General features: G+C 32.3%; 40 protein-coding genes across 44 annotated transcripts in view; 30 read left to right on the forward strand and 10 right to left on the reverse strand.

Annotated features, from left to right (window-relative positions):
* The window catches only part of LOC106714764 (cell wall protein IFF6), a 2,898-nt gene extending 2,847 nt beyond the window's left edge, over positions 1 to 51 (forward strand). The window contains exon 3 of the mRNA XM_045678226.1: positions 1 to 51. This exon is cut by the window's left edge and continues 1,513 nt beyond it. The gene's annotated coding sequence lies outside the window, so the exon portion shown is untranslated.
* Positions 52 to 6,611: 6,560 nt separating this feature from the next.
* LOC106715078 (endocuticle structural glycoprotein SgAbd-8) lies at positions 6,612 to 10,771 on the forward strand. Its single transcript, XM_014508292.2, has 4 exons — positions 6,612 to 6,706; positions 9,449 to 9,678; positions 9,987 to 10,242; positions 10,471 to 10,771. The coding sequence occupies exons 1-4, from the start codon at positions 6,695 to 6,697 to the stop codon at positions 10,564 to 10,566; spliced, it is 594 nt and encodes a 197-aa protein (XP_014363778.2). The 5' UTR covers positions 6,612 to 6,694; the 3' UTR covers positions 10,567 to 10,771.
* A 6,400-nt stretch (positions 10,772 to 17,171) lies between these two features.
* On the forward strand, positions 17,172 to 23,691 carry LOC106715072 (endocuticle structural glycoprotein ABD-4). The gene is made up of 4 exons (XM_014508283.2): positions 17,172 to 17,222; positions 18,150 to 18,280; positions 19,691 to 19,862; positions 23,472 to 23,691. The coding sequence occupies exons 1-4, from the start codon at positions 17,220 to 17,222 to the stop codon at positions 23,583 to 23,585; spliced, it is 420 nt and encodes a 139-aa protein (XP_014363769.2). The 5' UTR covers positions 17,172 to 17,219; the 3' UTR covers positions 23,586 to 23,691.
* Positions 23,692 to 29,061: 5,370 nt separating this feature from the next.
* On the forward strand, positions 29,062 to 33,467 carry LOC106714762 (endocuticle structural glycoprotein SgAbd-2). The gene is made up of 4 exons (XM_014507867.2): positions 29,062 to 29,158; positions 30,575 to 30,714; positions 32,220 to 32,374; positions 33,241 to 33,467. Exons 1-4 carry the CDS (start codon positions 29,150 to 29,152, stop codon positions 33,372 to 33,374), a joined length of 438 nt encoding a protein of 145 aa, XP_014363353.2. The 5' UTR covers positions 29,062 to 29,149; the 3' UTR covers positions 33,375 to 33,467.
* A 3,267-nt stretch (positions 33,468 to 36,734) lies between these two features.
* LOC106714939 (endocuticle structural glycoprotein SgAbd-5) lies at positions 36,735 to 37,809 on the forward strand. The gene is made up of 3 exons (XM_014508065.2): positions 36,735 to 36,957; positions 37,268 to 37,460; positions 37,636 to 37,809. The coding sequence occupies exons 1-3, from the start codon at positions 36,830 to 36,832 to the stop codon at positions 37,699 to 37,701; spliced, it is 387 nt and encodes a 128-aa protein (XP_014363551.2). The 5' UTR covers positions 36,735 to 36,829; the 3' UTR covers positions 37,702 to 37,809.
* Positions 37,810 to 38,779: 970 nt separating this feature from the next.
* Positions 38,780 to 40,037, forward strand: LOC106714937 (endocuticle structural glycoprotein SgAbd-5). Its single transcript, XM_014508062.2, has 3 exons — positions 38,780 to 38,999; positions 39,381 to 39,561; positions 39,871 to 40,037. Exons 1-3 carry the CDS (start codon positions 38,872 to 38,874, stop codon positions 39,919 to 39,921), a joined length of 360 nt encoding a protein of 119 aa, XP_014363548.2. The 5' UTR covers positions 38,780 to 38,871; the 3' UTR covers positions 39,922 to 40,037.
* Positions 40,038 to 40,507: 470 nt separating this feature from the next.
* On the forward strand, positions 40,508 to 42,753 carry LOC106714928 (cuticle protein CP14.6-like). The gene is made up of 3 exons (XM_045678414.1): positions 40,508 to 40,697; positions 40,886 to 41,166; positions 42,611 to 42,753. The coding sequence occupies exons 1-3, from the start codon at positions 40,570 to 40,572 to the stop codon at positions 42,751 to 42,753; spliced, it is 552 nt and encodes a 183-aa protein (XP_045534370.1). The 5' UTR covers positions 40,508 to 40,569.
* A 1,209-nt stretch (positions 42,754 to 43,962) lies between these two features.
* On the forward strand, positions 43,963 to 46,141 carry LOC106715062 (endocuticle structural protein SgAbd-6-like). The gene is made up of 3 exons (XM_014508269.2): positions 43,963 to 44,093; positions 45,515 to 45,648; positions 45,934 to 46,141. The coding sequence occupies exons 1-3, from the start codon at positions 44,091 to 44,093 to the stop codon at positions 46,139 to 46,141; spliced, it is 345 nt and encodes a 114-aa protein (XP_014363755.2). The 5' UTR covers positions 43,963 to 44,090.
* A 338-nt stretch (positions 46,142 to 46,479) lies between these two features.
* On the reverse strand, positions 46,480 to 47,793 carry LOC106713229. The gene has a single exon (XM_045678415.1). It carries the CDS (start codon positions 47,791 to 47,793, stop codon positions 46,480 to 46,482), a length of 1,314 nt encoding a protein of 437 aa, XP_045534371.1.
* A 247-nt stretch (positions 47,794 to 48,040) lies between these two features.
* On the reverse strand, positions 48,041 to 50,610 carry LOC123721091. Its single transcript, XM_045678416.1, has 2 exons — positions 50,270 to 50,610; positions 48,041 to 49,906 (listed from the first exon to the last, which is right to left on the reverse strand). Exons 1-2 carry the CDS (start codon positions 50,435 to 50,437, stop codon positions 48,041 to 48,043), a joined length of 2,034 nt encoding a protein of 677 aa, XP_045534372.1. The 5' UTR covers positions 50,438 to 50,610.
* Positions 50,611 to 54,819: 4,209 nt separating this feature from the next.
* Positions 54,820 to 55,702, forward strand: LOC106715057 (endocuticle structural glycoprotein SgAbd-5). Its single transcript, XM_014508263.2, has 3 exons — positions 54,820 to 54,910; positions 54,998 to 55,110; positions 55,430 to 55,702. Exons 1-3 carry the CDS (start codon positions 54,902 to 54,904, stop codon positions 55,653 to 55,655), a joined length of 348 nt encoding a protein of 115 aa, XP_014363749.1. The 5' UTR covers positions 54,820 to 54,901; the 3' UTR covers positions 55,656 to 55,702.
* A 1,303-nt stretch (positions 55,703 to 57,005) lies between these two features.
* On the forward strand, positions 57,006 to 60,078 carry LOC106715061 (endocuticle structural glycoprotein ABD-5-like). The gene is made up of 3 exons (XM_014508268.2): positions 57,006 to 57,102; positions 57,189 to 57,322; positions 59,808 to 60,078. Exons 1-3 carry the CDS (start codon positions 57,094 to 57,096, stop codon positions 60,031 to 60,033), a joined length of 369 nt encoding a protein of 122 aa, XP_014363754.1. The 5' UTR covers positions 57,006 to 57,093; the 3' UTR covers positions 60,034 to 60,078.
* A 1,557-nt stretch (positions 60,079 to 61,635) lies between these two features.
* On the forward strand, positions 61,636 to 62,661 carry LOC123720919 (larval cuticle protein 16/17-like). The gene is made up of 3 exons (XM_045678227.1): positions 61,636 to 61,770; positions 61,981 to 62,144; positions 62,428 to 62,661. The coding sequence occupies exons 1-3, from the start codon at positions 61,762 to 61,764 to the stop codon at positions 62,648 to 62,650; spliced, it is 396 nt and encodes a 131-aa protein (XP_045534183.1). The 5' UTR covers positions 61,636 to 61,761; the 3' UTR covers positions 62,651 to 62,661.
* Positions 62,662 to 63,014: 353 nt separating this feature from the next.
* Positions 63,015 to 63,983, forward strand: LOC106715059. The gene is made up of 5 exons (XM_014508265.2): positions 63,015 to 63,051; positions 63,121 to 63,167; positions 63,237 to 63,318; positions 63,513 to 63,617; positions 63,783 to 63,983. Exons 1-5 carry the CDS (start codon positions 63,016 to 63,018, stop codon positions 63,936 to 63,938), a joined length of 426 nt encoding a protein of 141 aa, XP_014363751.1. The 5' UTR covers position 63,015; the 3' UTR covers positions 63,939 to 63,983.
* Positions 63,984 to 65,116: 1,133 nt separating this feature from the next.
* On the forward strand, positions 65,117 to 68,054 carry LOC106715058 (endocuticle structural glycoprotein ABD-5-like). The gene is made up of 3 exons (XM_014508264.2): positions 65,117 to 65,208; positions 65,870 to 66,000; positions 67,780 to 68,054. Exons 1-3 carry the CDS (start codon positions 65,131 to 65,133, stop codon positions 68,003 to 68,005), a joined length of 435 nt encoding a protein of 144 aa, XP_014363750.2. The 5' UTR covers positions 65,117 to 65,130; the 3' UTR covers positions 68,006 to 68,054.
* Positions 68,055 to 70,418: 2,364 nt separating this feature from the next.
* On the forward strand, positions 70,419 to 71,330 carry LOC106714925. The gene is made up of 4 exons (XM_045678417.1): positions 70,419 to 70,610; positions 70,755 to 70,903; positions 70,971 to 71,248; positions 71,317 to 71,330. The coding sequence occupies exons 1-4, from the start codon at positions 70,605 to 70,607 to the stop codon at positions 71,328 to 71,330; spliced, it is 447 nt and encodes a 148-aa protein (XP_045534373.1). The 5' UTR covers positions 70,419 to 70,604.
* An 8,511-nt stretch (positions 71,331 to 79,841) lies between these two features.
* LOC106714922 (endocuticle structural glycoprotein ABD-5-like) lies at positions 79,842 to 86,183 on the forward strand. The gene is made up of 3 exons (XM_014508050.2): positions 79,842 to 80,019; positions 80,371 to 80,492; positions 85,936 to 86,183. Exons 1-3 carry the CDS (start codon positions 80,005 to 80,007, stop codon positions 86,117 to 86,119), a joined length of 321 nt encoding a protein of 106 aa, XP_014363536.2. The 5' UTR covers positions 79,842 to 80,004; the 3' UTR covers positions 86,120 to 86,183.
* A 791-nt stretch (positions 86,184 to 86,974) lies between these two features.
* LOC106714940 (endocuticle structural glycoprotein SgAbd-5-like) lies at positions 86,975 to 87,995 on the forward strand. The gene is made up of 3 exons (XM_014508066.2): positions 86,975 to 87,030; positions 87,366 to 87,481; positions 87,792 to 87,995. The coding sequence occupies exons 1-3, from the start codon at positions 87,019 to 87,021 to the stop codon at positions 87,976 to 87,978; spliced, it is 315 nt and encodes a 104-aa protein (XP_014363552.2). The 5' UTR covers positions 86,975 to 87,018; the 3' UTR covers positions 87,979 to 87,995.
* A 2,193-nt stretch (positions 87,996 to 90,188) lies between these two features.
* Positions 90,189 to 91,727, reverse strand: LOC106714911 (endocuticle structural glycoprotein ABD-5). Its single transcript, XM_014508036.2, has 3 exons — positions 91,628 to 91,727; positions 91,291 to 91,406; positions 90,189 to 90,503 (listed from the first exon to the last, which is right to left on the reverse strand). Exons 1-3 carry the CDS (start codon positions 91,637 to 91,639, stop codon positions 90,308 to 90,310), a joined length of 324 nt encoding a protein of 107 aa, XP_014363522.2. The 5' UTR covers positions 91,640 to 91,727; the 3' UTR covers positions 90,189 to 90,307.
* A 4,287-nt stretch (positions 91,728 to 96,014) lies between these two features.
* LOC106714895 (endocuticle structural glycoprotein ABD-5) lies at positions 96,015 to 97,495 on the forward strand. The gene is made up of 3 exons (XM_014508017.2): positions 96,015 to 96,116; positions 96,508 to 96,614; positions 96,967 to 97,495. Exons 1-3 carry the CDS (start codon positions 96,105 to 96,107, stop codon positions 97,154 to 97,156), a joined length of 309 nt encoding a protein of 102 aa, XP_014363503.1. The 5' UTR covers positions 96,015 to 96,104; the 3' UTR covers positions 97,157 to 97,495.
* Positions 97,496 to 103,719: 6,224 nt separating this feature from the next.
* On the forward strand, positions 103,720 to 108,583 carry LOC106714817 (bromodomain-containing protein DDB_G0280777). The gene is made up of 4 exons (XM_014507933.2): positions 103,720 to 103,803; positions 105,350 to 105,494; positions 106,533 to 106,664; positions 106,842 to 108,583. The coding sequence occupies exons 2-4, from the start codon at positions 105,350 to 105,352 to the stop codon at positions 108,362 to 108,364; spliced, it is 1,800 nt and encodes a 599-aa protein (XP_014363419.2). The 5' UTR covers positions 103,720 to 103,803; the 3' UTR covers positions 108,365 to 108,583.
* Positions 108,584 to 109,545: 962 nt separating this feature from the next.
* On the forward strand, positions 109,546 to 139,549 carry LOC106715036. The gene is made up of 5 exons (XM_014508229.2): positions 109,546 to 109,852; positions 116,477 to 116,536; positions 138,119 to 138,284; positions 138,596 to 138,717; positions 138,795 to 139,549. Exons 2-5 carry the CDS (start codon positions 116,510 to 116,512, stop codon positions 139,524 to 139,526), a joined length of 1,047 nt encoding a protein of 348 aa, XP_014363715.2. The 5' UTR covers positions 109,546 to 109,852; positions 116,477 to 116,509; the 3' UTR covers positions 139,527 to 139,549.
* Positions 118,338 to 119,539, forward strand: LOC106715037. Its single transcript, XM_014508230.2, has 2 exons — positions 118,338 to 118,433; positions 118,679 to 119,539. Exons 1-2 carry the CDS (start codon positions 118,368 to 118,370, stop codon positions 119,492 to 119,494), a joined length of 882 nt encoding a protein of 293 aa, XP_014363716.2. The 5' UTR covers positions 118,338 to 118,367; the 3' UTR covers positions 119,495 to 119,539.
* A 1,604-nt stretch (positions 139,550 to 141,153) lies between the features above and the next one.
* Positions 141,154 to 144,615, reverse strand: LOC106714854 (cytochrome P450 302a1, mitochondrial). Its single transcript, XM_045678281.1, has 8 exons — positions 144,294 to 144,615; positions 143,760 to 143,991; positions 143,291 to 143,475; positions 142,796 to 142,997; positions 142,560 to 142,719; positions 142,052 to 142,297; positions 141,570 to 141,776; positions 141,154 to 141,289 (listed from the first exon to the last, which is right to left on the reverse strand). Exons 1-8 carry the CDS (start codon positions 144,490 to 144,492, stop codon positions 141,176 to 141,178), a joined length of 1,545 nt encoding a protein of 514 aa, XP_045534237.1. The 5' UTR covers positions 144,493 to 144,615; the 3' UTR covers positions 141,154 to 141,175.
* A 738-nt stretch (positions 144,616 to 145,353) lies between these two features.
* LOC106714761 (probable tRNA N6-adenosine threonylcarbamoyltransferase, mitochondrial) lies at positions 145,354 to 146,642 on the reverse strand (the record flags this gene model as incomplete). Its single annotated transcript, XM_014507866.2, has 1 exon — positions 145,354 to 146,642. A coding segment is annotated over exon 1 (1,248 nt), but the record flags the coding sequence as incomplete, so codon positions are not given.
* A 278-nt stretch (positions 146,643 to 146,920) lies between these two features.
* LOC106714899 lies at positions 146,921 to 148,232 on the forward strand. Its single transcript, XM_014508022.2, has 2 exons — positions 146,921 to 147,306; positions 147,745 to 148,232. Exons 1-2 carry the CDS (start codon positions 147,086 to 147,088, stop codon positions 148,106 to 148,108), a joined length of 585 nt encoding a protein of 194 aa, XP_014363508.1. The 5' UTR covers positions 146,921 to 147,085; the 3' UTR covers positions 148,109 to 148,232.
* Positions 148,233 to 148,685: 453 nt separating this feature from the next.
* Positions 148,686 to 151,727, reverse strand: LOC106714862 (eukaryotic translation initiation factor 3 subunit G). Its single transcript, XM_014507981.2, has 6 exons — positions 151,614 to 151,727; positions 150,836 to 151,024; positions 150,550 to 150,714; positions 150,168 to 150,291; positions 149,274 to 149,485; positions 148,686 to 148,862 (listed from the first exon to the last, which is right to left on the reverse strand). The coding sequence occupies exons 2-6, from the start codon at positions 151,022 to 151,024 to the stop codon at positions 148,719 to 148,721; spliced, it is 834 nt and encodes a 277-aa protein (XP_014363467.1). The 5' UTR covers positions 151,614 to 151,727; the 3' UTR covers positions 148,686 to 148,718.
* A 235-nt stretch (positions 151,728 to 151,962) lies between these two features.
* LOC106715007 (band 4.1-like protein 5) lies at positions 151,963 to 155,690 on the forward strand. Its single transcript, XM_014508190.2, has 2 exons — positions 151,963 to 152,057; positions 153,585 to 155,690. The coding sequence occupies exon 2, from the start codon at positions 153,605 to 153,607 to the stop codon at positions 155,627 to 155,629; it is 2,025 nt and encodes a 674-aa protein (XP_014363676.1). The 5' UTR covers positions 151,963 to 152,057; positions 153,585 to 153,604; the 3' UTR covers positions 155,630 to 155,690.
* Positions 155,691 to 158,511: 2,821 nt separating this feature from the next.
* LOC106715006 (adenylate kinase 7) lies at positions 158,512 to 164,173 on the forward strand. Its single transcript, XM_014508186.2, has 16 exons — positions 158,512 to 158,740; positions 158,934 to 159,089; positions 159,244 to 159,398; positions 159,665 to 159,792; positions 160,684 to 160,836; positions 160,927 to 161,008; positions 161,307 to 161,393; positions 161,616 to 161,774; positions 161,883 to 162,002; positions 162,208 to 162,386; positions 162,516 to 162,601; positions 162,747 to 162,857; positions 162,943 to 163,224; positions 163,373 to 163,500; positions 163,574 to 163,732; positions 163,855 to 164,173. Exons 1-16 carry the CDS (start codon positions 158,512 to 158,514, stop codon positions 164,068 to 164,070), a joined length of 2,430 nt encoding a protein of 809 aa, XP_014363672.2. The 3' UTR covers positions 164,071 to 164,173.
* Positions 164,174 to 164,487: 314 nt separating this feature from the next.
* Positions 164,488 to 167,905, forward strand: LOC106714760 (sodium channel protein Nach). Its single transcript, XM_014507865.2, has 11 exons — positions 164,488 to 164,693; positions 164,839 to 164,936; positions 165,018 to 165,120; positions 165,370 to 165,547; positions 165,875 to 166,020; positions 166,194 to 166,299; positions 166,462 to 166,738; positions 166,867 to 167,005; positions 167,076 to 167,182; positions 167,358 to 167,541; positions 167,790 to 167,905. Exons 1-11 carry the CDS (start codon positions 164,488 to 164,490, stop codon positions 167,899 to 167,901), a joined length of 1,656 nt encoding a protein of 551 aa, XP_014363351.2. The 3' UTR covers positions 167,902 to 167,905.
* A 2,446-nt stretch (positions 167,906 to 170,351) lies between these two features.
* LOC106707254 (polyamine-transporting ATPase 13A3) lies at positions 170,352 to 182,215 on the reverse strand. The gene is made up of 20 exons (XM_045678489.1): positions 182,007 to 182,215; positions 179,919 to 180,155; positions 179,608 to 179,836; positions 179,234 to 179,438; positions 178,482 to 178,701; positions 178,068 to 178,198; positions 177,791 to 177,973; positions 177,527 to 177,715; positions 176,842 to 177,051; positions 176,452 to 176,586; positions 175,988 to 176,101; positions 175,612 to 175,885; positions 175,286 to 175,413; positions 175,037 to 175,160; positions 174,649 to 174,810; positions 174,198 to 174,352; positions 173,405 to 173,628; positions 172,950 to 173,098; positions 172,322 to 172,509; positions 170,352 to 172,042 (listed from the first exon to the last, which is right to left on the reverse strand). The coding sequence occupies exons 1-20, from the start codon at positions 182,038 to 182,040 to the stop codon at positions 171,911 to 171,913; spliced, it is 3,423 nt and encodes a 1,140-aa protein (XP_045534445.1). The 5' UTR covers positions 182,041 to 182,215; the 3' UTR covers positions 170,352 to 171,910.
* Positions 182,216 to 182,663: 448 nt separating this feature from the next.
* Positions 182,664 to 187,291, forward strand: LOC106714898 (popeye domain-containing protein 3). Its single transcript, XM_014508021.2, has 8 exons — positions 182,664 to 182,923; positions 183,061 to 183,119; positions 183,348 to 183,432; positions 183,599 to 183,780; positions 184,013 to 184,144; positions 184,750 to 184,857; positions 186,334 to 186,631; positions 186,912 to 187,291. Exons 1-8 carry the CDS (start codon positions 182,797 to 182,799, stop codon positions 187,130 to 187,132), a joined length of 1,212 nt encoding a protein of 403 aa, XP_014363507.1. The 5' UTR covers positions 182,664 to 182,796; the 3' UTR covers positions 187,133 to 187,291.
* Positions 187,292 to 194,494: 7,203 nt separating this feature from the next.
* Positions 194,495 to 208,549, forward strand: LOC106714933 (blood vessel epicardial substance). The gene is made up of 8 exons (XM_014508060.2): positions 194,495 to 194,540; positions 202,360 to 202,722; positions 202,844 to 203,046; positions 203,290 to 203,484; positions 205,728 to 205,836; positions 207,708 to 207,819; positions 208,069 to 208,249; positions 208,336 to 208,549. Exons 2-8 carry the CDS (start codon positions 202,408 to 202,410, stop codon positions 208,547 to 208,549), a joined length of 1,329 nt encoding a protein of 442 aa, XP_014363546.2. The 5' UTR covers positions 194,495 to 194,540; positions 202,360 to 202,407.
* Positions 208,550 to 214,815: 6,266 nt separating this feature from the next.
* Positions 214,816 to 219,020, forward strand: LOC106714801 (lipoamide acyltransferase component of branched-chain alpha-keto acid dehydrogenase complex, mitochondrial). Its single transcript, XM_014507911.2, has 9 exons — positions 214,816 to 214,991; positions 215,803 to 215,969; positions 216,709 to 216,896; positions 217,256 to 217,377; positions 217,456 to 217,695; positions 217,782 to 218,048; positions 218,143 to 218,271; positions 218,370 to 218,441; positions 218,763 to 219,020. Exons 1-9 carry the CDS (start codon positions 214,911 to 214,913, stop codon positions 218,925 to 218,927), a joined length of 1,431 nt encoding a protein of 476 aa, XP_014363397.2. The 5' UTR covers positions 214,816 to 214,910; the 3' UTR covers positions 218,928 to 219,020.
* A 45-nt stretch (positions 219,021 to 219,065) lies between these two features.
* On the reverse strand, positions 219,066 to 220,444 carry LOC106714758 (m-AAA protease-interacting protein 1, mitochondrial). Its single transcript, XM_045678288.1, has 4 exons — positions 220,419 to 220,444; positions 219,868 to 220,296; positions 219,416 to 219,614; positions 219,066 to 219,252 (listed from the first exon to the last, which is right to left on the reverse strand). Exons 1-4 carry the CDS (start codon positions 220,419 to 220,421, stop codon positions 219,068 to 219,070), a joined length of 816 nt encoding a protein of 271 aa, XP_045534244.1. The 5' UTR covers positions 220,422 to 220,444; the 3' UTR covers positions 219,066 to 219,067.
* A 288-nt stretch (positions 220,445 to 220,732) lies between these two features.
* LOC106714789 (beta-1,3-glucan-binding protein) lies at positions 220,733 to 225,304 on the forward strand. Of its 5 annotated transcripts, none has more exons than XM_014507897.2 (8): positions 220,733 to 220,757; positions 222,660 to 222,852; positions 222,928 to 223,082; positions 223,187 to 223,350; positions 223,634 to 223,885; positions 224,199 to 224,344; positions 224,755 to 224,856; positions 225,061 to 225,304. In XM_014507897.2, exons 2-8 carry the CDS (start codon positions 222,664 to 222,666, stop codon positions 225,175 to 225,177), a joined length of 1,125 nt encoding a protein of 374 aa, XP_014363383.2. In that variant the 5' UTR covers positions 220,733 to 220,757; positions 222,660 to 222,663; the 3' UTR covers positions 225,178 to 225,304. The 5 variants fall into 5 exon arrangements, with proteins under 5 accessions (XP_014363383.2, XP_014363381.2, XP_014363380.2 ...); XM_014507895.2 differs by lacking the exon at positions 220,733 to 220,757 and adding an exon at positions 221,129 to 221,202; XM_014507894.2 differs by lacking the exon at positions 220,733 to 220,757 and adding an exon at positions 222,265 to 222,383.
* A 148-nt stretch (positions 225,305 to 225,452) lies between these two features.
* Positions 225,453 to 227,608, reverse strand: LOC106714998 (rab-like protein 3). Its single transcript, XM_014508174.2, has 6 exons — positions 227,500 to 227,608; positions 226,649 to 226,858; positions 226,432 to 226,577; positions 226,038 to 226,174; positions 225,868 to 225,922; positions 225,453 to 225,685 (listed from the first exon to the last, which is right to left on the reverse strand). Exons 1-6 carry the CDS (start codon positions 227,543 to 227,545, stop codon positions 225,542 to 225,544), a joined length of 738 nt encoding a protein of 245 aa, XP_014363660.1. The 5' UTR covers positions 227,546 to 227,608; the 3' UTR covers positions 225,453 to 225,541.
* Positions 227,350 to 234,106, forward strand: LOC106714997 (general transcription factor IIE subunit 1). Its single transcript, XM_014508173.2, has 9 exons — positions 227,350 to 227,551; positions 231,757 to 231,885; positions 231,965 to 232,081; positions 232,147 to 232,325; positions 232,460 to 232,686; positions 232,847 to 233,039; positions 233,344 to 233,479; positions 233,705 to 233,812; positions 233,891 to 234,106. The coding sequence occupies exons 2-9, from the start codon at positions 231,762 to 231,764 to the stop codon at positions 234,064 to 234,066; spliced, it is 1,260 nt and encodes a 419-aa protein (XP_014363659.2). The 5' UTR covers positions 227,350 to 227,551; positions 231,757 to 231,761; the 3' UTR covers positions 234,067 to 234,106.
* Positions 227,941 to 230,784, forward strand: LOC106714996 (tyrosine-protein kinase transmembrane receptor Ror2). The gene has a single exon (XM_014508171.2). It carries the CDS (start codon positions 228,167 to 228,169, stop codon positions 230,084 to 230,086), a length of 1,920 nt encoding a protein of 639 aa, XP_014363657.1. The 5' UTR covers positions 227,941 to 228,166; the 3' UTR covers positions 230,087 to 230,784.
* A 717-nt stretch (positions 234,107 to 234,823) lies between the features above and the next one.
* On the reverse strand, positions 234,824 to 238,202 carry LOC106714827 (putative ATPase N2B). The gene is made up of 7 exons (XM_014507943.2): positions 237,608 to 238,202; positions 237,334 to 237,528; positions 236,476 to 236,717; positions 235,701 to 235,875; positions 235,390 to 235,539; positions 235,136 to 235,249; positions 234,824 to 234,965 (listed from the first exon to the last, which is right to left on the reverse strand). The coding sequence occupies exons 1-7, from the start codon at positions 237,995 to 237,997 to the stop codon at positions 234,840 to 234,842; spliced, it is 1,392 nt and encodes a 463-aa protein (XP_014363429.2). The 5' UTR covers positions 237,998 to 238,202; the 3' UTR covers positions 234,824 to 234,839.
* Between the last annotated feature and the right edge of the window lie 4,625 nt (positions 238,203 to 242,827).

Raw genomic sequence — 242,827 nt, forward strand, 5'->3', positions numbered from 1 at the left:
TAATCAAAAGGACGGGGTACTAACAAATTATGGAATATTTCATATCGACGAAAATATTAAAAATGTGATATATCAATGTGTTAATACTATGAGTAAGCTTTAAAATATTTTTTTTAAATATTCAATGTAAATATTAAATATTTCTATAAAAATCTCATACTTTTATTTACCTAGTTAAGTAACTATATTTTAGACAACTGAAATTCACGGTTTAAATTTTCCTTACTACTGCTGATTTACTAGCATACCGTAAAAACCTAAATTGTAAATTTACCATATTTATTTAGGATTCAAAGGAGACAGTGACAGTGACAGTTTTGGCAGTGGTTGATTTTGTTATAGGCTATATAAATATAAATATCTAGCGCCTAGCGTAAAAGAATGATCACCTATGTAGATGTTACAGGTTGCTATAATATTTTCCATTGATACAAATGGTTGGAGTAAAAAAGGAGAATATTTTTAGCACATTTGCTATCAAAAAACGACTTAAATTACTGACAGGTTTTAGGTAACAAGATTTATAATATATTATATAGCCTAAATCGTAATCAAAATATATACTTTAATTGAAACAACAATTTTAATTTGTTGGACACACTTACACTTACAATACTATGTTCTTAGGCTCTTAGGCTTATACTTAATTATAACGTAAATGGAAATAATTTCAAACACGAGTTCTTTGCATGATAACAGAATAGTTATATCGCCAAATTAGTCAAATATCATCTATTATTAAGGCATTAAAATAAATTAAAATAATAAAATACATGTATGTATGTATATGGTAACATAAATATTTATACAAGCTGTTGTTTTCAAATTCTCTAGTTTCATCGTATAATTTTATTATCAAAAAATTTATTTTCGTATAATTATATTATTACGCCGACATTTTAAAAATCCAGTTTACTTAATTATTTAATTTAAAAAGGAAAAAATTGAATATACTGTAGACAACCTAAGGTGAAAATTAACCGATTAAATTACTTTACATTGATTTCTTGCATTAGGTAATTTACGAATAATAAATTATTAGTAGCAGCAAGTCAGTCAGTAATTATTGCAGCGTAGGTAGGCATCCTGCAAGATGAACTGATGACCTGGTCAAGGTTGCGGCAGTGTACTAGATGCGGGCGGCACAGGACCGGGCATTGTGGCAATCGAAGGGGAAGGCCTACGTGCAGCATTGGACGAACTCAGGCTGATTATGATGATGAAATTATTAGTAAAGTTCATTGTTATACTAATTATTTTACAGTTATAAGTTGTACAAATATAATAAGTTTAAAAAATACTAGACGTCTTTACTGTCGAAGACAACTATAAGTCATAAGGTCAAAATACCAGATCGACAAATGTCAAGATCAGGGCACGACTCCAACGCAAATCTTCAAAGAAGCACTCGGCCCTCCTCTCACTTCCATTACGAAATCAATGATACATTAAAGACCTGCACGCTAGCGGGTAACCTAATTTCAACAATATTTCTACTAACATTATTTGTCGACTTGTTTGTATTATAACATAACTTACTGTCGACCGCGACTCCGCCAGCACGGAGTTAAAAATTTTTTTTTTCTTCCAGACTATTTTCTACATCTATGCCAAATTTCAAGGAGATCCGGTTAGTTGGTCTGGAGATAACTCATGAGAAACATCCATCCAACCATCTAATCATTTGCATTTATGATATAAGGAATAAGTTTTTAGCGTGCGAATACTTCGCAAACTATAAATGGAATATTTACTATGAAACGAACACGTCTTCTTAGTTTGCACGCCTTTCGCATACCTATCCTACTGTATCTTATTAACAACTATGCTCCATTACGCATATGAAGCTGCGCCAAATGCTGTTTCGACAAATAATTATCAACGCGTATTTGACACGCAGTTATAAAACAAAAGACTCCGCAGTAGTGCCAAACTTACGACATAAAATTCCAGGAAAACAAAACGGTTTACTTATTCTTTCTATGTAACTATAAGCCGACCGCTTTCAATCAAAATCTCATTGAAATTACGTTTAAAATTAAAATTATAAAGAAGAAAAACTTTTTAAAACAAGCTTTTATTATGTTTTACTGTTAATTAAGAGAACTATTTTTTTATGAAAAGATAGTCAAGACGATTCTGTTGAGTTCAAACTCCATGAGGTCGTGGTTTTTCATTGCGAAGTTCCAATGGCCATCTTCCAGTTCCATCGTCAGATCAGCACTATGTCATCACAATATCGCGTTGTCACGCTATTTAGTAATGTGCAAAATTTCAGCTATATCAGTAACCGGGAAATGATATAAAGTTAATTTGCAAGATGACAAATGTCAGGTCAGAAATAACTAAATAAAAGCTTGTAATAATAAAAATTTGAATCGTAAAAAAGTGCCATGTAGAAATCGATACTAAACACGATATTAAACAGCTGTTCTGGTTAAAACTAATGTAAAATATTCTTAACAATAGTTTTCCAAAACGTGAGTCGTAGAAATTGCTCTTTGCAGTGAAAACGGTTTATTTTAACAGGCAAACTACCGGCAAGTTCTTATTGCATAGTGAGTATAAGATTACATAATTGCTCCATACATAACCCTGCAAATAAATTTCGTATTTTATTTTTATTTGGTTCATAAATTATTGATTTATTGACCTTGAACTAAGTTATAATAATTTGATGTCTCTCCTTAAGAATGTATTCGCTTGGAGTAGGATGTACGTAGGCCGCCAATGGTTGTTGACTCAAGCACGAATTAACCATTTGAAGGATGAATTGCAACATCCCAAGAACTCTTAAAATTAATGTCATCAAATCTTTTTCCATAAATATTACTAATTTCATATAAAATATTATTTTATGTTAAATTATAAGATTTTACAAGTTTTATGGCATCACTAATAGATGATAGAGCCTAAGCAATTAATGAAAACTATGCAAACTGTAATGTCATTCATGATGCATCTAATGTGGTCCTCTCAAGATAGACCTTGTTTTTTTTTTTGTAATTATCAATGAAGTATTCAATAAGGAGTTGAAGCTGGTATGCATACTAAACATGTCAGGTTATAAAAACGATGAATCCCTATCAATCATTGAACATAATTTATCGTGCGTCACAAGTTGAATATTGATTAATGTCAACACAATTAGACAAACCTTTTGTGCATGCTTGAGACGTATGTTAAAATAGGCTTTTATTCTTGGGTTCAAATATTTTGGCTACTTGGCGCAGAACTCAATTAGGAGTAGCGAGGCGTAAAGAAATGCAAGGGAGTCCACGAGCCGCCAAAACGATTTACGTGAATAAATAATAATATAAACTAGGCTATTTAACTGAAGTTTAGTAATTGTGTATAGTGGGTGGTAAGTATGTTGAGAACGATGCACTAGGATGATCAATAATTGAATCATTGTTAGTAGAAGGTAAATATTGTACACATGATTCATTAATGGCACACACTCTACATCCTTGTACAAGTTAGCCTTCTAAGAAAATGCGATCAGGTTTCGTTTATTAACTATATTCAGTCGACCTCGAAACTTTTTGATGAATTAAAAAAAACGATAGCATACATTTATATTTCGCCAGGATTTTTTTTACCTGTATGACTGTTTACTACGCTTTACTAAATAAATAAAATAAAGCAGATAAACTGATGATAAGTGATCTGTAACCCTTGAATCTTTAAAATACTAGAAGTAGGCAACTTAGCTGCTGGATTCGAAGCATTGACGGCCGGAAAGTCATGATCATAAAGATAGTATACGAAAATAGGTTGGAATAAACACAGTAGAATTTTTGTTTACAAATTTTCAACATTATATCCGAATTAAAGGAACGAAACATTAACTTTAGATAATTTAAGATATATTCTACATACGTTGTTTTCGGATGTACCGATGTTTGATGGAATAATAGGCGATCTGTTATTTGAATAAAAATGATATTAAGATCTCAAGAAAGCAAGTTTAGACTTGTTTTTTAACTAAATCTGTACATGTTGAACAAGTCAGTGTAACGATTAATGGACGCTTATGTTTAATGCATGCAAATAAATTAATCGAATTATAAACTGGAAAATGATTATCTTGAACATGATGCTTCTTTTGACATTTCGGACAGTAAAGAATACTAAATTGTTGAATAAATACTTTAACAAGGTGATTCAAATAAAATGTTCACATCACATTTATTGATCACATTTAATAGATCACTTCATGATATGAAAGTAAAAGCAGTGTACCAAAATATAACTCACTCCTGCGACCCAAAAAGTTGACGATCGGTTTTTCTCCACTTCACTCCTAGAACACACGTTCCGCCTTCATTATTATATCTGCACATACATACACACTGATATCTTAAAGAAATTTGAGTAGTGTAATTTTAAAGTGAAAAAAAAGAAGAGATATTTTTAAACTGACCTTTGCGTAAATGTGAAACTATGATGACAAATGTCTTTGCCTACGACGTATGATGCACAGTTTACCACAACTTTATTGATGGTGACATTTTACGTAAGCCGTCCTTGACAAGTGATTTAAACAATTGAATGAAATAGCTAAATAACAAGGAACATCACATTCAATAGATGTTAATGCGTGTAAAACTTCGAAATTTAGTGCTAGGAAATCGTTATTTGCAGCATGCATGAATAAACCTTCAATTTATGTCATGGACAATTGAAATTCTTGAGCATTCCCCGATCTGCCAAGCGACAGTCAGTATTTAATAAAACATCACTGACATGTCATTTTAAAGATTAACATTTTTAAAATAAAGAGAGGAAAGTCATCGAAATGCGATAAGAATTTAATAATTTCTAAAACACGCATAACTGGCTATTATAATGCATTGATATCAAGATTGGCAATTTTAAAACAATCGAAAAAGTCACACCATAAGATCACACTTCATAACTTAAATACTAAAATGACTAGAGCATATTTATAGTTTTAAAATACTTCATTATTTTATAAGTATTACAAATCTTACTAATATTATAAATGCGAAAGTTTATATGGATGGATGAATGTTTCTTACAAGGTATTTCCGAAATGGCACAACGGATCTTGATGAAATTTTTCATAGATGTAGAACATAGTCTTGAATATACAAAGGCTACTAATTAAGTTTTTTTTTTATTCCGCGCAGACGGAGTCTTGGGCCACAGCTAGTAATATATATATTTGAACATTAATATATTCTATTTTAACAAGAATCTGACAGACAATTCAAATATTTTATATACGTTTAGCCATGTAATGCAAACGAAAATTCCGGAATAATTTAAGAATAACAAATATTAAAGTTTGAGAACGATTATTTTGACATCACTATAAACGAATTTTTGATATTTTACCTTCAAACTTATAATATAAACAAATCATAAATATTTATTATAGTTTACGCATACGCCCAAACATATGCATGAAATTATAAAAAATCCTCTATCATGAGTCCGTATGTTTTAATACGACAAGTATCATTGGCAGGTAATAATTATTTCATAACAAACTCATATCACAATGTACACATCTCTGACATAACCACTGAATTAATTAAAAAAAAACCGTTATTACTCACTCGTGCAAAACTACTGGCTAATAAGAGTACTTAAACTTTCTGTACGTGTTTCATTCATTAATTTCATGAAAGAAATTATTTAAAACGATTTTTATTTTTATTAGCAGTAATTATGGGTCCGAGAGATTTTTATACTTTTTTTTTCTGAAGAAGTTTATATTCAATATATTACAAATTAACCCAAAAAGAGTCCTAGAAAACTACATCGTAGCGCCATTTATGGTTTTAATAAAAGTTTACAATAATCCGAAAACTCGGACACGAAACGCATAATCTCAATACACTCTTACAAGATAAGTAAGATAAGAAAATGTTACATGATCGAATCTAACAACAAACGTTATGTATACCAAACAGATGGGCTAAATACAGTTGCTTCAATCAAGCCTGTCAGGGGACCTCAGTCAAGTGTAATCCGTTATCTGCATCAAAGCACCCTTTTAAGATAGACCGTTGCACAAGGGCCAGCAATAACTATACTAACATGTTGCTTTGGCGTTAAGCAGACACAACGCCCATTTCTTATGTAATACACTTCACAATACCCATGCAGAATTTTCGAGGAAAAAATAGTAGGTATCACTTAGTTGTTTTAACGACAATTAAAACAAAATTCAACAGGACAAAATGAATTACTACTATAAAAGGTAGCATTTGTTTTCGTCCTTTATTTTTACAATCATTTAATATGTAACGCGTAAAACAATCATAGAATCAGAATGTTGACATATTAACGGAGTAGGAATTTGAATTGCATACTCTAAAGATGTCGCTGATTACGACCTCTGTAAGTCAACTTGCGTAAACACTTAGAAATGAATATTAGAATAAGATAATGCACATAAAGGGTACGTAATGGTATTCCAAGTTATCTGCTATCTATTTGTAATTTTACTTGTCAATATTGTAATGTTTAAAAAATCGCGACATCTCTGCTAAAGCAAGCAAGCACGGTATCAGGTATGAAAGTGTGATGGCTCATAGCAGAGACCGAGTAAGTGGCAGGGGTGAAGTATATAAGTGAGCGTATAACTACCACTCTGACACAGTTCCGAGGAGACTCCACGTGCTTCACTGCCGCACGTTACAATATAAAAAAAAACACAATGAAAGTTCTGGTAAGTTCAAAGCTTTTTATCAAACATTCTTAACGTAAATAGTTTAATGATAAGTGATCCTTATAAACAACATTGAAAATATTATATGCGCTTATAGATAGGTAAATTCAGATACAGTGCTGTTATTGTGATGTTCGTATGTGATTAATTCAAACTCCAAATGTTGCTTTAATGTTTGTGAATTTCCGCAACCATCTGTTGCGAGATGCAAGCTCAAATAGGGTCGGTTGTTGAACTTTGACATAAAGATAGATTACGGTCCATTAATTATGTGCTTTAATATAAGACAATGCAAATATATTTTAACGGTTATGTGGGACAATTTCTAAATTTAACTAAGTGCTTGATATCTATATCTATAGGTATATATATAAAAGAAAGTCGTGTTAGTTACACCATTTATAACTCAAGAACGGCTGAATCGATTTGACTGAAAATTGGTGGCCAGATAGCTTAGAACCAGGAAACGGACATAGGATAATTTTTACCCCGTTTTCTTTTTCTTTTTTTTTTTTTTATTCCGCGCGGACGGAGTCGCGGGTAAAAGCTAGTTGCTAATAAAATGCGATTACCAAATATCAATTGAACTCAATAGTAGTAGTTACAAACCAATCGCTGTTCAGTAAATATTTTATAATATCAAGTTTGTTAATTACTTTTTAAAGTTAAGCTCTTTTTTACTTTACAAGGTAGCGAATTCGTTCGTGCGGAATTCAAAATATATAACCTATATCACCTGGAAGTAGTGGAGCTTCCCAACAGTTAAAGAATTTTTCAAATGGATTTAGTAGTTTTGAAGCCTATTCAATGCAAACAAACAAGCAATCAACCAAATCTTTTCTCTTTAAAATATTAGTATCAACTCAAATGAAGTAATTTTGACCTTAAATATTGACCATCCTAATAATAATACAATCTTAATAATACAAAGGCAAAAAAGTTTCCGTCATCTGACTTAATCTTTACAGATTCTGAGCTTGTATTTTTTTGCTGGAGCTAGTACATCTTAGAAAGTATGTTTGTCGAACCCCTTTCTTTCTTTTGGAAAAAAAAAATCAGTGATGAGTTCTTTCAAGAGATGTTTCAGCAGTGGAAAATGACGATTCTTAATAGGTTACCTATATTTCTTTGCGCGTAAAAGTGTATTCTGATAGTTATTAATACAAACATCTACAAATGTACTTAGAACTCGGCCTTGAAATCTTAAACCAGAAAACCAGCCGTTGGTAAAATATAACGAATATATAAGGAGGTCAAAGAATAAAACATTGTTTTGTAAAAAAAAAAAAACTTAAAATAATTGTAACATGCAAATAGTCGCAGATAAAGTATTATGAAATATTTGCTAGAGCAAAAAATGATATTTACTTAAGCAAAGTGATGTCGCAAGTTTTTTTTTGCTATAGTTGAGACCGATACGTCTGTCTGTCTGTTCTAGTACATTACCTACTTTTTAAAACGTGCTGTTATTCAAACGGTCTTGTTCATCGTGTTGGCAAATTGCATAACCACTTTCTAGGTCACGATGTATTCGGCCTCAGGTATTTTCAACTCAGTTTACAGGTGGACTAAAAGCTCTAATTAAAAACTTATTACATGATGTACAAGTAAATTTAAATTACTTTTTTTTTCGATTTTAGATACATATCTTAACAGTCGTTTTAATTAGCTGACCTTTTATAAGTGTTGTTTTCAAAATAAATTAATAATTTTGGGTTAATCGATAGTAAAAAAGGATACGATAACGTAATTTAGACGTAATTTAATGTAATTTACTAGTTGATCAAGTAATTCGTATATTATACGACGAAAATATACGAGTTACACATATGATTGTGATTAACGCGGTAGCTTGGCCCAAGTGCGTGAATTGAACGCAAGAACATTACAGCAAGTAGTTGTCCGATTGATAATCCGTTTCGCTTCAGAGCTTACAATTGAAGCGTTAAGTACTATGATGTGTTTATATGATCGTAACTACATTACGAGATTATTATCGATGTTAAGGAAACATTAGTAAATTATTACCAAATGCGTAACGTAACTGAAGAAAAAAAATCGAAGTTAATTAATAAGTGCACACATTCGCCAATCTCTGCTTTTTCGAAGGCCATCGCGCTTCGAGAAAGATGACCCTCGTTACGTAAATGCAAAACAATATCGGATCGACTATTTTCAATGGTAACAAAGCATGTCTGGTTCGGATGCGATTACAATGAAAACAATGCCCTGTTTAAGATCGCAAACATGTTTTACTGAAGTTCACTTTCGCCCGGGTCGCGTGTCGAATAAGGTTGTTTCGTAATTATGGTAGGCCATTGTATCCGCTCCAGCTTATCTTACAACACCGTGAATATGATTAAGCTCTTCTCGGTGAGGTCACCGTTTCATTATCGGTCATTACTTTACATAACTGCAATTGAAATGTTATATTGTACCAATCGGAATAAGACTTGAAGAATAAGAATCTTGTTACTTTCATATTAATCAATTTCAATTTCACAAATTTCACTTGATATATTTTTGCACAATTGAGTTAGAAAAGTAATGTTTTGCGTAAATCTATGGATTTAAAATCCTGCAATTAAAGTTAGTTGGTTTGACCTATTATAATAAGTGAAATGTCACTCCAAATACCCTTTTAAGTAACCTTTTCTCCGTTTACAGTTTGTCGCAATAATTATTTTTTAATCTATTGTTTGTTATAAATATATATTTATATGAGTTCATTTTGTATTCCAGGTAGCATTATCCGCAGTGCTGGCGCTTACGACGGCTCTCCCTCAAAGGAGAGCGCCGGAGCAGCCGAGCGACCAAGCGACAGCGGAGCAGAACTACAACTACCAGCCCGACTACAGACAGTCTAAGCCCATCGAAGACTTCAGACCCAAAGTTCAGTTGGAACTCACCACTGTCATTCCCATCATCCGTTTCGACAAAGAACAAGGCACCGACGGAAGCTACAAGACCTCGTGAGTATTACTTTTTTAGAACCAAAAACAGATACAAACATTAACAACGAAAACAAAATTAACATTGGCAACGAGTCAGATTTTTAGTAGTTAATTTGGCTTAAATAGACTTTAATAGCTGTAGTTAGTGTATCACTAGGTGATAATTTCAAGTCTTGAAATATTTGAAACTGAATCTATAGGTTTACTAATTTGCATTGAGTCGAGCAACCACTTAGAAACATAAAATTAAAGATACTTTATGGCGTAAAACGATCATAAAATATAGGGATGGCAAAAATTTAATAGTCATAATAAAAAATTTCCAGATACGAGACCGGCAACAACATCCAGGCTGAAGAACAAGGCTACCTTAAGACGGTCGGCGAGAACCAAGACCAAGCTCTAGTGCAACAGGGCTCGTACTCGTACACCGCTCCCAATGGAGAGGTCATCACGGTCGAGTACACCGCTGACGAATTCGGATTCAGAGTCAAGGGCGACCACATCCCAACTCCCCCACCAGTTTCCCCTGAAATCCAAAAGGGACTTGACCTCATCTACGCCGGAATTAAGGCCAATGCGGTAAGAATATTTTAATTTAACTAAAACTTTCATAGCGTTTGTTATTATTCAAAACTACAGAATCTCTAAAAAATCCAATAAATGTAGTAAATATCAGTGAGATATTATTATTTTAAAATTTATTAATATCTTATGCACGCACACAATAAAAACATATAACTGAATTTAAAATATTAAAAACGTCAACCACATAAAAATCAAGTATTAAATTTTTATATAATTTTTTAGGAACGTGCCGCCATAGAAGCCAAGAACAACCCAGAAGCTGCCAGACAACAAGAAGAGATAGCCGCTCTTGACTACAAGGGTTTCTACCACCAGTAAACAAATAGTGCGAAATTAAAAATCTCTGTTTAAAGACTTCAAATGTTCTTAAACCGTTATAGTCACCAGTGTTTAAAATCGTACCTAAATTATGTAGTTACAAGATGCCATCTTCAATATCCCAATTTCATGGACGTAGTTTATTCCTCATATTAAACAATAGTTATTACAGATGAGTTATCATGTGATAACGCCTATGCTTTAAGACTAGGTTTTTAAATAAAATAGAATTTTATAAAATGAGTAACAAAAAGTCAGCCTTATTAAGGCAATTATAATATAAGGAACCTACTCATGGAAGGCGTTGTTTACTATACAAGTGTTCAATTTGTACTTAATTTTATAGTTTTGTACATATATTTTTAATTAATGTTATAATTCAAAAAATAAAAATGTTAAATATGTTTTAATTATTGTTTTAATTCCGTCTTTATTATATTCTTCTTGGCAATTATATATATTCCTAGTATATTCTACTCTTAGTATGAAAAAAAGGTATGGTCTTGTGGTTAAGAGGATACTTTATTCGCGGTTTGATAAATCGATCAAAATATTGGTTTGTTAAAAAAAACACTTGATTAATCGGCAAATTCTCCACTTCTTATTAACATGTCAGATTTATTATAGACATTGTTATTGCAATGTAGTGTTCAATACATGCCTATACTGAACACTATATAACCTAGAAAGTAAAATTTAACGCTATTTCGTTAAAAATGCTAAAAAGTTATGAATCGTAATACTGACATTTAAATAAACATATTATAGGTCACATATTATGATAAAAATGTTAAAGTATTAAATGTTTTATTTCATATATCATAAAAGATAATAATAATTGTTGAAGAATAAAAGAGTATTTTCAACAAATCATTAACATATTAACGTTCACTAATAGAATTATTGACACCATTCTATTAACAAGAACAAAGGTGGATGAAACAGCTAATCTTGCAAAATAGCTGAAATGAACCATACGGCATGTTCAAGGTTAAGTGAACGTGTCTACCGTCTTGGAATCGGAAGGATGGAATTCGATCGTGATGTGTATTTTATTTTTTACTACATTATGCATATTAAAAAAATCATTTCATTATTAAATGATCGCCGGCCATGAATTCTACAGAATAGGTTCTATAAGATTTTATTGCTGCTGTAAAGAAAAAGTCCTTATGCTTTTCTGGAGCCCCTTAAATCCTATAGATTTCTTAGACATATCATTTTAATCTAAGCTGCGAAAAGTGTGACAAAAAACACACTGTTGTGATATGTCTTATCAAGATAGATCCATCTAAATCACATCTTAATAGTTATTGTAATTGATCTGATTATTTGCATGATTACTTTCCTTTGTAAAGACAAAGCTATAACGAATTGTTTTCCAACCAATATTTTATAAAATCGAAATAACATGATTTTAGTTGGTGTCAGCCAGACACAATTTTTGAAGATCATCCGTTCATCCGTTTATAATACTCGTAGTAAACTAGTAATACTAGTATGTATTTGCCCTATATTTAAATTTTAATCTTCTGTCGGACCTAATGACAATTCGTTCATATCGAAAATTTTCACCTGTTCTAATGATAGATTTAGAAACATTATAGGCGTACACATAATACTTTAAAAAATAGAATTTTATTAAAATCTTTTAATAGTAAGCAGATGTCTTTTTATTTTCTAAATTTCTCAGTCTTATGCGTGGGTAGGCCTCTTGCAAGATGGGCCGATGATGATGATGATGGTCAAGGTTGCGTGAGTATCCTGGATGCGGGTTGCACAAGACCGATCATTGTGGCGATCTTTGGGGGAGGTCTATGCCCAACAGTGGACGTTACGTGGCTGAAAAGAAGAAGAAGGAATAGTTCACATTTATATTAGGTCCTTACATATGAAATTGGCGTTTTTCGTACTGGCCACTTTAATCACGAATTTCTCCTCTTTGGTAAGGAATTCCAAATTCAAATTTGTACAGCTATAGACTCATGTATTTGTGGTTCGATGACCGTCATTCATTTGTTTTTTTTCTTCTGTTTTTTTCTGTTTGCGTCACTCATTTTACAAAATGGAAAACTTAAAATATCGCATTATTTACGAGTACGAGTTCCGCCGTGGCACTAGTGCTGCGGAAACGACTCGAAGGGTGAATGATGTGTATGGCGGTCGTGTTGCAAAAGAAAACACAGTTCGTTTTTGGTTCCAACGTTTTCGTTCTGGAAATTTCGATCTGCAGAACAAGCCCCGTGGACGGCCCGAGACTCAAGTTGATAATGAAGAGTTGAAGGCTATTGTGGAAGCGGATCCATCGCAAACCACGTCCGAGTTAGCTGCAGGCTGCGATGTTAGTGATAAAACTGTTTTAATTCATTTGAAGCAAATTGGGAAGATTAAAAAGCTTGAAAGGTGGGTACCTCACGAATTGACTGAAGCAAACCGGCAAACGCGCGTCGACTGTTGCGTTATATTACTAAACTGGCACAATAATGAAGGTATTTTAAACCGAATCATTACCTGTGATGAAAAATGGGTTCTTTACGATAATTGGAAGCGCTCAGCGCAATGGTTGGATCCTGGCCAGCCAGCCAAATCCTGCCCCAAGCGAAAATTAACCCCAAAAAAGTTACTTGTAAGCGTTTGGTGGACTAGTGCCGGTATTGTTCATTACAGTTTTCTCAAATCTGGCCAGACTATTACGGCTGATGTCTATTGTCAGCAATTGCAAACCATGATGGAAAAGCTAGCGGCTAAACAACCTAGGCTGGTCAATCGCTCCACGCCACTGCTGCTTCACGACAACGCTAGACCACACACTGCGCAACAGACGGCTACTAAATTAGAAGAGCTTCAATTGGAAAGTCTAAGACATCCTCCGTACTCCCCGGACCTTGCTCCAAAATATTACCATTTTTTTCGAAATTTGGATAACTTCTTGCAAGGGAAAAAATTCAACTCCGATGGGGCAGTCCAAATCGCCTTCAAAGATTTTATTGATTCCCGTCCGACTGGTTTTTTTAGTAAAGGGATCAATGAACTACCTATGAGATGGCAAAAGTGCATAGAAAATAATGGTTCATACTTTGATTAATTAAATATATTATATTAAAAAATATTCGACTTTTTGTTCCTCCCATACAAAACGCCAATTTCATATGTAAGGACCTAATATATTCCTCCCATATTTATACATCTATCACAAATGGAGTGTTACGCGTTTACAATATGCTGAATCTTAAAACACAAAAAACTTACCAAATACTCGTGTATATTTATGGCATTCGTAGGTGTCCAGGACTTGCGTAAGTTTTCTCACGTGTTGAAATAGGCCGACTGGTTTCATAAACACGTTACTAATAACTTATGAGATTCTATTTATTGATGCGTCGATAGAACTCTGACCTTTGATTGTAAAACTTTTATACAGCGAATCAGGTTATCCGTGAATCAGGCATGAGTTAATGTGTATCGTAATGTCAGTCCGGCTGTGGCACCTGCCATAGGTCCGGGATTTGATTTATATATGTCTATAAATATTTTATTGAGAAATAATCACTTCTATGTTAAACTTAATTTCAAATTAAAAGTAACCTAACAATACTTATTTATACAATTAATAAAATTGAGGTGTCTATCAAAAATGAAAAAAATATCATATTTCGCAAACATGATTTATTTTCGTTGCTTATAATTAAAATCCAATGTTTAAAATTTTTGTCTATTTCAATATATATATATCCCCATCCGCGTTTTACGAGTAATCTCCGAAATGTCTGGACTGATTTTGACGGGACTTTAACTGGAAGGTAGTTGATGCGTAGGGTAATATTATAGGCGACTGTTATTTTAAATCTACACTGACGAACTTGCGGACAACCGCTATTAGTAAATATATGCATACATTATATGTAATTATTAAAATGTAAAAGAAACTTAAAATAAATTTAAAGAGTCTTGCACAAGTTTTTTCATTTCTAGACATGTTGATAGAAATTATAAGTTGGCAACACTATTTGAAATATTAACTACTGCTTGTTATTTTTGGTCGTGGGGTATTAAGAAGTAAGTACATTTCGTTAATTTATTTGGAAAATAAGTAATTAAAGAATTTCGTTGTAAAGACAAATGCAATGATAACCCCTAAAATGTTAAATGCAACTTTGTATTTCACCATAACAAAAATTCACGCAATTGCCGTGTGCTTTTACTTTATTATGAACATATTCAATTTCATCTCTTTTGAAAGATTGCATTCGTTCATCGAGGTAAATGCCACAAGAAGAACTAGATTCAGGGGTCAATTGCTATTGCGATGCACTGTACATATTTCGTAATTAATAATTTTACCTTTATACTGTAAAACCCTCATAAATCTGTATAATAATTGACCAAAGCTAAGTTAGAAGCTTTTGAACTAAAACTTATAATTATAAGAATTTATTTGAAAATAGAAAGCGCAATTGTGTTAGATTGTTTCAGCGTGAATCGTAAAACCGTTGCTCGGTAATATCGGTAATCGGTAAATGATAGTCGACGATAACGAACCGACTATTGAACGCTACCTACTACTCGGTGGTAGTCTGTTGCATATCTGTTTATTACACAGGAAATTTGTTTACTCTGATGTCTAAGTTTTTCAATTGAATTTCGTAGATAAAAAGAAAAAAGTTGACTTCTGCTTTATAACAGTACTATAATAATACAATATTTGTACGTTTATTGTTTATTTCTGCTTATAAAGCTATATTTTTTAACAATTATTTTAAATACTATACTACAAAACATAAGTTATAAGTTTAAAAATGTTTTCGTTATTCTTACCTTAATAATATATAATAATCAATCTTTCAGTTATCATATTTTAAAGAAAAAAAAATTACTCAATAAAGATTATAAACAATAAGTCTATTTGAGATTTGGAAAATATTAATGTCGGTGGTTAGGGACGGGTATAAAATTACAATGTTAAATATGTTGAACTTAAACGCGCCTGTTGAATATCTTTTGTATTCGATGGGTATCTTCGTGAAGTTACGATTTTGGTCAATGACTTAACTGTTTGTTAATATAGGCCTTGGGATGGCGAATCAATAGCAGGCGTGCGATTAATGGCACGCAACGAAATATTTTGGGCATGTCACAGATCACAAAATTCATTATGCACTACAAAAAATTGTAAAGTAGTTATTATATCAGGAGTTTATGCGAGTGATCTCTTTTTTGGTGCCTTAATCTTCCAAAGATACCCTAGGTTCAGGGGGAAAGACAGGGTTATGTACGGATTTGAACCACTAAAACCCCAAATTTAAGTGCAATAGTAGAGGGTTCTGGGATCTAATGCGAGTGACCCATACAATACGGAATGTTCCCAATAGTCACAAAGTCCAAATTATTCGATGGTACGTCTTTGATATCATTAACATTTCTTTAGAAAAATTAAACGTTATTTTTTTGTGGCTACCACCAGTTTTTTAAAGCAATTTCTTCACGTTAACTAATACAGCAATTTTTTTCAATATTTTAATATTAATAATCCGTTACATACTAGTTACATAATATTAAATTTAAGGCTTAATTTTATCCATTTACTTGTTATTTACTTTTTTAAGATAATAGAGATGTTGCTGAGGGCGACCTTAATTTTTGACGCATTCTCCAGTTCAAAAACGACAGATGAATTAGTCTATATTTCACACTATAAATTATATACGGAAATTACAATACGAAAACTATATGTAAAATGGACATACGCAATAAATTCCTTTTAACTATAAAATTTGCATGATATTTTATTGCCCAGTAGTATTGACCAAGTAGTTCCGTGATTTATAGAGAATGGCGAGGGACAAGTGATAATCTTCGAAACTGATTAACATTAAATATTTACCCTTTAAGTTAAAGCATATACCTACGGCTAAACGATAGAACATACAATTTACAAGGGTTGAACACTATCTTTACTTCTATAGAATAACGACGCGTTTTTGTTAAAAAAAACTTGAGAGGTGTCAAGGGACACCCGGATGGAACGAAGTTCCTTTCAATTACTTAGTGAAGGAACCAATGTTTATTCTATGAATAAAAAACTTAAGTCTTCACAAGAAGTACATTTTATTTCTATGAATTTTCGTTATATATTGTCACGTCGTTGCCATGGTGAAGTAGCGCTCATTCGTCTATAGCAAAAAGTGTCGTGACAACTTTTCGTAAGAATTTTTTCCGTCTAGCCCCCTTTCACAACGTGCGATAAGGAACTTCGTTCCAAATGTTATTCGTTGTATTTTTATACAAAATTTCAAACTCCTTTTTTTGGACGTCGATTGCATTTTAAGTGCTTTACAATCGATAATCGCACAAAACTATGCAAGGAGGCTCAATAAAAACAAATAAGTTGATTTAATTGACCATACATGATCATCATAATAATGCATACAATTTTATTGCCATTAGTACGTTTTTTTTAATTGTAAATATTGTTAGTGTGTTTGTTTATTGGTTTGCGCATGTGTGTCCGTTTGATAAGTCAGGATGCGTTGGGTTGCACGAAGTTCATAGGTAAAGAAGACGGTATATAAACCTATTGCAGTGTCACTTAGTACACACTTGAGTTGCATTTGATTGTGTTTGGACCCTTTTGTACCTTTGTCGACAGTTCGAGAATGGTAAAACTTTCTTTACTTTTTAATTTAATTCATTTTGGAATGTTAATAATTCCATACTTTGTGAGAGAAGTTACGTTTAATTTGTTTAAATAAAACAAAATAAGTTATTTTGATAATTTTATTTTAAAAAAAAACATCTTAATAATTATTTCGTTAAGTAAATTTATCGGAACCTTACTAAGGAGAAACTTTTGTTTGTTACAAACTAACTCTAAAATTAAATATGTACTTAATTTAATAGCTTTTTATTACTACGCTTTTTTTTAATTCTGCGGTACGAAGAAGCGGCCGTTCGCTTGTTTTGTAAATAAAAATTAAATGTTATTGAAACATTTTGTATTTTGTAACATGCAGTAAGCTTTCACGCGTTTGCTACTGAAAATATCAAATGCAGATAATTTACATGTTTGAATGTAGATAAGGTACTGTATAACCTTTTTGAGATGTGCAGTTGTTTTGAAATTTACTTAACATAATTACATTCTCTAACACGGTTTCCATTGGTTTTATTACCATACAGATATCACGTGTCTATTAAAAAACTGTATATTAATTTTTTCTGCCTTAAAACCTATCCTCAATATTCATAATTCTGGATCCTCTGCTACATTTCAAATGCTGAAAGCGCCTGCGTATTGTTCTTCATTAATATTTCTAAATAATTATTTGCTAGATTTACATCAAGGCGTTTAAATAGCATTTTAACCCAAAAAATATGTTGCATGTTTTATCAAATGTAAGAGGAAATTATTAATACATTAGGTAGAATACTAATGTACTGAAATATATTGTTTCTCAGTGACATTGTATTCACTCTAAATTTTTATTTAGTTCTTTTTAATTGAGGCTACAGTAGTTATAGAAGTTGTTTTTGTAATATTTTCTAAGTAATAATTAATATTTCATTGTAAATTTGTATTTCTTCAGATTTCTCCGATAGCTTTCTCCGTGTTAGTTCTCGCCTTAGGAATACAGGCAAAACCCAACTCGCAAACTGTTATCCCTATTCTGCGCTATGAATCAAATGGACCAAATGTCGACGGATCATACAAATGGCTGTAAGTAACTTTATATATGTACATCTCATATGTATAATGGCTATAAGTCAGTTATTGCTTTCACGTTTTAAAATAGTAATAAATAAACAACCCCGTCCATAAAACAAACAGACCGGAATATTATACATTTTCGCTTATCACATTATCTGATTTTACGTATAAATATACCATATTCTTAAATATTGTAATTTTTAGTATTACCGCAAGTAGACATAGTGATATTGACATTACCCATGTTCACGTAACACGTCACCGTGTCCTCAATTCTATGATTGCCTTTCTTCGAAGAATATCTAATAGGCAAATAAAAATATGAAGCAAAAGTATATTACATAAAGTGATCCGTGTCATAAAGTTCAATGTCAACTAGTTTAATTTGCAACAGTTGAGGAATTCTAAACATTCGATCCATATTCATCTTACAGACAAATTGGGAAACTGGATTGTATTTATCAATTATTTAAATGATTGCTAGTCGTAATGTAAACAAATGCAAGTTAATTCTGTGCAATATTTAAGACTAGAGCATGTTTATTACGAATATCGTACTAATGTATACAGACGCGAGTACTACTTTGAATTCATACCATTTTTAATGATTTTATAATAAAACAAAACTACTTTATATAAATGCAATAATATCCGTAACGGATGTTTAATTTTTGTGTTTAAGTTTTATACTACTGCTTATATCCAGTATTGCTAAAAAAATGCTGCTTACTCCATAACAAAGTATATTCCTTTATAGAGAAATCATATTTTAGAAGAATATAAATGCAACTAATTTGCATGAGATGTTTTGTATTTCGAGATCGTTTACGCCTTGGTCAAGTTGGCACAGGCACAAGCAGAGAAAGATGTAATCTTACACTAAAGCATAACCTGTCCGTAAATAGCATTATTGACCTTCGTCAAGTGTAAACCTGACAACACTTTTAATATTTATATTATGACAAAGAAGTCGACATTCCTGGATTTCTGGTTAACGTTGTATGATATTTAAGTAAAGTCAAGCAATTTTTATTTCACTTCGTCCCTTAGGTATTTTGTTTAATGGCTATGTACAACTAAAACTGCGAGAAATACAACTGTAAGAACCACGCCGTAATTTATTGTATGTTTTTTTTTTTTTTTTTTTAAATAAGTTTACTAATTCACTAAATAAGATTGGATAATCCAGAGAACTTAGTACTACCTAATCAAAATTAATTGATTGTTATTCGTTAGCGATTTATCAATCTCTCATAACCTTCAAATTAATTTCTAGTGATTGAGATCAATAAAATATTTCAGGTTATTATGCTAAGTGAGACGAAATTTTAACCGTATTCATGGAGTAACACAGTGAAACAAAAGTACATTAAGTTCATCTCTAGAATTTTAAGTATCCGTAATTATTGTTAATTACAGTTACGAAACTGGTAACCAAATAAATGCGGAAGAGGCTGGTTATGTGAAGAATTTCGGCAAAGGCGAGGGCCAAGAGGAGCAGGTCGCCAATGGAAAGTTCAGCTACAAGGCACCTGACGGGTCTATAATTACACTGCAATACGTTGCTGACGCCAATGGCTTCCAACCAAAGGTTTGAATGTTTTATATTCTATCTTTTTATATTCTTTTGTATCGACGTAGAAATAAAATTATTAACCGATAGCAGTCTTAAGTTTTTGCTTGTAAGGATCTTGTTAATTACTTAAATCCAATAGTAAAATCGTTTACAAAGCTTTCATAAGTTTTTGATAAGTTAAGCTATTTAACTTTATTAAATAATACAAATAATATTGTGGAATTAAATAATAACTTTAAATAAAGAAGTTATTGCAAGCTTTTGCGAGTTGAGTGACTTTGCATTAGTTATATATGAACCATTGCCTCTGTTTTATGGGACTGGTTCCACACGAAGTTATGCTGGGCCATTTGCGTTGGCATCGCACCATTTCCTATGTAGTACATAGTGAGTGTACAAGAAATAACTATATGACGGTCAAAATCATTTACGTAACCAAATTTTAAGGTTTTGAGTGAAAAAATTGAAATAATATTTACACAAAAATTGGACATTAATCAATCAAAATCGAATTCATATTTTCAGTTGCAATTTTCACTATGACTTTATCATGCCATGAAATGTTATTGATTTCAATTTAGTTTTTATCCCAGATTAAAAATAAAAAGGATTATATCAATATTTTGGATTCCATTGCTGTATAAGTCGCCGGTGTTACACATTTATAAATTTAAGTTATGATTGTTCCCACCATTTTAAATATACGCCGACGTCTTATAGAAACCTTGACATCTTCGAACTCGTAAAACGAGGAGATGCATCACGGAATCCGGTACTGTAAAAATGTTAAATACAAGTACAGTCGGCAATAAAATCACAATAAAATATTAATTTAAAAACACTTCTGTGTTTACGTTTACAAATTCATGATTTTGCAAGCATATTGTATCGATGATATTGTATTTATAAAGTTAATCTTTTTCACCAATATTAACCTTTAAGGTCACATCACTCCAAATCTAAGCAATATAAGTAAATCAACATTGACCTACTAATAATGTTCCAAATTTATGGGTTTTTATTTCAACGATTACCAAACGGTAATTTGATTTTGTGAAATCCGCTTTGATATAACACAATTTTATTTACATAAATATAATATTTTGCATTAAGTAAACTAATTTCATTACGTCTGTTTTAGAACCCTCGTTGTATTTATGAAAAATTTATTTAAAAAGTGGTTTTGAGTACCGTAAATAAAATCTATCTTCCTTGTCCATGAATAAAATTATACGGTTAATTGTTGATCGCATCTCATCTCAAATAGTTACATTTCGATATAAAGTATTTTGCAACACGTAACGTTTTTTTCTGAAATTCGGATGTGTGGCCTGAATCATGAATGTTACGTAAGTTTGTAGAAAATTTAATACACTACGAAGACTAAGGTGCGGGTGTGAATCATGATTGCTAACATGTGGGCAAATGTCGCGTTAAAATATCAAATAACGCCCTACGAACCGTAGTTGAGAAATGCTTGATTGGTACTATGACAGGTTATTAAGTCCAATTTTAATAGTAATGAATAGAAATACTTCAAAATGTTCGAACTAACTCTTGATAATTTTGTAAGGATATTTGTATATTAAACTTTGCTATAACCATTTCAACTATGGAAAATTTGCTAGGTTATATTCAAAGATAGTTGACAGACGGTTGTGAAGCTATGATGATATTACGTTTAGTAAATTTAACCATACTATATTAACTTGATCGACTAGTGACAATACAATTTTAATTTTATTCAACATAAAATTCACATTTCTATAGACATTGCAGACATTATGATCCATTCCAAGTCACCACCTTACCAATATTTGTTACTAAATGTCAAATATGAACTAATTTAAATATCAAAACAATAAATTACTCCAAATATGAGATTACAGTAATGCAAAGAAGTTAGAATTTTGTAACATTCGCCAAAAACGAAGGACGTGTGAAAGTAACAATTTTAATACGTAAAAACAAGATTCGTATGAACAAAAGATCATCGCTGTTAATCATGTTTACTTCATTGCTCGCTTGAAGATCTCTCCCAGACAATTTAGATACGATGAAAATTACTATTAACATAAATATCTCCCTTGTCAAGGTACTGACTGTAATGAGTATGTACGCACACGTTTTCGTAAGCCTTAAATAGACTTACAGTATTCAGTTATCTTAGGCGACCTAAAAATAAAAATAAAATTACGATACACATTTTTCTTGGTATCACAAGGTGGTTCATTAAATTCTGAGCTAGTTTTCAATATTGATTGTAAAGTAAAAAAAATCTAGGCCTATGTGTTAGGTCTAAATTAGAGACCCTATATTATTGAATATAGGGTCTCTAATTTAGACCTAACACATAGGCCTAGATTTTTTTTACTTGAATTATCAACTTTTTTACACCAGACCTTTAAAAATTAATATGGTTATAGTCAGTCTTTGTATTTTTTTTAAATTGCAGTGTTACATAGCTTATGTTATATTTAATTTTAGATTAGTTTTTATGAATTTAAATTTTATTTATTTTTTTATCTCCAAGCAGTCTACGAGGTTCGTTGTTACGTGATGTGTCAAAGGCGGCGTCAATAAAGAATTTATCTAAATCACGATTGCCGGCATCCTCAGCCGTATTCTAAGCACATTTGACATTTAAAATTTTATTTAATACTATACAGTGTATGTGAATCACGTGAATTACGTAAGCATTGTTCGCAGACGTATGCCGCACCCGCTCGCGCCCTTTCCACTGACCTAGGCCTTACGTATTGTCTGTTTTAGCAATAGCGATGGTATTGCAGTTTATCTGAAATCTTTTTTATATTATATATGCAAAAGTTTAGATGGATTGATTTATGGATTCTTCTTAGAAGGTATCTCTAAAACGACTTAATGGATTGCTGAAATTTGGTTTAGATGTAGAACATATTCTGGAAGAGCACACATTTTTTTTAATTCGGAGTTGTTGGCGATAGTTAGTAGATCATAATATGTGTCTTTTTTATTTTATTTTATGATAGCCACATTATACGTCTTATTATTTATAGATTTGATACCTTGATCCTGAAAAAAATTAATTCTAATTCAAGCCAGTAGACCTTCGAAATTTCACTATCTAACTTCAACAACATGTGGTAAAACAGCTTTTGATTTTGTCGCATAAAATATTTTAACATCAAAAAAATATTTGTTCATTAACCAACTTGCATAATGAGTTCTAATTAGTACTATTTATTTAAGCAAAATTTCATTATATTTTTTAAGGTCAGTTGTAATATTTTATAGTGACACAAATTACGTACGCGAGCAAGACTCCCATACTTGTTATGATAATATTATATAACGAAAGGCGAAGTAGAAGACTTCTTACTTTTTTCTAATATTATAAATGCGAATATCCGGATGGATGTATAGATGGATTGATGTTTGTTAGAAGGTATCTTCAGAACGACTCAAGGGATCTGGATGAAATTCGGCATGTATGTAAATTTTTTGTTAATTATGCACGACGGAGTCGCGGGCATCAGCTTGTTATCAATAATAATCAATTCGATGTAAATTGTATATGTCATATTATTTTTCGACCTATATACATTTTTAAATTTTTATCTTAACTTGTATTTTTTTTTTCAGGGCGACCATTTGCCTACTCCTCCGCCGATCCCGCCGGCGATTCAAAAAGCTCTAGACTTAATAAAAAATGCGCCCGCAAAACGTAGCGGTGGTACTGGTCCCTACTATGGTTGAAGATTATAGTCTGCACGTATCATTCGTTCTACGTCATCACTATCATACATATAAATATTCATATTGATACATGTTATTAACATAATTACTCCAGATTTAATTTAATCAACAGATCATTGTACATATAAAATGACAATAAAATTATCACCTTTTCAAAACGAAGTCTTTTTTTCCTAAAGTTAATGATTGAATCTTTAATTTTAAAATTAAATCTTTACTTCCTATTATCTCTAAGTCCAGATTATCCGAAGAAACTCTACTATTGTGTGTTGTGTCTACCTTGAAGTAGGAGTCAAACTTATAGTAATTAGTTATGATAGTTTATATCAATCTAAGTAAAAAAAGATTAAACTGTCTCAATATTACGGATTGTGCATATTTTTTTATCTTGTGGCACAACAATATTGACGCAGATAATAACGGTATTGAAAATCTATTGTAAGTTTCGAATTAATTAGAGCATTGATTGGAATGGAAATAAAATCATGTGTTCACACGATCTCTGCAATATTGATTTACACATTTATCTTTAAAAAAAGCAATAAAGAACAAATATATGAATACGTAGTTTAGTCAAACTTTAAACATGCTCATAGTTATGAGCATAACGGAAATCATTGCAAAACTAGGTTTTAACTTTAAGCCATAGAACTAGGCGTTGGCTATCTAGCCAGCTGCATATAGATTTTTTATCTATAAATTATCATTTTACTTCATGACGATGCATTGTATGACGATGTACAGGAACGTACTATTAATATTACTTTGATTAATGGTTAAGTTAACACAGGCAACACTAATGTTGCTTTAAACTAATTACTGTAGACATTTAATCTGCTATTTTATAACTTAGTGTAATATTATAAATGCTAAAGTTTAGATGTATGTATGTTTGTTTGAAGATATCTCCAGAACTACCCAACGGATCTTGATGATATTTGGCACAGATATAGAACATAATCTGGAAAAACATATAGGCTACTTATGCTTTTTTATTTCCGCGCGGACAGAGTCGCGCTAGTGAATCAATGATTTTTTTATATTCAACAACTACAATATATTCATTGCGAAATACAAAGTTGTTAGTTTTACGCGCGTTTCCAATGTGTATTCGCAATAAAATAAATTTGCAGTTACTTTAAACCTTAACGAAGTATGAAAATGGCTTAGATAAGGTTAAATAAGAAGATAAAATAACTTTAGGAGTCCGTCCAACGATTGCAGAATATTTTAAATAGTGGGATTAAACCTACGCGACATAAAGGGAAGGGAATAGACACACTGTGTGATGTAAAGAGTTTAGTATTTCATGATAATGTGTATTGTATCTTTGAAGAATGCATAATCTGTATGAGCCAAAGCAACTATTTTTGCCTTTTGTGTGAAAAGCTACTTCTTAGTTTAACAACATGCGTTAAAAGCACACATTTGTAGATGAAAATGCTATTTTTTGCTGAAGTAAAAAGGCCACACAAAAGGGGTATATTTTAAACGTAGAAACGTTCAGGTATTTATCTCGGTTTTATTTACTTCATGAGTCAGTGAATCAGTTAAATCACACGCCATAAATGAAAGAAAACCTGCAAAATCATATGAAAATAAAAAAAATACTAAAAGTAGTAAAAGCTTTTAGTATAATTCTGAATATATACTTAACACATTACACCATCATAGACTTAGGACTTATCAATATACAAAATGAAGAACACGAAGCTCAAAAAAATATGGAAACCAAATTCTGCAAATCATAAAAATTACTGTTTCCTTATAATAAGTAATGTCTCTAAAATGTTGTAAGCACAGCTTTATCGCCATTATGATGCATTAATGGTGTCAATTTTCTGATATGTCTTTAATATTGTTTGATTATCAATGAAGAGACACATTTATTCACGAATACAAAAGACTTATCACAAGTAATCGTACATTGAGATATTACATAGATTTTAGATAATAAAAGGACTTACAAGTGCCACATTGACGGACGGGTGACCTTTTAATAAACGTTGGATAATATTAACAACTACGAGTATATCTGGTAGTACTAATATCATGATGGTCAAGCCGCACTTCTAAGAACAAATTCGAGTTCTAGCAGAATATTGGCGAATTATTTCAATCACAAATACTTGAACAACGGTTATGTTGGAGAATCTCTGTATTTCATTGCATTGGTTTTTTTTATTCAACTGCTGGATTCATTTGTTATTTTAGAGTCATTTATTTAAACGATAAAAAATATTGCCTAAAACAACGATTCACAGAATAATTACTGAGGTCAATAGGAAGAAATCAATGCGAAATATAACTTTGAGCTGATAAATTGTATCGAACAAAGCTCGAAGGTTGTAAAATTATATTTAATAGACCACATATTTGAATAATTTTATTGTTTTTAACTTGATCTTTTGCGTTGTTAAATATGTTGATAAAATAAAAAAAAATGTTAGGAGACTCCATCATCCCTGTCGAATATTACTATGATAAAGTAATATTACTGAGGAAATGTATAACATATTCATTTTACACATATATTTACGTAGACATGGAGTAGAAAAATGGCGAATATTATTTATTTAGAAGTATCCACAAACTTACAATATCTTGAAATCATTCATTACTTTCAGCTTCATAATATACTAAAAGATTAAACGCCAACTACGTACCTCGATTTCTTATTTCATTACAAGAGTCTCATCCGTGAATACCGGTTCAAAAATAATTATTACAAATTTAAAAATCATAATTGTATATATTTTTATCGATGAATGTTGTTAATGCCAACGGAATATCCTGTATACAATAAAATCTACAACAATATGTTTTGCATTTGTAGCATACTACGAGAGTCACTTATTAGTATATTTCACATTTGACCTTACCGGAACCTTGAGAATATTTTCGATTTCAAAATAAATAACTGTAGATCCTTATTAGTGTTAATTTTCTGTTATGGATTACATTCTGAGTTGCACAGTTCATGTATTACTCATCGCCAATTTTAAATTTATTTCGCATCGCAATCTCTTAAATCTACCTCTTTATACATAGATAAATAACAAAAAGTATAGGGATGGGAGAAAAGTATGCATTAAAGCAACAACTATGTCTATAGAGGAATATAATGTTGTTATCAACATATTACGCCTCTTATGGCATAGGTTTTATGTTTTACACAAGACATTATAAAATAGCGTTAGCGCCCTGAGGCTTAGAGATAAGATGATTTTGTGTAAGGTAGTTGCTTGATTTCTTCTTCCAATATTTAAATATTAAAAAACAGAAATCGCACTTAACAAAAAAATCATTCACTTCAGGAATAATAATTGTCTAGACAATATGTCGATGAATAACAAAACCATCATTAAAAATAATATGCCGAGTTGAAAAGCTTTGTATATTTATACCTATAAAAACTTAACGGAGCTTAAAGTTATAAACATGAAGTCATGGTCACGACCAGTATGTCAGTGTGGCGTAAATAAATGAAGTAAATTGAATTATGATGGAGGTAACCTGACCTAAGCGTTAGTGGATCAGTAAAGGTATTTCGTGTAGCCTTTGTAACCAACACATTCCGGCCATGTATAGCAAATCATCTACGCCCTAAGGCCATGTAACCTTTGTAAATAAAACGTTTAGGGAATTCAATCAAATTATGTATACTTATGATGAATCAAAATTGTTACCAAACATTGTATTCCGTTAAAACATTTTATGTAACCGAATGTTTATTAACTTAATAATGTTAGAATCGGACTGAGAATATTATATCAGTCTTATTTTGTAATTATAGATCTAGGATCATGCCAAAATTAAAAAAAAACTTCACGATTATTAAAATAGAATGAATATATACGAGTTATGATGGACATTTAAAGTGAACTAGCTGAGAAAAAAATCTTTTGTTCATATAAAATACACAGAGTTTAAAACCACAAACGTCTTTTTTTCGAGGAATTCGGACTCTAAATGATATTATCTATCAAATGTGAAACATCACATCATAATGTACAAATTCAACTTTTTATGGAAAGGAATTATGCAAATGCAGCAAAGGGATTTAAAATATTTTAGTCTTTATTTTTAAGACGCGACGGTAAAATTAAACAACTAAAAGTTAAAACCACAGCAAAAATTGTATTTCCACGCGGCCTGTTGAGAAAATTACCATATGTTTTACGAGTATTATATTTATTACTTTCTTACTTTTCTGATGCACTTTCGCATCATCAGCTTTCGTTTCCAACCAAAGTTTTCTCTCTTTCCTTTGCACGAAATTGATCGTAAAAATGGAAACTTTAATGTCTGCCTACCCCTCTAGATAACAGGCGTATGTGTATGTACATTGAAGTTCTAACGAACAACATCAGGTAGTAGATAATTAGGTTACTTGTAAGACGAACTTAATTATATTGTGATCTTCAGGTAATTTCCGTTGACGGTCTTTTGACATCAAATGTGCAATACAAGGTAAGAGCTTTATATTAACTGAACATCATCTATCAAAGCCATCCACGGCTCAAGTCTGTTCAACTGACACGTAAATAACCAATATTTATTGTACAAGTAATGTTAATATTAGATACGAAAATTATAGGAAATATATAACCTACAGTAAGTATTTTCATACTTGCATGTAAAATGTAATGTCGAGACAGTAGAAAACATTTATAATAATCATCATCAGCCTGTGTCAGTACCTGGACCTTCCCCAATCACTCCCACAATGCTGTCCAGCACTTACCGCGTCCTATATGCTTATATTTTGTCGTTGGTAACTTAATGTTATTGATAAATATAAATGTACTTATTTTTTATTTTATATTCTTCTTGCTCGACACTACTCCACTGAGATACGAATTCTTCTCGAAAGTATAAATGGTGTATATTTTTCAAGCTTATTGGCAAAGTTGATTAAGGGAAGCCAGATAAATGATGATCATCAGTAACATATGTCCAAGACTGACTCATTACGTTCAAGTCACTACATTCTAAATAACTAAAGTGTTAATGTATGATAGACATGTGAAGCTAATATGAACTATATTATACATCCGACACGGTAAATTGATTGTTTGAAGCCTTTTTGAAAAAAGATCTCAAAGAGGAGATGGACGCGGCTTATGGACTCCTAATACGATAAATTCACAAGATGAATCCACACTAAGGAAACATCAAAATTAATGTCAGCTTACAAACACTGAGTAAAAATTTACAGGCATCATAAAAAGTGACGTCAGTAATTCGCTATTCCTTAATTAAAAACCACATTATCTCGTCTTAAGGTACTAATGAGCGTAGAATGCATTTCTAGTTCACTAAATAATAAAGAACATATTAGCATGCAGCGAACGTGCACCGGGCGGGCGGGCGGCAACACTTTGAAGTTCACTACGCCGAGCCTGCGCTAGACGTACTCTAATTTCAAGAGCTGCGCCTGCGCAACGCAGTATATAAGATGCGGTGTTCGATCTGAAAAATCATTCCCGCCAGAAACATCCACCGAGGATCACCAGTAATATAAAATATATTTTTGATTTTATTAATTTAAAATTACAAATATGAAGTCGGTGAGTTTACCTAATTTATAGTTTTTTTTTTTAAACTAAAGTGACAGATAATAGTGGAAGTGTAGATTAAAAAGTGATTCCCTGGTTTAAATTTTTTTGTAAATAAAAGGTGAAAAAACACCCGTTGTAATTTTTGATTCCAAACATAAGAGACAAATTCACTAGATTGCCTATTTTTGACTGCTTAGTTGGATCACTATAATCCTTTCTGTTTCTTTCTAAAAATTTGATTGTTTTCAAGTTAGAATTCATAATTTCACAATACCAATTCATAATAACGCAATCTTATTATCTTCAAGACAATGCTTGTATATTGTTAAAAAACATTTGTATAATTAAACCATATTCACGGCAATGTCTTGTAACACATTCCCACACATTTTTATTCGTCAGTATTGTTTTAATTGCCCGTTACAAGTTAGTCTTGTTACAGTTTTTATGAAAAAATTGTCTGATAATTATAATTTGTACGAGTATTGCAAGTCGTGATTAAGGTATTTAACAAGAAAGCTATGGCGGGTTTATTTGATGTTATAAAATAAACGCCAATAGCGCATAATTTTCCTTACTCTATGTTGCTCTTTCTATATTTTTAATACCTTTAATTCTAATATCCCCTGTAGTCATCTTAAGATAACGGCCCTAAAAGTGAATTTATAAATCGAGCCTTATAGTAAAGTTGCATTGTACGATATGTTTGATTTGGAGATACATAAATTTGAATGTTAACAAACAAAATTTAAATTTTACGATTATTGTGACCAATCTTGGGCAAGCAAGGTTGATGCTTTAAGATTTTATTCAATTCATTTTTACGGTGGTTCCGTTGACCTTTTATCTTCGCGGCAACAAATCACTTTTGCAACCAAATTTTTTAGTACTTTCGTCTTTAAATAAATTGCTTAATAGTTAAACCTGCTATGCAATCTGCCTAACGAAGATTCCAAATCCACTTATGATTTTTTTTTATTATAGATACAAACATAAGTTACGTATAAGAAAGTCTCCCAAAAGTAGTAAAGGTTGTGAGAGTTTTATGAATATTTGCGTTAATTAATACTTTCCAAAGTATCGACTACTCGAGTATTCGACAATTTACAAATAAAGCACTATCCATAGTGGACCTGCTTTATTCGACAATTTTCAAACTAAGTACTATCCATAGTGCATATGCTTTGTTCGATATTCTCCAAACTTAGCACTATCCTTAGTGGATGTGCTTTGTTCGACAATTTTCAAACTAAGTACATAGTGCATATGCTTTGATCGATATTTTCCAAACTAAGCACTATCCTTAGTGGATGTGCTTTGTTCGACAATTTACAAACTAAACACTTGGGAAAAATCTAACTTTCTTAAAACGTTACGCGATATACTAAAATTCTGCTAATGTTCTTTTTACATATTTGTTTACAGTTCGGAGCTCTATTAGTGCTGGTCGCGATGGCTAGCGCCGCACCGCAGTTCCAATACCAACAGCCACAGTACCAGGGCCAACAGATCCCTATTTTAAGACAGACGCAGGAGGTAAATTTTGATGGTACCTACCAATACAGGTAATATTATTCTTTTTTTATAATATTTTTAAATTTTATCCATTTTTTCGCCCAAGCTTAGAAATTTTATTTTCACTAACTTGGACAATTTTAAATCTACGATTTTTTTTTTGTTGTAAAATAATCTGCCTGGCCATAAAAATACCTCAATATTTAAAGAAAAGTTTTTAAAAAATTTGATAAAAGCTTTACCTGACATAACTTTCGAAAAGAAATTGCATGAAATTAAGTGAAAATATTTTATAACTCTTAGTCGTACCAAGAAAGAGGGATAATAGTGCGTAAGATTTTACTATTATACATCAATAATCATTATGCGACGATTCATTATTAAATTAGCCAATATCAAGCCTAGATGCACGCATTGATTACAAAAATCCATATAAACCGGTTCGTTTTACAACATTTTTTGTATTGTAATATTATAATTAAGTTCAAGATCTAGAGCCATATTTAGAAATTTTTTTCAACATAAAAGTGTTACAAATTCATTGGCCTTTAAACTCTAATGTCAGTTTACAATTTATTAATTACTAAAAAAAAAATATTGTTTAACATTAATATCATCAAAAATGTTCGTTTTGGTTATAACAATATTTAACGTCAAACGGAGTCTAAGTAATCTTTGCCAAGCCCTGATTACGCAAGAAGTGTACTTATATGGTACATCTACGGTTAAAATTTTCTAATTAGTGAACATTATGAACTTTCGTCATGTTTAAATGTCAGAACTTTAATGTTAGTCAAATTAACGGTCTAAAGTTTATCTATATATCTAAAGCAATTGAAAACTTTCGGAAAATCTTAGATACTGCAGTTGAGCTCATAAAGTTTATATTGAGGAAAAGCTAAAACTATTTGTACCTACAATAAATTAAAAAAAAGACCCAATGTTGTAACCGAACACCAGCGATTTCCAACGACAATTATTTAAGAACTCACAATAAAAAAGCATATTACTTTGCAACTAGACGTAATGAGCCTGCAAACGATGTTGTTATACAACAAGATTATTTAAAACCGTATTACCAAATACGAACAGTACAAATGTTAGTTTTAGACAAACATTGAACTAGTTAAGACACCACGGTTATGAATTGTTTCGTAAATCGTCCCAAAATTCGAAATACAAAGAATTCCCACGCATTATGAATAGTATTGAAAAGATTAACAATTCATATATTTACATAGTACTACGAACCAAACATTTTCAATCCCCGTGTTAGAATTGATCTTTACTTATGTAAAGTACCATACCTATTACTAAGCTATCATCTTTATTGCACTGTTTTTTGATTTATGACATTAATTTACAACTGATCATTAAATTTACCAAATTGACAGACAGACAAACAGAATTACTTTCGCATTTACAACATTAGTATGGATTTACAACTGATAATTAAATTATCGAAAGCACAATATATTAAAGTCTTAGATAATTCCCTTAATATGTTAAGCAATACACTTCAAGTTATTTGTAGTAAGCTGTAAATTTTTTGTAGTTATGAAACTGGAAACGGTATCGCCGCTCAGGAGCAAGGGTACTTGAAGAACGCCGGAGTGAAAGACGCCGAGGCTCAAGTTGCCCAGGGTTCTTACAGCTACACATCGCCAGAGGGCATCCCGATCGCTGTATCCTACATTGCTGATGAGAATGGTATTATACATTAATTGTAATTCGTAAAATTCATTATAACATACTGTGTTGCGTAATTTATGAGCTACATGGTAAAAAATTGTTAGTTCTAAGTTAAGAGTTTCAAGTTGTGTGAATTTAAATCTCAAAATTTCATAGTTTTCTGGACAAATTACCAGTTACAAACCTTCACAATAACAGATTATAAATTTAAATAGTACATAATATAGTTAGGTACAATGTCACAAGAATGTAATGATAATAGGCCGTGAAATGAATACAAAATATTTAAAATGACTGATATGTATACTAAAATGATGCACGATGAGAACGATAAGATTTAACGGATCTCATCGTATAGTAGTATTATTCATGAAAGAATACCAGACATTTGCATAGTTTGCTGCAATAATTTTTGGGGTAATTTTTAGATTAATTTTATACTAAATTTATCTTGTTTAAAAATTATAACATGTTTGTCAAAAACGACCGCCTTCTAACTTTTGTGATGTATGAACTCGTAACGTTATAGTTAAGTTCTCTCTGTTAGAAAACACTATATTATTAGCTAACTATACTAACTCGTAGTAATGGTCATGTTACCATCAAAACATATGCTTATAATATCTTTTTTTCAAATGTTATTGACATGTTTTTTGCATCGAATTTTCTGGTAGGCGTTGGTTGTATTTTTACTATAGGAACTATGGGTTAACGCCGACTTGTCAACTTCTCGCTCACCAGACACCGCCCCGCCTCGCGATCGCTGCGGCTTCCACTAACCAAGATATAAATAAACGATTGCAAGGCGGGATGGTGCCGGGTGAACGAGAAGTGGAAAAATGCGCGATAACCTTTGTAATTTTGTATTTTTTTTTATTCCGCAGGATTCCGTGCGGAGGGCGCTCATCTTCCCACCCCTCCTCCGATCCCTGAAGCCATCGCCCGTGCTCTCCAGTACATTCAGTCCCAACCCCAACAGCCCCAGCAAGTTTTCCAACAACAACCTTTTAGAGGTTAGATCTCAACGAAACGCCCTCTACCGATCAAGGCAACGAACCTTGTAGTGCTACCAGAACATGATACAATTAAGTATAGCGATTTGTTACTGTGATGTATTTTATATTATTAGAAATATATAAGATTTACAAATATAATTGAAGTACAAATATACATTGTTGTTTTAGTGTTATCTAAATAACAACGTTATATTAGCTTCAATAAAATACAAGTGTTTATAATAGTGTACTCTATGGGGATTCATATGGCATGAAAAACTTAACACATGTCATTAATGTTATACTGTGGTGTACATAAATGTATGGTAAAGTAACAAAAAAGTTTTTTGAAGTTTCATAATTTGCGAACCACCTTGAATAAATTGTTGTTTTATTTTTTTCTGAGCTCTTGATAGAGTTACAGGATTGTAACTAATTATCTAATCATTCATTATCATCCTTTCATTACGTGATATCCCATATATTCAGGGTGTTTGAGAAAGACATGTATATACAACGTAGTACCACAGATTCCTTGGTGGAAAATATGCCGATTTAACTCAACTTACTACTATCCAAAGTTGCGTAGTTTAAGCGGTAGAAGCCGTCAAAGTTAACTATTATCACAGATGTTTTTTTTTCTTTTATGCCATGTGACCGTGATACCAACGCCTCTCTCATCGGGCCAGATATCTTTATTTTACTATATATGGTAAACTATTATAATTTAGTGTGTCTTATGCCTACCTGGATCACTTAAGAAAACTTTATCGGTCCATATCCAACATCTTCAATGTTCATGCATGATATGACAACGCCATCTCTTAGGTATACCGTAAATAGAAACGCAGTCAATAATCATTCAAACATCCCATCGTAAGCGCCATCTTTTAACATGAATCAAAATTAGATCCAACCAGACAAACGACCATTCAATTTAAACTTCATACCATAAATGATTTAATAGCTATTCTGTAAGATGGAGTTAAATTATATTAATAAATGTGTAGTAGGACATTAGAAACGGATTTAATTTAAGGCCCATTAGGCCAGGTTATGGTAGATAATATGGTATTTTAGTCCTCTTCCCCTTCCCGCCCTTTTTTCTAATGAAGATATGGAAAGGAATTTGACAGGGGAGGGGAACGATGATGCATGAGAAGGAAAAATATCCTCTTTTTATGCGTCCCCTCCTCTATCGATTAAAGATAGGCCAGGTGGTGGCAATGTTCATTTCACAATTTTTCCGAATCAAGTTCGTTTGTCAGCTTTAACTATAAAAATAACAATAACTGTCCCGGAATGTCAAAGGTAAAATAATGACAAAAGTCGAAATAATCTTCTAGGCAAGGCGGAGTCAAGATCCTACGAAAGTTTCATTAAAATATCATTTAAATAGGTTACACTTCAAAATTTCAATATTTAAACGGTTAAAGGTGCTTACCTTAATACGTAAGGATAATGAAAGCTAATTTTGTAGTTATTCTTGAGTTGACAATAGACTTCGACGTTACATAACCCAGTGCAATGCTGGGACCTTTAAGAGTAATTCTGATTACCTCTGGCCCCGGAGTGTTATTCGTAATCTTACATAATGATCGTGTCGTGATCAAATATTTCTCCATTTTAAAACGCGTCATAAATCAATTGATTGCCAGAATGGATGGCTAATTTTGCATTGCTGTTAAACAATACGCCTCGCTCTTTGTAGAAGTCATATTTCATATTATGTAAAACAAAAAGTTATACAAATTGCAAAACAATTCACATTCAAACCGATTGTAATATACTAAGCAATTAAGTAGTGTTCAGAAAAGAAATGTTAACTATGATGTTAGGATTTAGTAAGCATTTTTAGTAGAAGAAGTAGAATACTGATGGATGTAACAGTTGCCGTTAGTTAATTCTTTACCGTATCTTATTATGTCATCATCATCAACCTGCTCTTATCCCTATGGAGGGTCGGCACAGTATGTACTACTCCTTCATACATCTCTATCAGCCGTCACATTTGAATTTACCACATTCTTACGCATATCCTCTTTCACACAATCCATTCATACTTTCTTTGGTCTTCCTCTACCTTTATAGCCATCCACATTCAATCTCAGTAGTCTTTCAACCCTGTAGCACATACTATAATAATGTTTTGGCTTTAAATGTTTTCACTGGCCGGCCGCCTGCCTGACGCCAAACCCTCCTCGGGACATTTCGTGTATTTAATAATAATAATATACTTGTTATGAGTTGCACCGAAATAGCTGCTATTATAAATAATTTCATGAATTCGGAACGAGATCATGAAAAAAGAGCTAAACAATTGACTTATGTTTAATTTTTTGTTTTGCAAATCGTAAACCTTAGTAGGCAATACTGACCATAATAATTTCTACGGAAATTAAGTCAACCTATTAATAAAGACGTAAGATCTATTTAATGTTTTTCTTAAAACTAAAATAATTGACATATTGTGTAACGAGTACGAATCCATGCATATGTTAAATTGCTTCCTTTATGCACTTTAATTGTTAACATTGTGTTATTTTTAAATGTTGGGTGAATGAATAAAAATATAACAAACCTGCTCTTTTATTTTACAAATACTTATGATTAAGATTATAATTAAGATGTTCATATATTCGTTGCCAGTGGTCACCATGTACGACAACATATATAACTATGTAGATCGCAAAGCGAAAGTCATAGGACAGGAGTAAAAAATCAGGAAGTCTTAAAATGTCGCAGCCTGGTTATACGTGGTTATAGCACAAACATGCGTCACACTTGCTCTTACATTTATTAACAGTTCGCTGACTTAACAGTATAAATAACCAAGATAAAATTAAACATAAGTTTACTTGAATGTTTTATTATAGAAGGTAGCTTGCAAGCGTCGCGAAAATTCCAAAATAAGCGCTACTACTTGAACTTAAAAGTGTCGGCCGATTTTAATGTTTTTTTTTGCCGCGTTGTACTATTATTCAAATACCTTTATTTGTCTGGAATCTTTGTTCAAAATATGGGATATCTTGGGTACTTTGGGATTTTCATAGTGACCTATACTAGTCACACTCTCTCACTTGATACCTATGATTCACATACATAGTTCACTTATACTCTGCTAGTACAGCCTTTCAACGATTAAACCATTATTATTTATCAATATTTAAACAACAACTAATGTACAAAATGCAAAAATGCAAGAGAAACGAAATTTTTTTGCGAGAAATTGTATGCAATGACGGATTAAAAAAAACTCAATGCAAGCTTTTAATAGGTTCATCAAAATTAGCATACGTAAATTGCAAACTGGTATTAATCTAGCCTACATATATATATATATATAGCCTAACTTATTTGATTAGACAAATTATGTAGTCGGCATCTTGCTCAGAATCAAGTTGTGTTCTTATGAACTTTTTTTAATAACTAATAAACATCTTCAGTTCTTTGCTATTTAAATTGTAAAATAATTAAGATGTATAGAGTCGTTCTGTTAGTAACTTTGTCAATACTTAGTATTGAAGCTACAAATCCTTCGGATAAAGAATCGAAGATTGTCGAATATAAGAATGATAACGACGGCCTCGGAAACTACTTTTTCAGGTAAGAAAATATTTGATTAGAAAAGTATTCCATAAACCAACTTCACACGCTCGTCCTGAAAAATAGCTATTCTCACGTTCGAATCTGTACTTAGAAGCCTTAGTTACGTTATTTATTTACAATACATGTTAACATTATTATACGATTTTGATACAATGTTTAAAATATACCACAAATCAAATAAAAAAACTATGATAAAATTAAATATCCCTTTTATACAGTATTACTATGTACAAAGAATTTGTCGGTAATATATTTATCTATACAATATTGTTCTAATAAGGATATAACATCATGAATTTGTTTTAAGATATGTAACATCAAACGGTATAACAAGACAAGAAACTGCACGACTCATTAATTCCGGTCAGTCCGACGAGCACATTGCTGTAGAAGGATTCTATTCATATAAGGATGTCGATGGAGTCTTATACACAGTATATTATAAAGCTGATACTAATGGTTACCAAACTACTACAACATCTAGACCAAGATTAGATGAGGTAAGTCATTATTTACAATGATGTAGAGAATTTAACTAAATAACTATAAACAAATTCTCTTTCAATAAGGCCACAAATATCAATAAGGAAAAATAAATCAAAACCCAAATAACGTGTGACAAAAAAGTTATTGTCTACTGTTTTGACGAGGATAAGTAATTATTTTTCCTTTCAGGGCTTTTTGAAGCCACCGATACCTGGAGTCCCAGATTCTGTTGTTGCGTCTTTATTGGGAAAATAAAAGATTCGGCGGCAGTTCACTACACTAACTTAATTAACTCGAAGTTGACTAATAATTAAAAAATACCATTTAAATAATGTCTATAAATTGCAATTTTTCATTGTAATAAAGCACATAATAGTATAATATAATCACAAATATATTTCATATTTACATACCTTAGAACTACTCTCCTGTCATAGAAAACACATGTCCCGCGCACGGCCAGTTGTGTGCGGAAATTCGTGTAGTGAAAATAGGATCTTAAGAGAAAAGATAGCCGATGTACAGTCAAATAAGTAAATTTGCTTCCCACTTAGTATCGACTATAGTACAGCAAACTGTCACCAAAAGAGCTTTAATTTAATACGTACTAATATATGTTGTATAATGTCTATGAAAAGTTTTCCACCTAATCGCATTGTTAGCCTCAAATGACATTTCTCCGAAATGGATAGGAATTAAACGTACTCGATTGTACTCATACAAATACGAATACAAAATACAAAATACTCATAATTGTTTAGTAAAATACAATCGACTTTGTTAAAGGAAAGCAAGAAAATGACAATGACGGATAATATTTGCCAGTTATGAATGCCAATGAATTCCTAACAAATGTTATATATCAGTAGACCTATATATAGATAGACATATATCATTAGTTATATGTATATATAAATAACATAATTGTTTATATTTCTATCTATATATTGGGGTACAACATAAGTTATATGTCTATCTATATATACATAGGTCTTATTGATCAGGAAATTTAGTCATAATTTATACTACCAAGCCACGACTACAGTCTGTTTCATCGCCTTATAAGAGTTTGATGATACCTTTTTTTAGACTAGGAAAACACCCTTTATCATAGTTTTACATAGTTATTTTTCCCACTTATAAATTTACTTATTAATAATATACATTAAAAATTCTCATCACAAAATCGGCCAACAAACATCTTTATTATCATCTCAAGGTTAACACAGTTGGAGTTTATTTTACAAACGTAAATTATTATTATTAATTGGTACCACGTATAGCGTATATAGCCCAACGGCAACGAATAAACAATTATATTGATGGTACATTTTGTATGGTCAAGTTGAGTTTACGTTTTATATTTCATATTACAATCATCTTTAGTTATTTCTTAATTCACATTGTAAATACAACGCAATAAGCATGTATCAAGTTATATTCATATTAACTATGTTAGTAATTAGCATTGCTGATACAAATCCATTGGATAAAGAAGCAAATATTGAAGAATTTAAGAATGACAATGATGGCCTCGGAAACTACTTTTTTAGGTAAGAAAACGTTTAATAAAAATAATTGTTACTGAATATATACTATGAGTCATTTTATTAATGAAATGCCTAGGCTGGAGTGGAGTGAAGTAAGTAGGTAAATGTTATTGCGGCTATTTATGAATATTTTGTATGTAATTTTTACATCTTTGTGTATGCGCACACGCAGAATGATATATTTATTGCTATAGACCGATATTTAGATTTTTGTCGGATAATTTTTCGATTTTAATTTGCATATTAAATATGGTACTCTTTATTATTCGTTTCTGGTAACTGAACAAATAACCGTGTATATTTTTAGTAACAAATAATCAGTTTAAATGGAACTGCCTGCCTTCAACTTTGCTTATACTTAATTTTATTGTATTTTTTTTAAAGATTTGTAACATCAAACGGTATAACAAGAGAAGAAACTGGACGACTTATTAATTCTGGTCAACCTGACGAGCATGTTGCTGTCGATGGATTCTATACATATAAGGACGCTGACGGAGTCTTACATACAGTTACTTACAAAGCTGACACAAATGGTTACGTTATTCTTTCACCTCTACTAACGGTAAGTTGTTATTTATACAGAAAAATCGTAAATTGCCTTCTCAAATCACATTTCACCCATGTGATTAATACAAATCTTAATTTTTTAACAATGTATTCAACGTTGATTTTACGCTGGAACTCGAAAACAATAAATTATTTCCAATAAAAACAAAAAAATTTTGCTCACCACATTGATGTAAAAGCAATAACATTTACTATACAATTTAAGTTATTAATAAGGTTAAAATCGTTCAATTTAAAGTAAATGAAATAAAATAACATTTACACAATACAACAATTTGGGACCTTACTATTTTTTTAATTGCAGCCTATACCAGCCGCACTACCGGAGTCACTCGTAGCATCTTTATTGGGATAATAAACATGTTATTAATAATAAATTCAATGATATATGCATGTAATTAAGATGTTAAGTTATTTTATATGTAAGCCAGGAAATAATTAAGCGAATAGGTAGGTGCATTGTGTATATAGATACATAAATATAAAATGGAAATACACCATTTCAATAATCAATATTTGTTTTTTTTTTAATTTACTTGGAAAAATACTAAGGCAAAATAAAATAAACATTCTTCAAATTTTCGACTTTAGTTTTTAAACCACTTACGGATTTTTAGGACAGGATTATTGCTTTTATGCCATTCTATTGTTCCCACGCTATTTTATTATTTACAAACTTTTGCAGTAACCTCGTTTAGTCAACTTTAGTATATAATTTTGTTTTATAAAATAGAATATTTAAATAATTTTCATAATAAGCTTATAAAACAGGTTTAACCGGCATGCATCGTGATTACCTTCCCAAAGGGGTATCACGATTTTAGCTCGTTTCGCTATACACATAAATAGCTAAATATATGATTAAGCTTATAAAGACTATGGCCATTAAATAACAGAATTGTGTAGATCGTACACTTCGAAGTTGTGTTTATATTATTTTTTATCGTAAACAAGTTGAATCTTTTAGTTGAAATAAATATATTTTTATATCGTAATAATACAAATGTATCGAATTTTAATGGTTTTAACTTTATCAGTATTTAGTATTGGCGCTAGAAACCTTTCAGATGCAGAAGCAAAGATTGTATATTATAAAAATGAAAATAATGGCGTCGGTAATTACCATTTCAGGTAAGAAATTAATTATTTTCTTAATTAACTAAGTCAAAGTGGCATATGTCATGAATTTTTAATATGGCCGTCTGTTATCAAGACCATTTTACATGTGGTTTTAATATGGTCTTTATAAAAATATATAAAACATTCTTTTGAATATCATATAATGTTACGTATTTAAATATGTTCAAAATTATTTTTAGATTTGAAACATCAAACGGTATAGTAAAGGAAGAAACAGGACGACGTGTTAATATTGGTCAAATGGACGAGCACGTCGCAGTTAAAGGATCTTATTCATATAACGACACAGAAGGAGTATTACAGACAGTTCATTATAAAGCTGACACAAATGGTTTTGTCATTATCAATCCAATCGATGAAGGGGTAAATATTTTAGTTCCCTCTGCAGCTTACTTCTTACTGCTTTTGTTGATTTTCTGGTTCATATTTTTATACAAAACAAGCTTTGGCTCGCGACTATGTTACTCAGTGATAATGTACCTATATTATTGCAAAGTTACATACAAAAATACAAATCCTTCCTCTCTATAATATTACTACAGATAGGGGCCATTTACTTCTTAGCTGACGAATCTTTTTTTTTTAATTTGACAATATTTTTGACAAATATATTTAGATCTTACTTTTAGATTTAACCTCAACCTAGCATTGGACAACTGTTATGTTTTGTTTTTGTAAAATTTAGAACGACATCTTCCATTGCAGATGAGGATTTCAGAAATTGTGGTTGCATCGCTATTGGGAAAATGAACGATTTCATGGATATCTGTGACAGAATAGCTTCCAATATCATACAAGTGATAAAATAAAAAATAAAACACAACATAAAAGGAGTGAACACTCAAAGGATATTTTGAATTCAGATATTTTTTCTTCATGTTTACAATTTGTAAAAAATCCTTGAATGCAAATAAATCATGTCTAAACAAAGCCTGCTTTCTTACGCTTGTTTATTGTGCTACAACACTAAAGTGATTATTGGAGGAGTTTTGGAACGAAGTTCCTTATCGCGCGTTGTGAAAGGGGGCTAGACGGAAAAAATTCTTACGAAAAGTTGTCACCACACTTTTTGCTGTAGTAAGCTATTGTAAGCTGTGCGGCGTCGCATGTTTCTCTGTCTGTCTCTCTCTCTCTTATAGAAAGCAAGCCAGATATTTTCATTTCTATTTCGCATAGAACAGTGTGGTGTCGCGACTTAAGAAAAAAAATTTTTATTAAAATTCCTTCACTAATTAATCGAAAGGAACTTCGTTCCATCCGGGTGTCCCTTGACACCTCTCAAGTTTTTATTTATTTGTACACCGCCACACTTCTATAAAACAAAATTATTATCCCTCACATTTCATTTTAAAAAACAGACAAGGCAATATTTTTGCGAGTGGAAACCATTCGATATACGCACTATTGATCGGTTAGAGAATCTAATTTAAAAATACACATGACTGATATATTATGATGATAATATGAACTGTTTCTTTTTTTAGTTAATCCTAATAAAGATAAATCTATTTTCAAGGTAAAACTTGACATTTTCCTAATTAATAAACATTCAAATATTCATCACAAATCATTGCAACGACTGTTGAGAATCATAAGGTTAAAAATTATGAAGTGGGGTTGAGACTACATGGACTTATATCTCATATATATGATACTAGTTGCCGCCTGCGACTCCGTCCGCACGGAATTAACAAAAAACATAATAAGTAGCCGTTCTTCCACACTATGATCTACATCTTTGCCAACTTTCATCGAGATCGGTTGCGCCGTTATTGAGATACCTTCAAACATCCATCCATTCATCCAAACATTCGCATTTATAATATTGGTAAAGTGTAGTGATTTTGCATAAAACGGAAGATAAAAAGATGATTATAATAATAATATTCCATTAATATATCCAGGTAGTTATTGTATCCGCATACTAACCGTTGAACCGTACGGCGGGGATATGTTTCCTAGTACTGTCAACAGTATAATACTGTCATATGACGATGTTGGTTACAATACGTTATCTGCATGTAGTATCGACCGCCATGGTCATTAAACAAATTCAAATTACTTCCGGAACATGTATCTAGTTATGATACAATTAAAAATCGTAAGTTATTAGACTCTCGTACTTTACCAACGAGCTGTATTAAAAAAATCGGTAATTGAATGCGTAAATGTGAAAATGGTTTAGGTAATTAAAATGATAAATAAAAAAAGATTTGTGCCAAGTGAAAATCACTTAGGTAATACACCCCATAACTTATTTTTTTTATATATTTCTAACATAACCTACTTATGTTAATAAATTCAAAATCTATTGTAGTGTGAATCAACACAAACAAGTCGTGGAATACGCTTTTGATCGATTTGTTCTGTCTATTGATATAACATTGAATGTCCTTGTATTTAAATAAGAAAAAGATTGGTTTTTCCGTTTGTATCCAGAAATGTAAAATATATTTAATTAAATTATTGCTACATTCACATATAAATATACTTAACATTAAAAAGCTCAGTATGGAAAAATCTAACACACAACGAGACTATGCTACTCATAGCTCTAATAGGAAACTTGACCGTGACCTTTACGATGATTCGCAAACGAAGACCAATAAATAAAAATAAAATGAAATAACATATGACACAGGTAAACACGCGCGCAACATGTGACATAGCGCCGCCCAAAAAAAAAAAAAAACATGTGACATTCTACGGATGATACAACTTAAATTGCATGTTATTAATATAATAAATTAAAATAAATGCTAATTCCATACAATATGAGAAGTTGCAGAATTTAATATTAATATTTGTATGTAATTGTATGTTAACTAGTGGTAACATAACCTTATTTCTAAGTTTAACGTGTCTATGTTAGATTAATTGTAATATCTGTAGCTCCCACATTTCGATTATCAGATATCAGGATTTTCATGAGATCCGTATCTTATATATTTACAAAATATACGTAATGTGTAGAACAACATACTATAGTACGAATTATAGTAATAAGATCTCGTAATTTGCAGATCTTTATTTTGTTTCTGAAGATATTAAACCACACAAACTGCAAGCTCGGTCCAATATAATGATAACGTCTCGGTTTAAGACGTTTTCATAGAACCGGCACAAACCAGACGAATAACGATCTAAATTAATGGTCTCGAGAATATTAATTAGGTTTAGTCGTCAATCGAGTTAAAAAAATGCTTTTTTTCGTTTAGATATTATATGATAGTGTCATTGACTTGTTTGAGTCCTTGGCGACGCATTGTTTGCTAAGGAATGAGGTCCAGACTTGTCATTCATGAAGAACTCGATATAAGGTGATGGCACTAGGCATGAACCGCAGTTCTCTAATACATCACAACTAGAAAAATATTAATTAACATGGTAAGTGACCATATTTATTCTTCTTTTTCTTCACTACGTAACTGTGAGTTTCGACTACAGTAAACTTGTATTGACATATTGTTTGTCTCTGATTTTAATAGCAGATTGTGAGGAATGACAATATTTGCCAACACAACTGTCATTAGTAACAATGTTAAAACCAGGATCACTGTTATTTCTGTCATAAAATAGATAAAATCTTTACTTAGTCAAAGAAAATGCCATAAAATGAATAGGACAGTTCTCCAGTTTTTTGACATTGACAGGGCGGCGCTACTGTGCTCTTATAATTTAGATTGACTTAGGCTCAGCGAGTCAGATAACTTTGTCGGTTTATAATGGCACATTTGAATTGTCTGTTTCAGTTATAACTACCACAGAGACTTGACGATGACTATGTCATTTACTAGTGAAACTCAAATAGGGGAAAAATACAGAGCACAAGTAGCGGCTCGCTTCTATGAGTGTATAAATGTGTTAGAAATTAGAAGTGATTGTACCAAACAAAAACTCTGAGTCCTATTTATTCTATCGTCACATAGAAATGTCATCTTATAGACCTAAATTTCAGATTTTAAGACCTTTAGACTTAAATGTCGAAGTACAAGATGAGTATTTTCGAATAGTCCAAAGTTCTAGAGTTTGGAGCAGTTTTCTTTCCTGATGATTTTTATGTTTGTTAGTTAGCCGTCATAAGTGGAATACAAGGAAACACCTTGTATTGAACAAAAAAGACAAGTAGAGTTGAAAAACGTGGGCGAGAGAAAAACAAAATGTCGACAAGTCCTTATATTGCATCACACCAATATTGCATCATTTTGATAAAACGAATTATTTTACAAAATACAAGCAAAGTTGAATAAAAACAAGTTATGTTCTTATTAAATTTCGCTATGGTTCGCTAAGTGTTTTTCTATACTTTACTGTCACCATTTTCTCTGTATTGTTTTTAACTTGACCCTTTTCTGTAAGTGTTTCGGTATTTTCTAATAAAGTTTTAGTAAACAAAAAATGTAGAATAATTTAAAATAGCAAAGGCGAAGAAAATATAAAGCTATGAAACATAAAGTCACGGTCGTATTCTTAAGGGATAGGCAGAGATAACGGATTTCATTTCAGCACGCTCTAGACGCACATCTCTCTCTTCTTTGCTAAAATTTATCAGCATTTGCAAAACATTCAAAACATCCGGGTGCGCGTTTCATGCATATTTATATCAAGGAACATGTCAGATTTACTAAGTATTGTTGCTACGAACTTGAAAAAGCGATAAATTCGTGAGTTATGGTTATTTAGTTCGATTTCATACAAAAAAAGGTATAATAATTCCTGTCGTATAAGCATCTATTGATTAAATTCCAGTAAAGTGTGGCTTGTCCGTCGACTTGTTATCCTTGACATATGATTTGTATGGTGCGCAGGCCTTTATTGGACGCATCTGCCTCGTAGCAGTAATATTAGCAATAGTGAAGAGAATGCCTGCAGCGATTGATGAACCTAATCAAATAATTAAGTACGCGTATAGTAATAACGGCTTGGGAACTTATAGTTTCGAGTAAGTACGTGAAAACAAATTTTTGATAAAGAATTAAGTAATTTTGTAATCAATTTTTGATAAAGATTTATAGTTTCAGCTCCTAAGTTTTGACCTACCTAATTAAGAGAAACATGGTTTGATTTGTCATGATTGTAGGAAATCTGAGATGATCAGCCTCTAACCCTAAGGTCTTTTGAGTACTTTAGTTATATGTAAATGAAACCAAGCAATAATTCCCCTTTTTCTATTTATTTTCCCAGCAAGTCCATAAGTGCTATTTTTAAAATTGCTGCTTTTTTTCAGATTCGTAACATCAGACGGTACCTATAGAAAAGAAGAGGCTGGTATGATCAATGAAGCAGGGACAAATATTCTTACGATTCGTGGGGAATACGGATACCTGGACCCTTCAGGGCAATATCACAGTGTCAGATATATAGCTGATGCTAACGGTTTTAAGCCTGAGATACACAACGACGATACTAGATTTAATGATAGGAGAATTATTTAATAATTTCCATGATAAAATTTAACTTAATATTTTTAATCATGTTTAGGCCAAACACAGTTGCTTGGTTGTAATGGTTTATTTTGGAATTAACAAAGTTGCAAAAGACAAATTATACGGTGCGCGTATGCATCGGCAGCCGGTTGAGATTTTTGAGTGACGTTTCTTCACCCGCACGCCGCTCCGCCCGCTTATAGGGTTGCCCGCATCTCGGGCGCGAACATCCTCCCCGGGTTGAACACCTTTGTTCAAAGAAGCAGTGTGATGGGCCCACGGCTGTGAAGAAACAGATGTAAGTGGTTGTAATGGAAGAGTTGTGGTAGCAGAGTGACGAGAAGGTTCTAGTCCAAGGGAAGAGGACAGATGTTTTTGTAGCTCCGTAGAACAGTTTTTCCTTTCATCTTTAGTTCTGCCACTCTTGAGCCTCCATCGACGCCAGGATAAATTTTGGTGACTCGTCCCAATGGCCACAGTAGAGGAGGTTGACCTGCTTCCTTCAATAATACAAGAGTTCCGACAGATAGTTGTCCTGTTGAATGGAACCATTTAGTTTTTGTTTGAAGTAAAGAGACGTATTCTTTAGAAAACCGCTTCCAAAAATGCTGCTTTATATAATTGATTCTTTGATAACGCTGCAAATGCTCCACCTTCATGTTTGTAACCTGTGGATAAGGTACAGATAAGAGAGTTCGTCCGATTAAGAAATGAGAAGGAGTAAGAGCAGAGAGGTCAGTGGGATCAGATGAGAGAGGGGTAAGAGGACGGGAATTCAAAACGGCTTCAATTTGAGTTAGACAAGTTGTAAGTTCCTCATATGTAAAGTTAGTCATTTGAATCAAGCGCCTTAAATGGTATTTGGTAGAACGAACCGCTGCTTCAGCAATTCCGTTAAAATGGGGAGAATATGGAGGGGCAAAGGAAAATTGAATGCCCTGCTGAGCAACCTCCGAAGGCAGGTTTGAAGTCTGTAAAAATTGTTCCAACTCCTTGGAAACACCAACAAAGTTCGTAGCGTTGTCCGACAGAATGGACTGAGGTTTGCCCCGACGAGCCACAAAACGGTTCAAAGCTGACATGTAGCCTTCCTTGGTCAGATCTGTAACAAGCTCGATATGCACAGCCTTGACTGCAAGGCAAACAAAAATACACACGTATGATTTTATAAGCTTACAACCTCGCCCTTTCCGGTCAGCTATCAGTATTGGTCCGGCATAGTCGACACTGCAATGTAAAAATGGAAATTCTAAGTTAGTACGAGAAATTGGTAATTGTCCCATGACAGGTTGTATAGTTGTATTTTTATATCTGAAACATCTTAAGCATTTTTTTACGATTACTCTAGAAAGCTTTCTGCCCCCTAAGGGCCAATATAACTGACGAATATTTGCTAAAAGCAGTTGAGGCCCTGCGTGCAATAAATCTAGATGGTATTTTTGAAATATTATTTTAGTGACGTGATGTTTACTACACAGTAAAATAGGATGTTTTATATTATATTCGTAAGGTGAGTTTTCAAGCCTTCCGCCTACACGTATGATACCGTCATTGTCCATGAACGGACTCAACGACGCAAATCTATTCTTACGAGGTAACGATTTACCCTTTTGTAGCAAAACATATTCATCGGGAAACATATCAATTTGGGCATTCTGCATTACGGCCTTAAAGGCCTGATCTAATTCGTCCTTCGTAGGTAAACCGATTCTTTTGTTATTTTTGTTTTTAAGGTTATACACAAAACGTTGAACATATGACATTACTCTTACAAGACGATTGAAGTTAGAAAATTTGACTAATTACTGACAACATAATACGTTTCGTTACCTGCTTGTTAACGTTAACGCACCTAAGACATTAGTATTATTTTTTAATGGTATCGTTACAATAAATCGACCTTCTTCGTCACGAATCGTATATCAACTTAAAGCTTTCCTCACAAGCTCGTTCTTCACTAGACAGGGCATGGCTCGAAGCGACGGAATCGAGTTCCCAAAACCTTTTCAAATTGTTGTCAAGATCTCTTATCGACAAATTACAAGAATGCGTAAAATTTGATGTTGTCTGTATTGGTAGTTGGCCTGTAACAATCCAACCTAATTTTGATTCAACTAACTTAGGCTTGTTTTTGCCTAGGTTAATTGATTTAGTACATATAACATCCCAGAAAACTTCAGCCCCGACGAGAATGTCGATTACTGACGGTATGTTGAACGAAGGGTCAGCTAGATGTAGATCTGAGGGCAACGAAAGTTGACTGATGTCTATTACAGTAGAAGGAAGTATTTTAGTTATCTCCGGTAAAACATAACATTCTATATTCGCTTTATACCTACAACATTGGGACTCGATTGTTAAATTGCAAGCTTGTGTACTAGTTAACGATTGATTATTAATACCATTAATTTCAGAACTTACAGAACGTGTAGATAATTTTAGTTTACTGCAAAGCGACTGCGTTATAAAATTTGCCGTACTGCCGTTATCGAGTAGAAGCCGTGCGTCCATGCTGTTGCCGTTGTCGTCAATCACTTTCACCATAGCTGTGGACAGTAAAACATGCGTAGAAGTAGTAAGTTGTATAGGAGCATTACTCGACAAAACGATATTATTTTCTTTGGCGAAAGCAATGGATGATGATGAATGATTAATAGGCAACGCAACACTAGAACTACTAGGCATTGGGTCTTGAAATGAAGTAGGCTTTGACTCTTCGGTGTGCAAAAGCGTATTATGTTTACTATTGCAATACTTACAATGCGTTAATCTACATCGCTTAGTACCATGTCCGGGACGCAAACAGTTAAAACATATTTTTAACTCTTTCGCCTTTTTTAATCTTTCTTCAACCGTTAAACTACGAAAATGTTCATATGTAAACAAAAGATGATTTTTTGAACATAAAGGACATGACAATTTATAAGATTTAATGTTGTTATGTTTTGATTGTTCTAAGGAACGATTATTATTATTTATGTTAGATGCTATTATATAACTGTTATTTTTCGAAATTGTTTTATTTACATTTGTATTCTGTTTATTTTCAATTGTTTCCAATAAATCAGCTTTGTTACTAATAAAATCGCAAAATTGTTGTAAAGAAGGCGGTTTCGATAAGCCATTACGATATTCTTCCCAATGTCTACCGGTTACTACGTCTAATTTGTTTGACATGATGTAAACTACAAGCGTATCCCAATATTGCGTCGGCTCGTTCAATGTTTTTAACGCTCGAATATTTTTATTAATTGTATCAAGCAAACGACGTAAACAAAGACTCGATTCTTTGACAACCTGTTCAACATTGAACAATGCCTGCACGTGATTATGCACTAATAGACGACTATTGTCATATCGATCACATAGCAACTGCCACGCCATTAAATAGTTGTCGCCTTTAAAATCTATGTTCGTAATAATGTCGAGCGCCGCACCCGAGAGCGAGGCGCGTAAATAGTGGAATTTGCTTATGTTATCGATTGAAGCACTACTATGAATTAATGATAAAAATGTATCCCTATACTCAAGCCAGCACTGATAACTACCATGAAAGCGAGGTAAATCAATTTTAGGTAAGCGAATAAAATTGTGTTGGAATGATTCACCTGCTTGTTTGCATATCGAACCTGCAACAGAGCGGCCGTCATCTGCTGCACCATCGCTGCACAGCAGATTGCGCGCTTGCGCCATCAGCGCGTAATAACGCTCTTCGAATTTTGAACGTTCCTCGTATTCGTCCTCTGGCTTGTCGGAACACACCTCAATCTCCACCTGTAATTCATCGAATTGATCGTATAATGCCTCGTATTTATTTAATCGACATTGTAATTCATGTTGAAGTTCGGAGACTATGCCGGAAGCGCCAATTGAGCTAATATAATTGGAGAAATTTGTAAGCTTGGCTTTCATGCCACTACGTTTGCGAATTAAAACATCTAGCTGGGCCATTGTTGAATTAAAGGAAAAAAATATCGATAAGAATTACGAAAAAAAAAAAAAAAAAAAGAAAAAAAGTGGGTACTTCACTATACGGTAATTAGGCGCTTGTAAATGCATAAGCGTGAAATTGAACAATTAACACAATAGGAAGCCAATTATAGAGGATTTAGAAGGGAAAATATGGAACGAACTCACTTTATCTTCCCCTGTCCACACGGTACTTCCTTTGTCTTGATGTCTGAAGTTTGACTCCGGCGGCCGTTGAGCCGATGTCGCGATAATTTGCTGCACTTCGTTCGCTCCAAACGTATTAAATGAGTGGACTGTATTTTCGTTGTTGATTATTGAGGCTCGAAGGACCATTTGTTTAGGCCAAACACAGTTGCTTGGTTGTAATGGTTTATTTTGGAATTAACAAAGTTGCAAAAGACAAATTATACGGTGCGCGTATGCATCGGCAGCCGGTTGAGATTTTTGAGTGACGTTTCTTCACCCGCACGCCGCTCCGCCCGCTTATAGGGTTGCCCGCATCTCGGGCGCGAACAATCACTTTCTATCAGAAATAAATACGAACTGTGTGGTCGTGGTATGGTTCTATAGGTACAATAGATGTTGTACAATAGGTAGGTATAATAGATGTTGGTTAGCAAGATCTACCTCGGTTAAAATTACGCCTACAATCGCATTTATTTCCTTGTTAAGAACTTATAATTAAAATACATATATCATTAATTCTATAGTACGTTCGATGAAAACCGAGCTTCTTTAGCTACCACTTATGTTACGGAAAAGTATTGTACGTTGAATAAATGTCTCAATAGCAGGTTGATGTCATCACAATTGATATCCAGAGGTAAACATCTTATGTAAACTATGAAATCGATCGAATGTTAAATGTGGGGTTACGCGGATATATCATTAATAAAAGGATTATTTAAATTAATTCAATGAAATAATTTTGGTGTTAATTAAGTTAATTTGTGTAGAATCGCGTAAACATAAGAAATCATTTTTATAAATAGGATAGTCAGATATAATATAGATAGAAAACAATACCCTTCTGTCATCTGGATAATAAACACAAAACAATCTGAAAATAGAAGCTGTAATGTAGTGTATTTATATAAATTACTTTTAATGAGGTTTAAACTAAGTATTTTCAGCTATACGTCGTTAAGTTCAATAAATTGTTGAATGCATTTTAAGGCAATAAGAAAAAAAAATCTGAAATTATTGATTTTAGGAGGTAAAACTATTGCATCCTGGTTATTATGACGTCAAACTGTCGAAATGTCTAGCTTCGACTACGCTGTAGCGATGAGTTAAGGCTTTGTTTGAAATTACATAAAAAAGTGATAGAGTGAATTGTTTTTTTCTTTATTAAAATATCAAACTTTACACAGCGTATTATTTTTTTATTGTGTATTATATTGTTATCATGATAATTTTAAAGATAAATGAGTAATTTTGCTTGCACATTATTATAAAAACTTGTTTTATAAAATTGGAACAACAAAATATAGAGAACTTGACTTTCAAACCCAATCAAATATATCAGAAGAAATTACACGTCTAGTTGTGTAATATCATGTCGATGACATCGTCGTATGGATGTTATATAACTCGACCTTGTACGAAATTAATTCAACATATAGTAAGATTATGTTTGAACAGCTATCGTAATGTCAATCTGGCCTAAAAAGCATTTCTAGTAAGGAAGGCGAACCATCGAGTGTCGGAGGTCAACGGCGCATCGGTTCAACACACTATGACGTAACACACCGTTTGGAATCTCAAATAAATTTAATCAAAATCTTCGTCAACATTAAATCTTAATTATAATTAAACAAGAAATCTTAGAAAATCTTTCTTTTTGATAATTTTTTCACGAGAACAGAACATTTGATTTTACTAACTATACTCACAACTTTAACGTTCGAATTGATCAGTCAACCTTGCTCTGAGGTGGATTTCGAAGAACTATTTGGATTTCCAGTCTCTCATATCCGTTTTCGTTTATTGCCACGGAAGTCAATTTTATCCTTATAGTACTCTCAGTTCATTTTATCTTGTAAATCATCAAAAGGCTATTCCTCGAATTAAGACAAAATAATGAATTCCAAAGAGTTGAGGGTTCTAAAATAATTGCAGAGCTGAGATGTTAACTTGTTACCGTTTATTCTATTTACATAAGTATATCGTTTTAAATTGTCAAGAACTTTAAAAAATGTTAACCAATCATACATTAAAATGTTATAAGAATATTAATAAGTAACTAATAAATTATGTTAAAAAGCTCAATTTATTATAGTTATGAACGTTGTAGATTTTTGAGAATCAAAACATGGTTAATTGTTCTAGTTAAATATCTCAAATTAAACCTACGTTATTATTTAACGTTTCTTTAAACATTTGTATACTTAATAGAGAAATTGATATTTATAAATGAAATATGTAGATAGACGACTAAATATGCATATTGATTAATTTAATTGGTTTGTCTGATTGTATGATGAGAGCTATCTTCTTATTATCACACGCGCAATAACCGGTTGGTCGAAAATTATTAAGCGCTAACAAAAGGCCTTGATATTTTCTATGAAATAATTTGTATCTAGTTGTTTTGCAAATGCAACGCGTTTTTAATGAAACATAAGCCGTGTCATGATGCGTGTAAGAATGATTTTTAACATTCCTAAATTGCAAAAGTATCATCTACTTAATAACATCGTTCAGACGAAAATGTTAAAGGCCGTACGAATAGTTCGCCACAGCTGATTGATGTTCTCATAACCTCAGTGTATGTCGCAAGTAACATAATGTTACTGAATCTATTACATTTTATAAACATTTCAGTGATGTTCAAACTCTTTACATATAGATAGACTCTTTACACATAGATATATATCTACAAATGGTATCGAGCGACTGAGGAAAAACTACAGTATTATTATAATACTTATTAATGTTACCGCAACTTAGGAATTTTATACGATTGACCTTTCCACTGATTTTTTTTTTCGTCGTATATCGAAAGATCGCATACAAGTTTCCGTACAAAATTATTTTTCTCTCGCGTTTTAATAACTGATAGCAATTTCAGATCTCAAAAAACTCTTTAAAACTCGATGCCTAAGCACTCCCTAGTACGTCACATCATTCAATCTGTCGTCACATAGTTACAGAGTTAACTAAAAGTAGACAGCACATTGTCAAAGAAATTGTAATATTAATCATATATGTTAATAATAATTGCTTAAATAAATGTTTTATCTAATGAAACGACGGATTACATAAAATTTTTTAACACCCAAATTTAATCTTAACCCCAAATTTTAACAGTGGCAGAGTCCGCGACAACAATATTTCTTGGTTGCATGAATGGGCCGGCTCGCCGCATGCAAGGGTACATAGTATCTGAAACATGTTACTCATAATTACGGGAGAATAGTATATTTAAGGAATAACATTTGAACACATGTGACAAAAACCAGCTACAAAATAGGGTATAACAGAATGCGCGCGAAGCCGTGGACAATAGCTAGTAGCAAATAAACGTCTTTATATTTTAATTTCTTGACATTTAATAAAAATACCTTTGTAACACCAAAATCATATTTTTATTTTTTACATTTCTTGTGTCGTTGATAAATACGAGTATATTTGAATGACATGAACAATACTAAGCTATAAAACTTTAAAACGTTTTTTATCTATTTTATTTATCCCCTTTCATTATAATTAATTAAGAACGGCTTAACTCACGTGTGATCGTCCGGTGATGGCACCGACTAGTTTCAGACCCGTCGGGGGGCCATCTTCAGGGCGAGTGTTTATTTTGAGGACTTCGCGGTCGCGTCGCGTGTCGTACATCATTCATTATAATTTATCATTCTTGTAGTCATAATCTAAAACAGTTTATATAATATTTGGTTTATGGATATAGGAGCTGGTAAGGTTATAAAGCCAAGAAGGAGATGGGGAGTGACGACTGATATGACGAAAACCTGGTGCAACGACCTAAGTGAGTAGGATAAGTACAGGGAAAATGAACATGATGATTTGCCACTCAGTTGCAAAAGAATCCCACTGCGAGATTTTCTTTTCCACAATCTTCGATTAATGTTTGCAATTTATTTGAATTGCATACTTTTGTGACAAATAAAAACATCCAACATAGATGGAATGATATAACTTTAAGAGCGCCGGCGCCACAAAAACAGGGATTCTCTCGCTGTGTTTATTACTTTATTTGTAATAAACTACAATGGAATAACTTCCGCGTGAAAATAAAAACGAGAAGAACATTTCTATTTTAATTTTAGCTGTAATTAAAAATGTATAACATGCGTACAACATGTTAAAAGGGTCGTTAACCACCGCCTCTCACTCAGAATACTAAACCATGAAACAAATAAAGCAATTATGCAATTAATTAATTAAAAAATACCGTATGTTACTTGTGAAAATGTGTGTGTGTGTGAAAATACCGTATGGCTCTGGAACTACATGTCAATTAAATATTTGCAAGGTTTATCAACATTGACCTTTAAGAAGTTACTAAAGACAGATGCATAGGTCACTTCGATTGTTAACTAACAAATGCGTATGCGAACACTCACAAGCGAAAGCATCGCTATAACTATTACAAAGAAAGATGTTTTCGTTTGAACATACGGCTAGAAGCGACCAAGTTTTACGGCTATGTTGCAACCGAGCTTAAGAAGAAATACATTCATATATAAGACAGAGGTTCGAACACATAACCATCAGACAAACTGTGCATTCTTCGAAGACAACAGTCGTTGTAAACAAACAATAGAAAAGATGAAAGTGGTCAGTAGACAAATTAAAGTTATTGAATTTTTCTGTGATGTGAACTGTGAAAAATGTGATAATCTACATGACACCGTTTTGTTTCAGTTTGTCGTACTCGCCTTCATTGCGGTAGCCGTGGCTGCGCCCCAGAATCCTCAAGACGTTCAGATCCTGCGTTATGAGAGCAATAACGCTGGGCTCGATGCTTACAACTTCGCGTAAGTAAGCCTTTACTCTCAATCTCAGTGCTGAAATATTTTGGAAGCAAAAAGAAATATACTGACTGTCAGTAAACGAACCGAGAACCTGGAACGTCGTGCCCTGATTAATATTATTAAGCTCTCAAGATGTTTTCTTACCGAATAAATCGGAATCCAATTTTGGAAGGACACGGGGTTATCCTTTGTCTCAATAACAACAACAATTATTTCATGTTTCTATTATTAAATTCCAATTATGTTTAAAATGAAATATAGGAACTCATCTTTAAAAAAAATGGTTTGCTTTAATAAATCTTAGTTAATTATTAAATTATAGATGGGAACTATCCGACGGAAGCTTGCACGAAGAGCAAGGTCAACTAAAGAACCAGGGAACTGAAAATGAGGGAATAGCTGTTCAAGGAAGATACGCTTGGGTCGGACCTGATGGAGTCAATTATATCATCACTTACGTTGCCGACGAAAATGGATTCCAGCCAACAATACAACAAGGTCCCGGGGGAGCGATCCCTTCTGCTGTAGTCGCTTCGCTTTTGGGATAATCTGATAAAAGATTTCTCAACACATTTTGTAAATAGCATAACTATATACAACCTTATATAATATTTATATAAGTTCGTTAAGTATTGTAAATAAAGTATTGTAATTTTTACATCTTTTTTATTTATCATTAGAATTTAATAATTAATGAACTCTAGTGGACCAAAATTATTACCTATTATCAAAAGTTTTTTATTACTTTTTAATAATTCTCACTATAAAAAAGAAGAAAAAAGGTGAATAATAAAATAAATCACTGCCTCTCACTTATATCTTTTTTGAGATCCGCAATGGTACAGCAAACAGCAATACAACTAAATTCAAATAGTAAAATATGTATGTGCAGTTTATTCAAGAAAAGTGTAACTAATTTAAAAAATCTTCTGTGAAACTTATATAATTGCTTTGTGATAACGTAATTTTCAATTTTAAATACGGTAGGTAATACGCGGTTAATCTTCGAATTGATCTAAACAAAGTTAGGCAGTAAACCAAATAACGCATCATAATTACGCATACTTTGTAAATGAATTAATTATAAAACAGATTGGTGGCAAATCTAACAGTATTTAAATTCCCATATGCGATAAAGATTTCGACACCTTACTGTTAAAAATTAAAACTAATGGAAATATTTTTGTTTTTCATTTAAAAGTTTACATAACTCTAGCTTATAATTTGGATCAACTTTTAAACGACAGTAATAGATTTAAACTTTTTAGTCTATTAAATTATCGCAATAAAACTTGTATGGTGCTACCATAATTACTTGTTGCGTTTACACAAGCATAAAGTGTCTCAATAAATGGATTACATCGTAATATAATAAATAAAGATCCATAAAATTTAATTTGATTTTTCAAACGTTTATTCTTTCTTACAGAAAAAATCCTGCATTCAAATTTAAAGTCCCCTATTATAATCTTATATGAAAAAATAATACAATTGCATAATCATTTCATTTTAAAAATAACAACTCGTGAAAAATTTTAACCCATCCATTTTCACTTACAATTAAAATGCTAGGTGCAATCTTATTACAGCTAAATTCAGCAAGCTTATTACCAAAGCTCAGTGTTTTGTATATTCTAATTTATCACACTGTACAGCAAGTACAGAGAAGAATATTTTCCGAGGAAATTTCCCTCTTAATTGTTAGTTAAATAAAGATTGGTATTGAATTTTTTCTCGAACTCTTTGACTTTACGTTAAGTACATGTTTACTTAATTCAACCGACAGAACCCATGAAATTGACCAATGACAACACGCGCTTGATCACTTTTCTCAAATTCTAAGTGGTTCACCTTCGCGACCGCATCTCAAGCGAGTATTTGATTATAAAACAAAACTAAGTCATCTGGTTGAGATATAAAGGTCGCGAAACTTAGACACCTTTCAGTGTTCGTTTATCGTCAACAACTAAAGGTCATCTAATAAACATGAAAGTGGTACGTAGTGTTTGAAATGGTGATTTATCAACTGAAAAATAATTAATAGAAAAATAATTAAATAAAATGTGATTGTTTTTCAATAGATAGTAGCTCTATGCCTGCTGGTGAGCATTGCACTGGCAGCACCGCCTCCAGTATACAGAGGTACAGATAGCCAAAATGCTGATATTTTGCGATTTGAAAACGACAACACCGGCACTGGCTCCTACAATTACGCGTAAGTAGTTTAATCTTTGTCTTTATTTATTGAAATTATTACCTTTTAATTAAAATCATAATTAACAGGATTTCAAAAGTTAAATTAACAATTATTGCATATTATCATAGTAACCCTTGAAATTCTAGAAATTTGATGACAAAAATTTATGACGACCAAAAACAAAATATGCCCCTACACTTATTGTAATCGAGTGAACAACTTGTTCAGAAAAGAAATTAACAATTGACAAGCTAACATTAACAAAGTTAGCATCTGATCACTTTTATCTCTACCGTGAAGTTAGTAACGTACCACCAGTAGTTATTTAACATTTTTTTGTCTCTGTTATTTCAAAGAGAATGAGCGGGATAATGAATTTTTTAAACAATCGTCTCGTCAGTGGAAATACATAGTTACTCGAAAGTCGGTTTATTTTGAAACAACTAAACTGTCAACTCGATTCTGTATCGTTTTAATGAATATTTAACCTGCAAGTTTCGTCAACGCGCGGAGGCGAGTGTGTAATTTAGCAATCAAGTTAAAGCAACATACCACAGGTGGCTCTTTCACTTGAAGTTACTCTAAGGAATTAACCAAACGATTAACTTTAATAGTCCCCTTCGTTTCATAAAGTATGAATAAACTGCGCGTTCAATTTGTCGGATGTCATTTGATGCCCAATTAAGCTAGTTACACGCCTTTAGTTTTAACGGAACAGGTAGACCCTTCAACTAAAACGTACATATGTAGTAAAAGTTGAGAACAGTGGGCCTAGCACGAGTATTTTTGACAGACGCCATCGTATCGTTAAGGCTTAAATTTGTATTAACATTTGTGCAACGCCTATCGGGCGTAAATCACGCCAAAAATTTAATCTTAATTTTGACATAATTGACGATGACGATACGAAGGCGATTGTCACAAATATTCGTTCTAGGCCCACTGTACAGTTTAACTAACACACCTTAAGTTGTAACTGCACAGTTTCAACTAAACAGTAGGATTGCACAGTTAAAATTGACGTGTGTAGGCAAAACTATACTATAAGAATATAAGATATATATAACTACTAGCTTTTACCCGCGACTCCGTCCGCGCGGAATAAAAAATAGAAAACGGGGTAAAAATTATCCTATGTCCGTTTCCTGGTTCTAAGCTACCTGCCCACCAATTTTCAGTCAAATCGATTCAGCCGTTCTTGAGTTATAAATGGTGTAACTAACACAACTTTCTTTTATATATATAGATATAACTAAACTATAAGAACTGTACGTTTAACTGACAATTAACATTTTGCCAAATAAAAATGTAACTGTAAATATTAATCTCCACTTAATCCGTGCAATCTCAATTTCGGTAAATATATTTGCATATAATAGAAAAATTCCGAGAGGAAAAAAATGCAAATTTCAAATCTCAGTATTAAGTCAAGGCAACAATTTAAAAATACCCGGCACAATATTGTCATTGTCAAGGCAGACTTGACTAATAAATAAAAAAGAAAGGAATGGTCCAATAAACTACGTATTTATCTTTCAATCAAAAAACTGGTTTTCAGTAGAACACTCACTTAGCAGTGTACATATCAAGGAGATATACACCAATTAAAACAGACTTGACACTAATATGGAAGGACAATAATAACAAATAGTACTTTGAATTTGTCACATCGCTTTGATTTTAATCAATCAAAATGTTATTGCCATGGCCGTTTTTGAATTGTTTTAATGTACAAAAAGCGGTTATCAATCCCAAGTAGGGTTGGTGACAGGCAGGCGGCCGGCCGTAAAAAATGAAACCAAATCTTTAACTTCTATAAAATCTTGTGCGCCGAACCCACGTGTGTTGGATAAGGCCAGGGAGATTATGAAGGCACACGAAACTTTGTACCTTATCATAGTATATACGTGAAATATAATTTAAAATATTAAAGCATTGAATCGATTTTAGTTCTTTAGTTTTCGAACAAAATCTGTTCGCTAACTGATAGCGATCTTAGGAACTATGCAGTGAAAATTATACATATCTTTAGTATTGGATCCGTAATTTTTCATTAGATAACCTTAAAAATACAACAAAATTCTAAAATAAAAAATGATATTATGTAATATACTTTTTTATAAATATATTATAATTTTTTTTGAATTTTACTGTATTTAATAATTTATCTTAATTTTTTAAAATTTTTGATACATAACATCTGGAAATAAATTGAAATGATGTACCAAATCCCAAATCTGAAACAATAATAGTTTCTTAATAAAATGAACCAAATACATTGTGGGACAATGACCTCGCTTAGATTGCCCTAATCAAAGATTTTATGGGCTCATAGCAAAATCTTTACAAATATTTTTAGGGCGAAGATACATTCTTATTCTTTGGTTGTAGTCACATAGAATTTTTGTTGGTCACAGTACATTAGATGCAACCTACGAGTAAAAGCGCAGGGCGATTATTTCTCGTATAAATTTCAGTGCTGTAAAACCATTTTTTTTCACAGATACGAACAAACAGATGGCACGAAACAGGAGCAAGAAGGTAAATTAGTGAACGTTGGACTCGAAGACGAACATCTTGTCGTCAAGGGTAGATTCACTTTCATTGGAGACGATGGTGTTACTTACGTGGTGACGTACATCGCTGATGAGAACGGATACCAGCCCGAAATCGAACAGGGACCAGGAGGCGCTGTCCCCGACGCCGTTGTCGCTTCTCTCCTCGGTTAAATACGTAAATACTTGTTAAATTGTTATTAAAATCTAAATTAAGAATTCACGTTTTTATTTCTGATTTATCAACCTTGTCGTGTAATCAATGTGCAGTTGCATTTCAATTGCTTAAAAGTAGCTCTCTGTTTGCAGATTGGGCCATCGGCATTTTTTCCCTAAATTTCAAAAACAATCTACGGTAGGTAGAGAAATAATAAAAATACAAGTTATAGATGTTTTATATGTTAGTAAGAGCGCATTCGCAAGGCGCTTTTTTAGGACGTTAGCGGCTCTCGAGCTATGATTGTTATAAAATCACTATTGTTTCCTTAGTCCAGTGCTCAATATGCAGCTCTGCGATACACACCATATGTTATAATTAGAGTTGAAGTAGTTTAACAGTGGTAGAAGCCAACAATAATAACTTCTGTAGCATGAATTGGCCTGTTCGCCCATCGCAATACCACTACTACACAGAAGACAGGCGCAAAACGAAAGATATTCCACGTTTCGTCTGATGAGTGTACTTTCTGATGGCCTAACAAATTGTCTTTTTCTTCCCGCCCTTTTATAAATATAAGAAAAGGAAAGGATGGAGAAGTAGCTCGTTTGCTACCTTACAATATAAAAAAACTTCAATTTAAAACTGAGCGAGGAAAATCTTTTTCAAATAAATTATATTTATAATTATCATATATACGGGCCTCTGGAACATATTATGTCCGCTGTGAGTAAGAATTTGTTACTAAATTATAACATTACAGTGTCAAAACATTGTTCAATTCATTTTCTGCGTTCTATAAACATTAAGAAGTTTGCGAACATTGTATTCTCGTTTGTCGTGGAAGCGAATTACTGTTTACGACATGCAAAAGTTTACGATCCATAACTTCACAAGTATGTGTATGTGTACCATCTCATTATTATATGCCGGCTGAATATACCAATTTCTTTAAAGGATTTTAAAATATAAAAAACCTAACAGAATGCCTTAAAAAGTGTTTAACTAATTTTTGGTTTTAAACTAGTTTATAATTGTAAGTTTATTTTACTCGTGAAAAACCATAGACAACGAGTTGACCATGAATTTAAACTGCTGAAGCCGAGTGCAAGTACATGGAAGTATCTGCATTTTATCAAAGGAAATGAGAGATATGTTTCTGTATTTCGCCCACGTTTGATTTTAGCAATTACCAAATGTGTTAATTTTTATCATTGCCTTAAGTATAGTCAAAGAAGGATATCTGAAACGGTGAGAAAGGCGATGCTATAAAAGAAAAATTAACACTACAGCTACAGTACAAAGAGAATCTTGTGAATTTTTTTGTCGTTGACAGGATGGCGCTAGTGAACTATCATAATTACGTTTGTCTTATGTTCAACAGTTCAGATAGCCTTGTCGATCTATACTATGCAACAAAATATCTTTAAGGTGATAAACGTTTTTTGTTCTGACTATAAGTAATTTCTGCTCCACTATATTAAACATTAATGTTGACATTCTATATTTTTACATTCTTCTTAAAATAACGATCTTTCTTAGTTTTGTTTCAGGGAAATAACTGCCACAGTATGATAATATTGTTTTTTTTTTATTGTAACAAAGTTGAGTAGTTTACCTTCATTGCAGCTTCTTAGTTAAGATTTACAACAAAACAATACATCTTATTAAGCTATAAATTTTGCGAAGAATGTTAAAAACGTTTATTTTACCTTTAATCATCAAGCTACGATCAACTGTTAAAAATGAAGGGGGTAAGGTACATTTATTTAACTACAGACATAAAACATGAATTGGCCGTTTTTTTCAAACAAAGCAATCCAAATTTAATTGGTACAGAACACTTTACTCATATATTTAAGCGATAAATACGTGTTTAAGAATATAAATATTTTAACCATGTCAATACACAAAATTGTTAACTCGTTAGGTTTTAATTATGTTATTATTTTGTTATTCTTTAGGTAGTGCTATTGTTTTTACTGGGAGCCGTATACTCAGTATACTCAGTGCCAGCTCCGTCTTTCTTGGATAGTGTAAGTGACTGCTATGATTACAAGGAAAAATTCTGGAGCTTTGACAACTTTAAGAGTGATTATAGTGATAAAAAAGTTGCTTACAGATTTGGGTAAGTTATAACTTTGATAAACAGATTATGTTATTTCGATTTTCGAATCAGATGAAATATATTTAATTACTCGACAAAGAATGTTGACATGCTATCTAGCTTGAAATTAAGAAAGTAATTTATCGTAACTAGAGTAATGTTTCCTTCTTTTTAAGTGTTTCTTAACTTTTCCAAAACAAGTACTCTTCGATTTTCAAATTAAATGTCTTAAAAAAAGTTGTCACTTTAAATAAATGTTAAAAGAAAACGACATATTTGTTAATAACAATTAAATAATTTCCAGGTTTGAACAACTAGACGGTACGAGGCAAGAACAAGAAGGAGAATTCATAAACAAAGGCGGAGAGGACTTCCTGTCTGTCAATGGTTTTTACTCGTACATAGGCAACGATGGTGTAAGGTACACTACTAAATACAAAGCCGATGACAATGGATACCAGCCTATTATAGAACAAGGCCCTGGAGGAAGCGTTCCCGATGCTGTAGTTGCATCTATGCTTGGATAAACGAAACCTGATAAGCGCTTATGTTAAATAAATTACATAAAAAGTAGTAAATATTTTTGGTGTTTTTTTATTGGCCGAAACATTTACCAAATGAAATTACCACACTTATCAGTTGGAATCATGGTAGAGCGCTAGTATTTTCACGATAGAAAATTAAGTGATATTGGCGCTCCCTTTTCCTTTTCCTGCATTCCATGCCTGTACAAAAACATATTTGAATCAAATAAAAAAGTAGTAATTTTTCCTACAACGATGTAATAAAAAAATAAAGCTGGTTTTATCACAGTACATAATTTTATTGCTATTTTTATATTGTACAAGCATATTTTTTTAAATAAACGAGAATTTATTTTATGCCAAACATTATGTTAAGAAGTTGTTTGCCTTTATTGTGTTGTTTAGTAAGTGTTAACAAAGACTTAAACAATATTTGAGATTTACTTTCTACTTAAATAAAAATTAATTTTCAGTGTTTTCAAATTCTTTTTAAAAATTCTCAAGGAGTTATTTACACGTAGTAAGTGACATAGTTCATTGTTAAAAAAAGTTTATAATAAATTAGCATTTAAATTGTATTTATTTTTAGCGAAGATGTGGAGTTGAGACGAATTTTTCCAAATGAATTTCCAATGGATACAATACGACGAAGTGGTTCACCATTTGCTGAGGTAATTCTTTTGCAAAGATTGTGCCCTGTAACATTGGTTCAAAATAATCAATAAAACTTTTCTTCAAATAATAAAAATTGTCTAAAAGAAAACCGAGAATACAGCGATCTTGTCATATACTCTATTATAGATTAAAATGTTCATATGAAAAAAAATTAAGTAAACCTTTTGATAACAATTTTTTTTTATTTCAGCATTTGGGTCGGTACACTGAATTGAAAAGTTATTTCCATCATCCTAAAAGTAAATTAAATAGTCACTTTGAAGAAATGATTTGCTACAACAGAAGTAACAAAAAGGTTAATCTTTTTTATCCAAATTCTAATGAATAAGAAAGAAAGATAAAATACTCTTTATAGTTATAATATGGAAGTTTTTTTTAAGTTCATTCAAAGTATGAACTCGTAAATGCATTGATTGCATATATGTGTGTGTGAACACTAATTCTAATGCATATTTTTCAGATTTGTAAGATTGATGTGGACCGCTATTTACCAGAAGAGAACAGTTATTACTCGTCTGTAACAGCAGAGAGCCATGTTGATAGGCGACGTGTATACTGCTTTATGCTGCTCTGTTTTACCGAGGATGAACTGGACAGAGTCGTAGCTTCTTTTTAAGATCTAAAAAAAATTCTGGAAGAAAAACAATGAGAACTTTTTCATGCGCAAAAATTATTATCATAGCGTATTAATTATTTGCGTGTTATTTATAATGGTTTTAATATAACATAATTTCTTTAACATAAAGCTTAATGCTTTTTTTCCAAAATAAAAGATCTGTTGCAAAGACAATTTCGTCTTTGCCAATTTCGACAATTTACATAATATATACCGTGGAAATTTATAAATACATTTTAAAATTATGTTTTATTTATAAACAAGTTAGAGACGAAGAAAAACTTTAGACAGATTATTTTAATGAATATAAACTCTTAGTTACAAGTTAAAATTAATTTGCCTGCGGAAAGAAAATAGTGAATATTGGTTTAGAAAATTTTGCTTACAATTAAAGTCTTCTTTTACTGTAAGCAAATTGTTTTGCTAATTGTAAGTAATTTTATCACTAAAACCATTAAAAAACATTTTATATTTAAAATAAATCTTAATTGAACGTAAACTTTGGTATTTAGGTAAGCAATGAATACAACACTATATACAAATATTCTTGTAGAAGCTATTGATTAAGCAAAGTCATAGGTTAACATGTACAAGATACATATGTAAATATTATAAGTACTTATAATTCGCTTAATCAAAAAGCCAATGTTATTCAAAAGCTTGTCATTACATTAATACACAAAAGGTTAAAACGCATCAGCCTCCTAACCTTTAAAACAATTGACTACATAATTTGTATATCTTTCATAAATATATTTATGAATTTATATCTAGAAGTCTGTATTTATCTGACTTCTTTGTTATAACATTTTATTTTAGTTCAGTAAATACATTCATATGAATAATTTCCTCTATGTTTTTATTATAGTTTTTCAATAGTATTTTTTTGTTAAATGCCAAATAATTTTATAACGAATCTCCGAATGACACAAGTTTACATATTAAACAAATTTAAGGTCATAAGAAATTATTGTTTTTTGTTATATTGCTAGTGGAGATTTGCCAACACGACTAATTATTATGAAGCATGTCTCTATAACGAATAAAAACTATTACAAAAGGCCACCCATCATAGTAATCTTCAAATTAGCCAAGGTCTCATCGCGACATCTTGCACTGGTCAACCATACAATGTTGACGAGATAAACGCATGTAAGTATGTTGCAATAGAACTTAACAAATAGTATATAAAATGTGTTTGCTTAGACAGACAAACACACTTCGATTGTATCGATTAAGTGAAGCTCGCACGCGTCTAATCATGAAACTGGTAGGTATAAATGTGTGTTTAAAAGTGTAGTATTAAAGTGACTATATACAGTGAAGTGTAATCTTAACTTTTTTTATACTTAATCGTAACTCGTTGTCAAACTAACCAATTATTCGTTAATTCGGATTTTGGACGATATGACAAAATGGTTTTAGACCGAATAGTAAATAGTTTAGACAGAATGGTTTGACTTTTATGGTGATAGCCCTTTCCTTAGACCATTACAAATACACATTTCGGAAATAGCTGAGCTAATCCTTAGTTTAATAAAAGTCCCTAAAAATATGGTTGAAAAAAGTTAAAAAAACAGTTACTTGCGAAACTTAAAAACAGTTTTTATTTCTTCCTTTAAAAGCCAAACTAATCGTATCTAACGGTGTTATTCAATGAAATTCGTTTCAATTGTAACTGTAATTCAAAATGCTGCGAGCATTTTTATCAGACATTTTTACTCGTTCAACTTATCACTTTTAAAAGTAAAAAATAAATCTTTTCTTTTCGAGTCGTCCCTTGGCCACAAAAGGGAACCCTTAGTGCAGATTTAACACAAGAAATGTCCACTAATTAAACATTTCAGTGATGCAGTTAGTTAAATGGATATAAATACTTTCAACGTTTTCTAATGGTATTGAATTGATCGCTATGTTAATTTTGTTTCCAGTTTTTTGTTCTCTCCCTGTTGACCGTTGCAGCCGCAGCACCACAAGCAGCGTCGCGCTCGGCTCCCAACGAAGATGTTCAAATTCTAAGATTTGATTCCAGCAATGATGGACTTGGCTCCTATAATTTTGCGTAAGTGTTACCCAATACCAAAGATTTTACTAAATGTAATTACAAGAATTGATAAATTATTAAATAGTTCATTTTCTAGTTGCAAGTTATTTTGTAATGGAACTAAACTTTACCTTCATATTTTTTTATAATGTTTCTTCATTCGCTAAAAGTACTAATCCGCTAGTTGTAGGTGCCGCCATCTACAATCCAATCGCGCTCGGTAAGTTTCGTCGGGATTATCGTAGACCTAGGCACGTTCTTGACTTTCAAGACGATGCAATTACTATCGCCCAGGCTAAGCTCAAACATCACAAACAGATCACACGCCGCAGTCGATGTCGGCTGCGACAATCATTCTCGCGATACGGCCTCATAGCAGGCAGGTTTTCTCCTATTAATAGTAGAAGCGTTGCTGGAGTTTCTTCCGCCACTTCTTCTCCCAGCGCTAACGCTTTCCGAAGTGGTAGTAATTTTAGCTGTATTAATAATAGCAATCAGATAATAGCAACCGATTAAGCCGAGGTTCGGCCCTCTCGGGCACCCTTGAATCGGAATGCTAAACGCGTAATGAGTGACAGCCCAAGCCGAGGTCCCCTCTCGGGGGCCCTTGCGCCCAGTCACTCCATGGAGCGTCCACCGAAGCGACCTAAGAGCTCAGTGATCTCCCAATCCGGTAATAATAACGAAGTAACAGCCCGAGCCGAGGCTTCTGAGGGAGCCCTCGAGCCTAGTTACTCTTAAACGAGGTTTAGGCTAAGCGCCATCTGCGCTCGGCCACCTCAAGCCCGGTGAAACTGTAAATGCCTCCTCAAGGCAAACAGTGACTACTCAGTAAAAAAAAATCGCTAAAAGTAATTTTCTACCACAAGAGATTAAATAACAGCAAAATAACGAAAAAAAAAATATTTCATCAAGCGACACAACACACATAACAATTTATCGTGTCTAATGGAATGCGGACATATAAGAATATTGAAGTCATCGTTTCCTACCCTAAATCTTTTTATTAAAATTAATGGTCGAATGCTTAAACATATATAAAATATGGCAAAATATTAACAAACTCATCGAAGATTATGTTAATATTCTATATTCCGTATATACATTTTGTATATACGGAATATAGAATATGTAAAATACATATAACATTTCCAAATCTCTAGCTCTCTCGAGCTAGACTTTTCTTTACTAATGATAAAGAGGGAGGATTTGAATGTTTGTTTGTTTTTTTTTTGCATTGAATAGGCTCTGAAACTATTCTGGAAAAATGGAAAATTCTTTCACTGTTGGCAAGCTACACTATCACTGGTGTGACATAGCCTATATTTGTTACTAGATTTATTTAATTCCACGCGGAAAAAGACGCGGGCAACTGTTCGTAACAAATAAATAGGAACTGGAATGGAAGTTTGTCGTTGCGTAGATAAATAATTTTAATCTTCTAAATTCATACTAATATGTTAGACTAGTAAATTATATAGATTGGCGTAAAATTATGTTTACATCTATTCGAGGAAAATTTGCTACACTATAAAGCCTATACCTAATACCTTCAATGCATTCTAAAAACAGTATCGACTATTGAATAGATTTTTTACATCTGTAAAAAGTCTAGGCACTACAAAGGAAATTAAAAAAAGAATATCAAACATTTACCGTTTTTCAAGGCAGAAAACGACCAACAAAGATTTCGAATTTCACAATAAACTGCTTAAATTACCTTGGGGTCATTTTCAAAACAGACGAAACTTATTTACAAGAAATACTCGACCATAATAAGATAAATTTTCTTTACAGTTTCGAACAAAGTGACGGCACAAAGAAAGAGGAACAAGGTGAATTGAGGAACGCGGGAACTGACGATGAGTTCATGGCAGTCAAAGGATCTTACTCGTGGCAAGGACCCGATGGTGTAGTGTATACTATCACGTACACCGCCGACGACAACGGTTTCAAGCCAACCATCGAACAAGGACCAGGAGGGGGCGTACCACCAGGCGTTGTCGCATCTCTGCTTGGATAAATAGTCATTATATATAAAATAAACTAGGATTTTTTTGTTAAATGGTCTTTTACTCATAATGTTTATGGTTTTCGCATTTGGTAACAACCACAAAAATTATGAAATAATCAGTTTTATTTACTTTCAAGGAAGATTGAAGTTATTAACAGGTAATTGCTGTTTTATTTAAGATTACCGTTTAACGTAAATTTAACTTAAAACTTAAAAAACAATGTTAAAAAGTTATATCAAATTAATACTTCTTGATATAACACTCTTAAAACCATGATATATGAAAATGAATTTAAAATATTGTGTCAACTTAAACGCCATTATACGACATGCGCTGTTTTATGTAATTCTAAATTTTATCTGCAATATACCAAGTTATATAAGTATATTTTTATATCAAGTTAATTTAAACGAATTATTTTAATTATTTTTCTGTAGAAAAGTTAATAAATTCACAGTAATGACAAAACCCAAACCAAAAACAGGGGAAATAGTTTTTTCAGCGTTAAAGAAATTAATGAAGAACACTGGATGGACTTGTCGCACGATTATTAAATTCATTAAATTGGAATACAAAATATCAGATCCAAGGATTAACAGAAAAGTGTCGAGGTAATATTGTTTATTTTTATAAATATTCAAATACTTAAAATGTGCAAGTAATACCAATAACACGGACATTTTTCATAGTGTTTAACAGCCCTTGTTTTACTAAATTGTTTTCCAAAAGTTATCACAGGCCTCCTCAGACTTTTATCATTACCTTTTTGATGGCTTACGAAAGTAGAGAACAAAGTACATACAAACATAATTGTTATTTTTGTATACTTATATTATGACACTATTCAATGACAACCTTTTATAGGTATGTGTGATTATGATTACCAATGATTATGAAACCAGTAATTTAATTTTTTAGGTTAGGGTTTGCAAAAATCTTTTGAAGCCGTTTACCTTAATTTTTGTTTCTTACTTTAGTTATCATAAATTTCCATAAAAGTATAAAGTTAATTTTTAACAGGGCATTAAAGCGTGGTGTGAAGATGGGATTACTACAGATGGAAAATGGAAGATATCGTTTAGCTAACAATATGTCAAAAAGTTTGACAAATTGTCGGGCTCCAATACAAAAGAAAAGAAGGTGTGCCTGCGTACTACGTAGACAGAACTCAAGACTTCGTGACTATAGAAAAAATTAAGATCTGGATTTTTTTTGCGATTCATATTATTTGATAGCTGCTTCCAATAAAATTACTACTAGTTACAACTTATCATTGGAGATACTATAAGTAATATACACATTTAACATTGTATCGAAAATAATAATAGAGATACAAAGTTACGGTAGAAGATAAAAACGATTCTATAGATACTATCAAAAATACTACTCTTATTTCATCGGGATCTGGTATACAATTAAGACATATCTGGGAAGTCAATCTTTTTCTCCATTTCTACTTATTGGTCTTATCTGATTATCTTATCGTATGGTAACTGATGTACGTATAACAAATACATCGCTTAAAATACTTTGGCGACATTCGTTATTATATTTTTGTTGTATACAGCGTGTCCCGTAATGAATGGAAAATCCTGAAATCCCTAATGATAACATCTAAGTGCTCAGTGAAATGTAGGTAGTTCGCAAAATATAAAACTTTTTTAAAAATTAACATTTTTGTTACTTTACCGTATATTTATGTCCATCAAAGTATGAACTTAATGAAACTTGTTACATTTTCGGTGACATATTAATCCTCAGACTACACTATTATAAATAATGCAAATATTTATATCTCTATATCTTTTCTACATTTTTAAAGAAAAAAATCTTAACATACATTTTTACCGTGAAATTTAACTAAAACTGACTAACTTTGAGAGCGCTCTGTGAAAAAAAATTACGAAGAAGTGTACAGGAAAGCTTAAGAAAACTGCCACAACTAATACAGTTTACGAAATGATTGATGAACATGATTTTATCTCAAGTAAGTATAAAGTTATAGCTATTAAGACGTAGGAATTTTTTTTCAGTAGTAACTGGTAAATTTAATTTAAATGTACCAAACGCAAAAAAATAGTAATGCATTATCTATACGGTTCCGTGTCTGGTTTTTAAATATTTTGTTAAGTGTTAGTATCAATCATAAAAAATGATTTTGTTTTCATCAATTAAGAACGACTGCAAGCGTAAAGTGAAAGAATAATCATATACTAAAACAGTGAAAAAGATTCTTTAGTTGTAATTATAATTTTATCCATACTTTCAATTAGATAGAGATCCCCCTATCGAACATAAAGTGCGTTAACAGTGTATAAGGTGTACCGAGGAATCCTAAAGCTCAAGGCAAATTGATCAGAAATAATAACAAAAACTCGAACCGCATAATGGATATACCGCTTATTCAAGTATAAAGTTAGTGAAGTGGAGCAATGTTTTGCAACTATTTGGTTGAAGAAGACATTTTTGTGACTACATTGTTAACTATTATATCAAGTCGAGAGATCTAATAATTTTATTTCATCTGACAAGTCTATGTGATCAACTTGTGAGTTGTTCAGACATAATTTAGTTCAGAGTTAAGTTTGGAAATAAAAGAAGAAAAATATGAAGGTAAGTGGGATTGATATAAGTCCATATTAAAATAAAAGCGACAAGCCATTTCAATGAAATTAAATTGAAGTAGTTTGTATTTAAATATTAAAAATGTTGTATATTTTTATTATTATTATTACTTTTTAATTTATTAATTTACAGGTTCTATTATTACTTTTTCAACTCAACTTACTTAACTATGCCGTCAGTTTTGTTGTACGAAAAACAAAGATATATCCTTCAAAACCAACTGGTTTTGTTAATAACTTAGAACAGCAATCTTCAATTTTGGCAGCGGGCGATATTAAATAGTATGTACTTATATTTTTAACTATTTATTGTTTGTGTTCGTTAAATTAAAAAAAATATCCCGTTCAGTACATTTTTAGCCGACAATCAATTTACGATCGACGATGAAATACCCAGCATTGGAAATTTAATCAAATCGCTAAGAATACCAGGATTCAATGTTTATCATATAGTTATCAATCGTGATGATACAGGAAATTATGAGAACGCTAAATCATATACAAAATTAAAAACACAACCAGAACATATACCAGAAAATGATCACCCAGGCACATACTTATCCAATATTGAAATCGAAAAAAGAAATGATAGCGAAGCTCTTAATTACAACGAAATAAATATGGTAAGTTTAATTAATAAATAATTTTCAGTTATTCTTCTCAAAAATATTCTAACAATAAAAAATGTTTTACAGGCATCAGATTCTGAGAATGTAGTTGACCAAAAATTTATTGAAATTGATTGCGATTTGAAAAGCTCGATATATAAAGAAAAATGCAATGAGGAAACTACAACAAACATAAATGAAGTGACTACTGACATCAATCTCTTTAACGAGAATTCAACAGTGACGTCTGAATACGATGATGAGGTATTTTTTTAGTATTACTCATACATTATCATGATTAAGAATATTATTTTTATGTAGCCTATCTTGGAGAAACTGTACATATATAGTTCCCAAAATATTACTTCAAGTTAAAATAGGGTTTATAATATTTACTTATAACATGGGGATAATTTTTCAACTTCTCTATGTTTCATAAGAATTTTGATAATGACATTATTGAGTTATGTTAACAGTCTTTAATGTAAAAAAATGAACGCCTATAACGAAAATTAAAGATGGGCTTAACTTTTTTGTTATTTATTAAACCTTTTTTCGTCATTATTTTTTTCAGAATTATGGCAGTTTATCAGATCGAAATGGTTTATCTCCAGAATTACTGGCCTCACTAGTAGGATAAACATTTTTAAATAACCGTATAAAATTATTTGAATTTTTATTATAATAAGTGCTCAACTTTCACATTCTGTATGACAAATTCTTGTGTCTAAGAATATTTCAAAGAACCTCGCAACGTCTTCTAGGTTATACATCCAAAATTCGTTTAATTTATTTCCACTATCATCATAATCTATGTATAATAAGTTGTTCACTGACCCTCCATTAGCACCATTGCGTAAAGCGTCGTGATTATTTATAATAAGAACAGCTTTGCGGTTTTCTTTCAAAACAAATGATGTATTTTTCATTGTGAAATTTTGCAATGCATGATAACTGGAATAAAAATAACATTTGTTACTTAAAATTTTTTACTTAATATTTTAAATTTTTCTTTACTGTAATGATACAAGTTATACCTTGTTCTCATACAACGCGATAAATAAAATAATTATACAACAAGGGAAAATATAATTTCTTACATGTGAATTTCGTGTAAAAAATTATACGTTGTGTTTGAAATAATGACGGTCCTGGCAAATTGTTTGGTCCAAAAATAATATGCCGCGTGTCGAATTTCCGCACATATAAGTTAAAAAAAAGTCTCGTTGACCATATTTCCCTAATTTCTTTTTACCAGAGGATGCAACAGGAAAAAAAAACGCAAACGTAAATTATTATGGTATGAGTATCCAAGAAGGCAATGTAGAACTATACATCTTTATTGGGAATTTCCTTACTTTTCTTCATTATTAACAAACAAACAAACAAACGTTTAAAAAAACATATGAATAATATGCAGACAATGTTCTTTTGAATTAAAATACATTTTAAAAGTTACCTCATCATAGGGACAAAGTACAAAATTCAGATATAGGCAACCACAAGACTATTATGATTGTTAAATTAATCTAAACATATAAAAAACAAACTCTTTACTAGCTATAATCTTCTTTTTGTCTTACCTCTTATATCTATCGTGGATCGTATCGTTTATTGTGCATCCTATAATTATAATTGAACAAAAAATCTGCAAAAAAAATGTAACGAGTCTTTAATGTATTTAGATATTTTTTGTACATATTCTCCTTAGCCAAATAATAGTTATGAACATATATAAACTTTGATGACGAATACAAACATAAATATTATTTAATTTTAACAGATCCTTTTTATACTTTTTGTTCCATTCTTGGGCTATTTACCCTAATCGCCCCGACTAGTGTTATCGATTTGACGAGGCTTCCCTTCTAAAAGTGATAATTAGGAGAACAAGACCAATAAACAAAAAGCAACAAAAGTACAGTAAGTAGTTTTGTCATAATATTTTTTTCTTAAATCCCTAAATTTAAATCAAAGTGCTATCGATTATTTATTAACTTTCACGGATATAAAAATACCCACGTCAAATTATAAGTCATACTAAAATATGATATGAACAGTTACTTACGCACAAACTTTTTAAAATATTCATTTTGAAGTAATAATAAATACGGAAACAAGTTTATGGGTTCCGCAAATTTAACACAGTAACAAACCAAAAAATTACATAGCGCTTATTACCTTACCGGTATGGGAGAATTAAATGAACACTTAAAAAATATGAAATGCTTTTCTTACATAAATCTCAGCTGATACCATCATAGTATTTTCGTTTTTATCACCTGCACGTTCGTTTTGATAAATTTATATTAATCTAGTTAACCGTTACATAATGAAATATATTTTTGTTAGTATAAAAAACCCTGGACTGTTACCATTCTACTTCTTGAAGTTTTCTGTTTTACTACATCATATCTTCTTCAATTTCCTTCATGAGGCAGACAATATGTACCTGCGTTGCTTGTGATACATATAACCGTTATGTTTCATTATTTTGATTTGCTACAGGTTTTTATTTTTCAAATAGAATGATAAAAATGACAAAAAGTTTTGTACTGACATTTTTTAAGGGTAATTGGCCAGCGGTCTCTCATTTTCATAAATAAATATCAAATGTTTAGAACATGTCAATTGCTATTTTAGAACAACAGGCAATATTGCACACCTGAACATAATCTTACTAATATTATAAATGCGAATGTTTGGATGGATGAATGTTTGTTACAAGGTATCTCGAGAAATGCTGCATGGATCTCGATGAAATTTGGTTTAGATGTAGAGCACTGGAAGAACAATTGGGCTGCTAATAAAGTTTTTGTTTTTTATTCCGTGCGGACGGATTTGCGGGCGACAGCTCGTATATACATACATATTTCTTTTATTATTTTATATACTTAGGTAATCAAGGTATATTGATAGGTGGAATTTTAAGTTTAGATGATCAAATAATACACGTATGTACGTAATTCCATGGAGTAGTAATCACAATTTTTATCAGTTTTCTGTTTACAAATAAAGAAATAAAACGCATATTTTTAATGTATATCTATATTAAATCTATCTTGAAGCAACAATACGACGTCTCTTAAATTGTATAGCCACTTTTTGTAAACTTCATTACCACGTTTGTCGACTTCAGAGTAATATAAATTGTAAACATGATCGGGGAGCTCCTTTTTCAGTTTTTTACCACGAAGGAAGTTCGCGCCCCATTCTCTTAGATTATTATCACTGAACAATTTATCTTCTTCGGATCTATTGTCACGTATTAGAATAATTATAACGTTATTTTCAGTCGCCTCGCGAACTCTTTCATTAAGATCTGCTAAACTGATTATTTCATTTTGGCATTCACACAAATAATTCATACTTAAAATAATAAACAAACACAAACTTTTTCGACTCATATTACAGTAACTACAGAGTTACTTATTATATCTAATCTTTGTTAGTAACACCGAAACTGCAAATTAAAATTTTATCTTTAATTGAATTTGTATAATAAGTATTGATTAATTTTATTTTCAATTCGAAACCAATTGAGAATATATTTCTCTTAGTAGAAATAAATGGCTACGAAAACAAGTTTTGATTTGATGTGTTCTAGGTATAAAGTTTTATATAACAGCTTAGGTTACTTATATATCTTAATCTTCGTGTACTTTAAAGTCGTCCTTGAGTAGTAACTTTTAAGCTATGAAACAATATGTGGTTTTCTTGCTGACTTTAATTAAGATCACTAGACAACAGAAAACAACGTTATTGCAACAAGTTGGTAAAACGTACCTTATTTATTCTTCAAGTACTGAAATCTCGTGTAGAACTACATCTGATAAATATTATATTTGTCATATCTAGACATTGCGCAATACAAAAATGTTAATATATACTTTAAATTATTGTAGTGTAGCATTAAGCCTGAACAATAAACAACAACGAAACTGCTACCTTGCAAATAATTTTAACAATCTCAAGTATGAATAAAGATATCAAAATCAAGTTATCATTTCAAAACATAATTTATTATAAAATTATTGGTAAAATACTTGAAGTATTCAATGGCTTTGACCTTCAAAATATCTGTGTCTGAGAAATTTATCCAATAACAGTATCTTATTAAAATGTTTTTATCCCCAACTGCACCAAATCCTGTCCTCGTTTTAATTTAGAACGAAACCACTAACCGCTTTAAATAACAAGTAAATGTACTTTTAAAAGATAAGATTTATTTAAATGATGTCTTAAGGGGGCGAGATCGCTTTTTTAAATATTGATTTTGTTACTGATCTAAAGCTTTTAGTATTGAATCAATTTTTCCACTTTCGATATTTAGAATAGTGTGATAGAGTTTGAATCGTCCTAATGTTTAAATTCATTTGTAAATAATAAAGAAAAAAACGCAGTTCGTAGAATTGTTAACAACAGTGGATAATAGTGAAGCTAGACACATTCATACAAATAAACCTGAATCACAGTGTTTAGTGATAATTGAATAGGAACGGTACTATTTCATTATCTTATACAGTAAATGAATTGTTAAAAACTATGTCGTAGACTAAAGGCGTAGGAGTTATAAAGGAGACGGGCGGGGACGAGATCGTGTAACAAAACGATGCCGGACTTGGACTTGTAATTTCCCCAAAAACAAAAGAAAAAGTAACTGTATGTGCAATTGTGTGTTGTTTTTCCTTAATAATAAAAATACGTGGCTGGGAGTATCACTTATATTTTGTTGTCACCGGATCAGATCAGACTTATCAGTTTCTGTTCATCGACAGCCAACAGACGACTCATAGTTGTTATATTGTTGTTGTTTAAAAATAAATGTATGTGAAAATTTCACTGTAAGAACTTCGGCGACGGATAAATGTACATATGTAAATCTAAAATCTAAAAACACATTGGTACATGGCGGGATTCGAAACCCAGGATCTGCTGATTGCAAGTCAAGTGTTTAACCTCTTAGCCACCGACACTCCCATATTATATTAAAATATACAATCTACCGTAACCAGAGCGTAGAGCCAATTTTTAATACAACTTCCAAAGCACGTAATCGCATCACCACAAACAAGTTGTATTCGTGCCAGGGAACTATCATTATAAGAATTCTCTTATACTAATAAATTACATGTAATTTAAATAATAAACTCTTCTTTACATACAGGAACAAAAATATACCTTTTTGAAACCAGGTAGCAATAAATCACGTACAGTTACAAATTTTCTAGTTTTACTTTTGTTGTGCATAAAACGAATATCCAATTTGGTGCATTGGCACGTACGCATCATGTAATTTATTAAAATTTGCAAAAATGTTACATATAGTCTGAAGTTAAATAATTATTATTATGGTCAAAAGATGCTAAGCAATTATTTTGGATCAACCTCTTTACTTGTCTTAAAGTCAGCCTGGCCATAAATAAATGGTAATACTAACACCGGCGACTTATTTAAATTTTTATGAACACAGAATAGTCGAAATAAAAAGTCATTGAATAGTCGAAATAAATAGTCTGAATGTGGAGTGGTATTTTTAAAAATCTCCAACGTGTCAAGTCTAAATAATATAGGAAAAAACAGAAAAAAAATTAGCATCTGGATACTTTATACCTTCTGGTTACTACTCTCTTTTAGGCGACTGACGTCATCGGTGGCTTACCAGCAATAAAATAAACCAACACACAAGTCATTAATCATTTGAAGATCAAGGCAAGTGCACATAAAATTCTCGTAAGCTGTGCACTTTGGGCGTAAGATGGGTTTAGATTTGAGATAACAGACTACGGTATCACATGTACCTTAAAACAATTCAGAGATCAAAAAAGAAAAACAGTAAACATTATAATTTATTAACGACAATGCAGTGCAAATGTTTTCACAAAGTTGAAGTTTTATTTTGAAGTTCAGCATTTCAATATCTGAAATAGAATCTAGGTACTAGACTTTAGGTACATTACGTTACTATAGAAAAATAATCAGAAAATCACGAATTACTTTCGCCAAAAGTAATAAGGTTTGATTTACGTCTGTTGCCATATTCCTTATTTCACTAAAATCATAATTCAATTCGATTTATTATTTATTTTATTACAATTAACATTAATTTCAGCTGTCGTTTATGTACTTAACGTCATTGTTGAATTTTATAGCAAGCATCAATCTTATTTGATGACCTGTTTCTTAAAAAATCATATTTTATTAAGCAGTTAAGCTTAAGTGTTAAAAATTTTGAGGCTATTAGGGGTCTTACTTCGTTACGAGATTCATATCGATATGTGTCGCTTATTACTACCAATGTATGTATGTACAGTGGTCTTCGTTGGCGCTATTCCGCTTACAAAAAATAATAGCGAAGCGAAATACGTTCAAACAATTTATGCCTTAGAAGTTGAATACCGCCCACAAATACAACTGTACCTGTTGATGTAGGAACATGTAAGCTTAATATTAAATTTCGAAAGCCCAGTCTTGAATATTGCACAACGCGTTGTTAACGTTATACCTAGTTTGTCACAAAATTTCAATTGCAAGTGGGGGCTTCACCACAAGAATGGTAAAACTAAATCCATTTATGTCTTCTAAATCAATTTGACATTATGTAAAGACTAATCTCGGCATTACCAAGACAAAAATAATGTTTCTTTACAAAAATCTTTAGATAGTAGACCTTGTATTTCTATTTGTATTTCTCTATCTTAAAACGCTAAAAGTTTCATAATACCGTGATGGGTCTTAATAAATCTAAAACTTCAATAAGAATCGTTTATTAATAACTTGAAACATTTTTATCAATATTTTATAATATAAGTTCTATTAAAGAATTTCAAAATACAATGTGCATATTTAGTCAATAGATATAAGTATGTAGCGATTAAGCGTTTTTACCATCTCAGGAATTTCAGAAACAAATTTGCTATGACAAACTGGTACTTAGAAGGCTTGCTAAAGAATTTAGAATTATTTGTTATGTTTTGTCTTTCTGGCTAATTAGATATTTTATCTTTAAATATTTTCTGTAATGCTGAATTGTTTTAGTTGCTTTTGTTCTTAATTTCTCAGTTAACTTTACGATAAGTCTAATTAATTGCAATTCTATCGACTTGAAGATTATTTTAATGTATTCTTGTTATATCTTGGAAAAATAATTACATTTATGTAAAACAGTATGTTACTTATTGCATGTACGTGTAAATACATATCTCCTTGAATTTATCTCCAAGAGTATTAAGGATTTATTTATTTGACGCTGGTCCAAGCCACGATAACGTTCATCTAAATGAATGCGTGTTCCAATTTATTTCATTACGATCGATTCATTGATATGTTTAAAAAAGAATTTAAAAATATATACTGTATTAATCTGAAATAAATTAAAAAGACGTTCTAAATTAATAATTAGTCGACTATATCACGATTATGTTAAAAATAATTAATTCGTCGTTAAATGATTTTTAAACTGTTATAATTTGTAACTGGAGAAGACATTTGAATTTGTGTCAATGAAAAACAAGTTGATATGCATATTTCAAAACTCTTATTGTTTGATACAATCTAAACTAAATTTAGACGAGCCGTTTTGCACATTAAAATATATTTATAAACAAATTACTAATAAATCACAAAAGCATACATATAAAACGCATTAATTGATAATAAAGCAAAAGAGAATATGCTATGACTCTTTCTTCTCATGGAAGTCTGTGGATAACACATAACTATACTATTCTCTAGTAAAAAATAATGGTAATAAAGAGACATACAAGGATTTTTATTGAAAAGAAGGTACGAAATTTAACTATACACAATTTATAGATTAATAATAGTGAATATCGATGATAAAAGAAATAAAATAGATCTATTACACACAATTAACGCTAAAAAAACGGAGAAAGTAAGTCCGCTCATTAGAATTCTGAAGTCGCACGAATTGTACACTCAGTAATCAACTAAGGTTGATGTCCTTCGCCGCGGATAAAGTAAAATAGCTTTGTTTTAAGTGGTTTGAATATTATATAGCTGTATGTAACATATATCATGTGAAAACACGTGGAATTCACATTAATAAACATCTTGATTAGAAGAAATCAACGAAAAATGTTATTAACAATCAAATGGAATTGAATCGACTATTGATTAGATAGCTATTTCACATTTTATTACCAGTGTAAAGACTGAGTTATAATTCTGAAGTTTAAAAAGAACAGAGGATTTGCATCAGTTTATACTTAATTAAAGACGTTAAAATTAATTAAAGAAGTCATAACTGCGTTGATGTCTTTTGTTAGGGGTCTTAACATTATAGCGTTATTTATCTGTGCCAGTTGTGTTTTTTTTAATTGAGAAACATACAATATCTAATACAGAAATAGCTTTTAAATAATTTTAACGAAAAATATATTTAGTTTATTGAAAATTTTATTTTATTTATTCCATAAAAATCCTACCGAAGATTTGCTCGTATACAAATTAGCTATTATCTAGTTATCTTTACTGTATTGCTTTGTTGAAGACAGACAATTACTATGCGACAGACCGGCGTGACGTAACATGTTAAATTTTCTTTCCATTCATGTGTCGATCTAGCTAATGGTAAGTTAGAATTAGTTTAGTTTTAGTGCAAGCGGGGCTCAGTGTGTTTCGCGTGCGACGCTCGCGCACATCGGGGAACTCATATACGAGCATATATAAGGAGATCTTACGAAACCGTTAGCACATTCGGACTACAGACTGTCCAGGAAGTCACCTGTTATTTTTGTCACACCAAACGAAAACATGCTGCTCATCCTGGTAATTATTTCACTCGATATTCTTTTCAAAAATTATTATTTCAAATCTTAAGCACAGACTCGACCTTACTGTTGCTTACGCGATGTTGTCAAATGCTTATGTCGCAAAATCTTGTGTATAGTGCAACATTAAATGGCATAGAGTGGTGTTGTGAATGCCATTAGTTTTACAAGTAATATTGACCTTTACATCAAAGCTTTGTCCACTCAAAGTAATCTCTAATTTTCTAATGCTACTTGAGCATATTAGTATCCAATTGTAGGGATATTAAAAAAATAAACGTTATAAGATGCGGTTACATTAATTGTCTTTATAGTGTTTAGTTATTTAATGATAAATTTTAAATTTCAGACTATCGGCATTTCAATGATGCTTTCCACATCGGGAAGTCCAGCGATCGAAAACCATTCAACGGCTCAAGTTCTACGATACGATTTGGAGACAGCAAATATGCCTAACTCTTATAAATTTTCGTAAGTATTTCTAAATAGTAATATAAAAGATTCTTTTTTGTGATAAATATATATAATGATTGGAAATAAACAATAGTTGTTATTATATTGTTAGGGTTAATTTAGTAGAAAATTTGGATTACTAAGGAAGGAATAGACTGACTATAGCTATTTGTATTTAGTAATTTTTAATCATTTATTACCAAATCCATATTATTAGAAAGATTTAAAGCTATCATTATGCTTAAGTTCAGAAATATATTTCCTTAAAAAATTGGAAAATATTTCACCAAACTGTCAATAAACTCTTTCTTCGGTGTTAAATAAATCTTAATATTAAATTAACATAAAATTCTCGTATTGGTTCATAGATATTATCTAAATATAAAAAATATATAATTTAAATGTTTGTATTCATTCAGACATGTAACCTCTGACTATTGATGTTCATTAATGTTATTTACGAGTTTTAAACTGCAAATATTTACTAATTTTTACAAAAAAATTACATTTATTTGCTTTTCGCAGTACATTTGCAAAAAAAATGTAGTGGTATTGTCTGCTTACAAGTAAGGAAAAAAAGAAATCAAATGGTACAAGTCTTGTCCTTTAGTAAATTTAAAATTCATATCATTTTAGCCGATTTATTTATTTTTTATCGTAAAAGGTCTAGAAATCTAGTAGCCACAACTCGTAGACAACTATTTAATTGCAAATTATTTCGACTTGTTGTCCGTCAACCTGTCCTCCCACGTTCCATTTTATTTCATAACATTGGCTACATAACATCCTATTATTGTTTTTTTTTTATTAATAGTTACTTTATACAGGTAGAAATTTATATAATAACCTTTTGATCATTTGACAAATGTATGTAAATTTACATTAAATTTTTTAGTAAAATTATTTTCAATAAACACTTATGTACCTTGAAAATAAACGAAAATGAACTACGATTTTGACCTTAATGACATAATCAAGTGATTTTAAAGCAAAATGAAGAAATTAATTAAATTAAAGATTTTTATTACCAACTTAAAGTAATAAAATTACACTTTAGTGCAAACATATATATTTTATTACAAGCACGTCAAATAAAACTGATTTAAATAGATAACGTATTATGAGCATATCTTTGGACAAATTACTGAATGAGTTGTGTCATAATACCGGACTACAATGCGAAAATGTCACATTAGAAACTGTATTTGTAAAAACATTGACATTATGATTTTTAAATAATAATGTGTCCGGAAAAAAATGTAAGAAGATATACAAATTGACAAATACATAATTTTCACCTAAAACTATCAGAATTTAGTGCTAAATTCACAAAAGATTTACGACAAATAAAAATTATAATTATGTGAAATTTAACATTTTTCCAACATTTATATTTAAACTTTAAATCTGATAATTTTGATTTATAATCTTAACTCTAAATAAAAGTACATTGAACTGTGACTAACGTTATGTTTCACACAAAAAGTAAACTCAGGAATGGAACACAAAACAAGATTTTTAACATTTTAAACATTATAAATCAGTGAAAAATATTAAAATTAGGCAGTCCTTTACCATAACAAGAAACATCCCGAAATAAATTCCGACCGTGTGTAAATCATTCAGTAACATCTTTATGTTACTGTGTTTGGACACTCGGACATTTTCAGGTCATAACATTTTGTAGTCCCTCACAAAAAAAAAATGTTTTAATAATTAATATAAAAGTAAAATAAGATATGGCTGCCGTGACCAGATATTAACCTTGTATAGCGTACGCCCTTGACATTGGAATATATTTATATTATCGTCATACGCATACCATGAAGAAAGCTATGAATATTAATAATATAATAGAATAATAAACACGATTCGGTTTTTTCCCATCTAGTTTTTAAAAAGTAACGTAATTTTTTTTTATTTGGCACATGCGAAAATATTCGAAAAGGAAAACTAGGCAACTGTGAATCATCTAAGTTAATTCATCGTAAACAGTTAGTTACTAGGACAAAAATATTTATGATACAAACGCAAAGGAATGCTGTATTAATGTAAATTTCCCTATAAACATTGTCCCTGTGTACCGATGTAGCCCGATTAACTGGATACGTGACCCAACAGAATGACGTATTGTTTTGGCGAAAGCAAAGATATTAAACCCAAATTCTATATGTTTCAATTTTATTCTTGACTTTCGAAGTTCGCTGCACTTATTATTCAAGCCGTATGAAACATACCGTGGCCTTAATGTTATTTTTTTATATATTGTCAAGTTTTTGACAATTATTTGAACACTAGCTTTCGCCCGCGACTCCGTCCGTGCGGTTTAAAAAAAAATCTTAGTAAGTACCCAGATTTCATCAGGATCCGTTGAGCCGTTCCGGAGATACCTTCTAACAAACATCCATCTATCCTTCTAAACTTTCGCATTTATAATATTAATAAGATAGCTCACAAAAGGATTATTTTTTTCTTTTGATATAAAATTGCAATTATCGCTTAGGAGAGACTTCTTTACCGTTTAAGTAACCTTGAACCTCTAAGGATGGAAATCGCGCGTCACTGTCATAAATCATAACTGGAAAATCCAGACCCAGTTTTCTTTCAAAGACCACCGTGTAATGGGCCTGAGATAGTTGTTAGGACGAGAGACGAAATTGTGAACTTACGCTATTATAGTTACATTTGTTATATTTTGTTAACTTATATAAACTTTCAATTAAGGTAAGACTCTATAATTATGTTTACCAATCAGTTAATGTTATTCAATCTTCAAACAATGTTATAGGAGGATTTATAAGCTAAACGATTCAACATTTCGTTTTCTAAAAAAGGTTTAAAGCGCTCCGAATATGTGACAATGATAATATAAAAAGCAGAACGTAAACGAATCAAAAGATGTACAAAAACATAGTCAGAGAATAATGTGTTACGCCTCCATTAAGTTGAACGCCCCAATACACTTATTAAGATCCGTTATTTTAATACATGATCATTAAAGTTACAACACGTGTACCTCTATAATAGGTCAGGGACCGAAGATAATCATGTTCTATTTAGTTCTACTGATCCTATATTGTATAGAGACCTGCATGATTTTTTGGTAAGAGAGTATCACTTTTTATTCGACGAATTTACAAGTTTGAATCTATTGTCACAACATTAATAATATCTACCTTTAGAATAAAAACCATAGTAAAGTCTTATCAACAGCTTGTTGCCTTGTTTTGACTATTTGCAACGTTTTAGTAGTACTATCTTAATTTATAAACAGCAGTCTATGTAAAACTATAGGTTTATTCCCGGAGTATATCAGTCACTTTAGTAAAATGTAAAATGTAATTTATTTCTAATTAACTAAAAGTTATTTGAAATACGTTGGCCACATCTTTTTTATAGGTTCTATCAAATTATAGATACTTGTCTTGCCTATAAATGGATAACACATTTACATCTTTATGATTATAGCTAATGTGAGCGGCTTGTTCTGTTTGTTCGTTTGTTATTCAAATAATAAAAATGAAAAAATAAAGCTTTCCAAAGTCATGTTCTTGTTTATAAATATAAGAACAGCGTATGTTTTGTACCCGGATAAAACATTGGGCGTCTTCGATTAAATCTCTTTTGCATTTATTTGAATATTTTAATGACTTACATGTTATTCAACAATATCACAGAGACTTTTTCTTTTACGTTTTTTTAATGGTTTTGGAAATAATAGATCGAGATAAACAGAACAAACCTGATCACTTGTAAGATGGAAATTCTTGTTACTTGTTGTTGTGCATTTTTTTTTAAATACTATCATGTATTTCGATAGAATGCAAGTTTTACTTAACATAAAGCTTATGTCATACATTATCATTGGAACCAAATCCGACACTATGTGAAGTTATCTTAAATATGGAATGGCTTAGCATACACATATATGTTCGACGAACTTTTATTATTTTTAATTTAATCACCAGGTGAAATCAATATTTTAATGAATTTAAATTGAACCACCATCGTATTGTACCGTTTGCAAAATAAACAAAAAATACCTACGCATTTCATATCGTGACACTAATAATATCAATTTACTTCGCCAATGTCGTGAAAGCGCTATAAAGTTAAAAGCAAGAGACATGCGCAAAAACAACGCATTTTGTATTGGGGTTAACAGAAAAACCACATTAAGCTAAGTGTAGGTGAGTTCATAAGGATAATTGAAAAAAAATTAGAATCGCGCTATAATTTTACCGTTTTTAAAGTGTGTCATTTTTTATTTAATGTTTTCATTTAAAAATGTAAAGATATGAACAAAAAAGTTAAGTAGATTGCCATATTAACTATTCTTTATGACGACAGACGATTGAACAAATGTTTTATGTCTTAGTAATTAATTGATATTCGGTGAGTTACACAATTATTTAAGTTTTTTGCTCAATTACTTTAATAATAATTAATTGCCGTGTACTCTAACCTTACCATTAATAATTTATTTTCACTTTCTAATGTCTATTGTTATCCTTGACATAGAGTGAACTCGAATAAAAGATTATTCAAATATCCTTAAAAATATTTGTTACCAAGGGAATGAGGAAATAAAGCTGTCTATTTGTTATTCTTTACCTTCTTAATAAATTATATGAAAGTCATTAAATCTGAATAAAAACCTACTTCAAAACAAACTTGTGTTTTTGAAACAAGTTGTTTCATATATTTCAACAAAGTATTCAAACCCACGCCTGCGCAAAAATCGCTCTGATAATACAATTAGAGTGATGTTTATTACTTATTGATAAACATTATCAATTTGTGGTTTCCTGAAAAAAGGTATCAATAATTTAATGTTTAAACAAAAATGTTTTTTTTTCGATATATCTGTTTTTGCTTGTTTTGGTTTTGAAAATTTGTTCGACATGTAACCCGTTACTTGAACCGCCATTTAAAATCTACTTAACACTATATAACATCTTCCATACTTATCTAAAAAAGTATACCTTTTTTTACAAAATTCAAATTTTCATATTGTTCTTTTTGACTATTTATAGAAATTTTTTCGTGTATAAATTAGTACATGACGTTAAAAGTTGATTTCTAATACAAAAAAGCAACATAAAATGTGGAAAATAATGATGACATGTCTCATAACGTTGCACCAAGGTTATATGTTATAATAGACTCGTTGATGTTAATTATTATACTTAACAAGTACTTACTTCTTCCAGTTTACTTCGTGACAAGATTTGTATAATAACGTTTCACAACTTTGCTTTATTAAAAAAAAATCTTATGTAATCTACAATTAAAACCTATTTTTGATTCTTAATAATAATATAGTAAAGTAAAAACTGTGCGAAGTATTAAAAATGATTCTAAAACCAGTGGTCTCAATTAATTTTGATAAAAAATCATGTTAAATATAGGGTTGCGCTAACTAAATCCTTACTCTAACATATTTTTTATTGTATTTCAGTTATGACAGTAGTGATGGGACATCGAGGACCGAAGAAGGAGCAATACTGAATCCTGGTACGCCAGATGCCGCTCTCAATGTACTCGGTACCGTCCGCTGGTACGACGATAAAGGACAACTTTATGAAATGAGCTATAAAGGAGGTAAACGGGGATACCAAACAATTATAAAGAAAATTTCTTAGTAACCTGCGCAAGAGAATTAGGAATCAAGATTAAATCAGAGACTGCGAAGTAGTATTTATTTTAATAGCGTAATTTTATTTGCAGATATGAAATTATTTATTTATGTAAAATCATCTAAAATTGCCTTATTAAAATGTATTTATTTAAAGTATGAGTTTTTAACTGTTTCATTTCCAAACATTTAGCAAGGTGTTTAAAACGCAATAAAGATTTTTAATTAAATATATATGTAATACTACATAAAAATTAAGTTGAGAGATATTTTAGATATTTAATTCACAAACACACACACATACACACACACACACACAAACTTACGTACAAACACAAAACACACGCAAAGATTCATAGGGAAAGATATATAACAAAATTATTGTTCTAAGTTTTATACTCAAGTAAAATCTACTAAATATTTGTAAAATTAATTATTTCTACCCGAATTATGACTTATTTTCATTTTTGGTTTAGCTCTTGAGTTAAGTAAGGTTAGTTTGTCACCTTGCAGCAAAGATAAAGATATATATGCAACAAAAACAAAAACATTACTCACACCGTCACCCAAAGGGTAAGCAGAGACCACGGACCCCAATTCGACGAGCTTGGGATACTTGAGATATTAGGTTGCTGGTGTCTGCATGCATTATTTATATTTACTACAGATGATAATTGCCATTAAAGTAAAAACTTAGATAACCAAGTTTCAAAAATAGCGTGGATGTATTCTATTTTTGGTCACCGCTTCGTCACTTTATCAATGTTATCACCTTCGTAACATTCGACACCGTTTGTATTTATTTGGGCAATCACTGTAACTTCAGCAAATAGAATACATATATAAGGAGATGTATCTGGATTTCTCGTCACTTACAATCCATTGTTTAAAGGAAATTAAATCAAAATGTTCACTTTGGTAAGTTAAATTTATTTATTCTTAAAACTACTTTTTGAAATAATTTAAACTATCGGTAATTTCAAAGTAACAAAGCCAAGTATGAAAATTATAGAAAGCACAAATTACATTTACCCAGTCCTAAATATATAGTTCAAAAGACCAAATTAAGACCAGAATAAATATTTAATAATCTTAAGCACTTACGTTCTCGTGATTGGACATTTATGTTTGCACATTTCATAGTAATTAAATATGTACGAAAAACATTACATTGTTGTTTTTTAATATTAAATTTTATGTACATCTAGAACATATATAATTGATATTGTCTCAATTTAATTAATAATTTTCAGAGGCACATATTCCTTTGCCTGGTCATAGCAGCCGCGGCTGCCGACTCAACTAATAAACCTGAAGTTGAAATTCTTACCGAAAAAAGCAACATTAGTGAAACTGGATACGATTTCGAGTAAGTTGATATTACAATAACAAATCAGAAAAACTAAATAGACTTCCACAGTATATGTGAACATATAAAAAAAATCAAATAGATTGAGATGCATATACACATAACTGAAGCAAAAGCAGTTCCTACGATGAAATATTTATGGGTATGGGGAAGTTGAAAAAATATAACGCTGACTGTAATTTTTAGCAACCCGAAAATCATACTCTCATGGATTAAAACGCGGCACAAAATTATCTTAAAATCTTCAACAGAAATCTAACTAATGATATAAAAAATCTGGTACGTTAATTATAAATTTGTTTAATTCTAGATTTAAGACAAGTGATGGCGTGTCCCGTAAAGAAGAAGGTCAGCTCATAACTGTCGGGGAGCACCAGGGCATTGGAGTGAGAGGATCCTACTCTTACAACGCGCCTGACGGTCAACAGTACATAGTCACATTCGTCGCCGATGACAAAGGTTTCAAGCCCACTATCCGAGTTGCTGATCCTCAATAAATGATTGGAATACTGAATATATTTTTTCTTTTTCATAACTAATTAAACTGAACCCTTGCAGAATTGAACGTTAAAAAAAAACTTACTGGTGCTATTTTTTGTAGCCAGGCTCTATTTCATTATGTGATTTGTTAGCATCACGTTAAATTAAATTTATAATTTATCGTATCGTTTAATATTTTTAATGAAACATGTCTTAAAAAAGTAAAGACGACTTTAAAAATAAACATACCGAATATGTACAATACGTACACATACAATTATTGAACCTGCTAGCGCCATCTATTAACTGCAAGAAAATAGTTATATTACGAAAGGATACCGGCGCCGGTTTGTATAAGCTAGTTGTTTTTTGTTTTAATTTTTTTTGTTATTTTAGTTTTTGTTTTAATAAAAATGTTATTTGTTAATACTTTGGAATGTAAATAACATATTTTTAAGGTTACTACTCGTAGTATCTGGCAGACTGTCTTACAGATTTTTAAATAGAATCTAGCGAATAAAAATGTTCCCCTGACAATTTAACCACTAAGTAATAAAACTTAGAACACAATAATAATGAAGACATAACGTTTCTAAAGGACAATGAAAAATGACAGAGTCGTCTCGTAGGTATTTGTCACCGTTTGCAGATGCAATGCACAACGGCGTATTGCATAAGTTTCCCGTTCGCTTAACATTCGCCAAATAGGACTTGAAAACGAACGTATGAGTGTTTGTTTTTTACATAAACACTTGACCCAGTCTGCGTGGATTGTTTCGTCGCAGACTTGTATTACTTCAGACTTTATTTTAATGTAATTTTGTAGTTAATAAGATGAACAACATGATAGATAGGGGTGAAGAGGTTAGAGTTTCAGGTACATTACTAACTGTAACACCAAGAGTCTCTTTGGACATACTTAGCGGAGACTTAGTGTGAGAAATCTGCACTAAGGAACTGATTACGTAAACATTGAACGGTTGTGAGTTCGGTAATAAGCAATAATTTCTGCGACATTGAAAATGATGGTCTGGAATGTTGATTCAAATTGTGTATCGGTAACTGTAAACATTTATTGATTCTAGCAATATTTAAAAATATAAAAGCAATCATTTATTAGTAAGATGTACTTAGAGTACAACTAAAGGTTTCCATGTCATGGTAACGTTGCGATTGACCTTTAGCTGTTAGTTTTAAGTTTCTTCCAAAGATACTAATAAAGTATTCAATCCTTTTAGATATATTCAACCACTTTAACAGGCACAAAAAACAAAATTCATTAATTGCAAAACGTAACAAGATAAGCCATTTGTAAAAAATCGTTTTTAACAATAACATGGGTTGTTGTCTTGTGCATACAAAAGTGTAAATTTTATGTAATTTTTTATGTATAAATAATAATTAAATATTTTTTACTTATTACAATAAAATAAAATATAAGCCGTAAGATAAGGTCCAATTAGAATTTAAAAAAAAACACAAAATAATCCCTATTGTCTGAAACCCACAGATATTCGGGAAAAATCAAAAGCAATAGAAAGCTTTAAAGTCAGTTACGTAATAGAGATTAAAATCTATGCATGATCTCGATTTAGTTTGTCGTGAGTTGTTAAATACTTTCCTGATAATAACTAAACTTTTATATCACCTAAAATTAATGTAACTTTATGTTATTACATACTAACTGTCGCCCGCGACTCCGTCCGCGCAGAAGTAGAAAAAAAACTTAATTAGTAGCCTATGTGTTCTTTCAGACTATGCTCTACCTCTATGTCAAAATTCATCTAGATCCACGCAGCCGTTTTGAAGATACCCTCAAACCAACATCCATCCATCCATCTAAACATTCGCATTTATGTATAATGTTAAGTAAGATTTGAAACTTCTTAAAATTATTAAGATAGTGCTTTACCTCAATCTCACCTGATGTTTAGCGGTGATGTGGCCAAAAGATGTTACGCCTACTTACCCTACTCTTGAAGGTACCTCTTGTTTAAAATAATACATTATTGAAGTAGCTTACTCTACATTTTCGTTAAGTTTGAATTTACTTGCTGAATTTCGGGTAAGAACAATATTAGTACATACATATATAACATTACATAAAAATGGTTTTGGTGTAAAAATAAAATTATAATAACGATTACAAAGTCATTATATTTTAACTCAAGAATAGAATAAGCAATAACAATTGTATACAATAATATTTACATATACATGTGTATATATTGTAGAAGTCTTTGTACGAATACATTTCATATATGGTCATATTTCTATTAAATGTTAATATAGCTTATATTCTTATATATATTTGGTTTTAGCAATAGTGGCTTAAAATAGTTTAATTCACGATTGGGAGGATTCGGTTGTCTTCTCCTCGGTGGGTTGGTAACCGTTTTTATCGGCAACGTAGGTGACCTGAATGTGCTGGCCGTCAGGGGCTATGTATCTGTAACTTCCCTTAACGGAGAGACCTTGTTGTTCTGTGTCGTTCTTGTAATCACCCTGCTCTTGTCTGGATGTACCGTCGCTTGTTTCAAATCTAAAAAAAAGTATATATTATTAAAAGAGAACTTTTAGCGATATGTAGAAACAAGTTTATTTTTTAAAAACGAAATATGTTTTACGACTACACCAACTTTATGACTTATTTTTGCTACACTAGGGAGGTCAAAAATGCTAGATCTATGCCTTTGTCGAGAAGCTGTAGAAAAAATCGGTAATAATAAAAAATACTTTTTTCAATTTAAGTAGTTCCGAAGTAAAATTATTATCACTTTCGTGAAATATTATTATTAACTAATATTAATGGCTAAACACTCACGCATTTGTCGCGTGTCGGCACCTTTATTTTTTTTTAGTGCCGACACTAGGCAAATGCCTGGACTGCCTAAGTGTTTAGCCGTTTATATATTAGTTCTGAAGTTTTTTATAACTCCGATAAGACATATGGTTACATCAGTTGTCATGTGTAAATTCATTTATCGAACCTTTTGATTTCGACATACCAATGTTGCAACATAACTATTGCCTTGATAGAATATTTTGCGTCAAATCTCACAAGTAGGACTAGTCACCATTTATTTTCAAACACAAACGATCGTAAAATGTTTGCTCAATGACACTTAGCCGCTAAATAATACATACAACCTTACAACCTAAAAATAACTTAAATGCACTGTAAGGCACTTAAATTAATTACAGTCTTCAGTATTCCTAAACTTAAGATAATTTTAAGGTTCTGTATATGACAGAAACACATAATGTTTTGAGTATTCAAGAACAAGAGAAGAATAACTTCTTAAAAATAGGATAGTAAAAATGCTCACTCAAAATTGTATCCATTGACGTCAACTTCCGAGTCCTGTTTCACGATTTCGACCGGGGCTTTAGTCGGTTCTTCCTGGGCCAATACTAACGCCAAAGCAGCAAAAGCGAATAATGTCTGCAAAACATGAAATTAAGGTTATTAAAAAAATCTCTAATATATTGTGTAAAATAAAATAATTTCATTATTAAGTGACGTCGATAACTTATTGTAAAAGTGACATTTGTCGGTTCGAGCATCAATGGGGAAATATTCTACTTTTTTTTAAAAATTAAAATTGAAGTAGAAGTTTGTACTGCAATATCTAATTCTATAAATATAAAATGATTGGTACTCACGATTTTCATCATTTTGATAAAAGTCTGAAAATTCGATGTTGATAGATGGACGATGCTTAAACGTCTATACCCTGAAACAGCTACAGTGAGCTATAAATAAGAAGTCAAAGTATTGACAAGGCAATATTTCGTATCATTGAAGGCGAGGTGTTAATAACAAAAATGCAAACAGTTTATTTAAGGTGATCCACGAAAACGTTGCGGGGATTTGTCAATTGTGTAAATTGTTTGTTCGAAGCTGGGACACGCGTGCATCACTTAACCTACATTTTTTTCCGGCCTCAGTGATACATTGTCAAAAAAAAAACTGAAAAAATGATACATAAAAGTAATTATATGAATTAGCTTTTAACGCTACTAGCAAAATTGAGCTTAGATAATATTCACACTTAATAGTAGCATCTCAAATTCCTATAAAAACCTTTATAAATTATGAAATATATCGAACCTGGTGTCTATTTATTAATACAAATTGAGTTTTAGTCAAAGATGATGTGAACATCATTGTATTTGAATCGTAATGAATTACTACTGATCGAAAAAAGGCATCTTTGGATCCTATGAAGTTGTATTTCTACATTACACTACTCACAGCTCTAATAGTTTGTGTATTTTGCATTGCAGTCTATCGGTTTGTATGTCTTATTATCATCATAGTGTGAATTTTTCTCTTATATAAAAAGGAAGGTCCCATAAAACAACGAGTTAATCATCACATGACTGTCATTGCAACAAGAGTTCTTTGTAACAAGTTTCTTGATTTATATACAGTTGCTTGTGATATCGTTTTAAATTTATTTAATACTACTCGAAAGTAAAAAAATAAATAATGGTAATGGATGTAGTTTTAGAAATAAACTAAAAGCAAATAATATTATAAATAATATTTAATCTGTTACTAAAAAAGTTACTGTACAAATAACTAATTGCCTCAACCAATTACTAATTACAACGAACTTAAATGTAACTTGTAAATCGTTAAAATTAAACGCCATAACATCTTAAGTTGTATAATTATCGGAAAACACAAACTCTAGTAAAACTAGTTTTATTCAATTTGCAATATTAGTATGCACATAGGTAGACATAACTTATATGAACCAATCCCGGGATTAATTACAGGTAACCATGCATTGATATGAATGACTTATAGAAACCTTTATCGATAATAACTAACAGAAGTTCACTGATCTTTAACCAAATATAAATAAACTTAAACTTTCGTGATTGGTGGTTTAATGCTGAAATCTTCCAATGTAAAAACATATAATTAAACACTGACTCAAACGTTATTTTTCTTAGAATAAAATTAATAGGAATTAAAAAAATTCATAACGCAACAATGTTTGTCTAAAACATTGTTGTAGTTGATATTTACCGCACAAAATACTTATAACAAAACCGGTCTTCTTCGAACTATTGTTTACGAAGCTAGCACGAATTAAATAATGAAATATGTACAATAAAATAAAAGTTAGTTTTATAAAACTAAGTAACAATCCTTTATAGAACATAATGGGAGAGGATTTCTATTCGCATCGAATATGGGTATAGATTAAAAAAAATAAGCCGGCCTGACTAGACCTCCATGACTCTCTAGAGAAAAATACTAATAAAATGGATAACAAAATCGGCCAAGCCTACTCAGCTTTTAAATAGATTTAATTATTTGCTCGACTGGCAGAGCAAAATAATATTACCCCATAATCCAGTATTGTTGCAAATGCATAAAGCTTATTATGTCTTTATAAAAAGTTTAACCTTGCTCTTGACCTCACGACAGTAGCACATTCAATAGAAAGTAAAAAACAAGCGAATCTGTATGTTTGTGTACATAAGTGATGCTCCTTTCACACGGAGACGCCAGACTACGTTAAGCAATAAAAGTTACCGCACTTGTGTAAGATGAAATCATCACAACATGCAAATAAATAACTTGTAACTATAATTTTAATGACGTATGTATTATTAGAGGTTTACAAGCTGTGTAGAGATGATAATATTGAGGGTATTTAAAACCAAAATCGAATATAATAGGTAGTCTATATTAACAGGAACGTGATATGAAAACAAAAACGTATTGAATGAACTTTTTCATTGGTGCTGACTTTCAACTGCTGGTTTTCAACTGCGCCTGATTTGAAGTAGTAAATTCCTATAGTCACAGAATAACACAGTAGATAAATTCAATCACTGAAGTTTTCTGAGTTCCTGGTTTTCCTTTTTCTCTTTAAAGTTACTTTCTTTGTTAAACAATAAACTTATTTTGATACTTATAACAAAACGTTATGCATATTTATTTACTATGAGTACTACACTTCTAGATTTATGCACAAACAACACAATGTACGTCGCAAAGAACAACGTTATGTAATACGTATGTTATAACTGCATACACTAAGCGTATTAAATGTATTTCACGTTCATCACTTAATACAGAATTCTATACAGATAGACAATTAGTAAATAGAATTAAATTTCTAATTCATATTTATTTCTATAAGTTAATAATTCGATGAAAAGACATGACAAAAAAAATAATATATAAAATGACCTGTATTTGACTTCATTTAAATGTTTGTCTTTAAACTTAATAGTAAATTGACGCTTTACGCAGCGCACCCGCAGAATCCTTAACATAAATTATGGAATACGTTAAATATATTAATCACGAAACTTTGTGTTTTTTACGTAAAACGTAGGTGTTTTTCGATTGATTGTTGTAATACAGGAACTATAGAGCATCGTTAGAAAAAGAGTTTTTGTCTAGGTGTCTGTTGTGTACAAAAAATGTAGTTTTAACGAATCCAATGATAGCTTAGCGATACTCATCACACAGTTAATGTCAAGGTTGATCATGATGTAGATAATATTATAACAAACACTTCGTTATGGGTTTTACGTGTATATTATTTGGTCATTTGAACTTATATTTATCAAGATATTAACTTTAAGTTTATCTTTGTTATCTAATGAAAATTATTACGACAATTATTAACATTACATATTACAATAAAGTAAAATGAATGTTCATTAATAACGATAATTCTATTTTTAGTTTCTTATTTTTGTAGTTAAAAATTTACGTAGACCATTATATTCCATAACACTTAAGAACATTGTCAATATAAATTTAAGTCTCTATTTTAAATTGAAAAAATACAAAAAATTGTTTCAGCGTTTTTCAAACTGATTTAATAAACGATAAGTCAAACTAAGAACGAAGAATAGTTAACGCGTTTTATAAAAAGAAAATTGCAAAAGTCTATTTTCATATAAGTAAAAGGATAACACGTGCGGTAGTGTTACGTTATTTTAATAAAGCTTGTCTGAGCTTTTGCAAACACATGTCATCACGACAATGATATGACGCTTTCAAATGAACCCATTGTGTTTTCACTCACGTACTATTTCTTAATCAGTCCATATAATGTTGGTTATGAATTTCTATTATTTAATTAAGGAAAAATTGACACAGTCGGTCTATACTGTGCACGTACAAACACACATACGAACACAATATTTCTTATAATACGACACAATGACCTCAAGTTGAATTAAATGCCGCGGGTTTCTTACTTGCATTTTGTAATCTTTGATACGTTTCTTTCCCAATCGGGATATAATACGGTAATATTAATTATAAGACTAGTTAAAAGGGTATTTTTCAAGACTAAGATGTAATAAAATAAAATTTCTTCTTTTGTTTAAATAGCACTATTGAGCAAAGTATTGTAAGGCATTTTGGCGATATAACAGTTGAAAATATATACATGTATTCACTTAAACACTTCGACAACTTATAAATTTCTTCGTTTAGCCCTTAAAACTCGACTTTATTTAACCTTGTGTATAAAAAAATGTTTTATTTAATAAGTGTTAATTCATTAACAATGTGTTAACAGAAATTATATACATAATTATAACCTTACACCTTTACACAAAGCAATGTGTACATAAAGTATCAGAATGCTTGCATTGCCTTATTACATAAGAAAAGTTAGTATAGAAGTGCTTTAAGTTGTCTTTAAGTTTTTACCTTTAAACGTAATTTAACTTGTAATGTTACGTAACATTGGAGTTTATAAACTGATTGGACATATCAAAATTATCAATAAAAGTCTAATTGACCAATGCTTAATAAACAAAAAGGAGGACCATTTCATTATTGATCTGTCTCGGATAAACTGAAAAACCACGAACTTTTTTAGAATTTTAAAAATTCTTTTATTAAACTCACGAAAATAACATAATCCATTTTTATGTCTGTTTGTTTAGTAGAGCGAAGTCAGGGCGAGTTGCTAGTATAAAAAATTACTAGGATTGTCTGTAGAGTGAAGTGCAGAACGCGTCACCTCCGACCCATCCTCACATGATGTCAGTCTGCAAGTAATGCCGGAGATCATATAAAATGAACGATTCACCACCACTCGTCACTCATTCGTTAGTTTGAACTCAACACGGATAACCGAGCAACATGCTTAAATACGTAAGTTGCATTTAATTCTTTAATTATTAACACGTTTTAAATACAAAATCTAATATTGTTTTCTTGCAGTCAATTTTGATAGTTTTTTGGCAAGCTAAATTTGATAATCGGCCAATCAGAGTTTTATTAAAATCATGGCATTTATGAAAAAAAATTGTATGCCATAATTGTTAAATTACTCAAAATATACATTCGGAAAGCTCCTAAAAGTAAACAACTTGTTTGTAATAGCACTGTAAAGAAAAGCATAAGCTTTTATAACGTGAATCTTTTTCAAATAAACACATATTTTATGTTCATGTAACTTTCTTCCTCTTCTAATCTTAATAATATAATAAATTATGATTTTTCTTCTATATAATATTGAATGTTCCGTGGTTTTATTTACCAGGTGACAATTGCGTGTGTGTTGGCCGCGCTGTGCTCGGCGGCGCCGCAGCAGGACGTGCAAATCCTACGGTTTGACAACGACGTCAACGTGGACGGATACAGTTTTGCGTTAGTACATCATTATTTGAAATAATCATTTTTACTTTATCATTGTTACCGTTTATTTGTAGGAGCAATTTAACATATTAAATTTTAGTCATGCTTTAAATATTCTAAAATATTTTGTTTTAACAAATTTTATGGATACTAGGTATTTTTATTATCTTTTTTATATTTAATTTTGATACATAAAATATCAATTTTTTACAGAAATATATTAAAATAACAAAAACAAATACAATATCCATTTTAGCTTATTTAAGTTACAACGAATATTAATCCTTGCCGCCGCCAATTAATAATCGAAACAAAAAAAAAACTATTTTATTGTTGTAGTAATAACAACATACTTTTTTATTAGATACGAAACCAGCGATGGTACATCAAGACAGGAAGAAGGTAAACTTGACAATCCGCAATCAGAAAACGCCGCCCTAACCGTCACCGGTCAATATGCTTTCGTTGCTCCCGACGGCAAGCACTACACGGTCACCTTCACCGCAGGTCCCAACGGCTACCAACCCAAGACATCACTCGGACAAAAGAAATAAACATAAGAATTCCCTCACTTCCAGCCAATTGTATATATCAGTTTAATTACCAATCAACAAAGTTAATGCTAAGGTTTCGACTGCAGTGATACTTGTGACACATACAGTCATCTCTCACATTCTCTTTGTTATAACAGAGACAATGATATGTGTCAATACAAATGTGGCGGCAGTTGAACCCCCACAGTTATGAAATAACTCGAACAAAAAGCTCTCGATCTCAGTTATTTCTAAATAACATTGAGCACAGTATCGCCGTTCTAACATCTAAATTGTGCCATAAGATAAATTTTGCTACTTTTATATCCATGCCCTATAAATAAATAAATAAATAATTAACTATTGTTTTATTTTTTCAAATCTTAAGACATACTAGAACTTATACATCAACTCTTTCTCCAAACATAACCAAAATTGCTAGACAATTTTCTTATAAATGTTAATGCCGATTTCAGGATCTAGTATCCTTTGGATTATTCTAGATAGGCATGTCTGTAATTACGATTGCAGCAACTAGGAAATAAACAAATCCTATATCTGCTGTATATCTCAAAAATGTATTCTTATAAAACGAACAAAAGACATTTTATAATTCAGTATCATGTTTCAAATTTGATAAAATGCGCATATTTGATTATTAATCGTAAAAGGTTAGGTTATTTCAGAAATTGTATAACTGCGTTTTATGTATATTAAAAACAAATCACGTTACCACAATTTTATCGCTACATCAACTGTGCTGTCGTAAATATATTGCGCATTTGTTTAGGCACGAACTTGCATTTTCTAGACGCAATAATGAAATCAAAACCGAATATTATAACTTGAAATTAAGTACCTGAGGTCAAGGTCCATTTTAATGTATTTAATGTGTTTCTTTTTAAAAACATTCGTCAAACGTCAGTTGCTAATACAATCTTAAATATTGACATTTAGATAAACGATTTTTTCTATTTTAGAAACTAGAAGAAACAATATCACTGACTATAATTAATATTGACATTCATCAACAATAAGAATCGATATTAATTAAAGAAATCTTACTAACATTATAAATGTGAATATTTAGATGGATGGATTGATGAATAAATTTGTGTTATTTCTAGAACGGATCTTGATGAAATTTGGTGTAATTGTAGAACATAGTCTGGAAGAACACATAGGCAAGTAAAGTTTTTAAAAAAATGTAATAATGTAAAGTATAATTGTAGTAAATCCTTAATTTTAGAGTAAAGAAGCTATGAAGAAGCTATTTAAGAAGCACTAGTGAGCGGCTACAATCACGATGTTTAATGATGAAAATGTCATAATGCAAGAAGAATACAAAAACGGCATCTAAAAGCGATTAGCATCTTATAACGAACCTTGTTAATACCTCACCTTTGTATCACAATATCATAAGGTTAATGGATGTCAGAGGTATAAAACATTTATATTAATCTTTAGATTTTACTAAACATTTGTGTTTACTAGCTTTTCGTGCATTGCATCGCTAGAGTATTGTGTGTGTTCACACTGTATATTTACCACGTTGACAATCTGAAATTTTAAAATCTTTTTTTTACATTATAAGATGACAAACGAGCAAGTGGCCACGTGAAATCGCCGAAACAGCGAAGCGACAACTGCCCATGGACATCTGCAATTGCAGATGCTTTGCTTACTTCAAATCAACGGAGGAGATGACGTACAAGATTAGAATATTTACCCTTCCTATGCGTCCATTCCTCCGTCAAAACCACTTCCCCTTCACATCCTTTCCTTATAAAAAAAAAGATGGAGAGAGAACGTGGACTAAAATGAGGCCTCCAGCAAGCACACTCATTAGGCGAAACGCGGAATTGCTTCAACTTCACGCCTGTCGTCTGTGTGGTTGTGGTATTGCAGCCGTCAACTCGGCCCGTTCGTGCACCCAACAAATGTTGTTGTTGCAGGATCTACTGTTGTCTGAGACAGAAGTTTGATCCGTTCCTAATCGTTAGACAATTTGATTTGTCAGTATCTAACTTACTAGGCTTGACCTCATGATTCTCATTAAGTTAGATACTTAGCTTACATAACTTGCAAATACGCAGTGTTCTTGCTATAGAAGTTATCAATGCAATAAGTGCACGCGTTTACTTTGATCAGAAATTATATAATTTTTATTAAGAGTGTCCAAGGAATAAGTTTAAATTAAAGACATTGGTGAGGAGATCTTCTCCCAGGCCTTATCCTACTCAGACAGCGTTTATAAACCTAGTTTATAAAATGTAGAACAACATATTAGGGGTAATTTAAATGGTTAATCGATTCCGGTCAGAAAGTCAGTGAAATAATTTTGGTTTAACGATTGAAGAAATATGGGAAGACATAAAAAGGTTAGAAGACATTAAAGTTACGGTTGCCTCGATGGCGAAATTAAACAGTCGCATTTGATGCGCACGGCAACTTTACGCCACTAGTGTTGCCATGCAATATAATATTATTCGCAAATATTGTTTCTTGTACTAACTATTATAGCTACACTTTGTCTTAAGAAAGCCTACCTTCTAAATGCAAAACATATATAGATTCGCCTCTAGCCTACAATCACGTACACCTATTAAAACACCACCAAACACCTAAAATCAATAAAACTACAACAACTCAAAAATGTGCTAATAAAATAATTAAAGACGCAAATGAAAAAAAAATGAGATTAATTATTCTTTGGATTAGTATGACTGCCAATAATACAAAACACTTGTTTTTGTTAATATTTTGCGGACGAAGTCGCGAGCTAAAGCTATTCTTTAATATATTATATATGCGCGCGCTTCTCTTCCTTGCAATTTAACTACAATATTTGTATCTACACATTTACAATATTTTTTCCTTTTAATTATACCTATATTAAGCCTGAAATGTATTCATTAAAAAAATTAAAAAGAATTTTTTTACCTTTTAATCACATATCTTAGTTAATCATTTGCATAACTCAAATGTTACTATATATCTATGTATTTAGTAGTTTAGTTCGTTTTCTAATCCCAATTAGGATTTGTTTCATGGTACTACTACAAAACACCCACATAACACATTAAAACCATTTACACTCTAGGTGTAATGTATTAGGCTAAGAAATTTCACAGTGCAAAGGTTGTCAGCGCATTTCGCAAAGCGAAATGCCAACACATACATATATGTCGCGTACTCAACGTATATTAGAGTTACGTTTGAATACGTTCGGCTCACCTATTCAAACTTCACCTTCACGATGCTAAATTGTTCTATTGTTGACTTGTAATTAATCATTCCACGAGGCTTTTGAATAGTGCTTTTTGGCTCATTAAAGAATCTCAAATACAAAAGTTATGTGTGTCACATAACGGTACTAATTTCTTGCCTTCGAATGATTTTTTCTATGATTAAAAACCACCCATTGATCTGGCTTCTGGTGTAGATTAAGTCCGTCGATCAATCTTACTACTTCTTACCAATATTATAAATTGGAACGCTTAGATGGATGGATGGATGTATGTTTGTTTGAAGGTATCTCCGTAACAGCTCAACGAATCTTAATTATATTTGGCACAGATGTAGACATAGTCTGGAAGAATATGGGCTACTTATTAAGTTTTTAATTTTTAATTCCGTTCGGACGTTGTCGACAGCTAGTTTATTATACAATGTTTATGCATATTAAAACGCCTGTAATGAAAAGCGGAGAATTGTAACAGAACAGCGACATAAACCGATGAATATAATCAGGCGTTTATACGTAATTTGTTTTCGTTTGTCTTAATCAATCTACGCGGAACATTCAAATTGTAAGTATGTCGATAAAATTATACTGAAAGCAATATGAAATGTTCTATTAAAAATAATTGGCAATAGTTCATTCCTAGCAAATTGCTGTTCATTTTTATTAGTTTATTAAGAAAGGGTTACATGAACATTGTATTCATAAAACGGAATTTAAAAATCAAAGCATTGAAATATAATATACAACGATAAAGTTTCACCTTATGACAAAAATAAAATGAATAATTCCCTGGTCATCGTGACATCCTCGAGTTAATTAAGTGCTTAAAAATAGCAAATTCACATTTCAACATTTAAGCTACATGATTTATGCTATTTAAGATTATTTTATATAAGGTACAAGCGCAGTTATATCACGGTACCTAGAATCTTGAACCCATCATAAACAACTAATATAAATAGAAAGATGACATTTAAATACAACAAACATTTCAGTTTATAAAATATTCGTTCGAGTAATAACGTAAGAACGTGATGACATCGACTATTCGTGACCGACTCCTAGTTCCTGCACCGTATATACGTATCTATTCCTTCATCGATTAACACGACATAACAAATTAAATAAATCATACGGTGAGTACGCATCATGTCAATGTTTATTTATACCATTCCGATATTTATCGTAACCTAACTGTATCTACTTGTACATCAAGTCCTTGGCAAAAGGATCTAACACATTACTTATATGTTGAATGTGTTGTTTATAAGACAAAAGTTAATGATATTTTTGATTTTTAATAATTATCATTGCTAATACCTGCTATGATGTGAACATTGGAATTTAGAGCATGTTGTTTTAGAATTGTTTATGTTTTAGAAAAATAATTTTATAATATGTGATATATGTATATATATATATATTACATTATGTATATGATAACTTTTGATACGTTATCGTTTTACAAATAACAAAAGTTGGTCACATGAAATATTTACATCTAAGCTTTAAAACAATAAGTTGTTACTTAAATATTCATTCACCATTATAATCTTTATAACTTGGAATTATCATACGGTTTTTTATATTGTTATCGTGTGTGATTCAAATAGGAGATACCCGGTACGTAAATTTATAAAAATAAATTAAAAATTATTACATATTTTGTAGGAAAAAATTTGCATATTAGATATAAATATACACTTAAACGTTTTATAGACTCATTAATTAACATATTTTTAGCTTATTTATTTTAAATAAAACAATGGTCATTTAACTATGAAAAATATAAAATTACGATATAGCCCATAAATTTAGTCATTGAAATAGCATGTGGTAGATTCGTAGTCATTGAGTTTTTTTATCTAAAAAAATATTTTAATAGTAGTCCTATATTAGTGTAGTTTTTACAGCTTCCATTTAAATAAAAAAATGTTAACATTATTAACACATAACAGTTGTATTAATGTTAAACTGAAGGCACAAATTTTAATCAACTAGCTATACTTAAGTTCTATAACGTAATTTAAGTTTTAGACTATTATTCTTTTACTCCTTCCTTGACTCTACATCTCTTTGAGGGCCTTGGCTTGGTCGAGCAATTTTATGGGCTATTAGGAATTTTAGAATAACTAAAAACAGTTAAATTCTCTTGATAGCAATTGTATTATTATTTAAATAAAATCATCGAAGTATGTGCTCAAGAAAAATAATTTGTCTTAAAACAAACTAATAATTTGTTTTTGTATAAATGCAACAGTCTCTCTTTATAACTTCAAATATCGACCTCGATTGTCGTGGTAATTGTTGAACAAACTTACAACACTTTACTATGACCTTTGTCAATTCGTTAGTGTACATCATTAGATTGAATTGCCAAGAACAGCCGACAGTCGGAAATCAGTATATCTAATAAAAATAACCGTATTTATTTCCGTGACTGCTCAAAAACAAAAACAAATATTTATTTAATTTCTTTTCATTGATTACTTTAACTGTGAGAAAATAGATGTTTATAACTGTTTTGCAATTATAAAATAGCGCCAATGTTTAAATTTGCAAATTTCCTGTTTTTAATCCATAGTTAGAAAACACTGATCAAGTCTTTTGATAATAGAACCTATATTTAAACACTGCGAGTAATTTGAATTACCAGTACAGGCGTCAATAACTAATTTGGTAGTCAATAACTAATTTTAGGTACTTAAACATTGTCAAAACACTTTAAATCCCATATGCGTAACTAAATTACTAAATAGCGTGAAGTATTTAGTATTTAGTCCATTTATGAGTTGGTATATTTAGCGTTTTTTTTGTTACGTAAATCAAATTTGCAAGTTTGTATAGATTATACTTCACATTATTTTTCGAAGTCGAAATCAGCCTTTTACAAAACCAATGAGACATGTTCTCTTGCTTTATTAAACGTAACTATCTTTTAAGATTTCTAATTTATCTTATGTTGCGATAATACTTATACACATAGAAAAGACATCAACGCGTTAAAGAAATATAAGTCATTGCATTTATTGCATATTGGAGCCTATTCAATGCAAACAAACAAACGAACAATTAAATTTTTATCTTTGTAACATTAGTATAGATGTATCTTTCAATATAAGATAGTTAAATGCGTTATTTATATAATTAAATTTAATCTCGTTTACCATATCCTTTTACTACAGGTTTGTATAACAAAAGTTATATAACCGGAAAAGAACACAGGAATTTACTACTTATACAGTTAGTGCATCTTTTAAGTATTAAATAAATAACACTTCTTTTTAAGTTGTCTATGAAGTCATGTTTTGGACGTATTAATAAATTACGCGGGGCGAAGAAACCGCGCAGTCTCGTGCGAACTCTTGCGCAACAGGCCGCGCCGCCACGCCTCCCATGCCCGCAGATAGTTGATAACAAGGTAATAGTAATTGCTGTTTTTATTTCTTATTTTTATAAATGCAATAAATGTAGTTTGTTTTATAATTTAAAATTTTCAAACAATCAAGTTCATTTTCTATAGTTTCTAGTTTGTTTTGTAGTTTATTTAAATTTTACGGTCAGAAAAAATCTATGATTATTATATACAGTTAAAACGCCAATAACCTGGCTATAATAAATAAACGTTTATAAATAGTATAAAACTACAAACATATTATGTTATTCTATTTAAAAGTTAAAACTATTCTTGATGTCGTGAAACACTTAAATAAGTAAACTATTACGTATTGTTGTTACGTCGTTATTATTCGCACAATGCTAATTATTATAGCGTGACAAATAACCGCGCGTCTGTCTGTCCAAACGCAATACATCCAAATAGAAGTGAACAGAGATTCATTTGATTTTTCTAAATAAATAGCGATTAATGAGCAAAATGTAATTACATTATTTCTATAATTAATGTAATGACTCTAACTTATTCAAATTTAAGATACGTTAGATTAAGTTCATGACTAAATATAAATATGTAAAATAATTTTTGTAATATGTATGTCAGGTTTGATGGTTTGTCCAGAATCAAACAAACCACTTTTGATTAATTGATTTAAATTTGGTCCTTATTTTGAGAGACAGGATAGATTTTATCTTGGTTATTGACTAATGACCCATGAGATTATTATACGACATTGTTTGATAATCGACTTAGATTTGGAAAAAACAAGCGATGACATATATTACCCGAGCAAAACAGGGGCTGCTTGGAAACATTAATACAATTGCCTTATCAAATAACCAATGATGACGGAATGAATACAAATTCAACAATTTCATAGTGTATTGCGTCGACGTATTGGTATATATGCAAAGATATTTTTTTTAACTCTAGCATCGTTTGCAATTTTCCTTGAATATAAATTAAAGAACAAAGACAGTGATTACTTTTGTTGGTTTTCAAATTGTTTTAAATAATTGTACAGGTAAATTAGCAAATGCGGTTTGGACTTTGCTATGAAAATTTTGATGTCATAAAAGTTATGCATCTATAAGCAAATTAAAATTCTACACAGCAACAAGGAATATAAGTTATAACGAACTGTTACGTGGCAAAAAAATCTGCAAATTAAATCATTAATTCCATTAACATTTTTAAATAATATAAAATAACAATTATATAATATTGATAAGACGTTTAACAAGTTGTTTAGAAATTATTTAAGCCAAATCCGGTTGTCGTCATTACCCATATTTAAACTCAATCGTTTATTGACTTTTAATTGCCATCTCATAATCCCGTATAGGAATCGTGTTGTAGCTATTAGTTATTAAGATTTAAAACATGATAGTCTTTTTTTTATAACTATTTAAAGAAAATTAACTCCTTACATATTTATGTATAACTTAAAATAAAAAATACTGATTTATATCATAATTATTCTAAAATGGTACAACTATAATATCTTAGTAAAGTAAACACAAATTAAAAGTAGCAGAAAAGTACCATAATATACACAATTTAATTTCAGATGATTGGTCGAAGGTACTTCATATTACTATGTGTAACATTATACATGCTTCAAGTGAAATGTGTTGACAAATACACAGATGAAAATAGACCTTATGAATTCGGATTTACCATTGACGGAGAGCAACATCGACACGAAAAGAAAGGTGGGTACAACAATTCACATAGAAAATATTCCCGTTAGTTTCCAGTGCGGAAACAAATAAATAACTACATATTGCTACCTATGATGTTTCAAATAGATTTTCGGGTTTCGGTAGTATCAATTCACGATAAAACTAAGAAACTATATTCTTATATCAAAAAAGGTCAAAGTAATAAACCGCAAAGAAATAAAAAATAATTAAAAAAAATATTGTTTTGTCTCTAATTTTTTCCCTCTATAGACTGTGACACACCTATATAAATATTTCTATAGAGCTGTTCCAATGCTATTTCCAATTTTTTAAATATAAGTTAAATCATAGAATCACGCATAATTATGTTAGTTCTTTAAAATATTAATTTTAAATCATTTTTCAACAAATAAATTCAACAAACGACACGATTTTTATTATATCATACTTATACAAAGAATACGCACGATCGCTAGGACCAGGTCGGGATAATGAACAAGTCACGTTCTGAATATTGATATAAAAACACGAAATCATTACAAATTTTATACTCTACTCGTATTCTTTAATTCTACAGTTTTAAAAATATCAGACTTTATTGAAATATTAAAACTCGTTTAATACACAATTTGAAAGATTTCTTGATTTTATTTCAAACTATCGAAATTAATATGAAGCAGATTTATTATAGTAAAGCATTGTAGTAAATAGTGTCTTCTAAAATTTATACTTTCCTAAAATGAATCTGCTAAAACTGAATGGGTCAAACAAATCAACGCTAAAATTTAAACAAGCATTGACCTCATCGAATAATTATAAAAATGCTTGACGTTCGACAAATAACGCCGAGCTTCATGAGAGGAGTTAAAAATATTTTAATTTACTATACAAATATAGGCGTCAACTTGCATCACAATCAGAATCATTATTTACTTCCGCATAAAGCATACATATTAGATATTATAAATATATTGTTATTAGATCTTTGATTTTCGTATCTCAGTGTTATAATATTCTACTCCAAATTTTTTAAAATTCTGTCTAAAATACATAATTTTCTCATTACAGATGAAAATGGGATCATCATGGGCGAATTTGGTTTCATCACCGCAGATGGCGTATATCACGTGACAGTCTACGCAACTGACGAAAACGGAAACTTTAAAATTTTATCAATGAAAAATATTCGTGTAAAGCCATGTACGTATTTTTTTTAAATATTTACTTAAGGATTTAAATTTTTTTTTTTGCTGAATACAATATGTATGTAGAAATAATTATTTAAAAATCCTGGAAAGTGCACTTGGTTTTATTCCCCGATGTATCTTTTCTTTCACTGCTTTGGCACAGATTAATTTGCCTTTCCTTAATTTACAGATCCTACCGCCAAATCTGGTTCCGGTCCAGAAAGAGGGCGATCTCTTGAGTACTCATCATCGCCTATAGTACCTACTAAATCATCAACAAATAAAAATCAGGAACAAAACAAAAAGCAACACAAAGAATTTCCGAAACCTGGCCCTGCTTCACCTGCTAAATCTTGTTCACATTGCAAACTTCCTACCACTACCACCACTACTACAGAAGCTCCATACATTCCTAGCAACAACATACCGCCGGTACCAGCTATTTCACAAGAACTAGAAATACCACCTAAGAATAACCAATATAAGGAAGAATATTCCCAAAAAGAGGTCAGGACACAAGAATATCTTCAACAAGAAGAACAACTACGACAAGGACAACAACTACAACAAGAACAACAACAAGAAAGAAAACAACAAGAAAGAAAACAACAACAACTACAACAAGGGCAGCAGCATCAAAGTCTACAATCACAAGGCCAGCAACAAGGTCAAGGAACGCAGCAAAATGAACCAGAACAAGCAAGACTGCAACAGCAAGGACAGCAACAAGTAAGTCTGCTACAACAAAGAAAGCAAGAACGACATCAGGATCAGTTAAATAATGCACAAAATTATCCAACACATGCAATTGGATTACTACAAAGAAATTCGCAAATGAATTCACCGAACTATCCACAACAGAGTTACAATCAAGAAGAATTGCAAAGCGAATATCAAAAACAGCAGCAACAACAACAACAGGACTCGAATCAATTCGCTGGTAAACAAAGTATTTCTCCATTTACTACGAGTATCGGATCACAACAGAACTACCCCGAACAAAGCCAAAGCGCCAATGATAACTATCCACAACCAAGTTACACTCAAAGTGGTTTAGAAAACAGCCCTAACTATGAAACAGGTACTAGCCAAAGCCAGACAAATGTAAGAGGCAAGGGCGAATCTAACTATCCTGGGAGTGATATTTTACAAACTCAGTCAGTAGCCAGTGATTATCAAGGTCCAATGCCACGGATGCCTCCGGAAACAAATCGTAATCCAAAATCTTACGATGATCAATCAAATAAAGGTATTAATGCGTTAAGCTCGCCTGCCAGCGCATTTGTTCCTCGGCAGAATTCCCCACCTAAAAAGCCGCAACTAATATCAGCTCAAATACAAATAGTTGACAAAAATACTAACATTCATTACAAGCGTCCCGGAGAAAAAGAAGGCCTTCCTGAAGGGCTAACTAAAGATGATATGTCTCAACTTTTGTACACGTTCAATTACACTGTAGGCTTCCACGGCCACTTTGAAGAAGGTTATAAAAATGTTGCCAAAGTTGGCTACTATTATGTGACAGGAAGGAATGGCGTTCGCACAAGAGTTGATTATGTTGCCGATGAAAAGGGATTCCGACCTAAAATTACGCAAGAAATTCTTGATTTACTATCAGACGATGTACCTAAACCAGATACGGAAAAAGATTCAAAATACGGACTTAAAGGCTATGAATTTAAATGGCTTTATTATCCAGAAGATACAAAATAACTTTAAAATACGCATAAGGTAAAATCATCATTTAGTTAGCAGAAATTCATAGTATATTTAATGGTTTGTATATAAGAGTAATTATTAACTAATAGTAATACGACGGAAATCTTACTGAATAAGACTGAAAACGTACCGAGATGAATAAATATTTCTAAATTTTAAGCAAAACATATTGGCACGATTCAGTTCAATAATTTTTACGTCGTAATCCTTAATCAAGACAGTTTAAATAAATACCAAAAATGTTAAAAATATTTGATTATTGTATTTAATTAGATATTAGTGGTATTATTTAATAACCCTTATAAATAATTTGTGTATAAACGCTCACTGCCTTAAATACTGCCAATTACATTGAATTCAGCACTTACTTAAATTAGTTATTTGGATTTAAATCGAATAAAGTTGTTTACATGTTATCTTGTCTTTTGAATACCACTGTATGAAATTAAAAACCCTAAATTTCTCAAGAATTTAGCCCGGATTTCCCTGGTTTGCAGCATTACTTCAGTGCAGCGATTATGTTTTAGCGCCTATATTTTATATTATAGCAATTTTATTTAAACCGAAAATTGTTTTTTTTTTCAGACGAAGTAACACTTATTCTACAACACTCTATAGTCTCGTTAAGATATGATATGGGTAGATTTTCACTTTTAATACACTTAATATTATGTTTATTTTCGCAACAGTTTTTGAAATTACAATGGAAAATAATAAAAGTAATTTGTATTTGTATACTTATATGACCTAACATGTTCCTTTTTTATACTTATATAAATTATTGTTAGCTATCTCTTTTGATATCCATTATACAGGATTTCAATAACTTTTTACTGAAGAGAACATCAAAAGAAGTTGCTCCTCGTTCGTTTGTGCAAATGGTATCTTATAATGACTTTTTGAAGAAACATGTCATTAAGCATTTCGGAAAGGGTATTTATAGGTTACATTATTAAGGTGCCGAAAATTGCATTTGTTTTATTTTTTTTTTTAAGATAAAGTCACAATTACGAAATGAAAAGTTAACAATAGCTACTACAAGTATAACAGAACCGAGATAAATTAAATCTTAAGTACTTAAGTAATTTGTATGAAACCAAACTGTGAATGAATGTGTGCAATCAAATTACGATATACTATCTTTGCGCGTTTTGGCGGGAAACTGTCCGAGCAGTTACAACAGGGCCGGCGCGTGCGCAACACGCGTTCGAATTTTAAAACCGATGCGATCGCGAACGCGACTCCGTTTTGTCTTCTAATCTCTTTTGTTCCGACAATTTGTTTAAATGGAAGTATTGGGGACACTTGTAGTTTACCATTGTGACTACACCAGATAAGATGCTTTTAGAGTTCCTTTGTTGAAGCACAATATAAGGTTTAGTTCTACTTTCGTAAAATTTAAATAACACTGTGAGTCAAAATTTCATAGGAGTAAAATAATCTCATTGTTACATTGGACTGATAAGACCGAAGAAGTAGAAGGTAATTGTTTTTATAAATTCAAAAATTTATTAATTTACATTAAGTAATCACAACATAGTATAAGCTTATGTTTTAACGAAATGTGAAGAACTAATTATTATATAATAGCATTTTGATTAATTCAATGAAGTCCAAAACAATCTTGTTCTGCAATTGAAATAACTACAAAATGTAAAATGATACTGATATATCCGATCCAATAAAAGTATTCTTGGGCATAAGATTTTATCACATAAAACAGAATTTACTCGTAATAATAGCTATTATAATTTAAAGAGATTTAAACATGTTAGTAATTAATTTCAGAAGGATATAATTTTTTTACATTTATTTTAATAGTCTCACACGGAGCTCAGAAACGAATAATTGGACTCTTTTAAATAATTTCACTAATCGAACTCCAAATTCCAAATTCTACGTTATCATTAATCAGCCATGCCATCCACATTCAATCGCAATACTTTCTTGTCATCATATCATCATCATATCTCTGCAAATCATGTCTATACCACACTAACCTTTTGCTTCTCAATTTCAAATCAGTAGCACTATTTCCAAACTTCTTAACTTCATCCCTTCTCGTCACAAACATACGCATCTCATTTACATGCAATCTCCTTTCATTCGAAACTTTGGTGGGCCAACACTCAGATTCATACAATACGACAGGTCTAACGTCAATATTCTAAGAAATATTTTATTGTTGTTCAAGGTTAAAGAAGATCATATTAACAATTTATTTAAATTTCGTAAATGGCCAAAAGAAAACAAGTAACAGGTCGCCCGTCAGCACGATTTATTTTCTTTTTTTATTGACTTCTTAATGAAGTGTTTTTCACTATAAAGTCTGATAAGAACAAGAATTGTTCACCTAAAAAGTATGATTTTATTAAAGAGATTAGAGCGTTCAGAGATATCTTAAGTTTTTAATGTTTTATTTATTTGACGTGAATGTAATTTATTGGATAATAAACATTTGGATTTACGCTGTCCTTTTCGTACACCGAACATAAAAATGGAGGTACTGAATCACAGAAAAGAATACATGTAAATAGTCATCGTAAACGTATTACCTTAGTTTCTGACTTTTGAAACTTTTCTATCATATAGCCACGCGACTATTTGATACCGCTAGTAAAATTTAATTATGCAGATACTATAGAGGGCAACATAATTATTCATACATGCCTGTTTCACAGTAAACTTAGTATCAACTGACAAGATATTAGTCACGCAAACTTTACAGTAATTATATAGTGGTATAATAGTACGTACATTTTAAGTTAAAATGCAAATTCAAACTGTCCTTCCTAAATACGTAATGGATGTAACCAAATGATATAGCGTGAGACATGCGGTAGCTTTTCACATCACTGACCGGTCAGGGAATGCGTGTCACGAATAAGAATTTTCCATCTTATTTTCGTCGTAAATTATATGAAAATATTTCATAATTAAAATTCTCCATAATACTAACAATAAATATGGCAATGGTAGCATATGTTCGCCTAAGTTAAATATAAATACTTAAAAAAAATCTAGTATTCAACATTCTATTGTAATAATATCAAATTTAATTTAAATTAAATGTTCGAACATAATTTATGAATAATTGTATTAATCTGATATAATTTAATTGGAAAACGATATACTTTTGATAATAAAAATAAATAGTTCTGAACAATTTCGAATTCGCATTTGCATTATGTTGTGTCAGAAGAATAAAAATTCAAATATCGAACAAGCAAAGAACGAGGTTGCGTCAAAACTAATTTTATCTTTCCACCTTGACAGTTGTAAAATCATAGAGACATCAACATAATTTCTCACTTTGTTAAGATACATCTATTATATCTTTGCTCATAACTTTGTTACCTATGTGGTAACAAAATCAGGATTATAAATTTTGAAAAAGATGCTTTTGAAATAATAATATAAAAATCTAATTTTTTTAATATGGCATTCCGCACAATGTTTTTATTAAGAAAAAATATATTACAGATTAATAACTTCATGAGTTAATGGTTATAAAATAAAATTGTCAGTTACGTTCGTTTATTAATATTTTTTTCCCAAATGCAAAAAGAAGGAAAAAGCAAATAATAAAATAGAACATTTATTTAATTAACCGTGGGTTTCTAAGACCAAAATCTACGTTTAAAACATATTATTATCTTTATTTTGTCAAAGATAATGAGGATGCAGGGAGAAGAGCAGGACAGTTTTATATAGAGAATTTGGTCAACCCCTCGGTTAGTATTATTTATAAGTTTTATTTATACAATTCCAATAAGCTTTTATGTAAAAGACAAATCATCAAAAGATTATCTGATTTTGTACAAACGATATCTATATCGCCAAATGACCGTTTTACTGGATACTTTTTTGCACAGCGATATAATTAAATTGGTCATCACGGATATTCTTTGGGATATTATTAAAACGGTCGTAGATATATCTTTTATACTTTATTTGATATTAACCAGTAGAATGCGTTTAAGTTGATCACCAGGGATATCATTGAGCTGCCGCTTTTATAAGGTCAACATCCCATTTCATTTTCTCGTCTTGAATTTTTACGATTGTTTTTTACGTTGCAAGTACATTTATTTGGGCATTATTTATTTCCCAATACCTTGATCTCAAAACATTATATCTATTTATGAATTTTTATTTAAAAATAAATATAATAACATGGGCAAAGAAATCTTAAATGTAAAGAGGAACAAAGTAATGCAAAGATTAGAGAATAGAAGTCGGACAGATTTTAGCATTTAAAAATTATTATCGATTAATAAGAAAAGCAGCTATATTTTATTTAATTTACAAGTAGAAATTATATAAAATGAACATGATCGCGTGCCAACTATCAGCCACGCCACTGAGCACGCCACCCGCTAGCCGCTTCATGTCCGTTCGGAAGTTAACTTTTTCACTGATTCATTGTCTAACACATGAGGTAACAGGTAATTGCAAACCTCTTTATAGTAAGATTCAATACGAACGGATGTTTAAAATAAATCAAGCAATATCCGGTGTAAAAAATGTTCATGGACATGAGATCAGATGCAAAGGAAAAAAACATACAAAATACCATCTTACTAATATTATAAATACGAAAGTTTAGACGGACGGACATCCGTCTAGACTAGATGGATGGATAGATGTTTGTTTCGAGGTATCTCAAGAACGGCTGAACGGATCTTGATGAAATTTGGCACAGATGTAGAACATTCTAATGTCTGGAAGATTAATATGCCACTAATTAAGTTTTTTTTAATTCCGCGCGGACAGAGTCACTGACAGCAGCTAATGCAAATATAATTCACAATGATATTGACAAATGAAATTAAAATAAAAATGTAACAAATGAAAACAGTATTGTTAACAGGTTAACATAACTTTTGCAATAAATGTCTTGGTTGTATTTTTACCGGCCTTCAGTCTGCGAATAAGTTTACCATTTTATATGCAAACTTTACTTGTAGTATGAAAATTGTAACATTGAAAATGAATAAATTATGATGCTGATTCTCAATAGTAAAAGTTCAACGGAACCATTATATTTAATAGGCAAAACGAGATCATTGTATTATTAGAGCTCGGTCAACGTCCGCTACACTTCCGAAATAAGCACGTACACAATCGATTTTACATAATTATTCAATTCCAAACAATTTTCCACGTTCAACCTTAATAGTAAAATCACCAAATAAATGAACTCATTAACATATATATTTGTATACGCGAACATTTGGATGTATTTATCAGTGATTTATGATACATTTAATTTTATGAATCACGTCAACTTATATTTGGTATATTATTTATAGCGATGACGATGTATTCGGAGGAATGTTCATAATATTATGACGGGCTAGGGAACACAGTCTCACAAGAAAATGTTTCTAGATTGATAAATGTTGTTTTTAGATATGTTTACATTAGCAGTCTTTAGAAGTAAAGTTCATAAAAAAATCTCCCATTTTATTATGTTATCTTGTACATATAAATTTTAAACAGATCTACAAGAGCATCTTCTGTAAGTAAACCATTTCCAGTTACAAAATCAATAACAGTTAATTGTTAAATATCTGATAATATCAAGGTTACTTATTCAGATCATACAAGCAACTTGCTACGAGTAGGTGGACGACACAATGTGATTTACATATTAAGGGCCGTCAGGAATGTGAGATGTTATCTCTTTCTTTAGCTCTGTACATTCAAAGTAAGTCTTTGTTAATTGTAATTGTTGCCATAAAACATATCTGTGTGTAAGCATGTATACTTTTTATGAGTCAATTTTTTAACTTCGGTATATATATAATCTTAATATAAAATATATTAAATTAGGGGAGATAGAATTAAAAAAAAAAATAGTGTATGTCAAGTGTTTGTACAAGTTTGTCGACAGTGGAAACCAACTGTTAGTTTATTGACATAATTACGATATTGAGCGATATTAGTCTTGTAGTATACTTATGAAACCGCAGCCGCCACCGCACGATCGCCTTACCATCCGCGTTTCTTACATTCATTACAAACATGATCGAAATGCTTTTTACGATGCAATGTAATTGCAATGACGTTTGCCATCTTAACAACACTTTCACTTTAAGTGTTAAATGTTATTTAATTTTATTGTAAAATAACATACACTAATTTGAAATCGAAAGTAAACAGAGATTATAAGAAGGATAGTTCATAAACTTATAAAATAATGATCTAAAAACTACTACATTGACTGACACGCAGTGCGTTATCCCAAAGTGTAATCTATTTCTGTTCCAAAATTCATCTAGACCTATTCAGCCGTTCTGGAGTTACGTGGTAACATACATACATACATGCATCTATTTTAATAACGTAGTTGTATATAATCGTATTATTACGCTGTAATTTGTAAGTTCTATGCACACAGTTACATTTTATAAAGCATACAGTTAAATTGAAAACAATTACAACAAACTCGTTCGTTACTTCCTAGAACGTTAAGAAATTCTTTCTCAAGAGCCAGCCAGTGGTTTAGTTCCAAATAGCATGCATACCAGAAAGGGTAATGCAACGAGTTACATTATCATTTGGACCTCACATTTCAATAACAGTTGTCAGTCGTGGCCGAGCAAATGTTGCGTCCTGCTCCAACGCCGCAAGTAATTGATATGCAAGACGCATTAATATTTTCACTATCGTTCAATGTCCCATTGTTTGCGACACTTTCTATAAATAAACATTGCCAATTTTTTGCATGAATATCTAAGTTACATAAAAACAACAATCAAGTCGATTTTGTTGTATTTAAGTTATATAAAATTAGCTGTCACCCGTGAATCTGTTGGGGCTGAATTAAGAAAAAAACCTAATTAGTAGCCTAAGTGTTTTTGTCTATATTCTATATCCATGGCAAATCAATAAGATAAATGCAGCCGTTCTGGAGATACCTTCTGACAAATATCCATCCATCCATAAACACTCGCATTTATAATATTAGAAAGATAAGTACTGAACATCTTAGAGTAGAATCAAAAAGAGATTCAATTTTGAACAAGGCTCTTTTCTATAGTATAAATAATTACACTAACCGTGATTTTCTGAAGCGAAAATATCCGTTTAAAACATATTGTATATCACTGTTTTGTCAAAAATAATGACAGGGATAGCGATATGTTTTATACAGAGATATTGGTCTCAAAATCCAACGGTAAGTTATATTTGTGTTATAGTACATTTTTACTATGATAAAGACCTTTAAGCGAAGCTATAAGCCACTCACTACTATGTGCTACACCTACCTATAACCTTGTCGAAACTAGAGCACCGTGCTTACATTACTACTCTACTAGTATATTACAACACTTCATGCACAATTTTCGCCATCTTCCGAAGAGCCAACTATCACATTAGTGTAAAATTTACTCAAACACTGCTTTTATTACTAGCAACCTTCATTTGTTCCACTGGTAAGCTAAACAGAAGACAAGGACACAACGCAGTTCATGGCCTTTGTTTCACAATATCAGGTCACCAGATTCGCTTATAAGAATTCGATGGCATTTGCAGTTTGCCGAATATACTAAGGTTTTTTATCTTTGCTGTTCAGGGCTTAAACAAAATGTTGAGCACAAACAAAAACAGCTGCTTAAAAAGAACAAGTAACATTATAAAGTACCTAATTTATTAAGATATTTCAAGATTATTAATTAATATTTATCTAAGAATTAATGTTTTAAACATTAAAAGATATTTCAAAGATTAATTTTTTATCAGCCATTCTTTAAAGAGTCGTAAACTTAAGATCAGTTTTTTTTAATTTCTAGCCATGACCTTTCCGCTAAGATGCTTGTATTGTCTTGAAAAAATAAAGTAAAAACATCAAAATGTCGTAAAACACAGTACGAACTGTTGTTTATCGCATTTCTATTACAATTCGCTTGTAGAAAAACATTGATCTTGCATACTCTAGATACCAAATAGGATGCAAAATTATTCATAGAACTCTGCAATTTTTTTAAATCTTACGCAATTTTATTTATGTTTCTTTATTAAATAATGTTTTAGGGGAAATAATTAGGTAAATATATATTTATTTATACGTATAATAAAGCAAGATTATGATTGCAGGGCCACCTGAAGATCTCATTTCTGTGATGAACAATGCTTAAACAAGAACTTCTCCTGTTGGTAAGTGAAAAAAAATATATATTTCATAAATAAAACAAAAGAAACACTTACAGTAGTAACCTTATTAAAAAAAAAAACTTGTGAGCCGTCATGGGACGCCTGCCAGATGTGAAACATCGTGTGTGTACAAGTAATATGCATAAAATATTAAATATTATAATTAAATAAATAATAATGATAATGATAAAATAATGATAAAAAATGACAAAATGATGATAAAATAATGATAATAATAATAATAATAATGTATACCTCAGTATAACGTGGCGACCCGTCGCCACGGCAATCGTTGCCACGCCAACGATTCGGTTTACAAGTGATCCTATAGATGTTTCACATCAAAATAGGTCTACACGACTAAAATTCAGTTTAATGCCAGACTTTTAACTTACGAATAGAATTGTTTCAAGCAATCAAAGTCACGTCATCTCCTATAATTAGTATTGATACTGTTATCCATACCGTAATTCATTTCCACTCAAGTATGTATTAACTTATATCACTGGACTAGTACCAAGCAATTACGGTCGTTCTATAAAATAAGAAGATCTAAGTCGCATTTGTAACATTTTCTACGGTCACTAATTCGTACATTTTGTAAAAAAAAACATTTGTTGAATTTCATACAGGCAAGCGTGATTTGGAAAAAATACTAAAAATTTCATCACAATAAATGCGTTATTTTTAATCTGTTTCTATTTTTATAACAGAGTTTCATAAAATTAAAAGATCTATATACTTTTCGGATGATCTTAATGTTTAATTAAATTGTAGCAATTAAATCATTTTTAATCAACTCGCTTAAAATGATTTTGTATTACTAATGTTTTATTCAATGATCACGAGCTCTATCAACACAAATAGTTTTAATAATTGATTTTTTTGACATCGGCGGTAAGCTATTCTCGTAAATTACCATGTATATGCCTGTCTATAGACACATCGACGATGGTTTTTACATTTTAAATGTCATCCTATAGACGAAGGCTTTGGAAATTAACCAAGTAAATCTTATTGTTGAAAGAACTTACACGACCAAAAACCTGTATTATACAACATAACTAAATGTATATAAATTTTATATACTAGTATAACACTTCTGTTTATCGCAACTTTATGATTATAATGAGAGTATTTCTCTTATAAGTAGTCTAGCTGTCGACCGGGATTTCGTCTGCGCGGAATTAAAAAAAAAAACTTAATGTGTAGCCTATATGTTCTTGCAGACTATGTTTTATATCTATACCAAATTTCATTAATATCCATTAAGCCTTTCTGGAGATACCTTCAAACTAACATCATTATCCATCCATTCATCCATCCATATAAATTTTTTAAATTTTTTCTGTCATAAGAACCTTCTCCTGACAATAACAAACACAACAAAAAAAAAGTGAAATCGGTTCACGCGTCATGGCGTGACCAATAGGGATTCATTTATCGTTTATGTTCATAACTGCACCGAATATAAAATTGTGTTATAGTTTATCCAAATACAGCTGAAACTAGATAAGCAAGACTGTCCGGTCCTGACGACGACCTCCATAAGCGAGGAACACGGATTTGAGAGTAACCTCTATAAGCGAGAAAAATATCGCAGTCCCTTGGACTCTCGCTTATCAAGGGTCAACTATATTAAAAGTCTATTCAGCAGTCCGTCATTACCTCAACCTGGTTAAAGCGAAAGTAATTCGCTATCGTAATTTAATCTCTATTTGATTCCTCATCATACGATAGTCAATTGAGCGAACAATGGTTGAGTATTTTATTGCATATTATTTCCGTCTTTGATATTAAAAATTTATTTGGCTTATAATGTAATATCGAAGACATGAATTTCAATTTGATATATGAAGTCACTTTTGCGTTTGTTATAATAATGAACAAAGCTCTTGCGGTAAGAACGATTAAACATCTACTTTTTATTATTAAAAAAATGATTAATTACCTTATTGTTCGACTTTTATTAGTAAATTAGTTTTGTAATACTAAAATGAACAGCCGTGTTAATAAAGGGAAGCACTGAGTGTAGTGCAGGTTTCCACACAATTTAATTACGTAGTCATAACAAGCGTGTAAAAGGTAGATATAAAAAATTATATCAGGACAAATGCAATACCTTCTAGTCTTCTTCTCTTTCAGGCGTACAATAAAGACGTTGTCTGTGTAATAGATATAGGAGAAAAGCCTGTGTGCAGAACATTCATTAAATCGAGTCGACGCACTAACGTTACTATAAATAACGGTCCCGTCTACGACCCGTACATACCCAGGACAAATCCAGAATATTACATTTGCCCCGAATTCGATTGTACAAAAGTTACACTTCGCTCTATTACAGAAGTTACGTCACCAAAATTAAATCTAAAATGTTGTTTTTCCGAAAAGACATACGACTGCGAAAGGATTCGTTACAATCATCTTAAAAATGTGGACAAGTTATTATTCTTATCAGAGGCGATACCAGATAGAATATACTTCATGGTGGATTGTTTTATATATTCGGATGGCGGACGAATTTGTAATAGAAATGATGGCTTCAACTCTCATGCGATTTTAGTCGATTTGTCGACTGTTGCGAGACGGAACGAAGAGAATATACTTTCACAGGACGAATTTCTATGCGAGGAAGATGTTGGTAATGAAATTTTGTGTGATCTCAATGTTTACGTGCCATACGCGGACGGTCTCGAGCGTAAAGAGTTCACAAAAAATAATAATAACGTTCTTCTCAAAACTGGTAGAGATCTACTGGTAATGAAATATGAGTGCAGAGGTTTGTGGTGTGGATTTGCAGCAAGTACAAGAACTAGAAGAACTTTTATGAGAAGAGAAAGATACGAGCCACCCGGAGGCCACGTGTATCGCTGTTTTTATGCCAAAGGACAACAAGTTTGTAAACGGCTGCCGTTAGAAGGAAGACACGCGTACAAAGAACGTGGATGGCGGAGCCAGTGACGTAACAAAATGTATTTCCAAACTCGATACAAATTAATAAGATATAACAACATGAGCGTCTTTTATTTTCACTCAAATTTTACTATTGGTTTTAATTTTACTAGGTCTAGGTTGCTATGTTATTTGGAACACATTTTTTCAAGGCGCGTTTGCTGTGGAGAACCTCTCTAAGTAAATAGTTATCGAGCTTTTTAAAAGATGTGGTTTCATTCGTATTAAATACCACTATTAAACTCTTCGAATTAAAAAAATCTAAGTTTATAATTTTATATTAGGTCGTTTGGAAAGTCATTTCGTTTTTTCTCGACTTGGGATTCGTGTATTTTCGACGAAGATGCACCACGTCCTGGAAGGTCGGTTGGAGCTGATAAAGGCTTTATTAAATATAGAAATAAACATAGAAAATGGAAATAAAAACGAAATGATTTTCCGAACAACACAATAGTAATTATTAAAACAATGTTGACATACATTGTAAATTAGAATCCTTATAAAGATAGTTAAATTTAGTATTGACGTTGTATAAAAATATGTTATTGTTCTTCAATAGGCAATCAATGTTAAACTTTTGTGAGCCGAACAATGAAACCAATATGGCAGGAATGTCGTAAGCGCGTTGTATTTGTATTTTAACTATACTGCACTTGGACCGAGCGATGTATGAAGCGACAACGTGCAAACTTAATGCTAAGGGAATAATTGAACTTACTTAATTTAACTGAACTTAAAACAAATTTAAATTTCTGTAACAGTTCATACTTTGACTAAAAAAATCAACTGTATTTATATTATTCTGAGCCAAAGGCAAGGGATTAGTTCTACATTACTTAATTAGTTCAAATTGGCTTTCTTACAAAACAGCACATTTAAAATAAGAACTATATTAAACTAGCTTTTACCCGCGACTCCGTCCGCGCGGAATAAAAAATAGAAAACGGGATAAAAATTATCCTATGTCCGTTTCCTGGTTCTAAGCTACCTGCTCACCAATTTTCAGTCAAATCGATTCAGCCGTTCTTGAGTTATAAATAGTGTAACTAACACGACTTTCTTTTATAAATATAGATGTATTAATAATTATCACGTAAATGAGAAAAATAAATAACCGTTCAATTATAAGGCAATTCAAAAAAATTATTATCATAAAGTAATCGTTATAAGACTTATTAAATCTTTTAAAATCCACTGAATGGATATTAAACAAAATAAATCAAATACCTATGAATCCGTTTAATTGGCCATAAAGCAAATCTAAGACTGTGTATACATGAAATAATAAAATTAAAGCAAATACCTGCAGTATACCGTACACACTTATATGTTTACACGCTACAAGCCCATGTACATTCGCCCTGAGAGTGAAAGTGGACAGTCCCATTCTCGGTACACACTACACATGCGACCGGACTTATATTTATTACGCAACTATTTCGAAATATTCCGCACTCAATGAGATCAGGAAAGATTGTGATCTTAATTTAAAATCCCTATAACACATGTCGTAATAGTGACTCAGTTTAAAGCTTCCTGTTATGATTCAATTGTTATTTATTGGATTATTGAGGTGTATAATTTTTATTTTCCCGACTTAAGGAAACCGGTGTACGTTAATTATGGTCAAGTTATACATTCGTTTTATGTAATCGCTATTATGTCATCTAGTTGCAAAGGGTAAAAATATTTCCTCAAACATCCACATATTCTTTAAAATCTATACTTATAATGAGGTAGATACAGAAACAAAACATCCGTGATAAGATGAAATGACAAATGAAAACTGAGTGTCAAGAGAACGGAGAAATGTTCGTGAAATACTAGAATGAAATAGTTACTATTTAAACTGTTTTTTTTAACGGGTATAAGAAAAACTTAACTACAGATGTTTAATTAGAAATGAATCGGTTCGACTTTAAATCGATAATGGAAAACAAAATTAAACATATCCTCGGTATAGTGAAAGGCTAAGTTGTTTGTTTTCTGAACATGTGACTAATTACAATTTTATCTTTATTTTAACAATATTTTTTGTGAATAATTCATAAGGCTAAAAAATCAAGACTCAGATTAGCTAATTTACGAAATTTTTATGTGCCCACATCCTGCATAGGATTCAATTTATAGCCTAATGGGAAACGTTTAAAATTTTTACAAATTGTATTGGTATGAGATCATCGCTTGTTTCGTTTAATTGTCGAAAGAAAAAAACGAATATTGATATCACTATCGTCATACTTAGCTTGATAAAAAAAAAGAAATTCACAGGTGAAATGTCAAACGTTCGCCCACTCCTCCGAACAACAAGTTACAAGATGTGCTAACAATAAAAAAAATATTTTTGTTCGTTATTTTTATTCAGGTTTTCTCTAACTTTACATATAAAAATATTGAGAACAAATGACAAACTATTTAATGCATTCTAACAACCACGTAACTCACACCTCACGTAACCGTAACCCAGGGGGCTAGGCAGAGACGACGGACTTCCGGTTGACTCGGTCGTGACACCCTTCTCTCGCTTCTTCTAAATTCATGCTCGTACGCATACATATGTACATCAGTTTCTTGTCCCACGGTTAGGGATTCTGAGACCAAAACTTCTGTATAAAAATATCGTCATCTTTGAAAAAACAAAGATAACAATATGTTTTAAACGGAGACTTTGATCTCAGAAACCCACGGTAAAGACCGCTTTTCAGTTCAATGTTTTATCAATCTCCATTCTCCATCATATTTCAAATTTTAATAAATGTTTTATTTGTGAGAGAATAAAGATTAGACGAAATGATTACCTGCAATCTAGTATTATTGAGCTGTAAACTATAAATTTGACAAAAAATGTACTTAAACATTTTAGTCCAAATAGTAAGAAATAATATGCATAGTGTTATTAAACCTGTTACATTTAAATGTATCCGGTTAATATTAGAAACGACGCATGTTGAAAGCATTTTTGTAAAACTTCACAACGGGATACAAAGTCAAGGAAAACTCAAAACTTGATTAACAATGTTCGTATCTAAGCCAGCTGTCGAAACCTCGTATGTCGTTATCAAAATAAATTAGACGCTTTTATGGAATCATGACAGTTGCATGCTCGTTTTCGACGGTTGCCGTCGTAATTGGTGCTACTGGCCGTGACCACTTTTTTTACGAATTTCATTAATTCGTGCCCAGTTTATCTAATTTTCAAACAATTTTATATTTTTCTCATTATAAACAGATGTATTTTGACAGAGTGACTTGATGCAGTGAACACAATGTGCTAATTAAGCATACCTTACAACCTTATTGCTGCAACATAAATTTTCGGTAGAATTCGAGTTTTTATTTTCAATGTTTCGTTCAAAGAAAATCATGCATCACAGACGAAAGTAATTCCTTATTTTCCTAAGCAACATGTAAAGGGATAATTGAGTCTTACTTACTTGTTATTTATTATTTTTATTAAAGATAAATAAAATATAATAATACACGCGCTTTATAAAATGGAATAAGTAATGACTCTCAATCGCTGAAGACTATGTACTTACACTTACAATGCTAAACATTTAATTTGCCCTCGTTTTAACCTGACCACGCCAATAAAAATACCATTGTAATTCATTGACGTAAACATGCACATAATGAAAGAACAGGAAACACAAGTGGACACGGGCGCACCTACGATTTGACCGACTTTTGCCAATCACTTGGCGTAACCACGTAACAAAATAAATCACAGAACCAAAGATGAAAATGTGATGATAAATATTACGAGCATAAAGCTGTATTGACTAACATTTTTTAATCCATCAATCGGTAAGACGATCATAAATGTCACGTGATACATACTTGGCTGGAATATTTTCATACCTACTATATCTTACGGATAAGGTCGAATCTTTCACACACGCGAAGACCTATACAAACATATTAATTTAAATTACAATTCCTAATCTTATTCAGTATGCAGGAATCCTAACACATCAATTATTACTATAAAATATTATAATTTATAGGGCTGTTCAATTTTAAAACCTATCATTTTCGGGATCCTCAAAATATAAATTAAAATGCCAAGAAATACATATAGTAACATCTCAATACTATTAATACCAAGCTGTAAACATCTTTTCTACTATATAAATGTACATATATATTAGGGTGGCCCAAAAAAATAAAATTTTTGTTTTTTTCGATTCTCGTGTAAAAATATGTGAGTTTACTATGTTTTAAGAACCTCCACCAAAGGACAGGTTAAAAAAAATCTTAAAAGGTCGCTCAGAATTTTTGAAAAATTCCAAAATTGCCGAAAATCAGATTTTTTTTTGTTTTAATTTTTTTTTCTCGTCATGTCATCTTTTTAAGTGTAAAATAATATAAAGATTCTGAAAATTTGACGTCAAAATTTTATTTTCTAAAGGTCGCTCCGAATTTTTATAAATTTCTCTTATATGAAGATATAAAGTATTTACCTTGGATTTAATTTTGGAATTTTTCAAAAATTCTGAGCGACCTTTTAAGATTTTTTTTTAACCTGTCCTTTGTTGGAGATTCTTAAAACATAGTAAACTCACATATTTTCAAACGAGAATCGAAAAAAACAAAAATTTTATTTTTTTGGGCCACCCTAATATATATAGACTAGTTGAAGTGTAAAATTCAGAAAAATAGTGTATTAGATAATAACTTGTTCAAAATCAGTACTATTACCAAGTTTTTCTTGAAAATTAAACGGCCAATGTTCTACTGAACAAATGATGCAATAATTTGTTATTCAAAGGAGCAGCAGTCAAACATAGTGGGTCACAAGAAAACGCACTAGGCTCTAGCAAAAATCGTACCGCGAGAAATCCTTCCGTCTAGTCATTGCACTGAACGTGCTGAACAATAGCCTGGCAACCACCTTGTATAGGAAAACCACATATTACACTTTGTCCGGACCAACACTACTGCATTGTGAAAATTATAATAAAATATCAATATCTACTTAATAATACCGAAATTAAATAAATTGTCAAATACGTGAATAGAAAAAATATTTAAAACAACCAATCAAAATATCAACCTATCTGCATATTATGTAGTTTTGGTAATAGACTGAAAAGATGCGATAATGATAAATAGAAATGTATGTATAAAGTTTGAAATAAGCAGTACAATATCATCATCGTCATAGTTAACGACACAAGGATAAAAATAGTTTAAAATTTGGTTACAAGTTGACTAAAATCTTTGGTATGATAACATTGCTTATTCGACAGAAGTTACTATGTTTTTTATCCTATTTATATAATATGTTTGTGGTACCCTTACAGCAGCAACTGTCGCCAAGCTCAGAAGTCCGTAGAAATGCATATATAGCGAACACAATGCGCATGCTTAAGAAACACCACAGCCGGCATAATAATGTTGCACGTTATTTAGTTCGTAGATAACCAAGTAAATGTAATCTAATTAAGTAATATTTAAAATGGTTTACGATAAATAATATATCAATTATAAACATTTTTTTTGGTTTTATGTTTGCAATTTTTGTGACCTTGTGACTTTTTATTTGTTAAAATACTTATAAGTTATCCATTCATCTCGTTAATCTTTACAAGTTCACAAACAGCCTCTGACAAAAAGGTCAATGTTATAGCCACAAAGTGACACAAAGTTTTGCATGAATAGCTCAAGCAGAGAAGTACAACGACCTTATAGAAGGTTAATCTTTTAAAAAATAGTAAAATATGATTATTTCGATGAGCTAACACTAAACTATAAGATTCAATAAATCAGAAAATAAATTAATAAATAGAAATAGCTCGTGTAAACGATGTATTAAATTTGAAAATGTTTGTCATTAAACAGTATCAATAACATAAACTAAAAGTTATAATGATTCATAGCCTTGCAGAAATTATCAGTACTCAAATAAAATGTGGGAAGGTATAAATGAGGACATGGCGCTAGTGGGCGAATGTACAACGTACATTTTGGGTTGTTAACTAATTTTTATTACTGAGATTAAAAGAAGTTATCATCATCAATATCACCACAAGCATGATGATGACGATTGATTATGATGAAATCATAATAATTACTGAGTCATGATTAAGGACTGGATACTATGGTATTTACTGCATGGAACACGACAAAGAATGAATGTGTAGATAGTTTCTGAGCAAGTCCATGTTTACGTAATGCACGACCATTCCACACAGGGCTGCACATTATTTTAATATTCATCAATATATTAATTATGTAATCTGTGCGCATAAAACAGTTTACACGACGCAAAAACCGTGTCGTATCAACCCACCAGTCACATTGAAAATGTCTCAATACTATTATATAAGTTTTTACAATCCAAATAAAAGACTATAATAAATCATCTTACAAAAGTTTTAGTAATAATCCATTGAAATGATAAAGTCTTTGGAATTTCATTTGTAACTTAACTTCCAGAGGTAAGTCGAGACTTATCGAAAACAGAACGCGCTATTTTCAGAATTTACTTTCAAAAACAACTAAAAGGACTAAAGGAAGAGACTAAAAAGGGAAATAATAGGAACAATAAACTCATCTAAAACAAAATGGGTTACTTATCATTCGACAACTGAATTTCTTGTTTTAAATTTAAAGCCATAATTAGAGAGATTGCTACATAAAATAGTAAATCTATAAAAAATGGATTTATTGACAACCCTGGAGGTTGGCAGTAGCCACAGTTTGTAGCAGTCTCACGCTCCCCATTAGGATACACCCACTAATTCCGCACGAAACCTGATTCTATGGTATACGATACGTTGACCTGATTACCAAATCATTATTTTATATAATGCGCATTGCCAAAACTTAATTAATGTCTATAATTTGTACGATCTTGCAGACCATAAATAAGAAAAATTCGAAGTTAGCCAAGACAAGATAACCAGTATATCTGTTTCTGTTCTGTCTGTTGATTTTTTTTTAAATGGGATATTGCGTATGTAGTAGTTTGATAGATTTTGTAAGCATTAAATTAAAAAAAAAGGTTGACACCTTGGTTTTGCCTTAAGTATTATATTTATATAATTTTCAAGTAAATTTAAACAAAATACCAACTGTACTATACGAATGAATTAACTTTTTGATAAATCGTTTGCTTTTATAATTTAAATTGTTTAATATATCGTTAGCTCGGTCACGTTTGCAGCGTTTATTCAACTTAAAATAATCGACAGTTGATTGACTGACCTTGACAAGTGACCAGCTTAATCCGATGATGAAGGATTTTAGTAAAAGTTATGGGTGTGAGGACGAATTATTTCTAATTAAAAAATAGTAATCGCGCAAAACTAAGTAACTATCGATTTCTTTCTGTAGATATATTTTTTTAATTACTTAATTTTGTTAATTTTTGGTGATACAGATGTATTTTTACAAATACGTGTACATAGAATAGGTATTATCTATGATTAATATATTTTTAAAAAGTACGCAAGATCAGGTTCTATTACTTAGCGATCACTTCGTCTCGGTCAGTTAAACATAACTTGAATTCGCTCAAAACCTATTTACTATACATTAAGAATTTGCTTTATCGTAATCCATTGGTAATGCTATGTCTATAATAGGGTGCCCAATTGGGTCAAAGTCACGATAGCCAGTGCTCGTAATACCAACGTGACGTGACGTGTAATACCTCGGGGGTATTAGCTCACTAAAGTCGCTCTTGAAACCGAGTTGTCGTCCCTATATAAATTGAACGATGACCATCGCATATCGGTCTAGGTCGCTTTAAAATTATTATTCGCAAGTCATAAAAGCCTAGCGGAAAATAAAGTACGTTAACTAAAACTCCACAGCACTGACATTTGTATTGAAACATAATGTCATCCTTTACATTCTCTTTGAAAAAATAGAGACATCAATATGTATTAACACCATTGTCACCGCAGTGTAAACCACACTAATCATAGGTTATATATCACTATAGTTAATCGCATATCAAATCATAACGACATCAATTAAAATCTTATGTTCGCGTATTTGCTCTGATCATAATTATAAATGTGCGCCATTACGTCAATAACGATAAGATTAAATTATTTTTTGCAAATTGATTACTCCATCAATCCCACAAGAATATCAAATTGACATAGGCGAAGGTCGTTAAAATAAGTAATTTCTTTGTGCGGTGTTTATTAAAAATATAAGTAAAGCCTGTGGGCGGACACTAAGACATAGTTTGTTTTTTAGTATTGAGACATAAAAACTAGTAGCCGTGGGTTCCTGAGACCAAAATTTCCGTTAAAGATATAATGTTGTCTCTGTTTTGTCAAAGATAATGACAGAGATTTTGATCTAAGAATCTGCTAGTCTGGTTAATGCAATAAAAATATAATTTTCCATGTATACGGGTAAATTATCCTAGAATTATCAGGCTTTTTGTGTAAGATATCGCCACCCGCATACTTCGGATAACTATAGTTATTTCTAGGAGTAATTGCTATATTGCCTATTACGGATATTTTTCCCAAAAGATGATATAAGAAAATATATTACGCTACGATGTTATCTTATGATGTTGTATGATGATCAATTTAAAAAAAATGAAACGACTCAATACGAATGGGGTATTATTTTCTAACTATGTCACAGGAAAAGGAAAGGTACGAAATGATTTCACATTTACATAAAATACAATTTGCAATAGTTACGTGACATGTACCCGCAAAATATAATGATGGGAGAGAGCTAGTTAGCAATTCTTATCCAGTCGATGTCGTCGCCAAGAAAACTATTTGACGCCAGGTTGAATTACTCAGATTGCCTGTCCGTAGTTGTGAGAAAGTACAGCTATTACTATGATGCAAGATTTTACTGATAGTTTAATGTTTTATATACTGAATAATTAAATCAGAATTTAGGAGGAGTATTAAAATATAATAATACAAATTTATACCAACGGGATTGGTGAACTAGTAGAAAGACAATCTGTACCAGAATTTTGTGTTGTATATCCTATACATAGTGTAAAGATTATATAACAGAAATATGTTATAAACATGAAGTAACCAGGAAACAAATGTAATTTAAAATAAAATTACAACATAATTCCAACGTAATTAAGATATAAACAACCACCATCCGCCCCCATCATTAGCCATATGGCATACAATCAGCAACAATATTTATCGCTTGAATACCTAACATTGCATATTGCGATTAAAGTACATAAACAAGTGACACTTGATGAGAATATATTATGGCACAGATTATGTCACATATTTTAATAACTGTGGTTAATATAACTTCAATTATCACCGACAATCGTTATGTAAAAATGTCGTTTTTATGAGGTCAGATATAACAAGTGTTAACTTCGGTCAAGGTTGCCAGTATTCACTGAAATGAAGAAAACAGGGGACCAATCTTTGTAGTTGACAGGATATGTCCATCATAATATTAAAATATAATTAATATGAATATTAAATCAATTAACGGGTTTTACGAATTACCCAGGAGTTACCTTCAAAAAGCCACAGCAATTCCAAACTTTACTCAATTTATGAAATGACAGACCTTTTATTTTTGGAACGAAGTTCCTTATCGCGCGTTGTGAAAGGGGGCTAGACGGAAAAAATTCTTACGAAAAGTTGTCACGACACATTTTGCTATAGTAAGTATGTTAACGACGAATGAGCGCTACTTCACCATGGCAACGACGTGACAATATATAACGAAAATTCATAGAAATAAAATGTACTTCTTGTGAAGACTTAAGTTTTTTATTCATAGAATAAACATTGGTTCCTTCACTAATTAATCGAAAGGAACTTCGTTCCATCCGGGTGTCCCTTGATACCTCTCAAGTTTTTTGTTTATTTAAGTAACTAATAAGTAATCGTTAAAAAAAATATGCAAGAGCCACTTATCCAAAAAATATCTACTTTTATAACCAAATAGCACACAATACAATGCTATCAGTAGGCGACCATTTTAAAGGCCATATAGATACAAACGAAACATTAAAGAAACCTTGTTCAGAAAATTCAGCCGACTGTACCGTTCAAGGGCATGCAATAAGAATGACTATATCAATCTTCAATGGCACACCAAAATAATGAGTAATACACGCTTCTTGTAGCTTCATGACACACTAACTCGAAGTAAATACAGCCTACACAACGAGACAATCATAACAAAGTAGTTATTTATTTATACTTATGCACAAATTATTATGCAGTCACATGCACTCGTATGTCTAAGGTAACAATGATCGGTAATAACATTACTAACAATCTTATAGTATCCGAGTTAGGAACTAATCGCTAAACTACCTGAAAAATTCTGGTTAGATTCCCAGTCTGAAGAAATTATGTTTATGATTTTAAATTGACGTATTATGAATGTTTAGGTATTTTTAAATATTTGTACTAGTATAAAAATGAAGATTGACATTTAATAAAAAGTATAATGTAGAATGTTTAATTAACTAATTTGTTTTCCACAAAATCAATTACGCCATTAAAGAGATCTAATGAAAATACGGATATAACAAATTACTAGGAAATTTATCTAGGATATATGCACATGTTATTGAGGAAATAAAACAAATAGTTTATATGTTATTAAACAAATTAACGTATTAATAGCATTAGACACGTAAAATTGAATTGACAAAGCAAAAATCGTGCCGCATAAATATGATTTACTTACACGGTCTCAGTTTGAATTCGTTGCCACGATTTGTACAAATATTCGGAAATAGAATACGACATGCATGTTAAAACGTGATACAATTACAAATCAAGTTGGATATAAAAAATCAACGTTTCTTCACATATTAACCAATATTACTTCAGGATACATTGATCTTGCTTTTTTATGATGAAACACAATGCAATTATCTTAAAAGTGTATATATTACAGTATTGATGTAGAAATGAAGGTCATGTTTCATTGATGCAGTCGACAGCTTTTTTCTCGAGAATCCAGATGTGATCTAGTTTAAAAATGTATATAAAATCACTAGTAAACTTACGTACAAGAATGCATGTAACCGATTTGTGAACTAACAGATGATAAAAAGAGTTAATTTGATCGCTTGATAATCAAATAAGCGTTACGTGCGGGAAATTTGACACCTTTAAGCTTTAGCAATATTGTGATGTCCGGTCTACAATTAGAAAGCACCTACACTTTTGGCACATGCCAAAGTGTCGCGGTTATGCCGGTGTGTATTTTGCAATGGCATTGTGTAACATGTCCGTCACTTTGTTTACATTCAGCACTTCCGATCGGCTGCATATGAATCAGCGCAAAAGTTAAATTAACATCACTTATTTGCTGCTTAAGTGTTACATGGATACTTGCGACACATATTACACTTGCTTTTAATCTGTGTGACACTAATACCGACTGGTCTTAAATTTGCAATTTAGGACAGAATAGAGTGTTGACTTGCAATCAACTTCGTTTGATAAGGTACTTGGCTGAATTTATTACTAACCGAAGCCATTTAGGTATATTATATAAACGATATTTTTTCAATTATATAAAAAGTCTGAAATAAATGGTTCTCACGGTCTCATCAGTTTATTCAAAATGATTAAAGTTTTATATCCAAAAGTGAAAAGCGGATTTGTATGGTGTTTTCTTACTCAGGCTTATTTAATCTATTGTCATGTATGACGGATACATTTTCACCGTGGGTTGGTAACCTTGCGGTGTGCGATTACGTCAGCTGACTTTCGTCGCCTGAGAACATACCCGCATTGTATAGCATGGGGACATCACTTTCATTGTTTCCGGGGAACGCATGCTCATATCAGGGCTCCAATGGTGCCATCAGTTACTTTTTTACTTAATTACTTTTTGTATCCGTGTACCCACGTATACGATAGTCACCATTGTTTATTTCTTTTATCTTTGTTATTAAGTGAAACTTTATGTAGATAAATATTTATAAGTTTCCGAGATCGGTATCCCAAAAGAAAATTGTTATTCTTATTGTATTAATCTGCTCTAATAGTCTGTAAACTGATGTAAGCTCGCATAAGTTGTTGTGTATCGTAGGTACTCCACAGAAACTCTTAAAGTAGATCATAGGGTATAAAATGTATTGTGTGAAATAATTTAACACTCAACTTTTTTTAATCCGTATATGGGTAGTAATCATTTCAATTTTTATACCAATTCTTTTTCTTTTTCCTGTTTTATTTTATTACAAAACCAAGTGCGCTTTTGTATATCGTTTGGATTCCATGAGATCCTCTCGGTCGATATGTACTTTGTCGCATATAAATGCTACGTATTTTAATAAACATGACGTGCACTTCTCCCTATGGCAACAAAACGGTCTATTTACAGTTATACGAGTAATAGTGACATTAAGCTAAAACGAAGAGTAATGTCAAAGAGCTAACACAAAGAAACTTTGGACCATTAATGCGTCTTTTGTGATCTTTGAGTAATAATGGTGTCTAAAAGAGAGTAGTAGTTCTAATGGTTTTAAAACTATTCTAAAGATTTTTTTTTAAGTTATAAAAAAAATGGACCTATATTTATAAGATTTTTGGTACGATTATTCTTTTTGGAACGAAGTTCCTTATCGCGCGTTGTGAAAGGGGGCTAGACGGAAAAAATCCTTACGAAAAGTTGTCACGATACTTTTTGTTATAGACGAATGAGCGCTACTTCACCATGGCAACGACGTGACAATATATAACGAAAATTCATAGAAATAAAATGTACTTCTTGTGAAGACTTAAGTTTTTTATTCATAGAATAAACATTGGTTCCTTCACTAATTAATTGAAAGGAACTTCGTTCCATCCGGGTGTCCCTTGACACCTCTCAAGTTTTTTTTGTTTCGGTAATGGAAACAATTCACGGTAATTGATACTATCAGTTTATTATTTTGATTTGATAATAAAAATATAGGCAAAAATTAAAATCGGATTTATTTATCCTCCCTTCGAATGACCAATGATTCGTGTAGCGGATAAATGTCATCTAACAACAAATTTAATTTGTTCACATCGTGTTCAATAAATTTGCTAAGCATGACCAAGGTTACATTACTCGTTCAATGCGGATTTACGTGCCATGGAAGCCCACGCGGTCGTGGGTAGCACCCACGGACATGGGATTGCATTACTAAAGCTACCTAATAGACAAATTGAAAGCCGACAAATAAACAGAAGGCGTAATACCAAATCTTAATTACCAGGAACTGTCTATTATTTCGTTCTTTGATTGTAAATCGTCTTCGTGTTTTCTATTCTGCCGACCTCTGAAAAATTATATAATTACAATTGGATAACACGACACGACCTTAGTCAATGAAAGCTGTCTTGTAAAGTTCATAGATTAAAGATTATTCTATAGAGGAATTGAAATACACGATATTGATTAAATAATGACCTTAGGTAATTAGCAACAAGACACAAGTCATAACTCAAACTTTTTTATTTACTAGTCTTAAGACCTGGTCCTATTGAAATAGTAACATTGAAAAATATCGGCATGAAATTAAAAAAAATGTAACTAATTTAGACGTAAATTAGCTTTATACGAACAAAACTCTGAGTAATACAATTGTATCAAACTGTCGCACGGCTATGCTTTGACGCATGGTTGCCTATAGTCCCACCCACAAAGTTCCCACCGTTCGCTGACCTCATGCCTTGAAGTAATGACAAAACCTACGCGTAATTATCCGCATACTTTATGTTTACTTTATAATCAAATAAAAAAAAACACGGAAGTTACGATTTAATATAAACTAATTGTATAACACTACGCAATAATAAAGTACAACGCGTATAGAACAATATGAAACTATTATAGAATATGTTACACCCTGCCCACAATCTGAGATATCTATGACGTCATGAGATAGGTATGAAGGTTATAACTTGGTTGTGTTTTTTTTTTAATAAAACGACAACAAAACTTATTAGGTCAGATGAGACAATTAGCCTAAGATATCTAAACTTTATAATGCAATTTAAGTAAAAAATAACTTATTGCATTTAAGATCTTTACACAGTAATGCTGCTAATAACAAGTAGTTAAACTCAACCAGCGTAACTGCGGATGGTAATAGAGATATGCTCCTGTGGTGTGTGTGTAGTTACACCATACTGTTACCATCATCACGTAACTTTGGCTTATCGGGCGCAGGACTAATCTACGGCCATTTAAGGAAACGGTCGCGACATACCGTGACTCAACGAGCTGAAGGAGCGGTAACGTCACCCTTACCATGAATTTCCATTTTTATTATTTCCGAACACCTGGGCAAAAAATTTTAGTCATCTTTTTCTATTTATTTGAAAAGATAGAGCTAGTAATATTCACATGTGTATTCGTAACTTTGTAACATGACATGTAACCTAAATTTGTAACAGTGACTAAAAACTAGTCTATGAGTGATTTTAAATTTCGGAGTATTCAGCGATCGTAGGTGATACTGTGGGGTGTGTGTGTGGTGACAAGGAAACGTTTTTTAATACATTTGAATTACAGATACATAATTTAAACTGTAGTTAAATATCGCCCACGAGGCAAATGTAAAGTACATTGATGGGCTTACGAAAACGCTGTTTGCTTAGTTTCCCCAAAGAAAAAATTTTCGCTATTTTTAATTTTTCCATAAACATTCCATGCTAAGCACTCGTGCTCGATTTCCAAAATTTAAATTATGTCCTATTGGCCTTTTTGAATTACGAATGGATTTTAAAGAAACTGTTACGAACTCCAGTAACTAGTTACGTATTACTAGATACAACCATATATGGAAACATTTTTAAGGCTTTCTACGGTTTACTAAACATAACTTTGTTATTATGCATGGCCCATAGACACCCACGTATTTTCGCAATATGATACTTATATACAAGATCTTGCATAATAATTTTGTCAGAACCAAAACGGAAATTGGTTTAATTTTATCTCTTAAGGAAAAATTTAATAACGGAAATACGTCAAGTGACATTTTATAATATTACAAGATTTTATTTTTATTTACTGTCACCTGTCCCGATGTTTCCCATCAAATATTGCAAATAAAAATCCACTTCTCGGTTACTGATGGATCTGAAATTTATATATGTACAAATCGCGTGACAATGCAATATTGTGATGATATAATGCTGATTTGATGATGGAGTTGGAACGTGGCAATAGGAAGTTCGCAATGAAACGACATATCCTCATCGATTTTGCTCTCGTTCGAATCGTCGTGATGAGTAGATTGTCTTTTTTAAGAACATAATAAAAGCTAGTTTTTAAAAATGTTTTAAATTTTAATTATTTTCGATATCGCTATAATTTTTCTACATCACGATATCTTAAATTACCATTAACTATCTGGATTTAATCATGTTTACGTATCAACAAAAAACTTATGCAATTAATTTTTTTAACTTATACGTTATTCATTAAGATTGTGGAAGATTTTCTTATGCTTTAGTTTTTACTGAAGTCTTTGAATTTTTACATACTTAATACTATTGTTAAAGTTTCCTGGTTCTCGAAACTATAAATGTTAGTTAATTATATGTAGTTTATTTTTAATTAGCCATCAAGTATTTACCATTGAGATTTTTCATTACTTAAAAAAAGTGCTATGTATTCATGACTTTTAGTATATTAATTTAAACTGGAAATCACAAACGTATATAAGCCTTCGGAAATCATCTGTAAATATTCGACAAAATGTATGTGTCAGTGCAGAAACGTAACAAATTAGTCACTTGTAACAATGACTTATTTATTGTTAACGAAACAATACACACGCGAGTGCCTTACTGACCGAAAGCCCTAAATGGAGACATTTCATGAAGCAAAGGAAATGTTGATCGTTATCATTAACCTTAATTTAAAGACACGATTCGTAGACCATACTTTTTGTTGTTTAAAATAGACCAGGTAAAGGTAAACGTACATAATACAATACAAAAAAAAAACTTGATTAATTTCCATTTAGGTAAACACAATTAAGTATTTTAATACAAATATTGTAGAGCGGTAAACACCAATTGAAAGGCTACGAGAATGAGGAGCTAATAAAGAACCAACTACAGTTTCAGACCACCTTGAACACAATATTAAAGGCACCTGCAACTTATGAATATTAGTATTTATTTAAAAAGGAAAATCTTTTTGTGAAAAACAGTCAATCAGTTTTATTTATACCAGGCACAAAGTGATGACTTCCAAGAACATATCAAAGAATTACCTTGAAAAATAGACGTATATCTTGTAAAAAATGACTGAATCAGTCAGAGCTCGTTGACTGCCTACGCAATATTTTGCTTCAAAATATAACCTATAAATCCTATATTAATACAAAGTTTAGCTCTTTAGTCTTTACAAATTGCCTTACAATTTTATGTAGGGCAAGATAAAGCTTTTATCTCTTAAGTACTTCTAACTTTACTTAGTCAATAAACATATATTTAGTGTCAAGATTTAAAAACGAACATTCATAGCATGCAGTGCATGTAGTCCATACTTACTTACATTTTTATGTAACGTTTAATTAACACGTCAGTTTTACATTGGAATATTCGTCGTCTAATCCGACACGCATGTAAATCATTTCCGCGTTGCTCCTTAGCTGCCTGCCCACGTATGCTCCCGAGGCAATGACAACACCAGCCTTGTAGGTTTGTGTTTACGACTACCTAAATTAATATTCTAGAAGGCTAGTTATAAATACGATCGGAGCATACGCATACAGCTTAGTTTCCTGGTATCAGTCATCCTGTCCTTTCCGTATTGTGTACAGGATAACGAGATGCGGGCAAGAAGCCAACGCTTAGGCTTATTTTTATATTAAAATTGTTTTCCATTGCGTTTATTATTCTTTCGGTACATTTATGCTTTTCACGATTAATGTAATTTTGGTATCCGAAGTTACATTTATTTTTGTAACACGAAACGTTTCAAAAACACTTAGCACGAACATAATCATAATCTCATTCTTATCTTACTAATATTATAAATGCCAATGTTTGGATGGATGGATGGATACATGAATGTTGGTTTGAAGGTATCTCCAGAACGGCTCAACAGATCTCGATGAGATTTGGCATAGATGTAGATCATTGTCTAGAAGAACACATAGACTACTATTATGTTTAATTTTAATTTCACGCTGACGGAGTTGCGGGCGACAGCTAGTAATTACATAAAGTAAAAAATCAAAATTGCTGCGACTTTATTTACCAGAACTTCGGTCTAAATTACAAAGAAATGTATTAATAAATGTTTGTCTTTATGCTTAGGAGCGTATTCACTTCTGTTAATTATCATTTTAATTTTAACAAAATCGAGTAATTCTTAACGACCTTCTAAGTGTTTGAAAAACGTTCATAAGTTGATTAATGTCGTTGTAGGTTTTTACAAAAGTCTGGTTTTTGTCGTTTTTCGATGTGCATTAGCCGTAAAATCGGACCGCGTGTTGTGAGACAATACTTTGCCTCGAATTAGAGACGGAACGAGCAATTTACAGAACAATGGCACACTAACAAGTCATTGAAGGCTGTATTGACGTAATCAAGATACATCGTATCCTGGATTTATAAGTATTCATTTAGAACAACTGTACAAAAAAATAAGGTAACTTTAGCAGTCTCATACACAAATAAAGTGCGTTCTTATTGTGATGTTATATAACAATATACATTGATTTAATACAAATGATCGTTCAAACATAATCGTTAATTATTAAGTTTAGAAATTTTTTTTACTGCTTTCCATTAGTACAAAATAAAAAAACGATATCTTTCCTTTGCGAAGTGATTAATGTTCCTTTAAGCACCTATATCAGTCACAAAATATAATTGAAAACTATCCTATCCCAAAAGATAAGCACATTTTTCTACCTGGCTCATCATTATCTCTAAAAACAGCAATCGGTTCGCTTCACGAAAAGAACAAAAAAGAACATATGCCTCAACTAACGAATTAAATGAACAAAACAAATCAAATCTAAATCACTGAGGTGATTTTTAAATTGACGTAAAATAAAAAGCAAGATCATTATAACATTAACGCAAACACGCAATTGCTTCTGAAGCCAACGTTATCTTGCAGCAGTCAGAAAAAATATTTTATGGACGTAGAAGTTAATTAGGACTAAAAATTAAATAGGGACCATAAAAAACATTGCTTTCTTTCATCGTCTTTCTTGCTGTTAAACAAAACGGACATTTTATTATGTTATATCTAGTCCTTGACACAATCGGTAATAAACCACTGGAACAATCCCCACTCCCACACACATCTATCCCACCAGTGACAGCGTGCACTTACAGCGAGATTAATTTGCTCAGACCTTGTCTTAACATACTCATGTAATCAAATGACAACTTACTAATATAATTAGGCGTAAAATCTTCTTGGCTGCAAATTGCATTACGTTATTTTTGTAAACTGCTTTTTCAAGTTAACGAAGGTAATGATTTTTGCAACTCGATCATCGCGACAATGTAACAGCAATTGTCAGAGAGCATAGGCTACTTGTACTCACAACTTTTTGGGCAAAATCTTATCTTTCGTTCTAAGAATACTTTACCAAAGTTTCTTCATGATGGTGTTATTTCTTTTTCGTGATTACTCTTAAGTACGCATAAAGGATTTTTTATTAATTTCTAGATATGGGCATGCAGTGCGCTGGCCGCATTGGACGGCTACAGTCCGCAACAGGACCCCGATCAGTTCCACATTCAAACGGATGAAGACGATGAGCGCTACTTCCTTTACCAAACTCACAACGGTCAATATCGTAAAGAGAGAAGGCTGAAAGACGGCTCAGTTGTAGGTGAGTAGCAATATAATAAAATGTCTACGTAACGCCCACGTCATTTATTTTTAAAATTAGTGTAGATTATCACCAGATCACAATCTCATGCGATGATAACGTTTGATAGTCCTACCATCATCATCATCGACCTGCCCTACCATACATTCTATAATACGTCATCAATTCAGATATTGACCTTAATGCATTTACAGTGAGCCTAATTATGATTGTACAGACTCTTTTGACTTAACTTATAAACAATACGTAGACTAGTTTTCATTTGAAATTAATAATTTACTTTCATAGATGATTTCTCTTATAATTTCCAGGAACAACTGGATGGGTAGGCGCAGATGGATTCCTGAGGTTGCAAGACTACATTGCTGATGACCAGGGATACAGAATTTACAAATCTAAGACTGTCTATGTCGGATTGAATCGACCTATTGGAGTACGTATAATAGTTCAGTTTTACTTGTATATAATAGCACTATATTTTATTACATTTGTGGTATTCATTTCTTCTAGGAGTCAATTAAAATGGCAAAGACTGCACCTACTGATTCCGGGTTTGGAGTCACACCCGCGCCGCCGCTACATCGCACCAACGCGCCTGCGCGAAGCAGCACCACAACACAACCCCCACCGACACCTACAACGGCGCACCAGCCGCCTCAGCAGTATCCGAGCGAAGTCTCCATTACTCCAACACCATATTCCTACCCCGCGCCCACTTCAACCCCACACGTCGAAGTATCACCCAACTCTATCGATACATCAACGACATATAATTTAAAACCAACTGTACCACCGATTACAGCCGAAGATGCATCTCCTTCCCCGAGCCCTTATGATTATGACAATACGAACACAATCGACGACCACTACTACGCTAGTGACAGCTCACCTTATAGACGATATGATGTATACAACCCTAACTCTTATCGACATGCTGACGATTGGACGCGTCGATATCAAGGCAACGTGCGAGTCGGTGATGGTTACACCCCACAGTTCCCAGGATACGATGGTGTAGCGTACAGAAGAAACGGATTTAGGTACTACCTGCCAAAGCAGTACCACGAGGAAGCTACCCAAGATGCGAACGAACGAATCGGAAGCTTCGGTTACGTAGATCCGTTTGGTATTCGAAGAGTTATTTATTACAACACGTCACCAGGCGAAGGTTTCCAAATTCGTAAGAACAACAGATACGTAGGCCACGATGCGACGCCTTACGATCCCAGACCTGTTCAGTGAATTCGAGTCATTATTTGTGTAAAGTAAGTCGAAGTTACCTCTTGCATATCAGTATTTATACTTTACAAAAAATTGTTTTTATTGACGAAGATAAAACGATTGAATCTCGAACGAAATTAACTTAGCCATAAATCTATGAAAATTAAGTGGGTATTAACCAAGAGGAAAATAATATAATCTTTAACTTAATTTATTACTTTAGTTTATGATTGAACTTTTAAAGAAAACTTAAATCTTAAACTGTAATTATAAATCGAGACCGCTGAATATCGGTGCCATTTTAAACAATAATATCGAAAGTTGAATATTAAAACGCACTTTATTTAACAACTTAACTAATTACGTATAATAACTATAAAAAATAATTCTAATCCAGGCGTATTTAAAAAAAAACTTCATTCAAGTTAAAAATGTAATTCTACCATAAAATATACGTTTTCATATGGATTTTCTAAATTGAACTATCACAGGAGTTCATCAAGGTGAATAAACTCAAGTGGGCGCCTTATTACAAAGCCTTCTATGTATTCATCCACAAATTAGACCATTATGTCTAAATTTAGCATTCAAAATGCCTTTTGAAATGTAACAGCCTAGATTTATGTCAAGATAGTAAAATTAAATATACCTATGTACTCTGTAATGTACTAAATATTAGTTTTTATCTTAAAAAAGGCGTGCTGAATGTTAAATTTATTTAACAAAAAAAAACTATTTCATTTCCCTTCCAAAACTCAATTAATTTGGACGAACAAGTACAAAATCACCTCATCTAAAATAACATCTTAATTTGTAACAAGTTACAATTAATGTAATTGTGATAAAATAGTTTGTCAAAAGTTATTAAAAACTTACTGAAAACTACTAATTATTTTGGCGACTACGACTTCTTATATTTATAAATTTAAAATATCAAATTTTAATATTACAAAGTGTAAATACTACGAGTACCTTGTCCGTTTAAATTACAGTCACTCGTCTGAACTCTAAATATATACAATGCTATAATTATAATTATATATTTTTATTGCAATTGTCGCAATCAAATAATTGTACAATACATTTGTATATTGATTGATTAATCCGTGCTTTATCTTGGTGTAAGTGTAATATGAAAAAGTTGTTGCGAATAATTTGTCATTATTTTTGTCATTCAAAGACTACAAAAACAACTTAATGACATCTTGTTGCAGCAACTTGAATGGGACTTTTCTGTAATATTAATTATAATGTACCTTATAACTGTGTATATTATCTATGTTGTTGAATACTGTTATTATAAATTATTATCTGTATTTTATTGTCTATATTTAAAACTGTAACATTTATGTAAATTTACTGAGCTGTAACTAAAATGTCTTAACAAATAAACACAAGAAAATTAACTATCATTGGTCTACTGATTTTATCCTGCTTGCTATTTCGAATAAAAAGTTTATATTTAGTACACATAATTAGAACACAGAGAATAATTTCAAATATTTGAAAGCCGATGATGAATGAGATATGAGTAAGAACAAATAAGTTAAAAATGAAGTCCAGGATGCGATGTAATATTGTAGAGAATGTTAATAAAAATGCATTTTATTTTCTTTTCATTTAATTTCCATTTTCAACAAAAGTCGTCATGAACATTTTTCTAAAATTACTTATTTACGTCTCGGTGTAAAAGATAACGATATAGGCTTATCTGGTTTATTGATAAGCAACGTTCTAATGCCTAGATCTCCTCCCATCCATTTCATTTCGAATTCTTGCACTAACTGAAAAAAAACGTTGTTAATATTATTTACCGATATATTTCAAAAACATACGAACAATAACAGCCAGTGACTGTGGAAGCTTGGACAGATCGATTCTACCAGGGAAGTATAAAAAGCCATTGTATAAAGTTAAAATTAAACTGCAATTCAAAGGAGGTTTACTTAATACTTAGGACATTTGCGACTAAGGATAAGAAAGATAAGACATTTTACAATTACTATTTTTAGTTGAAAATGTTTTTCGGACAACCTTTTATTATATAAGTGAACATTGACTTACCCGGATCAGAATAATGTATATATTTTGTTCAGCTATTCTCCTGGCGATGCAGGATCGTGGACCAAATCCGAATGGCAGGCTGAGGAATGGATGTATGTTCTCGTATTGAGACGAGCCGCGGATCCAACGCTCCGGCTTGAAGACCAATGGCTCTTTAACGTACTGTGGCAAACGTGACGCTACCATATTCTGTGTCACTATCACTGTCTGAATTCAAAAGAACGTTAAATAGTTTAATCGTTTTGTTATATGAAACAAAACGATTAAACTATTTAACGTTCTATTTAATTAGTCGCTTAAATACAAATTTAATGCAGATTAATAAACTAAAAGTAGTTTACGACAATCATGTTTTTTTTTGCAGCAGTAGTACTGTGTAGTTTCTAAGTCAAAAACTTCGACTCATTAACATTACCAGATGTTTATTCGATTATGAAACGGAAAAATTATTTTATGTAGTACCTTTAATTGGAACAACTTACCCCCTGAGGAATCAAATATCCTTTTAATACAATGTCTTTTTGCAACAAGCGTCCAACGCCAACCGAAACAGGATTGAGTCGTAGGCTCTCTTTAACGCAGCTCCGTAAATAAACAGCTTTTGAGAGTACGTCAGATGTAAGAGAGTCATTTGGCTGTAGTAATTTTGAAGCTTCATCATACAATTTACTCTGACATTCTGGATTGCGAGCAAGGTGATACAGTGCGAAACTTGTGGCGTAAGCAGTCTTGAAAAGAAAAATCGCACTAAAGTTTAACCCCTTATATTTTATTAGAATCTAAATCTCTGTACAAATCACAGTACTGTTTTGTTCCGGAGTGTGTTTAAGAAGTGATTGAAAATCTATAGAAGTAATTAACAAATACTTTAGCATTAGATTAAAATCCAAATCCTTTAATTAAAGTACTGCATAATATAATAGAAAGGAATACTAGATTGAAAAATTTGGATTACATTAAAAATAAAACGTAGAATTAATTTATGTATACCGTATCAATGGCTGCCATAAGTATGTCGACCATCATGCCCGTAATATCCTTTATGTCTAAGTTGGGTTGCTCCAGAAATGAATCTAATAGTGAATTGCCAGCGCCTTTCTTTTCTTTGTCAAAAAAATTTATTTTGTTCAGTAAAATTTCCATTGATATCCTGGAGAATAGATAATTAACAATAGAATATTATTAAAGTAAACATACAGTCATAAATTATACAAGTGATAACATACTTTTCTAAATAATGTTGAGATTCAGCAAGTCTTTTATACAACGGTGTTTTAAAGAACCTCCAAAGAATTCCTTTATCCAGTTTCATAATACCACTGTTGGAGCCGAAAGCGGATGCGATGACACGACTGCTGCGTGACTCAGGCACTTGTTCTTTCATCGAGAAACTATTAAATCTTTCATTCATAGCCACTACCCCAATCACTGAAAATGAAAAAGGTGATATTGTTCACTTCCAATTTACTTTTAAGTAACAGATAGCGCTAGAAAATTTCGTTTTGTAATATTATTTTCTATGTATACACGAATATCATCATGTTTATTATCTAATGTTTTTGTCCTCATGTAGAATACAAATAGCAATGACGTATATTTTAAGTATTGCAGCCTTTGTTGTGTAAGGAGGAGGAGTCATAACTTAATTATGTGTTATAACTAACCTTCGAGGCTCAAAACATAAAAAATAGTATTTAAATAGTAGTAGCTATCATACATACCTTCAAGATTCAATCTATTAAGATATTTTAGAAAATCTTCTTCGTGTGACAACTCACTTTTCTTTATCCAATCAACAAATTCACGTGCAATCTTATCCGCACTCTCTACGTACTGCTTAGCATTTTGTGGACCTGTGAAATTCTTTTGGAAAGTACTACGGAGGCGCCACCAATCGGGACCATTCCTAAAAATAAAGTGGTTGTTCTTCTTACTGCTATGATAGTAATTTACTCCTTAGTCAAACGAATCAGTATAGAATTAATTTCCATGTGGTGTATTGGCTTATTCCTCATTTCCTCTTTCAACTTTATTACAAATGTTAGTCTCATCGATGAACATGGCATACCTATATTATTTTGCTCTTCAAAGTATAAATTTGTTTTACATTACCTATCATGTTTTACAAGAATATTAATAGAGCTATTTTCGACGTTTAAGAAAAGTAAAACATAAATAAAATATTAATACGTGGAAAGCAAACCGCCAGTATTGTACACATTCGGCTTGCTCAGCCGATAATGCAGCATTGCAACATGACTCCGTCTCGATGGGTGTCGATCGTCTTGTCGGAATACCGCTTCTATCACGTCTGGTTCGTAAACATGGAGTAAGTTCACACCGGGAACTTCCTTTACCAGACCTCCGTAGCGACGCCAATTTAACCAGGCATTCTTATCGAGTGCCTCTGCATTATATTCTCCTGGAATATTAACAAACGAATTCCAATTCAGAAACGAATAACATATATAAAATAAAATGCTTAATACGTAACCATTTACAAAATATACAATTTGCGTTAAATAAAACAACGGCCTATCATTGCTTTGATAACGTTTTTTGCTAAAATTCACTTTTCAATAGCCGACACGGCAAATAGAACTTGTACACACGTATGTAATATAAAACGAGTTGCAAAAAGTAATTATGGGTAAAGCAAACAAGTTAAATAAAGAATTATTTTTTTCATCTATACAATAAAATAAACAACAAATAATAACTTACCTACAATCGGCCAATATTTGTGTAATGTTCCGAGAATCGGGTAACTCTTGGGGCCGGGAATATCGTTAAAATTCATTAGCTTATCACAATTTGAGCTTTGCTTATGCAAATATATTAATCCGTGTCCCGACATCATTATAAGTCTGTGCTTATATTGTGTTATAAATACTGTCTTATAATTTATCTTCATATTAAACATAGTAAAACTGCTAGAGTAACGACGTTATACGTATCGCACGAAAAACGGACTATCACTGAGCATCTGATTACAGAATATCGCCGGGCCGTAATAAGATGCACATAACGTAAGAAAAAAAAACAGATCGGGTCCAGGTAACTTGAATATAAATGTACTTTACGACGCCATACGAACAAGGCAGATTTATAATTCCTGTTAGATCGATGATTTACATGTATCGGAAATATTTCATTTTGTTTACTCGGTAAAAATACTTTTCTATTGCATTTTGTTATTTTTAACGTTTTGATAAAGATTAATGATCAAAGGTTTTGTATATTATACCTATACAATGAATAAATTTGGTAAATCACATTTAGTGAACGTTATGTATTTCCTTTACTTATAACGAAAAACCAATTTTTTTTAAATTTTGTCTCTCTGTCTGCCCTTGTTTCTACTTGTCTGGAAAGCCTGGACCGATTTTGACGCCAGTTTGTCAGAAAGGTAGCTGATGCATGCAGGCATGTCATAGGCTACATTTTTTTGTCTGCGCTGATGAAGTCTCGATGAAGGCGATTGTGTCGCATGTTGGAGATTAGATTAACTTGTGATTGAAAATTAAAAAGTGCTAAAGCTTTAAATTGTAAATGATGTATGTACAATGTAGATACTCTTTAATTTAAAGTATAAACCAGTCTTTGTTGCTGGAAATGATGTTAGGTTAAAGGAAGCAAATAAAATACCAAAATATTTGTCCATGGTATAATTATGATAGAGTATGTGGAAGAAAAAGTCCAAAGGGTGTTAATAAAATAAGTTAAGCTAAAGGACTAGGTACAGGGTGCTGAATATGAATAAAAAAACTAGTTTATTTTAACATCTCATTTTTATTTTTACTAACTTTATAGGAATTCTTGCTTCTGCAACTTTTGATACAAAACTTTCACCTAATTGACTAGTACCTTCAATATCTATACTATTTAAATCTGTAACAATATCTAAGTCTCTTCGCCATTTCTCTAAACCATTCCAAGCTATCATAACTCCATTATCTGTACATAATTTAGGAGTAGGCCTGTATATTTTGTAATTGAATTCATGACACAACAATGAAAGAGCATTAAAAATATAATTATTACAAGCAACTCCACCAGAGACAATTAATTGTTTTTTATTATCAGGTATTAAATTATTTTGTTGACAAAACTCCATAGCTCTCTGTGTTCTATGAACTAAATGTCTATATGTGGCCATCAACATAGCTGCACATAAATCATTTACTTCTGGTATTAACTTGTCAGCTGTAATTTGATGTTCTTTTTCCTTTCTATGTAAATGTAGCAAAACTGATGTTTTTAGTCCATTAAAACTGAAATTGCAATCTTTGTAATCAGCTAAAGGTAAAGGTAGTTTGAATAAATGAGGATTAGTAGCTCTTGATCCAGCTACCTCAACTGCTTGTCCCCCACACATCTGAGCAAATTCAGGAATATTCCTTAATTTCATTCTTCTTGCAACTTTGTCAAACATTTCACCAGGTGCCATATCAATGCTTTCTCCAAGCAGTTTAAAATTTATTACATCTTCAACAACAGCTAACAGACAATGGCCTCCAGATATTAACAAAGTTAAGTATGGAAATTCAATATTATGTTGCATTCTTGCAACTAATGCATGAGCTTCCATATGATGAATTGGAATTATTGGTTTATCATATTTACGAGCCAGATGTTTTGCATACTTCATTCCAACAGCAAGGCTCAGTGGAAGACCCGGTTTTAAGGTTACTGCTATTGCAGCAATATCATCCATTGACACTCGAGCTTCCTTCAATGTTTCAGATACGACTGGTTCAACGAACCTGCTGTGCAAATCACGAGCTATATCTGGAATTATGCCTCCATATCGTAAATGCATTAAGTTCTGTGAATGTAGAGATTCCGCTAATAATTCGCCCTTTTTGTTTATAATTGCACAGCCTGTATCGTCGCAAGAAGTTTCTAAACCAAGTATAAGGCTATTAGTATATTTTCTTTTCGATAAAGCCAATTCGTTCCTAACAGAAAACACATTTCTATTTAAAGTAAATTTGTTTACAAGATTAATTAAGCGCGGATTAATTAGCATATTATTTTTAACTAACCTAAGAAAATAAAAATACAAAAATATATATGACAGTGTCACGATGACAAACGTCAAAGCAGAAAAACGACTGCCATTACCATAACCCATATCTCTTGATCTTCACGATACCAAGTCATTAATTAAATTATTTTCTTTCTCTCCTCTGCTTAGTTTATCCAAAAAATAATTTCTGTAGATGCCGCAGTTATATTCCTGCATTTTAACTTGTTGTAAAAATTGGATGTCTATTGCAAGGTTGCTGATATTGTGTGATCTATTCTGTCGGGCTCTCTTGTCTATGTTTTTCTATGTTTTTGACTTTTGATTGTATCAGATTGTATTAAAATTTATTCAGTGCAATCTACCAACTTTAATGCTAATTACAAGTAATAATTATAAATAACCTTATAGCCTTGCCAAATTATCTGTACCTACGTAACCCTGTTAATGTAGATCTAGAATATAGTGCTCTAATTATCTCATCATAATGGAATTTTTTGAGAAGATTTATGCTACAATTAAAACACAAGTTTTCAGTCTACCTGTTACAGTTCCTAAAACTGTGGAATATATTAATAAATCTGTTAACAAAATAAGGATACCACCATTCACTAAGGACAATGTTTTATTTTATTATTTGCCTTTACAAGGCCTCGTCAGTTACACAACATTATCAGTTAGTGTGATGAATCCGCACTTGATGGTCAGGTATGTACTTCTGTAACAAATATTATATTTACGCCCCATCATTGATTTTCCTTGGACAATATGTGACATACCAAATGACGTATTTGCATAAGCATTTTAACATCTTACTTATATGGTATGGATGGATGCTTGTTTGTTAGAAGGTATCTCCACACCGGTTGCATGGATCTCGCTAAAGTTTAGCATAGATATAGAACATAGCTTGGAAAATCACATAGGCTACTAATTAATTTTTTTATTAATTTTGCATAGGATTCGCGGGCCACAGCTAGTCGTGTTAACAAACACTGTGTTCACAGAGTATCAGTTAGGTTGTCATAAATGTTACCCCATGTGGTTCCATAAGCCAAGCTCTCACTGTTCATCACATGAAATAAATATTATACACAATCCAATAAGATTAAAATAAGGTAACTTATTTACTTTACATGATTTCAGATTATTTCCTCGTCGTGACCTGACAGATGTTTTATTCCTATCAGCGGGCAGTGGAGCTGGACTCTGGCTTTGGGGACGACCACACATTGCCACTGCTGCACCGGCAAGACGGTTTTCTTGGGCATTTCTTGGTGGTTGTCTCTGGCCTTTAGGTTCTATATTCTTATGGGCAATCTTACGGAGCTCTGTGGGTCAGAGACCAGTCATTGGTACAGTACTCGGTATTGCCACAGGAGCAACATTAACTAATATAGCATTAGATTATTTTAATTATGTAGAACTTATGTTCTGCGGTGAAGTAAGACTTCCTGAAGAAACATATAGCCCTAACAGTGATGATGAAAAATATGATATTGACATATAAAATATTTTTAGCATGCTTGTTTGTTGTTAATTACTTAAATGGGACTTGAGCATTTTCCAAAATTAAGTGCACATGTTATTTTTTAACTATTTATTCACATTATATAAGTTGGTGTTTAAATCCTTTATTAAATATCTAGTCATAAGGAATGAAATCTTCGAATAAACAATTGGATTAAAAATACTTTTAGTCCTTTAATGTTAGTTAAGAACTTGTTTATTTATAATTACCAAACTATTTCTCCTGTTTCTACTTTATATCCCAAACCTTGTTTAAAAAATACCATATGAATACATCTTTATTTTGTAAAAAAAAAATGGAATAAACAAGTAGGTAATGAATGTAATTGTTTCAATGGAGTTATAAATTAGTTGACACATGTTAAGATGTGTGGTGACATTCACTTTCAATAGCTATTCTCACTCTATGTCACAACCTTAATTATTAAAGGCTTTTCTTTGTTATGAATAAACCCAATTGAATTTTAAACTGTAGTTAAGTGAAAAAATTTAGGTTTCCTAATTATAGAAAAATTCATGAAAACAAAAAAAATGTACTTTTTAAATGATTTATTTCAAAATATTGTATATACGTTTTTTATCAGTGACAACTAATTATTTTGTGGTGGCTTAGACCATTCAACATTCAGAATCAAGTGATCGTAACCGTAACCATTAAGTATTTGAATAGCTTTCGCAGCATCGGCTTTAAACTTGAAGTGAACATAAGCAAACCCTTTGCATTGTCCAGTACTCTGAAACAAAATATTTAACACTTTATAACATAAAATTACCAAATATTTTAGTACCATCTTAAAGACTATTATTGTTAGATGGGACATAGGATGCCTATATATTGGAAGGTATTGAGGCATACTGGATCCAATGGTATTTTCTTCACTTGAAAACTAGTTATTGCAATCATTTTACCACATGATAAATTTATGCAATAGGAAGTCCTTTAATATAACAAAGTATGCTCAGGTTGTGAAGCAGTAAAATACTGCTTACAACTACTACAATAATGAAGTTTTTCTATCTAGCATAACCTAGCTAGATGGATAACAAATAGGGTAGGTAGTTATTTTTAACTACCTACCCTATTTCTAAGCTATTTTTAGCAAAATTGAAAATTAAGAAGGGGTAAATAAAAATATGGGCCAAACCTTTTCTTTTGCAAGGTACAGCTTCTGCACAGGTCCAAAACCACGAACCAGGTCATCAAGATCGGCTTCCACTGCAAAGTTGCTGAGGTTGGAGATACGAATGGCGGCGATGTCATCACGTCTCGGGCCTGGAGGCTCGCAGCTGCGTGGCTTGGCGCCCTCGCGCATGTTCGGCGCGATGTACTTGTTGGTTGTAGCAGGAGTTTTCGTTTCTAATGATGGAAATTCAATGTGAAGTATTAACAAAAGGTTGAACATTTATGGCCATGCTATGCTAATGACCCATCATTTAGACTAAGAAGGGACCATTTCTAGTCTTTTAGGTTTGTCCCATTATGATCTAATGAGGAAAAGATGAGAAAATATAGTTCTTCCTCTTGACTTACTACATCATTTAAATTGGTTTTTAAGAGATAAACTGTGTTTTTCTTAAAATTGAATTTAAGTGGCTATATTTTCAGATGTTTCAAACTTTTTGTCATGTGGGCAAATATTTTGTTTTAGAAACATTGCATGAATTATCTATAAATCAAAAAGCTACTTTTGAAATTATGATAGTTTTGTTAGAGGTAGATCCTTTAATGCTTTATTTGAGTGTGTTTCTATATATTCAAAAAAGACGTGTTATGAGGCACAGGTTAAAAAAAATTATTACAACTTATAAAAGTTGTCAACGTCTGCAATTTTTGAAAACAGATCTATGTAAAAAATTGTGATAGTTTTGTTCAAAGCATACTCTTATTAAAGTTGATTTGAGGGAGTTACAATTGATTTACAAATGACACACCTCTCGTGTCATAACCCACAAGTTGAAAAAAAATTAATCCATTCTCTCCAGTCTAATCAGTGACATGTTTTATGAATAACCAGAATATTAGAAATAATAAAACTTACCGGCAGCTTTCGCAGCTTCATTGGCCTTGGCCATAACAACATCACTATTTTTGAATGGACAGCTCAAAGTCCAATGTTCACCCTGGCATGTTCGGCACTTGTAGATGACACTACTTGTTTGAGGCTGAAATAAGAAGGTAAATGTATTTTTATTGTTTAACTTAAAAAATGTGTTATTAAAAAGGTATTATTACTATGTTAGGGCTTGATTAATATGTATTAATAGAGATGTTAAAAATTTTGATTTTATCTTATGATGTAATATATTTTAGTTTAACTATCTCAAGAACAAATACAAATGTACATGTTATATAGTAAGTCAACACCTAATGTGAACAACTCTAGGTAACATTATCATAAGCAATAATGTTTATATAAATACCTTAAGACCATCAAGATCACCATCATCAGTTCGTTGACTCTCTTCTTTACTAGTAATGAACTGCATAAATACATCTTCAGAAACATTGGTGGTTGCAGGATTAGGACCTGGCTTATCACTTGCAGAATCACCAAATTTACTCCAGGTTTTACGCTTTGCAATACTCTAAACCACAAATACAAAATTGTATTACTACTTATTATTCATGAGCATTGATGAAGTGAATGATTTTTTTTCAATTCAAATATTAACTGACAGTAATTATAAAAACTATATTTATTTTTACCTTTGATACAACACGCTTCTCAATTTTATATGTCCTTACAATTTTAACCTTCTTATTGTCATTGTCATATTTATATTCGGTGACAATCTTCAAGCCATTTTCAACCACTTCCGATGGTGGGGGTAGAGCTCCCTGATCAATTTCAACCTCATCTGCCCACGAAGATTGTATATCATCGGCTACAGGCATCTGTGAAAACATGTTTCAAGTTCATATAAATATTTTTGTAACAAAAAATTTAGATTAAATACATGCATTTTATTTAATGACATATTTTTTGGTATTTACATATAAAAAAATCAATTCCAATATCTTTATACAAATATTTGATGAGTGGGAATAATGAAAACATTACATACAGGTGCAGCTTTATTTAGTTTTACCTTAAAACACGTATATTTACACAATCATTACAATTATAACGTAAATAATATGAAGCAACATGTTTGTACCAAACAACACTTTAATCAAGATCGTTTCTAACATTTATACCCTTGGATGACAATAGATAATATCGCATAAATAAGTTTAGTACATATCGATTCCTATCTACTGTTTTAAATGTACCTTATGTTAGTTTAACGTGTTCTAAAAATTTAAAATATGTTTATCCGCAGTCCTGGATATAATAACATGATAATGCAATCCAGAATTAATAAGGCAAATCCCTTTTAACTTATAACCTAACTTTCAATAGTTTCTAACATTCTAGAAAAGTTAAAAACTAAATAGAGTCACATAGTATTGCCGAAAAGTTCATTGTATATAGTACAATTACCTTTATTGTTTTAAAAGAATGTTTTGCTCGTATATAAAATAGCCACGCACAGTCACCTCATATGAAAAGTCAGACTCTTTTCAAAAATCCAGAGAGGAGAGGTTCACATTCCACAGTGTGTCAAACAAGTGCCAAATCTAGCAAACAAAAACAGATTAAAAATCATGATTATCATCGATCACTTCCATTATTTATTCAATGAATTAAATTATTCTAAGGTATTATTACAGTTTTTAAGGTAAACTGTTTATTTCATATGTTGATCTCAGTTTTTTGGAAACAAATAAACAAAAAGTTAAAGCCCTTTTATGTTTTAATCTGTAGTGCTTTTGCATTTTATAATATTTGTTCTGTGTTGTGTTGTCAAGGTTTATTTTCAATGGATTGAAATTTTATCATTTTATTTTGATGATTCTGGAAGCTCTGTACATCATTGACGATTTGGTAAGTCTTTATGTCTATGCAATACATTAAAAATTAAATAGGCAATAGACATATATTGATGTCTATAGAAGAAGCGCACTCTTGAAATCCAGTTGTTCTTTCACTTTATCCACGTTTACTTGGAACTAAGATATACGCCCACAATAATGTCAATAGTTATATTACATACACATACTAATAATTTAATACTATGTTAACCTATGAGCACTATGTTACTATCTGGGTCACTGCAGTTGTAATTTGTTTATGTTAAATTATTTTTGTTAATCACAACTATATGTTTAAGCTATGATATATAATTAATATGTGGTACAAACATGAAAATTGTTATGGACCACCAACTTTTTTTACTTCTTATACAATAAATAATTTTTATGAACAGTCATTTGTTTTGTTTGGTGATATATTGATTCATAATTAGAATTAATTCTTAACAAAATAAAAACTGAGTAACATGACTGACATTTAATGTATTATTTATTCCAACAAAATTTAAATAACTCAAAGAATTTTATATTCAAACAAATTAGTTTGTTTAAATTGTTCAGATGGAATCCTATTATAACAAACTTAATCCATTATGTTGATACTGCATCCACATACAAGGCTTCTGAATAGGAGACACACTTACTATATGCTATTAATCAAGAAATATTAATATTAATACTATTTATTTAATGATAAAAAAATATTTAAAAAATTAGTACCACAAAGTAAATATGACCAGAAAAGATTTTTAAGAACAGTAGTAACTAGAACATAAGTGTACAAACATAAAATAAAATAAAATTATATAGAAACGGCTAAAACGCTCACGTATATATATATCCGGTGTCGTCACCGACTAGTTTCGAGCCCTACAGGGGCCCTTCATCAGGGTGAGTGGGACTGGTATTATTTCAGTAAGCGACGGGCCGCGTCCGCGAAATAATACCAGTCCCACTCACCCTGATGAAGGGCCCCCAAAGGGCTCGAAAGTAGTCGATGACGGCACCGGATATATATACGTGAGTGTTTTAGCCGTTTCTATATAATTTAATGATAATGTCTCACGAAAGTTTGAATAATTTAATAAAATAAAATTTTCTGATTACTAAATCATAACTTATCATGACATTATTATTCATTGATGAAATGATACAATGCCTCAGTAATTTGTGATTTATAATTTATACATCTGGTATATTCAATAGTTTTTCACAAAACAATAACAATGGAAAAATTTGAAATATTAGAATTGTCTGTTACATTAAGGCATCAAGTAGTTGATGGAAATCAAATCTACATAACCTATAGTCATAAAGAAGGAGAAATTAGTCAGTGTTATTGTGGATATTGTTTTTATGGGTATATATGTCCAATGAATTATGAGCTCTGGTAGATTAAAGACTGCAAAATTTTGTAAAGTGTCATTAAATTTGTTCTCTTTCCCAGAGTGCCATATGGGTACAGTCTGTTTTGTTTATTGGTTCATTAAATAAACTGATGTTTTTTTGTTACTGTAGTTTTTTGTCTCTTTTGTTATAGATTTACCAAGCATTATCAAAATGTTGCGCTTCCTCAGCCGACGAGGGCGCTCATCCAGCCAGAATCGAAACAAACAGGCCCAGAAAAGTTCGAGCAATAAAAACTTGATACAGTGCAAGGTAATGTTACTTGATGAAACTGATTTATCCATTAATCTATCTAAGAAAGCGAGTGCTGCAGATCTCTATGAACAAGTATTTTATTCTTTAGATTTGATTGAAAAAGATTATTTTGGACTACAATTTACTGATACAAACAATGTTAAACACTGGTTGGATCCAACTAAAACTATAAAGAAACAAGTTAAAATCGGACCCCCTTATACTTTGAGATTAAAAGTTAAATTTTACTCATCTGAACCTAATAACTTAAGAGAAGAATTGACGAGATATCAATTTTTCCTACAACTAAAAAAAGATATTTTGGAGAGTAAATTAGAATGTCCTCATTCCACTGCAGTAGAGTTGGCTGCTTTGGCTCTGCAGTCAGAATTAGGAGATTTCGATGAGTCTTTACACACGCCCGCTACAGTTTCAGAGTTTAGATTTGTGCCAAATCAAACGGAGGAAATGGAAATAGAAATATTAGAAGAGTATAAAAAATACAAAGGCCTCACTCCAGCTCAAGCTGAAGTAAATTACTTGAATAAAGCAAAGTGGCTTGAAATGTATGGTGTCGACATGCACATTGTTTTGGGGAAAGATGGATGTGAGTACCATTTGGGTTTAACACCTACCGGTATACTCGTATTTGAAGGACCTCAAAAAATTGGGTTATTCTTTTGGCCCAAGATAAGCAAATTAGATTTCAAGAAAAAGAAATTGACGCTGGTAGTCGTTGAAGATGATGATCAAGGTCGCGAACAAGAACATACATTTGTTTTCCGCCTACATAATGAAAAAGCATGTAAACATCTCTGGAAATGTGCTGTGGAACACCACACTTTCTTCCGCTTAAGAGCCCCAGTTAAAGGACCATCTGCCAGGCAAAACTTCTTCAGGATGGGATCGAGATTCCAATACTCGGGCAAAACAGAATATCAAACTACGCAACAGAATCGAGCGCGCCGCACCGTTCAATTCGAGAGACGCCCCAGTCAAAGGTTTGCTCGGCGTCAGAGTCATGTTTTAAGGGAACGCGAAAAACAGAACGTAACAACAAAACCTGAAACTCCATCCCAGTCTGAAGTCAACACCGAGATGCCGAGTACTTCTACAGATACTACCCCGCTCATGCCGGACTCTGCACTCGATACTCTATCGAGAAAGAGTAGCGCGAAGTCACAAAAATCTTCGCTTATTGATATTGATTCGAAGCCAACTGAAATAGGAGAGCCTTCAACAAAGAATCTTATGAATGAAGAACCAGTGGAAGAGGTGAAGATATCTAAGGATGACGCTATCAGCAATAAAGTTTTATTCAAAATAGATAAAGGTAATACAGACGAGAAGAAAAACAATCTTACTCAACTCGTTATAAACAAACCGCCTTGTAATTGTTCGCCCGCCGCTGAATTTAATCCACTTAATGATCTTCTTATGAGCCTGGTAAAAGAGAAATTGAATAATGATGACTCCAAAAATGAAGCTAAGAAAGATCAACTGGATTCACTGTCGGATAAGGAGATACCGAACAATCAAGCAAAATGTTATTTATCTTCAAATAAGAATCTGCCTCCGGGACAGTTGAAGTGTAACAACATTCTTAAAGCTAGAGAGAATGAAATTAAAATAATTAACGAGTCTTCGAACATAAATCTATCTATTCCGTCTACACCTTCGCCGAAAATTCTAAACGAGCCGAGTTCGCCGTTGGCAAATAATTCGCAGTATGTTTCTATTGTCGTAGTCGAACCTCCGCGTGCCCAAACCAAGATAGCTTCGCCTAAACCCATAGATAGAAAAGAAGATGTTGTACCCAAATCCCAACCGATATCGTCATTGTCGCCTTGGCTCGTGACTTCCGAACCGAGTTCGCCCTCAGGTATCGGAGAGAAAGAAATAACAATAATTCATCGTAAGTCAGTCATTACTACACAATTGTAGGAAGAATGCATTCAAGCATATTTTAATACATATTTTGTACTTAAAGGGTGTAGGATAAAAATAACTATAGATGCCGATGTAATATTATAGAACAGTGTGGTGCATTCAATTTTAATCGAGTTCTCAATTATAAAGGTGCTCTGGAATTATTGAGTAATTTCAGTTGTCAGTGATATACACACAGCAACTAAGTGCCTTTTTCATAAACTAAATGTTATTTCGCTTTTGAAGTTTCGAAGGAAACCTAAAGCGAGATAATACCTTATTTTCGCCTTTATATCTGTCGAACTTTTTACACTTTTTAGGTTAAGAATTATACTTTCCATAAGTTTAAGTTTACATACGAATTGGGCTTGGAATATTAAATTACCAACGTTATTGACCATAAAAAAACATTGGTGATTTGGTATTGCGTAAAGTAACTCTTCTTGGCCATGGAATGGAGCTACAGATGCAAACGTATCTATATATAATTTGGCGCTTTATAAATTTATACAAGAGTGTATTCAATTTGGCCTTTGAGGCTATTAAAGCCTACCTGGTTATTTTTGCATCAATTTTATTTATTGGCCAAAATGATTATTTTAATTTAAATTATTTTTCGAATATTAACAAATATTTTTTCCAGTATAATATGCCTCCAATAAAATATATATAGAATTATTTAAATTACTTTTTATCTTATTTGTATTACAATTTTGACTTAAAAATGTACTTAATTTTAACATATAAGTATTATACAAAAGATACTCATTGCATTACTTAATTTCACAATGTGACGATATTTTACTTGAAAAGTATGATTTTGCATTCTTTTACATTCCAACAAAAATGTAACCTTTAAGTATTCAAAATGTTATAACTACTTAATTAGGTAAGCATGTTATTAATTAAAAATACGAAGAGTTGAGATTTAATGTTTTGTAACGCATTTCAATTTAAAAATGAAAAATGTTGAAATTAAATTTATATTAAGTAATAAGCCATCCTTTTACCACATCGAATAATACTTTTAACATGACATTATTTAGAATATAGTACAAGAAATGAACAGTATTACATCAAACGATTTGTTCGTGCCATATGCCACTTTTGAATGATGTATTTGGAATTGTATTTTTATAAAATATTTTTTATTCAAAAATTGAGACTGAATAATTTGAATTTTCAAACCTATTTAAAAAAAAACAACACAAACATATGGAATTTTATTTTATAATTTATCTAAAGATAGATTTCAGTAACATTCATGCATGGTACTACGCGAGTACAATCACATGAGACCCTCGTTGAACACGAAGTGCCACCCATCCAATCATGCATCACCAAATGCAGTATGAACTCAGATTACTAAAGCAAGTGGCAAATATTTAATTTTTGGGTTTTTTAGATTCGTAAATGACATGACATTTTTTGTACACTGTTACGTCATTTACTAGGTCTCATGTTATTGCTCATAACTGAAACATACAATTTCCATATTTACATCTCCATTTTACATTATGTATTTTAATAGTTTTTATATTTGTATGTGAAAGAAGTACGAAAGTAATGAAAAATGATTCCACTAGATTTAATTAAATTAGTTTTAAATAACGGTGCTTGGGAACAATCAATTTTAAATATATTTACTAAATGTTATATACAGAAAAATTATGTACTTCAAATAATTTCCTCTTAAAGTGCTGAAGAAGATTGGTCCTTGATTTCCCTCATGGATCTCTCTTTCCTATAGCAAACGTAGTCTGAGGTCTTATTCTAGACATATGCAAAGATAGAAGGCAAATTTATTGTTTTCTCGAAAAGAACTAAGGCGCATATACTTAACAACATTTATGTACTATATATAATATATGAAATAGGTTCATTATAGACCTAGACAATAAGTTTAAAGCCTGTTTAATTGTTACATAATACCGTCCAGTTGACGTCTTTGTCGTTTAAGTATTTTGGCTTATGTACTTAGATTATTCTATAGTTGTGTCTACACGTTAAATTTAACAGTAGTGCTCTTTAGTCACAAATTTTGTGCAAGTACAAACATAGATATTTAATGTGTGGATACAACTAAATTTTTTGTAGGTACCTTTACTTATTATGTATAGGTACAATTATGCATTGATGTTTTATCTTTATTATATTTTATTAAAATGCCTATTATTGAATGTAATCACGACAATTATTATTATTAAAATGTTTTATTCTACGCATGTATTTTATTAAATGCGATATTTGTTTTACCAAATAAAATAATATTTTTAAGTAAGTGCACACTAAAATATATCTTTGTGCACACTAAAATTATCTTACGTTCGATAAAGACTAATTCAAGTTATCAAGATTTTTAGGTAAAATTATAAATTAAAACTTTTGCCTTTATAAACCGACATGGTGGACAAAAGTCAAACTAAATTAAGATAGCTCACTAGTGCCTCTTTCACTGTCAAAAAAGTGTCACAAAATCCTTCTTGTACGTTGTACCGTAGCTTTCTTGTCATGTTTTTTTCATTTATTGTAATGTTTATGGCTATGTAGATTTGACATAATTTTTGGACAGAACTGCGATAGCAGCGCCTCTTACCGGCCCAGATAAGCGGGTTAGTCCATGTATTAAACCTGAAATATAACCACTAGGGTTTATAGATGTATAAGTATTCCTCTGTGAAGATTACCCCTCGGTGTTATATTTCAAGGTAAATAGATGAACTAAACCCATAGATATCGTATATAGACGTAGTGACTAACCCAGAAAAACGAAAATGTTAATAATAGTTTGACACTTTTTGTCATATCTATACAATCTGTTTGATTGTTTGCCTTCCGATCGAAAGAAACAAGGTAAAAAGCAGTCAAAGCGGTTGTAAAGCTTTATTTTCATAAAAATGTCGAATATCAGAAATGTATCAACAACTTTTGAAAATATTTTCTCTACGAAAAGGTATTTTATAAATAATCTAGACTCGTATCATGGCGAACAAATTTTGAAGAAAGTGTCAAAAATAATAGAGAAAACCGAGCAGTCTACGGTAGTCTCATCGGTGTCAGATATAGGAGAACACTCGGAGATTTTGATCTCTCCAAAGCCAATTGCGGATCCTTATGAAATCATAGGTAATGTAGCAAAGATAGTGTTACAGTTGCTTTTGTATTGTCCAATATATATGTTGCCGCTATCTCCTTTCTATGCATCTCTTTCCATTCGGAGCTCTAGATCTTAATATCGAGTGTAGACTTTACCAACGAGCTCCTATAAAATACGTTTCTAGAACAATAGTGATAATAATCAAATATATTTTTCTTCTAGGTACCGTTATCGATCCTAAAATAGCAACCATCGACCATGTAGCAGCAATCGTACCTGTCAACGACTGCTTACCTCAGATGCTCACATGCGGGACAGTGATTTTAGATATAACTAGCGATACTCAACAAGTCAAACTTGCTTCGGATTATCTTAAACGTAAGAAATGCCAAATTTTATATATTATAAAAAAATTCAAGTTAGGCTGGCGCTTTAGAAAAACGCCTAGCGATACATACATTAGGATTTTTAAATAAACTTATGATTTATATACTTATTTACTTAGAATACATACTTATTTGAAACATTGTAGTTTTAAAAGACTTGCTTGAAAAGGAACAACAGGCAGAACAAGCTCAAAGCGTAGTGAACGACGCCGACGACGTACCGAACCTGGATTCCAAGAGGCGTTATCTGATATTGTTATCCACAGTAATGACGTGGGCCCTTACAAAGCCATTGGACCCGGTAATACTAAACTACTTACAAATCATTATCTTAGGAATTAATAGTAATTGCTACAACTTTGTTTCTCTCTGTCTTTGACATAGGTAAATATAGAAAAAGCTCAAGCTTTTTCTAGGCTTAAGCCTAGAACGATTTTGCGACCGCAATGAATATTACTCATTTACTTTTTTTTTTTTAATATTGTTTATCTGTTTATATAAATTCCTACATTACTGCGACTTTTATACACTTTCATGTTAAATTGTTATTTGTTAACGAGTTGTTAGGATGCTCCAGAGATGCCCTTTGTAGAAACGGATTTTCGTAAAAGGAAAGCGCATCCTAACTACAAACAGCATTATAACGTTGAAAATGAGGTCATCGGCATTGCTAGAAAATTCAAGTCGAAAATTGGGTAAGCAGCTTATGTGTCATAAGTACACTCACTGAGGTTTGGGGCTTTACCTATTGTATATGGTAATATTAACTTTTTATAATTAACGGTTAATTTGTTTTTTTCAATTATCGAAAAACTGGTTGTTTTTGTCAACTAGTTAATCATACATTCAATAATCAAAGACCCGAAGGCTGCAGGAAAAACGGGTAACCGTTGAAACGTTGAAGCGTGATCAACGGTTGATTCAACTAGTTCGTTGATCCAACGCCCATACCCACTTTGTGTGTCAACTGCTGTTATAGTCATTTACTTCGATGAATAATATTGCCAGTACTACATATTTAGTTCAGATCAACACTGCGAGTAACTGTTGCTTATACCATGTGATTTATGCTACATAAAAATTTGTTATGAAACAGTATTATGTTACACAGATGTTTATAATACTGGTCATTACGTGTTGCTTAACTTTTTAACGGTAACTTATAAACGTTCTAACGGGTACTATTAAGAAATTATGTTTCGAATAATGGTTATTGTTAACGTTTTTACATAAAGTTGTAAACTCCGACATACTGGTTACCATTTCGGTTCACGGCAATCTTTCCATAAATTTGAAATACGGAGCGAGAACTTAATATCTGGTCTAGACACTTTTATTAAAATAATTATATAATATAAGCGCTAATTAGACTATTGACGAAGCGTCAATAGCCTATTAATTATGGGTACGGTCATGCATTACGTTCGAGGATTCGAATCCGGGAGTTCGACTACTGTCATAATTCATATCCTGACACAAGCCTAGAAATTAGTTGGATAGTTATAAGGATTATAAATAAAATAATGTAATATATTGTTCGGAAGAAAAACAAGAATATGAATTATTTGTTAAAAAAAAAATTTCAGTGCTTTGGTGGTAGCATCTGGTATGACCTACGGCGGACGTGAGGACGCTCTTTACTATTGGTTTCAAAAGGCTTGGGAATGTGAGCCCTTCTTACCCATACTAGGCCGTGGAGGAAATGTTATACCGATTATTAATGTTTATGACTTGGCAGAGTTAGTAAAAATCAAAAGTATGTTGTTGTATGTTGTTGTATGTGTGTATGTGGTCTGCAAAATAATGAAATCATATTTTTTACACTTCAGGATAATTTATAATCTTGTCACGACTTTTCCAAAGAAGCTATACATTTTGGCTGTAGAACAAAATGTAACGAAACAGAGAGAGGTAAGTGCATAGTTTAGTAACAGCAAATAATCTAATTTTATCGTGTTGGTGTTAATTTTCATGGCTGGGAAATGTTTTTATTGTATACTAGCTGTCGCCCGCGACTCCGTCCGCTCGAAATTAAAAAGAAAACGTAATAAGTAGCCTATATGTTCTTCCAGACTATGATCTACATCTGTGCCAAATTACAGCCAGATCCTTTGTGCCGTTCTGGAGATACCTTCAAACAAACATCCATCTAATCATCCAGCCATCCAAACATTCGCATTTATAATATTAGTAAGATAAATATTTACAGATTATTAAGCCATTAGGACGAATCGTTGGTTCAGGAATGTTTAAATGCATACCACCGGAAGATGCTTTCTTGATTCCCGAAATAAACGTAAGGATACATGAAATAATAATTTTTTTTTAATTCTTATTTAGCATCTCACGAATTTACATTTTTTATTAAAAATTAGGCACAGTTTGATGAGTGATATAAGAATACCAACAAGTTTCTATATTTTTTTTTTAATAAAAATTACATAAAGCTTATTTATAATTTTTTGTAATCCGACTACGATATTGGAAGTATTACACATAAATATTATTATTATTATAGCAAAGAATTTACGATCTGATTAATCTGAATTTGAATATGGAACCGACTTACATCGTTGAAACTATGGGCTTGCAATGGGTCTCAGAGATGACCTTTGCTGAGAATGTTCCCCTTCTTATAAAGCAGTTTAAAAAAGAACGAGAATTAAAATCTTTCAAGGTAAGTCACACGCAATATCAGAATAAAAACTCTATTCTTCCCTTGTTATATTAACTTAATATATTTAACATAAATTATATACAACTTGATGTTTTATAATTCATACAGATTGTTATATACGGCCCTATAATGATTGGTAAAAGTACATTATCAAGGTTAATTTGCGAGAATTACGGATTGGTATATGTTTCTCCGGACACTATTGTTAACGATATGATAAAAGACTTGGTATGTTATTTCAAATATATTAATTTAAAGTTAAATATGTGATTTGACAGTTGGGTACTAAAGCTGAATACATGAGCCATCATGTATCTTTTGTGGCATTATTAACACATTCAACGTCACTGATTCCTATAGCGAGTTTTCATACAAAAATTCATAATGGCGTGGAATGTTGTGAAGCTAAATTTTCGAGGATAACGTTTTTAAGGAATTGCGAATGGAACACTGGAAAGAGGGCGAAGGTTCAAAGCTGCCAGGAATGGAAGAGGGCGACACTGCAATGGATGATGAGGAAACTGAGGATGATGAGAATGAACGAGAAGCGGCTCGAGTAACTCTCGGCCTGTTGCGTTCCGGTCGCACTCCAACTGATGATGAAATCATTGGGTTCGATAAAATATTGATTTTGATTTTTATGGCTCGGTATATTTCTGAAATTTGACAAAAGAAGTTCACAACTGCGAAAGATTTTCCGACACAAAATAGTTTTTTTCAGTCGGTTTTATTTTTTCGTAGGTACTTGAGAAAAAAACTTTTAAGCCACGAAGCACAAAACAAAGGATGGGTGTTTGATGGATTGCCTATGGTTCAAAGTGCTACTCGTAAGTTTTTAAACTTTAGTTGGTGAAAAATAGTTAATTTGACGACCTTTAGTATATTTGCTTATTCATTGACAATTGATATAATGATTTATCTAGGAATTATTAGTTGTGCTGAGTTCGAATTAATTATAATAATTTATATTAGTTTTTGAAAGAGGCGAAGAACAAGATGAGGTACAAAGCGAAGATGAAGATCGAGATATGTTTGAGGAAGACATGGATCTGTATGCCAATGTACTCAAAAAAATGTTACCGGGTGAGAATCGTGTTATTAACACTCTTTAAGACCTTAATGGATTATTTTAAATGTAAAAAAGAAAATGATATTTTTTTCGTATTAGACATAGTGGTGTCTTTAGAAGCAACGGATGAATTCATCTGTGAGAAGGCAATGCGTCAGCCTGAAGACGAGTTTCGTGTGGACGAAGAAACCGTGCTGAAGTTACTCAGTGAGTTCAGAGCGGCAGATGCTCCGGACATATCGCCTCTCAACTTCTTCGATGAGCTAGATATTCATCCTCTGGTGGTGCCGGTAAACAACCACAATGACTATTCTATGGAGGGACCGTATGCCGAGGTGTCGCTGCGCTTGGGACGTCCGTGTCGTTATGCAAAATTAATGGGTAGGTCATATAGCACACATAAGTATTTATTTACATGTCAAAATTAAAACAGAAACAAATTATAATGAGAAAAGTATGAGAAAGAAACTTAGACAAATTTACGCATTGTGTTAGTTATTAATATCACAATTCCTTTATCCCTATATAGAGGTTATCGAGAGAGCAGAAAAGAAAGAAAAGGCGGCAAAAGAGTTGATGGAAGCCAAACAACGTAAAGCATTGCAAGAATTGGAGAAGAAAATTAAGGAAGAAAACGAAGAGAAAATGGAATACTGGGTATATATTGTTTTCATCGTGCACCATAACTTGTGTGAAGTTAAATATTTATCTTTTTATTTAAAACTTATAGTCGGAGTTATACGGATTAATGCGCGAAGAGGAAGAAATGGCGTTGGCGGCTGCGGGCGAGCCGATGCGTAACTATCTCGTGCAGTACATATTTCCCACATTGACTGCCGGACTTCTCGAAGTTGCCAAATTACGACCCAATGATCCCATTGATTTTCTTGTAAGTTTATGAATATATTTATATTTATTCGAAGCTTGATGTTATTAATGCTTAATGTTTAGAAGTCTTTTTATGCGAGTAAGAAAATTCTCAGGACAACAACTAGTTTTAATTACTTGTAGGCTGAATATTTATTCAAACTCAACCCAACCGGGAAGATGTTGGAGCCGGGATATAACCTGCAGGCAGAGAAAATTTTAGGCAAAGTGAAAATGCTAGACGAAGCTCTCAAAGACCTGGATATCAACATAGAGGCATTAATACCACAAGATGCAGACGTCCCGGGCGAAGAAGCGACTGCATCGAAAAAGAAAATAGAAGAAATGAACGCGTTATAGATTTACTATTTGAACTTAAGATATTTCTATAACTCTTTCTCTATGAGACATGATTTAAAAAAATAAACGTCTGATATGATTAAACCGTTTGATTACAAGCACCACCCACCTTTGTGTCGGACAAAAAAGTTTGAAATTCTTGGAGAAATACATGGAAACATGTGATTGTCTTACATGACATTCATATATTCTCCCCTGCCGTGGATTTTAGTGACCTACATTCATACACGATTAATGTATAGCCTGAAATAATGGGCCGTCGCTTATTAAACAATTACATTTGATTTCAATGGTTGTCATAATATATTTAGCGCGCAACACGCAACCACTGGTCGATAAATCTGATTGTATCTTACATCGCGTGGATACAATAGCCTGTATAAACCATAGTTTTGTATTAGTCGATCATGAAGAACGATGACGAAGGTATATCCTCAAAGTGTGTTACCACCTCGCTATCAAAAGGCGAGAAAGAAAAAAAAGAGCAAGAATAAAAAAGATGACATCGGAGTACTATCATTGCTGGCTGCAAGCTTACGTCATCAGACCACTGAGTTCTTCAACAATTCTACATTACATGGCGTGCGGTATATCGCGGAAAAAGAGCGACCCTTTTGTGAGAAGTGAGTAAATTTTTTTTCATGTGTCTTTTCATTCTATTTAGAAAATACCAGGTCTACTTCTTCTATTGTAAGTCACCTAATTTGATTGTGTTAATGTTTAGTTCCTTTGCATTCTTAAATTATTCATTTTTATGGTTTCTTTTAGATTCATGTGGTTTAGCTTCACGGCAATCGGCGCCGTGGCTACTTGCATTATAATTGTAAGTCTGTGGGAAAAGTTTCAAACAAATCCAACAATTACAGGCCAGTTAAAACAATTGTTTTAATAAAGTTACACTGTCATTTAAAAAGAAACAAATAATTTATTTTTATCTGCTGATGCAGGCTTGGATACGGACTTCCACAATTGGGATGTACCATTCCCGGCAGTTACTATATGCGATAGGAATCCACTGGATGAAGAATTACTACAGGAGTACATTGATAAGTACGTAATAATATATTGTGAAAATTTCATGTCATATGATATGCTATCTTACCTCTCTTCTTATCAACGTGAATTCACCATCATAATATCCTCTATGTAAGATACCCAGTATGGCCAAATATAGTCCCCACAACGCAATTATTATCAGAACGAATGAATTTCCGTATTATACCCAAAAAACGAACAAAGTCGACCCAATGCACAAATATAGCCACTTGTCCTCTTTGCAAAGTGAGTTTTGATGTACAGAGCGTGGCCGGCTGGCGCTCCTGCCAACGCGACTGAGATGCTGCAGTGGCTGGCGACACTAAGCTTCCGCTCTATAGCAGAAAGCGCTTCAATGTTCGTCACGCAGCACGATCTAGTGGGCCACACCGCGGGTGATGTCCCGGCACCTGCATTGGATCCCAAGGACGCTGTCTTTAGTGTTAGTTTTACTTATAGCTCCTTAGATAAAAAAGAATCAAGAATTGTCTTGGCATCTTGTAGATTCAAAATAATACACAAACCACTTAGTATTACAAGAAACATGTTACGTTAATTGAAGCACTACATGCATACTCAAACTACCTTATTTTTTATAAATATGAAGTAGAGTTTTTAAATTACAGGGATTTTGAATTATATCGTACTTATTGAACTTAATCTTTCGACTAATTTATAATTCAAGGACATTCTTAGCAATATTTCTATTTATCTGAATTCACATAGACAAAATCATCCAACTTGTGTATTTCCTCTTAAAATAATACAGATTGTACAACGATGTGAGGCTGCATTTTACGATTGCGAATGGAAAGGAGACTCGGAAGAATGTTGTGATTTTCTAGTACCCGTCTTCACAGAAATGGGATTTTGTTACGCTTACAATTCAAGGCACGCGGAGAAATCTTGGCCTTGGTAATGTATAGAATTGTTTATTATGACTCTAAAGTAGAACCTTTCGTTACTATGTGATTTTAATAAATATGTGAATGAAAAAAATTACCAGCCCTATAAGGTACACTTGGTCGTCTCCTTTCTCGTCTTAATGCATTGAATCTTTATTTTTAATAGATTTGAATAAATTTTAGGCAATCCCAGGCGCAAAGCGAACTGTTTACCGAAGCGTACATTCACGAGACGGATTCAAAATGGTCCTTCATGTTTAATTCATTCCGCAACACATCTGTTATAGATGTAAGTATAATGCGAAAAGTAGCATTGTGGTTTTCATGTGAAAGTTAGTGTTAGTAGTATTTTTGATTACCAATTTTTTTATTGTGTCCGTAGTTCAGATTCGTATTTTTTTTTGTCGAATGAAACTGTAATTTTACAGTCAAAATAACTTGACGGTTCTAGATCTACATTCACTCAACTGAAGAAATGGCAGGATTGGAACAAAGCGCACAACTCTCTTGGGATCATCGAGTAGAGAAAGTTTCGTTCTCAGTCAAACACACTTACACCACGGAAGATGCGCGACAGCTTTCCATACGACAGAGACGTTGTATCTTCGCTGACGAAGTCAAATTAGAAACGTCCCCTATATATACATACTCGGCCTGTATGCGACAATGCCGGATGCAAAGGAGTCGTTCATACTGCAAATGCGTGCCGCATTTCTATCCAAAAACAAGTACGACTCTTATAAACGATATTAATGTTTTGAATACGGTTTAACATTCAATTTTGGCGACTCAAAAACTGAAATATATCTTACTTGATAATTTCATCTTTAAATAACTTATAATTATTTGAACACAGAGGGGTACCGTCAATGCTCTGTGCGGGAACTTGAGTGCATAGCACGGCATGCGGCCGCCATCACTGACGTGAGCCGCTGCGCCTGCGAGCTGGGGTGCTCCCACACCGTCTACGAGGTCGAGAAGCTCACTGAAATCGAGTCAGTACAACATATGCTTGTTAACTAGGCCAAGTAAACGTTTGTCGTATAATTTCGTGTTTAATTAAAGCTCAAGCAAAGGTCCAGTGGCATCTAACGCTCTGGAGACGGAGTTTGTTTCGTGGCCAATGGTCCGGTACAAACGCGAGGTTCTCTTCGGATGGGTTGACTTGTTAGGTAAGTTTATTTATGCATTTGAATGGGCAATGATGAAGTTCAAAGGCTAAAAACCTTCAATGTGCGTCCCTTTTGAGGTTACAAAAGAGAGCTTATTAGTTCGTGAGCAACTTTACAATTTAAGTTTATTTCCACGTAAGCTCATTCTATCGATGTATGGTGCGATGTTTCTCAGTATCGTTCGGAGGTATAGCGGGTCTCTTCTTGGGCTTCTCGTTGTTATCTGGCGTGGAGCTCGTGTACTACTTCACTCTCCGTGCCTGCTGCGCCGCCTGGCGCGACGGGGACGCACTGCGCCGCGAGCGCGCGGAACGACTGGCGCGACCCAAGCCACCCTACAACCTCAGCCTGGTGCCTTGGTAAGGTCTGCTTCACTAGGACATGGTGGTGTCGCCGACTATCCAAGATATAGGCTATATTTTTTAGTAAACACTCACTTGGCAACGGTGTGCTAACCGTACCAACTCAGAAGGTTGCCCACGAGTTATGCCTCTAGACTTGTCGATTGTATACCATAATGTCTTGGCGAAGTTGCCACTGAAATGTACGAATACCAAAAATGTTGGCTGGTCTACACATTAGGCTTATACCGAGGTTCGTGTTCCAGGTGGAAGAAGCCGCCGGAGAAACAAGACGCACGTCCTCTGCAAGTGAAGGCGAAAGACTTGCAGCCGCCGAAGTACTCCCCACCTCCGCTCTACACACAGTACCTGCCCTAATTAAACTTATAAACGATATTTTTTTTTTAAACTGATTAAAATTTTATGTCAAAACAAATTTCGTATTATGACTTAGTAAGGATTAAAATAAAACAAAAATAGACATTTATAAATAGTTACGTTTATTAAAATTTTTGGTCACATCAATCTAAAAAAAAGAAATGTCTCTCGGAGAGAAAAGTTTTGAAACGAACTACATCACCATGCTAAAAGATTGGACACAAAAACAGTCAACAGGTTCCAAAATATTCGAGGAGTAAATACGTACAAATAACAAGGTTCCCAAAAAGCACAATAATGCAGTTCATTCGATAACAAATTCAAAAAAATACATTTTCTTAACACTGTAGTGTGCGCGCATCCTATCAATTCAGACTAATACAAAAGGACCTAAAATCGAAAGCAACAAAATCTTAGCACTAATTTAATAGGAATGGTGCATAGCCTTTATTAATACTTAACGATCTAACGGGCATTTACGATATTTCATATTACTAAAACAATAATTTACGAAGATTGCTAAAAGCCATACAAATAGTTTAGAGTATATTATAAATAGATTACATTAAAAATTCCACAATCGAAGTTATTGCAAAATAATGTCATTATGCTGTTATAAACCACAGCAGAGTTCCCTTTCAAATATTAAAATTATCAAAAGACTCATTACCTGACTATTTCAAAAAACTTTATCTATATTAAATAAAATTAACGTATATTTATCTCCCCAATGGGTTCCTGAACCATTGAATGGAAAGTGGTAATTTGGTAAACTGTGAGGACGCCATAGTTTGTGCCCTAAAAAATCTAAAAAAAAACATGTTTATTAGTTTTAGTGAAAGTTTTGCTTGCATTAAATTTCCTAAATGATTACTTAGGGACTGTTTCACAATGTCCAAGTAAAGTGCTGGATAACTAACAAACAAATTAACTAACACATTACCTGTTAAAATAGTTTGCGTTTTAAAACTTATTTTGATATTGATAAATGCCATCGACTTTTTTGACAAACAAGTTCCACCAAGCTTAAATACTTGATTGGACATTGTGAAACAGGCCCTAAGACTTTTATTTGACTGCAACGTATTCCGGGTTCAGTGGCTATTTTTGGTCAGATATATCTAGAGGGAGTAGAAATCTCAGACTTACCGTGAAATTCTACTACACACTGGTATTTTACCATGTTGTTTATGTTTCTTCAAAGAGGATGAGAGTAAAAACACAATTCGGAATAATAAAGTTAAGAAGCTGTAGTGATATTAAACAAAGTAGACCACACAGTAGGTCCAGCCTATTTGCATCCAGGCTATGTTTTATCATGAAAGATTGAGAGCTATAAGTTAAAAGATATGACATTCTAATTTGAAAATAAATTATTTATTTCAATTTATATTCAATGCAGCGATTATGAAATGAAATAAGATGAAAAAAATTTCGACATCGATCTTATTCATAAATATTTTTTTAACCACATTTACTGGAAAAGATTAAATGTTACTTACTTTACCTATAATATTTCCTATAGTTATTTTAAAATAGTACCAATTAATTTTATAAGTACAATAAAATAATGTATAATTGTTGGATATTTACAAATAAATATAAGTAAATTCAGGTTATATTTATGAAATAATTATGGATACATAATTATTGCTTCATTAAAATAATAATCAAATTAATTCAATATAAAAAGTAAGTTTTAAATAAAATATTTTGAGTTTTATAGAAGTTAAATGTTTCTTATCGGCCTCTTTTACTCTATTTGTTTATAGAAGATGGCGAGAAAACAATATGGTTCGCAACATACGGAAATCCGTTATCTCTGCCTATCCCTCTAGGTAACGGCCATTATTGTTATTTATTATTTTCCAATAATCTCAATTTTTTTATGTTAAAACATAAATGTTTAAAACTGACAGTTATATAGTAAGTCGGCATTTAATTCATTTTTTATTTTGTTAGAAACTTAATAATAAATTTATTTTTTAATAAAATTACTAAAAATTTTAATTACTTCAACTCTATTGAATTTATAACCGCATTAATTTTTAATACAAAATTTAATAGTTCATTTGTAAAGCGACCATTTAAAATCATTTTAAAATCGTAGAAATAAAAATTATTAAGTATATAATGGTACTTAATTTACCGCTAAAGAGTTATTGCACTTCACTTTGTCGTAACAATAATAGTTTAAAACCTATATACCACATTATCAATAGCGACGTAGTTAATGTATCTTATATATTAATAATGGATATACTTTACGACACAATTAAAATAACACAACCTCGAGGAATAACACAGTAATTTATATTAAAAGGATACATGTTATAGTACATTTCAAATAAGAGTGTGCTTGTCATTGACCTCTCGAAAATCCATGAAAAAGATCACAAATTTAAACAAAAAAATATTAGACAAATAATTATTTTGTAACTCAGATATTTATAACACAATATTTTAAAATATATGTTTGATTCACTTCATTTAGTCAATTTGAGAGCGATGACGTCACAACATGACGTAATTTCATGCACATTTTTATTTGAAACTCGTATCACCTTTTCTAAATTATTATTTTTTTTCTTTTCGTAATATTCAATGTCAATATTTGATAGCATGCTCACGAAGAAAACGTGAAAAGCCTATTATCTTCAAATTGAAATAAGTACTTTTTTAAGTACAAAAACAATTGTAAGTACAATGGGCGTAGAAAATTTATAAGTACGCACGCGAGGCATAAAGTTTTTAAGTAGATATGTAAGTTTTGACGAGATATAAAATTTGTAAGTTAATACATTGAGCAGATGTTTTCGTTGAAAAAGCAATTGATAAGTAAAAAGTTGCAAGTACAAAACTAGCCATAAAGACGTAAGTACAGTTAGAGCCTTTCTCGGTATTCCACTTACAGAAATATTGCATTGTTTCTTGCAATGAGACAAACTCCGCCTCTTCTTAAAAAATAACCAATCATGTACTAAAAATCAATTATTCGTATCTCATTAACCAACCTTTTTTCGTACAAACATATTAAAAAGCTGCGTCCTATTGGTTATTGTTTTCGGGTCGTCGTCTCTATGCTTACGAAACTTTGAAACGACTGTCGCTTTTATAGTAGAATACTGATTTTCCCATTCATTAGTACGGTAGTAGGTAAATAGGCATTTAGGTTTACATAAGTTTTCATTTTTAACCTTAATGTCTTTGATAAAATATAACAAAATTCCTTGGTTTTGTTTTGATTAATTAGTTCACCCTATCGAATCATTTGGCCACATAGGTCAGTCTTAACAATAATTTACCAATACATACATACATAAATTATTTTGTTTATATAAAACTGTCAAACTCTCCAAGATACAAGTATTATTGTTACGACGAAGTCCAATGATTAAATGACCACAAAAATCGAGTTATCGTTATAGCCGTGGGTGTTCACTGCAATAACGAGATGGATGATAGATTATTTTTCTAATAGTCGACAGTGAAAACCCACAACAAAGTACAACATTTATGAGTTTTGTAGAATAAAATGTGGAATGAGTAAACTAACATTGCACATTCTACATTAAAATAGAGTAAGTTGTAATTTTATCGCCACTTTGGGCTATCGTACGACTAAATATTGACTAAGTACACATACACACATAATAAATAGTTCTATAGTATAGAGGAAATCAAACATCTCGGCGGCTCAGAACATCGCACAAGTCGCTGCGCAGAACACAATTTTAGACGTAGCCGGACTGCGCAGCGCAGGCGTGAGCCGCCAAAAATATTGAATACTTATTCACTCTATGTTCCACTGGATAGGCTATAAGCCGTGGTAATTTGTGCCTATTTCATTTCCGCCATCTTGGTACTGTCGAAAACTCGAACTAATAATAGATTTTTAAATCATAACGAAGCGAAAACTGTCATTTCCAAGCAGCGACCTATCCAGTGGATATTTCAGTGATCCTACAAAAAAATAACCTTAAAAGCAGTGTTTTTGAAATGTGTCAAGTCAGCAGACGGGCGAGGCAGGGTCAGGTAACCAGAGCGGGCAGGTGAGGTCCGCCGCGTCCTCCTTGTCAGCGCAACGACGTCTGAACGTACGGAAGAAAGAGCCCAGCTTGTCCACTTCAGATAGTGTTGCCTGTTAATATTATTTAATATATGTATTACATTTTTAAAGTAAAAGATAATAGCAGACATGATACGATGCTTGTATTAGTAAAAAATATTATTTTTATGGACATAAATGTCTAATTTTAAACATGAATAATGAAGTTTCTGCTGCTTCTAGAAATTTGTATTTAATTAAATGGAAAAAATAACACAAAATAACTAAAAATATTAAACATTAGTCGCCATATATGAGATTTGACTTATCTTTATTTATTTTAAAAGCTTTAGATTGAATCGAAGTACGTACCTCAATGGCGATGGCAAGTACGAGATGCAGGATGGGTATGATAAGTAGGTATATGCGGAAGTATGTCTGGTCCTGGTCGTGAAGGTCCACCGGCATGATCTCCATCACCTCGGCCAGCCAGACCCACGGACACAGCAGTAGTATCAGCACAAACGCGAATTGAGTCACCAGTGTCAGGACCATGTAATCTGAAACACAATATTTATTAGTTTTGATCCAATTATATGGTTAATACGAATGTTTTTTTTTTTGATAAATATAATGTCTTGAACACACTTGACTTGTTGGTCCAAATAGTTACAAGTCATAACTTTTGATAAAATATTCAATATTTAAAAATAAAAAATTGCCTAGTGAACATTCATTTTGCACTGAAGTAAAATTATTATCAACTATTATCTTCGTCTTTATTAAATGACTAGCTGTCGCAAGCGACTCCGTTCGCGCGGAATTAAAAAAAAAACGTAATAAATAGCCTATGTGTCCTTCCAGACTATGTTCTACATATGTGTCAAATTTCAACAAGATCCGTTGAGTCGTTCCGGAGATACCTTCAAACAAACATCCATCTAAACATTCGCATTTATAATATTAGTAAGATTATAATTAGATCCCTTTATATACATACAGTTAGAGCAGAATGGTTCTCGGAAGGGCCATCCCTTGGCATAGACGCAGGCAAGCACTAGGTACTGGAAGGAGGTGACGATGAAGATCACCGTGTTCTCCCACAGCAGCACCTGCTCCACCTCCCCGTTGCCCTGCACCGAGTGGTACCTGGTGGCATGGAATCAAATAAAAAAAATGTAAAAAAAAATTTTTTTTAGCGCATCTATTACTGAACTAATTCGATAACATAAATATAGATCCCAAGTAATGTATTGCGAAAAATTATTTTACTTGTAAATCGATTAATTTATCTTCTAAAAACTCAAACAATCAACAACAATGTGTATCATTGCATGACGTTTTATTTGCATTCGTTACCATTAATATTCAGGATTTCAAAATATTTTTCCATTCTATAAGAAGAAATCTAATGCGAATTGCTAAAAAAAATTAGGTAAAACTTAATTAACTTACCAAGGTTGTGCATGTAGTAGATATAAAGATGCTAGTTGCAATAACAACACCAATAAGACTTGTGCCAGTAGCGGCAGTATGCTGGCGAGTGCCACCAGCGACACTGTGGGGGTCTGCTTGGTGAGCACGGGGCCAGGAGCGGCGCGACCCAGCGACAACGCCAGAAGAGTTGTCAGAACCAAGTCGATGTACAGAAACTGATTGTTGCCGAGGATCGAGAAATACTGAAATTATATTTAAATAAAATATTTATTTTCTACTACTTGTCAAGCTGCACTCGCATGATCGTGTTACTGATTTGTCCAGGCTAAGTTGAATCATTTATTGTACGATTGCACCTTTAAATTTGAGGTCAACTTATGTTGGAAAATTTCTGAAACTGACGATTTCACGTTTTTTATTTTCTGATTTTTATTGATTTATTATATCATTTATTTGATATTGAAATTGAATTTTGTAACAACTATCATTTTTGCTTTTATTTAATAAAGGGGTTTCGGTCGCAATGCAAGGATACTGTGATCAATAATTTAGCAAAAGAAAAGTTACATTATAAATAAACTAGTTGTCGTCCGCGACTCCGTCCGCACGGAATAAAAAAAAGTTAATTAGTATCCTACGTGTTTTTTCTAGACTATGGTCTACATGTATGCTAAATTTCATCAAGATCTATTGAACCGTTCTGGAGATTTCCTTTCCAGACCTTCAAACAAATATTCATTCGTCCATTCATCCATCAATCTAAATATTCGCATTTATAATATTAGTATGAAGTATGATTAGAGCAACTTACATTGTATAGTATGAGAATAGAGAAAAACTGTATGAGTGAGTAGAGAGCCATGTATTTGAATATGGCGAAGGAGGTACTGAGAGCGCAGCGACCTTCCAGCGCCAGGTGCTTCACACATCTAATGTTCTGCTCCTTGGATGTAAACGGCGCTGCCACTATACAAATACAATAACCAAATTAACTAATCATCTTAACTGTGAAAACAAATGGGATGTATGCACATTATTCGTTGAAAAGTTAAACAATAATACAGAATACTAAAAATACGCAGTGTCTATACATTTCATATGAAAAATTCTAATATTAAGTTACTTTGGAAACAGTTATAAATGGCTGTTAGGATTGCATATCATTAATAATTATTCTTCACTTTTGAATACCATAGTAATATGATAGCATAAGATGTTTTACAGATCTGTCTGCCAGTAAAAAAATCAAAGTATAGTGTTACCAGATGCATCAGCCTCCGATAGCGAGATGCCAACGTGTGCGGCTTTCAGCGCGCCGCAGTCGTTGGCGCCGTCACCGCACATGCCCACCACCAGACCCTCCTCCTGCAGCGACGTCACCAGCTGCGTCTTCTGCTCCGGACCGAAGCGCCCGAACACCATACCTTAAACATTACATCCCACATTAATACACTCGAGAACGTCTACAACTTGACGCTGACAATCCTACAGTAACATACGTAAAGTTATTGAAAAAAATTGTATGAGATTTTTTTATGTTTACGCCCGATAGATACACTGCACAAATGTCATATCAATTTTGTCAAAGTGAAAAATAAGTTCATTCTTAATTAATTATGTCCTATTGTGTCAAAAAATATTTAAAACTACCTTTCTTGATGACAGTCCTCATCATTTCAGGATAGTGTGCGCGAATGACGGCCCATGTCTTGCCCTCGAGGGCTATCACATACGACTCCATTGACAGCAATGGCGGACCATCTTCTCCCACTACCTGCAAATAAATACATGTAGCTTTTATCGATTTAAAATATGTTTAATTAAAATTATGTTTTAATTAATCCTTTACATTTTTAGATAATCTATAAGAGCCGCCGAGATATTTGAAAATGATTATACCTCCATGTGTAGTGGGGGGCGTGTGTCATCACCGAGGTGGGAGCCGACAGTGATGAGCACCAGCTTCTGATGCGGCTGCACCATGTTGCATCCGCGGGCCACAGACATCGCTGTCATTATGTTATCTCCTACAATAATACCTTTATTATTATAGAAACACAAAAGCCAATCAAGATTAATGTATACATTACTTTGTGACAAATATTCGCGGTTAAAGAATATTATATAGTCAGACCAGTTTAAAAATCCAGTTAAAAACTACTCTGAGTGCGATTATCTCCTTAATTAAGTAGAATCTGGAATATATTAATGATTATTTTTTTTACCTGTAACCATAATCTGTCTTATTTGTGCATCGTGTAATTCCTTAATAACTTCTGAGGTCTCCTTCTTTAGGCTGTTTTGCATGACTAGAAAGCCCAGAAAGATCATATCACACTCCAAGTTATCTCGTTTGATGCGCTGAGCATCCACCCACTTCATCTTACGATCCAGCTTCTTATGAGCCAGTCCGATCACACGGTAGCCGTTAGACGTGTACTCATGTAGGATAGTGCTGAAGTTCTCCGGCAGAGACTTTGGATCACACATACCCGCTACCTACAAATACAAAAATAAATTATCTAATCTTCTAGTAGTTTCTACACTGTAAATACCAAATGTTAATATTATATGATGAAGTATTATTCCATTTAATAATACCTTTTCGGGAGCTCCTTTAACGAAATACACCATTTGCGGTTGTCCAAGCACTCGTGCAATAACACCCATTGATTGTTGAGACGAAGAGAAATGGAATCGTCGCAGCAAACCAATCTGCAAACAAAAAAATTGGTTGTCTCTAAATTCGGTTTACGGACAATAATTTTACGTGATCACGTCTAATTTAAATTAGAAGATAGATAGTTGTGTCACAAGCAGAACGTACTAACCGATCTTGCCTCTTTATGTCGTGTTTCGCGCTCTCGCTTGCACGCTCGGCTCAGAAAGTGACAAAGAATCCATACTTTTTCGTACCTACAGCTGGCATTCGTCATTTTATAAGTTATCAAGTTAAAAAAATTATTTTTTGGAAAAACATTGAAATAGAAAGTGTATGGTGTATATTTAGCTTGCTTTAATCCATGAACCAAATAAAAGAAATATTAGTCATATTAAATTATTACCTCGTACGGCATTTCCATGAGTGTTTCGTAATTGTCCAAATCTTGAGCGTTTCCATTGGCTGCGGTGCGCGGCTTCACCACTGCGGGAATCAAGTTGTCGTACCGGTTGTTCTCCGGACCTGGCTCCTCCAGCACCTAAAATATTTTCACTCCATACACATATTTGAATGGACCTGTACGGATTTAAAAAATCCAATTCATTGAAACTTGAAAAAAAAACCATAAATAAGTCTGGTCATCGACAAACACTGCAGACAAGAAATCTAAAACAATTAAATGTCACAGTAAGTGGACGCTCAATAATACACACAACTAAAAATTTAAAGCTTTCCCCTTTAATATACTAGCATAATAAAAGAACTCCCTTGCCTTGCGTAAGAAAAAACTCACCCATTGTGTGAATTCAAACATTTTCAAATCCAAAGGATCGCCTTTAAGTTCGCCTTGTATACTGGTGAGTGAGTGACAGGACGCTAGAGCTTGTACCAACGGGCTGGTGGTAGACAGACTGTTTATATCTACAACACATCGACCGAACTTGTCTTCAGTGGCTGGTATCACCGCGTACAAATCCAATCCATCTTCGGTCAGAGTACCCGTCTAAGAGAGAAAATGTACCTATGTAAATATGAACACACAAACTAATAAGGTACGTGATGAGCTGGGTACAGAATAGACCGAGAAAACTTATTTTTGGGTTGAAAAAGACAATACCATTCAGTGCTTGCAATAACACATCGGACCTTCAATGGAATCTTATTAAGAATGCAATGATTTTTTTTTTTTTATAGAAGAAGGGGGAAAACGATCTGCGGACCACCTAAAGTTATTTGAATAAAATTTAAAGTTATACGAAAAAATGGCTCAAACAAATTACAACAAAAAATGTGGTTACATTATTAACAATATCTGATTTAACTGACCGGAAGTACTAAAATTAGAGACTATACCGAGAGATGGCGAGAGAGAGAGAGAGAGAGAGAGAGAGAGAGAGGGAGGGAGAGAGAGAGTGAGAAAGAGAGAGAGGGGAGAGGGGGGGAGACTAGGGTATAGGTGTGTGTTTGTGAGTGATTACCTTGTCAAAGCACATGACCTGCAGCTTGCCGCAGATGACGATGCGCGCGGGAGAGACGCAGAAGATGCGGTTTGCGCGCAGCCGCTGCTGGCTGTACACGATGCCGGCCGTCATGGCGGCGGGCAGCGCCGGCGGCACCACGATCGTTATTATGTCCAGTGTCCGCAGCAATATAGTGCCCGCTGAACTCTGACACCAACAACAGAACAATATATATTGTGACACACGACATATTCTACTTTTATTTACAAAAAAAATACGTACCCCTCGCAAAATGTACAGCCAAACGGAATACGTCATTCCAATAGCGGCGATACAGAACATGAAAATGACGAACTTGACGGCGTCCTTGTAGAACTCGAATACAAATGGCTTGGGAAACAGAATGCTCTTGATCATTTCTCCTTTTGCTGTATAAAAACCAGTACGCACAACCTTAGCCAAAACCTAAAAAATAAAATTAATGTGTTCATTAATATTTTAGTGAATCATATATTAAATAATAATTTCAATTAATAAATGATTTATTTGTGTAAATTACCTGATTATTGCCATAGAATCGAGTTTGAATAACATGCGTGCCCGCAAACAATGTATGTCTCTTGTGAGTTTCCGTCGAATACACTTCGGAGCTGAGACAAGGCGGCCCTTTCATTACTGGCACGCTTTCGCCTGCAATATACGTAAGTCTTCAACATTTTTCCATAATTGAAATATTTCTCAACGATTAAAGATGTTAGAATATTTTAGAAGAGACATTAGGCTCAGTTGTTACTATACATTTTAACTTCACGTTGTATCAATCACTATAGTATAAAGTCAACAACCGCCTGCATAGTGAATAACACTTGTTAGTTTTTTTATAGTAGCAAAAATTAAAGTAGTCACTTGATTTCGTTAAAAAAGAGAAATGATAGTTTACAGAGGTTAGACATAAATTTGAAACATAACGTACCAGTGAGCATGCTCTCGTTGACAATACAGGAGCCGGTAATGAGCATGGCGTCGCATGGCATGATGCAGCCGTCTGGAGGCAGCACCAGCACGTCGCCGGGTACCAGACGAGAGCTCGTCACTACGCACTCCTCCCGGCCAGTGCCGCCGCGCGTCGGCCGCAACACGCGCACCGTCAGCGCATTCGTTGAAGACGCCATCTCATGCAGCTTTATGCTCATCTGGAAACAGAACATAATTAACTAATCGTATCTTCACAAATATGATGGATGATGATTTGTTATCTATCTCCAAAAGAGACTTAAAGAATTTCGTTGTAATTAGGCACGGATGTAGAACATAGTCTTTAAGAACGCGAAGGCTACGTTTTTTTTAACTCCGTACCGACGAAGTCGCGGGGTAAAGCTAGTCATTAATATATGTGCCAATTTGTAATTTATTCTTTAATACCAAAGTTGATGAACTTCAATACATATATAGTAAATACTCAGACAAACATATGTCAACTATTGAATCTTTAACTTAAAGATTCATTGTGCGTTATCTCTGTCACAGATACACTAATAAAGAATGAGCTAGTGTGTGAAAGATATAAGGCTAAACCAAGCGAAAATAAGAGGGGAGTAGTAACAAAAAACTAATATTCTTTTAAATATTCCTATTTCTTATATAAATGTGTACAGTAATGACAATTTTAGACAAAAAGAATACCATTTGTACTGAAAGATATTTTCAAACAGCAAAATATCTTACCTGTTTAGTTTGGTACAATGCCAGCATGCAAGAGCCCACGGAGAGGAAAAATACGCACGTTGCATATTGATAGTATTCATCCAATGACCATAACACAATAGAAAATATTTGGAATAAATAGAATGGATTGAAAACTTCATTTGTGAATAATGACCAGTAACTCTTCACATCCACTTCTACTGAATTGTAACCATAGAGCTTTAACCTGTAAATAAAATTTGCCATTGCATTAAACAATGATGTTGTAAAGTTTATTCACATAAAAGAATTTCTAATATTTGTTTTGTATGAAGCTTTTTAATGTTTACAATGTGTTCAATTTTTTTTTATACCTAAATTATTAGAATAGTAAAGTAAAATAAAACATTTCTTACAATTCATTCTGCTGCCGTTTATTGATACCACACATGTTCTCCATTAACAAATTGATAGTCATTTTTTCATTTAGAGTTTGAACATTGATAAAAACTCCATGGTCACTCAGCCAAACATAGCGGTTTTGTTGATAAATGAAGAATCGTAACTTGTTATCTCGGTGATTGGAGAGATTGAGATCCACTTCATACACAGGTTCCATATCAAACTTCTTTTCGGGGTGTGATACTGAGAAAAACACCCATCTAATATAATCATTTTCTTTAGTTTTACCATTAACAAAAGTAAATTTTCTTAAAGTAACACTTACCACATTTTCCGCAGATGACATTGGCATATTTCAAACTGCTTTTTATGTATTGTAATTTGTAATATTTAGGATAATTACTTAATGCAAAATATGGCAGCCCACCTAATGCTAGGCAAACTGAGTGAAATAATATTGACCGCAATTTTGAATATTTGTATCCACGGATCCTGATGATTTGGTCGTCTACAGCGTTTTCGAAGACCTGCCATTGTGGGTCACCAATTACCTCATATTCTTCTGTAAGATAAATATTTATCTTAATTTATACAGTATTTAGCTTACCAATCATATCATTTGGTTTAAACTTAGTGAGTGCATGACATTTTCATTAAAAAAATATCTTAAACAATATACATTACAAAGAAAATTATAGTTTGTATTTAACTCAGTAAAAGGTAATCACAATCAATGTTTTAAAATCTTGTTTAAAAATAATATGGAGGATTCCCTTACAAGTAAATTCCTCCTCTGAGCATATAACACTTCTATGTTAATATCAACATATTGTGTTTGAATTGAACACTAATAACTAAAGTATGTTTATATTGAATAATTTTATATTGAGAATATATGCTAGATCATTTTTAACATAGAAATAATCTTAGAGCCCTTGACTCTTGGGTAGTTACTAGATTTAGTGCCTCACTAGACATTTAGTTTACAGCTGATAGGTACTTATCAAAGTTATTTCTTAACATATTGACATATAACATTTGTAAAGTCCACAAACACTTTTAAAATTAAGTATTGAGTTTAGATGATGTGATATACTGAGATAGTTAATATACTACATATTGTGATACATAAATGTTCAATAAGACTGATAGAAATGACCTATAAATTAATCAATTCACCAAGGTTATTACAATTTCATTGATCTGAAAATTGTAAAATAAGATATCATCAAATGATTCAAAATAATAAGTAAGTTATTAAATAGATTTTAGAATATATACATAGTATAGTTTTAAAATGTAAAGCCAAATATTTGACAAATGACAAGGTTGTGACACACAGATAAGATTGCTATCTTTATTGCACAATTAAGATAAAACTTTTTTTATTTTTTTTTCTTTCTCCTACCAATAAGACGAGCACCAAATTTTATTGGAAAGATACTAAATATAGCCTAACCATGAGTTCATGAAGTGTGAATTTATCAAATAATTTTTATTACTTTTCTCCTCTGATTGTGAGTATTGTTTAAGTTAAAGATAGAATTTAGACCCTTGTTCTTCAAAAAGAAAGAAAATTAAATTACAAATGTTGGTCATCAAGTTGGTACTCCAACTTGATTGCTTTAATTGAACTTCTTAACTGTCCCTTATTGTAATCATTTAAACCCAATTGAGTGCAATGTTCACTTCTGCTTGTACTTGTAATATTTGAACAACATAAATTTTAACATGGTAAACAAATTTGCTATTAAACATATTGAAAAATTACATCAACAAAGAACCATATAAATTCTGTCATCTTTGATTTGGTGCAATTCAGGCATGCATGCTTGCACCTTTACCCAAATTATGTCCGTCTATTCAGCATAAGTTTGTGTTGGATGCTTGTGACCATTATTAAACTTATTTCATTTATTCTTGCAACATATTAAGAAATTATAACAGTATATTATTGAGTAAAGTTAAATGTGCCCAAGTTTTAATGTTTGGATACATTAAACTAGTTTTAATGATGATTTAAAAAAATTAACAACAGATTTTGATTTATATAACAATAACAAAATATTATATGTTAAAACTGCCTTTTAGCTAAATAATAGTTCTTGTAAAGAATGACTAATGCTTTAGATCACAAATAATAAATATATTGTGACACAATGTGGTATAAGATAGCAGTCTTAAACATAAGCTAGAGTTTCTTTGATTATTATCAACAAATATATTGATATTTTACATGTTGTTAACAAGAGAACGTTTATGTTATAGGTGAAACCATTTTATCTCAAAGTGGCACAAGTAAATTATGAAATATAAAATTAAACTGAAACTTTTAGGAAATGTAATAATAAATCGTCCACGTTTCTTAGTATTTATAATATAAAATCTTATTGCTATTACTCAAGTAGCTTACCACTGACAACCGAGGATTTACTCATGTTCGGCATTTCCAAGATCTTTCTATTCACGCAATAACTTAAGGCATAATATTTTGTTGTTTGATGTTATTTTTATTGAACTGATGCTACCTCATCGCAAAATATTGTATAGGAATCAACTACATGCAAGCCCAATCTCGCATCACACCTTTTATAAGGATGAACTTGAATGTGGTTGAATGAAACCGTAGACACATAGAATTAAACGTCAATTTGGTTATATTTTTGAGCTTGACAGATTTACATAAGTTTATAAAGAAACATAGAAGGGACAAAAATTGTTCTCTGCAACATGGTTTTTGTTTAAACATAACTATTTTATTTTTTTATTTTTAATTATACAAATCACTTTTCAGAATTAAAGAAATTAGCTAACCAAATTTAAGGAAAGGTTTCATCAATTTCAATATTTAACAGAAGAAATACGCGCCACACATCAAGTAGTCATTCGGAAATTTAAAAAGACCGTTCTATCTTTATTATAATTTTCATTATTGAAAAAGCACAGATCATAATTGAAATGAACCATAGACTTGAGTTTATCTACGTTTCCCTAGATGGCTCTCTCTTGTTCACATTTGCTGACGAATCAAAATGGTTATAGCTGTTATTGATTTTTTGGCGCCAATTACACAATGTTGGTTTTTAGATAATTCACTGTTCTGCTCAATGATAAGCGCTTAAAATATGAATACAGCAACCACTAAAGACCTAAATACCTCTAAAACCTAAGTTTCTTTTAAAATTCGAAAATATTTTTCCACAATGTCTCAACATAGTGCTTTATTGGGACTTAAAAGTGAATATTTAGAGATAAATGAATATAATTTTACATGGCCTGGAGAAAATGGTACATTTCATGATCTTGGTTCAATAAATTACACAATGCCAGGTGAACATTTTCTTTACACAATTTTGTTTCCCAAGAACAAACCTTTTAGGACCTATTCATTTATTTAAGGCTTACTCATATTTTTAATAGGAATACGATGAATATTAAGACCAGGTCTAATGTATTATTTATTTCAGGACCATGGTATTGGCCTTGGTGTCCACTATGGAAGGTTTCACAGCATCCTCTATTCCAGGTAAATATACTATTGTTTGTTCTATTGATAAAACCTATTTACCATAATAATTTGTATTTGGGAGTTGGGATTTACATATGACGAAGCAGCGTCAGGAATTATTTAAAGCAATTTTATTGGTATATCTAAGCCCTGACAGGCATGTGTTTGCTTGAATTATAGGAGATAATTGTATTTATTTGTTATTAATGTTTGTACACATCAATCAATTTTTTATTTTATCCTTAGCTATCCAATATGCTTTTCGTAGCATCGTACTGCGCTCCAAGCACAAAAAAGGGTCAGCTGTGGATGCATACAATCTTAATTTTTGGTGAGTCAGTGTCTGTGTGTGAGTTAAACTTGTAACAAATGATTTCTCTTTCCCTTCCATTCTTCCTCTTCTCGTCCTATATCCATATGGAATTTGAATAACTATTGATAGCAATGATTGAAAATAATGAAAACAATTAAGTTTCTATCGTTTTTTTTCTTTAAAGCTTTTATGCTGAATTCGATCTGGGCCTGGCACGTCATATGTTCTCCGGACACGTTTTCCTGGAACTTCGGATTCGTTTTCTTAAACTTGGGCCAAGTCGTTTATCTGGTGTACCAGATGAGACCTGTGAAGTTTGATCCGGAGCTAGAGGAGGTCTATCACACGCTTTTTGAACCGTTCAAGGTAAGCAGTATGGGTTTAGGTTCTACGTCGTAAACAGTACAGTGTCTACGTCGTAGCCATTACGAGGCCAATGTCGTAGGCCCTATAGTGTCTACATAGTTGTGTATGTTCTACGTCGTAGGCAGGACAAGGGCTACGTTGTAGGCCCTAAGATTGACCAAAACTAAATTCATCATAAAACTGACTTTTTTCCATCACCTTTACTAACAGTAAAGGGTAACAATTTGGTCAGGTATCAAGACTCCAGTTCAAGAGGATGGTGTCTCCGGACTTCGCGCACGTAATGTCACTGCACGCGGGTGAGGCCTACGCCATGCAGAACCTCACTAAAACCGACCGTCTCGGATTGCTGCTCTCAGGAAAGGTATATTTATAAAGGTGGACATATATCTGCGCGGCTTGGAACATGACACGTGTTGCTGCGCAGAACATAATGTTAAGTATAGAGGATGTAAAAAGACGAGGAGTGGGCAATGCGCCGATGACTGAGCCGCTAAGATATTTGAAAAGGCGTATAGCTGGTGGTATTCGGAAAACACTAAACGGTTTCACTCTGGTACCTTCGTCCTGTAACTTCTCACCGATCTAGTGAGTGTTAGTATCGTCTGCGTGAATTTATGCAAATTGAAATTTGTGTTCAGCGAGTGGTGATGGCGGGCGTTTGAAACAATTTTCGTATGCGGAGCAAATATAATAATATTTGCGGCGCGGCGGTTAACGGCCAGCGCGTGCTTCACTCCGCTCTGATATTCTTCACTTGATACTTATTTTAAACAAAACTTTGATACGGCACGTAGATTTTTTCTTAATTAATTTTGTAATATCAAGTATGTAGGTCGCAAATCGAATTTGAAAAAGCCAGCGTATATCGCGGTTGCACATTATCCCCCTATATTTATCACTCTAACGTTTAACAGTTTTGCCAAATATCATTCGGACCATGATTATTGTTATTTTACTTTTAACTAGGTGAACGTGATGAGCGGTCACCAGTTCCTGCATCCGATACTTCCTTGTGAGTTTCTTGATTCACCAGAATTCGAATCAAGTCGAGCTACAATTGATGAAAAGTTTAAGGTAAGAACTATATTATCCCTTATCCCTATAATATTTTCAGAGAACCAAACATACAGGTCAGGAAATAAACAAAATGAACTCGGGAAGCTAAGATGTTAAAAGAAATGAAAAAAATTCGCCCATAGCTTTTTCTTGTTTATACTTTGGTAATTAAAAGCATCGTAGGCGTTTCTGAGATTAAAAATCTTACTTATTGTTTTTTTTTTACTCCAATAGTGAGACTTAACTATTACTACTAATTACAAAGTTGTGCAATAAAAATACGAACTTAGTAGTTCTATTCTCTAATTTGTAATTTTGTTTCTTTTTGTCATTAATCGTTTAGTAAAGTTCCTAATTTTTAATATTGTGCTTTCGCTTTGCTTTTAATTTTCGAAATAAGGATCACAGTTTGTATTTTTAATTAAATCATCGTAGTGACTTTGCAAGCATTTTCTTTTATTGGTGTCAGGTTGTTAAATAAGGTAATGGTCGTAACAAACGCGGCCGACCCGAAGTGATGACTTCATTATTTAGGGAGACGAGAAATGGGCTGAACTACATCCATATAAATCACTATATCATAACTAGATTTGAACCGCATTTGTTTTATAAAACAGATTTCGTTTTAATTTTTTTTTCGAATTAAGTGAAACTACTCCGCTTATTGCATTATGCAGTACAATATTATTTGAGGTATTTAAAGTAAAAACTCAATAACACAAACAGACCTAAAAAAAAAGACATTAGTATAACATGTACCTATACATATCAACTTTATCAACATTGTAATTTTAAACTATTTACATATTGTTATAAATAAGTACATATAAAAGCTTTGTCAATGTTAGCACACGTTTGACTTTGCTTACACATCATAAAATCATAAAACGGTGCCCAAGCAATATAAAGTTTACTTTGGCACTAGAAACGTACTTAATTTTTAATTAAAACTTTGATTAAATCATTAATTACAATATAAAGTTTCCATTTTTGCTTGAAAAACGAATATATTAAATTAATTATTTAAAAAAACAAACCCTGTTTGAATATAAATACCAAGATATATAGACCATTATTTAATAATAAAAAACAACAGGGCGTGCTCTGGATAGTAAGTGACACCCTGTACATAAAAACGTTTATCACTTTGAGATAGTTATTGTTATGTCATTTCTTACTACGCACCACACCTTTTCAAGCGTAATACGATCTATACACTTGAATATACTCGTATAAGTGTTCTAAGCAGTCGTTGTAGGTATTTGTGTATTTTATTTTGTTTGCTTTTATGAATGTCGATGTTTTGTGTGATCAAAATGATATAAACCACAGGATACATAGAACGTAATTACATTAGATTTTGCAAGTCGGGAACAAATGTACTTTACTGTCCGAAGCGACGTCCTAAATGAAACGCGTGTTACTTTACCCCTCTTATATTATACGAGGTCTAAGTATAATGTGAGTATGAATTTTCTTATGTTTTTGTCATAGGTGTCTATTGTAGCAGCATCATCTTGCCGCTATGTATACTGGCAACGGACTTCACTGGAATATCTCTTTGTAAAAGAGCCTTACTTAGCTTGTGTTGTAACAACACTAATAGCTCGGGATATAACAACCAAGTTGTATGCGATGAATAATAAAATAGTAACAGAGAGAGGATCACATTTAGATATAAGACTGCCGAGCATCTCGCACGCGCTGGCTAGGAGTCCGAGGAGATTGCGTTCAGCCAATAAACCCCCGCCGCCCACTACTGTACAACCGGTTCCGCCCGAAAAACGACCAAGTAAGTTTTTTTTTTTTTTTTTACTTTAAATACTTTTTTTGACCGATTAAGTTCTCAAATATTTTAAACCATCAGGTATGAAATATTTGTCGTTTTTCAAAGTCATCTTCTTCGAATATGTTACGACTTTGAGACACTGCCTAAATACAGAAGTTGACGTATTCACGTTTCTCAGATCCCATTCTAACTTAGGATCTTTTATAGACTTTTCAGTACTAAAATAAGTATTATGCATGATTCTTTTTATTTAAGGCAGTAAATCTTACAACAATTTCCATAGATTGCTGGAACCGTGAGTCAGAGCACTTGAGCAATCACAAGCGCAATGGTGTAGCGGGCACTACGTATGTTGAAGAGGATGAGGAACTGATTCCTCTGGCGGAGCACGAGGCTCCTGCCGCCTCCTCTGATGAGTTGTCAATCGCCGACAGTTGTCCTGACACGTCTTCCAAGTATCACAGCTGCGAGGCTGTTGAAACTGATGATGAATTACGACATTGATTTAATAAATAAAAAAAAAATCAATATCTTATATTGTCGCCCCTTTCATTCCCTTTGAATACTAGAGATAGCAATATTTTTTGTACAGAAGATGGAAGTCCATGGTAAGCTTGAGCTTTGCCGGAGTAAAATGAAGGTTGGATCCTGCGATTTTGTTTCACAGTACATATTCTGGTTATTGAAGCATAAATGTAGTCACAATAACAGTGAAACTGCACTTATGTTTAAAATGTTTGCAATGAATTATATTTTAAAAATAAATATCATGCGAGCATTAAAATTGTTTTATTTTACCTTAAAAATACTTAGGTATTATTTTCATGTAATGCGTTTAAAAAGCGAGAACAATTGCTGATTTTTAACTTAATTGAATGAAATAAAGTATATAAAATCTAGGTTGGTTTCATGATGCACCGATTATATCTATTTAGAAGTACTTAATGTGATAACTTCAGAAACCAAAATTTCAGAGCACCTGTTACGGATTCAATCACGTAAAAGCTCTGATAAGTTGCTCGTAAAATTCGCCGTAGTACATGAACAGGCGGTCGAACATTTTTATTACTAATTGTGTGACGACGTGTTATTATAAGATCTTTTATGTTGTGATTAGCTTTCAGACGCGACGGGCGTATACCTATATACCAATGACCTTATTCTCTGCTACGATGGTGTAAAATCCAAAGTGGCTATAAATGTAAGAAACTAGGTTAAATATCGATGAACGGTTAACAACGTTTTGAACAAGTTTAAGTAAACGTCAGTTGGTTTCATGATTAGGGAAAGTCTTAAATTCAATTTGATGAACAGTAAAAGTTACTCAAGTTTTCTCTTTTTATTTGACTGCTTAAAGATTTAATTTCTTTAAGTGGAAAAAGTTGTAAAAGTTACTGTAACCATTAAACAATACAGTTTACAAGAACATTCTTGTTTACTATGTATAAATCCAACTTCAACAATAAGGGTCAATTATGATAATCTTACACCTAGTACATTGGATTTCAGAAGTCTTGCAAAATACGTCATGAATAGGGATTTAAATTCTATGCAAAGTTCCTACATATATAAATTGGATTAATCAATAAGATAACACAGTGATATATTAGTACAGATGATATCGTATAAGCGAAGTACTCGACCTTAGCGAAGCTGTTATCGCCAGCACTCTTATCATGACGGCAAAGCACCGCTGTTACCATTGCTACAAGCAATAACTTAATCCCTATCTGATAGGTAAGTACGAAGTAAAAAAAGTGCTGATATAGTTTCTTCGAAGAACGGAATATATATTATTTTAACTATGTCTAAAGTTAAAAAAACTACTAAGTTACTTTTACATATTGATCATTATTCAGATATTCATCTTCATTATAAAGATATCAAGGTGTTTTCCAACTTTAACTGACTCAAGTGTAGCAATTTTTATTCAATACACAAAGTTATGATCTATAGAAAATAGCAAAAGCAATTATAGCATGAATCTATAGAACGATCCATGACGGCAAAATGTTAAGTCAACACGATTTTGTACATAAAGGTCGAGCTTCGTACTATAATAAAGACTAAAGCGATTTTTATGGAACAACATTCTTTTTACGTCACTCACACTTTTTTTTACGTCAGCGACGATACTAAATCAGCTAATAAATAATTGTGTGCACTTTTGTACCATTACCATAAGAAAACTAACTCAGTATAATATGACGTGATAAATAAAATGAAAAGGAAATAATATGACTAAAGATACAGCTTATAAATTGGTGAAATTTCCACAATGCACACTAATTCGAATGGCCCATAATAAGCTTAGATTAGATTGACAGCACGTTAGATTTTACTCAGTGTTGTTAAGACGGACGGCTAGATTGTTGTTTGCCGCTGCCCTATTTAAGTGGAAACTAGGCAACGTAAATACCGATTTAGGTGTGCGATACTGGACTTTCTTCTGAAGCAATCGATTCACCACGTAGTCTAGCCGGCTTGAAGTTTGCCAATAAACAAAACTTCTTGTGGTCAGGGGTTCTTAGGTTCGATTTATTGGCTATGCGAGAAATTTACAAATATTACCTACTCTACAGAATTTCTTGTTAATGTTTACTGCAATTTTTAAAGTGCAATTCAAAATACTTAAGTTTATTAATTTATATTACGGACGCTTACGCCGAATACCTTATCGACGACGTAAAAATTTACCACGTTGTTTTCTTAAATGATAGAATACAGTTATAAGAAAAGACTATTACTAAATATTTTTATCAGCTCAAGGCACTAATAGGACTTGTTAAAAGCAACTAATAGTTACTTAAACTTTAGTAATAGATTATGAAATGTGTTTTGGTGCTATTTAGGTGACCTCTTTATTTATTAGGACACAATATTAGGCGGCACTCAATAAAGGAGCGTTCATAAATGTTGAATGACAATATGCCAACCTCTTTAGAGTAGTTAGATTAAAATAATACAGAACACAACTGTGCTTGCAAAGAAACAACTCGACCGTAAAAGGCTCGTTTATAACAGATTCATCTTATTATGTTGATGCAGGACAATTTCTTCTCATAGTGTATTTCCATAAATTAAAAACACATATACATAAACACACATAAGCGCACTTAGAAATTTCTTGCATAATTTGTAGGAATAAGTTAAGTATGATCGTAAAGAGTGATTGTTGTTAATTTCACAGTTGGCTTATTTTGCCGGCGCACAAGTTTACATAATCTGTTTATGGCGTTATCACGTTGCAACCAGACACATATGTATGTTGCATCTTAAGATAATGTATATAAAATTCTAAGTAAGTTTTGATTAATATTAACCATTATCATCAAAAGGAATGTCATTTTAGTATATTAATAGTTATAAACTACCGGCAGTATTATATTAAGTATTTTAGGCTGATTTTGTTACAACAAAATCGAGTCAACACTCATAAATATTTTAAAAGTCTACCTAAAAGAGGTTATCGCTTTCTCAAGTATTTCAAACGTCGTATTTCACAACCTTAAAGTAGGAGGTCGGAAGGTGCCATCACATTACGATAGAGTGCTAGATATAACTAGAATTAAGGGCGGTGAGGTCGGCTCAGTAACGCCCAAATCAAATTCTGATTACGACTCTTTTTTCTTATCGTAAGCTTTTTAAAGAAAACCTTTTGTGTGTTTAAATTAATGTTACAGTAGAAGCCATAGTTAGTTGACAATAAATAATTTGATGAACTGAACAATAATTTAAAAGTGAAAAATTAACTTATTTGACCAATTACTTAAATATTTTAAAGTAAACAATAATTAGTAATGAATGCAATACGATATTCCAAATAATGTTTCAAAAATTCGTAATAACAATAGTTCTAACCTTAATACACTTTACAAGGCATATATACACAAGCCGTGACAGGTTGCAAGCCCATCGGCTCTATTGTTTTCGTTGTCCACGACTGGAAAAATGTGAAAGGTATTTTTCATGTAGACCACTTTGCTTATAATGATTTAAACAATTTTTGGAAAAAGGATACTTTTATTTATGAAAGGCCTTATATTGCTAAAGTAACTAGTAAAACTATCAGATATTAATATACAATATATAAAATTATAACAGTAAAATTAATGACATAGAAAATAAATCAGGGCCTCTTTAAGAGCACTCGCAATTTAAGTAAAAGTATATAAAAGAAGAGACAAATCTCTGACCCTCTTGTGTTTATGTGTTGTACATGTTATGTGTGTAAATATATATTCTACTTCGTATAAAATTACTTTAACGCAATAAAATTCGCGCAAATATTAAATGGTGCATTGTTGTAAAATGTGACGTAGACATATTTATCTCGTTCAACGAATGACACAATACACAACATTTATTTCTAACCGATTTTACGGCTACCAATATCTCAATCGTTTTTCCCAATGTTCAATGTTGTTTTCCTAACGTGATATTTTATTATGTGTGCAATTTTAATATGTTTAATTTCGCTTTATTTCTTTTTGATAAAACAATTGAAGTGATACAAAGGGGTAGTCAGAGATTACGGACTCCCATTTATTTTATATTATTACTTACCTATTGTTTAATTAGTTTAAGTAAAATTATTGGTTCAAAGATAAGGTATTGGACTTGCAGACGATAATATCCGCTAAGTTGAGCTAAGGAAAACTCAAAATGCACACACACACAAACACCCATTTATATTAGTCCCACAGCACCAGGCCAGCAGAAGTTTGAACGAAAACTTAGCGTCCTCTGAGTCGAGGTAACTTGCTCATATGAATGAATTTGCTTCTGTAAACTTGCACTTTTGTAATGTATAAATATGTAGCGATAAATCACGTAATGTTATGTTGAAATTTTTGTTGGCTGGTGATATTATAGTACGAATTTACTTAACCAAATTAAAGCTAAGTTATATTTTACTTTATCAATGTTCAACATTTGATGACACCGAGAAAAGACAGCTAGTACTTATAGTATGCCTCGTTGTCATATCAAAGGGAGTGTTTGGTTCTATCCTCTAATGAAATATAGCGGATCTCCTGCGTGACCGTAAGAAAATGACTATATAAAACAATAGTAAACTCATTGATGTAGTCATTTTATGTATACTTAATAGCAGCAACCAGAATATATAAGGAAAAAAAAAGAGTGCAAAACCATAAGCCACGAAAATACTTAGCGGCGCAAAAGTACAGAAAAAATGTATGGTACATTTTCTTGGTCTTGCTAAACATCGAAAACTCGTCAGAATTGGGCTATAATTGTTTACTCATTTCGATCCCCGAGCTACTGAGGAAATTGATTGTCCGATGCGAGCTGAGGCCGGTAACGTAGATAAACAAAAGTTAATTAGCGTTCAATATTAAAACGATGGCGACCGACTTTTAGTAAAAAAAAAAACTTTTTCAAACCAAAGAACTTCATCTTTGCTTTTAGGAACAAAATATTATTTAAGGTTCTTCTTGTAGAATTACGAAAAACAATTTTCAACGTTGAAGTTAAATTGAAATGTAAAATTAAATATACATAAACATTTGGAAGGTATTGAATACCTTAAAGTTTGATGTATACAAAAATACTAAGACTTGGGTGTTTCTATTTCGTAAAAAAAAAATAAGCGAGTAGGTAATAATCGTAGGTACTGTCGCAATGTCTTTAAATTTAATGTATCATAGAATCGAGAGTAGTTCCAACTGAAGTCAAGTTGGACTCGATTCTCAATTCCATTTGTGTTCTGGCTCGGTCGTTGCGAGGGGACGCGACGCAGAAATGATATATTGTCACTGGCGGCCGCAGTTACAACGAAGACGGAAAGGCTGCGTCACGGAGGCTACGTCGCTAACTGGACTCTTGCCAGGCGTTAATCGTCACGCAGAGATATCTCAGGTAAGTATCCCTGAGTATCTATGTCTCGATTCGATCCACTGCCGAAATTAAGTAAATACGTCCAATTCCACACATTGTAGTCGTATCACTTTTTAAGTTTTTACAAATATTGTAAAATAAGAGTAGCTTAAATAATGTTTAGAAAGTCTTGTACCAGAAATGTTGTGAAATTTTCGGTCGAAAAAATTCAATTTGTCTATGGTGGAAATTTTTGGGTTTTGTATTAGTATGGTTCTCTTTATTTACTTTGTACCCTCGCCTTGGGTCTGCTGGAGCAAGTTGCAGCAATCATAAATAAAATGTTCCACAATTCTCGACAAACAATGCAAAATTAATATTTCATAAGTTTAATAAATCGAGCACACGGTGACCGGTGCTCGAATAACGAAACGCTATTTCTTAGTGTGTTGTATAAATTTAACATAAATGTAAGTTAACAGATTGCTATTCAATTATATCAAAGTTTTTTTTTTAAACGATCACTCATTTTCGTGGTTATATAAAAAATATCATAGATTGCTCTGATTATTATAAATGGACATTACGATAATAGATTTCATGATAGAATAACCTAAAGAGTGTTGTGTGTCTGTATGTATAAATCGTATAAAAAAAAACGAATCTTTTGATAACCAAAAGAATCGTGTTTTATTGTTCTAAATATGATGCGATAAAGATTTTTCTGTTAGACAAACTCGCATTAAAAGTAACTAAAGCAAACTTGACTTATAATATGCAGTAGCTTGTTCTTATAATAAGAAAGAAATATGTACTTAATCTCAAAAAGTTTTCATGAAAATCGTTACCTAGTTTGTGTTTCGCGGAACGTCTGAGGCTATTGTAATATTTGAACTGACAGAATGCATAACTTCACGAGCTCATTTTAAACACGTATTTGTAAAAGACAAATGTTTCACTCCGTGCGGCACATGAATCAAGAGATTGGCGACATTATAAACTTGGACTATATAAATATACTGATATACAACGGACGGCGACACTGCGCTCTACAGTCGCCGGCTCTTTAATATACTTATGTAAGACTTCGATACTGTCCGTACAGAGATGTTATATACAAATTTGTATTTTGTTTAAAATAATAATGATTATTTGACTTTATAGACGCACTACGTTATGGTAAAATAAAAAATAAAATTTTTATAAAAGAAAATGATAACTTTCTACATATATTACAAGTATAAACATCTGTCACTGAACCATCATACTATATTTTTTTTCAAATTTGACAAATATTATTATCTGTTCGAAAATTAGTAGGTTAAAAGTGTTGTTATCACGTCTAATCCAAACCTTGTTTGTTTAAGCTCACTGATGGATAAAGTAAATTACACAATCAAAATTGGGTAGCAATTTGATGGCATGAGAGACGCCGTAAGTCACATCACGTCCAGCGATCGAAATGTAATTTAGCTCGAGCTTTCGGATATTTTATTAAGGGAGCTGGAGGATCGCAATTTAGAATATTTTTCAGGGATCGTTTTATTCTAAATTTAAATCAATCAATTTCATGGTCGATAAATGAGACATTTGACTGGCTGCGACTATCGGACGAGTTCATGTCGTACAATAATTTTATTGATAATATCTAAGTAGAGAGTAGCGAGATGCGAGCGGGACGAGGCGCGGGTCGGGACGAGCAGCAAGATGCAGGGCGCACGCGTGTGGCGCCGCGCCCGTGGCGGAGACGAGCGACGGGCGCGGGCGGCAGTAGAGCCGCGCGGCGCCGCGCTACGCCCGCCCTACGTCTCTTGCGGCCTCGACAGCTCACTATGCCTCTCGCGTGCCGCGCTCACTCGTGTTTTGGTGCTTTATGATGGTGCGGCATGGAAGTGCGAGACATGCGGACGTTCCGTGAGCGACCACCTACTAAATACGCGACCGCCGCCGGTGGGCGCAGGACCACCACCCGACGGCTGCTCAGGTGAGCGGCCCGGCGTCTCGCAACGCCGGTTAAAAGACGCTGCGATCTTGGGGGTCGATAAAAAATACCTTACAGGAAAGTATAAATGTGAGCAACGAAAACAAATTGCGTAGATTGGTCCACTAATGCTACGACGCCTCGTAGAGCCCCTTTACGTTAAATAGGTTTAGCGGTGAAATGACGTATGTTGGCCATCATTAAGCTTATTCATAAAATGTTTAATTCAAAAATTGATGTGCGTTGCGATAAATTTACCTAACTAACCAATTCCTTGCGTAAAGGTCCCGCGCTTGATTTTCTTTTCTTGAAGTAATCGGAAGAAGCACTTCACTTTACATGCAATTAAATTTTTATCGCAATGTAAACATGGCATCTTATGTTAATAATATGAATAAGAAGATAATATGAATAATAATTAATTGCATAAAATGGAACCACTACGATGATTACTGAGAGAAAAAAAAAGCTTTTTCATTCCCACTAACAAAATTTTATCGTGTAGGTACTAGGGAAAGGGCGTTATGCCTGATCTTTCTATAATTTTCTCGTCTTATATTTTTTAAATGCAATAACTGAGCTATAGATAATTGTATATTTTCATTTTGTGATTCGTCACGCAACATTTAGCATGTAACGTTATCTCGGAGTCGGTAGGCTAAGAGCTGTCGTCATCAATCTAAGCCTGTCGAACTCACAAATTCTTGCTCCAAACGTCAATACAACGTCACATTTTTATCATCGTCCTTACAAAATGTATAAATAGTTTCTATCGAATTACGTACATAGAGATAAGCTTTTAGTAACAAGTATATAAGAAGTTAGTAATTCAGTGTCAAAAATTACCTCAGGAAATGTGTTTAGAATATTATTTGTTTTTTAGGGAAAATTACCATTTTTATTCATTTTTTATCTTCATCAAACGTTATTGCTCGTCACAGACAAAAACTCCTCTGTTGAAAACACAGGAATATCATCTAGTGATTTTTCTCTTGTATGGTATTTCTTCCTCAAATCCCTGTGTTAACAATATGTATACTTAATAGTAATTTTTAAACCCTACGAAATATATTTATTATTTTTGTGACTTGTTGTATTTAATGCTAAGTAAATGGACCTAAGAACTTATTAGTAACATAAGAAGAATGATTTTTTTATCTCTACAACTATATCTAATTCAATTTCACTACAAGAGTTTATTAAGACCAATAATATCACGAAGGCCTTAAATACCATATGGAACTTGGTAGTTATCCCATTGTATGTAGGTCACATAGTTGTTTTATCTCCCAAGAAAATTTGTTTGTTTGGAGCATAAGGGATCAACTTGAAGCGTTCAGGCCATTGCAAGTGGAGGCGTAGTCGCGACTGACAGTCGCCTTAGACGGCGGTCGTGCCAACCAACGAGCAGTCACTTCAATACACTCGCATGACTAAGCTTAATGTATTCTTTGCCTTATCCCACTCACTAACAATAAAATGAATATGGGTTAAAGAAATTATTCCATCCATCCGTTCCAACTCATTTATATTTTATCACCCGAAAAGCCCGTTGGCTGCGTAACATACATATTTTATATCAGTATGTGAAGCCGTAGCATAAAAATGCAATGAAAATATATTATCACTAACGCGTACAACATCCGCCACTTCAGTGCGCCTTTCGGCTAACATAACTTTCCTCTTCTTTTATCTGCCATAAATTATACTAAATGGAACTTTTTCAATTACTTTGCCAAGTATATATTTTATATTATAATTTTATTAGTGAGAGTTATTAAGTTGCATCATTTGATTAGGTTTTGATTTGCCTAAATTGTGTTAAAAATACATAAATCTATATTAAAATGAAACCTCAGTGATACAAAGTAATTAAATTTGAATTATATCTACATTACAACTTTGTATCTACATTTCGACTAATGTCAATGTATTTGGATGAATTGATAAACTATCTAATAATCATTGCATTTAGTATTATTTTAGGTAAACCATTCTTTCTTACCTTTGCAACTTGTTTATATGTTTTATGCACTTATACACTTACTTTCTTTCGACAACCCTACAGAATATTTAACCAAAGTGTTGGAGTTATAAAGCTTGTTCTGAGTCCATTACGCTGCACCTCTCTCGTAGTATTGATTAAATCGGCCCATTAGTAACGCGAGGTGAGAACGAATGCCGCCTCTTTATTTGTACCACTATTTATCTCTCACATAACGATTCTCTTTTTACTAAACGAGCACACAATTATGTAATTTTTTTTACACAATATAAAATTTCTTTTTTTTTTTTTATAAAATTACTAGGCTACTACAACATGGAGACGCAAATAAAGTAAAGGACTAACCTGTTTAAGGAAATCAAACGAAATGAATGATTCAATAATAATCATTTTTAAACTTTTTTTTTATTTAATGAAAAAATAAACAATAACATTTTGTAGATGATACTGAAGTATACGAAATGTGTGCGATTTTCAAGTCCTATAGCCTTTAGTATTAGATATTTTTTGATTGTTTTAACAAAAATTACAAATTAATTCGGGTTCACGTCCATTGTTCACTAAATACTACATTAGTGTTTATAAATTTTCACTTGACAAATTCTCATAATCACATTCTCAATCTTACTACATATAAAATACATACATACATGCTCATCGACGTCGTGGTGTACACTTATGTACAATGTTATATACAACAGCACATAGTTTTAGAATACCAAATGCTACAGCAACTCACTTAAACTTTCTAAGACATTGACGTTAAACAAAGATACTTTAAAGTTTCACAGTTACAACATTGTAAGTCGTACACGTAACTGAGAACCGACTTTACTTACCTAGAGCTTATATTTGTCTTCATATTATGTAAGTAACGCTATGTTGACCTAATGTTCACTGGACTTGAAATCAAAAGTCAAACGTTTTAGACGAGTAAGATTACTTTTGTATACTAAAATAGACTGAATTGTGTAAATACACGTTTCTCAATGAGAATGAGAGAGATGTTTTAACAAATTTTTCAACAGTGAAAAGGTAAGTAGTTGGAAAACTTAGTAAAATTCTGTAAAAAACAAAATCTGTTGATAGATATTTGTGTACTAAGCTTTAATAAACCGAGTATTTTCGTAGTTTATAAATAGTGTTGTTGTTACTCATAAACAACAACGAATCCATTTAAAAGCGAGCTATACAGATAATGAATGGAAATCGTATTCAATTTCTAAGAAAAATAAACTCGTGGAAAACAAAATCTGATCATCCGCGTTATTTTATTTTAAGAGCTATAATTTTATTATTTGTTCATTTCGTTTCGTTTCGATATGCCTCCATCTGATAACATTTTCTTTCACTAAACTGCCTTTCTACGCGACTTAATATTCTTAGGTACGCTACACAAATATACCCGCGTAACATCCTCAAGTGTTAAACGATACTTTTTTTACTCGACTATATTTGTAATTTACGTATTTAACAGACTGTATTTTTACCATTGGCCGTCATGAATTTTTTAGAGTAAAAAGAAAAGTAACTATTGTGGGCAAGCGTTGAAAGGAGATTATTAAAAATTAATAACACGTTAGAGCCGAAACTTTACCAGTACTTCAATTAACATACAATAAGGTTAGTTAAGTACACACTGGAGCATAGTGCAATTACAGAAAGGTACACTGAAATAGGTTAAGTGTCAGTAACTTCTGTGGTACGTAGCGACATAGTGAACCTGTGTGTTGCACTTACATTGATTAATTCTTAGTATTAGATGATCATCTAGTGCTTTGATTAAAATAAGTGGCACTTTATTCAAACGAATCTTAATTCCTAATAAAAAATTGTTTATGTGTAATTTTAGTCGGTCTGGTAATAATACAACAAAGAAATTTAAGTGCGACATGTTATATACAAAACAATCTTTTCGCCGTTAACTCGAGTTTTGTTTACTCTAGAATGTATAAATTTTAAATGTTATTAATTTGATATGTTCGGTGCTTCAGAATTAACAAATTTCCAAGTGACATTTTTAACTCAGTTTAACGTTGAAAAATTCCCTTACATTGATAGATCCATTAAATTAGTTATTACGAGTAGAAGCATGTTAATAATAATTACGTTTTCCATCTCGCTTAAAACCTATCTATTTATTTTTAATTATAATCTGTCCATCAATACTGTCTTTCGTAACAAGGATTTGATAAAATAGGTCCGTCATGAGTGATGGATCATTGGCATTAAGCCCCGATAGACAGGTAATAGCAGTTGTGATTCACATTTTATCGTATTTTCAATGCTCCAAATGTGAAGTAGAGTCAATTTTTTTTATTTGAATTAAACATAATTACAATTGAACCCATTGAGGTTAAACTAGCATTTTTATTAGACATGGTATGTTGTAATCTAATGACATTAAATTTAGTTGCCTAAATCAAAAAAATATATGTTAAAAATATGGAATCTTAATTCCTTTAAAAAAGCGACAATGTAAGCAATTTTAAATTGATAATTCTATGCTTAATTGTATTTTTACTTCAAGAAATTTTAATTGCGAATATGGTACCGAATGTCTTTTCTAGGAGCCAAATCCTTCAGTTTCATGAAAATGCTGAAAAGTTTACATCTAAAATTTTGTTCAAAAATCTCTACGCGTTCTCAGAATCAAGTAAAGAAACCAAATGTGAAACCTATTGGCCAATTTTAAAAATAAAATGCCACTTACTAAATCCTATTACTGCATTTTCTTTGAAGCGCAAAATTATAAATATGTAGGGTTGCGCGCGACCGATACAAACCCCATTAGGAGCTAACTCAATATACGAGATGTCGTAAATAAACGATTTGAAGTAGAGGGTAATCTAAGTTATATTTTAAGAATGGTAAAAATTTGGCACTTACCATTTGAATTTGTTAATCGATTCTCGAAACAGTTTATCGTTTATCATCATAGTATTAAGCTCCATGCTAAGATACCTTTACTGATCGTGTTTTCAGATAAAATGGTCAAAATTATATTTAAAATCTGGTTGAAGGATGGTCAATCGCCTGTTTTACAATACATAGATCTCTAATACGTCTACTGTGATTTATTATTTGGTCATTTATTTCTTTATTTCCAAAAATAAAATCATTGAAAAGTTAATAACTTTGTAATAAATTAGGCACAACTTGCCAACGTCGAAGTCAAAACTTTCATTAACGTCATCTGAATGCCTGTTTGTATTTGAATCACGTTTTGTTTTCGTGGCAAATATTGATGTGATTTTTTACGGTCGGTTAGATCTTGAGCCAACTTATAACTGATTACACATATATTCCTCGTCTAATTTCGGAAATGACAAATATACTACATTATTATTATTACAAACTATCATTCCGTTCACGTATAGTAGATGTTTTAAAATGAGTCTTAGAACTTTTTAGTTTTAAGAATTAGTTATCAAAAATGCTACTAAATAGTATAGTTTTGCATATTTTAATGCAGATTAAGTTTGCAATGTTTCAAGTTATCCAGGTTTATCTTTTTTTGTGTTATATTTAAAACGGCAATATTAATATTGATAAATGTTTGTTAAATAAATACACATATAAGTACTTCAATACAATGTAAAAGGACAGCAGTTTATCAGACTCATTTAATGCATCAGTCAAGTTAGTAGTAGTTAGTTTATTAAAAAAATGTTGTTCCTGACTACGAGTACAATCAAATGGATAAAAAGGGCATAAAAATAATGAATGGTATAAAAAGGTACGTTGTAATCGTTAATGTAGTCGAAAACAAGGACATTGAGCGCCGTCAGTCTTAACGACTCGTAAACTGTTGATAATGAGGTTGATGATAAAAGGGGAATAATTGGCACATAATATTGGCTCAATGCCTGTAATTTTAGTGGTCCCTTTTGTGAGACGTTGGATTTCATTTGTTGTGTATTTTTGTATTAATGAATATGACGAATAAGTCAACATGAGCGAGATCTTGAAGGTTAGGCGTTATCACATCTAACTAAATAAAATTTTATACACTGACAGTAAATAGTATCTTAAAATTTTTACTCATTTATGGCAAAGAAATTAAATTCGAACAAATTCTTTAAGCAAAAATAAGGGCTGCAGTTTCAACCATAAGTTTGTACTAATTTAAATTCTTGAAAAGTTTCACAAAAAAGGTTCTTACAATATTAACGTCATATTTCGAATGATATTATTGAAATGTTGCAAAATAAAATAGGCCATTAAGTGGTGGCACAATGTGGAGCGCTATAAAAACTGCGTTCCTATCAAAAGTGCCGTTTAATAGCAATGTGTCGACTGTAGTGACCTGAGGTAATGCAATTTGATGCAAATGCGACGATGCATGTGACGATAACGAGCCCCCTGCCCTTGCCGACCGCCCCCGCACCACCCCCGCGCCACCTCTTACGCTGCCTTGCCCCCTCGATGACTTACGTCGACGGAAACGTACCGGATAATGGACTGCCCAAACGGCACTACTTTATTCTATGTAAAGAACCTTCCGAAAACTATGTATTCAAAGAACCCAGTTGAATTCCTAGATGAAGGTTTCGTTTTATCAGTAAGCCGTTTTGTATAATGAGGTTTTAGTGAAACATGAAAATAGAAATGCATTTGTATTATTTAGGTTTTTTAGGTTACTAATAGTTTTCTTTTATATGAAAATTGAAAATACATAGGTAGTGAGTAAGAACGAGTTACAAATGCCAATTATTTTAATAGATACTTTTTTGCTTTTAATTGTAAATAAGCATGATGGAATATACATAATTAATGCATAAAAAAGTAAAAAAAACCGAGATGAAATTTAGGGTTCTTGTGAAAGTAATATCAAAGAAGCGTGCGCCGCTTTAATAATATTGGTAGCGAACTGGCGTCGTAGCAACGTTGCTACGGAGCTACGCTTTCGAAATGTTAATGTTGAGGGGAGCAATACTGCGACCTAAATACACTTCATTCAATATCAATGTTTATGTATAACTTATAACTATGTTTATAGGCAACACAATTTTGTATAAATTGCTTATAGAGTAGGAAATATGTTAAGGGTACAATAATTTTTAAACAAATATATCAGGTTTTATCATTACTTTACCGTAAAGAGACAAAGTTCACAAAACTTGGGTAACCTGTACCGTAATTAATTAAACTAGTACGAGACGATATAAGTAAGAGGCAATCTTAAAATCATGAGCACACGACGTGTAAATTCAAATGCGAAACATAAAATGTTTTCTTTCAAATGATGTTTTTGTCAGCAACTTCCACTCGAATCAAAAAACTTTTCGTAAGTTAAAACTGCCAGTATTTTCTCGAGAAACAATAATTTAAGCAAATTTAACACTGTTCTTGCAGATGTGATTCAAAAAATCAAATTTCCGTAATACTATATATCTTTAATATATTATTGTCCCAAGATCTTTAACTTTTAACGATACGAAACGTTTTAATCGATATACAACCAAAGATCGAAATTTTAGTTTTGTAATAGTTTTGGGCAATTGCTATAAAGTAAAGAGAGCTAAGTTTTTTCGTTGATTTTATATTTTTAGAATCAAGACGGCTAAGGCTAAGTTAAACTGCCAGCTATTGAACTTCAAGGCTAATGCGATTACTGACTAAGGTCATACTAAAACGATAGTACATTTTTTATTTTATTTTAATGAAACAATGCTTTTGAAACTTGTCAATATTGTGTATGCAAGTGAAAGATTCGCGGCATGATGAAGAAACAAAATAAAACAACGGCATGCATAGTAAGCTTACGATAGTCTTCAACTTCCTGCATCTCTGAATTCAGGGACAAATTAGGGGCACACTAACATTATTGGCTTGATCAGCGCCCAACTTTTTGAGTTAACTACATACTTTGTATAGTTAACAAATGTGCATGTTATATAGGTAGGAAGTAGAGGCAACCGGTGCGGCAGTCGGTCGCAGTGCGTGGGGATGGAGCTGGTAATAGTGAAGGCCAGAGCCCAACTGAATCGTCTCCTGTGGGCGGGTGAGAAACGCGCGGTCGTGCGCGAGGGTGTGCGCGGGGAGCGCGGGGTGGCCGGCGGCCGCGCGCGGGCGGGGCGCGAGCGCAGCATGGCCGCCGCGCCCGCGCCGGCGTCCGCCGCGCCCTGGCTCAACGCCACGCTGGCCTACAACGCGACGCGCCCCAACGACACCGACTATGAACTGCTAAACGCCGCCGCCGACGACCGCGACGACCACTGGTTCTGTGCCAAGTGGACCAGCGCACAGCAGGACCTATTTCAGGTCAGTTTCGTCATTTCATATGTATAAGACCACTTTTAAGTCTAATGTGGTAATGATACTATTATTGTTCAATTAAAGTTACACCTTTCTTTTATAAAGTTTCGTGTATTGGTGTGCACAGGCAGCGAATTTGTGCTTCGCGCTGGCGTTCTTTGTGCCGAAGCACTTCAAGCAAAGCATTCTGGTGCTGCGCGCGTTGGCGGCAGCGGGCGCAGTGCTAATGGCTATGTGGGCGGGCGCCGAGGTGTGCGCTCCCGACATTCTCGCCTGGAGCCTCGCTGTACTCCTCGTGAACTCGGTGCACTCGGTCTTCTTAATTGTAAGGTAAACAACCTTTAACATTACCTGTCCGAAAATGTCATAGATATTTTTTCAGAAAGAGGTGAACTGATGGTTAAGTAGCGTGTCCCACCATTCGAATAAACCACTATTACTATCAAGTGAAATTATAACCAAGAGTTAGTTGTTACGTTATATCGATATATCATTAGTCAAGTTGAAAGTTGAACGCACTGCGCACAATTTAATCTCGCCTCTCCAATGCAACTCATTGTACCACTGTTGCAGATTTCTTCCGCCGGCGCTGTCGCTGGAGCTGACGGACCTGTACCTGAAGCTGTTCAAGCCACTGAAGGTGAACAAGAAGCACTTTCAGGAACTAACGCGCGAGGCGAGGCTCGTGCGGTTCGAGGCGGGCGAGGCCTACGCGCTGGAAGACGTCACGCCCGCCGATGAAAGGCTCTCTATACTCCTAAAGGGAAAGTATGTATAATTAGATGTATTTATAATGTTATGTGCAAATGGGCCCTAAGATACCAACACTATTCACAGGCGTAATTATACAGCAGAAAAATTGATGAAGGTATTCCTTAACTGATCGATACGAATAATCAACACTATTATAAAATTAGTAACTGTAGTATTTTAGTTACGAAAATTTTATACCAAAGTACATATGTACGAGAAAACAGTCTGGAAATTTACAGAACCAAACATGCGCGTCCTGTTTCTTATCGCCACGTGTAACTTCACGTTTACGCGACACGTGAGTTGATACATAACGCGTATCGACATCTTTCTCAAATTTGTTCACGTGGAATCGCAGGACTGCGAAAATATCTTCTATGTTAGGTTGGTAAATAATTTCGAAAAGGGAAAGCAATTTCTTATGGCAAATACAGGAAGCAATATATTACATAATATTTATTTTATAAATGTAGTGATACTGCTTTATAAAACTTAGATTCATGTGATGTTTGGTTACCAAATTAAATGAAAAATAATATTTAATAATTGTTATCGCTTTAACACTATAGATAGTAAGTTTAATATAGATAACGAGTTTCGTTTTAATAAAAAAAAAACAGTGATAACAAAATGCTTACTTAAAGTTACCGGATTGTTAATAATTTTAAAAGCTATCTACATAAAGTTTTTTCCTAAATAGTGGTAACGGCCAGTATCAAAACGGTCTCTATGGACTGTATGAGTTCGTCTGTACAATTTATACTCGTATGTTATTACTAGAGGGCTCGGCCAATGCCCGTAATGCAAGCGTCTACAGTTTTCAATTCCCCAACAAGTCATTAGGGAATACCGAATATATATAATAATATTTGACTTAATAAATTAAATATACAACACGTTAGTAATTACTTAGGATCACATTACGATATTAAATTCCCTGAATCCGAAATACTCGTACATATAAAACTATCGAGTGTTCATATTTTAATCAAATATTTTCACGACACATTCTGAAGTACAATCGAAGAGTCGTGTTTTTATTAATTAAATGCACAGTAAACTGGAGTGGGCGGCACTCGGGGCTCGGGAAAATGACTTCAAGCGAAATACTTAATTACTTTAAAATCGCATATAAAAGCGTCTTATGCAGGGCGCTGCGGCTGCAAATAATTACGTTAATTTGAACCAGAAACGAGTGCAGGCGGTACGGTGAGCTAGCATGTACATGTGCGTTTTGTTCAAGGTTGACTAAAACGTAGGTTTTAAATTATAATAACCGACAATTCCCAATTTTATATTCAGCTGGATATATTTGTTAAGTAATAAGATGCATATCTGTATTTTGAACAATAATACTTTTTATCACATCAAACGGTTTAGAATGTGACTTAGTTAAGTCAATCCACCGTCCTGCGTCCACCAGTGCAAGATCTTCATTGCGTCTGACTAGAAAAGTAGATATTACCGTGATGTGTACTTCAGCTTATAAACTGTGTATAAAGTAATTTAGCATATGCACATTGCACATTAACGTCGTCTGCCTCGACGATAAGTGTGTCCGCCGCGATCGCTAGGGAGTCTCGCTATGCTATTATCTATATTAACTTTTAAACCTCTATGTATTTTAGTTCCATTGCATGAAAGGTAATGGAAATATTGTTGTGTACACGTATTTATGGCAAGTGATGAAATAGCATAAAAGAGATGAAGACAAAAAAAAACTTGAGAGGTGTCAAGGGACACCCGGATGGAACGAAGTTCCTTTCGATTAATTAGTGAAGGAACCAATGTTTATTCTGTGAATAAAAAACTTAAGTCTTCACAAGAAGAACATTTTATTTCTATGAATTTTCGTTATATATTGTCACGTCGTTGCCATGGTGAAGTAGCGCTCATTCGTCGTTAACATACTTACTATAGCAAAAAGTGTCGTGACAACTTTTCGTAAGAATTTTTTCCGTCTAGCCCCCTTTCACAACGCGCGATAAGTAACTTCGTTCCAATAACAATGACAGCCTCTCTATTTTATTTGCATATCATCATCTCCCTGTCCTTATCCCTGTCGGCGCAACAGGTTTGCGTCATCTCAATCGGCACACTCTTGTCACCCATGTCACCTGTCACGCAATCTCTGCATATATTTTGACACAGTAAAACCTTTTCTTATAATTTATCACACCCTGGTAGCATAAAATGCACTAAAATTTATAAATATAAATGGTGTTAAGTTAATTTAATTCAGCGGTGTTGGGATACAGAATGCGGGTGAGCTGTGACGAGACGCACTTACACTACATACAGCCATATCAGTTCGTGGACTCGCCGGAGTGGGAGGCCAACCGGGAACAGTCTGACGATGTCTTCCAGGTAACATTTCCATTAATTCATAACTGTAGACGATGACTTAGTAATTTGTTCACTTTCCTATGTAAAAATTCTGGCTTTTTTCCGCGAATTCATAATTAAGCGAGATTAAAAAACTTACTTAGTAGCCTATGTGCCTATGTGTTCTTCCAGACTGTGTTATACATCTATGCCAAATTTAAGTAGATCAGTTTAGAATTATAAAAATCCATCAATCTAAACTTTCGCATTTGTAATATTAGTAAGATTTTGGCAGTACCTTAAAAACGCAATTTAGAAGAAGAAATACGAAATAACACTGTCGTATCATTTATCATTTATTATGGTATCATTTATTAGAAGAAACTTTGGTCATGTTACATGATGCTGGTATTGTATTAAAAAAAATGTGAGCCGTCATGGGACGCCTGGCAGATGTAAAACATCGTGTGTGTACAAGTAATATGCATAAAATATTATAATTAAATGAATAATAAAATAATAATGATAATGATAATAATATTGATGATAATGATAATAATAAGTATACATATGTATACCTTAGTATAGCGTGGCACCCGTCGCCACGGCAAGCGTCGCCACGCCAACAATTCGGTTTACAAGTGATCCTATAGATGTTTCACATCAAAAAAATCATTGCTTAAAATCGTTTTATTGTAGCTTAATGCTAACACTGAAACACGTATTAGAGCCGAACATTAATAGGGTCAACCGCAATCTAACCTTCAACTTTAGTATCAGATTTGTGGCGACGCTTGCATGTGAACACAATCGTGGATAACGTTGGAAACAGGAAACTACTTTTGCATGTAAATCTTATCAACGTCATTGTTGTAGATCTACTTATATGTAAACGAAGTTGAATTTAAGACCTTCAGCAAGTATACAGTTTGTTTCTGATTGCCCTTTAATCAACGTTGGTTATTAAATGACAGGAGTTGAACATTAACCTTTTCACTGCTAAGAAACAAAAGATATAAAAGTCATTTGTTTGTAAAAGAACGTAGTAACAGTTCATTATGATTCCGTATCCACTCAGGTTGAATTCCGGCGCAAGCCATGAATAATAGATTAGACCCACGACCGAGGATTTATCTACCGAAATAATTAGAATAACATTTATTCAGTTTTAAATGAATCACTTATTTAGATGTGAAACTATTTTAGTCAGATTTGAAGATAAACTGTTTTGCATCTCCAATTATGATACTTTTGGAAGGTCAAATAAAATATTACTTTATAATATTAAAATGATAATAGAAGAAAATAATGAAGAGAATAAATAGGTCACAAAATGAAAGTAATGCAAATTAAGGATGACTTGGAACATTCGGTTTCTAGTAATACGAAATCCAGAAATGTAATTAATTCATAATTCTGTGACACGTGTTACTAGGATAGCTCTAAATTGGGGAATTAGTAGTACATGTATCTTAAAGTAAATCCTTCATCGCTAATATCAAATTTCTATAATTTTAGACTTAAAGTGGATACTACGGTGTATGGTTACTTGCAATTTAGGTGATTATTAATGAGTAACGTCATTTATTGTTTTCTGAAAACTTTACTGAGACATTTAACATTCATCTTTAACCTTACGGCCAGGGAGATGATAATGACGTGGGATAACCCACTCACGTGGGATCGGCGCACGGGGTTTTATAAATCTTAAAGTTTTAGACTAATGTTTTACGGCCGGCTGCCTGCCTGTCGCCAACCCTACTTGGGAGGAACATATTAAAACTAAATATTTATTGAAACATTTAACATTAAAAACACTTTTCTTCTTGATTTACTCAAATTGTGTTCGAACGAACGGTAATCATTGTCTTCGATATAGATGATAATTTTTATTGAATGTGTGTGTGGTGTAGGTGACTGTGGTGGCGGAGGAGGTAAGCACGTGTGTGTGCTGGCCGCGCATGCGCCTCGAGCGCGTGCTGCGACACCGCCCGGCACTAAAGGTCGTGCTCGACTGTCTCATAGGTATGTCAGTTAAAACAACCTACACAACACCCATAAATTTACAGCCGAATCCTTTTTTTTACTTATATGTATAGACTTTGAAGCAGAACATTCCCATTATATAAGAACTTCAAAGCGAATTGTTACCCAACGCACTGATGTGAATCTAAAAGCGTACTCATTGATTCGAATAATGAGGATTAATGTACACACGATCATAGACACACTCGATTGAATTGTATTGAAGGTTACCTTAAATTTGTATTACAGGGAAAGACATAACCCACAAGCTGTACTCAGTAAGCGAGGGCCTGGGCATCGCGGGCGCGGGGGAGAGCGAGGGCGTACCCCCGCACCTGACGCGCTCGGCCAGCGTGGACGCCGTGCACGAGGGCGCCCGTGGCCGACTGCGCAGCCTCGCCTGGCGGGCCAGGACTGCCGCGCCCAAAGGTATCTCATACCACATTTTCTTCTTTTAAAATTCAGATACGTAAATATTAAAAAACCAACTCACACCTACAATGGTAAGAAATGTTTTGATATTCCAGGGAGCTCGTATTGGCAGCCAGTGGTGGCGCGTCAGTTCCTGCGACAGTCGCCGTTTGGGCGCGCCATGCTGCCGCCGAGGCTGGTGGCGCAGGCGTCGTCGGCTAGTCTACAACCGCCCCCAGCCAGCCAGCAGCCAGCCGCAAGCCGCAGACGCGAGGTCAAGTTTGCGGAGACGCCAAGCGCGGCGGAGCCGGCCGTGTGACGCGGGCCGCGGCTCCAGCCCGAGCTGGTGCCGCTCGTTGCCGCCCCGCAGCCACCGCAGCCGCCGCACGCCCCCCACGCTACTCACATGTCCCACGCAGACACGCCCACATCCATACTCTCCCCCTGACATCAACCCACATTCGAGCGAACCACACCGCCACACATGACAGACTTTTAAACGCATACGTATAAAATGAGCCGATAAGGGAAAATACTAACTTGAGACTAGTGAAAATAAAACGCTACAAGAAAATAATAATTTTATATTGCCTGTTTAAAAAAGAGCTTCCTAATAGAACAGTATACACGTGTAATATGTAGCTTTCGTTCGCTCGAAAAGTGACGATTGTTCGAGAATGGGACGTTCCACCGCTAGTGACAGAGACACGTCGTCGTTGTGAAGTGATTCATTCATTGTGAGTAAACTTGTTGAATTTTCAGAATGACACTATTATGTAAAATGTAATTATTGTGTGACATGTAGATTTAGATAGCTAGAATAAAATGTATTTTGTATCGTATGTTGCATTTGAAAATAAAACCGCTCAAGCGTTATATAACTCTATATACCTAATATAAAGATCGGATCGATATAGAACTGAGCGTTATCGATACGAACGATCGAGAGAGAACTAAATACGAACACGACAAGATGTACACGATCGTGACTTAATATCTTTGGTATTTGTGTATCAAATACGAGATTCTAAAATATTGTAATGTTATAATGTAATTGTTTATTAGTTAGTACTTGTATATTAATTAAATATTAAATGTGTTAAACTCGTGATAAAGTCTTAAAGTTACTGCAAAAAATTCATATTCAGTACGTTGATCATAAAAAATATATCTATTTTCGTGTTCCTTATTCTAAACTCGTAATACAAGCGATCACCTAATTTGTACTAACAGTCGTTAAGTGTTGTATTGTAACTATGTTACTACCTTAGTCATAGTCAATGCTTTAATAACATGTATAATACACGATGTGTTGTCACTGGGCGATCAATTATAGTTTTTTCTGTTTTATCGACCTTATGCGTATGTATACAGTTGAGGCCTAAATTATAACTACATAAAACTACCAACCACTTTTTATTTGATTGAGTTTCACTTATACAAAAAGTAAACTTGGATTTTATCGATAATTTTTGATTCATAAAAATTTTACATCAGCATTACAATTACAACGAATGTTATATCTTTATGTATTTATAGTTGACCAATTGTAAATGGTAACGAGAGAACAAGTTTAACGCGATTTTTTTACAAATATTAGAAGCATAACTATCAATATTTCCAGAACCGACCAACCATGTACTAAAATATATTTTTTTAAAAATAATTTTTATTCCATAATTAACTGATTTTTTCTTGATCAGTAATGGTTGTATAGATTTTCATGTCATATTTATGTTTACGTGAAACCATTTAGTAAGGCACAGTTTTAATTAAGATTCATGAACGCACATTAAAACTAACACACACACACAAGAGATTTGGATACAATGGACAATTCATATTATCTCCGCTTCTAGTATCTAACTTAAAGTCATGTGTAACTGGGAGGTGATTAGGAATTATATTTAGGTGTCATCACAACTATGAAATAATAAAAATAATTCACGTCGGTGTTTAGTTGTTGTTGTCGTCGCTTTATAACTGTATCGTGTCAGAATAGACGGACAAATAGTGTCCGTATTAATGTTAGCCTTGTCAACACTCATTACGACGTACGATACTTGATTCACAAACCGAGGACATGCATCGAGCTCCTAACAAAACGCAACTCATGTGAGTTACGTTTGTAATATTTTAAACATTTGTCTACCTACAATTTTATCATTCGCACAATACATATCGTTCCTTGTTGTTTTATGATAATGCTATTCTCAACATTATCTCCGAATACATTAATTAATAGTGGCACAATTTTTATTAACGTACATTTTATTTATATTGTTACAATGAAATTTAAAAAGAAGAATGCGATGTTGTGATAAACTTTACAACACGATAAAAATTTGTAAACTTTTTACGGTTTATCGATTGCGTAAGGCTGGAGTTTGCTGGAGAATCACTGAAATAGATTTTTGAATAAAAGTTTATGCCTTGCTCTTATGGTATATTTAAACATTGGAAAAGGCTAGTGAAATTTTGATAACTTAACACCTAGATTTGAAGTAATAAATTGTTAAGATATAACATTTCTAATTACCAAATTTTACGAACACAAAATCTACATGTTAAATGCGCGAGGTTGTTGTGTAAAAAGTAAATTTAAAAGCTTTTTGAATCGTGTATTTTTGTCATATATGGTTTCATAAGATCAAAATAAGTAAAAACCTAGCATACGAGTAAGACGATTTAAGAAATTTCATAACGTAACAGAAAAGATAACATATGGCCCGTAACATATATATGGACCGATTAAAATAAAATTCTGCTTTCTTAGGTTTTAATGTTTTAGGCTTTTTAAACATGCGCCAATAGTCAAGTGGAAAACATAAACTATTTAGGTGCAAATGAAAAAATACCTTCAAGTGTGGCAGAGTAACCTTTAAGTTCTAACTTCTAACTTCGGATTACATCTATTTCCTTAGATAGTAGCTTTTTTTAAACGTACAAATTAAGTTGAATTACAATTGGATGTTACTGATACATAATGATGTTGCAAACTTACATTTCTTTATATACAGATTGGCAGAGCTGGGCGTTAACTCGTTAATCCGTTAATCGTTAATTAACGAAGTTAACATTTTGCTTAACGGATTAACTTTTAAGTTAACTTCAAAAAGTGTTAACGCTTTTGTGAACTTCCGTTAAATTCAACTTCCGTTAAAAAAAAGTCCGTTAATCGTTACATTAGAAACTTGGAGACGTGCTGTCATTTTGTTTAAATTACGTGCCACGCCACGCTCGTAAGTTCATCTATGTTGGTCGACTGTCGGCGACTCGAATGGTGAACGAACGATTTGATAATTGATATATGTGAAGTTCGCGTGCAAGTGTGATGCATCAGAGCGTCCGGGAAAGACGTGACCAACAGGACGAAATCAAAAGAAGGTTCGAAATAGTATATTTCATTACGAGTATATAAAACAAGAGTATGTAATGCCCACATTCCGAACGCTGTTCGTCCCTGCAATACCCTTCAATCCCTTTTTTGAGCAACTGTATTAAAACAATTTTTTACTCGTGCTTTTTCTTTAGCTTTTCCAAACTCGTGCGTTCTCTTTCCCAACTGTCAAAATAATGTCTATTAAAAAGAAAAAAACCAACCACGAAGTTTTTACAAAAAAAAATCATTGAAGTTTTTATGATTCATGGAAATATTTCTAAAAAGAAGTTCCTAATTTGTTACAATATCAGATTTAATGATTTGATTCAATGAATTAGGTTAGTTTTCATTTTATTTCATCTCATTAAATTTCATTTTCATTTCAATAAAAATAATCTACTGAAGACTTGGCTGTTTGGGCATAGTTCCCTTTACCTACCCAGAATGGGTGAAGAAAACAAAAAAAATCTCTGTATTCTTTTACAGTTGGCGCCATTTTTCAAACATTTTAGTTAGTCGAGTTTTTCGTGTTTTTATTATTCTATTAAATTGCTTTAGTTTTTCGCAACTGTATTAAAATAGATTTTTAGTACACGTGCGGAACTGTCATTACAACTTGTTCCAACTGTCAACCCTCACCTTCGGCTGCGCCTCGGCTCGGGTAGACATTTGTCGGAACTCTGCAATGACAGGCTTTCCGCACTCGTAATGAAATATACTATAATGCATTCATACTTGTCTCCAATAGTAATTTGTTATAGAATGTATAGTCAAATTACTATTTTAAACAAGTGTCGCCACAATAAATGTGAAATTAGTATGTATAATTTTGGTATGGTTAACTGTTAACGATTAACTTTAACTTGCGTTAAATTTTCGAGAATTTAACGCTTTAACGATTAACGAAGTTAATTTTTTAATTAACGATTAACGAAGTTAACTTTTCGATTAACTGTGCCCACCTGTGCAGATTGGTTTATTTAAGACGTGGCTGTAAAAAGTGTTGCAATCAGTTTTCAGGTACTGTTATTTTAAACTTGTCTTCCTTATTATAAGTTAACTTTTATATAAAATCTACGATGTGTTGTGATTTATTATCATCATATTCTTCCAAGCACTTTAATGAAATAATCTATGTAATTTATTATTAATATACATTACAGTTATTTATTATACTAATGGAGTTATTTGTTAAGTAACAAATGTTGACACTTTGCGATGTATAACTAACTGCAACTTATTTGTATGCTAGATTTTATAAATGTAATATTACTGTACAACGCCTTACTATAGTCAAACCCGGATAAGCGAGAAACCGCTATAAGCGAGAATCATTATCCGGACCCGCCCTCCATAAGCAAGAAACTTGGGTTAGAGAAACCTCTATAAGCGAGAAAAATACAGCGGTCCCATGAGCTCTCGCTTATCCAGGTTCGACTGTATATAATTTCATTTCTTATACGTTAGTATGTGGATTTATTTTTATGTTTTAAAAGACGGTCATATCTCTGATTATGTACACAATTGCTCTTCATTTATGTCCATTGCGAATTTGTTTGAGGAACACACGTACTAAAAACGCAAATAACTTAGTACAAATATAAAATATAATGCCATTTAAAACTAGATAACTGTTTCTTGCAACTTATTTTTAATAAATGGTATGAAATATCAAGACTTAAAACTACTATTGTTTCTCGTTAACTCAAATTATTTGAATAAGTAAAACTGCGTGTAAATGCTATATTGTTTATATTAGATATATGTTAACGCAAACTATGTGATAGTTATATTCGCAATTTATTAGCCTTTTGTAAAACGCATAGCAATAGTGATGTACTGCGACTTTTATATTTTTTGTTCTATCGTACACAACAGTATGTTATTTTGAGAAGATATTTATGGCGAATTGTGAACGTGTTTTTGGATACATGTATTCCATGATTCCATCCCATAAACGACTAATAGAACACCATAGACTATACATGATTGCTATATAATGTTTTTTTACTACATCCATCCAGTGTCACGAATGATTACATTCGTTCTTATGATTTTCAAACACAACTATTGTAAAATAAATGTACGTTATAATTAATGAAGCACAATTCTGCGTTCTATCTTCAATCTTCACGAAACAGCAGTATGAACAGGTCTTTGTAATAAAAGGTGAATAGAACATCTCTGTGATAAACACTAGCTGCTAGTGCACGAATATGAGTCGTATGTCTTACTCGAAATCTGGCAAACACCGCAGTTTCATGGGTTTCCTGCGTTTTGTCGTACATAACATTATCGTTATCGATTATACATTATTGTATTTATTCACTTTATTAACATGTTTATTATGTCTTTAATAAAAACAATTGCTTATTATTGTATTTTTTATGATCCACGAATTTAAATCAGTTTTTAAAACCCACAACTCTGACCTAGCTATTACCGGCTCCACGTCATCATCTCAAACGGATAAAGTTTAAGGGCTCTGTCAACATTATAAAAGCAAAAATAATTAGTGATGATCTTTCACATCTAGACGTTTTGGTACAAGATAATGGATCCATTTATTCATGAAATAAGAATATTTAATATTTCAGTTATATAGTAACATCTATGACGACGAGAGTAAGCAAGATAACGTAAGCTCTACACAATCAGATAAAACTCATAACCTTTGACTGCCTAGACAAGATAACACTTTGAATATGCTTACATCAACTGTTTACTTTATGTGTTACTTTCTTTCTTAAAATTATAAATAAATTTCATATTCAGTCTTCAGTTACGCTTAAGGTTCTATCAATAGCAGTTCTGTAAGACAGAAGATAAACAGTTAGTTAATTTTAACATTAATAACTTTGTTGGAAATTATTACACATAAAAAGAAATGTCAAACTTAGCACTAGTAAGCAAACATAATTTAACTAAAAAAAAAATTCTATCCAGGATTATAGTTCGAGATAAAGCGCTTACATATGTATACATATACGACTTATCAGCAGTTTAACTCGTAATTATAACTAAAACCTTAATTATTCACATAATGATCAAGGAATTTTTTGTACCTTGTGATTAGTTTGAGCGTTAACCTCGAATAGAAATACAAGTAATGGTTGGAGACGTTGAAATATATAACTTTATAATTGTTTAATATGTTAATCAATGCCAAAGGCGATGATAATTTCGGATGCGATAGCGGCAGTGCGCTCACGTCGCGGACTGGAATGGCCGCGTCATAAGACGTGTTGATATACAACATTAATTTTATATCTATTCGATTACTTTTCAGTTTAACGCCATGGCTTTTGTGACGAGAAAGTTGTTTGTTAATTTAAAAAACGTGAACAAATGTAGGAAACTGTGTCTATTTGTGCAAAGTGTAAGTGCTTCATTATTACTTTGGATATTAGAACTATAAATCATTATTTTATACCGATAAGTAAACAATATATATTTTTTTATGTACATTAAACTACAACATATAACAAACTTGTTCGCGATAGACGTTTATTTTAATTTCCCAAGATACAAGTAATTTTAAACTTTGCAGATTGAAATAAGAGATTTCTTTATACGACAGAACATCTTTTACCTAAGTTTAAATTCATTAAAAGTGTTCTTAATGAATTAAATCAATATAATCTATACGTATACCTATTTCGTCAACCGGTATGCGGTCTGTTCCAAGCCGGTTATAAAGCATGAACAAACTTTATTAGTACCAACATGACGTTCGCCTTCACTTTTTGCCCAACATCTCGCATTCTCGCATACGCATATGTAAGATAACACGCACAAAACAAACCCGAAAGTTATCACAAGTAAATAATAATTTACGTTATCGCCCTATATTATCGTGTCTACTAATAAAATTATAGTAATAAAAGTGTACAAATGAGACTAAGCGAACTGATTTAGTGATAATAAATATTACCTTGACATTTAGCTTTTTGGAATGCTTTTAAATTAGCCAATCAATATTAGAGCCATTTTACAGGTTTGAATTAAAATTGTGACAATTTAGTATTAATTATTCTGTTCTTTGTTCCGAATATCAAAGTAATCTTTTGACCTGCCTAAGGAGGTACTAAAATAAATTTCCTGAAATAAACTTTACACCGATAGATGTATGATTTGTCTATAAGTTCTAATTTTTACGCATTCATACATATAGTATTTTTTAATTACAGAAAAGGCGTCACGCGGTTCGCTATTGCGGCTCCTTACATCTACATTCAATTGAAGATAACAGAGTAAATTATAGACATTTCCACACGACAAAGGTTTTGAATAAAAACGTCGCCTTCAAATTATCAGACATCGGGGAAGGCATTCGAGAAGTGGTTATCAAAGAATGGTAATGTAGTTTGTAGGAGCTAAATAATATAAAAATTAAATTGATTTTTAAAAATCAATTCTTTAGGTAAACTCAGAGAATCTATGTTTAAACAAGGTTATAATTTTTTACCTTAAATTTAACCTAATTTCTGCGTAACTAAAAATGTTTATGATGGATTTGTTACATCTTGGTTAAAACATGTTAACATATTAATAAATAAATGTTAACGTTAACATGTTAACATATTAATGAATAATTCTTACGTATTAAACACTTTAAAGAAACTTAATATTTCTATTTTGACATTACCTATTTAGTCTAGATAATATAATATATAGAATATAATAATATAAAGATAATATCTAAACATTTAGTGTAACTGATTAAATTGCTTATCACTTTCAAGTCTTATCTATCGCGACCCCTGCAAATAACTGGCGATGATAATTTTTTGTTTGTTATTAAGTAATTTTGTTTAAAAATGTTAGAATTACATCATAAAACTATAATTTTAAAATGTATACACATTTTAAAATAGTACTTTTTGTTTCGTGAATTAAATTAACCTTTTTTACCCACTCACTTGGCTTGGGTAATATGAACATTTCTTACATCTATAAGTATTGCGACTGTTATTTTTTGTTTTATGTATACAAGAAGAAAAGGTTGGTTAGTTTGAGTATAAGGAAAGAAGGGCTAAAGATGAATTAATTGGAGATTTAAAATTATAAATCCCAAAGTAATATTTGTGTCTTAGGTTCATCAAAGTCGGCGACAAAGTACAACAATTTGATAATATTTGCGAAGTGCAAAGCGATAAAGCAGCGGTAACGATTACCAGTCGGTACGATGGTGTTATCACCAAAATATACCATGAAGTTGATCAGACAGCACTCGTCGGACAACCACTTGTTGACATTGAAGTCGACTCGACAGCTGATGATGGTAAAAATTTTAAATCAATAACAAAAATATATAAATATTCTGTAGATCGGACTTAGTCTAACTTATTTCAATTCGCTTATATATATAATTTAAAAATAACTACTAAATATACTAACTAAAAAAAAGAATTGTAAACTTCGAAATAAAACTATATTTTTACCACGATTACCTATTTTGAGCAGTTGCACGATGTTCCTGGAACAGCTGAAGTGATGCCTATGAAAAATCTCGATCCCGGTGATAAGATAACCACGAAAGTTTAAAAATTAAACGAATAAACTCTGAATTTAGTTATATGGAAATGCTGGTATTCCTCACATGCAATTTAATTGATAAAATCATTCTTCTTTAATTTTCAGAATCATCTTCAGATTCAGATACGGAATCAAAGGTTGAAATCTTCAAAACACAAAGTCAAACAACTCAAAAAGTTAAAGTACTCACCACACCAGCTGTGAGAAGAATTGCAGCTCAATTTAAAGTATGTAGACGATAAACTTCTTACTTTTTGCAAAGTTAAATATCTAACTGAGAATTACTAATTAAAATTTGTTTTTAGGTAGATTTAGGTACCGTAAATCCAAGTGGAAGAAATGGTAGAATACTCAAAGAAGATGTACTAGCGCATCTCAATATGTCAGCGGATAAATCTAATGAAATTCCTAGCGCTCTTTCCGTGGAAGCAAAACCAATGGCAATGTCTATTGGTAGTGTTAAAATTGAGGAAATCTTAGAAGATAAAATAGTACCAATTACTGGATTCACAAAAGCCATGGTAAAATCCATGACAGAAGCAATGGTAATACAGAATTTTTTTTTACTTCGATAAGATTATCCTTAAGTAAAAGCGAAATTGATAACATAACAACTTTAAAACTTTTACAGAAAATTCCTCATTTCGGCCTCAGTGAAGAATACGATGTAACAAAATTGGTTGAATCGAGGGAAAGTTTGAAAGTCATAGCGCAAGAGAGAGGAGTGAAGCTCACGTACATGCCTATTATTATTAAAGCCTCATCATTAGCTCTGACTGCTTATCCAGTTCTAAACAGCAGCCTAGATGCTGCTTGTGAAAATCTCATTTACAAAGCAAATCATAACATTGGTATAGCAATGGATACGCCAAATGGATTAGTGGTCCCAGTTATCAAAGTAAGCATTGTTTCAAAACACCAATTGAATTTAACATTCGGTACCGTTTTATGATCACGTCATTTGTTTATATCAAACTTTACTTCAATTTCAGCACGTACAACAAAAAACCATACTTGATATAGCGAGAGAACTTAATATTTTACAAGAAAAAGGAACAAAAGGTCAACTTGGATTAAGCGATTTATCAGGCGGAACTTTCACCTTATCAAATATTGGCATTGTAAGAAAAAGAACTTTATTTGGCATATATTTTTATTACTTTAATTAGTTACAATGAAAGTCCATTGGAATGTTTAATTTCAAATTGAATTATTTTAGGTCGGAGGAACATATGCAAAGCCAGTGATCGTCCCACCACAGGTTTCCATTGGCGCCCTCGGAAAAATACAGGTAAAAAAATTATATTTAAATTTTGTATTTGAAAATTTAAGTACTTTTGCTTCATATATCGTTATTTAAAAATGAGATATATAATTGCAATTCACTTATTTAATAGTAGTACCCGAAGAATTTATTTTAATAATATTTTTAAAACGTTTTCAGAGGTAGGTACTTACTACCTAGTATTAGTTTGATATTATACGGTATTTATTTCGAGATGTTTTTCGGGTACTTTGATTTAATTAAGATTGTCAATTGCATATTTTTGTTCTTACTGCCCACCACTTTATTATTACCCACATATATCTGATCAATCTTTCATTTTTGCAGGCATTACCCAGATTTAATTCCAAGGGCGAAGTGACTAAGGCTCATATACTGACTGTCAGTTGGTCGGCTGATCACCGAGTAGTGGACGGAGTTACGATGGCGCGATTTTCAAACATCTTGAAACAATATCTAGAAGATCCGTACAAACTCCTACTAGATATATAATTTATTACCAAATCTTTGTGTTCAAGTAATCATTTTATAACTTTATACGTTTTTATACGTTACATTTTTATTGTTACGAACTCGATTTTTATTGTTAATAAAATTTTTAAAGTAATATTTCAATCTTCAAATTTCAATATCTATCGTCTCAGAACTTCGAAACGTGTTATTTTAAAATACGCTATGGTCCACTCTGGAATACAGTGAGGTGTGTATTCGCGATGAAATCTCGCGAAAATCTCCGTAAATATCAACGAGTCCACGGCGTTTATCGGTACCCATTTAAGCGCCAGAAAAGACATGTCGACGTCGCAGAACTTTTTATCTGGAAACAAGAAAATATAAGTTCAGATAAACAATAGCTTTCATTGCCCATCTAGAATCTAGAAAAAAGGAGAACGTTTTCGTTAAGTAGAAAAATGTATTTTCTATATTAAATATGATTTGTGAATATCTACTTAATAGTATGAACACTTATATGTGAATACCAGCAATCCGTATGAAGTACACTTTCCTTGGCGAAGATATTTGTATGTCTTCGTGTTTGAGTGCCAACAGTGCGCGGTGCCGATTGTTCCAGTTCCGCTCCAGTTCTCTGAGCAGACTTAAACGAGCAGGCTTTGTGAGAAGACCGTTCAGTTGCTCGTACTTGCCGTCACTTATCACTTGAGTTACTCGTGATATTGCCTAAAAATATATATTTATAAGTAACTAGCTTTTACCCGCGACTCCGTCCGCGCGGAATAAAAAATACAAAACGGGGTAAAAGTTATCCTATGTCCTTTTCCTGGTTCTAAGCTACCTGCCCACCAATTTTCAGTCAAATTGATTCAGCCGTTCTTGAGTTATAAATAGTGTAACTAACACGACTTTCTTTTATATACTCGTATATAGATATGAATATAAAAGTTAAGGAGAGGCCGTAATATTAAACACATACCTGTTTAGTACCAAATTTAAAGTCCTTTTCAGTAAATGATGGGTCCCATACACTTCTTAACACACTAAAATCGATTTTTGTCATCAGCCATCTAAAGGGATTTTGCAGTAATATCAATTTAGGGACCCGTTTTTTTCTTCTATTCGGGCCTTTTTGAGCGACAGTAAAGGTTTTGGGAAAGGCCTTAAGTAAGTCCAATGAACATTTTGACTGTTGTAACAAATTCGATTTGTTGTGTCTGTTTCCATCTAACTGGGAGAAATTTAATGGGAACTTTTGTTGGACCAAATTGTTGGAGTATTTTGTTTTGCATGGGGAAGTTATTAATCCTGAATTATAGCTGATGCACTTATACGATTTTTGGACTAATGCCAAAGATGTTGATCTAGGCAAGAGTCTGTTTATTAAAAACAATGCCTTGTTTCCAATCTGAAAAATATACGAAGAATAACAATTATGTCATATTTAAAATATAATGATAGCTTCAAACGCGAAAAAGTTTGAAGAATTCCGACAAATATATTTGTTACTACGGATTCGTACATATTTACCATTTCCCCATAGCAAAACTTTGAATTTATTGTAAAAATATTTTTCAATGCATTTTTAAATTTTTCTCATGATAAGTCGCATAAAATTTATTTGCCAAAAAACTATCAAATATGATAACATGTTATTATGGAGTGACGTTTAGATTCAAAGTCAAATATTAATCAATTTAATTTTTTTAAACTTCAAATTCAAACTATATATACAGCCAATACGAAAAATGTTTAACTTAAGTGCCATGTTGCACTTCAAAGCTGTAGTAAAATAATAATTAAACTGCTAATTAATAATTTTAAGAGAGAGAAAGAGGATCCTTATCATCAAAATCTCCAATCAGAAAGGTAACTAATAGCCAGCCAAAGAGGTTAGAAGTCGCTTTGGTGTCTCGGTTACAAAACAAATTCGGCATTTACTAAGTATAGAACTAGTATAAAACTGCTTTACAGTAAAATTTGTCTATATGCAATGCCCTTTATTGCAATCATGTATTATATTACCAGTCCACCTCTTTGCTTGACTTCCCTAACGATTTATACTAAAAGCAGGGTAAATCGTGCAAATGTAAATACCGTTTTTACTTATCTGACTCTATAGTAATTGGAAACCAACGTCATCTTATAAAACCCCAGCGTTGAACAGTCGTTTCATACTGAGATATATTTATGATAAGTGTGATTCATCTCAATCCATTTACTTGAAACAACACCACAAACAATTATTAGTTGGTTATTATATAAATGGGAACTTTTAACACAATTGTATACTCCATAAGCGGCGTGTTAACGAGTAAGTTTATTTTTAAATAGTTTACCATCAGTAAATACTGCCGAGATCTCTGTGTAAAACTTATTTATATCTAGAGAGATATGATGATTTCAAAGATAACATGATTTGACAAGTTTTTCGGCAATGTAGACTCATAGTTATGTTAGTTAATTATATCTGAGATTTTTAAATTAAAGAATATCTCAACTTAATATCTACTTAATCAATCTTAATATAATACTTTTCTCCCTTCAATGTTTCTACAGGCAGTAGCTGTAGTTAAAGTAAATGATGTTTTCATGTACATCTATTTTAATTTACCAATAGTAGAGGCGTGAAATAAAACTCAGAAAATAAATAATAGCTTTGAGATAATTTATGTCAAGAATACACAAAACGTTTTACTTTTCTAACCGTAGGGGGCCTTGACCGCTGACCTTAGTAGTCAATTGTTTGCATTTTGTTTGTAGTAGTTAGACTTGAATTAAACATAAATTTAGGTTGGATATACGTATTTTAAAATCTTTTCACATAATAAGTTCCTTAAATAAATAAAAGTATGTGCTCCTTCATTGCTGATACGGGGGGCCACAGCGGAGACTGGAATTTTTGTCGTTTACTTCTATGGGGAATTAATCAAGTTAATTGAACCGACTACCGTACTCATTTTCACATAGTATAAACAACTTCTGGACTATATATTTTTATTGCAGTTATAATTACTCTAAGTAAATATCAAAGACATGCTCATGCAACATTCAAGGTCTTATGCACACTTTTGTTATATTCCATAACATCCTGCCATAGCAACAATAGCTAATTTAAATGCATTTTATATGTTCCAACATTAAATTCTTATATCTAAAAGATTATCAACGTAAAAAGTAAATTAATATCAAAATCACCGCTACGTTATCTTAAAATAGTTAACAGTACGGTTATCTTTGCAAATCAATTTAATCAAGTAATATTGATAACATGTTACAATATTATTATCAGTGGAAAACAGTATAAATAACCATCTCTTCTAGGAACTCCCAAATATTTGATAATAGTCGGGTCAGTTAACTTTAACTATTTTTTAAAGCAATATTTTTTCTGTGGAATAAAATAATTTTCAACACAGAGCAAGGCAGTGTGATTGTGTTTGAATTTGAAACCGGTCGTGTCAGTTTTGTATTTAAAATCACGTTTTGTTTAGCGTAATTACAGCAACTACTATAGAATTTAATTATATATATTTAAATATTATATTTGAATAAATCAAAATATAGATTCGTTAAAAATATATTAAGATTTCTTTTAAACTTCATTATTTTCAACACTATGTGGCCAACATGAGATGAGATATGTAGAGAGATGCCACACGGGCGTGTACTGTGCAGTTGCGTTTATAGTAAATACTGCTACACCGAAACAGCGCTCTTGCAATGCACGTATGTTAGAAATTTTGAACAAAAGAACTTGTTTATTTTTAGCAATATGTGGGCAGCAGTGATCGGGGTCCTGGGATTCGCGGTCTTCGGGCAAGCATGTACACCTAGCGTGACGACAGTGAGCGGCACACACGCGCCCATCACCGTGTGCTCAGGTGCAATGATCTTCGCTGACGACTTCACGGAATTCGATCTCGAGAAGTGGCAACATGAAAATACTCTGGCTGGAGGCGGTGTACGTTATTTAAAAAAAATTAATAATTATCAAGACGCCAGTACAAAAAAAAAACATATTTTCCTTTTTCCGCAGAACTGGGAATTCCAATACTATAACAATAACCGAACCAACTCGTTCACACACAACGGACTTCTGTTCATCCGTCCGTCTCTGACGTCCGATCAGTTCGGCGAAGCGTTCCTCTCCAGCGGCCATCTGAATATCGAAGGAGGTGCACCGGCGGACAGGTCAGTTGAAAAGCTTGCAAGCCAGTAACTTAATAGTGCCAATCACGACCAGTTAGTTAGTCCGCAGCTAACGAAAATTCAACTAGAAAAATGTTGCATTAAAGATGTACCAATCCCCAATGGTTCGGATGTGAGCGAACAGGCACACCGAGCAACATCCTGAACCCGATCAAGAGCGCACGCATCCGCACCGTCAACTCGTTCAGCTTTCGCTACGGCCGCGTCGAGGTGCGCGCTAAGATGCCCGCCGGAGACTGGCTGTGGCCAGGTACGTCACCAACTTGTAGACCTGATTGCTTATTATTCTGCACCAAGAATTCTAAAACATTAAACAAGTTCAGTCTTACATATAAATGAAATAGTGTTATTATGTTAATTTAGAGTGTAAATTACACACAATCTTTTATTGAATACCCCTATTTTAAACAGAGAGGTAGCAAGCCCTGCACCCAGCCATCTCAAGTTAGGTGTATCTTTGAAAGTATATAGTTCATTATTTTAATAATAATAACAGAAATGTATTATTTAAAACATAAGTGCTGTAATTTCAGCAATTTGGCTGATGCCAGCTTACAACTCGTATGGCACATGGCCAGCGTCCGGCGAGATCGACCTGGTGGAGTCCCGAGGGAACCGCAACATGTTTAATAACGGCATTCATATCGGCACCCAGGAAGCCGGATCAACCCTGCACTTCGGCCCCTATCCTAACCTCAACGGCTGGGAACGCGCTCATTGGGTACGCAGGAACAGCGCGGGTTATGACAGAGCATTCCATCGCTATCAGCTGGAATGGACCCCAGGTGACTAAATCCGTATTATTGTGTATTTTCATATAACTTAAATTAAAAATACATATCTGCTTACCGTAAAAGAATTGTAAACTCCAAACACTGTTCTTAGCACTACCTTGGTGACAGTTTTCAGAAAGTTTGTGAGATTTAGTTAATAATTGGCTTGTTAAGTCGCAGCAACTTAAGTAGCAGAGTTAAGTATGAATAATTTTCGTATGGCCCCAGTAGACACAATATGTTTCCGTTTCCCTCTTTTATAAAGAAACCAAAGTTAAAAAACTTAACTATGTTTTCTTACCTTTTTCTATGTTTTCCTTTGCAGACTTCATACGGTTCAGCATCGACGACGTGGAGCTCGGGCGAGTGACACCGGCCAGCGGCGGCTTCTGGCAGCTCGGTGGATTTGATACACAAAATGTTGAGAATCCCTGGCGCTACGGCTCCAAGATGGCACCTTTCGACCAAAAGGTACATTTGTGTACTTTGTAGATTTTTGAAATAAATCTTTCAACAACACTTCTTATTTAAAGTAATTTAATGGATTTTTAAACTGTGTTGTCATAAAATATTTTAATAGCCTAAAGCGATTTTTATTGGCTACTCTAGGGATAAAAGTCAACCGTAGTTTTTTCATTATCATCCTTAATACATGAAAAAATCTGCGTTGGTTTTATTATTAACTAGCTGTCGGCCGCGACTCTGTCCGCGCGGCATTAAACAACACTTTATAAGTAGCCTATGTGGTCTTCCAGACTATGTTCTGCAACCGTATCAAATTTCACCAAGATCCGAGCCGTTCTGGAGATACCTTCAAACAAACATCCATCTAAACATTCGCATTCATAATATTAGTAAGATTTTTAATCGTATGTTTTCAGTTCTATCTTATAATTAACTTGGCGGTCGGTGGTACTAACGGCTTCTTCCCTGACGGTGTTTCAAATCCCGTTCCCAAGCCCTGGTGGAATGGATCACCTACGGTAAATAAATTAGTTTATTGTACTACACAATTATTGATCCTCTCCTTTCTAAAACTTCAAATAGAAAATATCGAATTCATAAAATAGTATTTCCGATATTCTTTAATATAAACTATACGTTTCTCGCGATTTTTGTCTATTAGCGAATAGTGTGAAATATACTATTTTTGTTATTTTGTAATTTCTTTTATTATATATTTATAGGCTTTAACTGACTTCTGGAATGGACGATCTGGCTGGTTGCCGACTTGGAATTTGAACTCTAACGACGGACAAGATGCATCTCTTCAGGTCGACTATGTCCGTGTATGGGCGCTGTAGACATCCCTTAGCATTACTCAAACATGACAAAGTTGTACTGTAATGTGTCTCAACTATAATTAAATAAAATAAATTATATTCTATTTAATATCATACTACTACAAACCAAAAATCATATACATATTTATAATTAAGTTGTACATTTCGTAATATGAATTGGTGTGGGATTTTTATGTTAATCATGCAATTTATATCCAAAATTTATAACATATTTACAAGAATTTTTATTAAAGAGGTTAACACTAATAAAAAAGTAATCATAAAATCAAGTCTTTATTAATTTTCACAGGACTTTTATAAAGCCTCTCTTCGGTATTGCATCACAGGACTTCAATAAATAAGAAAATATTAATAAATTAATGAATTAATCCATATGGTAGAAACGTGGGCTTAAATATTGCGGAGGTTTGTTGGTGGAGAGTGGCGTAGAAGGTGCCATGATGTAAGGCGGTATACGTCTCTTGTCAGTAAACGGACTCACTCGTGAATAGTAACGTCGTTCTATTACCTGGAAAAAAATTACTAGTATAATTTAGTTTTCGAAATGTGAAATTGAAAGCACAGAACCAGTTACATCCTTTACATTATAAGTAAAATTCAATAACTATATTCCTAACATTAACACCTGATAATAAACAGTTTTTTTTTTGCAGCAACTGTGTAAATTCAACAACAATACTGGTCACTAACCTTATCAAAAAATCTTGTTAATTTCACTGAGTTACTTGTGCCAGGAGCCAAAGATCTGAAACATTTTAAAGACATATTTTATAGCTAGAAAAAAAAAAACAATACAGAGTAAAAAAGAGTTAAATATTTTAACAGCTAAGTAGAGATAAATACTTTAAATAAATACTGACCTTGCTTGAAAACAATTGACAAATATTTCATCTGCTCCACACTGCTCTGCAATGCTACTGGACAGTCGTCTGTATTGATTTTTCCTTTGCTTTTCTTCTGCTAAGTCAAACTTTGTGCCAATCACCAAAATAGGTATCTTAAAACAAATTCTTACATAACATATCTCTTCAAACTCTTATGATTTTTTTAATAAATTTGGTCCGGTTTCATTGTTAAAGCAAAAATATTAAAAGTAATATGTAGCCTCTAGGAATCAAGTATACTGCTATTAACAAGGAATCTTAAACATCAAAAGATTAAAACTAATAAAAACTGATACAGAAACAATTTTGTTTAATATATAAAAGCATTAGTTAAATCAAGTATCACTTAGTTATTTTTATATTAGTTTACCTGGGTTGAACCAAGAAACTGTTCAGGGTCAACATCAACCTGCTGGAATGTAGGATTAGTGCTGTCCTGATTTAAAATTTCAGTCAGCCACTTTTGTAAATTTACTTGACTCTTCCTATTAGTTAAGTCATGGACTAAAATTATTCCTGAAAGTTTAGTGAAATATAAAAATATTTTATTTTATACATATTATGATAATCTTCATAATTAAACATACCATGTGTAGGTTGATAGAAAACATTTCGAGTATTCCTATGGCCATTTGAACCTCCAACGTCCCAAAGTTCTACAAAGAAAGTGTTTTGTGCTTGGGTTCCTTCCTTAAACCTGTGTAACTTTACCTCTACAGAACAGCCCACTGTCCATCCTGGTGATATCAGTGGCTTATTATGTGCAATTAAATATGTAAGTGATGTTTTGCCAACCCCTAAAATAATGTGTTATTTTAGTATATCATCTGAGTTACAACTACAATTTAGGGAAAACTAAAATTCAATCAAAAGTAACAATTTAATAAATAGATTTTTTCCATAATATTTTCACACTAGCTGCCGCCAGCGACTCCGTCTGTGCGGAATTAAAAAAAATTTAAGTAGCTTATGTGTTCTTCCAGACTATGTTCTACATCTGTGCTAAATTTCATCATGATCCGTTCAGCCGTTCCGGAAATACCTTCAAACAAACATCCATCCATTCATCTAAACATTCGTATTTATAATATTAAGATAAAAATTTCAAACGCAGCTGTATTTAAAATAAATTTATATTTTTATTGTACTGCAGTCATTCAAAACTGCAGCAATATTTTCCCTAATAACTATTACAAGTAGTACAAACTTATAATAGTAAATAGAATAGCATACCTGAAATTTATCTACATTAAATATTTTCAAGTATTGCCGCCAAAAGTAAACACATTTATTTCAATGTTGCCTAACTTGATGTGTCATGGCCACTGTCAAGTAACAAATGGTGCCTCCTCCTATCTGTTTTTTAGTGTTATAGTGTACAATATGAAAAAATAATGTGTTTAATGTGTATGACGCAAATGTAAGGAGTCAACATTACCGGAGTCCCCAAGAACGACCACCTTCACTTTCTCAATCGCCGCCATTCACAGGTAATGTTTCTATCTAAATATTTTGACGTTCCCTCAGCAGGTTCTGTTAATGACGTTTACCAACATAACAAATAAATACGTTTTTATTTACTTAAACATTCGTTCATAAACAAATGTTATCATTTTCATTCAATTAGGTTCTATTAGTTTTTTGTTACAATAAGTATAATTAGGTAATAAATCTTAAATCATAGATTTGTAATAATTACTACCTAATTCGAGAATGTAAGTACCAATGCAACTCATTTGTCATAAATATAATATCACATATATAATTGTGAATTAAGTGAATATCACATCCGATCAATAGTTTTATTCAATTTGGAATGTAAATCGTGCAGGATTGTGGTATCGAGCATAGCATTGTGCAAACATATTTTATTTGTTAGTTTGGATATTCGGTTTCCTGTCGTAGTACTACGATAATCTGTGACTATGTTTCTTTATCTGTTCGACACACTGTACATGTCTCGAGAATTTAACTAAAATCAATAATAAATAATGCGTCCGCCATTGTGTAACCTTTGTGGTATTTTTAACGTGTTGTACAAAGATTAGAGTTAAAATGCAACGATCTAATAATAGGTACATCGAAGTACTATTAATTTTATAACAATGACCGTGTTTTACAAAGTTATAATTGTGCTTCTTTTTGCCAAATCAGTACATCTTTATTGTGGTCCATACAATGGACATATTTGTAAGAATTACACCACTGGTTACGTTTGGTACAATCGGACAGGCGGCCTAGAAAATGAAAAAATTACAACTAGTCTTTGGAAAGAAATGATTTCAACCCTAAAAGAACCATGTCGGAGCAGGGCGGAGAAATTATTATGTGCTTATGCCTTCCCTAAGTGCATCGACAAAAACGGAACTGGATACCACGGACTACCTCTTTGTTATGAAGATTGTATGGCTGTAAAAATGCAATTTTGTTACAATGATTGGGTCGTAATTGAGGAGCAAAAACGCAGAGGAGTGTTTTTCGAATCAAGAGGTCATTTCCGACTTCCTGAATGTGAAAAATTGCCAAGACTATCTGGAAAAGGCACTGAAGTCACTTGCAACAATGCAGGCATAACAGACATGGATTATAGTCAGGTAACAACATCTTGTATCAAAGGAAATGGTCGCTATTATCAAGGAACTATGAATATTACAGAAAATGGATTAGCTTGTCAAGCTTGGGAATCACAGTACCCTCACCAACATACGAGACCCCCTTTAGTATTTCCTGAAGTACAGAATGCAACAAATTATTGCAGAAATGCAGGAGGAGAGGAGCGCAAACCTTGGTGCTACACTATGGACCCAGACATAAGGTGGCAGCATTGTAATATACCCTTATGTGCCAATTCAAGTGAAGAATTTGACAATATAGATGGACCAAATATTGTTATGGAGAACTATTTTACACCAACATTTGTATTATTTTTATCGATTGGTGGCCTAGCATGCATTTTAGGAATAGCTTCAGTGACTCTACTGTGCCACTATTTTTTGAAAAGCCATTACTCTAAATTTAGTATGTCAAGCCGCAGAAACATGCAAAATATGGATATTGATTTAGACAAACTGCCGAGTAATCTTGCCTATCACACGACTGGAGCACAGCTCAATCCAAAATTAGAAAAATTAGAATTTCCAAGAAATAACATTATTTATATTAGGGACCTGGGTCAGGGGGCCTTTGGTAGAGTTTTTCAAGCTAAAGCCCCAGGTTTGGTTCCAGATGAAGAGTTTACCCTTGTTGCAGTGAAAATGTTAAAGGATGAAGCTTCTCATGACTTGCAACTAGATTTTGAAAGAGAAGCATGTTTACTGGCTGACTTTGAACATCCAAATATTGTAAAACTACTAGGAGTGTGTGCTATTGGACGTCCCATGTGTTTATTGTTTGAGTATATGGGTAAAGGTGATTTGAATGAATACCTGAGAGCTTGTAGTACAGCTACCAACTTCCCACCAGTTGTAGAGAACAGGGAAGACTTACGATTACTTGTGACACCACTTAGCCATTTAGATCTATTACACATTGCTAGACAAATAGCATCAGGAATGGTTTATTTGTCCGATCGAAAATTTGTCCATCGTGATTTAGCCACGAGAAATTGCCTTATTAATGATGATATGGTTGTAAAAATTGCCGATTTTGGGTTATCTCACAAAATTTACTTACAAGATTATTACAAGGGAGATGAGCATGACGCTATTCCTGTAAGATGGATGCCACTAGAGAGTATTTTATATAATAAGTATACTTTAGAGTCAGATGTGTGGGCGTATGGAGTCTGTTTGTGGGAAATATTTTCTTTTGCTTTACAACCTTACTTTGGGATGACACATGAAGAAGTTGTGAGATTTTTAAAGGATGGGAATGTTCTTGCCTGCCCTGATAATACTCCGCGCTGTATATATGACCTGATGAAACAATGCTGGAGCCATCATCCCAGTGACCGCCCTAACTTTAGAATAATATACCAAACTCTTGATAACATTCAAATGATTATTGAGAGAACTCACTCGGAATAACTTGTAGTTATTAATTAATTTATTAGAGTAATACATTTTTGTATGGATTTAAATGGTTTAATGTTTAAATTGTAGCATTTACAACTTTATTACCTAAGTGAAGAAAACATGCACATATGTAATTATATTAATTCAGCACTTTTTTTGCTGAAAAATGTCATTACATTTAATTAAGGATACAATTATAGCCAGAAAGATGTAACTGTGACATGTTCACTTCAACATGAGATTTTCAACAGTACTTGCAATGTAATAAGCCTCACCTATGTAACTTTGCAAAATGAAGAATTTGAATCTTTCAGCTCAAAATTAAAAACGAATGTTTGGTGCCAAAATGTGGCATAATCAATGAAAAAAATAAAGGTGGCATTAATATGATATGAAAACTATTAAGTATTGTAAAGAAAATTTGTCTGAGAAAAGTCACTGGAGTTAAGTAAATAAGAGAAATTTAGACATAGCATGTGAATGTCATTTATGAGGCTATTGAATTGGTATTAAAAGAAATAAATTGTATAGTAAGTGATGGTATAATAATGGCAGCAGTTTTGTAAAATGTGATCATTTCAGAAGAGTTTTGTTTCAATTAAACTTACACATTATTCATATTTTAATGCTTCCAGAATAACAGTTATTTTCAATTCATATAAAATTTCATGTTTAAATGAACAGACTTTAAAACGACGAATGTCTATTAAAGAAGGAATTGGGATATTTTTGAAATCTTTTATTGTTTCTTATTCAACAAGTAACATTAAACAAAATTGTTTTTTGTCTTGTGCAGTTAGTGTACAGCTAATGCTGAGTATTATGTGATGATTTATTAATTTGTTATTTATGCAAGACTGAATTTGGTTAGCTAATGTTGTTACTTTATTCTTCAACTAATTAATACTGCCAATTGATTTTTACCTAAATAAGAATATTTTGCTATTTTTATTAATTGTTTTATTTCTCCCCTGTGTATCAAAACTTGGTACTAAAAATTCTAGAAAAAAAAAATTAATGGGAATGAATATTGTAGTGATGTTAAATAATTTTTTAACTAAGGACAAATTATATATACAAGCGGCGTGACTATCTTCAATCGATCGAAATAACCAGTGCAGAATAATTGCCATGAATGTCGAAGTCTCTCCAACCGAGTATTTAATTAAAAATACTGGATAGAAAAAGATTCATTGCACTCTAGTCTTCAGAGAAAGAAACGCTTTGTGTAACTTTACTGCGTATTTATATAAATATTTACATGTGAAACTAGAATGTTTATAGGTTTCTATGAATGGACTATTCTTCGAAAGATACTTTTTGTTTTATTACATTTATGGTATTTAAAATCAACCGTCGTTAGTTCGTTTTACGGACTAACTAAAATATTGGCTATTTTTAGGCGGAAAATGTATAAAAAATTAACAAACTTTAAAACCCAGCTACCCAGCAATGGTCATTATACAAGGGGGAAACTTTCGTGGTCTATTTTGTACAATAGGTGTCAACTGCTGCATGTAGGGTAGGCCTCTAACTTTGATTGCCACAAAGAGACGTCTGGTACAGTTCTCATCCAGTGGTTCCGTACCTTCTTGGCCAAAAGATCGATCCAATTTGAAGGAGGCCTAGCTACCCTACGACTTGTGCGACTAAGATAGTTATCTCCGTACTTGACATTTTAGCTACAATGACGGAGGAACGACTAGTGACAGAGGTGCCAAGTAGTTTGAAGCAGCTCGCGCGGCTTGTCGTGCGTGGCTTTTACACAATCGAAGATGCGTTAATTGTGGACATGCTTGTAAGAAATCCATGTAAGTGTACCTCTAATAAATTTGTTGTAAAAAAAAAAATTAGCCTTGACTTTATGTATCAAATAATTTTTCTATTTAGGTATGAAGGAAGACGATATCTGTGAGCTTTTAAAGTTCGAGAGAAAGATGTTGCGGGCGAGAATAGCCACACTAAAGAACGATAAATTTATTCAAGTCAGATTAAAAATGGAAACAGGTACGTCGTTAAACTTTCTATTGATTTTTTGTTAGATCTCATTTTCTTCTATTGTTTATTTATAGGTCTTGACGGCAAAGCGCAGAAGGTTAACTACTATTTTATAAATTACAAGACATTTGTCAATGTGGTGAAATACAAATTGGATTTGATGCGCAAACGTATGGAGACCGAGGAAAGAGACGCCACCAGTCGCGCCAGCTTCAAGTGTCCCGCCTGCGGGAAAACTTTTACCGATTTAGAAGTAAGACATACAAGAACCTTTCCTATACATATAGCTTAGAGGTAAAAATCAGGTAGTCCCCTTGCGACTTCCACCGTACCTTAAATTATTGTACATAGCAGAATTAAAAATAGAGATATGTTTTACAATTCCAGGCGGATCAACTGTATGACATGATGACGCAAGAGTTTCGATGCACCTTCTGCAACCAGATTGTCGAAGAGGACCAATCGGCACTACCGAAAAAGGATTCCAGATTACTTCTCGCAAAATTTAACGAACAACTAGAAACCCTTTATATCCTGCTGAGAGAAGTGGAAGGCATCAAACTGGCGCCAGAGATATTGGAACCTGAACCAGTGGATATCAACACTATTAGAGGGTATTTTAAAAATTTTACTTTTTCCTATGAAATTAAGATAGCGGTTTTTCAGTATACAGTATAGTACCCGCCCTTTTTTATTATTAAAATATTCAATATTATACTGTGTAAAAAATGCCTATCACATGGTGTAAATGTGTAAAAAATATTTTTTTTTCAGACTGACAAATAAGCAGCAGCCGAAGCCTGGCGGCGAGCAATGGTCCGGGGAGGCGACTCGCAACCAAGGGATGCTGGTGGAGGAGACTCGTGTCGACGTTACTATCGGCGAGTCTGACACCGCGGCGGACGCCAACGCCCTGCGCAAGGAGCGCCCCGTCTGGATGGTGGAGAGCACCATCGCCACCGACCAGGTAACATATGGGACAGATTGGTAATGGAGCCTATAGTAACATTTCACCTGTAATTTATAACTTTATATAAGACTAGCGGTCGCCTGAGACTTCGTCTTATAAACTTATATGTCCGCGTGCATCAGCTACCTTACCGTCTATGTCCCGTCAAAATCGGTCCAGCCGTTCCAGAGAACAGACGCGGCCTTACGGACATGCAGACAAAAATTAAAGTTGGTTTTGACATACAGACAAAGATATTACATACAGACACTCCAATTTTATTACTATGTATAGACTAGATATTTAACTTTTTTTCTAACAGGGCGACAGCGTCCATTCATCAGACATGGCGCTTGAGAAAGCCGCTAGCAACGCAAGCAACGCTAAAGGCACTGGAAAGGAAAAGAACGACGATATTATGTCTGTCCTGCTCGCACACGAGAAACAAAACACATCAGGTTTTGTATCACAACTCATTACATACCTCGCTTTCTGAAAAACATAATTTTTAAGTAATAAATATAATTTCTATGTCCTGTGACATCAATATGAAATGAAATTTGAAAAAATATGTTCTGGCAACCTAAATTATGTTAAACGACGTTTAATTAGGTTTATCGTCAATTAAATCGATTGACCTTTAGAGTTTACAAATTATATCTTAATATCGACTTTTATTGCAGGAAACAACGTGTCTAACGCACTGAAAGGTATAGAACCTGACAGCTCCGACTCGAGTGATAACGAATCCAAAGATCCGTACAAACTTAAAGACGAACTCGCTACCGTTGGTAAGTCGAGCTCTAAACAAAGGTACTTTAAAGTACATTAAACATCTTAAGAAATCTATTTTAACTTTCTTTTTTCAGCTGAGATGGAGAGCGAAGATTCAGAGTCTGAGGACAACGCTCCAACGGTGATGGTGAATGGTAAAGCTGTTCCTCTAACGAGCGTCGACGATGACGTCATCGCCAAGATGTCGCCCACAGAGAAGGAGACATACATACAGATATACCAAGAATATTACAGCCACATGTACGATTAGATTGTAAGGACAAATGTTACCCCATACAGTGTAATAAAACATCTGCATATATAAAACATTTCTTTTATTTCTTTTGTACACAAATATATAACAAAATAATGAACATATAGTAAATCGTTGTGCGATCGAGAATAAATTAAAAAAAATGTATACGAAAATAAATTTCATAATGAAATATCTATTATACAAGACTACATTTTAATAAATATATAACACTAAATAACAAATCTCTAATTACAATGGAAATGACTTAATACTGTATTAACTATTTACCTAATAATCTTTTTTTGTACTAATGGTACTCAACACTATTGCTATAAAATCACAAATATAAAAACAACAAAAATTATTGGTTTAATATAGAGATATGTTAAATGGTTAGTTTTGGCTAAGATAAAGAACACATTTTCTAAGGACATTTTACCCGACTGACCACTCAAAGTTTTAAGGCTTACATATTGGAATTTGACAAGACATTTGAAAAGATTATTATGAAAAAAACATATATTTTCAATTCTGAGTAAGCTTAATATATAGTTCACGATACAAGTTTGATACCCGAATCGAACCCACGACCTAATCAGTGATCTGTGGTCCATACCCTTAATCAATAGGGTATTACTATTACCACTTTAAAAATATTAAATAATGTTAAGAAAATGTATTTTATAGTGATCCTCCAGTCAGTCGGGTTTTATAATTTTTTTTTATAGGAGAAGGGGGCAAACGAGCAACGGACCGAGACTAGACCTATTAACTATTTTTAGTTACAATCACTTGACGTTCTTTCCCCATTTATCCCAATACTCTTCTGTCTGCATTTCCATGATACGTGAAAGACATCTGTCACACGCAAACATTTCTTCCTCTCCAGTGAATATGGCTGCCTTAGCATCATCCTGTATACAAATATTTATTATAATATTTTAACCTTAACCTTTAATGTATAATTTACACTTTCTGACACTTTTAAAAATAAAAATTTTTCTTTCATTCTATAATCAAATGGAGATAACAATGTTTTTAATAGAAATATATGGCAGTGGGATATGATGGTAACTGAACTTACCGACTCTTTAGTTATCTTCAAGTCGTCCATAAGTGCTCTGTCCGCATCACCAAATTCATCTTTTTCCTCCATTCTAAATAGATCCTTTGGTTCACAATCTGCAGCAATAACAACCTAAACAACAAACCATTTAGTTATTTTTTTATGAAACAATAGATAATAAATTAAAACAAGAATTATTACTTACTGCAAATTATCAAACAAGAAATTGTAAATAATATGAATTTGTTATTGCTTATTGTGTTTTTACTTACTCTGACTCTGTTGTCATACAAGGTATCAATAAGGGTAATAAATCTTCGTAGCTGAGATCTATGCTTCATTATAGATAATTGTGGAAGATTCCGTATGAACACAGTATGAAACGTCTTTGATATCACAAGATAATCACTAGCACCAAGAGGCTGTAAATAATTACTATTTGTTAATAATAATTAGATATTACTACAAAATTATATTTATTATTGCTTATTCATTAAAAATAGAGTTAATTTATATTTTTATGTCATAAATTCAAGTTGAATTTTATTTAAAAAAAAACACAATTTATTAGAATACAGCATACCCTATCACATAACTCTTCAAATGTTGAATCCAGGACTCTGCCGCAGGATTTAGAAAACTTCACATTCCTTCCCATGATGTTGATAATACGAGGTCTAACTGTATCAGTCTCCATTGATACTAGGTATTTAAAAAGGGTATTAACAGCATTATTATCTTCATTCAGTTCACTATTACTGAAATAGACACAATATTAATTTTAATTACATCTATATATATATAAAAGAAAGTCGTGTTAGTTACACTATTTATAACTCAAGAACGGCTGAATCGATTTGACTGAAAATTGGTGGGCAGGTAGCTTAGAACCAGGAAACGGACATAGGATAGTTTTTACCCCGTTTTCTATTTTTATTCCGCGCGGACGGAGTCGCGGGTAAAAGCTAGTTCCAGAATAAATACATGTATGCATATTTTCTACCTACTATTACAAATTATTAACACATACTTATTGTAATCATAGCATAAATAGTGCTATTTTTGAGGTGTCATTTTAGTGTATGTAAGTGACATAAATTACTTCTTCCATTTAGAGAATATTTAATTTTATTTTGAGAATTTTATCTAATGATTTAAATAAGATATTAAAGTTTTCATTTTACAAAGATTTAGAAGAACAAGCTTGAAAGACAGAGTTAAAAAAGCATAATAATTTGGCACAAAAGAATTCAGCGTTCTGCACAGAAACCATTGAAATGTAATAAAAAGAGTAATGTGAGAAGACAAAAAAAATTTAAACTTTCGTTAATAAAAGTAAATATAAAATGCATACTTACATGAAAAACTTACTATACTTATTGCCTGAGCCCCTTAGCCTATAATCTATACCAGAATCTAATTGTATCACTGTACAGTGCTCCTTCAGTATAGGTATGAAAGGAAGAAAATTTGATCTTTGCAAACCATTTTTATATAAGTCATCAGGCTTCCTATTACTTGTTGCTATGATAACACAACCATTATCAAATAGCTGAGTAAACAGTCGCTTCAAAATCATTGCATCTCCTATATCTGTTACCTGATGAATTCAAATATTTTGTTATTAAAGTTAAAAAGCTTATCAACTAGTGACGATATGAACTGTAAAATAGGTGTAAAATAAATAAAAAATAGGTGCACTAAACTTTGTTATAGATGTAGCAATGTTTAGTATGAGTCATAAAATAAATTATACAATACCTTATTTTGGATTACAATTTTATTAAATTTACTAATGATGATACAATCATTAAAAAAGTATATAAGGATACTATAATTAAATTTAATAATTTTAGTTAAACTAAAGGAAATAATGATATTTTAATTGGAACGAAGTTCCTTATCGCGCATTGTGAAAGGGGGCTAGACGGAAAAAATTCTTACGAAAAGTTGGCACGACACTTTTTGCTATAGTATGTTAACAATGAATGAGCGCTACTTCACCATGGCAACGACGTGACAATATATAACGAAAATTCATAGAAATAAAATGTAATTCTTGTGAAGACTTAAGTTTTTTATTCATAGAATAAACATTGGTTCCTTCACTAATTAATCGAAAGAAACTTTGTTCCATCCGGGTGTCCCTTGACACCTCTCAAGTTTTTTATTTTGGTAAATCTATAAATTGCTGTATAATTAATGTAATCACTAACTTGAAATTCATCAAAACAGATAAGCCAAGACTCCTGTGTGATATCAGCAGCAACTGGTGGTATTGGATCAAAAGGCTTGGAGGCTTCATCTCTAAAGGAACTTGCGCCTTTTCCTGATTGAATCTTCAGTTCATGAATTCTTGAATGTATATTTAACATGAATGAATTAAAGTGCACTCTAAGTTTTTCTTTAATCTAGAAGTTATAGGAAATTGCTTTTAGTCATTAGTTATAAAAAATTAATTACATGTTAAAGTTGCTTGTAATTACTTACGGGCACTGTTTCATAAAATAGGTCCATTAACATTGTTTTGCCTCCACCGACACTTCCATAAATATAAAGACCTTTAGGTGCTATAATCTTTTCTGGTTCTTTTTTCTTAAAGAATCTAAAAAAGGCATTCTGCGGTGATTGTATTGGAGGTCGATTGAAAGTTGTTACTTCTTGATAAACCTTTTGTAGATGCTGTACAACCTTTTCCTGATGAGTATCTGGACTTAGAATTTTGTTGGCTACCTTTTCCGTGTACAAATTCCAAGGACCTTCATTAACAACTCTATGCTCCAAAACTTGAGACGATAGTAATTTTATGCACTGTTTACATTGTTTCCAAGGATATTTTATGATCGAATTTACATGGTAGTAAGAACTTTGAGCAAACATAATGGAGGTTACACTTTTTTTAAAATAACTATAAAATGCTATAAAAATAACAAGATGCAATATAGAATATTTTTCTGGAACATTTCAAGCCATCCCATCATACAAAGTATAAAAAAATATTATTTTCGTGCCGTTAAAACTTTATTTCGTAACCCATCCTCGGTGATGTAAACCGATTAGACGACTGTCACTGTCAAGATTGACATTGTCAATGTCATTTCATGACAACGTTTATCTAGTTTTTTAATGCAACACGTGCTCACTTGTCATAGGACACAAGCCTTAATATAAATTTTGATATAAGATGATTTGTTGAAGCTTTATTGTAATTTTTAATGAGTAAACTAATGAAGACATAAATATTCTTATTCTCTTACTTTTGTTTATTTTTTTACCGAGGTGAAAAGACGGATTTTGGCGCGTAAAACAAACGAGCTTTGGTTTGAGTCATGTGCCAAGGCTACCCTAATAATTAACTAGTAGGTAGACTTGTAAATAGGCAAGAGTTGGTTCGTGCTCAGCTTTTTACCCTGCTCCCTACCCTTAAAAGTTATTGAGAATCTTAATAGTGACTAGTAAATTCTTTAGAAGTCATGATTTTAATTTCGTCGTTATATAATACAGCGATTGTTGTATTATTAAATATTAATTCAAACACCACATGCTAGTCTCGAGATTTAAAAAAAAAAATTAATAATCTAGAATTGTATCAAACCAGTTGCTTTTTTGTTCCTTATCAAGGAGCAAATATTGTGTGAAATCGATTTGAACATAAAACATTTATACTATTTGTATAGGTCATCTAATACATATGCCACTTTGTAAAACTACCAAAAACCACAGCGAATCCGACCGATCACGCGATAACAAACAATGCACAATGGATACCGCGCAACAATGAACTATCCCTCATGAATACATAATTAGGTAAACTTCTTTATCTTCTTATTTTATTACTAATACCTACAATTTCCAAATAGTCTAAAAGTATCGCTACTTACAGCATCTTTTCGGGAAAAGAGTCAAGTAATTAATGACAAATTAGGAGCAGGAACAATTAAGTGGTCATTGATTTAAAAGCTATCCAAGTTCCAATGAGTTTTAATTTATCTAATTACAATGGTCAAAGCCTCAAAGGTGCATATATTAATTTTGTCTCGTTATGTTACCAGATTACCTAAATCGTTATTACTTAATAGTTAGTCGTAGCAGGACTGGAATAGATAAAAGATTTTTTTTAGTAGAAGTAGAGGAGAGCTCTTCAATTTCAAAGTAGATGAGCATAACCTAAAATTGAGTTTAATGTTATTGTGGGTCATGGTCGACACAAGAGCGCGGTAGTGGGGCACGACACAGGGTCCTAAAAGATGATTGCCCTACTTTTATTATTTTAATCATTTGCAGTTCAAGACTTCCTCTATAAATCTAATAATGATACCTAATTGTATTAATAAAGAACGATAGTATGTTTTGGGTTTTAGCTAAAAGTTTTTTTAAGTTTTAGTTTTATTCTATTCTCGTAAAAGTTACTTTAACCAAATCTTTAAAGTTTCATGGAATGTGATTTTTAAACTGTAAAGATAGCGAAGAAGCAGTCATTGAATTTACTAACTGTTAATTTGGTACCGTGAGGCCGGCCGGGACATGAATTGGCAATGAAATGAAATAAAAAAATGTAAAACCAATTTAAGAGTGCGAAAATAAAACGATAAATTGCAAGTTGACGAGTTAACCCAATAATCGGTGAGGCGGCTTGGCAAATTATCCCCTCTCCTCGACAATAGTAAGTAAATCTTGAGAAAGCAGGATGTGGTCGAATTGAAATCGACGTCCTGACTGCATTGATGCAGTAAGTACATAATAAATTGCAATCAACAATCACGCACCATCGTCTCATCCTCTTTTTATTTTCGTGAATAGGGATGTGACTGCATAAACAAGCTACTTCTCCGATTTTTTTACAGAAAAATCGTATCGGCTGCTTAACGGTAATTTATTGTTAAAACAAATTATTTAATTTTCAAAATCACATAGTTTCTATGTCCATTCCCACACGTACACTCCCACGCTGGTCATCACAGTCAAATAAACAAATTTACATTCATATTTTAAACATATTAATATTTTTTTAAGGTGTAAACTGTAAATAAACCCTCAGGTTAAAAGTATATTTTAATTTTAAGATGGAAATTAAAATAAAATCTCGAAAAAATATAAAATAACCCTAAGCGAGCATCAACCGGCCGCAACGTTCTCGTCCATTTAATTTACAGTTTCTTTTTTTCTGTCTGACTCTCCTGTCCTGTCTCCTGGAAATTCGTCGCGATGCTTTTATGCTCTGTGCTATTTTCAACGACATAATGTTAACTTCTCGGGAAAGGAGATGTAATAAATTATTACTCGTTACCACGGATAACTTTACGACAAAGTCTGTAAGATGTTATATCTAAATTTAAATATTATATGAGAAATTTAAATACATCACAAAAAGTAAGTCTCATTTTTAGCTAAAAGGTACTTTTTAAGAAAAACTAAAAATCTTCATTATTTTTAATGAATTCCTTTTTAACTTTCTAATATGTATGTTCATACCAAATACTTTTGTCTGATATATGGTCTTCTTGTTCGTTCAAGCTCTACATAGGCATCATTCTTCCTAAATATATAAATTATCGAACAAATATATAAGTATCGAACATTTAATTACAAAAAAAATCATATGAAAGTATTAATGATGATATAGGTAAATTGGCTTGTGAAATATGTAAAAATTATTTAGCAAATGGCTACTGATTTCTCTTATACATCTACGTATGTCTACTTACGTGATAATAAGAGTTCTGTTTCTGTCTAGGGCTCTAGGGAAACGAGGCAGTACTGCTTACTGTGATTAGGATAGAAGAAATATTATGATTACAGGCGCCAATCTAATTGCAACGAATCTTGCATGAAATTTTACGTTTAAAATGGAATAAAAATGTGTAAATACTTTCAATGTATGCAATAAGTTCAAAATAAGTGTCACTTGTTGTAGTATTGTTGTCAATGTCAAGGTTACCTTCGGCGAACTGACCTACGGAACCTAAATTGATCTTGAACTCGCGCACACTGGCCTCAATTGTGCCCCGTCTAATGTCCCGGTTAACAACCTCTGGTGCCAAGGTGCCTGCAGTTGTTTGCATAGTTAGAGGAAGTCTCAAAACTATTAAATCAATTCGCAAACAACTCCGCCATTCATGGATCCATCTCGATCTATTTATTCATTCACAAACAATCTGATCCTTATGGTTCACGCAAATTACGCTTTGGTCTTTTTAGATTTGCATACATTTTCAGAGTTATCGAATTGAATTGCAGAAAAATTGCCCAACATGTCTAGATAGCTAAATGGCAATGCCATGAATGTTTAATTCTGCGGTGACTTAAACTGCTGTGACTTATGATCAAAAATTTGAACTCAACGAATAATTAAACTAACAATAAAAGAAAAATCAAACTTTTCAATATTTTCATGAGAACAAAACATCAAGCATAGAACATTATATGATCATGACTGAATGAAAAGTGATCACCATATAAACAAGACATCCAAAAAACTACAGGAACTGCAAACACTTAGACATCAGTGAGTCATCCAGTCATAAAAAATACCGTTACCGTTGCATTACTCACATTTTACAGCTATTAGGTTTTTCTGTGTCAATTTGTAGCACAAAGTATTTGTAAATAAGTGAGTATAGTTAGCATATTATGTGAATTTAGATTGGCATTAAGACATAAACTAGTGTTGGTAGTTATAAAAAGTTACCGATATAATATTTAAACAGAGAGGTGAAACTATTTGACATTGATCACCTTATATCTACGAGGTTATCATTCAATTACTTTTTTATTATTATATAAACTGCTTTAGAAACATTTGTACCGTGGAAACCTACAGACTTACTGTCTGGGTTTCTTGTATATCAACAATCAAATGGTCAAAGACTCTTAATCTTAGGACAGTTCTTCAAATAATATGGTGACAATATGATTTCCGGATGGACATACAACATAATACATAAGGTAGCAATAACTTTAAATAATTAAAAAAATAAACGATGTTTTTTGTTTTTTAATTATGAACAACGGGTAGCAAATACATGAATAAGCAGTCTTAATTGGCATTAAGTGGTTATCGACTTTCCCGTCGATAAATCTATAGCTACACAAACAAGCATCGTTCGGAAACCATTACAGTAATTTGTCCTATTATTAAGATGACGAGGGAGAGCTAACTACGTATACATAAGTTTTTTGCACAGTTAGAGGGTGGTCCAACTATGCGGGCTCAGCTGCAATACGTTTCGCAAACAAGTACACTCTATACGAAAACGCCTCTCTATTTAAAATTTGCGGATGCGCTTTGCACGCTGCCTACTTGAAATATCCGCAATCTTTTATGGATAGTCTTCATCTGAATAAAGCCTATGGCAATATCATTCTATGGGTATTTCATTTATACTCTCTCATACCACCCAGAGATTTAACAATGGGCACCTCTACAATTCCACGCTGAGATTTGAGTGAAAAATTCTGAATCTTTTTTATTAACTTTCTGATTAACATATGATCACATTCACAGCGTAACTTAGAATTGAACTTGTATCGATTTATCATAGTAACATTATAATTACGAAAGTTTAGATGGAAAGATTTCTGGATGTTTGTTGCCTTATAACTCTACTCTATGGATCGGGATGGAATTCGGAATAGAGATAGATATATACTCTGAAATAGCATATTATTAGCCACTTTTATTTCGGAAAATAAAACGGTTTTTCGAAAACT

The sequence above is a fragment of the Papilio machaon genome, chromosome 6 (assembly GCF_912999745.1).
Source record: "Papilio machaon chromosome 6, ilPapMach1.1, whole genome shotgun sequence".
Classification (NCBI taxonomy): Eukaryota; Metazoa; Arthropoda; class Insecta; order Lepidoptera; family Papilionidae; genus Papilio; species Papilio machaon.

Excerpts from the sequence above, each read along its gene's own strand:
- LOC106715078 (XM_014508292.2), top strand. Across the intron at positions 9,679-9,986 it reads GACGGAAGCTACAAGACCTC|ATACGAGACCGGCAACAACA; the intron begins GTGAGTATTACT and ends AAAAATTTCCAG. Across the intron at positions 10,243-10,470 it reads CCGGAATTAAGGCCAATGCG|GAACGTGCCGCCATAGAAGC; the intron begins GTAAGAATATTT and ends ATAATTTTTTAG.
- LOC106715072 (XM_014508283.2), top strand. Across the intron at positions 18,281-19,690 it reads GACGGATCATACAAATGGCT|TTACGAAACTGGTAACCAAA; the intron begins GTAAGTAACTTT and ends TGTTAATTACAG. Across the intron at positions 19,863-23,471 it reads CCAATGGCTTCCAACCAAAG|GGCGACCATTTGCCTACTCC; the intron begins GTTTGAATGTTT and ends TTTTTTTTTCAG.
- LOC106714762 (XM_014507867.2), top strand. Across the intron at positions 30,715-32,219 it reads GATGGTACCTACCAATACAG|TTATGAAACTGGAAACGGTA; the intron begins GTAATATTATTC and ends AATTTTTTGTAG. Across the intron at positions 32,375-33,240 it reads CTACATTGCTGATGAGAATG|GATTCCGTGCGGAGGGCGCT; the intron begins GTATTATACATT and ends TTTATTCCGCAG.
- LOC106714939 (XM_014508065.2), top strand. The coding sequence starts at position 36,830 with ATGTATAGAGTCGTTCTGTTAGTAACTTTGTCAATACTTAGTATTGAA. Across the intron at positions 36,958-37,267 it reads CTCGGAAACTACTTTTTCAG|ATATGTAACATCAAACGGTA; the intron begins GTAAGAAAATAT and ends ATTTGTTTTAAG. Across the intron at positions 37,461-37,635 it reads CTAGACCAAGATTAGATGAG|GGCTTTTTGAAGCCACCGAT; the intron begins GTAAGTCATTAT and ends TTTTCCTTTCAG.
- LOC106714937 (XM_014508062.2), top strand. The coding sequence starts at position 38,872 with ATGTATCAAGTTATATTCATATTAACTATGTTAGTAATTAGCATTGCT. Across the intron at positions 39,000-39,380 it reads CTCGGAAACTACTTTTTTAG|ATTTGTAACATCAAACGGTA; the intron begins GTAAGAAAACGT and ends TTTTTTTTAAAG. Across the intron at positions 39,562-39,870 it reads TTCTTTCACCTCTACTAACG|CCTATACCAGCCGCACTACC; the intron begins GTAAGTTGTTAT and ends TTTTAATTGCAG.
- LOC106714928 (XM_045678414.1), top strand. The coding sequence starts at position 40,570 with ATGTATCGAATTTTAATGGTTTTAACTTTATCAGTATTTAGTATTGGC. Across the intron at positions 40,698-40,885 it reads GTCGGTAATTACCATTTCAG|ATTTGAAACATCAAACGGTA; the intron begins GTAAGAAATTAA and ends AATTATTTTTAG. Across the intron at positions 41,167-42,610 it reads AAGCTTTGGCTCGCGACTAT|GTAGTTATTGTATCCGCATA; the intron begins GTTACTCAGTGA and ends TAATATATCCAG.
- LOC106715062 (XM_014508269.2), top strand. Across the intron at positions 45,649-45,933 it reads TTGGGAACTTATAGTTTCGA|ATTCGTAACATCAGACGGTA; the intron begins GTAAGTACGTGA and ends GCTTTTTTTCAG.
- LOC106713229 (XM_045678415.1), bottom strand. The coding sequence starts at position 47,793 with ATGCAGAATGCCCAAATTGATATGTTTCCCGATGAATATGTTTTGCTA.
- LOC123721091 (XM_045678416.1), bottom strand. The coding sequence starts at position 50,437 with ATGGTCCTTCGAGCCTCAATAATCAACAACGAAAATACAGTCCACTCA. Across the intron at positions 49,907-50,269 it reads TGTGGACAGGGGAAGATAAA|GTGGAGATTGAGGTGTGTTC; the intron begins GTGAGTTCGTTC and ends GATGAATTACAG.
- LOC106715057 (XM_014508263.2), top strand. Across the intron at positions 55,111-55,429 it reads CTCGATGCTTACAACTTCGC|ATGGGAACTATCCGACGGAA; the intron begins GTAAGTAAGCCT and ends ATTAAATTATAG.
- LOC106715061 (XM_014508268.2), top strand. Across the intron at positions 57,323-59,807 it reads ACTGGCTCCTACAATTACGC|ATACGAACAAACAGATGGCA; the intron begins GTAAGTAGTTTA and ends TTTTTTTCACAG.
- LOC123720919 (XM_045678227.1), top strand. Across the intron at positions 62,145-62,427 it reads AAAGTTGCTTACAGATTTGG|GTTTGAACAACTAGACGGTA; the intron begins GTAAGTTATAAC and ends AATAATTTCCAG.
- LOC106715059 (XM_014508265.2), top strand. The coding sequence starts at position 63,016 with ATGTTAAGAAGTTGTTTGCCTTTATTGTGTTGTTTA. Across the intron at positions 63,319-63,512 it reads GTGGTTCACCATTTGCTGAG|CATTTGGGTCGGTACACTGA; the intron begins GTAATTCTTTTG and ends TTTTTATTTCAG. Across the intron at positions 63,618-63,782 it reads ACAACAGAAGTAACAAAAAG|ATTTGTAAGATTGATGTGGA; the intron begins GTTAATCTTTTT and ends CATATTTTTCAG.
- LOC106715058 (XM_014508264.2), top strand. The coding sequence starts at position 65,131 with ATGTGTTTGCTTAGACAGACAAACACACTTCGATTGTATCGATTAAGT. Across the intron at positions 65,209-65,869 it reads CGCGTCTAATCATGAAACTG|TTTTTTGTTCTCTCCCTGTT; the intron begins GTAGGTATAAAT and ends TTTTGTTTCCAG. Across the intron at positions 66,001-67,779 it reads CTTGGCTCCTATAATTTTGC|TTTCGAACAAAGTGACGGCA; the intron begins GTAAGTGTTACC and ends TTTTCTTTACAG.
- LOC106714925 (XM_045678417.1), top strand. Across the intron at positions 70,904-70,970 it reads GCAGCGGGCGATATTAAATA|TACATTTTTAGCCGACAATC; the intron begins GTATGTACTTAT and ends TATCCCGTTCAG.
- LOC106714922 (XM_014508050.2), top strand. Across the intron at positions 80,493-85,935 it reads CCTAACTCTTATAAATTTTC|TTATGACAGTAGTGATGGGA; the intron begins GTAAGTATTTCT and ends ATTGTATTTCAG.
- LOC106714940 (XM_014508066.2), top strand. Across the intron at positions 87,482-87,791 it reads GAAACTGGATACGATTTCGA|ATTTAAGACAAGTGATGGCG; the intron begins GTAAGTTGATAT and ends GTTTAATTCTAG.
- LOC106714911 (XM_014508036.2), bottom strand. Across the intron at positions 90,504-91,290 it reads GTCAATGGATACAATTTTGA|ATTTGAAACAAGCGACGGTA; the intron begins GTGAGCATTTTT and ends ACTTTTTTTTAG.
- LOC106714895 (XM_014508017.2), top strand. Across the intron at positions 96,615-96,966 it reads GTGGACGGATACAGTTTTGC|ATACGAAACCAGCGATGGTA; the intron begins GTTAGTACATCA and ends CTTTTTTATTAG.
- LOC106714817 (XM_014507933.2), top strand. The coding sequence starts at position 105,350 with ATGATTGGTCGAAGGTACTTCATATTACTATGTGTAACATTATACATG. Across the intron at positions 105,495-106,532 it reads ACATCGACACGAAAAGAAAG|ATGAAAATGGGATCATCATG; the intron begins GTGGGTACAACA and ends TTCTCATTACAG. Across the intron at positions 106,665-106,841 it reads AAATATTCGTGTAAAGCCAT|ATCCTACCGCCAAATCTGGT; the intron begins GTACGTATTTTT and ends CTTAATTTACAG.
- LOC106715036 (XM_014508229.2), top strand. The coding sequence starts at position 116,510 with ATGCTTAAACAAGAACTTCTCCTGTTG. Across the intron at positions 116,537-138,118 it reads AACAAGAACTTCTCCTGTTG|ATATGGGCATGCAGTGCGCT; the intron begins GTAAGTGAAAAA and ends ATTAATTTCTAG. Across the intron at positions 138,285-138,595 it reads GAAAGACGGCTCAGTTGTAG|GAACAACTGGATGGGTAGGC; the intron begins GTGAGTAGCAAT and ends TATAATTTCCAG.
- LOC106715037 (XM_014508230.2), top strand. The coding sequence starts at position 118,368 with ATGAATTTCAATTTGATATATGAAGTCACTTTTGCGTTTGTTATAATA. Across the intron at positions 118,434-118,678 it reads TAATGAACAAAGCTCTTGCG|GCGTACAATAAAGACGTTGT; the intron begins GTAAGAACGATT and ends CTTCTCTTTCAG.
- LOC106714854 (XM_045678281.1), bottom strand. The coding sequence starts at position 144,492 with ATGTTTAATATGAAGATAAATTATAAGACAGTATTTATAACACAATAT. Across the intron at positions 143,992-144,293 it reads CAAATATTGGCCGATTGTAG|GAGAATATAATGCAGAGGCA; the intron begins GTAAGTTATTAT and ends TTAATATTCCAG. Across the intron at positions 142,720-142,795 it reads TCTCAACATTATTTAGAAAA|GATATCAATGGAAATTTTAC; the intron begins GTATGTTATCAC and ends TCTATTCTCCAG.
- LOC106714899 (XM_014508022.2), top strand. The coding sequence starts at position 147,086 with ATGGAATTTTTTGAGAAGATTTATGCTACAATTAAAACACAAGTTTTC. Across the intron at positions 147,307-147,744 it reads AATCCGCACTTGATGGTCAG|ATTATTTCCTCGTCGTGACC; the intron begins GTATGTACTTCT and ends ACATGATTTCAG.
- LOC106714862 (XM_014507981.2), bottom strand. The coding sequence starts at position 151,024 with ATGCCTGTAGCCGATGATATACAATCTTCGTGGGCAGATGAGGTTGAA. Across the intron at positions 149,486-150,167 it reads TGAAGCTGCGAAAGCTGCCG|AAACGAAAACTCCTGCTACA; the intron begins GTAAGTTTTATT and ends TTCCATCATTAG. Across the intron at positions 148,863-149,273 it reads TGTACCTTGCAAAAGAAAAG|AGTACTGGACAATGCAAAGG; the intron begins GTTTGGCCCATA and ends ATTTTGTTTCAG.
- LOC106715007 (XM_014508190.2), top strand. The coding sequence starts at position 153,605 with ATGTTGCGCTTCCTCAGCCGACGAGGGCGCTCATCCAGCCAGAATCGA.
- LOC106715006 (XM_014508186.2), top strand. The coding sequence starts at position 158,512 with ATGTCGAATATCAGAAATGTATCAACAACTTTTGAAAATATTTTCTCT. Across the intron at positions 159,090-159,243 it reads TGCTTCGGATTATCTTAAAC|TTTTAAAAGACTTGCTTGAA; the intron begins GTAAGAAATGCC and ends GAAACATTGTAG. Across the intron at positions 162,858-162,942 it reads ACTCAAAAAAATGTTACCGG|ACATAGTGGTGTCTTTAGAA; the intron begins GTGAGAATCGTG and ends TTTTCGTATTAG.
- LOC106714760 (XM_014507865.2), top strand. The coding sequence starts at position 164,488 with ATGACGAAGGTATATCCTCAAAGTGTGTTACCACCTCGCTATCAAAAG. Across the intron at positions 164,937-165,017 it reads AACAAATCCAACAATTACAG|GCTTGGATACGGACTTCCAC; the intron begins GCCAGTTAAAAC and ends CTGCTGATGCAG. Across the intron at positions 166,021-166,193 it reads GCGGAGAAATCTTGGCCTTG|GCAATCCCAGGCGCAAAGCG; the intron begins GTAATGTATAGA and ends AATAAATTTTAG.
- LOC106707254 (XM_045678489.1), bottom strand. The coding sequence starts at position 182,040 with ATGCCGAACATGAGTAAATCCTCGGTTGTCAGTG. Across the intron at positions 180,156-182,006 it reads TAAATCCTCGGTTGTCAGTG|AAGAATATGAGGTAATTGGT; the intron begins GTAAGCTACTTG and ends TTTATCTTACAG. Across the intron at positions 178,702-179,233 it reads CATTGTACCAAACTAAACAG|ATGAGCATAAAGCTGCATGA; the intron begins GTAAGATATTTT and ends TTCTGTTTCCAG.
- LOC106714898 (XM_014508021.2), top strand. The coding sequence starts at position 182,797 with ATGTCTCAACATAGTGCTTTATTGGGACTTAAAAGTGAATATTTAGAG. Across the intron at positions 183,120-183,347 it reads CACAGCATCCTCTATTCCAG|CTATCCAATATGCTTTTCGT; the intron begins GTAAATATACTA and ends TTTTATCCTTAG. Across the intron at positions 184,145-184,749 it reads GATTGCTGCTCTCAGGAAAG|GTGAACGTGATGAGCGGTCA; the intron begins GTATATTTATAA and ends ACTTTTAACTAG.
- LOC106714933 (XM_014508060.2), top strand. The coding sequence starts at position 202,408 with ATGGAGCTGGTAATAGTGAAGGCCAGAGCCCAACTGAATCGTCTCCTG. Across the intron at positions 203,485-205,727 it reads TCTATACTCCTAAAGGGAAA|AATGCGGGTGAGCTGTGACG; the intron begins GTATGTATAATT and ends GTTGGGATACAG. Across the intron at positions 205,837-207,707 it reads AGTCTGACGATGTCTTCCAG|GTGACTGTGGTGGCGGAGGA; the intron begins GTAACATTTCCA and ends TGTGTGGTGTAG.
- LOC106714801 (XM_014507911.2), top strand. The coding sequence starts at position 214,911 with ATGGCTTTTGTGACGAGAAAGTTGTTTGTTAATTTAAAAAACGTGAAC. Across the intron at positions 216,897-217,255 it reads CGACTCGACAGCTGATGATG|AATCATCTTCAGATTCAGAT; the intron begins GTAAAAATTTTA and ends TTTAATTTTCAG. Across the intron at positions 218,272-218,369 it reads CCTTATCAAATATTGGCATT|GTCGGAGGAACATATGCAAA; the intron begins GTAAGAAAAAGA and ends GAATTATTTTAG.
- LOC106714758 (XM_045678288.1), bottom strand. Across the intron at positions 219,615-219,867 it reads TTAAATTTGGTACTAAACAG|GCAATATCACGAGTAACTCA; the intron begins GTATGTGTTTAA and ends ATATATTTTTAG. Across the intron at positions 219,253-219,415 it reads GTACTTCATACGGATTGCTG|ATAAAAAGTTCTGCGACGTC; the intron begins GTATTCACATAT and ends TCTTGTTTCCAG.
- LOC106714789 (XM_014507897.2), top strand. The coding sequence starts at position 222,664 with ATGTGGGCAGCAGTGATCGGGGTCCTGGGATTCGCGGTCTTCGGGCAA. Across the intron at positions 223,083-223,186 it reads GGAGGTGCACCGGCGGACAG|ATGTACCAATCCCCAATGGT; the intron begins GTCAGTTGAAAA and ends GTTGCATTAAAG. Across the intron at positions 224,345-224,754 it reads TGGCACCTTTCGACCAAAAG|TTCTATCTTATAATTAACTT; the intron begins GTACATTTGTGT and ends GTATGTTTTCAG.
- LOC106714998 (XM_014508174.2), bottom strand. The coding sequence starts at position 227,545 with ATGGCGGCGATTGAGAAAGTGAAGGTGGTCGTTCTTGGGGACTCCG. Across the intron at positions 226,578-226,648 it reads TTTCTATCAACCTACACATG|GAATAATTTTAGTCCATGAC; the intron begins GTATGTTTAATT and ends CTAAACTTTCAG. Across the intron at positions 226,175-226,431 it reads AGTTTCTTGGTTCAACCCAG|ATACCTATTTTGGTGATTGG; the intron begins GTAAACTAATAT and ends ATTTGTTTTAAG.
- LOC106714996 (XM_014508171.2), top strand. The coding sequence starts at position 228,167 with ATGACCGTGTTTTACAAAGTTATAATTGTGCTTCTTTTTGCCAAATCA.
- LOC106714997 (XM_014508173.2), top strand. The coding sequence starts at position 231,762 with ATGACGGAGGAACGACTAGTGACAGAGGTGCCAAGTAGTTTGAAGCAG. Across the intron at positions 232,082-232,146 it reads CAGATTAAAAATGGAAACAG|GTCTTGACGGCAAAGCGCAG; the intron begins GTACGTCGTTAA and ends GTTTATTTATAG. Across the intron at positions 232,326-232,459 it reads AAACTTTTACCGATTTAGAA|GCGGATCAACTGTATGACAT; the intron begins GTAAGACATACA and ends TTACAATTCCAG.
- LOC106714827 (XM_014507943.2), bottom strand. The coding sequence starts at position 237,997 with ATGTTTGCTCAAAGTTCTTACTACCATGTAAATTCGATCATAAAATAT. Across the intron at positions 236,718-237,333 it reads TCTGTTTTGATGAATTTCAA|GTAACAGATATAGGAGATGC; the intron begins GTTAGTGATTAC and ends TGAATTCATCAG. Across the intron at positions 235,540-235,700 it reads TTGAAGAGTTATGTGATAGG|CCTCTTGGTGCTAGTGATTA; the intron begins GTATGCTGTATT and ends AATTATTTACAG.